At 42.6% G+C, this 288358-nt stretch overlaps 1 protein-coding gene and 1 long non-coding RNA gene across 2 annotated transcripts; one reads left to right on the top strand and one right to left on the bottom strand.

Moving 5' to 3' along the window:
* The first annotated feature begins 89758 nt into the window (after positions 1-89758).
* On the top strand, positions 89759-276543 carry HS6ST1 (heparan sulfate 6-O-sulfotransferase 1). The gene is made up of 2 exons (XM_032697807.1): positions 89759-90533; positions 269924-276543. Exons 1-2 carry the CDS (start codon positions 90016-90018, stop codon positions 270630-270632), a joined length of 1227 nt encoding a protein of 408 aa, XP_032553698.1. The 5' UTR covers positions 89759-90015; the 3' UTR covers positions 270633-276543.
* LOC116791607 lies at positions 160770-161618 on the bottom strand. The gene is made up of 3 exons (XR_004358789.1): positions 161521-161618; positions 160905-161056; positions 160770-160790 (listed from the first exon to the last, which is right to left on the bottom strand). It is a non-coding gene; the product is annotated as an uncharacterized LOC116791607 (long non-coding RNA).
* Positions 276544-288358: the final 11815 nt, after the last annotated feature.

Raw genomic sequence — 288358 nt, 5'->3', positions numbered from 1 at the left:
GAGGTTTTGTGATGACATCAGCAGCTCCTTGAGGATTCCTGGATGAATCCCATCAGGCCCCACAGATTTGTAGGGATCCAGCTGCAGCAGATCCTGCACAAGTTCAGGGTGGACTGGGAGTTGCTCATTCTCACAGTCATGGTCCTCCAGCTCAGGGCACTGAGACCCCCTTGGTCCATCAGCCATGCTGGAGACAGAGGCAAAGAAGCGTCAAACTCCTCTGCCTTGTCTCTGTCCCTGTTTGTGAGGTGACCATCCTCATCCTGGAATGGGCCAGTGCTATTTCTATGCTGCCTATTGCCATTAATACATTTGAAAAAACTCTTTATTGTCCCCCACATTTCTGGCCAACTTCAACTCTAGCTGAACTTTGGCTGCATGCTCTGAGGATGCTTCCATTGCCCAGTGGCAAACATGCTGCGTTAATCAGGAGCACTATTCCCTCTCTGCCGAGGGCACTCTGCCCCAGGGGTGCACATCTATTCCCATCACCTCTTGATCTACTGCTTTATAAACAAGTCCCATCTTCCTATCTTTGTAACATAAAAAGGCAATATTGAAAAAACTCACTGCAGTCCAGAGAACAGGAAGATCCCGACCAAAGCAGATTCCAGATATATGGAGCTGTGCTCTCCCAAACAGAACAGGATGCAAAACGCTGACATACCATTTCAGGATCAGGTCTCTGCCATCATCAGCAAGTGACCTAAGGCCTCTGTCCCACACAATTGAATGAACTGACTACAGGTGCTATCTTTAAATAGGAAGTACTTGAGGTTAATGGCTGGTTGTATCTGCTGACAGCATTTAAAAAAAAAAAACCACATGCATAATGCATGATAAGCAGTGTTCAGAGGAAGACAAAAATAGCTCTGTATCAAAGAGGTCGCTTCCTTATTTGCCTCCAAGGGCAAATGAACATGCTGGTCTTGCACGTAAGCAAATCACTTTTTCTTCTGAAAAGATGTTTTATCAATTCTCTTATAGATAAACATCTGCCAACATCAATATTCACTGCAAAACACTCAAGAAAACCTCCTTAACCAGAAGGTATGATATGACTTACTTTCAACTAAAGGTCTGGCTTTGAAATAATAATATATCTCCTGGGTAGATATGAGTATTTGCTGAGAATCCAAAAGACCTTAAAGATTGACATCCAGCTGTTCTGTATTTGATGAAGTTTATGTGACAAGGTGATGTCACAGTGTGATACATCCTCATGAGATGAGTAAGGGAAGCAATCAGAGTTCTGGCCAGAGATGTGACAGAACATTTGTGAAATATAGCAAGCAGGCAAGCTCAGTCCTCTGGTTGCTGTCTCTTAGGGAAGAATGATCAGACTCAGGATCTGAAGGTGTTTTGGCAATTACAGAATCCCAGAATATGCTGAGTTGGAAGGGACCCCTAAGAATTATCAAGTCCAACCCTGAGCCCTGCACAGGACCATCCCCAAGAGACAAACCCTGTGCCTGAGAGGATCATCCAAACCCTCCTGGAGCTCTGGCAGCCTTGGGGCTGTGCCCACTGCCCTGGGGAGCCTGGGCAGTGCCCAAATACCCTCCGGGGGAAGAACCTTTCCCTGAGATCCAACCTGAGCCTGCCCTGACACAACTCCAGGCCATTCCCTGGGTGCTGTCCCTGGTCCCCCCAGAGCAGAGCTCAGTCCCTGCCCCTCCTCTGCCCCTGCCCAGGCAGTTGTAACTGCAATGAGGTCTCCCCTCAGTCCCCTCTTCTCCAGCTGAACACACCAAGTGCCCTCAGCTGCTCCTCACACGACTTCAAATCAAGGTCCTTCCCCATCTTTGTTGCCTCCTTTGGACGCTCTCTAATGGCTCAGTATCTTTCTTACATTGGGGTGCCCAAAACTGCCACAATATCCAAGGTGAGGCCACTAGAAAGAATTTGATCAGTAAACAAGACTCATCCAACCCAAAGCAGACAAGGACAGAGTCAACCTTTGGAGTCTCCAGGGAAACAAAATATCAAGACATGATTCACACGGGAAATCTGATAAGGAACTACATATACTACTAGGCCAGTACCACCAGAATGTGATGAGCTAACAGATAAAAACCCACAGAGCTATAAGTCTGAGTTACAAGCATTTGAAAACAAGCCTCAAAGATCTTGCACAACCCTTTGAAAGTGAGCCTCAAATACCTTGCTTTCTGCATCCAGTTATCTTTCCCAGTCAGACATTTAGGCTGAATTTAAACTTCTAACTGAAGCCTGATGCCTTTGAGGATTAGATCCATTCATCAACAGCCAGCTTAAAACAAGCTGTAAAGGGTTAGGTATCCAACTAGGTACTACTTTCTAAGAGGGACTAGTTTTCAGGTCTTGGGATTGTGTTGAACCGACAAGCTGAGTACATCACTCAATAAAGGCAGTCATTTTTATTAAGGCTAAGTGTAACTACTGCCCATGGCTCCATGTTCTGGTAACAGCACCCAAGATGAGACTTTCTTTAACACCCTCTACCTCTGGTTGTTTATTCAGTTTGCATAGAATATTCCACTATGAAAGCAGGTGTTTATTGAGCATTACCGTGTTTTTCAGAAGCTCTTTGGGGGCTACCCCAGGAAGTTTACAGCAAGGCTGATGACAAGAACCTGGGCAACTATAGAGAAGCCCACAGAAAAGACCTTCCTGGATGGCTCAGCTGCCCCACAGATGGAAGGAAAAAGTGTGTGACATGACTAGCAAGATGTCCCAAGTAAAGATGCTAGCAGAACCAAAGCTGTAAATGATAATGGTAAAGGGTAAAAGGAAAGAGGAGCAGTTGAGTTCTGGCTGCTCTTATACAGGCTTTTACCAGAAACTCATGTAGTTCTGAGGGTAACACTCCCCACCCCATCACCTATTCCAAATGTTGACATAATATTATAAGACTTTATATAGTAATTCTGCATTATATCAGATATCTTGGCTAAAACAACTTTTTAAAAAGAGGCATACCCCTGCCAAAGGAAGAAAACAAATTTTATCAGGATTTTTTTGAAGGAATAGGACAGCTGTGGACAAGGGTAAAAGTAAACTCAGATTTTCAAAGAGTTGAGTCAAGATATCTTAAAGGCTCTTAAAGAAGTATAGCTGTTGCAGATAAAAGGCAGCAGCCTGCAAGCATTAATAACCCACTAAAAGATAAACAACAAAGTAGGTAGGAAAGCAATTTTCCATGATAAAAGAAGTTTACTAGTGTGGTCCCAGATGGACCTGTGTTGGAACATGCATTATTCAGAGTATTCAGAAGTGATCTGAAAAATGCTGTGAGGAATAAAGGACAACGGATAAGAGAGTGACAAATTAACATTTTCTGTATAAATTTATGGAGTAAATCTTATCTTGAGCCTTTCCAGTTCTCCTTATTTCAAAATGAGTATAACAGAACTAAGCCAGTACAGGAAAGGCAACAAGAATGAAAGATATGTATCAATTCCTGTATGAGGCTAGATTAGAGACTAGAAACATGTCACCCAAAGGAAAAAAGGATATGAGAATTTTACACCATCAACAGCTTCAACAAGGCACAACTAGTTTTTTCTACTTTTACTGTGTGCATTTCATTTTATCTATTATCACAGAAGGGTTAAAAATTCAGAAAGCACTTTTTGATACTATTAATAACTTCACTGAAATGTATTGTCATAAAAGGTTGTGAATATCAAAGGCTTACATGATTTTCTTCTCTTCCGTGACTGCCTAAATGCCATCTCTGCATATTCAGTCTGATGTGCAGACTAAAGAAGCTTGTCTTTTACACTGCTCTGAATCAGCATGGTCTGAATCACCAAAATCACCAGTTAACAGCCATAAACTGGTATAGCTGGACACTTTCCAACTCCTACGTTAAATCTAGCAGTGAAAACTGAGGTTCACAAACAAGCTTCCCAAGAGGTCAGCACGAAGACACTAAAGCCTCACCTTAAGGCTGTGAATTTGCATAAGAGGTGGATGTGGATGATTGCTTGCAAAGTCAGCTTGACCCTGACTTGGACACTACACACAATTTTCAAAGGCTCACTGGAGAGAAGAGAGGCCTACATCTAACTCTTCTTTCTCATTTTTTCCCTAATCTCTAGCAAGTAATAGCAACGATGTAGCTGCAAATTAAATGACAGATTACTCGAGGAGGAGATATGGGTGGTTACTGTAGAACAGAATGTACTTCCTCTCACAACAATTTTACCTAAAAATCCTCTGGGAATGCTACACAGTTCCAAGATGTACTTGCTTCTGCTGCTGCAAATATTAATAAGCTAGGAACCAAAAGTATTTTCACTACTGCATTCATGGAGCATGACATGATAAATACAACAGGAGGAACAGCACTTTTATCTCTTTCAGCTGAGCAGGATATGGTATCTCTATTCAGCCTAATAGAAAACACATGGGATTGATTCAGATGAGCCTCTACTCTCAAGTGCTTTTCTCCAGAAGTGAAGTAGTCCAAGTAGAAAAAAGTCTTCCCTATTTTATTCTCAAATCTAAAAGACAGAAGGGAATAGGTAACAAAGTCACGCTGTTCCTAGGTCAACAACAAGGTACTTGAACATCACCACTTACCTCTTGAATGAGAAACATGAAACAGTTACGATTTTTGAATTTTTTCAATACCCAAGGATTTTGACGCAGGGCTAAAATATTTCAGTCCACCTGGGGACCACCTCTCCTCTTGACTCTTATTGTTCAGCTTATGTCAATATTTCCTCTTCCTTCAACAATAATCCACTTGCCTTGGGGAGATGTAGAACTTGGTAGAACATTCCCAGTTCAATATGCTTTCAGCACAAAGTATGTTGAGAAGGCTTTACAAATCTGACATGCTTCCTTCAGAACACCACCAGCACCCTTCAAGCCAGCCCTTGTAACACAACTACATTTTGTTAGCAAACGTAATTTCTGTAGTGGGTAAGAAGTCACTTGTCTAGAACTTGTCATTCTTCTCACTGCCATTTTTCAAGCTGCCTTTCTGCAAGTTTTATTTTTTATACATACACACACTGCAGTCAGTCAAACCGCTCTGAACAAGCTCCCTGGGGTATTGGTACAGAACTCCAGGATGGCTATTTTGCCTCACTTGCATTGTCCTTCCTATTACAAGCCCTATAAAGTCAGAGAAAGCTGTTCACGCTAAATTACAGCAGCATTAACGTGCCACACTAACATAAGAACACACGTTTATGTTCAAACTTCTCCCACAAAATGCCTCCGACGGAATCTAAAGCAGTACAGCACAGGAGGTAAGGATTGTGAGCTGGTTGACCAGTATAGCTAAGTACAACCACATCGAATCTCCTTGGTTAACACAAAGGTGTTTTCATTCACTAGACTTTGCAAAGTGAAAAGTATCCAGAGTAATCAATATTTGTTTCTCATACATGGCAATACAGGGAAGAGCTACTGTTTATATCGTAGAGGGCATGGAAATCTCAGTCCACCTCAAAATATACACTTTAGACCTTAAATGCAGTTATACTTTAAATACCTGCCAACAATATTTGCAGTCATCTTTGCTTCCTAAGTACTTGCCAAATTAAGAAAGCTGACTAGCACAAAATCTTGAGCCATTCAAGACACTCAGAACAGTTCAAAATTGTACAAGAAATAAGTATTAATTTAGGCCGCACCATGTTGTGCTATCAATGCCACAGTACAGCTGGCTTAGCTCAGCCACTACCAGCAGAGCACCCTGTTCAAACTTATTGGAGTCCCTGTCATGTTCTCCAGCATATAAGGAGGTTGTAAAATACAGGAAAATGTAGTTTCACTGTAAAGATGCTACACCAAAGCATATCTTTGTCATCAGGATAAGCAGGACCTGACTGGCCTCAGATAAAATTAGGTTAACAACCTGCTTGCCTATGTTTTCATCCTGTGCACCCGTTCCTCACTATTTTTTTTCACAGCCATGAGAAAGGCTGAAGAAAGTTTAACATATTAAGGCTCTGATTTCTAGCCTTTTTCTTGGGGAAAAAAAAAAAAAGGCAGCATATAAGAAAGTAGAAGCATCAAGGCTGAATATTTATCTCTATCAGGAAAAGCAAAAATTTCAGCCTGACTCAGGGCAGCACATTTTCTTTTAATTCAGACACCAGTTTCCACCAGATACAGATCAACATTCATGACTCTTGTATTCTTCCTGTATTAGCTCCCCCAGAGTTTAGCCATCTAGCTAAAATCATGCTTTTTCAGTATGGATGCTGCAAACAGCAAGAGTTCCCAGAGGCATTTCATTTTCAGGGACACAATTAGCCTGAATACCACCAGTCTTTATCAAAAATAGTATTGCCATAGGTCAACTCTACCAAATATGTAGGAGTGTTAGTGTAGTCTTCTAATGTCCCATAGTCTTTTGCTTTCATTCCTTCAGAACAAGGAATGGCCTCTTCCCCAGAAAACCTCCCACATTCAGAGATTTATTTAATTCCCATAAGACTGCCCAACCCCTGTGTGATGTCCTGTGCTAATATGATGTTCTGCTTTACCCTTCAGGACTGGGAAAGGCCAGAGGCAAATGTAATAGCAAAAACCCCCGTGTTTCAGGTGGCCTTGTCATTGCAAGACACCTCAAACCACACTGATAGAGTAACCTTTCTCCTCCCAGCTCACACAAAGCAGGGGATCATCAGTAAAGCAAGCAGCTGTGACCTGTTCTGCCTAAAGCTGTCCTGACCAATGGCATTCAGCACACATCTGGTCACAGAGCAGTGACTGCTGGAAACAGTGATCTTCTAGATTTGTCTAGATTTAGACAAGGCTGTCTCCTGTTAAGGTATGGGCTACATGGTCACTCCTGACTGTTATCTACTGTAATGCAAAAGGTACATCACTCCTTCCTTCCTTGAACAGTCAGCTGAAAGCATCAGCATCTACACCTAAGGCAGCACTGGTAGCAGGAGCAGCAGGAGCTCTCACAATTGTAACTACCACAAGCCACAACTTCAGAAAAAGACCATTCATTTGAAAGCCTTTTTCCATCCAAATAAAAGTTATTTTTCCCATTTAATTAAATAAAACAAAAATCAGGAGTGATACAAGAGAAATTCAACTATATTCTGTACTATAACAGCAACTTACCCATCTAGTCAACAGTGTTGTACTAATGTGTAACAGCACAGGATGCTGAAAGGCATGGTCACCTCTAGAGCTTAGAGCTGGGCTGCCAGCAAATCTAGCTGTAAGCCTGCCTTTACACCATTATTTCACTGAGTGAGTAGCCTAGAAGTTTGTATTATCATATTATCAATACAAAGTTTCCAGTTCACCAATTACTTTCCCCTCCTGCCTAATCAGTACTTTGTACATCTCAAACCAGAGGGATTACGCTTCCCTCTGTAAATGCCTTTTTGTGGCCTCTCAAGAGGCACTGCAGAAACTTGTCACAGAGGCAATCAGTGCTGGTTCCTCCTTCCTGCTGCCAGCTTAGCACACTTGGTTCCTGACATCCGATATGATTGATTGCCTTGTTCTTTAAAAGACCCCGATCTCAGGTTACTGGTCCATACACAGGGCATTCCATGTGACCTTTCAAAACCAGGAGTCAGATTACAAATACAGATGCACAGGATGAACCTCGAGAGGCTGCAAACCACTTGCTTGTACCAGGTCAGGGGGTTGGTGTAAGGGCAGCATTTCTGCAGAGCACGTGCCCACCCTCCAGCTGTGGTGACAGCCTCACAGGCCCTTCTCCACAGAGGCCAGGCTGACCCGGCAGGAGCTGTCAGAGGTTGTTGCCTGATGCCATGAAATACTATTTTCAAATTACAGCAGCAGCCACTCATGCTATGGGTAACTATAAAATTTCCACTTAATGCATGTTAATTGGATTATTATTTTAAAGTCATGCTCACTGCCCCCACATTAATAACAAATGAGCTCTCTCTAATTGTTATTAGAGTAACTCCCATACAAATTAATGATTAGGCCATTAAGACTACGCAGCTGAATTGCCATTAATTCTCATATCAGCTAATAAAGTGACAATAAAAAAAAAGGAAATTCCTTTAAGCATTACTGGATTCCATCACTCGTACCAAAGGCATACAAGAAAGGTCTGTTAAGCGCTTTTTACTTTTATTAAATGTTAAGCTGAAATTATTCATCATAATCTGGAAAAAAATGACTACAAAAAGCTGCATGTGTAAGTTTCATGTATTTGTAGGTAGTGCTAAAGTGCAATCTTTTAACCACTGCTCATAGGGTAGAGTGTAACACAGTTATCAGAATAACTCTGTTCTAGAAATAGTTCTTCTACGTGCAACAGCACCAAATAATAGCTGTCACATGAAAATCACCACAGGATTTTCTACATGTCTAGGACTTTTAAATCAACACAAACCACATTTTTCAAAGGGATGTTACCTAATCACTGTTTGTAATATGTTGAGACTATATCACTGCACATTTACAAACAGAGGTGTTGAGATTCTAAAATTGCACGAATACATTATAAAAAAGGTAGAAAATTTCTTCCTTGCTAAGGCACCACACACACCTTTCTGGCACATTTAACAATCATTTACACATTCTGTAGTCATTCAATAATTCAAAAAACCCAAACAGCTCACAGGCTGTATATCTGGCCTTTTTGCTCCTCATACCTGCTTTGGACTGAGCTTTGCTACACTCCTAATCATAGACATTTGAAAATGTAATGCACTTATAGATATGGCAGACCTTGCCTTCCACTGCCTTCAACCCATTTCTTTCTACCCTCAGTTTTAGATCGTAATTTTTGTATTCTGAATGTAGTTGCTAACGTTACCAAACACACCCTATTATCTTTACATTTCTACATTATGAAAATTAGAATTTGCCAGAAATACGCAAGCTGCACTGCAGAAACCCATATCCATTAGTTTTCCAGGCAGAATACCCATGAACTAGAACATATAAAAGATGCATAGCTGTGGGTACGATTACGATGCGCTTTGGTGCGGAAGGAGTAAAGATCTCCCTGGCATTAACTCAAATGATCATATTGCTTGCAGTAGCATAACTACATCATTTGATATTAATACCCTTAATGCTGATATTAAAATCACCCAACTGATGTAATTGGAAGTGTTCAGTACCTCCTTCTAGAATGATAAGTAGCAGTGGTCAACATTTTCTACTGATTTTCAAAAAGATATGTTTCTATGTGGATTATCCAGTAGGGCAATTTCAGTTTAGCACACTATACAAATGCATGCAAAACCACAGCCAAATGAGTAAATCAGTGAACTATATGCGTGGTTTATTAGATCTAGCATACTCATCAGCTTGCAAGACCAAGAATTAAACATGCAGACCAGCTCCTTATCTAGTCACCACATCAGTAGAATAACAAACATGCTTTATAGAGTCCATACAGGTACAAAAAAATAGCAGAAAAATCCCTCTCACAATAATAAGCATAAATACATAAATGTCTTATTTGTGTGACACACTGGAATACATCCAAACCACGCAGTGGCAACTGTGGTTCAGTCCGTTTACTCACATGTTTAATAAAGGCACTTCAGAAGACTGCCCAACTTACCTTTAGCCCTCAGATAGTTTAGATGAGTGCTATTTGTTTAGTAGCACTTAGGTTTAGTTCTAATCGCTACTTCAAAATTTTATTTCTTCCCTTTCTGGAGAGCATTGCCTGAAATACCCTGTGAGCACTTCACCCTTTTAGCCACAGCTACAAGTGTCTTCTGCTATTCCTCATGATCCGAGCAAGGCAAGAGCTCTGGTTCAAGTACGACTCAAACCTGCAATTAAGTCAAAACAGCACCTCTTTACCACTGGAAGGAAGCAACAGTCACATTTACATTAAATGTATCATACTGATATCGTAAAACATTTTACTGCTTTCCAATGCACTCTACTGGAAGAGCTGATAAGCACCAAGGCTGTATCTGGAAAGTCCAGAGCTCCAGCCACAGCTCCTGGTTACACTACCTTCAATAAAGATGCTTAGGCTACAGTAAATATCATCTACTCAGCCATCTCCCATCCCCCAGACAGGAGAACACTGCAATATGCCCCAACACAAGCCAAACCACATCACGGATCGCAGAACTCTCTCCAAATACAGGAAAAGGCCGCTCCTCACCTCGGCCCTGCCCGCTCCCACAGCGATAACTTAGCAGGGGCCTCGATGCAGCTGATACTCCTCTAGCCCACCACCAGAGGTAAGTCTGCAACAGCTACAGAAGAGTTTCTCGCCCCACGTCTGTGGCCGGTGTGGGGACACGGGCCCCTCAGGGCGCCGCAGCCACACAGCTCCCCTGGGACACAGCGCTGTGGTGCGGCCCAGAGCAGGAAAGCCCCAAGCCCCGGAGGGACTGGACAGCAAGGCCCAGGAGAGCCCCGTAGGGCACGAGCCTAGGAGCCCTTTGCCTCAGGGAGCGGGAAGGTGGGGAGGCTCCTCCCGGCCGGACAGACAGACAGACAGACAGACGGACACCCGGCCGGACAGACAGACGGACAGACGGACACCCGGCCGGACAGACAGACGGACAGACGGACACCCGGCCGGACAGACAGACGGGCGGGCGCGTGGCCCGAGGGCCCTCACGGAGCGCGCGAACGGCGGTTGCGCACGCGGCCCCTCAGGGCCCAGCCCCGCCCCACCGAGGGTTTTACGGTAGAAAACCAACGCAGAAGTCTTCGAATGCCATGTTTTTAAAAACAGTTGCCTCAATTAAAGAACATGGCTTTTACTGTGCTGACATATAGTGTGATGATTTTAAGGTGAGACAGAAACTATCAGGGATAGGAGCCGGACTTCATATGCCTCACTTGTGAATCACTTGTCTTCAGGCTGCAATTCTGCTGGAGTATTTCAGCTTCCCTGTAGTAAGTTCCATGTAATGCAAAACAATTTTGTTTAACTTTTCTTAGTAGGAATCTTACATGCTTGAAAAGGGCATGTCTAAGACCTTGTTTTAATCATTTACATGTGAAAGTTCAAGGAAAAATACTTTAAAGTAGCATGGCCCTAGTAGTGATTTTCCATAATTGATGGGAGGAGATCTTAATACAGCATTCTATTTTGGAAAAACTTGTCTTAAGGGCCAGGAAAATTGTTGGTGTCTGGCAGTTATCAATAATCAAGGCAAATTTGTACCTGAACTGTCAAAATCAAATCAGCTTCACAGTCAAATCGTTATCTGTGGCAAGAAAAGGCAAACTGCTGCTGAAGCAGCTTTTTTTTTTTCCACTTTCTCTGGGCTTTGGCTTTTATTTACAGAAATCTTGGCCAACTTTTAAGCCTTCCAATAGAGATCGGTTGGAATTTGGGATGTGTTCAGTGCTCTCAAATTGAATACAGTAAAACTCCTTACATATATTTTTCCCTTAACTGCTCGTTAAACATTGGGTGTTTGCACTCGGTGTAAATAAGATGTGATTTGGCTGGCACCTCTGTACACAAATAGAGTAGAAGTGTTAACAAACTATTTTTCTTGACTAGAAATAAAAATTTAAAAAAAAAATTTAAAAATATGCAAGAAGCTGACATCTTAAGGAATGGTAAAACTGAAAAATAGGGAGATAGAATTTTTCTGAACTTCAGAGTAGAACATGAAATATTAGCTGCATTTAATCTGAGAACTGAATTAAAGTCTGATCTGCTCTTGCATTAAATTAATCTTAGTTGCTGCACTCCTGGAATTTTTCAAAGATTAGAATTTTCAAGTTGTCTTAAATGGTATTCCTTGCATGCCTTTGTACCACTGGTGAGAAAAGGAGATGATGCTTGGAAAAGCAGTGTTACAGAAGTTCATTTACAGCAGGGGTAACTAAGCCTTTGCCAGGACCAGAGCAAATGAATTCTGTTAAACTGGCTTGTAGTATTCTGTATTATAAAATTCATACCTTTATTCTAAGTGTATGAGCAAATGTCTTGTCTAAGACAGATGTTCCTGTAAAGTGAGCTTTTCTGAGAAACAAGGGAAAGCATGTTTGGGGAGTGAAAGGTCAGCTGTAAAGGGTTCTGAATGCCAGGAATGGGATATTGATTTTTTTCTTATCTATGTAAAATCATTCCTAATGTGTTCTCTCCAACCACTGACAACGCTTATTCTAATCACTGTCTGAAGAAAATGAATAAGAGGCAATGAAAAATCTGCAATATGGAAAAAAGATTCTTCCTTTAGGAAAGAAAAGGTTTTGATTATGATTCAAGGTGTTTTTACTGACTGACTGTTCAAGGTGTAATTTCTAATTACTTTAATTATCTCATCAGTATTATAATGCTGGAACTATTTCAATCGTGTGTATAACTGATAAAATTAATTTCCAAGATTCATTATTAAGCTTATATCCAGTAATGTAAAGCTATAGTTCTTTTGTAGCTATTGTATGTAGTAATTTTTTTACCTTACACTTCATTGGCTCCATATGAAACACTGACAACACAAGCTTATCAGATGACAAAATCTATCTGGGCTTTTTTTTAAAAACTGTGTGCTTTATGGCCTTTTAAGGTCGTAATTTTCCCATTCTCATTTCACTACCACAGTGCCACCATTCACCTAGTGGCTCCTGACCCAAACAAGCACTGTTTGTTCTTTGACTCTGCAGCTATTTGATTTAATTATGAAAAAAAAAGCTGCAGACAGGATTGATGTTTTATATAATTGAGAGTATTGCATTCATACTGAAGATTCTGCAGAAGAACTTAGACCATTTATGTGAACAATTAAAGGATTCATTATGAACACTGACACTTCCATGAAAAGCAGCCAGTTTGGCAGAACAGAATCACAGAATGTGCAGAGTTGGAAGGGACCCACAGGGATCATCAGGTCCAACCCCTGGCCCTGCACAGAACCATCCCCAGGAGTCACCCCCTGTACCTCAGAGGATCATCCAAACCCTCCTGGAGCTCTGGCAGCCTTGGGGCTGTGCCCACTGCCCTGGGGAGCCTGGGCAGTGCCCAACCAGCCTCTGGGGGAAGAACCTTTGGCTGAGATCCAACCTGACCCTGCCCTGACACAGCTCCAGCCATTCCCTGGCTGCTGTCCCTGGTCCCCCCAGAGCAGAGCTCAGTCCCTGCCCCTCCTCAGGCCTGGGCTGCAAGAGTAGTTATTGGGCTTTTGCTAAATGTGGATAGATCTCAAGTACCCTGAGGAGGAAAAACATGAATCCTTGTTTTAATGGAATCCATTGTGTGCCTGGAAGCTGTCAGAACCCTGATGAATTATGTTTGCAAGAAGAGTAAGTGATTCACTGCCAGTGCATTACAGAATGTTATATTGATTTTACTGCTGACATATAGAATCTATACAGCTTCTCAGTGGGTATGGAAATCTACATTGCAAATGAAGTTTTAATAACTGCTATGCAGCTATTACAAGTGAATTAGAAAGATTTTAATTCTCAACTAACTCCTGCTTTCTCCATGGCTAGGTTCATACTGTCTAGTACTCCAAAACACCAATTAATGTTTTTCCTTTATTACTGTTGGTGCATATTCATTATAAATTTGCCAAATATTTCTTAAAATTATTTTTTATGAATACCTGTGGCTTTGGGAAGGAAAGAAATCTGGAATTACTAGATAAAGCAAAAGCACATAGTTAAATATCCACCCTAAGATGATGTTTTCTAATGACCGTAGAACTTGAACAAACAATGCTTCTCTACATTTTTGTGACCGTGTTGGCGTATCTGTGGCTTTTTGAAACAATCAGATACAGCCTTACTGCTAATTATTGATTTCACAGAACAAAAATGGTCCTTTAACAGAGAAGGATAACTTCATTTTTTGTTTTTAAAGAGAAGAGGGTTTGTTTTGTTTATTTGTAGAGACCCTTTCAACTGTAGGGAAAACGTTTTGCTTTAATAAATACTGATAAAGAGGACCAGTTAGGAGTGGGACTAGGTTTTTATGGTAGGGAAAGAACTTGTGTTCACCCCTAGCTAAAACCAAACTGATTTTTTGCAGACATTGGTTCCCTTTTGTGCTCTGTTGCAGACTTTCTTTGTCATTAGGAGCATCTTCTCAGCTCTGTGTGATTCCTTGGTGCATTACAGGAGGATATTGTTCTGCAGCATTTACTGAGAGTAATGTGGAGTTTGTTCTTTCAAATTTCAGCTGGGCTAAAATGAAGTTCTGCTGCAGCAGCAGCCCTCCTTTTCCAGGAGCACCGTGCAACAAGCTTCATAGTGTTATAAACAGAAATGGAAAAGAATGGACAGAAAAAAATATACAAGTGATTGATGGAACAGAAATGGGTATTGGGTCTGTTAGACATCCCTCCACTGCAAGAGCTGCAGAACCTTGCTGTTGTCATAGACCAGGAGGGTTTCCATCTGAGTCACCTCAGTGTGTGCTATGAATGATAAACAAGTGAATAATCATAAACAGTTTAGATGAACCAACTTGAGGATGCCAATAAGACCCAAGAACCACTTCTTCCTAACGTTTGCAGAGTAGAACCTTGTGTGCCTTTGTAAGTGCACATTTTTCTATATCTAATTTAATACTAGATAAGCTTTATTCCAGTGAATATAACTACTATGCTTCATAGTGTGCATGCTACGAAGAGTAATGCCAGAAGATTACTTTTTTTTAAGTTAATGTCAAATCCATTACCTGCCAGTTTCTCTTCCTGCTTTGTCACTCTTTTATAACAGAAGTCCTCTAATTGTGTGTGTTTATAGACTGAATCTTTAAGTCAATAAATGTTTTTATTGACTTGTAGGGAGCTCAATATTTGGATAACATTAAAGTGGCTGGCTTATGGGAGAGCTCTGAGAAGTGACTGAGCCCTATAAAATGGGTAGATAAATGTTTGCAAGCTCTGAAGTGCTGACAGAAAAATATGGCATAGTCTGCTATGTCTTGATTCTCCTTTTGCCCTGTAAGACATCTCTCTACCCTGCTTTTTTATCAAACAGGTAAGAGTTTTCAATTCAGTGTTTTTCTGTCATTAACTCTTCTGGAGTGAGCTTAAGTGGGACACTTTCTGGTAGTTTGAGCATTAAACTGAAAAGATGTTAATCTGGGTTACTTTGGGAACCAGTAACTGCAACATAAACTCTCTCAAATAAGGCTGTTTTCTGGAGACAGCAGTGATTTAGGATTTAAGCTCAGGGCACACTACTGAAGCAACTGCTTCATGGGACAGCAGTGAAAATATTTCTGATTCCTTTCCTTTCTGCAGAACATGGTATTTCCAGAAAGCACAGGAAACTAAACTAGAATTTCTAGTGTTATGCCGAGGAACTTTCCAGCTTAAATGTATGAAGATAACTGACTGGTTAAGAAACAGCTTAGAAAAAATATAGAGTGGATTTGGAAAATACAATTTTTTTTTTTCCTCTATCTTGGCTGCTTTGGTACAGGACAGTGGCATGGTCAAAAATACCCTGTTAAATATTTGGATTTGGAAGCCATGAAGGAGAAATACTACTTTATCCTTTTTTTCAGGATGATCTTTGGAGAATTAGTTATTGTTTCTGTAGCTTTTTTAAACCGGGGTTCTGGCCTATCTACCAAGATAGCTTTTGTACTGGAGACACTGAGCTGGTTTGCAACTTATAAATTTTCCTGGTACATAATAGATCAGGTATTTTCTTTGACTTTCTGTAAGTCCCCAATGCATCCTGAGTCTGGACCTCTGTCATTTGGTAAAGTATTGATAAGCCAAATTCAGCAGTTACTGCTTAAATATCAAAGTTCAACTAATCTGAAAATCCTGTGCAGCATTCTGAATATTCTTAATGAGGATATTTTTTCCTCATGTGATTTACTGTGCTGATAAAATAGTGCTATTTATGAGCAATGAGTTGTGATTTGAATTCTGTGCCAGGGCCCTTTTTTGCTAAATCTCTGGAATTAAATAGCTGAAGAAAACAATTTAGGTTCTAGATCTTATTTTTTAAAAATATTGAGCTACCTGATTCCCACTGATATCAGCTGGGGCTAAAGGCCTGCAATTACAATATTTTTCTAACCATTTTTCTAATTAGTTGTTTCATGGGGGTTTTAATGTAGTGTGCACCTTTGGATGCCATCAAGATGTGAAAGATTTCCTGCCTGGCTGCTTTACCTTTGCACTCCTGAGTTGGTAAAAATGGAGAATGGAGACTTGTCAGCTAGAAAGATGTGCCCGAGGTCTGCTCCCAACAGCAAGTCTTCTGTTTGCAGACTGGCTTGTTAGGGAAGGGAGATCTTTAGATGTTACAGGGAAAAGCAGATGTTGATGGTTCTTGCAGAATCAATACTCAAATAAGGAAGATAGTAATAAGCTTATCTTCATGGAATTCTCCCAGTTCCCAAAGAATCAACTTAGTCTAGTCAGGAATCTTACCTACATGAAGGCTTCTCTTACCATTAACCAACAAACTAGTTGCCTGAGTCTAAGCAGAGAATGTTGCTTTTCAGGTAGCTGCTGTGGTGTCACAGACAAGGAAAAGGATAGCTTAGAGCTTGAAAAGAGAATTGCCATGTAACAAGTCACTGTACCAAGAGTGGTTACACTCTGTGCTTGAAATAAGGATTTAATTTAAACTTAATGAGTTTGCTGCCTACTGGTTAGAACTAAATTGATTAGAAGTATGTTTTGTTTTAACAACTGTGCTGCAGGAGAAGCGTTTATTACATAGCTGTTGAAGTGACTGCTTTCTTGATCATTTAATATGTCATGTCCAGTAATAAAAATGGATGTAAAGCAATGCAGAATCCGTCCTACTTAGGGCTCATAATTAAATACTTTCAAAAAATGTTTATCAGAAGTCTCCACTGTGGCTTGTAGCTAATTTGATCAAATGGTAAGATCTTTCTCATCTCACCTGTGTCTGCAGCAGATAAAATTGTGGGAGGGATATGTTGCTTAATTAACCCTGCAATTCTTACATTTGGGTTAATTAGCATCTAAATTAAGGTTTCTTTTGTATCATATGCTTGGTGCTGTAGTTTATGCTACACAGTTTATTCATCTGCTGCTAAGATATTTCTGCTTGCTTAAATGCTTTGATTGTTTTCATATGAAATGATAGAATTTTTCCTCTGCCGTATATGCGGCTCCTTGGGAAGCAGTTACATGACACATCACCTGCTCACCAGGATAACTGAGTCTTCAGAGACTTAACAAGATCCTGATTGCCCTTGATATGGACCTGAACAAACCTGGGATCCTGATTTGGTCACCATAAAGGTTATGGGTGAATGAAGCCCACCTGCAGTGGTGGTTGGATTTAAATGTGCCCAAATGTTTTCTTGATTTGGGTGCCTTGGTCTGGATACATTCAGCCATTCCAACCTGTCTCTACTTATTCATGAGGCATCACTTTATTTATAAAATGCAAAACATTTGACTGGAAAATGGCTGAATTCTTCAGAAACATCTGTATTCGTAATAAAGATAAGAAAAAATGAAGACATTAAAAAGTTGTTTCAGCTTTCTCATCATATTAGAGTAGGAAAGCTCCAGATTTCAGTTTCTGACACTGAGACCATCACAGAGAGATCCAGCCTGTGACCTTCTTCACTCATGTACTCAGAGTTTCCCGGCACCCCTCTGATGGATGGCTTAGGGATGTCCAAGTTAAAAGGGTTACCCAAAAATCAGAGTGAAGAATATTATGTTATGTTGTTTGAATTTCCAGCAAGAATCCTTACTCAAAAGGACAACAACAGTTTGCAAGCCCCTGCAGTGAGAATGTAGGGCCCAAGCACCTTTGACTCCATTGCTGTCAGCTGAATGGCTGTAAAGAATTCAGTTGTTCATTGAAGCACGGAGAGGTGCTGGCTGATGTAAAGCCAGTCTGGATAAACTGCTTTGTTCAAAGAACACGAAAATCAAATGCTCGTTGCAATTCTGAGGAGTACCTTTAAGTATGGCTGGCCCACATAACTTGCAGTCTCTAGCTCTTCTTAAGTAGACACTGTAAAGAGTAGGAATTAAAATGTTAGGAATAAGCTGAGAAATGTGGGGTTTAATCTTTTCTCATTCCAAAACAACCTGTCAATGTCAGGCCAAACTTAAGTGTGATGAACAATTTCCCTGTAAAGGAAAAACCTTTATCACAGAAGCTCCTTAAAACAGCTTATGAATTATTTCACAAGGAAAATAGCTGTTTTCAGAGAATGCTTCATAAACAGGAAGGCCAAATCTGTGCTCTGGATTTCCAGCAATGAGAAGGCACAGCAGTGGTTTTATGAGTTACAGGATTTCATGCACAGAGGTCCATGACTAGAAGCCTCTACAGTCAGCTCTTAGGAGCTTACCATGATGATGTATAGTCTTCAAACCACAAACTTTCAGACTGATTAAATTGAGCTCAGTGTATTGTCATCTTGCAAGACAGATTTTTCTTTTGGCTTGTTCATGCTGTAATAGTGCAAAAAAGCCCCAGAAAAACAAACCCCCCAAACCCCAAACAAACAACAAAAAACCTGACTGTGCAATTATACTGAAAAGTCTGAAACAGTGCTGATATGAAATTAAAATTATTTCCTTATTGTATCTGTGAAAAATATCCCTTCCTAATGCATTATTCATTATGAACACATTAACTCTGGATGACATCAGACCAATTGAGAAGCAATTTGATGAAAGTATTGTCTAGGAAACCGTGTGCTATTCCCCTTAACCACTGAAATGAAATAAGCTAGCAAATAAATATTCAACACCGGTATTTTATCCACTTTTCTGTAACTGATCAAAACCAAGCTGTGAAGCATGTGAAAACTGAAATTAGTCTATTGTGCAGGAAATCTGTGCACAGTATGAAAATAGGTGTGCATGTGTGTGTATGCACAGCACTACTGAAGTATTTACTATTCTTGAGGCTGACAGAATTGCTTATTACTGCTGAGACTTTCTGTTGTGAACAATTGAAGAGAAGATCTTTGCCAAAATGTAACTTTTTGAACTGAATTTTCCATACCTGAAAATCTGCTTGAGTCTGGATTTTTGGTTTGTTTGGGGCTTGGGTTTTGGTTCGTTTGGGGTTTTTTGTTGTTTCTGGGGCTAAACTTCGCAACCTTATTGTTCTTGTAATGTAATACTGAGGAGAAATGCAGGGATGGGAGGGCAGAAGAGGAAGGTGAGCAGGGAAAAAGAGCTAATTGAGTGGTGTCTAGACCAAGTCATTGAACTGCTCATTCAGACTTGGGGGAGCGAGCTGTGGATCCAAAACGTGACCAGTCTATTCTGAGTTGTGCACCTTAGTTCTGTCTTAGATTACATGTCTGTTCAAGGGGGCTACAAAGCCACCTGAAATACAGACCTACATGTTCCTGCCAATATGAGGGAAATCCCAGATGGTGAACAGCTGGCTGTGATGATGCCCCAGGTTTCACTTCCTTTTCAGAGAGATGCTAAAGGATTTTTACCAGCTGTTGTTGCTGGGAGCAGCTGACAAAGTGGTTTTCAGTGCATATTTTTAGTTTTGCCCTGAATATAGCTTAGTTGGATGCAAGGATCAGGTTAAGCACCTCTCTCAGCATTTTTGTTGTAACTGTGAATCACAATATTTTCCATTTATTACAGAATGAGAAAACATACACTGTTGATTTCTGATGTAGAAGTTACTATGTCGGAGCCTTAGCAGGGATAAATTACATCAGGTTGCATCAGCATATGTGTGTCACTGCTTAAGTCAGATGAATTGGCTAAAGTGAAAAAGGCCCAGTGAAGGACAGTGGGATACAGGTACATTTATACTTCATGCAGCACATTGAGTATTTCTGCAGAAAGTGAGCTTTTTCCCACTGTGGTTCACCACTTTTTTGGAGAGGTTGCAGTGCGGTGACCAAGACTATTGGAAGTTACAAGCATAATTAGTTCCTCTATCTTATGCACCTGGGAATCAGAGTATGGGAATAAATGATTCCCTTAAGCAGATTGAACAAATAATTTGTGATGATTAGCCAAAGAATTATCTTATGCCTGAAGCTTGAATTAGAAAAGTAGATTTTTGGGGGGGGAAGTTCCTGTAAGGTTGAACCACAGGCACTACTGTATCTGGTATTGAATGTTTGGGAAGATAAGGTATAATGCTCTTTAAGGTTGACACTGGGTACTGTGGTTCTCTAGGGAGGGAGGAGTTTCTGAAGAGTGAGGGGAAATAACTAGAAAAGGCTGATAAATGATGTTAAAATGTTTAACAAACAGTTGCATCCTGCAGTATTTGGTAGCCTTCATAATGTTGTTGCAAAGCTGGAGTAAACACGAAAATTACTGTGCATATTATAAAAAGTGTGGACAGTGCAGCAATGAAGTACTGAAATAACACAGCAGAGCTGGAATGAAAATGGTCACAAAAATCTGACCCTGTGCAAAGCTCGCCCAGGAGGGAATAAGGAAACTGTAATAATCACTATTACTATGCAGAGTGCTGCCTTATCACACACAGCAGTAGGTAGAATTCACTGTCAGGATTTTCATGTCTTGTTTCCAATACGAGATTTGTCATTCAGAGCAGACAGCATTAAATGGCACCTTTGTTTTCTACTGAGTGAGGATATGCACTCCTGAGCATCAGTTTAGCCCCAGAACTTTCGGATAAAATGAAAGGCAACGTGCAAAGAACTGACTTGTTTTCTAAGAATAAGAGTGGAATATCTACAGATCTGGTCATAATGCCAGGGTGGAAAAGGAAATGAAAGAACTGCAAATCTTTTGGCACTTGTGTCTCTTTGCTGTGTCATTACTATGATTTGCTGGGTATTCAGCATATTTAGAAGAATCAGATGAGGTGGTCAGTGCTGGGGGTCAGGTATTTAGGTATTACCCAAGGAAAGCTTTGATCTACTGACAATTCTGTACTGAACTGGTGGCTGTAGAAAGATTTGTGGTGAATCCTCAGAGTGGAAGCTAAATACACACAATATAAGTGTTTCTCTTGAGCACTTTTTAATCCATTTATTAATTAAACTGATACAATGTCCTTGCACCTGACTGGTAGCTGTGCATTGTAAAATGAGGATCAGGTAGATTCCAGCAATGGCAATGAGGTGTTCAGGCATGCCAAGATACTTCTTCATAGATATCAGTAGGATGGCTTATCCACTGGGATTTTGTTTCCTCTAGCTTTTATTTCCATTGCTTTCTGAATATAAATGTGTAAAAAGAGTTTGAAGAAAAGATGCAGAGATTTTAACAGGACATATGCCATTCACATTTGAAACAACTGTAGGTGACTCCAAATGGTACAGAACTAAAGAAGTGGCCAAGCCTTGCCTAGCAACCCAGTAATATAAAATTGATTACTGAAGTCAATGCCATTGTTTTGGTATAGCTTAGAGAATTACCACTTTTTAAGTAATACTTGTCAAGAAATGAGTGTCTCTGGTTTAAAATGTACAAAATAACATTGTTATCTTGCAGTGAAACTATTAAGAAAATTACAGAACTGGTGTTTTGTGAAGGGATTCGTGATTTGTCACCTTGACCAAAATATGAACAATTCTATTTACTGGAAAAATTTTTATATATATATATATATATATATTTATACACACACCTAGGGTAGAATCATTCAAAAACTTTATTATTGGGAATAGAGGCAATTCCTCCATCTGATAGCAAAACTTTATAGCAAAGGAGCTTCTTTGATGTTAATTTTGTCAAGTTAGGTACATGTCATTTACTCAAAGCCCTTTTATTTGCGGACTATTTGTTAAATGCTGGAGATATTGGAGATTATTTTTGAAGCCTGTTGAAGCAGTTTAAAATATTCCATATATCTAGCTAATACCAGTAGGCTCTCATTTATTTTAATCCATATATGATACTCAAGTGCTCCAGTAAGCTTTAATTATGAAAGCAAAACCAGTGGAAGTGACCTGCAAGAACAAATTGGTTCTTTTTCCCATTAACTCCTCCTCCATCCCAGTCTCTAGCTGCATCCTCAAGGTCTGAAAAAGCCTTACCTCATCTTGCACAGCACAGCTATTTCAGTGCTGTGTTCTGTTTCCCTAGACAGAAAGGACAGTGTAAAAAGGATGCTCTCCAGTACTTTAAGGCACGAAAGAAGTGTAAACCATGTAGTAGGACCTGTCTTACTGCATGAGAAGGCAGCACCAAGAGGTGGCCTTTTGCTGTCAGATTGATCAGAATTTACCTGTTGGGAGCATCGTGTGCACAGCTCATTCCCACTTGCCCTTTAGCATCACCAGAGAAGCTTCAACACTGACCCTCATGTTTAGTGTCACTACTGAGGTACTTGAATAAGACATGACACACCCCTTGCAGCTTTTGCTCTTGGTTGCTTTTTCTATACTGGCATAAGCTGGCCCCTGTTCAGGGAAGTACTTAGAGATGTGCCTAGCCAGTTAATAGGGATACTGAAAAACATGTCTGAAATACCTTCCTGAATTAGGACATTAAATAAGCCTGCTTAGGATGCAAAAGGTGTATTTAGGGAACAGTGAAATAGGTAGCTGTGTTCCTGTTTACTTCTGAGGGAAGTTAAAGTGAGTTATTGTAGTAGTGTTTGGGTAATATAGCCAGTCCTGGTGTCCAAACTTACATTATAGCACTGAAACAAAATGCATACACATTTGCAAAATATTAAGTACACAGCTAAACAAAACAAGTTCATACTTGTCACAGTGTACTGGGGCTTTTTCTTAACCAGCACAGATATATTTTTAAACGGTAGGTGCACACTGTGCGCAAATATTGCAATGATATTTCATCTCTAACAGAGCACGGGGATAAACTAAGTGAAGTCACAGCATAAAAATTAATTTTGTGCATTTCTTTTAGAGAATAATGGAATTTTAAGGAAGTCATTATGTTTACTACCTACTGAATGGTCTTAGAGGACAGACAGCCAAAAATCAAAGTATCAGCTGTTTGACGTTTGTGCTGGCACAAAGCCCCAGTTAAATAGATCTAATGTTACAGCTATGACTCAGTAGCATTCCCTTAAAGGAAATTGTGGAAATGGACTTTAAGACAGTTGAGGTTTCATTTTTGCAATGGAATATCTAGGTGGAGGCCAATGAATGGAGTTTAACAAAGAGCTGTATTAGCAGAGTTCTCCATTTGTTCAGGGCCTGGAACAGAAATACACCAAATTTATTGCATTGTTTACTATATCATTTTAGCTGACTGACCTTCGAAAATACTGCAACAAAACAAATATAGCTGAGAAATTTTCATGTGCTTTGGATTTCTGTGTTGCTGGTTCTTGACTGACATGCTGCACCACTTTGAGTTGCATTCCTGCTGTGCTGCTTCAGAGAAGTCTTACATGGTAGTGAGTCTCCAGGCTCCACTTGGGTTCTGTCAGGGGCCCAGTCAAGCATTTCCATCATGTTTTTCAGCAACCTTCAGCCTGACACTCACATGGCCGTTTTGAAAATGAAGCTGTTTTGTCTCTAGTCAGTAAGTTTGTGGCTGGAGGGCACAAAGATGACTTTTCAGGCCATTTCTGTTCCCGACAGTCATGTAACAGAGCTGATCTGCACTGGTCCTTATGTCACTGATCTCAAGCTACTTGGCTCTGACCTGCCTGAAAACCTGCAACACTTTGGCCATTTTATGTGCTGCATACCTTTGGTCATGCCCACAGATACACAGTGATTAAGGTTGGAAGCAGTTGGAGAAGAGGGCTGCTGGAGCCAAAGATCCCTCTTGTAAATTCATCTTTAAACAATGTTACTCCACCATCTGCCAAAGTCCTGGATGGAGATTTAATATCTTCCCTAATGGATACAAATTTAATAGGAACTACATAGCTTTGTAATCATCAACTACTTCTCTGGGAGTTATATGGTTCTTTGATTATGCAAAGCAAGTAGAGCAGATATTCCTTTCCACATTCTGCTCCTCCAAATCAACTTGAATTGTACCAGGGTGTATCCATAGTTTAGGAACCAAACTACAAGTAAGCAGAGTTCTCTGTCTGTGTTAAGGGCTTTTGGACAGACATTTGCGGAATGTTGTCTTGGGATCTGCAGAACCTATTTTGATCAGTTTACTACGAAGATGAATTATGAATTTACTCCTTTCAATGCATTCCCAGCACAGTGTATGGAAACAGCTATACAGGAACGAGCAACGGTGGTTTCCTGAAGTAGCAGAGCATTCTTGAGCAGCAGGAGCACAGCTGCCTGGCACAGCCTCTTGTTATGCTGTGAACTTCTGAGTATCTTTTCAAGTGAAAGATTTCTGGAGTATAAAACCCAAAAACCTTCACTTGTGGAGCTGGCAGGGCTGTTGAGTGCCAATTCAGCGCAGTGTGATCGGTTTGGAGAGCTGCTTGTTGTTATAGACTAATCAAATGGAAACAGACTTTCTCCTGATATGTCCCCAATTATTACTTCTATAGAATTAGACTCTTTGGCAGCCTTGGAGGATTCCTACCTGAAAGTGCTTAAATGTTGTTAAAAATTTTGACTAATAAACTAAATAAGATACATTTCCCCTAGTAACTGGGGGAATTTATCAATTACCAGTTGTATGGCTCAAAAGCCCCAGATTTGGCATTGGGGTTCCAGTTTTGAAACTGTTTTATGAATCATCGTTCAGTGAATGAACTTTAAAGTTCATGTTATTTTAAGTTTCTAAATCCAGCCATCAGTATTTACAGTAACTCGGTAAGTAAGAAAATACTCCTATTAATCATCCTTGTAAAAACAGACCTTTCTGAATATGCTTAATCTATTTCTTGTCTAAGAGCCAGATTTGCCTTTACTACAAAAGCAAATTAGTCTTGTCATTCTTAGAGTTTGATTGTTTGGGGGGGGTTTGGTTTTGTTATTTTTTTTGTTTGGGTTTCTTTTTTTTTTTCCCTGTGTGTCTTAGTTTATAAGACTACATAACTGATTCTCTTATCTTATGGATGACTTTGGTCTGCTAGACTGTTCTAGATGATGCTGTGAGCAATACTTACACCCTCCTTCCTCTAGAGCATAACCTGAAGAGGATTGAAAAGCTCTGTTTTTACCAAAACTCAGAAAGAAGAGAACAGAGCTGCCTGCTTTATTTGAAACCCTGTCTGCTTGGGAAACAAGTGTACTAGCAGGTTACTATCATTGCTGCTGTAAAATTAAAATATTTTCTGGATTAGGTGGCTACCTACTCGATCACCTGGCAGTGATTCAATTGTCTACAGGCCATCAGAGTATGTACCAAAAGTCCTCTCACCAGTTTGTGCTGTAGCTCTTAAGTCCTCTGAAAATGATCACTTTTACAGCTGTCCCCCAGTAGAGCTTCCTCCATGTACTGTAAACTGAGGTTCAGTTATGAACCTGTTTGGTATTTATTTGATATATGGTCTTAGAATTCCTTAAATAATAACTGCCTAAACTTCTGTTTCTCCTGCTGAATAAAGATCTCTGGAACTTACTAGTTTATTAATAACTTCAGCTTTCACTTGTTTCTGTATCATAATGTATACCTGGGTAGAAATAAATATTCTTCATTTGAACTCCTATCGAGTAATGACTGTTTGAAAGTGCTAGGGATCTGCCATATAACTGCAAAATCTGTATTTTCCCTAATTGTTAGCCCAAAATCTCTTATAGAGAAAATGCACACTAACAAATTGACTGGCCAGCATTAGTGTCAGCTGAAGCTGTGCATATAGCATATTCTGAAATGCTGCTGCCCCACGGGAGCTGTAACAATGTTCCCATTGTGTTCTGCTCAAATGCAGAATTTCTCTCCATTCCCAGGCTCTGTGCTGAAGGGCTGAGTGGGAAAGGTCGTGCAGCTGGGACAGGGACAGCAGCCAACCTTCACTCTGGGCTTGTGCTTGTGCTGATTAAACTGCTGCTGCCTTCAGAGCCCCCTGGCTCTGAGACCTGTTTGTTCAAGTGGTGGTTTCTGGAGAACTTTAAAGGCCTTTTAGTTGCATGCATGGAAAAGCAGTATGGAGAAGGTAATGTATCAGAACAGCTGGAAGCTAACCAGCTGTTGGAGTGCCTCCTTCGGTCCTGCCACTTCTCCACCAGCAAAGCAACAAGCTGCTCTTTGTTAGTCCCAGTGTAGGCCACCACAGGAGGAGATCCTTTGTGTAACTTTTTCTTTAGGAATGAAAAAAAGAAAAAGGCAACCAAGCTCCCGTTTCTTGATCTGAGATCACATGCCCAGCCTGGTAGTAGTTTCTTCTACATGCAAAGACTTTCTCCATTTTCGCTAAACATCAAGAAGTCTCTCTAGCTGGCCTACAACTGTAGCTGTTATAGTCCGACAAATTTCCAAAGTAGAAACTTCAGGAGAGGTATAAACAAGAGAAGAACTTACTTTTATATCTTTTCACTAGAAATATCTTGAAGAATCTGTTTCTCTTTTCATGGTGCATAAAAGATTCTTGCTGTAATTTTGCAGAAATGGTTCAGTGGGGGATATAGTCTTACAGAAACTACTAAATGCAGCCATGACACAAAATTAAGATTTGGGAGATTCAGTGAAAGAGGAATCAGTTTTGTGTGTACATTGTTGTTGAATGCAGACTTGCTGACAGATGGGTGGAGACAGCAGCTGGCAGAGGAAAATCTTTTTTCATGTTTTCTTACAGTACCTGGTAACTTTGGCAGAATTACCACACATTTGGAAACTGGGCACTCAACCTACAGACACCTTTAAATAAAACATTTGAGCAGCATGGTTCAACTAGCATATTTTTCATTCTCAATTGATAAACTCAGTTGTCTCTCTACTATCTGTACTTCTCTGTAAAATCTGTTTTCCTTTTAATTCCAGACCCTTGTGAACTGTTGTTATGGTCTCAGAGTAAAACAGAACCAGAATATAGCTCTTGGTGCAAAAAATACATCAAGGCTGGATAATAATCTTCACGGGGGGCCAAATTTTCTAATCCAAAGGGGCTGGAGTAGATTGCTGTGGAAATAATCCTGAACAAGTATACACAGTAAAAGACCTACCCATAGTCAATTGGATCATCCATATTAGTCTTGCTTACAAGCCTGCTTGGTACGTCTTCATGATTCTTTAAGATGCCTTTAAATCAGCTTGCAATCAAGAAGAAATTTTTTTTCCCAGTTTAAAGTGGGAGAGTCTCTCCTGTAACGATGCAAGGATACTGGCTGGAAAGATATGGACACTCTTAGTACACCCTGCCCTGTGCAGTGTCCAACCTTGGTCCTTCCTGCTCTCTCCTGGTGGTAGAAACTTGGTCATCTAGTGAGGAGTGGCTAAATGCATTGAATTCCTACACTGACTACAGGAATGTGTGGAAGAAACAACAGCAGGTTGTTGGATTTATTGGCTCACATTGACCTCAAAACCTATGAAACTATCACATGTGTCTTCGATTAAAAATTCTGCATGAAAATACTTTCTCTGACACTGTCTTCTCAGCTGTGTTGATTTATTATTTCTGGAGTCTGCTGAATGAAGGCAATTAATTTTTTGTTAGCAATAGGCTGTATCTGCTGCTCCCACCCTTTCTGGAGGAGCACAAGTACCTTTCAAAGTGCCATTAATCATCTTTCCTTAAGAGCTGCTCAATCCTAGCTCTGCAAAAGAGAAATTTGAAATTGAAGCTTAAATCAGAGCAGTATGTATTTTTGACTAAAAGTTATCTCAGAGTAGCAGGTAGGACTTCCCAAATTCATCACATCCCTGTAAATTTGTGTTCATTTCAAAGAGATTGGCAAGAAACAATAAAGCAGCACTACCTTTTCTGAAGTGCCTGTTGTGATATAAAGAGCCTAACAATGTAGTGAACTTGGGGATGCTCTATATTGTCACTTCTGTCAACTTGATTATTCACATGTTACCAAGAAAGGCCCCTCTTCCTCCCCGGTGGCATCTGAGGTTTTGGCAGGTACAGAAAAACAGGCTGAACCACAAGGACCAGGTTTAGCCAACTGACTTACACAGTTATCACTGTTTTGAGGAGCTGCCTGAGGGTTTCACAGGGGCAGGGGGTACTCTAGAAAATCATCTGGTGAAGTAGCATCAGGTTATGCAAATATCTCAGTGTTTTCTTCTCTGATATTCAGTTGTGCTGGAAAACCCTTCTCTGTACAAAAAGCTGAGCTGTTATGTTTTAAATAATGAAAAAGTAGCTTGCATGAGGCAAAAAGAATGAACATTTCTGTGGTCTGATTCATGTTTAGGTCAAAAGCACATAGCACACTTCTCTAAAGAAGGCTGCAGACTAAGAGCTGAGCTTGCCTGAGTTTCTTCTGCATATCAAGCGTACGAAAATTAGCTTGATATAGACTGAAGTTCTGGGGGGATATGAAGCTGTATGTAAACTTACTAAGGTATTTCTTACTGCTGACCTTTTTCCCTTCTGAGATGAATCCCCTAAAAGCAGAGAAAGAGAAACCTGGTATTGTATACTTTGTAGAAGGGGAACTGGAGCAGAAAAGCAGTGATAACCTTCCAGCAGCACTGGGATCAAGTCCCCAAGGTGCAGCAGACAGCTTTCTGTAGGGTCTTCTCAAGTCCATGCAATGTGTGCATGGTGGCAGTTTTTAGCCAGCAGGCCCTGGAAAGCCTCTGCTGATTGGGGACCTCAATTGCAAGAGGAATTGGGAGCTGATTTGGCCCACGTAAACAAAGCTGTGCAAAGCCTGCAATCAAGTGAGCACATGTGCACAGCTGTTTTTATCTGACACTTTGCAAATCAGGATTTTACTTCTAAATAGCATGCTGACAAGAGCAAGGTCATGGAAATTTTCCTGTTAGCACTTAGAAGGAAATATGTATTTTTAGAATGTCACCTTAAAAGCTTAGAAATTCTAATTTCTAATTTCTGATTTCTCACAAAAGGTTGGGGTTTTTTTAGTGTTTAAACCTTCACTTAAATGTACCCAACTACAAGACCTCAAAAATGTAGCTAGAAAAAGCCTTATTTAGTTAATGAATTGGCTTTTGGTAAATAAAAACTTGTCTACCTTAGACTTTCAAAGCAAAGTGATACCAGCAAAATATATGGTCTTGACTTTGACATGTCCAGTTCATTGAGGTGGGCTGCTATTTCCCGTTGACTTCATTGGAATTGAAAGGCTGTAGTCTGTTGACCTTAAACACTGCATTTCATTCATGACAATAGGGGTTATGTGAGGGTGTCTTGAGGGTTCTGTTGTGAAGTCAATTCTGAACTGAATTTTCTGAATGTACTTTAGAATGAAAGATGGACCACAGGTTTTCAGAAGTTGGTTTTAAAAAATGCATTCCTCTGGCTGACAGCATATCAGCAATACAGCCACTGTAAGACAGGTATAGGGACTTCTGACAGCCTGAAAAATTGGGGTATTCCCGACTGCAAAGTTGCCTCCATAGCCATTACACATAGGAAACACTCATGAATAATCAGGACATTTTGGAAAAGTTGTGTTGTTTTATAATATGCTCAATTGTACTGTTAAATGCTTTTTGACAGAATTACAGAATAATTGGGGTTGGAAGGGACGTCTGGAGATCATCGAGTCCAACCCCCTGCCAAGACAGGGTCACCTAGAGCAGGTTACACAAGAACAGCTCCAGGTGGGTTCTGCATGTCTCCAGAGAGGGACACTCCACAACCTTCCTGGGCAACCTGTAAGAATTATTATGGAATTATACTAATGAAGAAGTTGTCTGTAAAGCAGCTGGGAAAAACATAAATATTTTAAAAATACTCACAGTTTTGGGAAACTTGGCTGGGGAGGCCACCCAGACAGAATGAGAATCAGGCAGGCTGGCAAGGGGCTCTGTTGATCAAACCAAAACCAAGACACCAGATAATCATAACTGCCTTATTGGGAACCTAAGAGAAAAAATATGGACTCTTAAAATAAAAATAAATGGCCTGCATGGCTCTTAAATTGTCCCCCTTCCCTTACACATATTGGTTGTGTGGTATCTTCATATCTGCGCTATAAAAGGTTCTATTTCTGCTCTTTTGGATGTTCATGTAACAGGACAGAGAAGGTCCTTTAGGCTGAAGGGGATGAAAACCATATGGAATGGCTGGCTGCCACTTCACTACATAGCACAATTCCCAAAAGATAGAAAGATTACCCAAGCTCTTCTACTTGCAACAAAGTGAGTTACCAAGCAGAAAAAAAGGTGGTGTTATGGAGCAAACACAGTTGATGCACAGTCATTTCTTAAAATGGGATACCATTTGCCTGGAGGTATTGAAAATTATGCATTATGTACAGATTACAACACAATAAACAAATGTTTGCATCTGTCTCTCCTGGGCAACTAAATGAAGTAAGATTTTTTCTTTTTATTCTGTCAAGTAGAAAATCTTTTGTAGAGAACCATCTCAGGTAACTCCATTTGCTGTCTGCCAATGTTTAAGACAAGGTGAACATTTGTTTCCTATTTCAACCTATTGTTGTGCTACAGATGAGTTTTCCAGTCTCTTCCTTTCTTCAAAGTATCTCCTTACTGAATTAGAATTAAAGAAAGCAGAGTAAGAGAAGGTATTTACTTTAAGTCACAATTGTAAGTCTCCAACTCAATCCTAGCTAGGCAGCAGCTGATTTAGCACATTCCCAGAATATTAGTGGTCACATCCCTCCAGAGCCCTGTGCTTACCTTCTCGTGCTGGAAAAGTCTGGGCTCAATTTAAGGTTCTGGTTTTTCTCCCGGTTCTTCTCCCAGCCAGTACAACCCATTGTAGTTTCAAAGGGTGATGTTCTGAGCCAAGTCTTTCTAGGGAAAACAGGCTTTGGAAGTTACAGCTGGCCTCTGGTGAGAACGTTTTAACCAAGGTATTAAATTTAAAGGTTGTAACCCCACAAAGAGAACTTAATATTTTAAGATCTCGTACTTTGAAAGCTTTGTACTTTGAAACCTTTATGCAAGCTTCCAGTGTTTGTGTCCAGTATGAGGGGTTTTACTGGTAATTTAAGTTAGAAAACATGAGAACAAGCCTAAAAAATGCTAAATTAAACTTGGGTTAGGTTCCCACACAAAATGGATGTGCAGGCTTTTGGGGGCACTTCAGATCATATTTGCCTTTGCGTCTCTACTGCTGGAGCTGCTGTAGGTTGGATCCTGAGATGGTGTCACTTCCCCTGCTGTGTAGGATGGGCTTAGGTCATACAAGATGAACATTTTTGTTCATCTGTCCTAGGCTTATAGGAAGAAAAGTATGTTAACTTAAGGGCTAAAAATGTTAATGATGGCACTTGCCCTTGTAAGGGGAGCTATTTTACTTTTTAAAAGTTCAGGTTGTAATTTTTTTCAGGTTGTGCACAGTGTGCCTTTTGCTGGGGAGCTTTTTGATAATGAAGTGTCTAGCCCCGCAGGTTGCAAACTACTGGCAATTAAATTGGGTTTTAAAATATCTGTCCCACATGCATATTTTCAGCTTGATTAAATATTCCAAAATAGCAATACTCTCAGTAACTGCTTGAGAGGGCTACTCACTGTGTCAGACTGGATTCCAGCTAGTGAAGTTGGCCCTGAAATGTCAGAGTGATGCCAAATGGAAAAGTGAAACTTTTGACTTTTGGAAAATGTACTGAGCTGTTTGTATGAAGCAAAGTGATATTCTTTGATAGAGAATAAAAACATTCTGGAAGAAAGGAGCACATTCTGGGACCTCTTGTTATAAGTCTGGGAAAGCTCTTGTGATCTTTGTATGTCTTATTTCCATGTCCTTGGCAAAAGTTCCTTTATTGTGATCCAGCTTCTCTGCTATTCCTCTCTCCCACCCTTTTTGTAGTCCTGATGGTGGAGGCCAACCACCCAAGAGACCCCTGCAAAGGAGCAGCATCTTACTTTTTCTTTTCAGATGACTTACAGAATTCCACCTCTCCCACTCACAGCAAGTTTTCAGTCCTGTAGAGAACAGCATGTTCTTTGCTGCCATGGCCATGGGGTGTGATCCCTCTGGGTCCTTACACTGGCCAGGAATAAACAACCATATTTTTTCGACCACTTCCATTGCTGACTTAGGAGAGGGGCCTGCATGTACTGAAGGATTTCTGATGTATCCTCCTGGACTGGTCCCTGGATAACAGTTTAATAATCCAGAACTAGAAAGGAGGCCCTTCAGACTGGAGGGACTATGAAAAAAAGATTGGGGAGATTCCCTTTGGTTCAGAGCCCCTGCTCTAAGACAAAGAAGGTCTATGGCCTCCTTGGGGAAGCACAGTTAAGTATTTAACACTAGAGAAACATAGTACCAGCTTGGTCTTGAAAATAGCTCAACCCAATTCAAAAAATACTTATTTCAATAATAATAATTGAGCAGATTAGGAAAAAAAACTTAGATAGAGGAAAAATCCTAGCAAGAAAACCTCGTCTCTACCCTTTAAGTCTAGTTAAATTTTATAAGGAAAATGATGCCTCTGCAATACAAACATTTGAGCAAAAGCATTCTAAGTGTCTGTTATGTAATTGAGAAATACCTACTGTGTCACTTGGAAACTTAAAATGCAGTTGTTTGTATCTTCTCTGCTTTGCAGTTGTGCACTGGACCCCTCAGTGCAGAATCAGTACTCTAACTGCAGTTACATCCAGCCTTGATGCTGGAGCTGCAAAGTTCATTATTCCTCAGAAGTAGGAAGCACAGTAACTTTTGCACCAGGTTGGGCAGGAGCTTATGCATAACAAAAATACAGGCAGAGAGACCCAGACTGTTCTAGGGTGTATGTGGGTTGCAGGAGCACAGGAAAATGTTTTTGTGCAGGCCATAGTGCTACTGGAAAACTGTATTCCTTTAAATTAGCTGTGTCAAGCTGGATGAATGCTCCAAGGATTGAATATCTGCAGTCCTTGCTTTGAATAAGAATTCATGCAGTTTTCATACCTCTTTAATGAAGTTTGTTCCTCCTTTCTTGACCCTATATTGTCAAGTGTATGAGAAATACCAGAGTGAACTTTGAAGGTACATAGTTAATACAAAAAAGGATTACTGTAGTCCACAAAGACCTCTCTAACATATACGGTAAAAACACAGTAAATATCACAAGTTGCCCTTATTCAATGTTTAAAAAAAAAAGATTCCAAGCTTAAATGCTTTGAATAGCCTACTCAGTTCTCTTGCAGCTGATTCACAATATTGAATTTTAGTAAATCAATTATTTCTGGCAAACATGTAGAAGTACAGGTCAACCATAGACTAAAATACCATTTACAAAAAAAAAAAAAAGAATGTTTTAAAATATTGGTTTACCCTTGTATTTATTCTGCAGCTGTGGCTATATTTAGTAGTAATCCAGTGTGTCTTGCATATGATGAATGATATTTTCATCCAGTTTTTTTCTAATTTAGAAACCAATGGGTCATTCCTGTATCCCCTATTCTGATGCTTCCAACACCTGAATATTGTTTTATGGTAAAGTAATTAACCTTTAAAATTATAACTATTTGCATCTCTGTATTTCCTATGAAGCAAGAAAAAAATATGCCTGATAGTTTAATAAGAACTTCATTTTCATGCCTTTCCAAATCCGTTTTGGGAATCAAAATTGGGAAACTCAAGGGAACTGAATTACAGATAAGCAGCCCCTCCCAAACCCTTCTTCTGCTTCAGAAATCACAGGAGGCTCTCCCACAGCTTCATACTGCAAAAACTCAACCCAAAGTATTACACCAAAAAATCCCTATGCATATTTTAATGTGGGTATCTTTAAAGCAGGGGATTTTTAAACAGTGCCCAGGAAATTAGGCATAACTGACTCAATCAAGTAAAGGGAGCTGGATTTTTCAGTGCTTGGTGTCCTGTGTAGCTGTAGGAGGCTGAACTCCTTAGGAGAAACTAATTTGGGGATATATCAAAACAAAGAGGACAACTCAGGGGAGATCTAAGGAGGAGTCTGGACATTTGGGCAGATACATGTGTGTTCTGTAATTTCTGTATGAAAGAACAGAAAGGCAAAGATCAGAACATCTTTAGTGGAGTCCCCTTCGATTGGGTCGTAAATGGTTGGGGACATGAGCTCAGCAAGAGGAGCAAGAGTTGGAGTAACCAGAGGTTTAGGATGACCAGAGAACCTTCTGGAGAAAGCATTTTAGCATTGTCTTCAGATATGGCTCCTCCTACTTTCAAAAATAAGAGTTTCATGCTTTGTATAATTTCAAAATAAATTTTTTACTAACCTACACAATAAATATTTGCACAGTTTAGTGGAAGTAACTGAGTCATCATTCACAGCAATCAAAAATTGGCCGAGAGCTTTTGAAAGGTGTTTTAATTCTGTTTTTTCTTCCTTTCGGTTCAGCTCACTTAGTGCTTCCTGTGCTCTAAAGAACACAGTAAAATCTAGTTGACTAGAAAACCCTGTCAAATTTTCCAGGTTGCTTGTTGTGCAGTCAAAAAGTAACACAATAAAAAATTGATCACTCACTGAGGCAGATGTTAAAACAATTTGCAAACAACTTCCAGAGTTCAAGAAGCACTTGGACAGCACTCTCAGGCACACAGTGTGGTTCTGGGGCTGCCCCGGGCAGGGCCAGGAACTGGACTCGATAATCCTTGTGGGTCCCTTCCAACACAGATATTCTGTGATTCTCCAGATGTTTCCTTATGTCCTAAACAGTCCAGCCGTGCTCCCCTGGATGTCAGGGAATGTACACACTTGGGTAGGGCTGAAGCTTGGTGAGAAAGCAAAGCTGCTGCACTGATCACTCTTTGTTTCTGTGTGATCAGTGGCACATCAGTGTGGTCTGCAGAGCACAGGAGATTAGGAATTCAGTTCAGCAAGTGTCCAAAATGGGGTGAGGCATGATAAGTGCAACACACACACAAAAAAAAGCTGTGAAAAAATGCCCAGTTTTCTTATCTGTAAATCCCAGAATATAATAAAAACTGAATTAAAATCAAAAATCTCCATGAAAATCAGGCAGACAGGAGAGGAAAGATTATACCAAACTGTCAGTCATGGGCACTGAAAGATGTCTGGTACCAACAGCAATATTTACTAGCTAATCTTTAACTCCATATTCTCTTAAAACCCATGAAGAGGAGTTTATTACAATACCGAAATGTATATGCTGCCATAAACTGTGCAAGTTGCTGAAATGAGAATACTGATAAGCAAAACCTATCTGGAAGCAGTAAATTACACTTTAGTCCAATTTTCTTATGGAATATTAACTTTTTTGGTACGAGGCCTTCTTAAAAATGAGAAAATGTTCTTCAGGAAACTTTGGTGAAGAAGAATAACGAAGAGGAGGAATTACATAGGAGCTGAGTACTTGAATTCTTCCTCCCAAAGCCTCAGGTGTCACAGATAAGTAACAACAAGTTATCATAAGTAATAAAAGGTGTTTTGAACTGCAGGATTCACTGTTTTCCAATACCTGCTTGACTGTGTGTTTTCATCTCGTGGTCAATGCAAAGTAATATCCTATAGAACTGTTAGGAAAATAGGTATGTAAGGGTAGTTAGCAGTGGGATGGCTGTATAGTTCTCTTTTTCCTGATCTAGACCCTAGATATTTAAAAGTGAAGGCAATTTCTTAGGTACTGATATGGTTTCCTACATATACATTCCTTGTACTTTTCCTTGTAGGACAAAACAGTTGTTAAACCTACCACTCTGCTAAGCAAGGAAGGAAAACACCTCTCAGAAGGACAGCTTTTCTCATAATAAGCAATATCCTGAAATGGATAGAGTATTTTAATGTAATCTTCCCTGTTGTGAATGAAATAATTGTTTTCTGCAATTTATTGTGTTAATACTGCTTAGAAATATTTGCTTTTATTTCAATTTAATTTATGATTCAAGCAGAAGAGGCAGCTTTGTGTTCTGTCCCAGGCATCAGTGCCTTAATGTGTATCTAATGTAGGAATTTCTCAAATAACAGGGTTAGAAGAAGCATTTGTTTGGCTGCTGAAGTCTGATGGATACTGTATGTTGCTTTTTGCTGAAAGCTTCTCTTCTAGCAAGCTGTCAGCAACTTCTATAATCTAGTTCCCTGAGAAAGTGGCCTGAACCACTTGTTTTCTTGGTTACTGTCAGAGAACGTGAGGAAGGCTTGCAGTTAAAAATCCATTTTTTTAAGAGGAAGTGTTTCTTCTGTTAGTGGCCTAAAGAAACAAGGCATGCCACAAAGAGTTATTTCAGCAGAAACTTTGTTTCTTACCAAGGGGGGAAAAGAAAAAAAAGTTACTGATTAGCATCAGACACTGTTCTGATCATAAATAGTCCTGATCTTTTTTCCTGCCCCACTTTTGGCCTGTCATCTCTTCTGTGTCTGATCAGTGGAAGTGCCAAACAGCAGCGCTGATTTGTGAACGGTGAAATGGCTTTTGAAGCCTGTGAGGATGGAGGAGGATACCTGCTTGAGCCTGTTTCCATAATCAGTACCCATGCCAGTGCTGTCCTGGGCTGATTCTGCTCATTTTATGTGTAAATTTAATTTCCTAATAAGAAAGGTAACGAGAGCAGTGCAAGTTTTTTCTTAATCATTTGTTCAGTGTCGTTCTTCAGCGTGTTATAGATACTATTTGCTTTAGAGCAAACGTGGCAGGACATTCTGCAGTCAGCCAAAGATTTTTGTGCTTGAAATAAATTTTATTTCAATCTCATCAGACAGTGCAGTGCTGCTTCAATGAGGCAAATTAGACAGTACCCAGTACCACAGCAGGATAGCAGCAGGCTGCCTTTGTCCTTGCAGTGGTGAATTTTTACAATAAGTGCTGGGCAAGTGGTCCCTAAATCACAATTTACCTATACTGTTGAAATACTGTTTCTGCCAAATACATTCTGTCCCCCTTGGGAGCACTGCCAGGATAATTATACCAGTTTTCCCCCTGAGTTATGCACTTTGCTTTTGCTCAGGTACAGCACCCAGGCAGACCTCTGGCTTTGTGGCAGCAAGGACTCCATAGCAGATAATGCTGGTCATTTGGTGAGCAGCTGTTTGGGTTTCTTTCCCTCCTTAGTAGTTCCTGGCCTTGCACAATGTAAAGTGAATTTCATTGATACTGTTGTCTTATTTGGTCAGATGCTGGTATTTCCTCTTGAGTAAAATCAGTAGTAGTGAGTCAAGAAATCTAAGGGCTTCATCACATCTGCTTAGAGAGCTGGAATTGCCTCCTGTAACTTTGCTGGACCCATGTGGGATTAGGGAGGACATGCAGACTGTGTGATTTTGACCACTCCATTGCTATTAATGCACGGGATAGAGGACAAAGACCTGCTTGTTTACATAGAGTGTAACAGCATTTGTCTTGCTCACAGTGGTTTCTGTGAGAAATTCTGTTGTGAATTGTATTGGAATTAAGTTGTTTACAGCACAGTATCATTTTGGAAACCACTCTAATAGTACAGAATATGTTTTGGGGCATTTATGTAGCTGAATGAATTAGTGGCAGCCAAGAAGAAAAATCAGCCCACAGAGGGGTAGGTTCAGGAATCATAAGTCACACAATGTACCTAGAATGCAAATTTGAAAAATGTGCTAAAGGATGGTTTAGGTTTTGAGTGGAGGGCTTCTTATGTTTTACTCCTGTTTTGACATTAGCAAGACCTGATTGTGACCCAACACCTTAACAGAAGAAACTGCTCTCAGTGAGCTTTATTCTTTACAAGAACTATGAGAGTGAAAAAACCACCCTGCAGTACTTAAACTTCTGCCAAAATTTCATCTGAATTATGGTAAGTTCCTGGAACAGTAACCATTTACAGGGAGGTTCTGTGTGCTGGTGATATGATTAAGAGGAATATTTTAAATGGGTGGGGGTTGTTAACAGGGCCCAACATGTCAAACTTAAAATCCATTAGTAGCATTCATATTATCTTTGTATTTCTAGCAAATGGCAGAGAGAATTCAATTTAGCCGCTTTAATGTCACTTCTATTTTATTTCATAAAAACTGGAGTGTTGCCATTGTTCATAAACAAGGCTGGAAAAATCAGAGTAAACTGCTGAATACCATCAAATACTTGGCTCAAATTCATTTTGGAGAATAAGCAACTCCAACTCAAATGCCAGCACTGACTAAAAACTGCTTTGTTTTTAGCTGAAAACATGAAATAGGTCCATCTAAACTAGTATTCAGCTTCCTTGTACATAATTTCTAACAGCATTACAGCTTCTGGTCTGTACATACCTATGAGCAGATAAACCTGTGTCATTCACTTTTGCTCTGAGCAGGGCTGATAGCAAAACCTGTTTTCTTTTCCTCTAGTGGCTGCATTGTACCACTGTTTCCATAAAGTAGGGGAAATTGTCAGTGTTTGCAGTTGTTGCACTGACCAGTAGTACCAGTAAAGAGAAGATTTGTATGCATTCCCAGACCTGTCTGTCGGAGAGGGTGTGATATGAACACGTTGGGCTTCTTTTCTCTCTTTGGTCCAAATCACTGTGACAAGTTTTGCATCCTTAAGAAGTACATTTTAGTGATGGGTGACAAGTGGCATCACAGTCAAGATTCTGAAAGTGAATTGTTAAGTGGTACCCAAATGAAAAGATGCTGCAGAGGTCATGGAATGTGTGATGTCTGAGCTGTGCCTGCACTGCCCCGTGTGATCGCACCTGGGCAGGGACAGGGCAAGGGGGGCAACTTCCATCACCTTTGTGGCTGGTGGAATTCAACTCCCCAGCTAAGTTCACGTGCAGAATTGCTGTTTGTAAGGCCAGTGCAAATCTCTTCATGCAGCTGGAGTTCTCTGGTCACACAATCCTGTTCTTACAGGAGGATATGCGAAGAGGTGCGTGTCAGTATTTTCTGTCCATCGTAAGTTCACATCTGCAAGGAACAGCTTCTGTATCACATGAGCAAGCAGAAGGCTGGTGTTGGATGAACCTTCTCTTCTCCCTCCTTTTTAGAACAAATCCTAAAATACTAAATAATTGTTTCAGAATACTGTGATTTGGAATGGTGGTGTTAAATGTTTTTGTCCCTTATTTGACTGTGGGATGATAAATCTACTACCTTGATTAGATTCTTTGGAGGTTTTGTATTTATCTTGTCTGTTTTCCTTCTGTAGCCCTTCTCCACTTCCATTCAGGATGGCATTTCATTGGCACTTTGCTGTCAAATGCCATGCCCAACAAGCAGCATAGGCATTTTGGCATGAAGTGAGAAGTTTAGGCATTTAGGCCCTTCTGAAATGAGGTACTATAATAATGAATTAATTCAGAACTGTTGAGTAAGTAATGATCTACAGGGTGCTAAGACTCAAGTTTTCTATAAATACCGTAATCTAACTTTGCTTCATGAATACAAATATGTTTGATAATCCTACACATTGTAGTTTGGATTCTGGGACTAGACAAATCAGTCAGTAATAATGCTTTCTTGCACAAGAATTTGAGGAAATTCTCTTTTTACTCCTCTTTATTATGAGTTAAAAAATACTGAAGTTAGAGACCAAGAGACTGCTGTGGTTGTGCTTCCAGAACCTGAGAGATTGTTTGTGGGGTAAGGGTGGAATGAAAGGTATCACGTCCCAATTGATTTAGTGGGGACCAGCAGTGAAATCTAACTTTATATTCTGGAGCACGGTAGAAACTTGAAAATGTGAAAATGATTTTATTTCTCCGCTACTGAATGGGTCACCTTTAAATTGAATTTGGTAAACTGATAAGGATTAAATTGTTTGATTAATTACATCTTGCCAGAATATGCAGGTCCTTATTGTCTCAGATGCTTCAAATAAGTTCTGATATTACTAAATATTTTCATGGGGTTTATCGAAATATTATATGACAGTTTGTAGACTTGCCTGGATAGAAATAACATGCTGGGTAGGATTTCTCTTTTCAAGTTTAAGCAGGCTTTCCTAAGCTTTTTTAAATACAATATTGGAGAGAGAATAATTGCTGTCTATGTGCATATTGCCCTACAAGAGACTTGGCATGGATTCCGTGTGCGAGCAACACTCAGCTGGGGTGTCATGTCAACACTGCGTGCAAGGTAAAATGTGCTGAGCAAATAAAAATGTCAATAAAGGATAAGCTTCTCCAAAGAATAAGGAAGCTGCATATTGAAGGTAAATGTTCAAGGGTTACTTCATGTAGTGCCATTACCATACCTGTCTGGGGGTGGGAAGGGGGAGAAGGCTCTGTGATAACCCACAAGCAGTATTGGAACATCACTTGTGCATTTAATTATATCCTGTTAACCATCAAGCTGTTTGCATTTCTGATTCTGCAAAGTGCCTCCAGCATTCCTAAAACAGCTTTGAAGATTTCTCCCTGGCCAATAATCCATCAATTTAATTATTACACAAGATAGCTGATGAGATGAGCAAATACTTTCCCAAATAACTGATGTGCCAGTTTTGCAGCAATAAAATCCTCACAATCATCCTCCTCCCCACTATTTACTGTAAATCAGAAAATCAGAAGTTTGTTTCTCAATCTAAAAGAAGAGGGAAAAGCAAACGAAACTAATAAGCTGTTTTACTACAAGACTCTTCCAGGACATAAAAGAAATAATGAAATAAAATATAGTAATTTAGAACTTGATGGAAAGTTGATCTTGATTATATATGACCAGTTTATTTCCTGAATATCTTCAAAAATTCTGGCCTCAACTTTCAGTAGTCTGGGCATTTTTCACGTCTTGTATTTGCATCAACCGTATTTTGTTTTCCTTTCCTCAAAACATAATCTTGCATATGCACACAACTGATTGCAACTTAGTTGTCTGGCTTTCAGCATCACTCTTGCCAACCAACTGCACAGTAATTAAATCATTTTGCAAACTGCACACATATTGCTTTTGCCTTTGGTGAAATTTCAACATCTTTCATGCCTAGAGGAGAGTTCAACAGCAACATCTGAAGTATGTAAAGAAAGCAAATAGTTAAGTACAATTCAACAGCAGACATGATTCTCCAGGTATTAGGAAAAGCTCTTGGCAACAAACTTTGGGCATGTAGGACACCTCATTTTCATGTTAAAATTGCTTTTCTCATTTTCTATGTTGAATTTTATGTAGATTGTGTCTCAGAATTTATCTCAACTGTGGAACATTCCAGATTTTGGTACCCACCTAGTGATGAACTGAAGAACAGACTAAGCACATGGAAGATTTATAGCGTCTTCATTAAAAGTGGAAGTTAGATTTTGATCATATATGTCAAGGTAATACTTGTTAGACGTGCAGATAATTGCCTGGTACAACGTCTGCAATGCCACCTTCTGAACTGATTGTGAATGAGAGTGTTGGAAAGATCAGATGAAGGTTATGAAGCAGATTTACTGTTTGTGAATGCTTCTATATTTTAATAAGGAGTATCTAATGGCTTCTACTGGTTTAGTATTGCAATATTTGCTGGTGCAAATTAGGTGTTGCAGCTTTGCAGTTGTGTGGACCTGGAAGAACCACAGGTAAATCTGGTCCTCTGTGCCATTCTTCACCCTTTGTCTGTGCTTCTCTCACATGTGCTTGGCAGTCTTTCTAGCTTTAACCATTTTCATATGTGAAACAGCAAAATTTTTACTTGTAGGAAATCCCTTTTCTAAGGTAAAAGTGATAGCTTAAGAAATTAATGAAAAAGAGCATCTTTAAAAGAAAAAAACAATTGCTGTAGTCATGTCCCAGCCTCAGTTCCTACAGAACTGCACTTTAGGGCACTCACTGCTGTGGCAGACTTTGCCTTTCTTGAAGTACCACTAGTGCAGGAACTGTTTTTTATCACAGTTTCTATCTGTTTCTGGAGTATAAAAATGGAATAAAATTATAAAATAATGTCAAGAACACTTCAAACTACTTCCCAAAATTGTTTTATAAGGCAAACCTCTCTTGGCCACTGTTTATCTTCAGTTGTTGCTCAGTTTCATAAGAGTTTGCAGAGTTTTTTGCCCCAGAGGTTTCTGTTTCAGGTGCCTGGAATAGATGATCTGTGCCTGGTTCAGATACCTGAACCATGACAACAGGTTGCAGCACCACATCAGCCTGGCAGAGACAGCCACAGAATCCCACTTACTGCTCTTGTCCCTCCCTTGGCTCTCTGGTCTTCATCCAAGAGAACGTTTGGACAGTTGGAAGGTGAGGTTCACGTGCCATTTCCTTGGCTGGAATGATAACTCTACAGAAGTGTCAAAAAGAGTTTTGTGGCACAGTAGTAAGAAAAGTGAACAGCACACAGTGGTGTTGGGTGCAGCTCCATAGGCAGGAATCAGAACTGAGGAATTCCCAAGGGCACTGACCAGCTTCCCTACCTCAGTCTGTCAGGAGCTAGTGCAACAGGATTAGAGCTGTCAAAGAATGGCCAGGCAAACAAGGAGATCACTCCTCAGTGTCAGTGACAAGATTCTGAATTTGACGGCAAAGCAACAAGAGGAATAAGTCTGAGCAGCACTTGAGGGGATGGGAAAAGCACACAGGAATGCCAATGAGCTGCTGTCATCTCTCTTTCGTGGTGATGGGAGGGGATGAGACTTGGAGTTTTATAGTGACAAGCTTGAGGAAATGTGTCAGGCTATGAGCTGCAGAGAGTCAAATCCCGTGGAAATACGAACACCGTGAAATCACCTTGATGGTTCCTGCCTGCTGAAAAATATTTGGAACAGTGTCTGGAAGGAGAAAGAATGTGTGAGCCACAGGCCACCCCAGCAGCAGCAACGTGGACTTTCGTCATTTAAATTCCAGGAGCAAACTCACCAACTTTTAATATTGATCTTACCTGGCCAACAATTGTATAAATGTAATAAACTTGTTTTAGCATCAGAGAATTTTCTTAAAGTGAAGAGAAATCAATTTAAAGATCCACAGTTCAGTGCAACTCATTCAGCTAAACAAATTCCACAGAAGTGGTGCTGTCCCATCAAAATGGAAACCTACTCCACAGAATATTTGTAAAAGAAATTGTGGTAGTATTTTTGTGATTTGAAGAGATTATATGGTATTTAAAACCCCCAGATTTAGGAGCTGCTTAAACTACAACCTAATAGACAGCAAACTCCACTCTGGAGGAGGGACTCAAATCTTTTTCTTTTTTTCTTTCTGTGGAGAAAGCTAATTTCCACAAAACTGTACTTCCCTTTATGTAAGCCATACCCCAACACCAGCAAGATTCACATTTCAGTCTGCAAGATTAGAACACTCAGAATGAACAAGTTCTTTACAACCCAGGAGTCCATAAGGGAAAACTGATTTACTGATGGATTATGAATAATTGTTGTCAACACATTTTTCATCAGTTTGTGAAAAAAAATCATTTTAGAACAGAAGGTCCCACCCCATATATAAATCTTCCTGTAGGCTCAGCACTCCTGTAACTTCTCTATTTTGTACCTGCAGACTGGAAGAGGCATAGCTCAATGTTAACTGCTTAGAGATCTTTATATTTCTTGCAGTGACAATATCTTAGTACCATTTAATTGCAAATAGTATGGCATTATATGCTGTTACATTTTTGGCAATGTGTCTGTCCAGTGTCCTAGATATAAGTGCCAGGATTCGTGGCTTTATTTTTAAAGCTACATGTGTAATTCTGGAGATAACCTTCAGTTATAGATGAATGTTCTGGCAAAACGTTTCTGCGTGCAGACTAGCAACCAAATATCCCTGAAAGGTGAGTGACAGGAGGAGCTGATGCTGCTGGGAAATGCACAAGGAAGAGTGACAAAAACTAACACTAATCACTGTGTTTTATTCTGAGGTCAAGTGAATTTGTTTAACTTCTGAGCAGGTGTGTTATGTGGTCCTCAGTGTTGAGTCTTACATGGAACAGTGCAGACAGGATCTTTTGCATATCACTTCTAGGTCTAAAAGAAGTTGGAATTAAGACCAAGACTGATGTTGCATTAAGAACCCACTCCTGGAAGATTACCCAGCTAACGCTAAACTGCTGACAGTGAGGCTTGGTCAGAAGAATGTTTATGGCTAAGAAGTCAATTTGCAAATTGCATATTTTTTGCAAGCAATTAGGCTAAGGATCATGTTATCCTATTACCCTTACAAACTGTAAGTTGGCATTAAAAGTTTCAAGGCTTTTGGATATGGATGAGAACCTTGACTTCTCGCACCCAACTTCTGGAACTCTTTTTGCCGTAGTTAAATGGATGACTTGTATTGTTGCCCTCAAAGTCACTGCTGGTATTTGCCACAATTTAAAATCCAGATGGTTCAGGATTGTCTCATTCTCTGAAGCAATGACTGAGATAGCTGGCTTTGCCTTATTCTCATCTAAGGTAATGTACACCTAAGGTAATGTACATCTGAGGTAATGACACCATGACTGTCTCCAGAGAAAAAATGATATGTTATCTCTTAGTGTGTCAGCTCCAGCTTTTTTGTTTCGTCTCTTCTGGAATGAGTCATGGTACTTGAATCCCTCCAGTGTGTGTGTGTCAGTTGGGCTCTTCTGCTCCGAGAAAATTGTAAGGGAAGAATGGAAAGGGTTCCATGGAAGATGGCAGGAGACAGCATGGCTCTGTAGAGAGAAAATAAGAGAAAAAGTGAAAATTTGTCTTAATCGCAGTGAGTGATAAAAGACCTTGTACAAGTTGGGGCATCTGAAAATAGAAGCTAATAAAGAAACCAGAAAGTGGGGCATGGCTCACATAAACTGTGCCTTCAGTCTCAACCACATTCCTCTTCAGTGACTTGAATGTCATGGATGGTTCTTTGGGTTTGTATCTATCACTTGTGGACTAATAATGTAACTGCATAGTTACAGGAGGCTCCCTGCAGTGATAGTGGAGACTTGGAAATGCTGATAGTGGTATCTTAAAAGATTAGAATGAAGAAGTAAATGAGATTTCATATAGGCTGTTGGAAGGAAAGGAGGAATTGTCGTGAATCTTTCCAAGCTCCCACACTTGTGGTGTGGGACTAGGACTGAGCCGGAGTGTTTAGTGACAAAGCTGACACACGTCTAGCATGACTCTCTAGGTAAGAAGTAGATGTCAGGGAATTTAAATTATCTGTGTGGACAATGCAATGCAAGAGCAAGGTGAGTGAACTCAACATTTGTGCCACAGTATCCTCTCACTCCCTTTTCTCTCAGTGTAGTTGTGAAATACCTCCTGTGTTTGCAATGCCTAAAATGGAAAGGTTGGTTGTCAACTCCAAGTTCTGTGTACATTATTAGCGTGTCTTGTTTCTGCCTGTGCTCCCCTTGGACACTACTTAGGCATCTGTGCTAACAACTATGAGACAGCTTTGCTGGTAACAACCATGTGAATCTGCTAGAGACACAGCCCTGTGTGTATCACATCCCTGATACATGTCTGTCACGTCCCCCCGCTCCCAAAGCTTCACTGCAGTAGTTGCTGCTTTGACAATGAGATCGTGGTTTGTGTTTCTGGTGCCTTACTGGTTATTTATTTAGGCTCTCTTTCAGCATCAGTGTTTGTAGTGTTTTCTGAGTTCTGTTTTTTCTCCTGGGTCTTTTGTTTTCTTCTTTCTACAGCAGAAATGTTTATTTCTTTATTGCAAGCAACTCATTAAGCTCTTCTGGAAAAGATAAAGTCAGCGTATAAAGTTAAAACAGTGCAATGAGAAGTGTGAAGGGAGACTTATTATCTTAGTCTCTGATTCTTTCATAAATTGACTAGAAATATTCCTGTTATTGATGTCTCTGAACTGCAACTCTTCTAGGTATGATGGAGTCCCCCCCAGGAAATGCAGGCTGCATCCAGTTCACAGATGACAAAGTGGTGCTGTCACTGCAGGCAGGGAAGCTGCCTTGACAAAAGTCTTCTGTTGACACCTGGGGTTTTGTTAAACACTGCAGTATCAGCTGGAGCTGTGTGTAATTTTCACGTTAGGCAACCAGTGTTAGAGTGGCCAAACTTTGTGGTACTGATCTATTCCTTACTGGTGTTTCCCAAAAGTAGAACATTTGGAAAATCAATGGAGCTGGAAATCCTCTGGCCACTTCTAACCTTCTCTTCTGTGTAAATATTTGAGGTATAGTTATTTTAAGGCACCATGGCTTGCCTCTGCTGGAAAAGAAAGTTTCTGAGAGTAAGTAAATGAACAACACATAAACTTAAATATAACCCATTTTTCCACCATAGCTTTGTTTCATAAAGCACATTAAGTTACTGTCAAGGGAGTAGCACACAGAGAACCAGTTTTATTTAGTTAGATTAATTCCATTTTAGTATTTCCATTAGCCATTTTAAACTTGGCACTGCAAGGTAATAAAATCCTCCAAATATTGACAGACAGAAAAGTAAATGCCACCCAACCAAGACAAGCTGTTTTTCAGCCAACCTCCTAGAGATAGAAGGGCTGCTATCATAATTTATTTATATATTAATAAGGCACATGATTTTTATCACTAGTTATTCCCTTCTAGCAATTAAGGCAGAGCTGATAAAATCTTCGCTAAGTCAACATTTTTGTTAACTTTCAAAAATTCATAGCTAAAAATCTTGCTGGCCTGCACACCGAGAAAAAAAGGATAAAGCTTCTCTTACAGAGTGTGCCACTGAGTCAGCCGTGAACAGCAGGAAAGGGGAGGGCCAGCAAGTTTTTTGAGGCACCAGGACTGGCATGGGCAGCCCCTGCTCGGTTACTGGAGGCACAGGGTGGGTGGCAAGGGGAGTGTGAGCTGGGCTGTCCTTGTACCTGTGGTGAGAGGAGCCACTGGAGCATCGGAGGAGAATATTTGAATGAATTGCAGAGGGAAACAGTTGCGTCTTTCCTTCCAGTGAGGCTTTATATCTTTAACGTGAGCTTGACAGCTGGGCTGTTCAGGAATTGAGAATATAGGCGAGTCCACCTGCAGCAGGAGGGCCAAAAGGCTGGATGAAACCTGAGATATAATGTATCCAACCACCTCTCTTACACATTCCACTCAGGAACTTGTAGAAAAACTGACACTTTGTGTACACACCACTGTCACCCACAAATTCCACTTGGTGTGGGAAGGCGAGAGCCTCCCTTTTCCAAGCGGAGGTGCTTACAGTTACTACATCTCACCCCACCCTTGGCTGCTTGACCTTGCTGTAGATTTAAAATATTTAAATGATTAATATCCATGGAGTTTGTACACACTAAGGAAATATTTTCTGATTTGTAAATATTTAAAAGATGGAACACATCTGTATAAAGGCTCTTCCTGTTTTTCCAGATTTGTCCCTCTCTGGATTCAAGACCAGAACTTCAGCTGGTGACAACATCGCTCCAAAGTGTCTGCATCAGCTGAGAAATTGCTCTCATTAGTTATAGTGTTTGCATCAGACTCATGATAATTAGTATTTCTTGTAAAGTAAAAGTGATTTCACCTATATAATGGCAAGGAGAAAACTAATCCTTGGGGAATGCATGCTTGGAAAAGGCATCTATATAGCATAAATGGGGAATACACAGTTCCTGGCCTTTGGGCAGTGACATTCACTCCTTCAGCAACAGTAGGAAAGTAGATAATAATCTCAATTTTGCAAAGTGTGCACAGTGTTTTTACCACACGTCCAGTGTGCCATGCCTTGTAGAAAGACTTGCCATTCTGCTTAATAAGATTACCTAGGCACAAACATAAAAATATCTGTGTATTAGTAAAATATTTTAGCAAATGAGGTGGTTTGTTTTTTTTTTTTACTTTCTCATTACCTGAAGAAAATAAACCCATATGTTAGAGTGTCTGTAAGGTTATATCTTTGTCCCTTGACAACAAAACTTGTAACTCAAATAAGGTGAAGAGTCTAAATAGAAATAAAATTCCTGGGGTAGACCTTGCAGTATATTACTTTCCAGCCGAGCAAACCCCCTGGTGCTGCTAAAACTGAATCAGTGTGATATGCATACAGGGGCAAAAAGACACTTCTTTAAATGTCTGTCTTCACTATAAGACCGTGAATTCCATGGCAAAACTGAGATATGCTACTAAAACAAGTTGTTTTAGCTGTGGAGAGTTTCACAACTGTTGCTGGTTTTAACCTGTTAATTCAATCTTTCAAGCTTTCATAATCTGCAGTAAAAAAAGGAGACCCACATACAGTTTTGTTAATGTATTTCCCACTATTAGGTTTCCTAATTATCATTATTATTTCTAATTATAGTGGGGTTTTTAGAATTTTGCATTTGATTCTGCTATTGATTGTATTTTTAGTTTTTAATAAATTTTAAGGTTAGCTACTTAGGATCCAATGGTTTCCTATACAAAGGGAAGGAAAAACAGAAGAGTGCTATCTCACTGCTCCAGTAACAATTTTGGACATTTGTTCTCTACACTGAATCCTTAAGTTATCTCAACAACCCTGCTGACTTCATACACTTAATTAGTGAAACTCTATTTAACCTGCAAATTTTATAACTAGCAAAAGCAGGTTATATTTTCTTAGTCAAAGCAGAACTTCATAAAACTACTGCTTTGTAATTTACTCTTAAGCCACAGCAGCTCAAGTCCTGTGGAATTGTAAAATACGGTATGGCTCAGGTTCAATAAAACCAAGTGAATGAAGTGTTAATTTGATAATTGTGGCGTTCATCTGAGTACTAAAACACAATAGACCATGACTTAATCCATCATAATGGGCTACCTCAGGGGGTTATGATGCTCTCTTGCCTTCAACCACCCAAGCAGCACAGTAATGTGCACCAAAGTGTGCCCAAAGGGCTTTGCTGCAACTGTAATGGAGGTTCCTGTCAGTTGTTTTCATTCCAAGAGATGAACTGTTATGTTTTAACCATGCTTTGAAAAATATTTTCAGTAGACACTAATCACGTTTAATGTAGCTGTATATAAGGGCAGAGTACACATGATGGAGGTAGAAACTGCCCTTGTTTTTTGCTTGCTACTCTTTCTAAAGGTTCTGACTTTATTCAGAGAAAAATGAAAAGAGGATATAGGGAATAAGGCCTTAACGTTCTGCAGTGAATCAGGGAAAGGTGCATGCTGTTAGGGATGATAATATTTCTGTATGATGTTACAGAGAGAGAGAGAAAATTGTATCAAACAGTATCTGCAACTGTTTGGAATCCAGCCAGATACAGCTCCTATTGTAAATGAGTCATTGGCCTCAAAACCAGACTGGAGTCTGAAAGATGGAGCAGCATCTCCTGTTTCATGGCCTCTGTCTTCTTCACTCACCCTGTGCTGCTCCTGCTAGCTGACCAAAGACATTTTTTAATTGCTTTCCTAAATTCGAAGCCTGGCCTGTTACATTCTAACAATGTGGTACTGAACTAGAATTGCATGACTGTTACCATCAGCCTTACATGTTTCTCACTGTTTGAAATGGGATCTTCTAATTGAATAACAAGGCTCAACAAGGCAAAGTATGTGTTGGCAAACTGTAAAAGCTATGATCCCAAGATGAATATTCTTCTTTGAGGTTGTCTTGATGCTGCTGTTATGTAACCATAAGAAATCTGGCAAGAGGAATTTAGTTTATGCTGCTAAGCAATGAAGTCAGCCTTCAGCTGAAGGATTTAGGCTCTTGAATGAGTTTTTTCCTGACAATATTTTCTGGAGGCTCCTGGTATCTTTTGTAAGGCTGATAACTTGTCCTAAGACTCCCATCAGTTGGAGAACTGCTTCAAAAGTTCGAAGTAATAGCTCAGTTTTCAGAAGACTGTTAATCCCAGTATGTGATGTCTTCACTGCACTTTTGACAAAATTAGCACCTGCTTTTTCATCTGCTTTTATACTGATGGATCTCTACTATTCATGAAATCCCATTGACTGGAATATCTGGGATCTTCACTGTGGACAAGCCTATTGCATCAGACACTTTGCAAACAGCATAAAAGTATTGTTTGGGCTCCAAATGATTCACCTTGGCACGAAGCAAAAGCACTTGAAAGGTCCACAGACCTAACTCTGTGGCCATTTTGAGCTAATGAACTAGGCTAATGCTTCATTGCTGCAAAAGGCTGAAAGGGCCTTTCTTGGCTGTGGAAAGGTGAAGAAGACCCAGGCTGAATAATGTATTTGAACTGGAGGGAATTGTTATTGCATTCCCAACACAGCAGGGAAGGCAGTGATAAACACTGTGTCTGGTTTCCAGGATTTATAGGAGTCTGGGCATCCACACCCAAAACTATTTCCTTGCTGATGAGACCCTTGCAAGCCAAATGCCACTTACAAACTACTGTAATAAAGTGACTGACACGAAACTGTATTTGCAGAGTAATGAAGTGATTTGCTTGTCATATATCCATCTCTTCAACTTGAGATTTACAGTTACACTGAATCACCCCTAGGGACATAACTGTCACCAGGAATTCTAGTTGCAAGTAATTTTGGAAACAAGTGTTCAAGCTGTAAATTCCCAAGTGGCAAAAAACCCTATGGTTTTGTCATTAGAGCTTCTACCAGTCACTGAAGTACCAAAAACATCTGTGTTGTGATACACAGCACAGTATCCATGGTCATCAGCTAATGTCTCTAACAAAGGTGGTGTCAAAATCAGTTTAATGCAATGACTGGGTTGAAGGAATGTGGGGGGAGAGAAAAGCAAGCACCAAGGAAACCATCTGGTTCTTTAAGGTGCTGGACAAAGAATAGAGACCTGGGTGAACTGAAATTATTTCCAGCTCATCTGCAAAATGAGTGAACTGTTTCTGCTCTCACCATTCTGTCCTCAGTGCTACCCTGAAGTGGGATTTCTTTCCAGTGGCATTTATAGGACCCTGGCACAGCAAGGCAGTGATGGCAGTCACAGAACACCATGTCAGGCAAACTCTGAAGTTTATGGCTGTTCTGGGTAGGTGTGAGTTGAACCCTTGTTTTGGGCAAACAATAGTGATGAGCAGAAAATACCTGACCATTTTTATTAGTGTTGGAAGCACATTACTGATTTTTTTCTTGCTGGTTGGCTCACATTGGTATCAGATATTATTAGAATATAGTTGTGAGTAGCATTTTGGTATATGTATACATTGATTTACTGAGCCTTTCAAAAAGGGGAGGAAGTTGTATTTAAATTGTACATCAAAGACATGAAAAATAGAAGGAGTTAGTTCGATGTTGGCCAACCTATTTCCTCTTACCAACATCCACTTTCCAGTCTTCTGCAAGAAGCAAGGCAGAGGCACAAAACATTCCTACTTTTGTTTTTTAAGGCAGCCCTCAGGCTTTGCCAATGAGCAAGATCACTTTGCTCAGGCTGCAACCTCTTTAACATCTCAGTTATGTTGGCAGACAGCCCTGGCCAGAACCATCTGTAACAGAGCTTCTCAAATTATAAGGCCCTTGTCCAAAGTCTATTACAATGTGACAGTTTTCACTGGAATCTATGGATTTGGTGTTGGGGTCTCAGTGGAGAGTTCTTCTTTAAAAGCATGGGTTTATAGCTGCTTAAAACAACCGGGATGTAGCCCATGGCATTAGTGCAACACTTGAATTTTTAAATCAGCTACAAATTATTTGACATTTAACTTTAAAAACAGAGCACAACTATTATGTATCTAATTGCTTTTTTAACATTATAAGTTTGGTATAAAGCTCATTGACTTTAGTATGACTTTCTGTTAAATAATGAGTTTCTGATTGGGAGTTAGAAGTATTTAAGCATAAATGGAACTAAAAGACAAAAGAAAGTCAGGAAAGATTTAGACTCTTGTGTTTTATCACTTATAATGGGGGGGGGATATTTTAAGAAAAATCAGCATAGCTAGTGAGAACAGGAATACAGAATCAGCCAACATAGAATTATAAAATTAGTCCTTTTTGTCATTTCCTTTTTATATTTTAATAATAAAAATGTTCTGTAGATTCCAAGTATAAGGAAAAAAAGTATGCTAGAGAGGTAGGATATTACTACAAGTATCACAAACTTGCAACAGATTTTGTAATTATCCTATGAGACTGGTTTCAGGATGTGTGTGAATGAAGGCAGCCAGCAGAGGTAGCACGTCATTTGTCAGCTGCTTTGTGGTCCGTGGGAGTTACAGTGGATAGGAGCATAAAGGGCTGGAAAGTCATTCCCACCTTTGGACACTACTGTTAAGGTGCCTCTCCTTTTCCAAAACAGATTGAGGCATAATTGCTTTGAGAAGAATCATTAGTTTTATACAGCCTTTTAGAATTACTAGAGTAAGTATTTCATCAGAAAAGTTGAGTGGTACTTCCTTGCAGTTTGCTTTATTTTCCAGGAATCAATAGCAATATCCAATAATCTTGATTCAGATAGAAACACAGGAAAGAAATTGTTGCATGGAAGTAATATATTGTTTCATGCTTGGCTTTACTGCAAGTTAAGCTGTAAAACAGTATGTCAGTGACTAGTCCCATTGCACAGAGATCTCAGTTTCTGAGCTGATGTATCACTATATCATTAACCTTTTAATACCTTATAAGAAAACCTTTTTGAAGGAGATCAAAGTAGGTACATCTTGGATTCTCTCTTTACTTTGTGAATATCTGCTGTGAAATCTCGTGAGTCACTTCAGATGTTACAAGCGTTTCTTCTACTTGGTATTGGTGGTGCCATTTCACACATACTGCTTCTGTCTCTTTATTTCTGTACTGTTTCTGGTACTTTTCTTGGTCCTTCCTGTGTTCAAATGATCTAATATTCATCCTAGTTCTTAGGCAATTCAAATGTGGAATGGTGGAAACCAGTAATACCGTTCAATGTACAAGCTGTTTGTTGAATGGAGCATTATTGTATGTAGCCTTAAGCTGGTCTGAGGTATCAATTTATAATTAAATATTCTGTTTTCTATGTAAGAAGTGCTGCTTGTAGTTGATTGCAGACAGAGGCAAACTTTGAATAACCTGAAATAACAGCATTAATTTTCAAACAGTTTTACTCTGCTATTTTATCATCTTCCCAAGATGTACAATTTGAAATCCAACATTTAGCAGGACAGCCTGAAAATGCATTCATATTAAATTTTGAACATATATAGGGCATATCTATACCATATCAACAGTAATTTGTTCTGTGTTGCTTCAGTCATCGCTTCAGCTTTGATGTGTTAGTATTTGGATGAAATAATTGGATGAAATAGTGCAAGTGTCATTTCCTTATCAAAGGAGAAGATGTCAGCTTTAGACAGTGGAGACAAAATTCACCTTCCAACACTGACTTATACTGACAGATTCTAGAAAAGCATTTCCTGTTTTCTTATGCTTCTTGTGCCATCTCCCCTCACATGAGCTTGAGAGAAGTGTCTTGCTGCTTGAACACGCGAAGCTGTCTCACCGTGGCAGTGCAGAGACCTCTGCGCTTCTGCAAGGTGATCTTCACATCGTCCTTTCCTTACCACTCGGGGAGGCCTCATTTTATCACTCTTCTCTTCTGGTTAGAACTGTAACAGTGAATTGGTCAGAGTATATAAAGTGAGAAATAGACCATGGTGTTGATTATTCAAATTGTGAAAATAATCTTTAGAGGCCTGTGGTACATCATCTCGTGGGAGTATTTCAAGACCTTGCTTTGGGGCTGTGTGACCAGATATGTGAGGAGAAAGATTTGGAAAAGACGACACAGGCAGACACTCTTAATTCATGCAGAAGGTGCATTACTGTCATGTCAAGAAAGAAATGCAAATAGTGTGAGGTATGTAAATTTGCTTTTAATTAGCATAGCAAACTGCTGATGTGACAAAAAGTGGAAGGGATGGTCAAGTGAGTGACAGGTGTACAGTGCAATGCTTGTGTGAGAGCTGAGGTTCCAGGTGTGCAGAACGGCCACTGAAAGCACTTTGAATGAGGGCTTTTTGCAGTTCAAAGAGGCAAAACAAGTGTAATTTTTGTGTATCATATGTTGTCTGTAAAATCATTATTGGCAAAGCCCTAGTGTTTTTCCAAAGGCCATCTTTCACCTAAGGCCTTGTTGTATTTCTTGGAAAGTTCTTGGGAAAATACTGAGATGGTTTAAAAGTTCAGGATTTCAAAAAAGGGATTTATTTGCCTGACTTTTAAATTATTCTGCATGTGAACAACTTCAAGCTTTTCTCCAAAACTACAAATGCTGGAAATATATATAAAATAAAATGTGACCTGATTATGCCCCAGCTCTTGGCATCAAGGAATATCTCCCGTATAATTCAAGAATCATTACAAAACTGGGAAATTACTGCTTGTCTGATTCATTCCTGTCTCTGTAATAGTAGAGACAGAATAGAAAGCCTAGATGCAGTGAAAATGCTTGAAAGTGTGTAGTGTAGACAAAGGAAGAGGACTCATGCTTTTGTGGACCATGCTTCTGATTTGTCAGACACAGCTGAGTGTTGCTGTATGGACAGCTCGGGTGTGATTTTTAATAACATGGTTTTTTCTCTGTGATGGTAAAAAAATTAAAAATATCAAGATGCAATTGAAATAACTTTGAAAAACTTATTTACTCAATTGTGAAATCGATGTAAACAATTTCTTGTCAGGGTTCTGGCTGATCTCCAGTCCACTGTTCTGGGTCATTCAACAGGAAGAAGGGAGCTGGTACAACTCTGCAGGCTGTGCATGTTGGGCTGTGAATGCCTACACAAAATAGGTGGGAGACACTGGTAAGTAAAAAACTGAATTTAAGCAGTAGGTATTGTGTTTTCCTCATAATAGTTGCATATTATCCTATAAAACTCAAGCTCTTTTATCCAGGGAAAGTAATAATAATTCTCAGCAAGCCTGATAAGAGCTTCCAGATACCAAAGCTCGAGTATAAATTGAGATGTCTGTAGAAACACAAAAGGTAAAGTGAGGTTTTGTGACCTGGTCCTAAGAGCACTTAAGCTCAAATGTAATTCAATTCTTGTATGTAATCCCTTGGAATGTGACTCTGAAGCCAAACTGGAATACAGCTTTTCAGGCTATTAAAACACTCTTTTCAATAGAATTAGAACTTACAAAGTAGATCTTGTGTTCTAGGCTAGTAACTGTGGGTTTTAGGTAGGTTGTCCTTCAGGTTTGATTGCATGGCTCCTGAATGTGCTCGTTAATTTTCAATGATAAATATGTTTTTGCCTTTATTACAAATAAAACTCTCCTGCTAAGCATCTTGCAGGTATTTTTAGCTTTCCTATCAATGCTCTTCAGAATAAATCAAGAATAAGTTTTCAGGAGAAAATGCAGCAAACAAAGTTCTCTTGGACAATCCCTTGGACAAAGGAATTTATTTAAAAACTGGGACAGGAAAATAGATTTAACATCTTGACAATTTGTGAAAGTAATTAAAGCAAACAAAACACATCCATTAAAAAGTAACAAGCTAGATCAGATGGACTAAGAGCACATTAAACCATGCTGTGGGGAACTGTGAGGTGCTTCTGCAGGTTGGTTTGCTGTTCTGCTCCTTGGCTCTTCCTCAGTGATGCTCTCGAGGGCAGGAAGCACGAATTACATTGTGTGTACACACACCCCTCAGTGGATGTTTCCCTACAAGATAAGGGTTGTGGGGTTTATATACAGAACAATTTTGTGCCTCACAGAATCCCAGAATATGCTGAGTTGGAAGGGACCCCTAAGAATTATCAAGTCCAACCCTTAGCCCTGCACAGGACCATCCCCAGGAGTCACACCCTGTGCCTGAGAGGATCATCCAAACACTTCTTGAGCTCTGGCAGCCTTGGGGCTGTGCCCGTGCTCCTGTGAGCTCCGAGTTTCCAGCCACTGCTGTGTCTTGTTTTCTCAGTCTGTCTCTGGTTACTGGGATCCTGTCAGTGCAGCAACGTTCAGGCCCCTCAGGGCTGTCCTGGTCGGGCCACAGGAAGAGACGAGTCAGGGTTTGTGTCAGCAGGGGTAGAAGTGACAATACCCACTGCCCAGCCTCGCTGCAGTGTGTTCCTGCTGATGGCACCTCTCTCAGACTGCAGGAACTGACAGAAAAAGCTTTATCTTCCCTTTCACAAGAACCTTTAAACTCCCTTCTAAATAAATGCTTATCTGCTAATTGGTTTGACCTCCAGTTCACCTGTTCATTAAAGAAATTCATCATTTTGCCCAGTCTGATAGCTACAAGGTATTGGTAACTCTCACCTGGAAATGTGAATGAGGGTCTCTTTTTTATTCCAGGCAACATGCTGTTACATTTGTTGTGAAACCTCTACAATACCATTAATAAAGAGATTTTTAAACCTCATAAATCAAACAGTGATTTTATTTGATTTTTAAGGGCAAGCAAAGGATATTAAAGTATCAGTGATTATAGTAATTAGAAAAACCCCATACCAACTGTGCTTGCTTAAAGACTTGCAGAAAGAATTGGTAATTATCTTGGCATTGTAATAGCTTGATTTCTACAGACTTTGCATCTCTTAACTTTATATTACTTTGCATATATGACTTTGAGGTATTATTTTTAGGCTAATTTGTTACTAGATTTCAAAATCTTATACTCGATGACAAGTCTATGCAAGTCTAAATGAGATTGCAGTTCCCAAGGGGAGACTTGTTAGAAAAGAATTTTTGTGGTACTATCATAACTGGAATTTTCCCCTCATCTGCATCTTGCAGAAGGCTCTGGAGCCTGTCACACACAAGCCTCACTCTTACCAATTCTAAAGAATGATGCCTGGCAGAATTAACCCTTTGATGGTGGGTCTTCTCAAAAGAAGAGACAGTTTATGTTGACTGTGATGGCAGATCTGTAATGACAATAAACCTGGAAGGGCAGATCTCAGCTACAATCCAAGGTCAGTGTCTTGCAACACTGGATTGTGACAGTTGGATAAAAAGAGAGAGATGGTGTGTATGCATGTGTGTGAGGGAGTGTAGGCTCATAAAATGGAATCAAAATGAAAAATGAATTAAGTGGCCTGGAAACAAAATCCCATTTTTCTTTCTCTTTTTCCATTTTCCTGTAGAAGTCCAGCTCTGTAGAGAAAGTATTTTACTTCGTGCAGGGATAGTGATGTTTGCCTTGTCTTACACAAGTCAGGATTGGAGACTAACACAGCTGGAAATTCATTTGTGTATCATCAGACAAGAAACAGCCTGCAATATCAAAGTTCTGACAAGTCTGGAGGAAATCAGTAGAGATTCAGATGGTGGGACTGATAGTTTTACACAGCTTTTCAGATTAGTGTTGTCTGACCTTTGGTAAAGCTAAAAGTTCTCAAGGCTCCAACTACTGTTCTTTAGCACTCAGAGCTTTCCAGCCACTCTCAAATATATTTGGCTTCTTATTTAGAGTTGGTCCCAATTCTTTACCCTGTATGGCATCCAAGGAGAATGGCCGGTCTAAAAGATTGATAAATGCAGTAAGCCCTTCCATGACAATTCTTCAAATTACTCCTGAAAAACCTTACTCCTTAGAAGTCAACCTCAGCAGTAAACAATGCTGGGAACCTTTTGTGTGAGGTGGATAAACACAGCATAGGGCTGGCCCTACAGAGGAGTACAGAAGAGCTTATTTCTTCACTTGTTAAATCCCAGTTAAAGGTATTCATTAACACAGCTGTAAGTCCAGCTCTCAGAGCAGTAAGAGCTCGTGCTAATGGCAGAGATCCCCTGCCCCTAATGCATGGCATAGGCCTACAGTGCTGTGTAAGGAAGTGCAAGTACTAATTTAACTGCAGCAATGTTCCAGTTCCTAATGTCATTTATATCCTTTATGATATATTTCTATTATATCAGCTGCTGCCAAAGCTGATGTAAGAAAAGCAAATTTCCCATGAACATGTTTATTCAGGATTTTGGAGGCAGCTCATCACCCAAAAGGTGCCTCCTAGTTCTTCCATGCTTGTGTCTTCATTTTTGCACTTTGGGAATGAAAGGACTTGTTTTCCGAGTTCTTCAAGCACATATTCAACCCCAAGCAGGTGAAAGGCTGGACAAGTGACCTCTCCTAGCCTTGTAGTTACAAACATGTGGACACAGGCCCATTCTGAGATGAGGTGTGAATGAGAGCTGCAGATACAGTCCCCCCCGGGCTTCCTCTCCCAGTGGATGTGGCTCAGACAGAGGAACCCCCTGAAGCACAGGATTTGGTGTGACAGGTGTTGTCACCTGCTGGGCAACTGAAGTGAGGAAGCAGTCATCTGACTTCCTTACCAGAGCAGGACAGTGAACTGTTTTCACAAGCAAATACACCAAGATTAGAAATGTGTGAAAGAGCCAAAACAGGGGAATGGGACTTGTCTTGGTGTTCGGGGGGTGCCCTGAAGCTGCGTCTGTGGCGCTGACGGTGCTGGTGGGATCACGTACCTTCAGGGTGGCTGTTGGAGCATTCAAGGAGCTGCTTTTTGTCCAGTTCTTGTACAGCTCTGGCATATGCCAGGATTTTTCACTTGCTGAAGGAGCAAGTTCTTGTCATTCCTATAGTTCCTCCCTTGCCAGATAAAAAAAAAATCAGAAAAGAGAAGAGCCTTGGGATCATTCCAGGAGTGAGGGCTGGTGTCTTTACAAGCCAGTTAACGAGGTGAGATTTTTTCAGATCATTTTCAGATTATTTCCCCTCTTAGGTTTAAATTCAAAACTCATCGAGACTCCTCGTGGGTGTGGGAAGGACGCGCGAGGTGCCCGCGGTCGGTGCCGCTCCCGCAGGGGCTCTCTGCTGCCATCTCTTGGCTCTTCCTCGCGCCTCGGATCGCGATCCAAGGCAGTTCCGATGAGTCTTGGGAATCTTAGGAAAGAATTGAAGTCGGGATACTGAGTTACCGTTAGCCTTACTTGGGGACGATAACCAGCGAAGCCACGTTAATGTCGCTGAACCAAAAGGGGAATTTAAACTGTTTTTCCAGGATGCTGTCAAGTTACCCTGCTCCGGCGCTGCTGGAAGTGTAATTTCCGGCCGTCCTTGTAGCTGTAGTTGTGTGTAACAGCACAAGGAGATGATGTAGTGACAGAGAAGGGAGAAGCTGCTGCGTTTTCACAGCCTGGAGTGAGACCTGCTTGTTGATGCCTTGGGCTAAGTGACGTAGGAAATGGTGGCAGCAGGTCCTGAGTGGAGCACACGCAAGAGCAGCATATTGAAAGGTGTGTCACTGCCAGTGTGTACCAGGTGTATGCTACCTCTGGAGCCTGTAAGGAAACAGAAAAAGGACTTTTCCGGGGATATAGCAGGATTATACAAACACACAATATAAATATTTTGTTATCATATTTACCCAAAATTACCCAGTAATATCCATACTGTAACTCTGTAAATTGTGTCTATTTACACTTGCATACTGAACTGTAGTTGCTGAAGGAGGATATTATGTTTCCTATGTTATTGGGAAAGAAGCCAGAGTCACTTCCCTCACTCCTCCCCTCAGTGTAGGGTTTCTAGAGATCTGAGTCCCCTGTATTGCTTCCATTGACCAAATTGGTTGTATTCAGGGAAGATTTCTGTGTTCCAGCTTTAGGAAAAAAACTTTTTTACCGATAAACTACTCAGCAAAACAGAGCTAGGCAGCTGAAGAGAAGTGAAAAACAGAAAAGCAACAGCAGAGAGAAAGAGGTTAACAGCAAGGAATGAGGAAAGTCAAACAGCATGAGAACCGTGAAGTAAAATGAGTGGGCATCCAGCAGCAGTGGAGCAAGAAGCAGAATATGGACAGAGAAAGCAGATGGGAGAAAAGATCCCACAGAGAGTACCTCAGAAGACAAGATTGCCATTGCTTCCTTTCACTGAGTGGGGCTGAAGGTTTAGGATGGTTTTCAGTCTGTTGGTTAAAGAAGTTACAGATCTTGGATCTTGTTTACTGGCAGAGGCTTATTTTTAAAATAGGAATTATTTGGCTCAAACAGAGATAGCAGGGCTGGTACGAAGGACCTATGACAGCAATATTTGTCCTTTTAACATCTAGGATTCTTTATCAGTATAGGTAACTTCTAGTCAGCTGTCTTTGGTTAGTTATTTGGGAGTCCTGTCCTACCATAGCCTCGCTGTAAGAGAGCTCACTGTACCCATGATGAGCATACTTTTGAGTGTTCCTGTACTCAAACACATACTTTGCTTCCTGTGACATCTGTCACTGAAGGGGTTCTGGGTATAAGCATGATTTTGGCAAGCTTAACCGAAAGTTCTTTGTAAATTTAATCATGTGTTTTGTGCTATCATAATTTTTTGGAAGCTCGGTTTTCGATGTCTCGAGTTTTAATTTCTTGCGTAAAATTATAGAAGAGCATCAGATCTATTCTGGTGAAAGGTCTAAAGAACAAGTCTGATGAGGAGCAGCTGAGGGAGCTGAGGGTGTTTATCCCCAAGAAAAGGAGGCTCAGGGGGGACCATATCACCTTCTACAACTACCTGAAAGAAGGACGTAGCAAGGGGAGGGTCAGTCTCTTTTCTCAAGCAACAAGTGATAGGACAAGAGGAAATGACCTCAAGTGGTTCCAGGGGTAGTTCAGACTGGATATTAGGAAAAGTTTCTTCACTGGAAGGGTGGTCAGGTGCTGAAACAGGCTGCCCAGGGCAGTGGTGAAGCCACTGTCCCTGGAGGGATTTAAAAGCTCTGTAGATGTGGCACTTGGGGACATGGTTTAGTGTTGGACTAGGCAGTGCTGGGTTAACAGCTGGACTTGATGATCCTAAAGGTCTTTTCCAACTTAAACAATTCTGTGATTCTATTCAATAGCAATTGAGTAGTTTTAAGCAAGTAAAGTTACTCTGAAATTTTCAGAAGTAAGTAGAACAGAGAATGTTCTATCAGGGAGAAGTTCAGCTTAATGGTGCAAAGAATGTGAAAGAAATACCCTGGTCATATTTTAAGATTAGTTTCAGGTTCCCCAAATCACCATGTGTTGGCAAGGCAAGAAGAAAGAAAAGTCAGTAGCATGAGAATTGGATAAGATTAATATTTACCCTGTTTTTCTCTTGCTGTACCTGATTGCTGAGGGTTGAGCTGGACTTTCTGATGGCACATGGAAACCTAACTTTGCCTCTGAAGTTCAAGCAAATTTTGCCCAGCTAGTAATTAAGTTTAAAGCTGAGCTTTGTAGACCTATGACCTGGATTTGCCATTAGAAACTGTTGTACTAGAAAATCTTCCAAACATGTTATAATATTTTCTTACTCTGTAAAGTGGTAACTAGAAGATATTCCTATAAGATTGAAGCAATTGCATTTCATTTGTGCTTTCTGATCATTGCCACTGGGAGGTTTTAGTCCTGAAGATAGGATGGACAATCTGGTTTATTTGAGTGCCTGAATCTGGGAGCTTGGTGGTCACTGGATTGTAATGAATGAAGCCTATGAGGAGATATCACCTAGAGGAGGTGCATTCCAGAGAACCTGAAAGGAAGATGTGATTACTACCATTAGGTTTGCTGATGATTAGATTTGATGATAAAGTCCTATTACTTGCATTTATTCTCTTCTGATCTTCCTCAATCTCTGGAATATTGACTTGGAATTTCAAGTTGTATTTGTAGCAGAATGTTTTATATGAGAAATGCAACAATTTTTCCTTTTGCAGGTGTAATTTTCTCTCCTTTTTCACTTTCTTTTTCCTTCTCATTTATTTTTGTTGCCTTTCCCTTCTTGTTCCCTTCACATAAAATTCCTCCAGTGACTTAATGAAGGGATGCCAGGGCAACCAAACCTCTCTGCCAGGATGCCACTCACTGGCATGCTCCAAGTCTGCCAGCCTTTCAAGGTTTGGGCAGATGCTTCCAAATCAAGTGGAAACTTGTTTCCAAAGAAGAAGCACAGTGTTAGTAGAAATGCAGTAGTAGGTACCATTTAATACCTCAGACCTTCAGCTCAGCTGACAGTCAGTGGCTGCAGTAATGGACTTACAAATGGAAATGAGATTCATGATGATTTATTGATTGAAGAAGTAGTGAAATAAAGGAAAGGCTGGCAAGAGCCTCAGGAAATACTCTGATGTAAAGTATAAAAAGGGCACAGTTAGAAGTGTATTTTCATTGTCTTGCAAAAAAAAAAAAAAAAAAGCTACTGCAATGTGTTTAGCCACTTTTTACTGGGAGAAAGTCAAAAGTCTTTCCCAGAGGCATTGTGCCACGTGATTTCAGTATTGCTGAGGGTAACTTGCTGCCTCCCTTCTCTCAAGATGTAAGATTGCAGGAAACTATTCCCTTACTGAGGCAGGGGTAAACGCAGAAATGCCAAGCAGGATTATGAACTTATATGGAAAAACAGTAAGAAAGAGGTAAAGAAAGGTCTGAAGAAAAACCCCCAACCTCTTGCCCACCTTACTGGTACCACTGTGGTGTTTTCAGCTCTCTACATCCAACCTGCAGTGTCTCTGATGTTTTGTGAAACTATGGTAAAGGTGGTGTTTGTTTTCCATTGCTCCCCCAAGGTTTCCAGCCTCCCCTGCCCCACAACAGATACAGAATCTCCCTCAGAAGAGCTCTCCACACCTGCTGGGAAATCCCGCTCTCCTGAGGTGAAAGGAACAGGATGTTTCTCTGAGTATTCTACAGACCTCAGTCTTTCCCAAACTCTTGAAAGCTTGGTTTGAAATGTATTTTCCTCCCATCCATTTGAAAATCCATCATTCCCCTGTGATGCCATGAAAGACCTGCTTATTTCTCTGCTGAGCAGAGTGCTGAAGTGTGTAACCCCAGCAGAACATGTGGCAACGTGTCAGAAACAGTGAGAGCTGAGATGTTGCTCTTGATGAACAAGAACAGAGCTTTCACACAACCTCTGTGGGCTCTGCAGCGACTGGCCAGTGCTACAGCCTTCCTTTTCCTTTTGAAGGGATTTAGCTGGAATAACTGTCCCCAGCTTTGGTCAGCTGACAGGTTCAGATTCATGTAAGTGGTGCAGAGCCACGCAGGTGGAGGAGGAGATAATGCAAATCTTCAAGTTATGCTTGTTATGGAAAATCCCTTTATCATGAATACAACATCACACTAAAGATGTCCTGTCTCTTCCTTGCTTGCTTCACCTCACTCCTCCTTTAGTTCCTTTCTCTCTCTGGCCTTAGTGAAGCAATAAGAAGGGTGGGTGCAGGCCCCAGCATCCTTAGTGAGCTGTTGAAATAAGCATCTCTAAACCATAGGGATTGCTTGTTTGAAGTGCTGCAGCACCAATGGTTTCAGCAAAGCTACACTAACACACACCAGGAAATAATTAATCCATGCCCTGGTAGGCAAGGAAGAAGGAAAAAGCAGTTCAGTTTCCCTTGACTGCACAGACATTATTGTACCAGGTATGAAGACAAGGCTGGCTCCCACTGTACCTACTGTCATATGGATTTACTACTAATGCACTCCTTGCCTCTCCTCAGTAGTGAGATAGAACCCTTGCAAGCATGGCATATTGAGTTAATAGGAATCTTTCCAAATTCCTGTAAAGAAAAACTTTCTCCCTCTCATAAACTCAACTCTAAGGTCACTTGTATGAGAACTTGATGGCATCGATTCCTAGTAAATTCAGATGCTGGGTTACAGACAGGCCAAGGCAAAAGTGGATGGTGCTCTGGTGTTATTTGTGCTGTGAATGAGGCTGCCAGTGGGTTTGAATCAGAACAACTTCTAAATTCACTGTGAAATACACCAAGAGCCATCATTTCTAAGAGTGGGTTTTTTATTGCTAATTGCAACATTCCCTTGGGCACAGTCCCCTTCAGCCTCTGAGACCTGGAATTGCAAACCAGTGCATGGGGCCAGGCCAAGTGCTTCTTTGTGGTCTGGCCTGGGAGTCCCATGGAGAAGGTGGTGGATGCTTTTTAGCTTTTGGCTGCTAAAACCATTAGCCTGGATGGAAGGTTTGTTTTTGTTGCTTAGCTGCCAAATGTGGTAGCCAAGAGAAGTCAAAGGACGCTAAGTTTGGGAATATCTTTAACCACACATCCATCACTGGTATTTTTAATTGGATTATTGTTTTTTCATAGAAAAACCTCTCATAAATCACCTACCTCTTCCATTCAGTAGTAGTTTCACTTTTCTATTGCAGCAGCATGAGGCTGAATGGCTGGCAGAAAAACTGTACTTCTAGAGGTGGAAAGGATGATTTTACTTGGGAAAAATGTGTAGGGCACAGTGCAGTCACTTCAGTGCTGCTAAATTTGTTGGCTGCGAAGATTCTGCCTGCGGTGGAAGGATTTTCTGTCAGCACACTCCTCAAATATGTATTCGTTCCCTCAGTGGATGGACCTTCCCTGTCCTTCCAGTTGTTTGAAAATGGGAGGGCTGCATTGCAAGTGCAGAGTGTGCCTTCCAGCACAGCCACTTCCAGTCTGAGATTCCTTGGGAAGCACAACATCCAAGACTCTTGTAGTATTTTCATTTCCCTTCTTCAAGATCTTGCAAAGAGCACACAGTAAGGGAGAGAACAGGCTGGGTGGTCCTTTCCAGTGGGTAGCATCAGAGGGTAAGGAAAAGGGACCACCACGGTGAGCTGTGCAGGTCATGAGATCGGGGTGGAATGCACACACATATTTGAGGTTTTACAAGTCTCTGTCTCGAGCATCTCGTTTGCTGGTCTGTGGCTCCAGTCTGAAGTGTCTGGTGAAGGGGCAGCTCAGGTGTTTGAGATGCTGTCCAGAAAAGCTTGTGGAGAGTACATTTGATTACATTCTCCTCAGAGATAACACAGACACTGAAAGCAAGTTGCGTTGTGCTCTACTTCCCTTCCACCACCGGGAGGAGCTGGTAGAATGGGCTCCCCAAATGCCCCAGGTGCCTTTTTTCCAGACTGTTTTTAGATCCAGTGGCAGCAGGGCTGCCTGTGAAATGTGCTGGGGTGTGTCTGTGTGTTCAGGATAAAGGGCAGTTCCCTGCATGTACATTTTCCACTTGCGCTGCTCCCTTGGTACAGAGAGGGCAGATATTCCTTTCAGCTCAAGGTTATACATTTAAATAGCATATTGCATTGGACAAGTGCCATAGAACAGGCAGGCCAAAGCAAAATTCTGCCCTCAGCCATGAGGGAAATGTATGGCCAGGCCTCCAGTCTGATCCGATGCTTCAGGCAACCTTCCTGCTCCAGCTCCGGCCCCACTGCTCACTGCACAGCATGACCAACCTGTCCGTGTCTGAATGAATGGTCAAGAGCACTGGGGAGCAGGAAGCCAAAATTTTTAGCCCTTTTCCAAAGTGTCGTGGCTCAGTTGTTCGGTTCTTCTCAGCTAAGATGAGGGTAGTGAAGAGCTTCTGAGAATACAAATTTAAAAAAAAAGACAATGTTGGATAAATGTGGCCTCTTCCTCTCAAGACAGTAACTGGCAACAGTGGGCATGTCTGTGGCTGTATTAAATCAGTCCAGTGATTCCTCCTGGCTTGCTTCTTTTTTAACCATTGCAGAATTAGTTTCTCTGCAACATGAATGAAATACATAGTAACTTTGATCTTTGGCTGAGGCACAGATGGCAAGCATTGTGCAGACACTCCAAGGTCACCTTGGGGAAGTCAGTCTTAAAAAGGCCATCTGGGGACGAGGTAGTCAGCTGTACCACAGTGCAGTGTACGGAACAGGCCAAGGAACATGGGTACCTTCAGCTGTGGGAAGGAAAGTGGAAGACTGCCAAGTGCATTTCCCTGAGCTAGAATTTGCTTATGATATTATGGTGTCTTGGTTACCTTGTGGTAATTTCAACAACCACAAATGGTCACAGTGCTTCATTGCAAGGAGACGGCACAGGTCCATGACTGAGTGAAGAGAGGGAGAGCACTGTACCAAAATATCCCTGCCACTTCCTGCAGGTTTCATCAGGCTCATGAGCTTTTTGCTGCAGCCCAGGTCTGTTTGCCCTGAAGATTTCCAGACTGCACAGAGTAGCTACTCTGCAGGTAACAGTATGAACTTATGCTACAACTTTGACAGGCTAGAAGAGTTTATGAACTTCCACCTCTGCTTAGGTCCTGAGAGATAAGTTTCAGAAGTTGATTTAAGGAGACCACCTAAGCTACCCAGTCAGGCAGTTAGAGCATTTCACACATGCTGTGTCATGTACAGTCAGCCAAAGGACTGATATGATTTGGTGAGCACCACTCAAGCTCTACAGCAAATACAAGAGCTATTTGAGTGATGCAAGAGCATGTAAGCAGTTTGAATATTTTTCCTCTCAGGTTCTGGATTTGGGACTTTTAGCTAATCACTTAGACTGCAAAGCATCCAAAGTCCTTGAAAGTCTTTAAGATAAGGAGAGGAAGAATAGGTAGCTGTGAAACATTTATTTTCTTGGCTCCTCAGACAGTGCCTGCTGCCAGTTTTCACTGCTCTGCACACATGAAGCTATTTGTCTCTTAGTGCTAAATCTCATACTGGATTCAGAAATGCTTCTTCCATGTATCTGTAGGGATCAGGCAGATGTACAGAACTGCCATCAAAGAAGCTGTGTGCTTTGGAGGGAGAGAGACTGGGACCAAACGCTTAATGTTGGTATTCTGTGTTCAGCTATGGAAGGTAATCCCAGTATTAGGTCAGAAGTAGATCTGCACATGTTATATCTACCCCAGAAAGCCTCAAAATTGAGCAGTAAGGCAATGTCATGGATGAAAATACCCTGAAGAGCTTAAAAGCCCAGATCATCACCATGAAAAGCAAGTACTGTTCCATAGCAGTCACTGAAGGGTCAACACTGCAGAACTAGGCCAAGACAGTTTTTTCCATATGTTTATCCAGTTTATGCAATATAATACCATAATAGCAGCCCTTTGTAATAAGGCTTATACCATATCTCATAGAGCAGGTCCCTTTGACAAAACAAAGGCATTTCCCCAAGGATAATGTAGGCAGAGTTGCAAACATCATCCAGGAATTCCTTGACACCTGTAGTCTTACAGTTTGCTGTCTCTGGGAGGATCTGGGATCACGACTTTTGGTTCTCCTTGCACTAGCTGCTATGTTTTCTGTTAGGGTTTTCTTGTTCATTCTTTTCCATAATGGAGTTGTATATTCCTCTGCTACACAAATGAAATCTGAACATGTAGTATAGATTATCAACCAGCATGACTTGTGAACAATGAATGTTCACAAACTGAAAGAAGATGTAGATAAATCCAAACAAGCCTTAATTTCTGATATACTGAGAAGTTTGTTGTCAATGGTTCACATTTGAATCCCTCTCTAGGGATTGCTAGTAAATAGAACTTAACAAGCAAGCTGAATTTAGCAAAATTGCAGAGCACATCTCACCTACTCAAACATTTGAAAGCACGGACACCAGTTATTGAAATTTATGCCTCCCCTTGTTCTTTCATATGCTTACAGAAACATTACCACTTCTGTATTCTGCTGTTGCTCCTACATCTCCAATAAATATCCAGACTATTAACCTGGAAATCTACCAGCAAATGCTTACGAGTGATGATGTGCTTTTACACCAGTCCATCAGCATCACAAGTTCCACATGTTCCATGAAGTCCTTACTGCAGAGGTAGAAGTTACTGTTAAGCCTCTCCAGAAGGTGTAGAGCACAGCAATTGTAGCATGCTGAAATGTTCACTGTGTCCACCTCAGACTATATATTCAGTTCTGTTTAACATCTAATTCTGGAAGAACACCAGAACCACATTATGGTGCAGCAGGACCTGCACCACAACTATCTGAATTTGAAAAATGGTGTCTGCCTGCCTGAGCTCCCTTGTAGAAATAACAGTTAAGATAGTGAGATATTTCTATTTTGTCCCTATGCTTTTATGTGTAAATATTCACAGTCACCACCCCAGTGGACTGTTTGCCTTGCAACTGAGGGACACCAGAATAGTTCCATGCAGATTTCAATCAAACAGACAGTTATTAGTTACAAAGGAAGGAATGTGTCATCTGTTGGACAACCTAAAAGGCCAAGAGAAGTTTTTCATTACACTGTTCTGTGTCAGCACTTTTGCATTATGTTGATTTAGGGTTTTAGGTTACATATACACGTGTGATCCAGGTCTAGGTTAAAAGAGGACAAGCCATTTTTTGGTGTCTTCTTTCTGTTGTGATGGGTGGAAGGAGGAATGAAATGTCTCTGTTTAATTCAAGAATATTTATGGAATGCATTACAGTACTACCATTATCTTTAAGTAGCAATTCATTATGTGACTGTGTTTTCTTTCAGTCAAAATAGCTTCCATTTTTCTCCACGATCAGTAGGAAATCTGAATCTTCAAAGTAATTGTCTAATCTACCTAAATCACAAAATGTTAATGTTTCCTGTCTCTTCTTTTTCCACTGTGCTCCTTTTCCCTCATTTGCTGTGAGCTACCATCCTAAGTTATTTGCTACATGTAGGAATGCTGCTTTTTCTTGGCTGTGTTTTGTTCCCTTTATTCAGGGCTGCATGCCCTGAGAGAATTAAAGCAGCATTGGTCCAAAGAATATTTGCCAATAGTGGCTTGGAGCACTGTAACTTCAAGAAATCTTGGCTCTTCATCTCCACATACAGTATAATTTGAATTCAATGCTGTCTCACTTTTCTCCCACATAAGAAAAGCAGCAATCAAGAAAATTGTTTGTAGTGTGACTGAACTTTGTTCTGGAAGTGACTCTCAGTAATGATCAAGACTGTTTTGGAGATGCTTGTCTTAGAAAATAAATATTAAAAGGGAAAAAAAAGCAGTGGCATACACAGGGAAATGATCTAGAACGCCTGTGTTGGTAGCTTTAGGAATACATTACATGGAGGCAGAACAATAAATGATAGTCCAAAGTGGTAAAGGAAATAAGGACCCTTGTCTATATCACAGAAAAATAGTCTGTCTTGAAAATCGTTCAAGGTTGCAAGTGACAGTTCTGTATTTATATCACTCACAAGTTTAGGAACATGAAAGTAAAGAAACAACCAAGGACATCACAAATCTAAGCTTCACATGCCACAAATGCCTCTCCAGACAAATAGGAAGACATCTTTCATCACAGCATAGACATTAGTGGTACATAAAGCTCTAACAAAATAATAATTACCAAGTATTTTAAATCTATAACTACTTTCATTGCCAAATGTGAAACTTGGGAGCCCACTTCCTTCACGGCATAGGAGAATGTGTGACATGGAGGCCACAGCCTGGCTGACTGTCCAGCTTTCTGAGGGAACCAGTCTAAAGTGTTAGCTATGCAAAAACTGCCACCTTTTCACAGCACCTGGAAGTTGTTCTTAATTTACGGAGAACACGCAGGGGAAAAAGCTGATTCATGAGAAGCAGAGAGATGATGTAACAGGTATTTAAACTTTAAATCCATAAGCTATAACATGGGGGTTTCTCCCATAATCAAGTTACAAAGCAGTGGACTCTCAAATCTCTAGGTCCGTGTGTCTTCTGAAGAAAAGTTCTCCTAGCATGACAGATAAATACTTTTTTAAATTCTTCTGGACAAGAAAGACAGAATTACCCACCTCATTGGCTCTCTGAAGTTGTATTTTGGACCTTGACATCATAAGAATGACCAAGCCCTCCTTGCAAGACATTTCATTAACAAAGGAAGGGAAAGGATTGCAAACTACCTGCCAGTAGCTCCTTCGTGTAGCAACCCGAGGATTTCAGTTGCTTCAGCTTATCCCAGTGGCAGCAGTGTAACTTAGAAGTTCTTGAAGTAAAGGGCCAAATGCCTGGGAATGGCACAGGGCATTTATGGCCTAGTGATAAGTAGAGCTGCAATATTGTCTTGTAACAGAGTAGTTGGTCTGGGTTTGTGTCTGGTTTGAGCTGTGCAGCAGAATGAACCAGCTCTGTTCCATGTGTATCTCTAGCAGGTTTTTTAACATTAGTCCATTTCTTTTTACCTCCATTGCTCTCCTTACAATTTCAATGAACTTTTAGAGATGAGCAATATTTCCAAAGATATGGAGTTTCTACCTGTTTTGTGAAAAACCTTTAGTTGTATGACAAGCTCCCAGGTTCTGTGAGAAAGCTGGGTGGGTTGAACTTTACCTTTCCAATACATGTGGATTCTTAAATAGGGTATTAAATATTCTGATATATACAGTTATATATAGATATACACACACATATTCTTATCTATTCTGATATATATAGTATCAGAGATGATGAATCATCCCTGGAATAGCTTGAATGTTGTATAACCGCAGATACAGGATGTGGGGGAGGCAGTTAGCATTGGGAGCATGGTGAAAATATGGGAGTTCTGTGGAGCAGGGGGTGAATTAAGGAACACAGTGTGCAAATCTGTCCAGACTCGGGCTTTGTTAGTTTTGCTGCTCACTGAACAAAAAAAGTGTTATTTTTCCAGGGAAATTGTTCATGTAACATAGGAGTGCCTGCAAACTGTGAGTGGAATAGCACTAAGCATTAGTTCCCAGTGATAAATTTAAAAGCAAAAGTTATTTCAGGTTTCTTCGTTATTAGACTGTTTTTCAGGTCAGGCAGTTACTGTGAATCCATGGCAACTTTTCCTTTAGACTGTTACATGAACATTGAAATGAGGGACTAAAGGGACAAACAAGAGCCTGTGTTATCAGTACAGCTTCAGCAAGGCTGCACAAAGGTCACAGGTAATAAGAGTATTTTCTTAAGAAGCCATACCTAGGTTTTGTTATTCCTTTGTAAGGCCACTGAAGAGTGCAGAGGTTTTCATTTTTGAGAAATAGAATGAATAAATACTTACTTTCACAGTTCATACTTGAATCAGCAGGGATAACTTATGGTCTTGTTGCCTGCTTTTCACAAGTCAGTGGCAAAGTTAGAGTCAAATTCACTCATGTCACATCAAACTAACTGGCCAAGAAGAGAGAAGGGGGAAAAAAAATCCATTCATATAGATTTACTCCTAATTGTTTTCTAATCAGTTTAGGTTCTGTTTGTAATCAGAGAAGCCAAATCAATATGCAACCAGGCAAATGTGCTATGGAGGCAATCTTCTCTTGTGCCAAATACGAAAATAGTGCCGGCTTGCAGTGTTGTGACCTTTCTGATCTCACTCTGTTACCAGTGCTGAATCTCCAGTTTGGGGACTGCCAGGTTGTCACAGTGCCCCTCACTGTGAGGGTGGCTTGCTGTGTACTGACAGGACCTTACCCACCTCAGCAACTGGGACAGTGTTTCTGCTTCCTAACGCCTGGGACGTGTTTTTGAAGCAAGCAATTCCTGTTTTACCAATAGGAAAACTAAAAAGGAAGAGAGCTTAAGTTAGTTGCTTAAGGCAAAAATTTAACCTAGTTGCAGAATTCCAAAGCCTTTGCTGTACTCAGAATTACAGGATGTTCCTCTTTCTTATTACATTAATTTATTGTTTCAAGGACAGTCAAAATATTTTCCAGACACTTTAGTTTTTTATAAATCTGGTCATCTGAAGAAAAGCACTTAGAAATCATTGTCAGTATTATGTTTTTAATTGTATTTACATCTTTAATAATATGTTTTAAACCAAGATGCTAATACTCACAGTACTGATATATGTGATTTGTAGTTCTTTAAAATTACAATGTATTAAAATATCCAAATTGTCTAAAGTTTTCCTAGTAATCCAAATAGTACATGAGTGTGTCTGATGTCCCGGAATTGATGAGCTCGAGGTGCAAAAATGTGTGTTCTTCGTTTGCATTTTTGATTTAATAAATTTCTATGATATGTTTTTGGGCCCAGAGTCTGTATTATTTCAGGCATTTTTGATCAGCAGTGCAATAATTGCAATTTCTAAACATTCAAACGGGCAAGTAAAGTTATGTGGCACACATTTACAACTAATGCCATAGGGTATTTTGTTTGTGGTCTGAACAAACTTCCATCTGATTTTGCTGTTGATTAGATACTAATTCTCTTATCCAAAGCATTCAAGGAAAAGAAATATGACTCTGAATTCATAGCCTTAGGAGGGATTTGGCATGTTAGTGTCATCTTGTATTCTCTTAGTGTTTGAAACCTGTTGGAAACATTTTTCTGAAGTATTCCAAGTGTGAGGGACCCCAGATTTAGTGACATCACTGACCTCTGCCCTGAAGGCAGAACATTACCTCTGGGTTCCCAATTTGGGTACATGTCTTGTATGGCAGTGAGGCAGCTGATTCATCCTCTGTGCTAATAGTAAGAAGGATTTTTTCCTGTGGCACTTGCCACATTTGTGTGGCACATTTATGCAGTACTTGCTCAGGCATATTTATTTCCACCTTCTAAGGTGGCTGTTGAGCTGGACTCTCATTCAGAAGGAAGCTGAGGCCAGTGCTTTTAAGAAGCATTCTCCAAAGTTCTCACAATAAGAAAGAAATTCTTGTGGGTCAGAGTCATGGAGTAACAGATGGCCAACATTATTGATGCTTTTTATTGATGTTGCTGATATTATTGATACTCCTAACAACTGCTAATCAGGGCCTTGGCCATGAAACCCAGAAACCAATGGAAGATATTTGGGACAGGAGGCTGACTGTTGTGAACAACTGCATGAATCTACTCAGCCACTGAGTAATTTAATTTTATTTTTTTTCCTAGGCCCTCAAGGCTAGATTTGTTTCCTCTTCCGGCAAAGAGTACACGTGTAATGATGTAATTCAATATTGTCTCCTTCAAAGCAGAAAAAGGGTCAAACTGAGATTAGACAAGCAACCTTTATTTCTGCTATTTTTAAGTTTCAATTTTTTGATAAGTAACCCCTTGTCCTCTCCCTTCCTCACACCAACATAATGAACAAGCACCATTAGAACGTGTCTCACTCGAGCTAATACTTCATGGCACCATTCCCTGTGTAACCAGGCAGTATGGGAGGGGAAGGAGTTTTGTCTTACTTTTAGGAATTTTTGCTTTCACAAAAGAAATGACAATTTCAGCAAATATCAGGTATCATTACAGACTCTGGGACTGCTGCTCTGCTTTAGTGAGCACAGAACAGTACACCTAAGCTGCAGCAACTTCTCTCAGACTTGTTGTCCAGTTTCCAGGCTCGAACACTCCCATCACCAGGCTCCAGACTGGGCTGTTCTGCTGCCTTCCTCCTCCTCAGTCTCTGTCCTTTTCTGCCAGGAGGGCCCTCAAGTCGGATCAGTACAAGGAGTTGAGAGTGGTTTGGGCAGGATCAGGGAGGAAGGAATCAACAACTGTCTCTGCAAACAACACACTGACCCCTGTGTGTTGTGACCTTCATGCATTTCTGTGTTTTCTTTCCTTTTCCAGCAAGAACGTGGTAATTTTAGGAGACAGACAAGTGCTTTATTCTTCATAAACCAGTATGCACAAGTGTGTAATCATCACAATTAAGAAATGAACTTTGATAAATTGAAGTGCCTTTGAATAAGGGCAGCTAGCACCGGGACAGAGACTCTTTTCTTGAGAGATTTACAACAATTTACACAATCTGGTGGAAACTCTGACAAATTAGGATACCCTAGCTGTCTGCTTGCTGTAAAGATCCAGTTACGAGTCAAAAGTATTTTCTTTTTAACTGAAGACTTTTCCACACATTGGGAAAGACACTTCCTAAAACTCCATTCAAGATTCTCTTATTCAAGATTCATTAAATGATCGTGATGAAAACTATATTTTTCCCTGCCTCATAGCAACCTATTCACATGGAAGGATGCTGTACTGGCCTTCTTTCTTGTCTTCCACTAAACTTTCAGTTCTATTTTTTAAATGGTCTTCCATTACTCATTAGGGTAACTCCCATTTCCAAGTGCTAAAATGCAGTGTAACAAACCAACATGCTGTGAGCTGGTCCAAATGATGCAAACACGTAGGCTGTTGCCAAACAGTTAGCTTGGCACTGGAGCCCAATTAAGTATTTATGCCCATGTAAAACACTTCCCAGAGCTCTGGCTTATATGTACAAAAAAGCCTTTGATTTAAACCAAAAACAAGCCCATGAGGCAGGGCTGGGGGTTAGGAAGAAACCTTGCGTGCAAACCATGGCTTAAGCATAAAGAAATTCTGTGCTTTTTAAACTGCCATCAAATCAACAAAACTCCCATGAAGGAAAAATTTTACCACCTTCTTTATAGCAGCACTGGTTAATATTAGGGGCTGTGCCACATGTGGAGGAGAGGTTTCTGCCTCAAAAGGAAAGGTTCTGTGTTGTGATTTTCATTTTTCACCAGGAGTGTCTTTTGGGACAGGAAACAGGAAAAAGGCACCGGAGAAACTAGGAGGGAACCAAAATGGGCTGATAGCAGCAAGGAGCATATCTCTGTGCCTCGGTTTCTCAGTTAGAGAGCACAAGTAGCACTTGCTTTGTGCTTTTTTTTCTGTCAAGTCCACAAGGCCACTGTGCCTGTCCCAGGTACCATGTGTACAGTGCACTGCAGTGCTGCTCTGAGGCAGCACCTCGGAATGGGGCTGCTGTGGTTAACACTGAGTGGGGAAGAGTGATGCAAAACATATTCCAGAGCAGCCTGAGGAATAGGGTGAGTTAGAGGAGAAGAACAGAAGAAGGGAATCACAGCAAATGAAACGAGTGTGGATTTGCTAACAAGGAAGTGTCTCAGTGTTATGTGAGACTCATTAGAGACAGAGGCAGCCCATAGAGGTGGGGCTCCACAGCCAAAGAGCAGGTTGTTTTGCACTGATTCTTTTACCTGCTGAGATGTAATAAAAATGAAGAATAAGAATTTTTATTTTGCTTACTGCTTAGGAACATTGTGGACATGCCTTCAGGCCATCCGCTGAAGGGTCTTTTCCATATGCCATGTAGGAGGGCTTGGCTATAGGTGTACTTTAGGCAGTTACAGCATCAGATACAATTTTAAATTGCTGGTGTTATGATGTAGTCTAAAATTTGACTGTTTAGTGTGGGAGACAGGTAGAGTAATTTCTTTATCTGCTTTAGGCTGTTGATGTATCTCAGGAGCAGTTGGCAGCATCTCTGTTCAGACACCTAAGTTTATGATATAGTCAAAACAGAAACTCCAGAAGTTGCTGCAGCATAGCTATTCTGAATGCCCTGTTAGAGAGACTAAATCTCTCCTACTCCAGTGTATTTTAGTTGAAAACATTTTTAAAAGACAGGCAAATAAGAAAATAAATATATATATATCTAAAACTGTCTTCATGGTGCGTTTGTACTGTTTTAACAATAGAATCATATAATTTAGGCTGGAAGGGACTCTGGAGGTCATCCAGTTCAGCCTCCTGTCCAAAGCAGGGCAAACCTTACTGTTACAGCTGTTTACTCAAGATCAGTCGAGTTTTATGTACCTCCAGGGTTGGAGATTCCACAATCACCAGCCTGTTCTAGTATCTCACCATGCTTGTTTCAATTTTTTTACAATATACACTTGGAATTTCCCTTGTTGCAACTTTATCATCAAGAGATGTGCCTCAGTTTCAGTCATAGCTGTTGTGCTGCAATATGCCTACAATATAGATATATCAGAGCTTGCTTTAAATGAGCTGGGTTTGCTATCAGAGCAGCTGGTCACAGCAGTGTGGAGCTAAGAAGAGCCTGTAAAATCCACCTGAAAAACATGGAATGAACAGGGAAGCCAAGGACTGCATAATCTGTTTATCAAGAAGGCATAATGGGACTAAATGGATACAATTCAATAATAAGGAATAGTGGGAGAACATTGGATGTGTTAATACACTGTGTTAAGTCACAGCTAATTGGCAGTTTATTGCCAAGTTTTCTAGTATCTCAAACTGCTGCCTCCTAAATTTCATTAAGTGTGAAATGCAAGTCATATTCCATTCATCAAAGCACTGCTAAAAGGCCAGCCTTGAACTGATTGCCTTTCCCAGTGAGCAGGAGATGGCTGGGGCTGCACTGCAGCAGTCAGCTGTAAGAATGGAGGGAATGCAGCACGGAGGATGGAGTTTGGTAAATCGACAATATCCAAGCGCGGCTGGAAGGTTATCTGGGTACTGGAACCACGGAGAACCGGAATCGAAGGGATCACGTACAGCTACAGAAGTCTGCCCAGGGCAGGGATATGAGAGTTACATGTTCATGTAACTCAAATCATGTATGATTTGATGAGCAAAAACTCGAAAAGACTGGTGGCCTGGGGAGAAGAAGGGGTTTCCATTCTTGAAAGAAGATACAATGCTCATTTCCAACAGTACCTGAGTCTTGAAAGCCAGGGCACTGAGGACCAGGAAGGAGCTGTGTGTGAATGAATTCAAGCAGTGAGTGACAAGTAGGTACACAGATTTAAATAAGTGAATGGGGTGGTATATTGGAGCCCTCTCAAATGTTGAGTGCCCTTTTGCTTTGGTGACCTAAAGAAGTTGACAGACAACCCTAGGTGTTCATGGGCTTACAGCCCCAGGAAATGGAGTTCTGAAGCTACTTCAGAGCACTACGTTGGCAGCAGGGTCCTACTTCTGTGAGGGTAAGGGGAAAACTTGTGCCCAGGATGCTCAACAGAGTTTATGGAAGAGGCTTGTCACACAACCTCTAGGAAAGGGGGTAAGGGCCCGGAAATCCAATGTGATGAGTCGCTAACACAACAGCTTGTTAAGTGATCAGCTTTCCCAACAATACATAATGTTTTGAAACATTTAAGTTGATACATCTAGTGTCACCATGACATCTTTATCTGAGGTCTGTGACAGGAGGACTTCTAGCTTTAATGAAACACAAACCACATTAAAAATAAGCAACATATAAAAACTTGCTATCAGTGGCTTAAACCAGTGTCGAAAATGAGCTTCTAAGAAAATGTTAAGAATATTCAGATAGAAAATTAACTGATTCATAAGATCAGCTTATTATCAGCAGGATGCACTGTTAAAAATGAGTGATACTAAATTCCAGATAACAAAAGAGAACTCTGTTCTCTTAAGAGGTAGAATTGAAAAGAATTTAGAACAAGATCAAAAGATGATGGGGTTTTAAGGAGTGAAGCATCACTACTTATAAAGAAAGAATAATAAAAAATAAATCTGCTGAAACTGTATGATTGCCAAGCAGCTTAATATAAACATTTTTGGGGGCTGTATTCACACTGATCTGTTAATTTGGAATAGCTTCATTTTCCTTTTTTAGGAAAAGAATATGTTTGTTATGATAATCTTAAGAGCTGAAATGGAAACAAGCTTGCTGCATCTCTTTTTAAACACAGGAAAAATAAATTTGTCTTCAAAAATGCCAGATCAGAGAGCATTTGCTTCTAATGATTTAGTTCACCATACTGTAAGGATCAGGGCAATTACAGAGCTCTGATCTGTCTTGTTATAGCCTAAATTTCATGTGTATTCAGTTTAGGCTCTGGCACAGATATGACTCTATTTTGACCAGGGTTAATTCTCTTCAAATGACCCCTGAGAACTCCTCCACTGTCTCTGTCTTCAGTGAATTACATTAGTTGCCAACTCAAAAGATTGGATGAACTCAAATTAGAGTGCACTGGATTGTCTTACATTTTTTTACTGCAGTAACAGGTTTGTCTGTTTAGAGGTAGATGTTGGAAAGGAAACAATAAATACTAATTAACCTTTCCTTTCTTCACTCCCATTATAGCCTCTGTAAGAAAACAAAAGTAAATTTGAGTACAACATGGTCAAGACTGAATATTCAGGTGTCTAAAGCTAAGCCATGTCTGTATATGTGTGTCTGCATTTTCCATGCACACAGCTGCTATAGTGCAGGGAGCAAGAGCTGATGCTTTATGCAGGACTAGGGCAAGATGGCAGAAATTCTGGGACTTAGGCAGTTGTTTGGACTAAACATCGTAGGTAAAGTTCATGGCATGAAGTTGATAAAATTTACCCTGAGTTAGTAAACTTGAGCACAAGGTCCAGTGATGATAAAACATACCACAGTGTGAAAAAGGGAGTCATACAGGATGTGGCAGTTCCCTGTGGGATGGACTTGGTTCAAGTATTTTTCTGGCTTTGATACTTTCTCAAACTTCCCTGTCTGTTACTGTGATTATCATTCTTTAGCCAGGGTCATAAGCCACTGATAATAGATCTCAGTTCTCTGGAACCCAGGCTTTTTGATCACTTATTGGTGATTGCACAATCTCCTATCGACACATTTAAAATGTTCCTATATGCACATGACTGAAGTTGTAATTTTTTAAAAGCACATGATGAAGTTTACTGAGAATTGTTAGTGTGTGGATCTACAGCAAGATCTTTTCATGGTTTAATGTGTAGTTATTTAGAAAAGAAAAATGTGTTGCAGAGCATCAATACCCTCATCTTGGTCTGGGGTCAGAGAGAGTGGCACAGAACAGGCACGTGTTGTTCTTCTCATGCAGTCTTATGTCCAGAAACAAGACCCTGCTGCTGCTTCTCCCCAGATTATCTGAAGTGGGTGGATGCTGCTCGTGTTTCTTTCCACCTCTTTTCTCCAGCACACCACAAAAGTTGTGTCTGAATTCTTTTTCCGTAGAGAGAAATGACTCCCCTTTTTAGGCTTGTTTTTGGGACTGTAATTCTTAGGGGTGGCCTGCCTAGGGAGAGGTCTGATAATTTCTACTCTCAGCTTGCCCACATTATCTTTTCTACAGAGGTGCCTGCTCCACCTGGTGCAGGAAGGCTCAATTATTTGAAGAGCTCCCAAATCATTGCAAATTATAGCTGAGATAATAGGGAAGGCTAAAATCAATGGCAGTTTACAGTTCTGTGAGTTATTACAGTTCAACTCATACCCCTTAAAATCTCAGGGAGCAGTGAGGCAGCCAGCTGTGTATGGAAACCTTAACAGCTATTCCTCCTGCTAAGCTCTGTGTGTTCCTTGCCCCAGACCTTTCCCAGAATGACAGTCATTTGTAGAAAAATAATCTTGAGGGACCTAAGCGGGGAGATAGTGAAAGAGAATTTTTTTCCCCATTTTGACCTTTCCTTCCATGGCATTTTGCAGTTCAGCAGCACAAGGGCACCAGAAGACAGGACATCTTCCTCCTGTGGCTGCTGGCAGCGGGTGCTGCTGCTCACTGTGCCCACAGGCTGCCCCCTGACTGCTGCTGGGCCAGTCTGCAGCTCAGAGCTGCCCTTCCACGGCTCTTTGCAGTGCAACTGCTGTGACCCCTGCTCTGAGCATTGATGGCAAGCCAGACACACTCACGTTGTCAGGCTCCTCTGTGCCTACATGAATGCTAGGAAAGGTGGCATTTTTGTGGTATAACTACAATTGTTAGCAAAGAGACCACATTCATTTTGCTGGTTTCTAGTTGCTGACGTTGCTCTGCTGCTGGAATATGTGCACTTTTAGCTACTTTTCTAAAGCTGAGCACCTTTGTCAGAGGTTTTGTTGGCAAAAGCCATCAGGCACTGGCAGTCCAGAGCTTACAGCTGCTGTGGAAACAGAAACCGTAAAAAGCTATGGGAACAAAACACACTTTTCCTTCTCCACTGATCAGAATATCCAAACCAACACCATCTGCTGACCAGCTTGATACATATCCATTTCTCATATTGTTTCCAGAATTTTGCATGTGGAATTGTAGACTCTTGAAGTTATCTAAAGGAATTCTTGTCAGTGCAGTGGCAACAAACACTATACAGAGGCTTTGCCTTATCAGCAGGCAATTGAAAAGCTCCTTGAAGCTGTAAAGAGTAAAGAGCTAACCACATTTTATTTGAGTTTATGCAAAAATTTCTCCAGGATTTGTCTCAAGGAATGATGTAGAATCTTTTCTAGTAGGTTTTGCTGGATTGTCTGAAGAACAATGATGAAGTACTCATAACCTCTTTTGGTTTCTGCTTTACTGGGGACTTTGGATTCTTTTCATAAGTGGCAGCAGTAGTTATCAGCAATATCCATGTATTCCTGCAAGGACATGTACTGCCTTGTTATAGCTTTCACTTCAGTACAATATACATTTTTCCAATATCCATTTTTGTGTCATGGACAAACTTTAAACACCTTCCTTCCTATACCCTCTTACCCTTAAGAAAATTCCCACTCTTACCCTGGCAAGCCAGAAGCAGGAGCAGAGGAGGCTCTGAATTGAAATGCTCCAATGCATTACAGTTCCCCAACTTGGCTTTGCTTTTCAACAGCCCTACTCTTTCTGTTGTTTTGCATTTCAGTGGTTAATAATGCAAGCATCTAGCTAACTGTGACATCCCTTTTCTGAAAGGATGCAATAGTTTAACATTGATACAAACTCCCAGACTCTGGGCTGTACTTCTTAAAACAGAAGCCATGTGTCACTCATAAAGAGGTTCTCCCTCCAAAGGGAGCGTTTCTATAATCTCCCACCAGCTCACAGCATGTCTCTATTAGGAACATGACCACAGGAAGAATTCCAGAACAGTTCTCTGTGTGGACCCTGCTCTAGAAAAATAGCTGAGGGGGTGTGGGGGTGTGGGTCTGTGGGAGAACCTACACCATATTTGAAGCAAACTTATTCCAAAATAAATAATTTTTATTATAGAAGAGCGTCCACCCTGGGAACTATTATAATACACTTCACTATATTGCAAAGCACAAACTAGAAAGAATAATAGTTTTATTTTAAACAATATCCAGCCCGTGTTGACTCATTTTATTTCAGGCCACTTCCATTGTAGGAATAGTATTAGACAGTTTGTTTCTGTTCAGGGATTCTTATCTTGGTGTTCTCAAAAGCTGTTTTCCAAGAGGTTGCCAAAATGACAGATGTGTGGATGGCTTTAATATTCTGGCTGGAAGGAGAAATCTTTCTTCTTCCGTTTCCTCAACAGTACAGCTTTCCCTTGAGTTTGGTCCACAAAGAATCTTATGCACTGTTAGGAAGTGCTTGTCCAGTTCCTATGGAAAATACAACAGTGTTGTGAAACAGGCACTTGTGCCTGAGTCAACAAGTGTAAGGGAAAATAACCTCTGGCTTAGTAAGTAGCTTCCTCATGAAACTTCTCATCAAATCTAGGAAACTAAGTTTGAAATAGTCATTTTTCTTGAAAAGAATGTTCCATATTTCCATAAATTCAGCTTTTTCCATTTTAAACTAAGAATATTCCTCTAACAGTTTTCAAAACAGGAAGAAAATGTTTTATTTCATTACAAATTAATACTTTTTCAGTTAGAGATAGCAACATTCGAGCCAGGTTTTCATCAGAGCACAGTATAGGCACATCAGCTCTGCCTGAGAGAAGGGCAGAGACAAGGATCTTGTATTCCAGCAGCTGCAGAATCCTGTATCCTCAGCATGGACCCACTGCCCTGTCTGTGACAAAGCCTCAGCAAGGTGCCCTCTGTTGTATTTTAATCCTCTCTGCAGTGTAAGTAAGGTAGTTAATTGGTGATAAGCAAAACTTTACCAGCTTGAAGGAAAAAAAAGAGACATAAAACAGGTAATTAAAAGAAAAGGCCTCAGTGATATTAAACCTCCAACTGTTTTAACTGTACAATGAATGTATCAGAGGGAGAGATTAAAACTTGTGCAATTAAGGGAAAGTTGCTGTCAGTACATTCGGTTTCCCTCTTTTTCTGTGACAAATTTTACAGGAAATAGGTAGTTGGGCTTCCTACAGCAGAGTGCACGTTCTGTGTTTTTCTTCAGAACATGCAAAAATTGGCAGGACTGACTGGTCTTGCTTCGGTCCTGTTTTACTGTCAGTGATGAAGAGTTCTTGGAATTCCTCCTGTTTCCATTCAACATCACCCAGGAGTTAGCAAATAGTACAGTGAAGAAGGTAACACTGCATCCTCTCAGGGAGAGATGTGGAATTCTCTCCAGTAATTCTGGCTGTGAGCAGTTGATGACCATAACCTCTCTTCCTCCTGACAGATGAGAATGAGGCGGGATTTTTTTATTGCAGCAGACATAAATGGAAGTACGAGCTGGGTGAATTGTAGTGACAGAGGGAAGAATCAGTTAACTGAAATTGTCAGTGTCTAGGAATCAAATCCAAGAAAAAATCTCCACAAGTTCAGTGTAACTCTGTTGCTTTTTCAACTGCACAGACCTTTATGCTTATCTATCATGTGAGACTTGGTGAAAGGGTTGTTGGGACTTCTGTGTTTATACTGAAATTGAGTAATATATTTTTATGGTGTTTAAAGTTTAATTCTCTATTTCTGCTATGTATGGACTAGTAGGCTCAAACTGACTTTGGTTTTTTCTCTTACTGTTCTTACAAGTCCATCCCAGCTGTCTGTAATACCAGTGTTCTGCATCTGTACGTATTAAGCTTATTGCTGGGACTTTATATGAAAATTGAAGAGGCAGACAAGGCTGTGCCACCAGCTATCACTGATGCTCAGTGTACAAATCAAGAAAAAGAATTAAGAGATTCATATACTATGGATAATGCCTTAAGTAGATCAAGCTTGAAATACATAAGCCCTCACAGCAGAGACTGCTGGGTCTACAGTTATTTCCCCTGTGTGCCTGTATCAGGCTGAACTGCTGATCCCTCTGAAGGTGGTCACTCCTTCATCTGGTGCAATTTAAAGTCACCACTATCAGGTACACTTTGGGTAAATCATTGGTCTTATCCTTCTGCTAAGTCATCCTGTGGCAAAGTTCAAAAAGGGACTGATGTGGCACCTAGGACTGAACAGCCCAGAAAAGAACTTGAAATTCAGTCTGGGCAAGCAGCCTCTCACTGCAGCCCTGGTGCTCTACATGGGCCCCACTGTTTTCATTGTAACCAAGAACTTGTTTGCCTGGTGGCATTTCAGCCTTTTCTCCCAATTTTCTTGTTGCTGTGGCCTAAAAATGCTTAACACTCAAGAGTTCCTTTTACAGTAATTTTCCTTTAATTAATGTTGTGGACTTCATTTTGGTCTTGCGATCTCCATGAAATTCCTTTTCCTCGTGCTCTCAAGTGTTGATTTGGTATCACTTATAAGGACTGTTTTGATAAGATGCTGCCAATCACAATTGCTGTGATAAAACCAACTGTGGAAAATCCCTTTGGTTTGCAGCATCAACAGGTCTGCGAGTGCCTGGATCCAAAGCTGAGCACAGTGCCTGGTGTGCAGGGAGCAGAGCAGGGAAATCCTTCATCTCTTGGTTCTGGGACATGCAGCTCCCACTGCACAGAGGCAGCTGCAACAGGAACTTATTCCACTGAGCTAATTTTACAGTGCTCCAAATACTGAAAAATGAAGTGGGGGTGGGGGGTTGTATTTCTGCACTTTTTCTTTTTCTTTTTTTTCACATTAAGGGATTTCTAAACCAATGGCTTTTATTTGGTCAGAAAGTATTCAGATTTTTATTGGTCAGCTCTACAGCTCTTCTGCTACATTGCCTGTAGCAGCAACATCATCAAAAGAGCTGATGCTGTGAACACGAGGCAGAGGCTGTGATCATCCATAGCTTGGCTTTGCCAGTCAACTTCTTTTTTAAAAAAAGTCCATTAAGCAGTACACTTCAAATTCCTTGCACTTTTCAGGTGGTTGACTTCTGTCTAAAGGCCTTCTAAGAACTGAATTCTGCACATTTCCAGTTTAATTGCACATCTCTAAGCATCATTACTATATAGGTAGTTTATTTTACAGCTTTCAGCTTATTCATTTCATTACATAACTTCTTAATTTGAAGCTTAAACAGGAAAGTGATTAGTCACTTTTGTGCATGTAACTCAGTTCTCATGAACTTCACCATCCCTGCTTTGTCTGTTCACCATTTATGTTACAACATCAGCAAGGAAGGATGAATGCCTGTTCTAATTAAGTTTTTTTTCTGGGGTATCCCACAGAGATCTCAAGTCAAAATCCTGTAAGCACATTTGCTTTAGAAAGCAATTTCCAAACTGAGTTGTTAGGTTTATTTACAAAGATCAAGGAAATGATGGTATAAAACATTAAGAAATAGTGCATGTGTTAACAGGACATTTATATGTTTATATTCCACAGTCACAGTGGCAAAGAGACAAGGATCTTCCCCATGCATTCTGGCATTTACTGAAGAGCATAAAGATAAAACAATTATATTTCCAATAATATTTATGTTAATATGTATGATACAAAATATCCAGGACAGCAAGCTTGGCCATAAGCTAATCTTAAGCTTCAAGTCAGTGGAGAAAGTTACTGAGCTGTTTGTACTGAAATTATTCCAGCACCATTTTCTGACTGTCTAGATGACATATTAGAGGTGTGCAGAGGGCCAACAACTTTGCTGGCTGCACTGCCTGCCTCCCGATGGGACCATCGTGGTGTTTCTAAACACGTCACACCAATGTCCCTGCCAGAAGCCAAGTGTTTGTTCTGAGGGGTTCTGCAGAGCAAGGCTGAAAGGGTTACACTTGTTCCCTGCTAACAGGCATGTCACAGTGGACAGCTGTGTCACAGTGGACAGCTGCTGCAGGAGACAGAGCTGGGGGGAGGTGAAATCTTGTAGGACCCAAGCTCCCCTTACATTTATTTAATACCCATGAACTAATGGGTAATAATGCTAATAATATGCTACCACCAAATAGGCCTGTCCTTTCCATCAAGCCTAGACAGCATCATCTTGCAGCTGTTGCAGTGCAAGTAGGAAAACAAAGAGTTGAATGGGGAACAGCTGGTCACAGCACCAAGCCTGACAGAGTTCAAGAAGCATTTGGACAATACTCTCAGGCACATGATGTGACTCTTGGGAATGGGTGCAGGGCCAGGAGTTGGACTCAATGATCCCTGTGGGTCCCTTCCAGCTCAGCATATTCTGTGATTCTCTGTGGACCCACAAACTTCTCCCTTAGTAGGATTAATACCTTAGAAACTATATATGTTTCAGCTGCAGTCCCAGCTCCTTGCTTAAACTTGTAGGCATTTGTATGTTTGAGAGATCAGTTAAGGGCTTTCCAATGTCACACATTCGAGTCTGGCATCTGCAGTCACTGTATGGGAACATCTATTTGTGGCTTTGAGAAGTTCAATTGTTGCTTATCACAGGAGGTCTCAGAACACTGAGCTGCACATGGAGGCTCTTGGGGTGGATCTGCATCAACCATACAGACACAGGTGTTTAGATCCACAGCATCCACATGAGAAAAGGGAGCAGGATTATGACATAAATACATGGTAGTTTGAACGCTCAGATTTGGTCTCTGTGGCTGTTGAATTTGGACTTCCCTTTGTTTAGGACAGCTCTTAGTGCCTTCACTGCTTTGATTTCTGTCAGGGTTTCTAAGATTGTCTTTGGTAGACAGCAGACTTTTCCAGTGGCCCCCAAAAGTAGTGCAAGAGCCTGAAATCAGAACTAGTTTTGCCAGGTCTGATAGATTTTGGCACCATTCAGTACCTGCTTCCCTGACTTAAATGGAACCATGCTGCACTCAGGGGGCAGAGATCCCCTCTCTGGCCGTGAGAGCTCTGTGGTGGTGTGGCTAACCCACAGCAATAGTACTGAAGCCAGAGAGCCCTTAAACCAGCGCTTACAAACTGCTACAGGTCTCCAACTAGGAATACAAGTATCGTAGGAAAACAGTGTGTGAGTGCTGCCACTCCTCGCAAATGTGCAGGGCTGGCAACTGCCACGGTGCTGCAACAGCAGGGGATGAGCAAAACCAGTCTGGATTAGCAAAAGACTTGTACACTTCGCTGTAGGTCTGAACATTGATATTACAGGCCAAGGGCTACAGTCTATGATTCCTGACTCCTCCCTCAGTATATTGTGCACACACACAGCAGCAAAGCAAACGAGTATCATGTGCCCAGTATTCCTGAAGGAGCCGGGGAAAAAAAACCAAAAACAACTAGAGTGGGATAACGAGTGGTTTGTTTTAACCTGTTTGGGGAAACAGGGAGTTTATCCTTTGGAAACAAAGTAAATACACTCTTTTTTTCCATAATGGTGAGTAGTAGAACTTTTAAATAAAGGTGTCTTTGTTGAGGTATTTCTTAGGGTTTGCAAGTGTTTAAAGAGGATTTTTTGTAGTGCTTTGGTTAACTAAGTTATACTAATTGACAGCAAAGTAGTGTAACTTCTGAGTCAAGAAGCCTTTAGACTTCCCTTGCCTAATAGAGCTACTATTTATTTATTAGGCTTTGAGATAAGTACTTCATTGAGGTTTTGGTAGCAGAGGTTGTACGTGATTTACGTGTTTCCTACTGTTGTTTTCTCATGGGAGCTTTTCTGTGATAAGCTGTACTCTCACTATATCTGAGTTTGTCCTCAGTTCAGTATTAACTCAGATGTTGCTCTTCATCTGACTTCTAACTGCAAATACACAAACTTTTACCTCAGGCACGTGTTAGCAATTTACACCCAGGCTATAGGGCCCATCCCACCATACAGGTCTCAGCTCAGCCTAAGTGCTGCTTGCTCTCACTGGTGGTAACTGTGGATGCAGGCTAAGCTGTCTGAAGGCTCAGTCCTAGTGCCTGCACTTGGCCATTGCTTGGGAAGAGTAGGAAGGGGACAGGCTGCCATGGTGGGGACCAAAGCAGTGCCCTCAGAAGTCCCAGGTGAACACAGTATTATGTGCTTTGTGCCTCACCAGAATGGCTTTGTCATAGAACAGCTTACTCCAAGTCAAGCCAAAGCCACTACTCTCAGCTTCTCTGCAAGGAAGGCATATAGCCTCTGTGGGATATAAAGCAGAATATTTTAGTAAACTTTAAGGTAAATATTTAGTCATCCTTAGGCATCCTATGGCCAGAAGCAAACAATGGTAAAGTACTTTTCAACTGCATTTGCAAAATTTGTGTCTATTTCTTGTTATCTGTAAGAAGATCTCTAATCCTTGTATCTCAGTCCTAGCAATGTCTTACAGTGAATAAATCATGACTGCTGGCTTACCTGTCAAGGTGTCTGTTGACCAGGAAAGTGGCTGAGTGTAGACCAAGCTTAGGTTGCTTAGCTGGCCTGACCTCAGTCTGATTTATTTTGTAGTGAGAATTCTAAGTTAATGCCTTCACAAACACAGGGAATATATTATAGACAATAGACCTTTCAAACACACTGAAGGGACTTAGTCCTGTGAAAATCACTGAAAATCAGTGGAACTTATTCTCCTAGATCAACTGTATTCCTGTGAAAGTGCCAAATATAATCTTTCAGTTTGCTTGTATGAGAAGAGTGGTCTCCTCAGTCTGACATAGATCAGGAGTGGAAGGATGCAAAAGATTAGATAGACACCAGAGCGTCAAAGAACTTTTTCAGTGGGCTGTGGGAGGATCTTCTGTTTGCATTTGCCTAGAAGAATGCAGAGAGAAAATGCACCTCCTCTAGTGCACAGGTTAGAGATAAATATACAACTTTTTCTTTTTCCCTCTAAAATGCTGTCTACATAAGCATTTAGATTTTAAGCATCTTGATGACTGCAGATTGTCAGTCTCACTGTTTCACAAGAAACAGAGCTTTGCTCCTGGAGCTAGACAGACTTACTGTGATGAATCCCAGATGAGATGTAGGAAAGCCTAGGCAGGTCTGGCCTGAGAGTAGAAAATTCAGCTTGGAAAGGTGGATAATGGCTAAAGGCATGGTGCAAGGGAACTCAGAGAATAAGCAGGCAGTTACAGCAGGTAACAGGAGGTATCAGTAACAACTTGTATTTTTCAGATTTCTCACCTCTTTCCACTGTTGTTTCCAATGGAAGGGCCAGGGGAAGTGTAGATCTTGCTATTTTCACTCTGCTATTTTCTTCTCTTGTCTAAGAAACACGCTGGCCTAAACTAGCACTGATGTGGTACTTGATGTTTAACTCCCCATGCAACGGAGAATTGCTCTATCATTGTCTTCAGTGAGATTTTACCTTGAGTATAAGTAGAGATTGATTTAAATATTTGCTTAAGTGATCATCTTAGGTGAGTCACACCTGTAAGCACCTTTGAAATACCAGCATTTCAGGGCAGCATATAGAATTATCAGGGAAGGATTCCAAAGCATTTCAGTAAAAATAAAATCATTGACCCCAGAGCTTTGGTTTTGCAGTTTTTCCTAGGCAGGATGTCTGCTACTTGTGTGGGTGGGAGTAAACCAGAAGGGCATAGGCCTTCCCTATATTTCCAGCAAGTTCCCCATCCCCCACTTTTAGATGGAAGGTGCTGCACTAGAGAAAACAGCACATTTTCAGCCACTAACTCTGTATTTTCCTTTGTGGTCTGTTTATCTTACATGGATTGTATTTTAGTATGGTCTTTTACAAACTAACAGGCACTATACTTACCACAAATATAAATAGTTACTAAATATGTCCATCTATATAACTAATGAAAAGGGCAAAAGTATTTTATACCTTAGAGTTTAAAACAATTCACAGCTCGTGTAACTGGAAATATCTGGAAATATCTTAGTGGCTGATTTCTTCATAGTTCTGGCATTTCTAAATATTTACATGTTTATAACTGCAGGCAAACACATTGCAATCCTCAAATTTGCTCTATGTTTTTTATGCTGCAGTGTATAGTGCAACCGTGTATGTAAACCTCATGTATATGACCTTATTTCCCAAATCAAAATATAAATTTCAAACCTGTAAATTAGGTTTATACTGTGCTGCTGAATGTAGCTGAACTTTGTGCATAAGAATGACATCATTGTTTCTGGAGTAACTAGCCTACATGAGAAGATGAGAATCAGAAGCAGACTTTTAAGAGGAAAATATCAAACAAAATAAATGGTTTGAACACAATATATGATGCTTTTGGGTGCTATAAACATTTTATCGTTACTTGTTTGGGAAGAACTGCATAACTCACTGGGGCTCCATAACTTGTGAGTAATGCAGCCATCTCAAAATCTAGCAGATTTATCAGTCATGGTGTTCAAATGAAAACCTGGGATCTCATTTCCTCCTCAGCCCTTATAAATTTGACCCAGCGTTTAACAATGACCCATCTGCATGTGTTCCCTTACATTTGCATAAGGCACAACTTGGATTAAAAAAATGTAACCTGATGGAATATTTCAGTGCCAGAGCGCTAAGATCTAGCTGTAACTTCTGTTTTTAAAGAGCCCCAGAAACTTGGAAAACTTTCTCCAATAGCAGTAATTACAGGAGAATAGGGCATTTCAGTTAGAGATTTTTGGCTAGAAATTAACAATTGTTCGTATTATTCTGCATAGACAATAACTCACGTCTCGAAGTGGCAGCATGACTGCCACTACACTGAGCCTCACTCAGTGACATGGGGCCATATTTCATCCTCCATTTACAGGCGGCAGAGAGAGGCACCAGATGGCGATTTTCGGGGCTTGCCTGGACACCTGGTGGCAGAGCCCCCCATCTGCCCTTACGCGCCGGGCTGACAGAGCAGCCGCGGGACCCTGCTTGCCCCTTCCGCACAAGGCTGCCCAGGGCAGCGGTCACAGCACTAAGCCTGACAGAGCTCAAGAAGCATTTGGACAGTACTCTCAGGTACACGGTGTGATTCTTGGGAATGGTCCTGCGAAGGGCCAGGAGCTGGACTCGATGATTCTTGTGGGTCCCTTCAAACTCGGCACGTTCTGTGATTCTGTGACTCCGCTCCAGTAAGGTGATGCCGGGCTCTAAGCACGCCCGCCGGGCTCTGCGGGTCCGTATTGCACTGATCCTTGCAGCAGCATCTTCCCTGCTAAGTGCTGCCCTGCAGAGGAGATCGCTGTAAGCCGGCTGCGTGCCTGGCACTTCTGGCACTCCCAACGCTTTGCTTCATTTGGGAGACTTGTGTTGCAACGAACCCTGCAGCAGCCGCGCTGCTGGATGGAGCCTGCCTGGCCGAGAGCACAAAGCATTCGCTGAGAAAGTTTGCTGTAAATAACACCTCTATTGTTTTTTGCCTCAGCTTCACCTATTGTTATTATTATTATTTACACATTCTGTGGCTGTCGGTGTGCCCAGGCTTCTTCCTGCTCACAGCCATCATCACCCTCTGTGTGGCCAGAGCATTTTCCTGTTGCATCCAGTTGCGACGTTGCAACTATAGGCTTGCGGTGGCCCATGTGGCGGCGGCAGCAGCAGACACATGTGGGGAGACCCGCTCCCATTCCCATGCACATTTTCTCGTTACTAACATTGTTGTTACAAAAGGGGAGTAGAAATCTAGCCCCCGAGGAGTGCCGAGTCCCGCTTTTCGGGATTCATTTTACGGCGGCACATAAAAGACTGTCTGGAATTGCTGAGAGCCGAGCGCCTCAGCGAGCCGCGGCCGCCTCGCAGCCCGCCCGGCTCTGCAGTGCCGGGGCTTTCAGCGAGGGCCGGAGCAGCGCCGGCCGCGGAGCGTTCCCGGCCGAGCCGGGGAGCCGCGGGCGGAGCCGCGGCCGGTGCGAGCGGGCCCGCGGGCGCGGGGCGGTGCGGGGCGCGGTGCGGGGCGGTGCGGGGCGCGGCGCTGTGCATGCCGGGCGCGGGCGGCGCGGGCAGGAAGCGCTTTGCCGGCCGAGCCGAGCCGAGCCGAGCCCGGGCGCAGCCGGCGGCGGGGGCGGGCACAGCCGCGCCGGTGCCGCGGGGGCTGGGGCACGGCGGAGGCAGCGCCGGGATGGGGGTGGCTTCCTGAAGCGCGGGGAGGGAGGGCGGGAGGGGGCTGGTTCTGCGTTTCGGTCCCTCTCCGCCCCCCTCCTGCCCCTCTCTCCCAAGTTCGCCGCTGTGCCGCGGCGCCTCCGGAGCGGCTGGCTGCGGGCTGCCCCTGCCCCGCTCCCGGCGCTGCCCGCGGCGGGGCGGGCGGGGACAGCGGTGAGCCGAGGCGACCCAGGGAGCGGCCCGCCGCCCCCGGGGAAGGCTCTGCTCCGGGGAGCAGCGGGGGGAGGCGGCTGGCACAGACGCCGGAGCTCCGCCGCCCGCCCCCCGGCACCGCCGCCGTCTGCCCAGCGCCGGCAGCCCCGGGAGATGGTGACACATGAAGCGTGCGGGAAGGACCATGGTTGAGAGGACCAGCAAGTTCTTGCTGATCGTGGCCGTCTCGGTGTGCTTCATGCTTATCCTGTACCAGTACGTGGGGCCGGGGCTGAGCCTGGGTTCCCCCAGCGGCCGCTCCTACTCGGAGGAGCTGGACCTCTTTCCCACGCCGGACCCGCACTACGTGAAGAAGTACTACTTCCCCGTGCGGGAGCTGGAGCGGGAGCTCGCCTTCGACATGAAGGGCGAGGACGTGATCGTCTTCCTGCACATCCAGAAGACCGGCGGCACCACCTTCGGCCGCCACCTGGTGCAAAACGTGCGGCTGGAGGTGCCCTGCGACTGCCGGCCCGGGCAGAAGAAGTGCACCTGCTACCGCCCCAACCGCCGGGAGACCTGGCTCTTCTCCCGCTTCTCCACGGGCTGGAGCTGCGGGCTGCACGCCGACTGGACCGAGCTCACCAACTGCGTGCCCGGAGTGCTGGACCGCCGGGAGAGCGCCGCCGCCAAGACGCCCAGGTACCGGCCGGCCGCCGTCCTCCCTTCCCCGCTGCCCTCCGGCCGCTCGCCCCAGCCCTTGCACTGCTGAGCCCTCTCCCGTGCGTTGCAGCTCCCTGCTAACGCGCTATGCCTCAACCTGCCCTGAACCTTTCCTCACCCGGTTCACCTGTCCTCCCCTCCCGGCCTCCAGGCTGTGCCCTACACTTTCCCTCTGCATACCCAGTCAAATTTCCTGCTCTTTCCCTCCCATGTACCTAGGACACTGCACCCTCAAGCCCATGGTCTTCTGCTCTAGAAGCCTCTGTGGACCCGTTAGCAAGACCATGTATTTGTGCCGTTTACTCTCTCTTGTAAACATTTAGTCTTCACCTCAGACATCACTTGCCCCCTTTTAAGTGCCCTTTACGCCATACCCTAGCCTCAGGCTTGTCTTTGCAATCAGCTTTGCCCTAACCTGCACCCTAACCTTTTTCCTCCAGCTGAATTTGTTCTCCACTGCAACCGAGGAGAGGCAGACCAGTCCTCCTTGGTTTAGCCCCCTAGCCTGCCTGATAGTTTTTTGCACGTTGCAGAAAACATTCCTTAACACCCTTTCTTATGTTCCTTGCTCCTTATCGTGATGGGAGACCTGAGGCGAAGTCTTTTGGAGAAAGGAGTTACCTCTTACATGTTCCCCGAGTCTCCTTCATATGTGCACTAGGAGAGAGGGAGAGCCATCCTAAAGCACCTCTCTGCGTTTGTGTGGAACGCCCAGTGTGTTTCTGCCCTCTTAGCCCATCATTTCTCTGCCTTGGTCTCTTCGTGAATTACAAGATTCAGAGGAATTTTCTGTTTGAAGTACTCTAGTAAAGACAGTGGCTTACATTAAGATCTCCAAAAGATTGGGGTTTTTAGCTCAATACACTGCTGTATCTTTCTTTCACAAGACTGTTTTTTTTTTATTATCACTATTCTTTAACACCATGCACACTTTCTTTGACATATTAGTGCTTTTGTTACAGCACTTTGTAATCTGTTTGCCTTAAAGTGTCATTCTTAAAGGTGCCCAAGACCTTATGCTAATATTTGCTTATGCTATATGCTTTATTTATATGCATATCATTAATATCATATATAATCCCTTTAATGAAAAGTGGCCTTTAAGAAAGTATGTTTTGGCATAATGACTGTGTTTTCTCTGTGTTTTTTAAAAGCAGTTTTTAATGATTTTTCTTTCCTTGGAGCTGTGTACCATTGCTGGGGTTCTTTATTGTCTCTGTCATGATTGCTGCTGTTTTCAACCCGTTTCAGTGTTAGTCATCCAAGCTTAGGCTGCTGTCATGCTGCCTGACCCAGCAGCAGCAAACCGAAGTACATAACCGAAGGACTGAGTATTCAGGCTTTCCTGTGCTCTCTTATTTTATGATAAGGTTCTTGAAAACACCTCTAGGTGAAAATATCCTCTGCCCATCTAGTTGCTGTTGATATTTTAGCAAGGTATTGTAGGGAAAAATGTACAAAGTTCAAATCTGACTTAAAAAAGGAACAAAAATTACCCGTTTTGTGAACCTTGACACTTGGCTAGCAAACCATTAACCTTATATAAAGACCTGTGTGGTTTTATGAATTGTTTCAGAGCCTTGTGTGCTTCCATTGGCAATTTTGTATTAAAATCTGTTGTGTTTTCAGGACTCGACTTTTTCCATCCTATTCAGGAATTGCCTTTTTTGTACAGGTACCTGGGAATGGGGCACTTCAGGTTGTGAGGTAGCAATTAAATTCCTTACTGCAACTCCTAGGACGTTGAGAACCAGAAGCCTATTGCCTCATCTCACATGCTTGTAAATAACATTTTCCTTGCCGTTTGTTTTGGAGCATCAGGAACTGTATGGTTCTACATTCTTCTTCATTGTTTTGATTTTTTGAAGTGCCAGAAAAATAATTAATTCTACCCCATTCCCTCATATCTTGGCATATCCAGAAATAGTTCTGCTTCATGTGGGTCTCTTGACTTCCTTTAAATCTAAGTTAGAACTTCATTTCCAGGAGTGCAAGACCTATGATGTGGAAGCTTTAGATAATCTAGGGTTTATCACCTTGGTCTGTTGAACAAAAGCCAGAATTTACTGTTCGTTGTATCTTGGGGATGGTTTGGTGCAATGAACAGCTGCTGGTTATTTTAATAATACTGTCCTAGGATCCCACTCCTTTGTACTGCAGTCCAGTTCTCCAAACTGGGATTTATCTGATGCCTAAGAAAATGGGGAAGAAGAGGCAGGCAGTGCTTGTTTAAAATAAAAGTTTAGTGGATTTTCTTTGTTAGAATACGAATAGTCTTGTATTATGTCTGTTGCAGTAAGAGCAATATCACTTTTTTTTGTCCACTGTGAGTGTTGGATCACTTATCTTGATACAGGATATGTTTTTACATAAAGTATATGCTAGAAAGGATACTATTTTATAATGGAACTGGACTATGAAAATATCTCTCTTTCAAAGGAAAAAAAAAAGAAAAAGGAGCAGCAAACACCTATTTCATCAGAGTTCTCCCAGATTCTAATATTATTCAGTCTGAGTTTTGGAGTACAGTCTTCAAATTCAGTTTTTAAAGCTAACATACTGCCTTCTGCATTTGCTACTTAATACAAAGTTTAAACCTTTGTTCTTCCAAATATATGTTTATGCCCAAAACAAAACAGCTGACTTGTGATTACAAATAAATCTACCTTCCAGTGAATGTTGGAAAGCATGAAGGTCATTCAGTATTACCCACATGCACAAATCATGAGGCTCAAGCTGTTCCCTTTGTAAGGAATGCAGTTAGTGCCCTATTGCACTACATTCCATAACCTGGGCATGGAACATAAATTTACAGTGCAATTGCTCTCTTTATTGTTCTGCTGTTCTGTGTTAGGCTTAATGATTAGGAGCCCTAGATTGCCAAAGACTGCATTTTTTTCCTTCTTCTTTCTGTCTTTCTTCTGCATTGGTAGAGTAAGAGTTAGAGATGGGTGTTTTAGTTCTGACGGGTCAGCACTCTTTGAAAAAACCCGAACTACTTGTTCTCGCTCCCCTCCCACCCCCCCAGTGACTTTCCTGTTTTGTATTCAAAAGGTTTCTGGACACCACTTCTTGAAACAAATGTTACGTTTTATACACAGCCAGTAAAAGAAAAAGAGTAATTTGTTTGGGGGCTGTAAAACTTGGGACTCCAAGGAACTCTGAAGCTGGCTGTGTTTATCAGTTGTCGCTCAGCTGCAGTTCTCTTCGTGCCTTTAGTAGAGGGCAAATTCCAAGATTTTGGGAATGGAAGCCTGTTTATTCCTTGTGCTGTTAAGCGTAAATAACTGCTGGAAAAGACTTTTTTTTAAGAGCAGCAGTACTAGGATGTGTGCCTTGAGTCATCATGCTGGTATTTCAGAAAGCGGAGGCTAAGCCGCTTCTGTGAACTGCTCCCTTCAGTTTGTTTCACCTAAAACCTGAGAGATCAGATCTCTTCAGTTGATTCTGAAAAAAAGTCACACTCATTTCTTTAATCTGAATTCCAGAATTAGAAGGATCTGTGAAGTCATCCACGAGTGACTTGTCTGTGTCCTGTCAGAGGACTGAAGGAAGGCCCTTGGAGGTGTTGGAAAGGTTCCCTTGTTTGCCCCGCAGGAAATGGGCTCCGGGGCCCTTCTGGCTGCCTTCTGCTGCCGTGCTCCCAGCACCAGAGCAGAGCCGGGGGTTCTGAAGTTGTCCTTGCAGGACACTTCATGTGTGAGCTTGACTCTAATGTAACCTGCAGCAGAAACAATAAAACAAATAAGTTACGCTGAAGGAATTCTATGTGTTTCCTCTCCTACCTCTTTCCAAAAACAACACAAACAAACCCTCAGCACCCCAGGCTTTGTTGCTATCCTGCTGGGTTCCGCTGCCTCCTGAAAACAAGAGCATCGAAGCTGGCACTTTCCTGGAGACACTTTATTCACGTGGAAAGGATTTGAAGGCACACAGCTCCTTTAACACTGCCTTTCTGCCTGTTGCTGGGGAGAGCCCATGAAACAGGGAGAGTGTGGCTGGCTCTGTGCTCCCCCGGCTCACACACAGGCTCTGCCTTCTCTTAGACTGCTTCAAGCACAGGTAGATTGACTTTTTTTATGAGCTGCCTCAAGACACGAGCTTAGCATTGGCTTTGTGTGTGTTTCTGTGCTAGTCTGTCCTTTAAGTTTGGTTTCTGAGTTCACCTGTGGACAAAAATGACAAAAGTACGTGCATGCTTCCAATTTCAGTATTTTTTTCTCAAGATTTCATACGCTTTAGAAAGAAAAAAAATTGTAATCCACCTACTTTTATGTAAGAAGTCTATGGCAGGTTAGTAAAACCTGCTGTTAAACAGATCAGTCCAAGTTCTAGATCTCTCTGATTAGCTATTTACAGCTTATGTTTTTGGTTGGGTTTTTTTAAAGGAAACAATTAACAGGGCTCAGCAGTTTGTTAATTTGATTTTTCTGAAGTGTGAACTTTCACAGCTTCCAACCACATATCTGTCCCTTTGCAGGGATCTGTTCTTGATGAGGTTTTTATTATATGTGTGCTTAGGAGCTGCAGAGACACGTTGTCAAGAGACCAACTGTTAGAGAATGAAAAGCTTTACCAAATCATTTTTATAATATTAGCTCTTTTTAAAAGCTTGGGCTTATCATTCTTTGTGGATCTGTGTGTGTTGGGAGTTGAGAAATATCTGTCTGCAGGGAGCAAGGGCATTTCTTCCACTCACCAGTTCAACTCAGACTAGTTTCTCTGAAAGACTGGTGGAGAAATATCAATATAAAGTTATTTTCAGTAGCCTGCTTCATCTCTCAAACTTTTAGCATGTGGAGTATTTTAAAGCCTAATAGTCTGATAGGAAACTTTTTGCACCTGGTTGTGCTCACCCATAAAGCCAGGACAATCTTTCACAGCCAAACGATTCCAAAGGGCCAGATAGTTTTGTAGTGAAAATCTTTATATTTGACATAGTTACTAAAAGCAGCTGAAAGTTGGAACTCTTCAAATAGCTGCCTTAGTACCTTTGAGGAGCTGTATTTTTCTGAGCTTAAGACTTTTGGGTGGTATGCCAGGTTTAATTACTCTTACTTTTTTTTGTTGCAGTTGTTGGCAAAGCAAGAGGATGTGTTCCTAGATATGTCCCTGCTTGTGTGTGTGCTTATACTAACCTGATTTTTCAAAACTATGCATTTGGCTGTTTTTCATTAATCTTTAAACACAAGTTGCATCATAACATAGTAATTTTGTTTTCCTTGCTTAGAAGTTTGCCAGCACTCCTAATCTGAGATTTTGCCTTTTTGTCCTTATCATTTCCGACTCTGCAAATAAAAATGTACTGTATTCCGAGTAAAACCTCGGCTAATCACCTCTTTTTTTTTTTTTTTTTTTTTAAATCCAACAATTCAGAAATAATTACTTTACAAGAACTAGTTTGAATTTTATTAATAACTGAACTGGATGCTTTGCTATGTGCTCCCAGTGTAGGGAGAGCCATTAAGAAATGGTCCACTGTAAATGCATAGCTGATGGATTCCACCACACCAGTGCAGGCAAATTTTTTGAGATTCATTACTTAGAGATTACAGTTTGTGTGAAACATCTTGGCCAAAGCAATGCTCTGCCCAGGTTTCCAGGCTCTGCTGAAGGGTCCTGTTTTGTCCCAGTGAATGCCAAGCAGGGCCTGTTCTCCAGCAGATCCAGACTGATGCATCTTCAGCAGTGCCACCTTGTCAGCTTTGTGTTGCATCTTGAAAGAAATCTGTGATGGAAGGAATTTGGAGTTCATTAGTGCTGTGGGGGCTGTAGGTGATGAATAAGGTGAATTTGATGCTGCCCAGTAGAACAGCTGCTTCTTACCTGGTGTGACTGGCAGGGCACGGCTGGGTGTGTGTGGTGAGGCCTTTTCCCTGCAGGACACCAGTGAAAGTCTTTAGTTGGATATTAGAATATGAACTGGATGAGGTCATATTACCTCTTGAGAAAGCACTGCTAGAGAAGATTATGTTATAACTGGAGATCATTACGATACTGCCCTCCCCCTGGGCCATCTGTTCCTTCTAGGAAGGAGGAGATTAGCCTCCTCTTGTGGCCTCTTCCCTCATCGACTCGAGGGGTTAGGCTTAATGGGTTTGTTCAGCAGTCAAGCAGAAGCTTTTTGGCTGCCTGTTGTAGAAACTGGAGGAGCATAACCTGAGACCTGTTTTCTAGAAAGTAATTCAGGATACACAGGCCTGGAGTTACTTCAGAAAACCTCGAGAGTTCATTTCTTAGGTGAAGTTGATGTGCCTCATCTGAGTCATATTTGCACACAATGCCCACGCTTTGGGCTGTCATCAGAGCCCTTGGTGACTCCTGACCACGTGTTCCTATCCCAGATGTTAGTGACAGCAGTGACAAGCAGAGCCACAGAAGAATCATGATAGAGATGAGTCAAAAGGGGTTGTGGTTGTGGTATTGTAGTTACTTTGACCTGGAAGCAAAGAGTGACTGTGATGATAGAACACACTTGATTTTAAATTTGCTTAGAAATATCTGTGTTATCAGATCTATCACACACATTCAGAGTCTCTCTGCTATGCTTCCTGCTGCGTTTTACACATTATGGCTTTTGTGCATCTTGGAAAGTGGAAAAGCAGCAATTGCCTTCAGTCAGTCATAAAACCAAAACCACTGCTTTATGTCTCTTTATTTTAAACTTTCAGTTATTTGGCAGCACATTTGTGGTAGTAATGCTTTAAATAGGTAATATTTTGACAGTTAACACTTGGGCTTGTGCTTGCTTTAGAAAGCCAGAGTGGCATACTCTAACTCCACAAAGCTTTGTTTATGCTGGTATTACCACAAAGTATTAGAGCAGAGAGGAGTTTCCAATTATTGACTGAAATTGTGCTTTGTCAAGCAAAGATGAAGCATGGTCTTTAATTCCTAATAATCACAATTGCGGTAGCTGCCAAGTCATGATTTTTTGATGGAATCTTGTGTGATGTGGATGGAAGGGAATGATATTCATACATCAGAAGCAAATATCTTTGTAAACTAAGATATTAATGTGTTTAGAGAGTAAATGAAGTACAGGAGGAACACAGAGCTGAAGTAGTCCATTCCAGATTCGCTTGTTTCTCAAATGGTGGTTGGCCTTAAAAACAACCAAACAAAAATCCCTCTACTTTTTCTAAATGAGTTGAAGTAGAATGATAAGGAAAATATACCCACTAGCACAGATGCAAGGTGACACAGTTTCTGTAATCGCTGTTTGATGTAGTTTTGTTCCTCTTTCTATTTCTGTAACAGAGTACTCTGCTGGAAATCCAGACTTGAGAATCTCTTTGAAGAGTCCTTTGGAGATTATTGTCACAAAGACACGAAGAGCCTTAAACACCTCTGTACTGTAGCATGTCAAGTTTCAGATCTGAAAAGGATGCTTCAGATATTCTTATGCGTTTCTGCCAAAGGAGGAGCTATTTCCCAGTGCATGTCTGTTGGAGCTTGAAATATCTCGTGAGTGGAAAAAGTGTTTTCAGGAAAGGTCCGTGCAGACAGAGGTCATCAGACAAAAAGCACATTGTACACTTGATAGGGTTTAGTTTATTCTACTTTTATTAGATGGTGTACATCCATGTCATTTCTGTGCTTAGCCTCAGAAGTACAATACACTCCACTGGATGTGTTTCATCCCTACACACTGATGAGCAGGATTAAGGATATCACATATTCCAGGGTGTCTCTGTTCCAGTGATGCATCCAGTAAGGATTAAGGAGCTCCTGTTGTCTACCTCTAACTGTAACCTGAATTTCTTAGCAGGACTAATTGTATTGCTCTTTCACCTGTGTATCTCAAAGCCTCTTACAAATTTGTAATAAATAGCACCTGGTGTTAGATTAATTTCAGACTTCAGGTCTGTGACTTCACTCCAATCTCTGACTCTTCAGGGATCTGTCTTAAAGCTGGCTTTAACCATAAATCTCAGCCTTACATGTTAATGTCCAGACTGTTGCTGCCCAGTCACTTTGTCTCTTTCAGCAGTAACTGGTTTCTTAGCATGTTATTACTGCTTTGCTCTGTTCTTCCCTTCCTTCCACCCTATTAATGGTAAATTCTACATTATAGCTCACCTATGCTTTTATAGAGGAAATATTTCACAATTTCCTGCCAATTTAAACAAGAAAACAGTTATTTGCAATTAACTTTTTATGGTCTGACTCTGTGTTTTACTTCATAACTAATCTCCAGCCTATTAAGCAGAGATTCTTTGATTACACTTCACTGCAGATTAAAATACTGTCATCACTTTTATGGAGATCTTCTACATGAGGGGGGAAACCTCAGCTTCCTGAGCAGCCTTTGCATTTTTGTCTTTACAACAGACCAAATTTCCTTTTGCTTAATGTCAGTCTTGAAATACTAACAAGACAATTCAAGATTTTCTGTCCATATAGCATCGCTTAGAGTTTCAAAATGCCTGGTGACTTTGCGCTGTCTAACTTCACATATATTAAAAGGGACTATGTTTCTGAAAAAGTGGTAGAAATATAAAAGTGCTGCTGCTTCCACGTACTGGAGTTACTCTACATTTTAGCCTTAGTTCTTGTGTTAATTAGAAACACAGATGTACAAGATACCCGTTTACAGGTACACTCGGTGACTCTTGAAAGATTTTGTGAGGAGCATTGCATTGGCCATTCCTTTTTTATCTAAACAGCTTAAATAAAAGTCTGTCTTGTATTTTTTACTTCACCTCTCTCAGAAAATTTAAACATCCAAACAAATGCTGTAAAAATAGAATGGACTTTTTATTTAACCTCACAGCTCTTGCTACCATGACCCCCTTGCTCTCAGTAAAGGTTTTAGGTAGAATACCTGTGACCCTATATCAAAGTGTCAGGGAAAAAAATCAATGCCTCATAGCTAAGACAAACAGCAGCTGCATGCTGACTCACCAGTTTCCTGACAGGTTTTGCTTTCCTGGTGGAGATAGAGAAAGTACAAGGAGCCCAAGAATCGCTGAGTATGATCATAATCAGTCAACCATCCCTTCTGTTAACATGCCTTAAATCACAAAAGACAGCATTACCTTCTTCTGTTCTTTGCCTCTTTCTCTTCTCTTCTCTCTTGGCCTGTACCTCTGAAAGAGAAAAGACAGATGTGATGTGGGTAGCTGTGCAAGGAGGAAGATTGAACAGATTTATCCTGGCTGCTGAAGCAAGTACAGCAGGGGTCATTTAGATTAAACCCCCATTAAGGGGATCCTTCATCCGTGGTATGCTGCACAAAAAAGAGGTGCATGTGCATAGGAGCCCTGTCAGGTAAGGAAGTGCTTTGGCAGCTTTTCTAGGGGTGCAAAACTGGAACTTCCTGTTCTGAGCATCTGAATGAAGTTTCTGTCATTGATTATACTGCTGTGGTTGATGGCATTATTTGTAACACATCAAAATAACTTATCATGAGCCTTTTTTGGCCCTGCAGTTTTCCTTTGATTTATTTGGCTAGATTTCCATGTATGTGTCAAAATGACAGATCTTTCTATGTGTACACAGCCTGACTTCAGGAGAGCCTTAGACCTGGCCAAAGGCTTCACTGCTATGGAGTGAGGTCCTGTATTTTTAACAACCATATTGTGTTACACGTGTCAGGACTCCAACTGTTGCTATCGGTGGCTTTGATTTTGAAATCTAATATTGCACTAAATACTAATGACTCAGTATTGCCCTTCATTATTGAAATGATTGCTTGGCACAGCATTTAATTCTGCTCTTTTTCTTGTGCTTTGCAAGTAGGCTTTTTCTGAGTAGTGTGTTATTTCTTCACAATACCTGAACGACCTTTTTTTCCATTTCCTGAACTAACACCTTCCTCCAGGTTGGCGTCATCTTGTACCTTGGTCACTTTAATACTGTCTTCCTGAACTTGATAAATTGTCTTCCTCTTTCCCTTTAGAGATCTCTTACTGCCTAAGCCTTCTCGCTCTCATAAATTGGATTTTTGCTTAGGGGCTCTTTTTATTCTGATTCTTGAAGGGCCCCTTTTTTAATAAGAAAATTTTAGGCTTACAAAATGTAACCATCCCAACACCAAAAACAACTGTTAATCTCAACAGTCGAATTCTATGCAGTCAGATATTTTAGGTGAGGTATTACTGTCTTAGGATGAGCCTCTTAACACTACTCAGAAAGGGTTGTTTTCATGACTTTGACTAACTTGGATGAAGCTGACACCTGTTTATTGAGCCATTCATAGCAAACATACATTATAGAAACTCAAAACTTGTGAATTGCTATTTTCAGCACTTAACACTTTACAGTGCCCAGTTTTCAACCCTGGGTGTTCAGAAGTCAGTCGAGCTCCAAGCATACAGTGCACCAGCAGTTTATATGAGCTTTCTTTTCTGTTTTTAAGAAAATGACAGCTCCAAATATTGAAATGATAAAACAGAAACCACTGAATGATACGTGAGTTTGAATTTAAAAAAATAACCCTGTCCTTGACCGTTCCTAATAAGACAGGGCTGTTTGTAGGTGATCTCTTATTTGTGACTTGGTTATGTCAAGAAGGGACTGAAAAACAGCTGCCACAATTGTATTAGTATGAACTCTGTTTCGATCATATGTCATGAGGACTGATGAGACTCTCACCAAAAAGGGAGTTTCAGGAAGTTGTTCAATGACAGGAGGAACTGTATTTAACTTCTGGTTGTAAAAGGAGCATCTGAGATTGGGGATAGAAGAAAAACAAGATAATCAGTCCACAGCTGAGGATGAGGGAAAAAGAAGAAACCATAGAAGAAAGCCAATTTGTGTTGACTTGAATTTTCAGGTATTAGATGGTTTGTTAGTAACCAGTAAAGCTTTTTGTTAAAAAACCATAGCGAAGGCACAGTTTGAATTTCTTGCCCTGCTTTCCACCAAATTTCTTTGCCTTGGGAGTTCTGTAGGATTTGACACCAAAACTGTGTGTAATTATTTAAAGAAATAATACTGGACTACAATATGCAAGCAAAATACTTGCAAAGTCTAGTTTGAATCAATACACTTTGGGAGACAACTAGCTTAGTAAATTTTAAAGGCATTTGTCCCTGACTTCTAAAACACATTTAGATTTTTTAACTGCTAATTGCAAAGAATTTTTTTTTTTTAGTATGACTTAGGCAGCTCCTTGGAAGAATAATTTGGCAAGTTCTATGTAACTTTTCAACTTTATTCTCAGTGTTAGCTGCACTGAGGCAACTGAAGAGGTCATGGATTTGCCTTCAGGAAGTCTGAGGGTTTTCAGTGCTGTGACACGCCGCTCGTAGCAACTTCTGTGCATAATGATGTATTAAAGAAGAAAGGTGTCTTCCCCTGAAAGCCTAATCAAAGCTCGGGGGAGGTCTCAAAAATCACTGTTAGTGCTTTGAAATGCATGAACTTGCGGCAGCTGTAACACAGAAGTTTTCCACAGTCTTTTCAGTTCCCTCCGTTTGAGAAGCAGGTTTCTGTGTGGTGTGGTAAACAAGTGTGGCCAAACATGGTGTTGCTCGTGGGGAGAGCGTCACATATCCATGCTGCCCGTGTGTCCTGCAGCAGCCGGCTCGCTCCAGCAGGGGTTGAGGCTGTAGCCCTTTCATGGGCCTGTGGGTCAGGTGTTTGTGGCTATCAGGTCTTCCTTGAACACCCTTTTCTCAGAAACATTACTGAAGATTTCTCTGGGTTACGCTTATGCCAGTGGTTCTTATCTAGGTGTTAACCTGCCTTTGACAGCAGTTCCTGGGAAGAAATATTCTCATAGTTAGCTGAAGTGTTTCCACAGTGCCTGTAACAGCAGCTGCCAGCAGGGGTAATACACTTGTTTTGTCTGAACCTTTGAAATGGATTGATGAAAACAGTTGTGTTTAATAGGATTTCACCAGCTGGGAAGCAAGTAGGAAATTGTCTGTCCCGTTTCTACCCCAGCAGAAGGCCCAGCCAGGGGTGTGGAAGTCGGGCATTACAGAAGCTGGATTGCTGCCCATATTATTGTGTGCTTCAGGGAAGCAAGCAGAGACTGTTCTTAACCCGGCTGTCTGTCCCAGCTTGCTCAGGCAAGTTTCATGTTTGTTTGACAATGCTAAGACTGGGTTATGCACACTATTTGCACAGCCAGCTTTTATGCTGCTAAACTGTAAGCTGATCCCTGCGTGTGAGGGGCTGCTGGGTCCTGTAACTGTTCAGCACAGGTTTTATATTCCTCCCAGACAGTTGAGCTCACGAGTGCAGAGGTTGCTCCTCTCATGACACCTGTGGGAACCATGTGTTGCTCCCACCCTCTGACACCAGAGCTGTTCAGAGAGCTTCTCCTTTGTGACTGAGCCAGCACGGCAGCACCAGCAAACTCTTTTGGTGCATAAGAAGAAAAGATAATTGCTATACCTGTGAGTCTGTATTTGTGGATAGCCCAGGCATCTAAAAGGCAGCAGAGAACTTTGCCTACTTTTCATATGCAGGGAAAGTGCTCCTTGCCATCTGACTTGAAGTGTTTTAACAATAGTTATTTTTTATATCTATCTGTTACATAGTGTCACCTTGGAGCTCTTTTGAAAGAGGTTGCCTGCACAAGAAATGGAGAAATGTTTTTATTCCATTGGTTTCCCAGCCTTGAAACCACGGATGACAAAACCATTATCTAGCAAAGGTGTGTAAGGGCTGTTGTTCTTGAGGAACATATCCATGGGATGTGCACGTGTGCACACTGTTTCTTCAAATTCCTCTGCAGTGTAACTGTTAATCCCTGTGCCATGCTGAGCTGGGATATTGCATGTTTTCTCTATAAATGCAGAAGTGGAGGCAAAGGTTCAACTGCTGACCATGGGATGTGCCTGGACACCAAATCTAAGATGACAGTATGTGCATGTTGAGTGCTCATCATGTGCTTGCACTAGTAGGAGTTGCCTCACCACAAGCAGTGTTCTACAGCAGAGCCCTTCCTGGCTTGGGATCTGCCACGGGAGTGAGCTTGGACTGGACTGTGTAAACAAGGCAACTGTGAGAAGATTTCCTGTCATTCAGACACTAGAAGTAAAGATCTTCTGAATTGGTTTTCTAAATATCCCAAAACAAATGCAGAAGTAAATCTTCCTGCAGACTGTCCACAGCACAGCTACTTCCATTTGGAAATAACTTCTCCCAGAGGCTTTCTGTCAGAAGGCCTCTTTGATGAGAACATTTTCTTTCTTGTGTTCTAGCTGGTGTTGGAGGGGAAGACTTCACACATTTGAGGTGTAGTTGTACTGCAATGACAATATAAATCCCAATGTGAGGGGTGCAGCTGCAGTTTCTGAAGCGTGCTGGATGATCAGTAGTGTGTCCTGGCTGCTGCGTGGATCGCGGTTCGCCGGGATAAAGCACTGCTTGTCAGGCTTCACCCAGCTGGAGACCTTGCAGGAATTGAAGGATGGATTCTTTGAACATTTGGGAGATGTGGGATGCTTGGTCTGCCAAATCCTTCAGGCAGGATGGATCCACCCCTTTCCTAATTAGGATATTTCCTGACTTCTGAAGTTATTTGGGGATGTCATGAAAAGTCTAGTTTTTTGGACTGAAGCCCGGCCAATCCCAAATCTGGAAATAACTGCTCATGAGAACAGAAAGAACAGTTATATTTGTCAACTCTACTATTGTGGGTAAGCGAGATTTTTAGAGGCTCGTGCCTGGTGCAGAACAGATCTGAGAACAGCTTTCTCTTGTGGAAGTTAGTAGTATTACTTGCACACCAAGGCATTTATATGGCTCTTTACTCCTTTGCCTGGAAATATGTGATTGTGTTGGGATATTTGTGGAAGTTTAAACTAAACCAAGTTAAAATAGATGCCTTAAGCTCAAGCAGGGTGCTCTATCTGTGTGAACCGTGATATCTTGAATTACTCTGAAAATAATCTTGTAATCTGGGCTAAAAAAAAAAAAATATTATAGATTGGAACCAGAATTCCAAAGGTGTCAGCTCTTAAGCTCCTGGATGCTTCAGGCTTTACTCTATAGTGCATATTGCTGTAATTTCCCCGTCTCAAGAAAAACTCTTTTTCATGTGCAGTGGTCTCTCTGGGGTCAGTGAGGAGAGACTAGGAGGGGGAAATGAGTGGGCGTTAACAACTTCCCACAGGATAAAGCACAAACAGTCCTCCCTTCAAACAAATCCAGTTACTGGGTGTGAGCAGGAACTCTGAATCTCAGTGTATTTCTGCAATTAAGAATACAGGCCTCGTGCTCCAGAACATAGTTAAGCAAGTGTTTATAGTGGTGAGGGAGCTCAGAGTAGGAGCTGGTTATACCAATTCATTCTGGTTATTGGCTTTTCTTCCCCCTTCCTAGTTATAACTCATTTAACTGTGACTAACACCTAAAGCTGGGACTATACTGCATGTCACATAATCTTTTTTATTTTCCACCCTGCTTGATGATGCAAGTTGAAACAAAGGCTGAGTTGTTTAAGCTCCCTCTAAGCTCTATAAAAAAGTTCACGTGCTCCTAAGCCATGCTTTTAAATCACACCTCCAAGCCTGTATGGCCAAGCTACAGCCAGGTTTTGAGAAATCCATTCTTCATTCTGTTCAGCACACAGCTGATGGCATCACAAGAGAGGGGGGAGGGAGGAGGAGTATAAGCATGAGAAGTGCTCTGCTTGGTTGTTAGAGATGGAGGTGGGACCAGTGCCTTGAGGTCAGGTAAGAAGATATCTGGAGCTCTTTGCCCCCAGGTCACTGGATCAATGCAGAACATGCTTAATGTGCTAAAAGCTCATATCTATCTGGTCAGTACTTTCAGTGCTGCTCTTGGGTGACAGATGTCCTCTCTAAAATGCAACTATCGATATGGCACTAAACAGACCCCTATTTGTTTTGCAGCCTCACTTGAGCATGTAAGATTGAATTAAATGGAGGAGCTGAGCTGTGGGAATGGCAGAGTCATTCATGATGTTGTAACACTTCCTCTGATGGATTGTGATTTCTCCAGGTAGCCTCTCTGGCATGCCAGTGTTCCTCTGCTCTTTGTAAATAGAATAGTGATGGTAGAATGGGACAGAGGTACAGAGCATGTCACTGCTGTTGGAGCACATCCAGAGCAGTGTCAAAACTGCAATTCTGACTTCATGAGTCATCTCACTTTGGTTCTGTGATTCAAGGACTATCCACGTGGTCCTTGGACACAAGAACCAAAAATGTTTAACTTCCACTTACTCAGGTTAGAAAAGCCACCTCAAAGGCACACAAAATGGGGAGCAGGAGAAACCTGGCCTTTGAAATGAGACTTCTGGACATAGACACAGTGGGCATCACTTCAGTAGCTTGGGCAGGTACTGGGTGCTCCTGGTCTTTCTTTCCTTTGTAATGGCACTGTACAGCTCTGAAGAAGTTTTTATAAAATCAGTGAATTATAAGCTAGCCCAGGAGACAGGAGCAGTTTTCCTGCATCTGTTGGCAGAAAGAGACACTGTGTTAGTCCCAGAAATAAACGTGGCTCTGGGGTTTAAGTATGGAGTTCAACTTTCTCAGCACTTGTGTAGTTTTGATTCCTCTTACAGCTCACTACAGGTCCCCTTGCTTGGGAGAAGGGGGGCACCTCAAGGACGAGTTGTTCAGGGTATGACTCCATCAACAAGTCAGTGCAAGGTGAGGGTGTGGGTTGCTGGCAGGTTGTTGCTCACCCTGCCTCTCCCATGGTAAGGTGAAGTGTTTCAGCCTCCGTGGAAATGGGGAGGCCACGTCACACCTGCTGTATGACAAATCCGTGCCCACAGGTTTCAGGATATTAGTGGCATGCTATAAATTTGCAAGGTAACATACTTTCAAATATTGCAATATCAAACCTGTTGTGTTTGGGTTGAGAGGTACTACAGTAGTACAGCCAGTTGCCTGCCTCGGAGTGGGAGGTTAGTGAAATCTCTACCACATTCTCAAGTCAAAATTATTGGCTGTTTCTTTTGCTTGCTACAGCAATCTTTACCAGAGGTAGGAACTATGTCATCACAGCATCAGGAGGTCGTGTCCAAATGTTGTACAGAGCCTCCATGCATTAACTCTGTTTCTCACACACTGGAGCGAACATTGCTGGACAAATTTTTTTGTTTTGTTTTTACCATTCAGTGCCACCTTCCATTCCCTTTTATCTTTGTTTTTCTACATGAGGAAAAAAAAAATTGTGAATGCTGGCCCTCACTAACTCTCAACTGGAGAAAGATGGAATTGATTTGTTTGGCTAAAAGCCACAGAACTAAGTGAACCTGTCATAGGATTCTTAGCCACTTCTGAGAAAAGCTTCAACAATTTAGCAGTGAAGTTCAAGCATGGATAACAGTTGTGGTTCACAGTCTCAGGAGATGTACACTAACTAAAGGTCTTTGTTTGTGTCTCTCTCTCAGAGAGCTCTCATGGCAGTGGGAGAGCTCAGAGCTGGAATGGGGCTCATCCAGCTGCCAGGGATAAGGTGTCTCACTGAAGAGCTGTTGTAGTATTGATCTAATCTGGAGTGGACAAAGAGGACTCGTGTCTGACAGCAGTAAGGGTTGGGCTGTCCATGCAGTTATTGCTCAGCACAGTTGGTTTCACTGGCAACAGGACAGAGGCTCTGGTGCCGTTAACCTTTGTCTGGCCTTGTGGGACAATTCTGCTTGGGTTTATGTCCTGCAGCCAATTGCATCCTGGTAGAAAAGGGAGGCAGAAAGAGCACACTGGAAGGTACCTTAGTTTGTTGGCTAAGAATCTCCATCTGTCTTCAGGCTTTTTTCTGGCTTAATTTTGCATGGCTTTGGTGAGGGTGCACAGTTATTCAGTTAATTTGTAGGGTGCAGTCTCAGACAGGTCGTTTCCTGGGTTGGACTAGTCCACATTCAACTTCCTGTTTCCAAGGACAGAGAGATGTGGGAGGTTTAGATTGTGGGAAGCTTTGTCAGGCACCACACACATGCCAGAGGTACTGAAAAAGGTTTGGATCAGTGGCTTTGAGGGGAAAACCTTCTTGTCACTGGTTGATCTTTATGTGAATTGCTGTACATGAGCAGACTGCTGCCCATTATCTAAGCTTTTCAGCCCTGTGATTTTATGGTACACAGGCATAAGGTTTAGCTTGATCAGGTTCAGCAGCTCTTACACCTATTTACCTGTGCAATCAATCCTCAGCAAGAAACAACAAAGGTGTCTTTCAGACTTTAGGAGTTTGGTTTTCTGTTTGTTGGATTTTTAAGTAAAAGAAGAGATAGTGATGGTCTCAGTAGTGAGAAGGATTCCTGCTTTTTTTAGTTTACCTGAGAAATTTAAAGGGGTGGAGTACAAGAGCATGGTTTATTCTTTTGTTTCATTTTCCCCTCCTTCAGAGAACAGATGTTGGGGTTATGCTTATGTCATTCCAGTGCTAAACACTTGTCTTAAGCAGCAGCATTACTGCAGGAAAAAAAAAGAGAATGAAAAGTGTTATGCCATGCCACAAAGCACGTATGACTTACTGCAGAATGTGGACCTGCATTTCTGGATTTTGGCAGGAAATGGGGCGGGAAATGCTTTATTAGAAACCTTGTCCAAAGAATCTATAACGGCACAATTTAATTATGTTGGCAAGGGACTCGAGCAAGGTGTTCGAGCTTCCATCCCGTGGTGACAGTGTATCCCTGGGGTTTGCCAGTGGTTGCCTCTTGCCCTGCACACTGATGTTTCAAGAGAACAGTGTTTGCTGAATGGGACCATGGAGGTGGAAACTAAATAGAGCAACTTTTTCAACTCCAGCCCGGTCTGCTTTGGCATGCAGCACACTGCCTTTTCCACAGGGATTTGTGTGTTCTCTGGAGGGTACTGGACTGAAATTAAGCATTTGCAACATCGGTTGTAGCATCCACTGTATGAGTCCATTTATCTGTACAGATACACAAGTGATGATTCAGGTTGTTCTGAAGCTTTTTCACCTGCTCTCCTCTATGACCAGTTCAGACTATGTACAGAAGGCATCACCAGCACCGTGGTAACACTCTCATGCTTCTGCTGAATTCTGCTGGTTGTCCTTTCAGAACCCAAGGGCACAAACTGCTTCAAAGGCACCTCAAATTAAAGTGGCAGGAATCTCGTAACTTTGAGTGTGGTCCTGACTCCACTCAGTTATAAGCATTTCTCTCTGTTGTTGCTCGGCCATTAACAAGAAGTGCAGACCTGGGACTGAATTTGAGTAAGGGCCGTTTGAACCTGACATATAAACACTACAGATACACCTACCAGGCTAAATCACACATGGAATTCCTTCCAAGGTGCCTTGATGTCTTTTCTGCAGGTAACCTGGCAGTTGAGGATTCAGGATTGCTCCCTGTCTTTTCTTGAAGGTTGTTTCTCTCCTTACCTCTATTACATAATTTCATTTTTCAGTGCTGGTCTCCTTTCAAACATTTCTCTTGCTACTGGTTGTAACTTCACTTTCAAAAAATGTCATTCTACAAGACTCTTGAGGGACATTGCTCCAGCACCAGGAAGGATAATGTTACTCCTGCTTTTTCATACTATTTCAATACCTGTATTTTGATACTTGCTTTGGAAATAACTTTTTTTTTGTGCAGGCTGCCAAGCTGCATTGGTAACAGGAGAGCTGCTTCTCTCACAAGTATTTTAACAAGCTATAGTAGAGCATGTTTGTGAGGTTTGCAAATCATTTGGCATGGGTCCTGTGTCTGCTTGGACTTCCCTGAGACGTGAGTGTTTGGGGGGGTTGATTCAGCTTCACCTGTAGCTGACCCGAACTGGGTATGTTTTAGCTGAAGCCAATGGTGTAACCTTGCTGCAAAGAAGGAGAGAATAGAAGCTGATATAAAAGGAGTTAACTGTTCTAGGACACCTGGTAACACTAAGTTGCACTTGTCCCAGTGTATGTTTGGTGGAGTTGCCATCCTTTTCTGCCCCTGTAGTTTAGGAGGCACTAAGGAGCGTGACTGCCTGGCACCATGGAACTGCACAGCTGGCACCTGCTCAGCTCCTGATTCTTTCCAAAGCTGTGCCTAACAAAATATTTTATGGCATCCAATGATCAGTGCAAGTACACCATAAAAATCTACTACATTTATTTTTATTTCTAAGTCATAAAAAGAAAAATAGGCACATTATATGCTATGCATATATATAACATATAAAATTGTGTTTACATGTGAAACAAACAGCTTCCTCATCCTTCATAGTGTCCTAGGGTTGTTCCCTTTTCCCTTGCAAAAGACCAGAGGTCCTGAAACAAGCAGAGAGGGACCAGGAGGAAAAGCTTTGCTAATGGAGCCAGCAGCACTTGGTGCCTGCAGCTGTGTCTTGGTTTAAAGGTAATCTGCTCGTTTGTTGTCAGTAGAACAGAATTATCATATCACCCTTGGCTAATAGTTCAATAACCAAATGAGTGATTATATGCAGAGTAGGAAATGAGCTAAAACATCTACACGTTCCCTCCTGGAGATAATGGAAGCAGGAAGCCTAATTCAGAGTTTGATCAGACTATACAGGAGCTGCTCTAAACCCTGAGTGCTTTGGTGGGATTCCACTGAGAGTGGTAAAGCTGCTCTGTAAGACAGAATTAAATTTTCTCCTGTGGATGTTGTCACCTTCTGTATGGTCTAGTGGGGAGTTTTTTGTACTATTTATAGTCAGAAGCTGCTGTTTGTCTGTCTGGAGCAAGTTTTCTCCAAGCCTGTGTCAGTGACAACCTTTTAAGCAGTGGCTTCCTTTTAAACAGTGCCTTTGCCTCCAACAGTTTATTAAAAATTCTTCCTTTGTCCAGCTATCAAAACAAGGTGGTGGCGACCAAAATGAAAGTAACTGTATTCCCTACCTGGTGGTTCCAAGAGTTTACAACAATTTGTGGATTGTTCAGTGAGTTTAAAATAATCTTTTTGTTGTGTGATACAACAAACAAGGTATCACAGAGAACAGTAATGACAGAGGCTCAGACAGATGTTTAATCTTGTAGAGATTAGGTTTGGACCTGTCTCTTTTTTTAAGCTTTGCATGTAATATTAAAAATTAGTGTGTTTCATCTTGCTTTCTTAAAAAGTACACGAATCTAATGTGGAAAAACAAATTGGTAGAGCTAAGAAGTACCCTTTTGTAATGGCAATACAGTGACAATTTCTTGAAAAGAGACGTAAGAGGGGCTATTGCTTACTGGGTACTTTTTTCAAGTTAATAATTGGAAACTGGGTTAAAATTCTCTGAAACTCGTCATGTTCTTACTTTTCTGTGTCATTCTGGATTACTTGCAATTTGGAAGCAGATGCATTAGTAGTGAGTTGCAAGGAACAATTTAATTTGTATTTTTTTGTACATTTTCCTTGCCATTCATAGAATATCATAAAATATGCTCTTTAACTTGGTGATATGTTTTTAGGCAGGAATACTACTGAGAGTAGGCTTGGACTTATGCCACCAAAATCACAGTAAGCTTGTGTTTTTTCCTGCCTTGAAAGAGCTGCTGAATATCTCGGAGGGCCAAGCCCTTAATAATTGAAAATTCCGGATACATCAGTCTTTCCTTTTTTTTTTTTTTTCCTTGCTTTAATTTCCTTTTCCTTTTTGCTATCTGAAGTTGCCATTTCTTATTGTCTGGTATCTTTTGTCAATCAGTTTTACATATGGAAGTGTAAAATACCACTTATTTTTATGTAGAATACTCAGAAAGGAACTGGACCAGTGTCTTCCCTATTCCAGTCAAGCCCTGGTTAACCCCTGAGGTTTTTGACAGCTGCAGTGAGTAATGCTAATAGCAAAGATGGGGAGCTCATCTGTGAAATGACAGGATAAATAAGTCACAGGTGATTCTTACTTGCCTGCTGCATCTTCCCTACAGGCCTTTGTTCTTAAGTCATTTGATTTCCTATAGCAAGTACATCAAGGAGAAAAGTGCTTGCTAGCTTTTCCGTTTGAGTTCCCAGACTGCTGTGGGGAGGATGGGGAGAAGAGGTAGGCATTATTTCTGCTTTTTAATTAGGTCACTGATTTCACTTTTACAGAAAGTGGTTGAGCTGTAACCGAGTCACTGGCAGATCTGCAAAGGCAACTCTGTTCTGCTTAATTTTATTGTCTGGACAGATACATTAGCTACTAGGAGAGGGAAGAGTCCTTTAAAATGAAACTGTGCATTTCAGTGATCTTGGCCTTATATGTCCTATGAAAGTCTTCTATGCTTGACACCATGGAATGGGTTTTTTAAGATCTGTGTTCTGGGTGGATTCTTACAGTTCAACAACAGTCAGTGTAAGGCAGAGAGTACAGACTGTGAGCGATGACTGTCCTCGTTTTGGAAGAAGAGTTTCAAGAATTAAATATAAAAGAGTTGGGGTTAGAAGTGGGAGGATGCCAAAAGAAAAGGGCTGGCAGAGAAAATGGAATCATTGGAAGTGGGTGCCTTGCAGCTCATAATCAAAAGTTGGCACATCTTCATCTGTTGGGGCAGCTGCTTTGGCCTCATTACCCCTCTGTGCCAGTGGGCACTGGGGAACTCCTGGCACTGAGGTCACCCAGTAACTCCAGAGCAAATCCTTGTAAAGGAATGAAGTGTGTGTGCACAGATATGGTGAGAACACTTTTATCCGTGGTTATTAGTAAGGGAGGTGAGGAGGAACCCTGAGGTGAGAGAAGAAAAGGAAGGGAGACATTCACTATTCCCCACTGATTCACTACCTAAAAAAACTGCAGAATGTGAGTGTGCCATACAGCTGCATTGGGAAGGAAAGGCTCAGTGATTCAGTTCGTTTGTTTTAGTTGAACAGTGAAAGGCAAAACAACTTATTATCTTAATAAATCAGTTCAGTGTTGTACAGTAAACCCTTTACAACTACCATCACGTTTCCTCATCCCAGAGGTACAAAACCTATTGTTCACATCTGTGAAACACTGGCAATGACTGTTTGTTGGATTTTCAGGTTTGTATATGAAAAATTGGAAGCATTTAACAATTCTTACAAGTATGTTTGTGCTAATATGTTGAAAATGTGATGTCTGCAGGTTTATTTGGCTTGCATTAGCAATTGTATGTCCAAGGACTCTACTCAGACATGCCTGGTGTCACCTCAGGTGAGCAGGGAGAAGGCAGGGAAGCAGGATGAGATGAGGTCTTTGGAGATCTGTTTTGTTTCATCAGAGCCCGGCTCACAAGCAGAAGGGAGCCAGAGCTTGTTATTTTGTTGACTGTGTCCTTTTCTGTGCTGAATCCCTGTGTAGAGGAAGTGGAAATTTCATGTTTGGTTTTTCTGACCCTTCAGTCCTCTGCTGTTGTGTCAGCTTCCTTTCAAAGCTGCTGTTTGCATGGAAAGCTGTGTGATATAATCACTGCTGTTGGAGTGGGTGTTTTAAAGGGATTCTACTGTAGGTTATTGCTCCACTCATAGTTAAATTTTTACATTTTTCAAGTGATTTTTTTTTTTTAGTGGACTTTAAATCACTTTGTGTCTATGAGCAGAAGTAAGTGGTAAGATATTTGGGGTTAGAACTAAATTGGGGATAGAGCCTTGTTTTTCTCTGTATTAGATGTGGATTCTTTAATGAAAAAGGAGGTCTAAAATTAGATCACTCAATAAAAGGTACATAGTTGAAATAATGTACAGACAACTGAAAAACACAGCATGATCTTTTCTTTCTAGCAGTTCCTTTTAAATGAAATGTAAGAGATAATATGATTTAGTGGCAAGTCAATATGGAAAATAATGTTACTTCAATTGTCAGTACATTTCCAAAGGTGTTGGTGTTTGTCAAAAATCCTGCCAGTGAAGGTTGGATTTTTGGTAATGGTATTAGACTGCCATGAGGGCTGTTACTACTGCACAGTCACTGGAACGTTCAGTTACTCTTGCAGCAACAGATGTTCTATATAAAGGTTGCAGATTAAAAGTAGTGAGGGCAAAATAGAGATATAGCTATAGAAACATACTCTGCTTCTGTTCCTACAGAGAGAAGTAACTCTAGTGCAGACTCATAAATCAAAAGAAAGGGGAGCACGCCTTGTGTATGTTAAGTCAGTTATGTGGCCTGAGCTTGTCAGTCAAACATAATGAAATTCATATTTCTGCTGAAATTACTGTTTTCTGCTTCAGAAAGAAACACAGAAGATTTCACAAGTTCATGAAATGCCATGAGTTATAAATACGTGGGAATTCTGTGACTGCAGAAAAAAAACTACTGAGGCAGTACAAGCTCCAGTTAATCATATTCTTTTAATGCAAGGGAAATAACATCATGGAACCTGGCAGATACTAACCATGTGTATGTGTATGTTTTTCTAACATTTGATGTGGCACCCAGTAATAATCCAGTTGTAGGAGAGAAAAAACAATGGTCATGGGAGGAGATGTATCGTTGTTTTGTCATGTCATGACATTAAAAAAGGATTGTTGTCAATTTGGGTTTTAAACAAAAACCATGTGAAAAGAAGGGAAAATTCTGTGTGGTGTCTCTGTTGTCTTCGGGGGAGATGAGAAGCAAAACTGGGTGGGACGAGAGGTTGATGGAGCACAGTAAAAGTGGCTGAGACTTCTTACTCAAACACTGCTTTGCGGAGTTGTTAATACTGACAGCTACTTTTCTAAAGAAGGGAAGACTTCTGTGATTGCAGAGATGATGAAAGAGAGAACACCTTAGTTGCTTTAGCCAGACTATTAACAAAACCCTACTGGTGTGTTGTTTTTCTTGTTACCTTCAGCAGATGGTATTAAACCAGTTTGTAGACATGTCTGAACAAGAAAATACACATTTTTACTGTGTTACTCAGCATTATAAAAGTTTGCCAAGACTTGGTCAGACTTATATTAATTTTTCATTCAGGGTAATATCTTTTTGGCTCTCCAAAAATGGGTGCCCTTTGTACACACAAGTGTCTTTATAGCCCTACAGATATTTTTAACGGTTGTTGGCACTAACCATACGTGAGCTAATTTACTCATCCTGGACCTGCAAGCTCCCTGTCTGGAGAGCACACTCTGCCTTGGGGGAGTGCATTATTCATTTGTGTATCCATTGGCTTCCTGTGTGGAAACAATGGTATTTTCCATCTGTGCACTAACATTTGCACACTCATGGAGCTACAGAGATCATGACAGAATAGCAACCAGCCAGGAGCCACTTTTCCATGTTCTTTTAGCCTCCCAGATGTGTGGTTCATCCTCGATAGCTGTGCCATAGTGAACTGAGATGCTGATCTTGGTCATGACATCTGGCTCCCTGTTTTGTGTTTTCAGAGCAGCGAATTCATTGTGTTGCTTACTTGTTGGGATGCCTCTGAATTTCTGGACTAGTCATGTCTCTGACATAACATGGCTGTTATTTTTCTGGTTGAACCTACCTGTTGTTGCTGTGGCTATTCCCCTTTGCAAGTATCACTGGACCTCATTACCATTAAACTGTAATTCCTCTTCGTCTACCACTGTGCTATTCAGTACCTGTCTGACCAGTGAGGAGTTGCCAGTGTGACTGAGAGGCAATATTTTCAACAGTACCCAGCAGCTGCTTTGTCAGTCAGGCAAAACCTACGGCGCTTCTCAGGTTGGGGTTTGCAGGGACCTGAATTGAAAAATGTCTTCTCATTTTAGTTTAATTAGTATTCCTGGAAACTTCAGATTTTCAAGTCTAAACAGAGAAGAAATTGAAACCAGCTGGTTGGTAGTTACAGTAAAACCCAGTGACCAGTGCTGAAACTGTCAGCAGGTACAATGTGTTCTCTGGGTGATGGCCCTGAGGGCAGCAGTGCTGCAGGGCAGCATCCTGCTCACACTGTTGGACCCTCAGACCTGTCATCTGCAGTGTCTTGTCTGAAGGTGGAGGAAGGGCAAAAAAATAATCAGCCTAAGTAGAAATGCAAACAAACCGTCATGGTTTTAATCACAGGGGCAGTGTGGGAATCATAAATCAGAGGGCTGGTGGAGTGGTTACAGGAAGCACACATGATTAGGAGAGGTTAGACTTTTCTTTCAAGGTACTTCAGCTGCTCACTGACCCTGAAAGCACTAAATTTTTGCATAGCAAATATGATGAATAGAAAGCAAGATTACACAGAAAGAAACCAGCATTATGTAGATTTTCTCATGCACCCCTCTAACTGCAGTTTCTGCACTCTGAAATATGTGTGTCCCTCTTGACCACACACAGTAACCAACACTACACCCTTCTGATGGTGTGTACAACACACATACACAGAGTGCTCCTCTATTCCCATTTCTTTCCTCATGTGTTTTTTTTTCCCCTAGCTGCCTCTCAGGATTGAAAAAAGGTTATAATATGATGGAGTTCTTTTCCTAGAAAAGAAACCAATGAAGTCTGAAGAGACAGAAGAACATTGTAAAGTAGCTTTTTTGTTCATGTAGATACTGTGGAAGTACCTCTTGATTTCTTGCTGGGGCCAGCAAGGGCAAAACAGGAATACTCATCATTGTATTTCTAGATCTATGTTCTTAGGCACAGCTTTGAGCCTGGAACCACAGCCACAAGAATTTAGTAGTCAGTACATTCCTTATCACAAAAGAAATTTTAAATTTCAGTGAACTTATGTGCTCACAAACTTATATTTTTCTAGGCTCTATTAGCTATTTTAATCAGATATTTAATCTCCTTAAAAATTTTTTCTTCTTTGCTTTGATGACCCTTTCTTAAGGCTTACAGTGATCTTTGCCTTTCCTTCTTATACAGTAATCCAAAATTGACCTACTGCTACAATAGCACCTGGGGATTAAAGATTTCCAGGACCTATTTTCTGTTCTATTTTAGTTTTGCAAAGCCTTAGGCTTCTGAAACAAACTTCATATCTTCAAAAACATCCTTATTTTTAATATATCTATAATAGTGCCCAACTTTAGACACCTTTGACCTGATTTTGAGAAGTTCCCAAACTTCCAGCAGATGCATTGCAAGTAACACATGTCCAGAGATTTCTGTTTCTCAGTTCCATTATACTGAACTTCCTGAATGTTTGGGTTTTTTTTATTTTTTTTCTTACTTCTCAGTTTTGCAAATGGTATCAGTAATGCCTCTGCTGTCCTATACTTCAAGGTTCCCAGCATAAGCTTTGTGAGCTTTTTTAATAACTTTACAGAGTGGTAGCACTTTATTTGTTACATTCCTGATGTGTAAAAATATTGTAGCCAACAATATTTTGTTTCATTTTTTGGAGATAATTTGATTATGTCACCTGTAAAACAGAACCAGAAGACTCTGCAGGGCTCTGCCTTTAAGTTTCCATTTACCAGTTTAGGAACTGGTTTGAGATCAGTCAGTGCCACTTGATTGATTGCACATTGAGTGTCTCTCCTTTCCAAAAAGAAATTCTTTCTCTACCTGTGTCTTATCCCACAGGCATTTCTATAAAATTTACTTGGAAACTTCTCCAGATCAGGCAATATCATTTGGCAGCTTCTAGCCTTCTAACACCCTGAAGTTCAGAGGGGTTTCCAGAGACAGAGAATGCAAAGCTCCTTCAACTCAGTATAGTGGGCCTTGAGCAACAGGAGATCCCGACTGTCCGAGCTGCAGGCCCTCACCTCTTGTACCAAATTTGTGTCTCCCCTCCTTGGTCCAGCACAGCTGAAAAGCTGAGGGAGGGCAGTGTGCAAGGGAAATGTGTTTCACTCATCTATGCAGAGACAGTGCAGAAGAAGCCTGAGACAGGTGTAGGTAAAAGGCTCAAACAGCCCTGTAGATCAAGAGTGGGGAACAGGATCTGTGCAGGTCCACTGGGAGCTAAAGAGTAAATTCACCAGGTAACAGCAGTATTGGAGAATGAGACTCCAGTCCTGAAAGCCTCTCTGCGTCTCCTTTTACAGTCTGAGTTGTTCTGTCATACAGTCACTTGGCTGCAGACTCAAGATTTAACTTTGGGGGAGCTGACTAATACCATGGAAGCGTTTTGGTTTAGCAGTTGCAGCATGAGGATTATACTTTGGTAAAAACAGAGTTACTGTTACAAAGTTTCTTGAGGCCTCTCTTCTCTGGATGCTTGCTGGGTTAGCGATCTGCAAGTGATACTTGGATGAAGGTGGGTTTTTTTCTTATTTTCTTTACAGCTCTTTGATTTGCTGACTTTTTAGTTTGAGGGCTCTGCCCTGTGGCTGGTAGGTGACCTGTTAATGTCCTGAAAACTGGAGTTTTTTGAAAAGGATTGATGCCTTCAACATTAAGAAAAAAATTCCTTTGCATTAGTCCATTTTAACAGCCAAGGCAATTTTCCACAGGGTGGCTTTATGGAAATGGGTTGCAGCTCTTGCCGACCATGACCAGAACATTACAGGAAATGTATTTTCATGGAAGATTTGCTGCAATTGCCAACTGGAGAAAGGGAGGGGGACAGGGGTTTGTTCTGTTAATGGACAACTGCGTGCCATGGTGTGAATCCCTTCTGTTAAATTAAATTGGTTTGCACTTTCCACTCTTGCTTGTTCCACGCTGAAAGAAGCAGTCACTGATAAGCCGTTTGCCGTGTAAGGCCTGACGTGCTGGCGTAGCGTGACACCTTGTGCTGAGCCACGGTGAACAACAAACACATTGAGGGGTCTGACTGAGATCATTTAGGCGGTACAAACAATTGGAATATTTCCACGGAGTGGCTTGGGCAGAACCGGAACTAATGGAAATTGGCTTTGCAGCCTCAGTGCTTATGGGTGGTAATATCTTCCATGATTCACAGGAGTACCCGGTGAGACTTTAAATCTGCAGATGTTACTGCACATGCGTGTCTTTAAACATGTGAACAGCCTCTTTTAATTAAAACTTCAGCGTGAAAGTCTGAAGGTTTGGGTGGGTTTGGTGCACTGTGAGTGTGTTTTTTTCCGTAGCTGCTACAGCTGGAAGTTTGAAACTTTCCAAATAGAAATAGGAACGATATGTGGTTTTATTTATATGTGAAAATGTTATCTGTGCTGGGAATATATGATTGCTTGCAGGAAAAAGCACTGCATGACTGATTCCCCTGTGGTAAATATTTGAATTCCAGTAGGTCCGTTATCAATTCCATATGAGGTATTTTCCAGCTTGTCCTGCATACACAGGAGATGAGAACAAAAGAAAAACAGAAAAGAGCAGAGAATGTAGGTACATCCCCTAAACTAAACTCCTTGTTCCTGGCAAAGTAGTTTGGAGCTGTGGGGCAGCAATACCTCTTAAATACTCAGGTAGGATCTTACTGGCTTATATTCTCGTTTAATTTTTCTACCACTTGATTTCAGTCGTCTCTTGTAAGGAGTTTAAAGCTGATCTCTCTAAGTTTGTGTTGACCTGACATTGAATAGGTAAGTCTGTTGAAGCAGAGTTTAGTAGAGATATTACTTGAAATCAGCAAATGTCTTTATAAAGAAGTCTATGCCATGGGTTTTACTCTCTAAGAGTAGAGTTACATCAAACTCTGGTGGGGGTGGTAGGCCCATCCAGATGGTAAAAACAGTGTTTGTAAAAATAGTTTTTGAGGGGTTGAGGTTTTTATAGTGATGTATGGAATTTTCAGTGGTTGTGTTGGTTTTGCTTTGAATTTACTCTAGAAAGTTTTAGTGCCTACTGTGTGATGTTTGTAATTACATGAGTAGGGAAAGAGGAAATGGTGAAGTAAGACTAATTTGATGAAATTACCCTGAACATACAATAGATGTATTTCTTGACAAACTGCCAATCTGTGTGTTAGAAAATTTTCATTATTAGTCCTTTAATTTCCCATTCCCAGCAAGGAGGGATTTGTTTAGCTATGTTTGCCTGCAGAAAAACTGGAATGACCAACTGAAATTCACCCTTTTGAGGAGGTACTGTTTTATACTGAGAGCAGGTACTGGATGAATAGACTTGATATAGTTCATGTGGCATATGATATATTTAAAGTCTGTTTTAAATTTTGATCTTACCAGCAGCATTATAATAATATTGCACAGCTTATTCTGCTATATTTGTCATGTTTTAACATTAAGTGTGTTACTCAGAGAGAACCACCCGAGTAAGTTGGAAGAAATTGGGAAGAGGGAGCATGGTGGAAAGGCTGGGGCATTAGAGGAGATGACACTGTCTTGCTCCCTCTTTGTGACTAAACTGAGAGAGTGGGAGGTTAGTGCTTATTGCTGTGCAAAGCTCGGTGATTACAGTGAGAGAATGATATGGGTGGATGATCTCCAAACATTTCTTCAGTGTCTTGAACTTGAGATTCTGAAAATATGCACAAAGCTCTTGACGCTGCAAAAGCATTTGAATTCAGAGCTGAGGTGGGGAATCAGTCGTGCAGTGCCTTATCCTGCAAGGGAACGAGGCACCCCTTCTGTGCTGGCCCTGATTGCTGCTCATCTTCTGGACAGAGAAACGTGCAGTGAACCACCTCCACCAGCTGTGGTACTTGGATACAGCGAGACAGGGCGATGAAGGGGAGGAGGAGGGTAAAAATAAAACCTGAAGTCCCGTCTATACAGTAAATAAAAACAGGGGGTGAAGCTCTTTCTTTGCCTTTTTTAATTGCGTTGCTGGGTATCCATTCTTAGCCTGGACTTCACCTGTCATCTGTACTGCTTGTGGAAGGCCTGGAGCTCAGCAAAGCGGTCGGATGAGACACAGTGCCAGAGTGCAGTCGTTACACAAATCAGCACTCCCCTCAACAACTCTTTCCACCTGACTGGAGTGGCTTCTGTGGTAGATTGAGTATGACATGCCATCTCATATCCCAAAGAGTTATTAAACCAATGTACCATGCATGACTTCTTAACACAGTATCATCAGGGGATGGTTAAATATTCACTGGGACAGGAAGAAATGCAGGCTTTTGAAGAAAATCAAGCTCTCCCGTGCCAACTGACTATTAAAAACTTAATGAAAAATAATGGTTTCTCACAGTTATGCCCCACTGTACACATGGAGAGCTCTGTACAGCCTCTTCCCTCTCTGAGTCCACTTATCAATGAAGCCCCTGAAAAAGAAAGGGCCTGTGCTGTGTACATGGATGAAACTATAGAGTTCTTTGCTGATTAGTAGATGCTTAGAAAAAAATTGCTTAATGGTTCTGCTCAGCCTTTAGTGCGGGAGATAAATGAGTCACATGCACGTGGTACTTGGTGCACGGCAGTGGAAACAATATGCTCCCAGTCAGTCAACAGGTGATTTACTGGATGTGTGTCAGCAGATACTTGGTGGCATGGATGAAAATACTGCTGCTTTTTGGGGAAGAATCAATATGTTTACAGTGTCTGCTTCAGGAATAAGCATTAGATTCTTGCATTGGGAATGACATTAAAAGCTTGATGTCAGTTTGTAAAACCTGAGAAATGCAGAGTTAAAGCTCAGGAGTCCTTAAGGTCTTTGTTTGCCTTGGACATTACAGCATCTAAAAATACAACGTTTTGACTCTGTATCTCTTACTTACCTGTAAGAGTGGATGCACATTACAGAAGCTGTGCAAGTGGGAGCAAATGACAGGGTCTGTCTTTGATGTCTTTGTTCACTGCAGTGTTTCAAGTGATGGAGCAGTCTGGCATTTTGCTTATACAGGAAGTTTTCTCTTCAGCAGCTGATTGTCCCCACTGCCCATGTTGGGTACCTGGCTGTGAGTGCTGCATTAACATGTCTCGGTAGTTCACTGACTGCTGTAGCTCTGTGATGAATATTCCTGGCTGGACTGGGAATGGATTTCCTTGGAAGTGAAAAATAATAGGCTGAAGGTAGAGTTTTAGAAGTTGCTTCCTGTTTTTTATCAGTGCTTAACAAAGAGGCTCAAGTTTATAAGAGAGACCTTCACTGATTCAGAAAAGTCTCAACTGGCTCCTTGCCATTGAAATAATAAGAAATAGTTCCACAAGCAGATGTTTTAGTTATGAAACAGCCAGTCCTTATGATCAGTGACTGTCTGTTCTGACAGGATTTGTGACCTCAGACACACCTAAAGTGGCTGCAAGAAGGAGCAGTGGTACTTGTGCCTTGAACACAGAGGCTGCCTGGCACTAATACCATGGGGCTAGTTTATTTGGAAAGTATCCTTTTGCCTGTGTTATGCAATTGCATTTGTTGAGTAGGTGTCTTGCTAAGTGAAGGGTGTCTCAAAAGATAAGAAAACCTGTGATGGTGATCTTTGAGATCATGAGCCATAAAAGTCTGCTGTTTGTATTACTGCTGTTCTTTTTACAGGTTGCAGAATACCTGGAAGGAAGCAAAGTTTCTATCTTCTTGCAGTCTTAACTAAATCCTTCCCTTATCTTGGATACAGGGAAAGGTCCTGTGCTGCTAGGGGTTAGAACTGGGTGGCACTGGGAAAATGCAGAGTCAGTCTCACCAGATACTGAATAGAACTGAGGGCACAAAAGAACTTATACCCTTAATTCCAGTCTGATTCATTACTTGATCACAGATTGTCCTGTCTGTCATTCATTTAAAGAGAAATCTGCTTTTCTGAAGCAGCTGAGTGTCTTTGGAAGTTGGGTTTACACAGGTCTGTTTTACAGATGGGTTGCTTTTCTGCTTTCTCTGAAACACTTTGCTTACTGGATGTTTGTATTTGCATCTGAACAGCTGATGCTTCAAAAGAGAAAATGGATAAGAAAAAAGAGAACACCAGCTTATTTTCTCAGCTGCTATAAACTGATGTAGGTATCCCATTATTAACCAAAGTTGCTCTGTCTCTGTGCTGAGCTGAGGACTTACAGCTGGAGACTCTGAGCCAGGGAGGTGCTGTAACAGTCAGGTGCCCCTGTGCCCAGTGCTGGCACGTTCCCTGAGGGCAGGGTTGGCACAGTGTAGCTGCAGTGGGGGTGATCTGGGTGTGCAGCAGCAGCTCTGGTGGAAGGGTGAGCAGTGGGGCTCACTGAGTATTGCACCCTCTGGGTTCAGAGGGAGTAGTAACACTGCAGTGCATGGGCTGTCACCTGTCTTTTTTATTTTCCTAAACAAAGAAGAAGAAATAAGCTTTTATGGTTATCTAACAAAATATTGTGTAACTTTACTGCTTTTGACTGTTGTGTGCTAACTGTAGAGGCCAGATTAAGCTCTTTCTTTTGCCCTCAACATCAACGTTAATCTCTTTCTATTCAAAGGTACCTCTTTTATCTTGGTGCTAATCCACGACCCTTACAGTCAAAATTTGACAGTAAAATTTGGTATTTAGGGTTATAAAATAACTCCACTGAAAAATGTTATCAATGTTAATGGAACAGGGCAGTGTGCAGCCTGGAAAGAGTAAACTTGTGTGTCACGTGGGTGAAATCTGGGGCAGTAACGTCTCCAGTAAATAGAGGAGTTTGATGGGTGTTCTACCAGAGCTTGGGCACCTCTCCTAAATGGAGTAGGAAGACACAAATGGATCATTCATCCTTTCTGCAAACAGCAAGTGTAATAAAAAGCTTCATTGGGTTTTGTTTTCCTTCCTTCAGGCAGCAGCCGAATTGCAATTATACTTAGATTTTTTTTTCCATTTATTCGAATAAGAAAAATACCTATTATTCCAGCATTACCAGTTCAGACATGAAAATGAAAATGTTTGTTTACTTATGTTACAGAGGCTGAGTGCATGATCTTACTTGCACTGCCATCAGTGGCAAAGCTCCTATTGATTTCAGTGAGAACTGGGTTGTCCTCTTGCTGGGAACAGGAGATGCTGTGATCAGCTTAATTTGTGACAGCTGAAAGAGTGTTCAGAGCCAAGGAATTGAAAAACAACCCTCAAAAATGGGGAAAAACATATTAGAAAAACATCCAGCTATCATATCTGTGGGCCTGGTAGTAATTTTAAAGGAAATAAACAATGGCAGTGGACTCCGAAAACATGCAGTGATCAGTAAAAAATACCAGATTGTTGGAAAATTCTTCCCCGAAGGAAGAGGTCTCTCTTTTAAAAATAATAATTTCAAAACAAATGTAGCAAACATATAAAAATTAACATTTCTGAAGCATAAAAGGAGAGATGTGTGGATTTGGTACAGCACAGTGTAATTTGTCTCAAGATGAGCTTTGTGGGTGTCCCAGCTTGCAAGTCCAGTCTGTACATGTTCCCAGGCTTGCAGCAGGATGAGGGAAGAAGGATGTTGGTGCTGTTTTTTCCGGGTCTGGAGGAGGCTGCAGTCTGACAGCACCCCTGTGCTGCTTTGTGCCCAGAGCTCCCTGGTTCCCATGGGGTTACTCAGCTCAGGGTGTGCCTGCATAGTAGGAAATGGAGAGTAAGGAGAACATTTTAAATTTTTCCTTGCTTCTCATGCTGGCAAACACAAAGTAGAGCTAATTCTGTTTGAGTTTTACAGTATCTTAGCCAAAGTTTGTGTAGCCTGTCTCTCTTCTGTTCGGTGAATAATCACCAAAATGAAAGTAATCAGCCTGTGTCCTTTTTTTTCTTAAAAATCAACAAAAAGACATTGTGAGCACCCTTGAAATAGAAGACATGGGAATACATATTGAGAAAGGAACACAGATTTTTATTTTCTTTGTAATTGTTAATGCCTTGCTGTAAATAGAAAGCTTTTAAACTTAAACAACAGTTCTCGAGTGATGAAAAGCAAGTTAAATGTGTCCTTCACTCGGAAGCTTTTGATGCATTTGCTTTCTCTTGGGAATAAACTTGAGCAGAGCAATGATAATTCTTCAATGGACTCAAGTTTTATTTCTTGTCTTGCATTTATATTTACGAATCCTAACCTTCAGTGCTTATTTGAGTTTGGGTTAATGCATTTTGTTGCTGCATTAGCACACGGGGGGGACTGGGTTATGGCAAGGCTTTGAACAGGCTGCCACAGTTGTTTGGAGAACTCACTGCACCCGGGAGCAGCTTTATGGTCCCACAGATTGATTCCCTTTTCCATGGGCTGGAGCCACCCTGGGACTTGTTTTTGCCTTAGATCTGAAAACTTTCCGCTCTTCTGAGCAGAAGAGAGAGAGGGAAACAGCTCTGTTAGCCACACACAGGTACTGGGCTGGGAAATGGGAGTTGGTGATTCTTTGGGAGTTTGGAGGAAACTAATTGCTTTCAGTGCCAGTTCCACACCCTTGTTTTACTGCAGGAGTTGGTGTCCCCTGGCTTTAGCAGCTGCCCTTCCTTTTCCTTAGGTGCAGCCAAGGATTCCCGGTACATGGCACTGAGCAGGTTGATACTTAGTTATTTGGTTCATCTTCTCCATGCTCATCCCCTGCAGAGGGAATGCAGTGACTGCCTGCTTGTGGAGTGTTTTGAGGTGGTGGAAAAGAGCGTGAAGATGATGTTCACAAGAATGGGCAGAACTGGTTTGGGTTAATGTGGGGGAGTTTTCTGTGTGTTTTGGTGAGATTTGTGGTGGGGTCCTCCCCCCACATCGTGTGCATGTTCTGAAGAAACAGCATTTCACAGAGTGAAAATGTCATTATTGCTGATTTCAGACTGGGTAGCTTATTTGATTGCTAACCAGATGGCACATCCCTGTCTTAAATAAACAAAGTATCCAGCTAGGTTAAACACCATGTTATTTAAACTGTTTGTGGGGGGAGGGAAGGGAGAAAGGGGGGATTGGTTAGCAAACACTAAAATGACTGTTCCTGATCTTCCTTATCTCTGGTTGCTGTGGGAATCCAAGTGCTGCAATTTCAGATTCCTGTTCAGCTTTTTGGTCTTGTTTAAGTAGATTTGAACAGCTGCAGACAACTTACAGGATTGAGCATTTTGAGTCTTAAAGACAAAGATTTGCTTCTGATACCATGTTTCATATTTTCAAATTAATTATTGAGCTTTGGTGACTGAACTTCCCTTTCAGTGTTTGTGAGAGTGATCCCAGGCTCCAGAGCTCTCTCCTTGTATTTTATCAACTGTTCTTTTTATTTGGTTTTGGTTATGGCCCTATCTCACTATGAAGTGCTGCTGTCTGCGAGGTTTGATTCTTTCCATGACCACTTTTCCCCTCTCCAGAGGAAGGTGTGTCTGTCAGACAGGAATGTGTATCATCCTATGCAATCTCAGTCTCAAAGAATGGTGCCAGAAGATGAGGCAATGAAATTCTGACCACTTGAAGGATTTTATGTCTCTGCAATGCATCATCATCGGGCGCTTTCCCCACCCTTGGCCAGATCTCTGCACACCTTTCCCTAGAGAAGGGATGGCCATGACTACATAAATACAGAGTTCTCAGGCTGAGGAGTGGTTCAGAATGAAACACAGCACAACAGGGTGAACCAAACCTAGACTGACACTGGTTTTTTCACCATCAATCTGTGAATTTGTGGCATAGTTCTGAAAATCTGTTTCTGTTCTCAAGTAAATCTAGTTTGAGGAATTCAGCAGCAAACCCTTTTTGACAGGGAGTTTCTTTTGGAAGGCTTTGTCTCGCAGCCCTGTTTTTTCCCAGTTGATGGAAAGTGTTGGGAGAGGAGAAGGACCACCGTGATCTTCACATTCAGCATAGAAAACAAGTATTTGTGTTATTTTAATTTGCTTTTTACAGGATTTTTCTCAAAAAAAGAAAGACTTCTAAAGATCTCAGTGTTTCTGTGGCGTCAGAAAGCAGTTATGCAGGCCTCACATTCCTGACTGAGTTTACAGAGCTGGGTAGATGTCATGCCCCATGTCCCTCAAGGCTGATGTAGTTTTAAAAATGTGTGTTGCCCACTTTGTTCCACTGAAATTATTGCACTACCTGTAACCAGTATTAGATTTTTTCCTTCATTCACTTACATTTTCTGTCTAATTATATGTTTTCACATTGCTTTCAGGTAGGATGAGTTAGGATCAGGGTGTGTTAGCCTTTAGTATGCCAATGATAAGCCATTTCCTCTGTGATAAAGATGAGATAGTAGAAGTTGTAAAATATAGAAGTTCTGGGCTGGCATTTAGTATTCTTCCTCCTTTTCTATGCTCATTCCACCGACAGCCCTTCAGGTGAGTGGGGTGAAGTGAAATGCAGACACAGGCTGGAGGTACCTCTGCACTGCAGCTGCTCTGTGCAAAGCTGAGCTGCCTTCATGTAGCACCTTATTTTTGGTATCAGTAGTACCTCCTGTTGTGTGGCACAAAGTACCTGCATCTGGTCTAGTATCATGAATACATTTTACAGCTCACACTGAGGTCTCTGCAGCCAGAATTATGCTGTTACCAGTAACTTGCAATTTACAGTTCACTTTTACTGCAGACCAAGCAACACAACATATGTTCTTCAGTTGACTTTTGTTGTTTCTTCTTGTACTTTGTTTTTATCCCATGCCACATCACCACTGTCTTGGTTCTACTTGTGCAAGTGTTTGGGGACCAGACTTTAAAACAATATCCCAGAAAGAAGTTGATTTAAATGGATTTTCTCTAATCCACATCACTTTTGATTTCTGCACAAGATGCCACAAATGTCTGCCTCAGCACAGCTGAGAGGAAGACCAAAGTGTGATGTTGAAGCAGAGATGAAATATTGATTTGGGTTTTTTTCTCATCCTGTACCAGGTGTTTTCAGATGCTGTAGAGTTGGTGTGTCCCCAGACCACTAACACAGCAGTGGAAAGGAGTTAGGGCAAGGCAGCAGGAGCATTTGGCACTGCAGGAGCAGAGTCCACACGAGCCAAACACAAGCTGTGCATGTCCCTGGGTGTGCTGTGTTCCACTCTCTCCACTGCTGTCAATCTGCACAGAAAATCAGCAGCACTGCCCTTTTCACCTGCACCCAGGAACTTACCATGGCAAACCTGAACCACTGAGCCCAGTGGTGTCTGTAAAGCTCTTGGCTTTGTCACTGTGGGTTATTTGTTACCTTCCCAGCCTCTGTTCAGTCTGCCTGTGTGCTGGCAGGCAGTGCTGGGAGATGAAATTCTGCAATTTTAAGATGATAAGTTGTCTAAAAAAAAAACTTTTTTGGAAGAAGGTATTTTGTGCCGACTTCATAATCTTTTCAGTCTTCCACAGATTCTGTAGCATGACAGCCATTTGTTTGTAGTTTAGTATTTAAAGTTCTGTGAGTTTTGGCATGTAGTATTTTTCTTCTGGTGTTTTTATTTATTTATGTTACTTCTCAGATGATCTTTGTTGGTAATGTATATATAAATAGTCTATTATAATGCCTAATCCCTTATTAAAGGAGACCTGGAAGGATCAATTGCACTGTAAAAGAATAATTAGCTATTTTTTCCTTTTACCGTGAAAGTGAAAATTGAATTTTCACTGTGTGTCGTATTGACTTTGAACAGTTTATTGAGAACTAGATTTGAGAAAGTCTGACTCCCACCCAACAGGTTAATCAGTCAATGGCTAATAGACCTGTGATGCTCCACAGCCACCAGCTAATGGATTTTCCATTGTTGTTCCTTCCTTGTTGGTCAGATAATCTGTTCCAGTAGCTGAGCTATGGAATGCACAAACGGCACTTTGCAGAGTGTGAAGACCCTAAAATTTCCTTGTAGAAAGTTTCCCTTCATTCTGCCTTCGTAATTTGCCAGCTTCTACCTGCTCACTTCCCATTCCTCTTCCAATTCTGTTCAAAACTGCTGCTTATTAAATCCAGAGCTCCTGAAAGGTGGGGGGCTGAAGGTTCTGCAACCTTTATTCTTTTAATATCCATGGACCCGCTGTCCCATAGAAAGCAGGAGCTCTCCTTCCTCCCCCTGGCTGGGCTGTGGAGGGTGTCAGGTTCTCTGAGAGCACTGCCCTGCCCTGGCTGGGGCTGCTCTCCCAGGGCTGGGGACTCACAGCTGCTCCTTGGGACATACAGACACAAAACGTGCCACTGCTTTACTTGTCAGGGGGCAGGGAATGGCAGGGCACAGGTAACACTTTTCCCTGGGAGGAAGGTGATGTTTGGAGAGCTCCCTAAAAGCCTGTAATCTGCCGTGAAATTTATGAATATAAAAACGGCCTGTCACAGATGGGCATTATTAACAAATGAGTTAATGCCAGCGAAGCATGAAAGGAAAGTAAAAACCTAGTAGATTATGTTGTTTCTCTGTAAGAATTAGACTCTAAAAATAAGCCTTGAGTTAATCTTGCGTACTGCTGCACCCCGTGGGTCCAAACAGGAGACCAGGCCTCCCTGCCTCTGCTAGAACTGTTCTTAAAATTGTCAGTGTGAAGGATAGAGCCAAAATACTGCATAGAAAAGGAAGTCTAAATGTAAGAAGGATCTCGGGTCTGGAGGTCTGGTATAAGCAACTGAAGGTGTTTGGAGTTCTATCGGTAATTCTGCAGTGAGCACCCAGCTCTGTTTCTGCACAGAACTCTGAAAACAGCTCTTCAAGAGCCATTTTTAACCAGCAGAAGTCAGCAGCTCCTCCTCTTTTATATATATGATCTTAATAGGCCACTGGATTAAATTATTCATCTTCAGGGGAGGGGAAGAAGAGTAATTAGGAAAAAAAATCCATTTGTCCCCAAGCACTGTTTTGTGTCTACACATCCCCACCCACCTCCTGTCTTGACAATTGTAATTTTCAGACATTTTAGCTTAGTGACTGGTCAGTTGTGGGGATGGGGATGTAGATGGACATATGCAGCTCCTCCTACCACCCACCCCAGTGAATGTGGGTTTTCGCAGTAATTGGGTGATGCATGGACAAATTACTTGTTCATACAAATAGCAAATATTTTTAAGGATAAGTCCCAAGAAATGTATTTAAAAGAGGAAAAATACCACCTTTACAGTCAATTTTCACTTCTCTGCTACAATTGTAGAAGTCACTTTTAAGCCAGTGTTCCATGCTGTAGGCATGGAGGTTTGGGTGCAGCGATGCACACAGCTTTAAATGCAGGAGTTAATTACTGAAAGGTGGTTGTGCTGTAAACCTGACTTTTAGAAATTCAGACTCCAAATGTAGTTTCATGTTGTTGCCATATTTATGTGACTTTGGGCCCTGAAAGTCAGGGCCTGGTAGACCTCTTAGGCTTTGATCTGGTTTTATGGTCTTTGCTGTGTAGCCTTCATTGCAGTAACACAAACTTTTTTCCCCTGACCATGAGTGGTAAGCTTTTAAAATTAAAGTGAAATGAAAATGGGGCTGATTTGGTTAAACTCTCTCTTTCTATTTAACATCAACACTTGAAGTGCAATAGCTCAGTACTAAGTTCTGAGCTTCAACCATGTGGTCATGCCAGGTATGAGGGGAGAGCCACTCCATAGCCAGTGTCTTGGATCAAAAGGGAGAGAAAGTAACCTGATTCCAGTAGGTCTGCCAGGAGAAAGGTGATGGATAAATGGAAAATAAATAGCAAAAGCTTCTAGAGATATTTAGGGGGGAATAAGAGTTTTTCTGGTTAAGTGATACCTGAAATAAGCTCACAAATGCTTTTTCTTTCCACAAGTTCTGTTTCTGCTGGCTTAAGCTGTAAGTGCATAACGAGACACATGCAGATCTTTAGCTGATAATATTCATCAGAGTCTGTTACACAGCCAGCCAGAATGTTTAAATTGTTCTGAAAGAGAAAGGACTGGGCAACAGAAACCAGAAACTACCCTGAAGGAATTTCTTTGGTAATTTGTTATCCTTTTTTAGTCACAGTTTTCATGATATACATTTTTAGAAGAACTCTTGGACCTAACTTCTTCTTGACTTTTGATCATTATTTTGGTACTTTGCTGGGAGGTTTAACCCCTTGAGCTCCTGCCCAGATACACCATGGGTGGGAGGTGTGGTCCCTGCGTAGGGCTAAAAGCTCTTAGAGACCTTTTGAGAAAACAGGGTTTGTTGTTTTGTCCAAATATTCTCAACATCCTTCCTGAGAAGGAACTTAGACTTATTGCACCCAGTCCTAAGTGTCATTTCAAGCTGTAGTAAAGTCCAGATAGCAATGAAGATATCTTCTAAGAATTCAGGCAGGAGTCAGTTTGGATCCTTGATCCTATGGTGTTTGCTGCTTAAGGTGGGAGATTTCATTTTTCCTAACTGCAACTAAGAATTGTTTATTTTTTTCTTTTTTGGTGTCTAAGATTCCATTCAAAGTAAAAGAGGAAAAAGAAGGCAGAGTAGAATTAGGAGTTTGTGTGTGCATCTAAGCCTGTCCTTGAGGATCTTGTGCAGAGATGTCTTGGGAGAGAGAGCAATTGGCCACTGGGGCCGTTCAGAACACTCCTCTTGGTGGCCACCATGAGCTGAGCCCTTCCCTCTGGGGAGCTGAACTCCAGCACTTGCACTTGGTAGTCATTTAAAGGAAAATCAAACCCCTGATTGGATTGCAGTTATCTGCACTGTGTCCTGGTGGGAAAGTGGATGTATGTGTGGAATAAAAAGTATTAGTGGTAGACTCTGCACAAAGAGATCACGGAGCTAAACCCACCCGAGCTGGGTGTGAGTCACTCCAAAGCTCTCCTCCCCCTTTGAGGGGGCCAGATGCAATCTGCCCTTCTGTGCTTCGAGTGGGAAACAATTGGCAGTTTGTAGTAGTTCTTTCTGAGAGGGTAATCCCAGGTTAAAAACAAAAGAAAAGCTTGAACAACTGTATTTTCTGATGGTTTTTCCAGCAGAGCTTATACTATACCCTTGTATTTTAAACGTCTGTTCCTCAGGCACTTGTCTCACCTGATTTGGTGATTTCTGAGCACCTTGGAATGCTGGAATGGTGTAATTCTTAGTTCACTTTGAAAACTAAATCAAAGCATGTTTTGTAGAATTCTGACAACACCGAGTACCCTTTCTAATTAAAGTGTTGAAGCTTGGTAAGTGATTCCCAAAGACAGTGTATGTTTTCAGCCTGCAGTTGCCCTGATGATGAGCCACGTTCTATGATTACTTCTCAAAATACCAAGTTAGATGTTTTTGTTTCATTTTTCCAAACCAATGTCTTAGCACTCAGCTGATTGTTCCTCTATACAGAAACCTAGATATTGCAAGCTGGCTGAAATTTCTGGCTTACTGTTTGGGAGCTTGATGTTTCAGAAACCACAGTGGATTTCTAAGGAATTCTCATTGTCAAAATCTATCCATGGTAAGCTTCCGAAAGAAACAGTTGAGGTAAACTGTAGAGGGAATATTCTCTGGATCTCTTTGGAGGTCTCCAGATATAATAGTGAAATGGGAAATATTTATGTTCTCTAGACCACATATAAGCAGCTTCTGCTGAAATCATCTCTCTGCCTGTCAGGCACTTAAAAGAAGAGATTGGTCAGGCTGCTGCCAGGGGCTTGGAAGGTTGGGCAGGGTGGGGCTGGGTGCTTTTGTAGTCCAGCTGAGAAGGGAGCCCTGGGTTTAGGTTTCATCTTTCAGACTGGGAGACCAGGAAACTATTATTTCATTAATGATCTATCCAAACATGCCTGCTTACTATATGGACTCCTTGTTTATAAAAGGAAATTGTGCATTTAATGAGTAATAGCAAAAGAAGAGGAGAAGGGAGAGAAACCCACTCCTTCATCCATTAAGACAAAGTTCCTTGCAGAGAAAAGCTTTCCCTTTCCCATAATGAATTCTGCTGCAAATGGAAACATATGCTCAGTGCTCCTGCTGTGTTAGTATGTATACTTTGTGTATATTACCATAATTGTGCAATAGGTGTAGAATATGAGTAGATGCCACTTGGACACAAATGCATAGGCTTTGTAAAAATGTGGGGCAAGTTTGGCATGAAGTATGTTAGCTGGAATTTCTTAAACTTTGTTAATTTGGTGAAAGATTCCACAATGCCTTAGGAGTCCTTTAATCCCTGTGACATTCTTCCTTATGTTCCTGCTACCTATTTCTTTAATGTAATTATTTCTGAAATTCATTAATACAAATCTAGTTATGAAGGTGTAGGGCAGCAAGATGTGAAAACCCAAATCATTTAAAGGGTTCTGTGTTACCTTCCAGGGGACAGAGGGTGTCAGGCTGTTCATGAAAGTAGCAGTTGCTTGTAACAGTAGGTTTGCTGATTATTGTAACAGGAAAGGGCAGGAGTGCTAAAGGGATAGGCAAAAAGAAATCTGAGACCAGAATACAGCACTTCAGCTCTCACAGACAAATGAAGTGTAGAAAAGGGAGACCACCTTTCTTAAACACAAGGTCACTAATTCAAAGGGTTGAGTGGGACCATTGCAGTCACTCCCACACATGCTTTGAAAATGTAAAGCCACAGCACCCAATTAACACATCTGACTGTTGTTGATCAAGAAAATGTACCATTTGCTTGCTGTCTGCATCCCTTACAGTTCCCCTGCAAAGTCACTAACAACAGGGTCCAAAATCCTTCTTGGAGAAAGATGGGGCAGAGGGATAAAAGATGTGAGAAAAACAAGAAAGGTAGAATTGGTGTTGACAGCTCCATTTATATCTGCCTGATTTGTCATCTTTCTAAAATCATCCTGTTGCATTTGCCTGGGCAGGGTACAAAGTGTGTCCTTACCCAGCCTCGGTGGGCAGAAGCCAAGTACTGCCATAAGCTCACTTGAGATGTGCCTGAGCCTTCTGAGGCTTAGTCTGAAACTTTCTGCATGTTCACCTGGGGAGAAAAAAGAAACCCTGAATTGGCACCTGCTGGGGGTGGCATTATTTGTGTTGTATCATCCTGATGGATTTGGTGTCCCTGTGAGCCCCACAACTGTAATAATATGAAAATGAGAGACTTTGACATGATTGTGGAATACATTTTCAAGAGATTTAATCTATTTTCTAACTTTTGTACTTAGTTCCTTCAGTCCTAGGTTACTGTTTCATTTGAATGACTGGGGGAAATATAATTTTCAGACAGAGTTTCACTTTCATTCAGTTTCTGTCCTAAAATTTGTTGGAGGAGCAAAGTAAACAGTAATTCCAAGTGCCTTCTTTGAATTTGTGTTAAAATCCAGTGCTGTGCTTTTTCCACATTAATTTTTAAGTGTTGTTGCACTCAGCTGTAGCAATAAAGGGTAAAAAGAGTAGCTCAGGAAGAGGAGGTGACCTGTGTGCTTTCCCAGGCACTTAGTCACCTGTGGACCACCAGTCTTGGTTAAGATGAAGCAGGTCTCAAATAAAACATTGTTACCTTTCCTATGTTTCTTTCAATTTCTACAAAAATATTTTAAATGTATTTAAGGGAGATATAAAAAATAATGATGACATTCTTACATTGAAACTGCCAGAGTTTAACTTTTTTAACTTATGGTATAGCAAGAGAGAAGATGACATTTTGAATACAAACATTGCAGTGGAAAAATCTAAAAAGCATTTTTCTGCCTACTTAAGCCTTTTCTAAGCATTTATTGCAGTTGCTTTCATTGCACTTAGGTCACTGTTTGCTGTCCTTACCACATATATGCTGTAACTTAACCTTGCACTTCATTACTGACCAAAAGCAATCATTGCAAGCACAACCCAAACATTCTGACTTTTAAAGGAAAATAAAAATATAATGGTTTTTATAACTAATGCATACATTTTCGAGTAGTAGAATAGCATCTGTAAATCAGCATTCATTTCCCTTAGGTCAAGGAGTTGAGTCTAAATTGCCTGAATTTTTCTAAACCCAGAATTCAGTACTACTGAAATGATTAAATGCTGCAGAGATCTGCTGCAGTTGATCTGTGGTTTATTAGAAGTATTAAAAAGTTTTCTTTATTGCATTATAAATTTGTTCAGGGGAACTTTTTCTACTCTATCACCAAGGTTGTAATTAGGACTTCAGTTAAGGGTGTTTGAAATCACAGCACAAATTTATGGTGTTACACATGACATCTTATTCCATCTCTCTTCTCCTGACCTATCTCATGGTGCTGGGCAAGCAACTTCACCCTTTTCCTGTGTTTTTCTTGCTAGCATGAATGTTCTCTCTCACTCCCTCTTTCTTTCAGGTTTTTTAGAAGTATTGTAGATGCCTTGGGCCAGAATCAGCCTTTCTGCTTTGTGTATGTCCTAGCAGGGTAGAATGGCAATCTTGCTTAAAAACCTCCAGGTTCTACTTTAATAGTAATGACAATCATAAATAGTAAATAACCCCATAAGCACTTTCTAGTTTACCACAAACAGCTTTTGTTCATAATATATACCTTGCTGGGTTTTTATTATTTTTTTAATGAATTAGAACATGTGGAGTCAAGATAAAAATCCCAGAATACTCAGACACAATTAAAAAATAAATTGGCTCTCAGGAAGAAATACTGTGCACTTGAGTCGCTTAGAAGAAAAAAGGGAAGTGGGTAGAAATGCTGTATTGCTGTCTAGATGGAAAACATGTCAAATATGCATGAAACTTTCGGCCCAGGGGGTGGGGAGGTTGAGAAATGGAATGCATTTTTTTATCAGCTAAAAGAGACCATTTGCTTTCAGCTTCACCTCTAATCCTGATAAAAGAGTTTATTGAACTCAGATGCTTTTCAAAGAGAATTGAAGGGCGTGCTCTAATTTTATTTCTCGGAGAAAGTTGAAATGATAATGTTGTCTTCATATTCTCAGTGCTGCTCCAGAGTTGGAAAAAAGCAAGAACAAAGCAGTAAAAACCCACCCTGTCTGCCCTCTCTTCCCAAGGCCTGGTGACAGGGTGTTTTATTAGCACTGTTCATGCTTCCGTGCCCTCTAGTAAAGCCACCTGGAGTTGAGCACATGGCAGGAACCACAGGGCACAGCCCATCCCAGGGCACAGCCCATCCCAGGGACAACCCATCCCAGGGACAGCCCATCCCAGGGACAGCCCATCCCAGGGGACAGCCCATCCCAGGGGACAGCCCATCCCAGGGGACAGCCCATCCCAGGGACAGCCCATCCCAGGGGACAGCCCATCCCAGGGACAGCCCATCCCAGGGGACAGCCCATCCCAGGGGACAGCCCATCCCAGGGACAGCCCATCCCAGGGGACAGCCCATCCCAGGGACAGCCCATCCCAGGGGACAGCCCATCCCAGGGACAGCCCATCCCAGGGGACAGCCCATCTCAGGGCACAGCCCATCCCAGGGGACAGCCCATCCCAGGGGACAGCCCATCTCAGGGCACAGCCCATCCCAGGGGACAGCCCATCCCAGGGCACAGCCCATCCCGCCCGCTCGTGGCTTCCCAGGACTCCAGAGCCTCTGAAGGAGGGAACCACACTGGGGACTCTGCAGTGTCCCGTTGCATCTACAGGGATGAATCTCTTCAAAACATCCTCACGACTGCAGGTTCAAGTGCTGTTTCAGCCTTGCTTTGTCAGCTCCTGTTGACATGAGCTGCTTCTGAGGTGTCTGGGAAAGGCTCAGGCCAGGGAGGTTGGACATGCTATGGAGAAGCTTCCCTGTAGTTTAAAAACATAAAAAGTCCTTATGTCCATTAGCAGCTGCTGAAGGAAACAGCAATTGTGCAAAGTGGAAAAGGTGAGATACCACACCGGTTTCTTCACACAGGTTTTCTAGAAACCTTCACCATAAAACACGGGAAAAGTTGAAAGCCCTGGATGTACTTAGGAGAAGATGTGTGGTGTGGTAATGGTGGCTTTAAAGCAGAGAGACATCAGGTTGCATTCACACAGCAAAGAGTCTTCTGCAGTATTGCGGTCACATGGGGATATTTGTCATTGTAAGTCTTTATTCATTTTGCACCTCTGCAGACAATCAATAGACAAAAGAAGTTTGGGATCTGAAGGATGTTGCCCTTTTATTTTTGTAGAGAAGGAGTAGGTTTTTCTTCCCTGTTTCTCAGCTCATGACTGCTAAAGGAAGTCATCACACCTTCACATCTGTTCTTTTTTTATATGGTTTGTAATACAGCCTCAGAGTCAGGCTGTAACACACACTTCTACTTCTGTCATCTGCAATACCCCATTCTGTTTGAAGTTTATCATTTTCTTATTTGCTGGGGTTAAATAAAAAAGTCTTCCTTGTGTACCTTCTTGTTATAAAAGTGGAATTATGCTGATAAAGACCACAGGAATGAGCAAATGGCCACTGAAAGCTGAGGAAGAGAAAAGGATGGTATAAAGACCTTCCTTGAGGCTTTTTGGCAGTCAGTGGATCAGGTCCTGTATCCTGCATCCCTCAGAGGCAGAGAGCAATGCCTGCTGAGTGATCTCTTGTATGTAGTGTGTAACACTGAAGAGCTGAGGGTTCTTCCATTGCATAAATTACTTCTGATTGGTTTTTAGTTTCTCCTAAGATCCTTGTAATTAAGAGACGGGGGAACTTTTCAGTCACCTGCTGGTGGGGAAAGGTTAATTTAATAAGCTTGATCATTTGTCAGCTAATAAATCGTACTATGAAATGTCATTACTCTGTGCAGTGTATGCTGGTTGCCTGTTCTGGCATTTGGTTCTTGTTCAGTATTCACAACTTGTGAGCCATGGTTTTTGTTTCTAATGGGTTTTCTGCCTCTTAGTTCAGTTTGCCAGTGTGGTAAATTTGTCCCTTCACATGCCAAGTCCTGTCCCTGTATTATGCATGAATCTTCCTTCTTTTCAAGGCTCCCAGGTCTCCAGGTCCATAAATATTCCATGAACAGAAAGCCCCTTATGTTTCCCCTCTGGATTGGAAGTGGTTTAGAAAGAGGAAAGGTTACTGAAGTAAGGGGAGGGGGCAAATGTTAAGCAACGATTCAGTTAATTCTTTTTAAAAAAATCAAAACATTTTCATGACATTCTGCTTCCTTTCCCTTCTGCTTACAGTGTGTTTGGGCTGTTTTTTACACTGGAGTGGGGCAAGAAACTATTTTATTAGTTAGTTCCTAACGTTTCTAATGTCCTTGGAATAATTTTAGTGTCAAATATCAGAGAATGGGAGCAGGAGGGATAACAATGGTTTGAAGTCAACATGTTGTTAATAGGATGTTATTTGTGTAATGAGCCGGTGAAGATGTAATGATATAGTACAGAATGTGGCTGTGGCATGCAGCATCAATAATAACAGGGCTGAAATATTTATGGTTTTCTTCTCCATGTAACAGTTGTAGTTCTAATCGTTCATTTGTATGCATCCATATGATGTTTCTTTGTCTTCATGTGGTACAGTTGTTTTTATGTAGCTTTTGTAACTCTTAACTTCCCTTCCTATTGCCAGAGCAGCACCTGCTGGCTAGAATTGATAGAATTATCATCTGAAATTACTTGCTAATCTCCTTTATTTTCTATTTTTTTCAGGTTATTTCCATAACTGTTTTTTCCCTAGGTTTCAAGAGTTGTGCCAATTGACAATAGAGAGGAATCACCATCAGTACCTTAAAAAGCACCTAATTTTCCTGCAGAAAGTATGAAACAGGGTGCAGGGTTAACAGTACTTTTGTATTCTCTTTTCCCTGATATGTTAGCTTTTGCTCCTGGACATACTATTTCAGTTCCTGTCACAGTTCTCATACTGGAATAGAGTGTCTTTGAGCTCCATCTCTGTTTCTTAATATTTGTGAGCCAAGTTTCAAAATGACCCCATGATCTGATGCTTGAATCTGTTTAGTAGATGCCATTAGCTGGAAGAACAGTGATGGAGATACTGGAATGGAAAGCAATGGCTAAGTCTGTGTAGGTAGTTTTGGACCTTGTTGAAACACAGTCAGTATTGTGTTACCAGGGAAATTCTAATGTGACTCTCTTAATAGGTGCTAAGAGAGGGAACCCGATGATGAGGGATACACTTCCCCTGCAATTACCCCACTGCCTTTGACCAAAAAAAGAAAGTGAAGTTCCCTTGTGCTTTTTCAGTCATATTGTGGGTTTCTGAGAAAATTACCTTTTAACTATCAAAGTTACAAAGAAATGTGCAGAATGAAACGTGTAGTGCCAGCCAACATCCATCTGGGATTTACCTGAGGCACAGAGTGGACATCTCATGACAGCTGCATTTGGCCTGTCTGAGGACACTTGAAATGCTGGCAAAAGATATCCTTGGAAAGTGGTGCAGTCTGGTACGTGGCAAAGAGAGAAAATGTGTCTTAGAAACATTTTTATGAGACAAGCAGGTTTGTCTTTAGCAAGTGCGATTTCACAGTACCACAGAAAGGGAGAAGGAGAGAAGAGACCTCTGTTAGAGACTGGGAACCCTCTCAGGCAGCCTTGGGCCCAGGAGAAAAATCTTAATGAGAGAAAAATATTCTCTCCTGTTGCCCAGGAGTCCTGCAGTGCTCCCCTCCCTCAGCACTCCCCGAGCTGGCTCAGGAGTTGTGGTGTTTTAAGATCTTTATTGTAAGGCAGTGATTCATAAGCTGCATTTTTGAGGAGGTTGTTCCTCAGGTTGGTGGGGAGTTGCATGTGGCAGTGGGGTCTTGGTGGGTACTGTATAAATGGTGAGCTGTGGCCCAAGCCCTACAGACTTCCCAAATTACATAGAGACAAAGTGATGTGGCTCGTACAGCGCTCTGGGAGAAGCTGGTGGCAGTCAGAGCCACGGCTTAGATGTGCATTTTCTCCACCTGCCCATGGTGTCTGTTTAAATCAGGTGAGGACAAGGTAATGCCTTAAACAGTGATGGCAACAAATAAATGATAACTAGACATCTGAAAGCTGGATGCTGACAAGTGTAAGTTCATAGTGTTCAGAGTCTTCATTGTGATGTCTTTTGTACAACTGTGGAGAATACAAATGTGGGCTGAGAGAGAATCTTTACATTTAGAAACTCAAACTTTTCACCTTGCAGTTGGTCGCTGCTCTTCCCTGGCCTTCAGCTGTACATAACCGCTTCCTGTTTTCTTCCTTTCTCTGAAACCTCAGATCTGAAAGGTAAACTTTTCATATCTCTGCAGTGTGCACATCTCAGCACAGCCACCTGCTACTCTCTGCTGTAGAAATGCATTTGTTGTTGCATAACAGTTGGGTGAATGATGTGTTGAACTCTTTAGATATCTGAAATAAAAGGAAACAGAGTGAACTTATAATTTATTATGCTGTTTCACACTGAGAGTAAAAAAAAAAAAGCAGTTCACTAAAAAAGTAAATAACTTCCTCTTATGTGCACTTAAATGCTTCTGTTGCTTTGTTTGCATATGAGATGACTTAACTGGGCAGTTTAGTCTGGGAGCTTTACTGCGGTTTTTATGCTTACTGTATTTTGTCACCTTGTGTTCCTCTTCCCAAAAGAAATGGGAAGGACCAGACTAGATTTTCACGGAGTAGTTCTCATCACTGTCCAGCTACTAATTATTCTATTACCTCTACTCCTGAAATACAGAGATTTTTCAGGGTGAGTGCTGGGGGCTGGAAGGAGGAAGGGAAAGAGTATTCTTAGCCAGGAATGTGGGGTTAAACCTTTTTCTTCCCTGCTTCGCCTGGCGCTGCACTGCCCTGACCTCTGATAAACTCGAGGGGAATTCAGGACTGGTCTGGAATTCATTTGAAAGCTCAGTGTTTTGAGCTGAGAATAATTTACTGAGCCACTTTCTGCCTGTTGATGAATGACTAAGATAGTGAAATTTAAAGGGGAAAAAGGAGTTGTAGAGAGGATTAATGGGAGAAGAGGGGAGAATTTTAAAACAGTTCTGGCAGCCCCATCTACTCGGGAAATCCTGTGTCCAGCAGCCCTATACACAGCTCAGTCCTAACGTAGTTCTTGTAAAGAGAATGTAACAACCTGGCCTGAGTAACTAAACTGTTAATTAAGTTGTCATAGGGGGAATGTGAGCAAAAGCCCTGGCATTACATGAGTGGTTTTAGTATAATCCTCAGTTGTTCTTTGAGCAGTTGCCCAAATAGATTTCAATTTATGGAAACACTTGAGCATGCCTGTGAGATTTCATTTATTTATTTGTATAAATATCAGTTTCCCAGCCTGCAGGCCCTTTGTGTCAACGCTGGGCAATGAGGGCAGAGAGAGCACTGGCCCCTCAGCGCTCACAGCCGGGGCAGCTCTGGCTGCCTGAGCTGCAGGAGAGTTGTTTGAATGTCCTGGTCTGCACAACAGCAAGGACAAAACAGAGATGTGTTTTGAGATCCCGATCTCTGGCCATTCCAGGGCAGGGAGCTGCTCCTCAAACCAGAGCATCCCCATGGTCTGGGGAGAGGTGGCAGAATCTCAGGTCAACATTTATTCTCCAGAGCGTGGGGACCTCCAAGATGGCCTTGAATGTTTTGTGGCTGGAGGAATCCCTCAGCATTCCCCCATTGTTTCCAGGTTTGGCATAGAGTTTTTTACTTAGATCCTGGAAAGGTGCAGCTCCGCCAGCAACAGCATATTGTTCTGGCTTTGGAAAGGGAGGAGTAGGAAGTGTCGGTAAGGATTTCACAGTGTCTTAAAACGTTTGGTAGGAGAAGAGGACAAAGAAAAGGGAAGGTCTAAAGACAATACAACTTGAAGGAGACCCAGAGAAGTTATGTTTTCGTTTGGGAAGGAGCAGGTTACTTTACACTGCACCGTGAATGAGGTAAAAACACTTCCAAGCAAAAGCTTGAACAAAAAAACCCAAGCCCGTGTGAACCAAAAGGCTTTCTATTGGCATACCTGCTTTTAAATGCCTTATAGCACAATCTTCTCCTTAATTCTTTACTTAAGGTTTTATTGTGTGTTTATTCCAAAATGAGCACTTGATTTTTCTGCCTAGTATCGAGATTTGTGAGTTTATAAGTATTGGTTTCCCTCTACTTTGGAAAAAGGTAATTTGGTTTCATAAGCCACTGTGATTCCTCATCTCACTTTTTAGGTGGGACCAAACACAGAAACTTTGAAGACAACTAGTGAATTTTTCAGGCAGATATAAATGAACAGAAACTGAAATTCATAGTTTTACCTGTAGAATTTTCTCTGCAAATCCAAGGTAGCACTGCAGGTGTTGTTAAAGTAAACAACAAATCTGTCAGCTAGTGGTTAAATTTTAACGTGGTTTTATGGAGAACTGATTTGAGCCAAGCTAGGTAAATGCAGGTTAACAGGCTCTTTCTGTGCCTTGTTGTATTCTTCCTGGTTGAGCTCTGCTCAGATGCTGCCAGTTGTGCCAAAAGGTGGTGTGATTCTGCAGCAACCAAGGAGCAGGATGGGACTTGCCAAATACTTGGGTGCTTGCAGCTGATGCCAGAACTAAAAACCACCAGTGGCTCTGGCTGCCTTATTGAAAATTTTGCTTTGTATTTTTCCTTGCTTTTTGTTCTGCTTTCTAACAACATTGCACTGTCGCAATGGCAGCCTCTAGCTCTCTAAATATCTACAGGCTTTTTTTGGTTTGTGACTTATAGCAGGAGGAAAAAAAAAAAACAAACAGAAAAGAACGGTTCAGAAATTCTGTCCTTTCCCTCTTTCAGGAAAGGCAAGCCAGGCAGAAGATTTGACAGTCTTAGTAGCTGTAATTCTTAAACTTGGAGTGGAAGGAACCTGACTGCACTGGTGTCCTCTTTGTTTGCCCTCTTTCTGTTCCTGGTTTTGGTTTGTCCTTTCCCCTTGGGTTCCTGTCCTCGCCTTGCTGCACAGTTGCTGCACAGTTTCATTGCCTCCAGCCAGCACTGTGGCTCCCAACCCGGGTCAGGCGCAGTCATAAATCACCCCCCCTGCCCTACGCTGGGAAGAAGGATGCTTTCAGCCAGCCCGGGGCTTGTAATGCAGATGAACGGTCTCAGCCTCTCCGGGGAACGCTGGGGAGAGCAGGGGAGGGAGGGAGGCAGAGCTGCCGCTCCATTCAGGAGCCCTGAGCTGTTTGTAACTCGCCTTTGTTGAGTCCCAGTCAGGTCTCCCTTAGGTCACACATTTGCACTTGTTTTGAATAAGGCAGAAGAACCCTTGAGAGGCCGAATTGCCAAAGAGGGCTGGGGGGAGAGCAGGGAATGCACTGGGGGCTTGGGAAAGTGAAGGGAGGGAGAGCTAAAACTCCTTGAGTGCAGCAAATGAAGGTCAGAGGTCTCCTATGACCTTGCACTGCCTTCGTGACCTTTTTAAGGCTGTTGACTGTGATGATTTCCCTGCCTGAGGGATCACTGGCATCTGCAGGCATTCCAGCAGCAGTTAAACACCTGTGCATTTGCTGCTGACATTTCATTAGGACGAGTAATGAGCCTGGATATTAAATGTCTACCTTTCTGGCTGGTCAGGAGAGGAAAGAGGGGAGGGAAGCTATAGCATGTCTTGGGGCTTGTGAAATCCTCCTAGGAACAGCCAAGTGCTCTCCCCTCGGCCCTGCTGCTGAGCAGAGCATGGAGAGCAGACCCAGCATTGCCATGTCCTTCTCCTCCTGCACTGTGTCCAGGAGCTGGAAATTGTTTTCCCATTTTTACAGCCATGGCATAGCCCCCTTGTGTCCATCTCAGGTCCTTCCTAGAAGGATAAAAAAATTCCGTCAAGATGCCCTGGGGAAAATGCCCACATCTGGGGAAATGTTTATTCTGTAGCCTCCAGTTGCAGATGATTCTCCTCCGTACTGGGGTCCCAAGCTCTGTGTTGAGGGGTTGTGTCCCACAGTGGCCTAAGGAGAGGGTGTGCAGGAATGCCTGCAACAGCCCGGGCTGGGGAAAGTGTTGCTCTCCTCTGAGAGCAGGCCAGGCTGCTCTCCACCAGCAACCTGAAGGGCTGGGAAGCAAGGTGGAAACATGGGAGCTTCAATTAAATTCAGCAAGCAAAGTCCCAGGAGATGGAATACCTCTCTGCTCATTTCTGTTGTCGAAGAATTGTGTGTGCTTTGAAGTTTCTTATGCCACTGTTATACCTACACCACAAACACATACTTTTTCAAACCTAATAAATGTCAGACTTAAACAAACAAACAAAACCCCAAGAGTGGGTTAATGAAAATTTATTCATTGCAGAAAGGTGTCTCTGCCTACAGTCTGATCTTGCAGCAGACTGCACCTCCAAATCTAATTCCTTTTATGCTTGTACAGGGGCGAGTGCTTAAACTTATCCTAACAGAACCTGAAAGGGCTGGATTCCTGAGAAGGAAGCAGGTGTTGTGTGCACCTCCAACGCCTGAAACCATGGCAAACTCCTTCTCTTGGAGAGCTTTTTCACAACAGACAGCAGCTGTCATTTTGCTGTTGCTTTGAGCTCTGCTGAAATAAGATCTACTGACTTGCACCGATGTTCAGAAAAATCGATGTCTCTTTGTTTATGCAGGAACATAAAGATGTGCTGCTCTTTACAGACAGTTGGCAGGTTTCTGTACTGAGCAGCTGGGTTTGGGATGGTTTACATGTGCTGCTGGAGGTGCCTTCCTAAATTTTAGGAGGTGCTAAAAGTATACCCCAACAGGCAAAGATGGGCTTCCATAACCACTCCTATCTTCTGACAAAAGCTTACTGAAATAAGTGGACTGAGGTAGAGATGTGGACCTTTAAATATCCTATTTGTCACTGTTGGCTGAAGGACAAGAGGTGTCCCTCAAGTTTCTACTGAGTTTAATTGGAGGCATTTTATGCTTCACTCTATCAATATGAAGTGTTCAAAATGAGTTTACCACGGTACAGAGAACAGTTAACTGAGCTTTTCTCCAGCCCTAGGGAAATTATTGTAAAATTGTTTTATTCTTTTTGTTGCTGATGCACAGGACAATACTTTCATGAGCAGCATTTTCATTTCTGACAGTAGCTGGTCTATATATCACTTTGGCATAAAAGTATTGTTTGGAATCTGAAGAGTGCATGTATCTTACATAACTCTGCTCCTGCCACCTGGGCGGGAGTGTGTGCACAGAAAGTCTCAGGGCTGCTTAGGCTGCTTTATATAGACATGAAAGAAACAATGGGGGTTTGTCTTGTTCCCAGGTGTCCATGTGTTGGTTTGGTTATTTGTCTGCTTTCTTGCCTTCATGCTACTGCAGGCATTGGTGTCCTTGTGGATTATTCATGAAGGGCTGGGTGCGTGTTTCCCATTTCACCAAAGCTGTGCCTTACCCTACGAGGGCCCAGTAGTGGTTTTACTCCAGCTGGCAGCCAAGCACTGCACAGCCACTCGCTCACTCCCCACTGATAGGGGAGAGAATCAGAAGAGTCACAGTGAGAAACTCATGGGCTGAGATAAAGACAGTTCAGTAGGTGAATAAAAAGCCACATGCCCAAGCAAAGCTCAAAACAAGGAATACATTCACCACTTGTCAGCAGGCAGGTGTTCAGCCATCTCCAGGGAAGCAGGGCTTCATCACACGTGATGGTGACTTGGGAAGACAGACACCTTCACGCTGAACAACCCTGGCATTTCTCCTACTTCCCCATGCTTTTTATTGCTGAGCATAATGTCATATGGAATGGAAAAGCCCTTGGGTCAGCTGTCCTGGCTGTGTCCTCTCCTAACTCCCTGTGCACTACCCGCCTTCTTGCTGGTGGGACAAGGAACAGAAAAGGCTTTGGTTCTGTGCAAGCGCTGCTGAGCAATAACAAAAACATCCATGTATTATCAATACTGTTTCCAGCACAAATCCAAAACATAGTCTCATACAACCTACTACGGAAACATTAACTCTATCCCAGTCAAACCCAGCACAGAGCCTGAGTGTTTTCAGCTTTGCTTGAACCCTCCTGTCCCTCCTCGCTGTCCTCCTCCTTTGGCAGAGCTGATATCCACACCTCATTGGTTCAGGGCTGTGCTCAGTCTGAACAAAAATCTTCCTTGAGGCTGCAATTCAGTCATTTTTGCAGCCAGCCCCTATGGACCATTAGGTACTGACTTTGTATGGACATGGAGCTGTCTTCCATGTCCTTCAGCGGGTTGGGAACATCACTTGTCTCCAGAGCTTCCCATTTCTCCTGGTTCCACCAGCAGCAGTGTCTCCTGTGATGCCTGCAGGTCAAATTGCTTCCCAGAGGATTTTGGTTTTTAACTCCTTTCTTGGTTTTTAACTCCTTCCCTGACATCAGAAGTGTCTCCAGTGATACAGCCGTGCTCATAACAGCACATGGGATTTTGGAGCAGTGAGCTGCTTTGGCAAACTGTGTCTTGGGATGGTGTAGTTGGCCACTAGACCCTTCTCTGCTGCATGATCAAGTGAACAGGATAATCATGTCACAGCAATCCATGGATTTTTTTTTACCAGGAAAGTTTGTGCTGGGCAAAGGCTTCTCATATGTCAGGGCTGGAGCAGTTTATTGAGGGAAGGGATGGAAAGAGAAGGGGGCAGAATGTTTCTATTTGGTTTTTGAATGCAAGCGATAAAATTCATGGTTCTCACTCTGATAAGATGCCAGAGGATTTGCAGTTATCTGATATTTTTCTAATTCCTAAGCACAAATGACAGTGTGACCTAGGTGGGCCTGAGGAAGTTATATACTGACAGTGTTAAGTCTCCTCCCCCTCTCTCTTGAAGTTTTAGACCTGTGTGCAAATGTCATGAAACGGAAGTTTACAGTTTCTACAAATTGTCATACCTACTGATCTCTAAACCTTTAATGCTGTTTTATCTCTGATTGTCTGTGTCTGAATACAGGTTTCATCACCTAAAGGCTTTGTACAGTGAAGACTGAGCCCAGGGGATGAGAACTCAGGCAGACTTTTTGAAAGTCTCTAGAAATATTTTTGTCACCGCATAGAAAATAACTCTTCAGGAGCTGACACCCCTTTGCTGATTAAGACTTTTCTTTCTTTTGGAGTTGTCAAACAGAAAAAAAAGAAAGGCTCTATTTTAATGCAATTCAGAGGGCTGGGGGAGAAACCAAGCTGGGGTTCAAGATACCTTGCCAACCATAAGGCAAGTGAGAGCCTTGAGTAACTGTAAACAAGCCCTGAGTGTGGGAGATGTACTCAACAGAGATTCCTTTGCCCTGACAGTTGTGCTGAGGTGTTTTGCAAATGTACTCTGTGTGTAAGTCATTTTAAAGCCTTTAGTACTGTGGAAGAAGGAAGGTCAAGTGGACTCAGTTCATCTTTTCTTTAGCTGGCTAGTTGGGGTTTTTTGTCCCCCGTTGGGCTTTGTTTCTGTTGTTTGTGTTCAAGAATGGCACAGACAGCTCAGAGGGAAGGGCATTTGGCTGGCATTGAGCTCTGGCCCTGCTGACCTTCTAAACTGGTAATGTCAGGCAGTGTGGTGGGAGCTTCTGAACCTTTGCTGAGAGCTCAGCTTCACCCATTCGACCGACCAGCAGCAGCATTTGGCAACTCGAGAAGAGTGTATAAGACACAATTTACTAGCCCCTGAGGTAAAATTATGTTTTCATGGACAGTGACAAACTCTCTGGAAGGAGGCAGCACTTTGGCTACTGAACTGCTTGTTTCCTGTGGCTGTGCTGGAGCAGATCTGCTGCTGTAGTCAGAGAGATTCTGAGAAGAAATGTGGAGGGAAATCTGCAAAGTCACTGTAATTTGGTGGAACAAAGTGGCATAAATGAGGGTGTTTTTTTGTGCTGAGCATCATATAAGCTTATGGTAACAGACAGTTCCTGCTTTCAGAGGCCTGCAATCAAAGATCAGAGGAGAACAGGCCCAGGAGTGAAACGGTGCTGCTACAGCTGTACAGAAGGACAGGGGCTGGGAACCCTTGTGCTTCATGGGCCAGTACACTCTCAACTCTATTTGCCTCTCTGTTCCACTTCCTTTTCAGTCAAAGCAAGCCTCTAGGTCCCCTTTTCTCATAACAAAACTATTTCCTTAATACAAACATAAACCTGAAAGGAAGAAAAACACTTTACCAGAAAAGTTGATAAAATAGTGCTCAATATTTTCAGGGTTTGTAAAATAAACATCTCTGTAATGAAGTAACGCTTTCAGAACCATGCTCTGTCCTGGTCCTTGAGAAAAGGCTCCACTGAATGCAGGTGGGATCCGAAAAAGTGAAGGATTTTGATCTAATTCTACTGTTACTGAAGTCAGAGCTACTGATTGGAGTAACAGCAGGTTTATGTCCATGCTAGTTTTGTTTGAGGAAAACAAATTAAATTCCAGTGCCCCAAAACTGACTGTTGGTTTCAAAGACCAAGTGGAATGGCTGATGTGTCACAGAGTTGTGAGGAATCCTTAGATTTTCTTCTCAGCTCCGAAAAGTACTGTTCACTGTTTAGTAAAACAAATATTCCAGTATAGAGGTATCACTTTTATTGCCAGAAAAGCTAATTTTTTTTGAGACATCTGATCACTGTTTTTCAGTTCACTAAATACAGGAACTGCCCAAATGGAATACTGAATACTTTTTAAATATGTGTAGGGGGAAAAAACTGTAATTCCATCAATGTCCAATATAAAATCATCCCAGTTCATACAGAAACAGAAAATGAAAAATCTTTAGTGGCAATTAAAAGGAATCAGTGTGGTTTCATTCCACACAAACTTTTTTAGGAGTAATCTGGAAAAAAAAAAAAAACACAGCATTTACCATATGGTTTTATTTCAATGAAATGTTAGCTTGTTCTAGAAGCAGTTCTGAAAGTCATCAAGGCTTTTGAAATACACGTTTTGAGTGGAACTGGTTTTCATCTTCTTTTCAGCTTGCACAAGGGTTGTTGGGAGAAGGTCTCAGCAGGTCCCTCTGCCAGCTGGCCTTGCACCGAGTTCTGCATCTGCATTCGATGCCATGGGGGATCTTGCCCACCTCATACCCTCTGCTGCTCTATTCATCCTGCCCATCGAGGGGAGGCAATTGTGCTGCACAAGAGGGGCACTTGGCATAAATGCCAAGTGATGATAGCATTTGAGTCAGAGCTACAAAATTATTTGAGCACTATTGCTCTGTCACTCCATGCCCAAGGCTTTCAACTAAAGCCCTGCTTAAATGCTGAAACAAGGAGTTCTGCTGTCTTGCCACAGCCAGCCAAGGCCCAGGTATGCAGAAAACATTGCCTTTTTTTTTTAATTTATTTTTCATAGGAAATTCCTTGTAGTGGAGGATGCTAAATGGGCTTTGTTCCCTTATAGTGTAGTTGGCTGATATCTGATCTGTGTGTGAGGGCTTATTTGTCCTCAGGCTGTGGGAATTAGGATTTTAAAAACACAAGAAGAGAGGGATTTAAATGGAGTATCATACTGTGTTAGTTTTGTGCTATGCTGTAATTCTTAAAGTCTGAATCTAAGCTGGGGAGAAATTCACATTGTAGATATTTAATTTTGTCATCTCTTCATCTTACCAGTAGCTTTGTCTCCTTTTGCTCCTTTGCTGCTCCCGCTGCATCTGTGAACCTTGGAGAGCTTGCATGATTTCTGTGGCAATGCCACAAACCTCTAGTCTTAATCCCTATTACTGTCTGGCTCTGGATTCATATCGAGGTGCCTCTAATACACTGCAGAAGGTGGCCAGCAATCGTCCCTCTTCTTTATACCTCTGCAGCTCTAATCCTGCAGAAGTCCTTGCTTGTAAAGATAAAGGTACATTTATCCTCCTTAATGATGCAGCAAGTCTGGAGCTGTGAATCGGTGCTGAGTTATGTCAGCAGAACTGTCCAGTGACTAAAATGTTATTGCTAATGAAGACCAAGTGGTACTGAAGGAGCATCTGCACTTTACCTAGCCTAGGCTGCTCTGAAGAGTTGCTCATGTTCATTTATAAATTATGTTAAAATTCAGAAAAAATCAAAGAGAATATTGGTTTAGCCAGTGCAGAGTGACACAGAACGATGTGAGCTGGTAGTGAGGGGAGGAAGCCCTTCAAACCAGAGGGGAGAGGGTCACAGTTTTCTTGGTTGGTTTTGAAGCTCTGGCCCCAGAGGACAAAGTCCCCATTCTGCAAACTGGCAGGTTGGGAAGGCAGTGCTCTTCCCTGGGCACGCCCTGGGCTGTGGGATGGAGCACTGAGGTGGTTCTGCTGCCCCTGCTGCTCGGGCAGGGTGAGCTCAGCCTGATCTGTGGCTCCTGTCTGGTGGCTGTGGTCACATAAAGGAAGCTTCCTGCTTTGGGTTCTGGATTATCTCTTCTTCAAAATTTGAGTCTTAATGATTAAGCCAAACGTGCGGAGATTATTTAGTTTCTTTTGGGTTGGTTGGGGTTTTTTAAATTAATCTCATGGAGTAAGAGGAGCTGTTCTTCTTTCCTCCTTAGTGTTTTTTTCCTTTTCTCTTCCTCAGTACTTTTGTCCTTATGAGCTCCTTCCCTGATTTGTAGCCATACAGAGCCTTCCAGGAGAACAGCCAGGATGCAGCCTTTGCTAGGATGCAGCTATTCTGGGTCAGATTAAAAGTGCATTTTAACACAATGTCTCCAGCAACATCTACAGATAACTGAAACAAGTCAGGGGTGTCTGGTCCCCTTGAGGAAACTGTCCTGGTCTCCAGCTATTTCAGATCAAGAGACTTCCTGAATTAGATGCAGTTCCTACCATATTTTGTAATTCTCAGTGGATTTTTCTTTGAACTTGCCCAGTCTGCCATCAGTGTGGCTGTCCTTTGGCAGAGCCTACTTTAGGTGGCTGTGTTTCTCTATTGCCCACAGTGCAAAGGATTTACTTACCATTGTTTATTTGGGATTTGGCTCACAATCCCTTCATCTGCTGCCCCTGCTCTGAGAATGGACAAGATGGAGACCAGATGATCCTCCTCTGTCCACAGGAGGGCTGGATTAACACGATGAGAGTTGGTGGCCATTTTTTTCACAAGGACAATTTAGTTTGAGCCAACAGAGAGATTATGAGGAAGGTTTGTTTAAAAGCAATGGCAAAAAATCATAGTAAGTTTTGGCAGGAATCCAAAGACCAAAATGAAAGACTCTGGAAAAGAAGACATTGGAGAGCAATAGTATGATCATCTGGTTGTTGGAAATGTCCATCCCTTTTAGGGAAAGAAAGCAGAAAGGTAGATTTAGCTGAAGTGAAAATGTGTGTAGTTGAGGTTAATAAAAGACATGCTTTTTGCCTGTTTGTGTTGTTTGCAACAGAAATGTAGGTTATTGTGAGTTACTGCAACTAGTGGAAGTGAGTGCTGGCTGCTCCCCTACAAAGTCTTTGTTAAGAATTAAGACTTCCATCATGCAATAGGATGAAAAAATAAATTTATGTTGCATTAAATAAATGTCATTGTAACAGGAGCCTCAATAAAAAATAAAAAAGCCACAGTGCAAAATAAAGATTTTTGAAGATTATTCATATTCCTGTCTTTTTTTCCTTTCCTCCTAAAGCAGGTTTTTTCCCCCCTGATGATTATCTGCTCTTGCAATTTGCTCCAGGCTTAGCACAGCTAAGAATTAATGGGCTCAATAGGAATCAGGTTTCTAAAACTGCTTAACCAAAGTCAGTGAGATCTGAAGGCAAAGTCGGGCCTTTGTGTGCCCAAGCCACCTGTGTTGAGTCTGTGCACAAACAGCTGTAGGTGGGCAGCCTCTGAGAGCCTTGCAGGTGGAGTTGTGTTCCATCCATACTACACTAAGGGTTTGGTTTGAATTCTCTGCTTTTTGTGTCAACTCATCTGCATGCATCATGCTGCTGCTAAAGCAACACACAGCAAAAAGGCAGCAGTGGAGTAGAATTAATTTGGTAAACTTTGCTCACTCAAATAAAGATTGGGTCTGGTTTGTTTTGGGTGCTCTTTGCTCCTATCATCAAGCTAATGTAATTGCAACTAATTTGTTCCTTTTTTTCTCCTTTTTTCATGTGTCCCTGATGTCTTCTGACCTGCACTCGTTTCCCCATTGGATGTGGTTTAGGTAAGTGTACGTGCTCTAAAGGAGTTTTGTTTTGTTCTGGCATTTTTTTTATCCCTCCCTCTCCCCTTCTGTGCATCACACAGCATTTTTGACTGTTTCTCCTGCAGTTAGGAAGCACTTTTTGCCATCTGTCACATTATTGCTCTGTGGGCTGAGCTGTGAGGCTGCACCCTCTGGGTCCAGGAAGGAATGTGACTCACAGGGGCTCTCTGTGACACTGCCATCCTTAGGCCTCCAGGTGATTCCTCCTCAGTGAGGGGCAGCTCCCTGCTGGGGCCAGGACAGTGTCTAGGTAGAACACTGTGCTGGTTTAAAAGTAAAGCAGTGGGAGACATGAACCCAGCTCAAGAGAGATTACAAGTCAGAGTTACAATTTACTAAAAGGATTACAATAAATACAATGATACAGAGAAAACTGGTTTTAACCCCCAAAGACATAAGTATAACCCAGCACCCTGGGACAAGAACAGAACAGTGTTTGTTAGCCCCTGTGCTGAGCACCACGTGGCCCCCCTGGCTGCAAAGTAAGAGGAAAGGAAAAGCTGTTGGTCCAGATGAGGGTCGCAGTCCTGATGAAGTAACCATCGCAGTCCTGTCGAGAGTGGCAGTTGCAGTTCCTGTTGGGGTTCTGGTCCTCCTCTTGATCTGAGAAGTGGGACCAGAAGTCCCAAAACCCCAAGATTAAATGTGCTTAGGTTCAGGTGAGGATGTCCAGCACCTCCCCCAGGGCAGGGAGTTTCACAGTGGGTGATTTAACTCTCTGAGTCCTGGGATATTTTTGGAGTCTTTAATGGTGTAGGTCATTGCAGCTGCCTGTTATGCCAGTCCAGTATGGCCCATTAGCAGAGATGCCCCCTCAGGCTGGGTGTGTGGCTGCTAATGCCATCCTGGAGGGGAGTTATCAAGCTGAATCATTAGTGTGAAGACAAAGAAACACTCCTGGGAGAGTTCTTAAACACCCAGCTTGTAGCCTGAGGTGTCAGGTGTGCCCTGGGCAGCTGCTGCAAATGATCCATTATTAACAGCCCACCAGAAATGACACAGAGGGTGTAGAATACACTGTTTTGGTTACAAGCACTGGTCCCAGCCCCTGTAACAACACTCAGAGTAATATGGCAGTGATACCACACAGGGCTGGCACACCTTACAGCTCATGAGAGAAGCCTTATGATGTTACCTAAGTGACTGCTGAGTGAAAGACACGTTCTTCTACCTACAATTCCAGTTTTGTCATTTGTTTTCCCCTTTGTTTTTTGTACCTACAATCCAAAGATACAGTTGTTTAGTGTGGGACTTTCACATGTATTCAGACTCTACAGCACTTGCAAGCTCAATTGGAGGCAGAGATTTTTTTAAATTCCCCAAAAACTTAACTCTTAAAAATAAACAGTGGTTCATGAAGCCTTCCTTGGAGGGCTGCTTGAAAATCTCTCCATTTTAGAAAGTGTATTCATATACTTTTGAAGAGATAAATCCATATCACCATAAATGCAGACAGAAATCATTTACCTATTGAGCAGTAGGGCTACTATCATCTGATAATGACTCTAAAACATTATTATATATAGCCATTACTTTTTAAATTCAAAAGAGGTGGTTTTTATGTTTTAAACCCATCTAGATGTAGAGAATATGCTGGCATCTACTGAGGGTGTTAATGGATGTGACTGAGGCAAACGAAGCACTTGCCATGGTGGGGGAACTGACTTAGGTACTTTTAATCTACTGGCAAGAGCAGCTTTAATTGTGATCACTGTGTGAGTTTTTAATGGAATTTTTTTTGTAAGAAAAATACAGAATGTAGAGGCACTGGCATTCCAGGAGAGCATTTTACTCTTGCACGATGTAATAGAGTAGTTACTGCCTTCCCTGAACCACAGTGGATTTCCACTGATACAAATGAGGCATAATTTGAATTGCAGAATAAGGATGCATGAACTGACTTTGCTTCATGAGTATTTATGTGTGAGAAATATCGCTTTACATGCAGCTATACAAAGCCTGCATGCATAATGTGGGATCCCATATGCTGAAGTATAGAGGGCAGCCTACTTGGTAGATTTCTTATGTAGGAAACAGATACTTTGTGGATTTAACATTGCAATCTTTGTAGACAGCAGAGCTAGCCAATCAGCCTGCTAACTTCTGTGAGGCTGCAAGGTGGGGAAAGAAGAACTGAAAAGGAAAATACTCCCCTAGTGCCAGGCTCCTGACTGTAACTGTTGTCTCTGTGAGCAAACCAGGACAGACCAGCTTGGAATTCCTGTTCCAGAAATCCCAACCCATCAGCAGTGGCTGCTCACAGGAACAGATGGCCAGGCTGCCCTGGAGCCAGCAAGGTGCTTCCTGCACTGGCTGCCATGTCCCCGTGTGTCTGTCCCCGTGTGTCTGTGCCCCTGTCCCCGTGTGTCTGTGCCCCTGTCCCCGTGTGTCTGTGCCCTGTCCCCGTGTGTCTGTCCCCGTGTGTCTGTGCCCCTGTCCCCGTGTGTCTGTGCCCATGTCCCCGTGTGTCTGTGCCCGTGTGTCTGTGCCCATGTCCCCGTGTGTCTGTGCCCGTGTGTCTGTGCCTGTGTCCCCATGCGTCTGTGCCCAGAGTGGGCACAAGGCTGAGGCAGCAGGGCAGTGGAGGGATGCTCTGCTCCAGAGCCCATTGCAAGGGACCAAAGGGATACTCTGCCTCTCTGTACCAGTTCAGCTGGGAAACCAAATATGAGTTGAGTGCAGAGGAACAAGTGACTCTTAGCAGCTCTCTGAGCATTGCCATGGTTCTTTTCAGAGATAGTTGTTCCAACTGAGGAGTTCTCTGCAGAAGGTGTAGTGCTAACCACATCTGTCCCACTGTGCTCAGAGAAACAGCACAAGGGCTTTGTCTTCATCACTTCAAGTTTGCCAGCTGGGCCCCAGCACATACACTGATGCATGGAAAAATGTATCACTAACCACGTGCATTTGCACAGTGCTTCTGCAGGGGCCTTACTTGCTTCAGCAAAGCCAAGTGCTGTGTCACACACCATTGTGCCATTTTCTACCCAGGGAGTGGCAGCAGATTCTGCTTGTTTGTCTCAGCTGTCCAACTCCCCCAGTCCCCCGTTCCCCAGCTACAGCTGAGGTGACACAGCTTGTTGAATTTGTGTCCCCACATTTTCTTGCATGATTAAACAAACAAAATTTTGTTACCTGGACTTTCTTGACAGCTCCAACTTATTACCTATTGTTGGATGCTCTTTTGGAAAGCCTCTTTGGAGCATGTTTCTCAGAAGGTGCTTTGCAGGAAGGGAGTGGGGGTGACTGTGGTTTGGCTACTTGTGAGCATGTGGAGAGAAGGGGGATCCAGCACAGCCAGCTGCTGTCATTTGAAACACTGTTCTGTGGCAGCCACATTGAATATCCATGGTGTATCAACAGCTCCAGGAGTCATTGCCAGGCGGAAAGGAAAAAGATCCGTAGCTCCTGTGAACAGGGTGGTTAGGAAGAGCAGGAGCTCCTCTAAGTTATTAAAGAAAAGATATTCCTTTTTAGAGAACTGATCCATCCTATTACTGCCTGTCCCGTGTGTGCAGTTGGGTGCCAATGTGGAGTTGGGTGCCAGTCTGGCCAGGATAAAGAGGTCATCAGCTGTGCTACTGATGTCACTGTCAGAGCAGTTGTTCATCATGGGGCCTCCTAGCTCTGCTCAGAGTTGCAGTGACAAAGAGGAGGCACATTTGGGCAGGATACAGCTCTGCTGGGGGCTGTGCATCATTTGTACTGTAGCAGTTCTGAAAAGTCTTGATTATTTTAGCTCCTGTGTTGGGCTAGCTTCAAACCAAACCATGTTATTAATGACTGCCTCAGCTTAAACTTGTCATCTCATTCGAGGAGGAGACAAACAGGCAAGGGCTGGGATGGAGGAGGAGGGATAATGTGCAGACCAGCCTGTGACAGCAGCAGCAACTGCTGTCAGCTCAACCACTGCAGCTTTTGCTGGTGCTGCGAGGGGCTGGTGTTACATGTTCTAGTTCTGGGGAAACATGACCCGAGAATGAATGCTCTTAAATTTCAGCCGTGGAACTTGTGCTTATACTGGAAAAAGTGGTGAACTTAGGCACTGGAATAGGTTCCTAGAGGGGAGTGTGGGGGAATTTACTTAGGGTTCATGGACTGTCTGGGAAAATGTGCTCTCAATAAAGTTTTAGGTAGAGTTGAATCTGTCTTGTTAGCAGGGTCTCTTCAGGGTCTTTAAGCACAGTTCTGGTGAACTTAATCAGTTGTGAGACCTGAATCCATCTCTTTGTTTTGTTTTGAATTTTTGCAGAGCAAGGAGAAATGTCAGACGTTTGCTTAGCATAAAACACTTTTCCAGGGTCTCCAAGACTCCAGCTTACCTGACAGAATAGAAAGCAGGATTATGTTATTAGCATGTTACCTCTTCTTTAAAACCTTCTCATTGAATTTCCCCACTGTTGCACGACTCCTTCTGTGGATTAACATGACACGGAGTTGATAAGTGGTGCAAAGAAAACCAAGATTTCAGGACACGTATTTCACTTCAAGTGCCACATATTTACTGTGATAGACGTTTTGCTTTGCAATTAGGCAGCATGCTTATGTACTCTAATCTGCAGCAATTTTTGCTCTATTAATAACCTATTAGCAGCCTGCAGCGAATTCTCTATACATCACCGCTTCACAAATTATTGAACTTCCTCTCACAAGTTCATATGAACTAAAACAAATTATAGCAAAAGGGGTGAGGAAGATTGCTTGTATAGAACAGGTGAAATCTGACCTCAGGATCACAAATTGAAAAATACAGATGCTGACTGTGTCCCGTTTCAGGCTTTGGTACTTTCCCCCTCCCTGTGCAGTCGTGCAAAGACACACACTCCAGTTTGGGTCACCAGTGCCAGCAGCAGGCAGGTAAATCATGGCCCCAGGTATTGCTTGTCATTCCAGCTGCACTGCAAATCCTATGGTCTTTTGAGCCCAGGTGCTGTTAAATACCTTGCCCTGGCTTTTATAAATGGTGTGCAAAAAAGAGGCAGAGATGATGATACCTCTGCTGCTGATTGCACTGTCATTGTGGGTCATTAATCTCTGCCTAGCTCTGAGCCTTCCAAATGAGCACTCTGCCATTGCTCTGCACCTGGCACAGCTGTACCTGCACCTCTGCATCTGTGGGATCCAGGCTGTCCCTGCAAGCCTGGAAGCTGGGGGAACACAGGGCTCCTGGCAGTCATTACATGAGCAGGGCCCAGGAATGTGTCTGTCCACCTGTGGACATTTCGCTGCTGGGCAATTGTCCAAAGTGATGGCTTTCTACAGAGTGACTTTCCACGATGATCTGTTGTGTTTTTCAGCTGGGACAGTCACCACTGATTTTTGTGCTGTGAAAGAGATTCTCAGACTGACAGTCTGGGGCTTGCATGTTCAGACTGGTGCCTGGTCTAGGTACACAGGAAGATCTTTACTTGCAGCCGTGTGGTTACATCAGCTCTGCCTGAGCCTGAGCTGCTACGGGCAGCAGCTTGGTCCTGGCAGCCCATGGTCCCCTGGGACTGTGCTGCTGATAGACTCTGTGGACTGGGTTGTTCTATAATTTGGAAGGCAGCCCCGGGCATCTTGTAGACCTGGCACAGGTCCCATGAGCTGATGGTGTGGCTTGCAGTCAGGCTATGGGCTGTTCCTTGGGCGCTCTGGCCACTGAGGTTTTTGGCAGCGTCGCTCCCAGGTTCCTGCAGAACGCCTTCCCTGACCCTTGAAGGAATGCAGGCTTTCCCTCCAGTCTCAGTTTTGAGAGAGTCACAGAGGCAGGTTAGTGTGGTCCCCACTTCCTCCAGGACACCTTTCAAGGCCTTGGTGGCTGTGCTGACTCTCCCACAATGCCTGTGCTGGGAAGGGGGGAAGGATGCACACAGGATGGTTTTCTCATGTTGGCTGGGTTAGGTATTCCCATGGGAAACAAGCAGGGCAGGGCTGGTGAGCACATACCCACAGCCCAGCAGAATTGACTGTGGGTACAGAGAGTGATCACAGGAAGGGAGTTTCTTGGAACAGAGTCAGCTGAAAATTTGAGCCAATGTCTCTTCAGTAGCTCCTTCTGTGTTTCAGTATCAGTACTTTCTATTAGTTCCCCTGTATATTTTATTTTCTTATAACGTTTTTTTTTCTGTTTTTAGAGAAAGAATTCAATTTGTTTTGAAGTGTTGAAATACCATTTGTTCAGTTTCTGTTACTTTTAGCACCAGATTTGTCCTTCCTACACTCCCACATAATCTTTTTTTCCTGTAGAGAGACGACCTGAGTGTTTGAGGCAGGTCCAAATGCAAAATCAATAAAAGCTCATTGCTGTACATGTCATGGTATTAGAGCTCAGCAAGTGAGAGTCTGGTGGGCAGGATCTTGCCTCCAGCCCCGTATCAGCCAGTGACCACACTGGGCTTTGCAGCCAGGGCACAAAGAGAGAAGTGGTGTTCTGCAATTCCATTGTTTCAGCAATGGAATTAACGTGGCTCTGTAATTTATATATGTTACCAGCAAGTCACAATACTCTCCTCTCCTTCTGAAAATCAAACAGACCAGACTTTGGAAACCTTTTCTGCAGGGATCTTACTCATTGACTATGAGACAGGATATCTAAAGACGTTGTTCATTGATTATTATTATTATTATTAATGAACCTGTATGTTGCCTCTTGACACTCCTCAGTACTGAGTACTTGGGATTTGTGGGTTCTTTTCTCCTTTAGCCTTCCAGTTTCTTTCAGAAAAGTAATGTAAAAGAGAGACTTGCTTGTGTTAGGATTTTTTTTTTGTCCCTTAATTCTGCAGACGGTATTTTTGAGTCATCTGTCACTCCTAAGAGATGAATTTTGAAGATTGTGAACTTTGCAGCTTGCTGGGAAATCCTCTTCTGTAGCCAGCAGAGTCAGGATTTATTATCTTTCCTACAGTTCTTCCTGGAAGGGGAAAATACATGCATTTGTTGGGCAAACTGGTTCTGGGCAATAAGAACAAGAAGTTTAAAAAATTAAAACAGACATAGAAGGCACTGTAGCGTCAAGGCTGTATTGTAGATGAAGTAGTTTCTGTCTTTTATTTCATTTCTAATTCCTGAATGCAAATGGAATTTTTACATATTCAATGAGGCTTTTGCATTTGGTGTCTGGGTTTTGCTGTTTGGGACGTTCTTGCCAAGAAATAGGCCAGTAACACCAGCTCCCAGCACACACTCTGCCCGAGGCATTCCTCATGACCAGCATTTCAGAGATCTGTGGGGATAACCTGGTGCCTAGAAAATGGTACATAAAGAGTGAATGTCGATTACACACCAGAAGTTGCATAAATAGGGTAGGGGGAGGTGTTTTTATGACACCATCTGCCTCTCTGATCTGGAGCCCCAGTGTAAAACCGTGGCTCAAGCTCTTTACTATAAGTTAACAAAAGCCTTTAAATAGGGTAACTAATGGGCCAAAGGTATCTTCACTTGTAAGGTTAAGACCCACAAGTCATCATTTGTAAGAAAGTGGGGGGTGGATTGGTCGCTGGAGAGGAAAGACATTAAATTAAATGTGGTGAAGCAGCCACATGGGACCCCTTAATAGTTTCTGAGTATTATTTTTTCCTAATGAAATTCAGCTTAATGCAATCCCACCCTCCTAGCCTGACAAACATCAACTCTGACCTGCTGAAGGTTGTCATGCCACTGCTGCCTTTTAAATGATTCTGGGCACCCTCCGCTCTCTGCTGCTTTCTTGTCACTTACAGCCCCTGGTTTTTGACATAAACAAGGGAGTATGTCAGTGGGAAGCTGGGCCTGTCAGGCCTTTCAGTTTTGCTTTTCACCTGGTTGCTTGCTTACAACAAAAAGTAAGATATATTTTAGCGGGGGTTGTACGGAGACCCAGCGATGCATTAAAACCAGGCAGCAAAAGTGGGGGGAAAAACATCTGCGAAATATGAAATATGAATGGGGAGCTGAGCCTCTGGAGGTCACACTTGAATGAACAGTGTTATATGAGGTGGATCCAGTGAGCCTCAGCCCCGGGTTCATCTGCTGGTCAGCACTCGGAGGATGCATTGCTTTTTTGGAGCAGTGAGTAGAAGTGGGTCAAATGCAGGCACCTGATTCGTTTTAAGAGCCATTATAGAAACACTGAAAGAATTTGGATCTTAAATAGGTCTTTTTAGCAAAACCAAAGGCCACAAACCATCCTTATAATTTTTGAGTGTGTGTTTAAACACAGCCAGAGCAACACTGCTACTGACCGTTACTCAGCAGCAGCATCTTCATGCATGAAGTGCTGGGCTCTCTCCTCTAATAGCTCGGGCTTCATTTCTCTTAGGAAGGGAGTTTAATATGTATTTCTGTAGCCTCCCCCAAAGAGTTCATCCCTCACCATTCCTTGCTTTCTGTGCAGGAACTGTCATTTTTCCTGCTTTCAGTTTGGTAGGGAAGGAATGATACTCCTTCTCAGACTTAGGGATGAATTGGACCAGAGACTCCTGCACACAGCTCATTCCAGAAGAACTTGCCCACTATTTGGGGAACATGTTAATGTTTTTAGGTGTCGCAGATGTTGCAAAATAGTTTTCTGCAAGTTGGCCCTTCCTGTAGGTGCCTGCAGCACCTGCTCATTGTGTGCTCAGTGGCTGTTCCTCCTGTTGCTTGGGCTAATTGCTAAAAGATCCAGATATGTACATCTCCTTGTCTTTTCTTCCTCCACACCACTGAAGCACGCTTGCTTCTGCAGTCTCTTTGCTATTTCTGCTCTCCAAGGCAGTGTTAGATGGAGCCACTGCTCTGCCTCGTGGGTCTGCAGAAAGCTGGCAGAGGAATCACCGTGTTCTTCAGGCAGAGCAGCCTCCTGTGTGTATCACACAGAGCACCCTGTTTGAGAACCCAACAGGCAAGGAGGGGGGCAGAGGGTGTATTATCACCATGCTCTCCTTCTTGGTGCTGTGGCACAGAATTTAAATGGCTAGTCAAATGTCTGCAGCATTGAGGGTTTCTACCTTTCTTTAGTTTTTTCCCCCTCTCTCTCAGTCTTTTATTTCACTGAGTGATTATTGTTTCGAGATAAAAAATGCATTTAGTTCTGGCCAACAAGTTTTTAGCTTTTGTCTTCCTTTTAGAAGTATTTGGAGAGGAGACAATATCTAATAGTGTTACTGAGATAAGAGCTGAGCTCAGTAGGAACACCAGGGAAGTTGATTGGACCTGAGGAGCAGCAGGAAAAGAAAACTAGAGCTGATAAACATAGACTGAAAGATTTTGTGTTACCACATAAGTATGTGTGGAAAAAGGTCAAAATATCTGTCACCTCAAACTAAATGTGCTTGTAAGTGAATGTAAGCAATGTATCCCACTACATCAGTATCCATAGTGTCCCTTGTACTATTGTTTTCCTGGTTTGCTTTGGTGTTATATTAATTGTGCATATGCAAAGTGAATGTATTTACCTGGGTGAGTCCCTTACTGTAAGTTAATGCTTATTAACTATGGTAAGGATAGTCCAACAAAGTCTGCCAAGTCCTCTAATAAAAGTAGAGAGCACTTACAAACCTGTGAGATGGATGGTGAGGTTTAAAATGAGCCTGTTGCCCTGCTGTGTGCTGCAGCTATTGCCTGGCTTAATTCTGGAGCGAACTGCTCGAAGTCTACCCTTCCTCAAGGGTTTTGCTAATCAACGTAATCTGCTTTATGCAACAGGACTAGAAGTCTAATTGATGTGTCTGCATAAAAGAAGACTCTGATAGTGGAACAGAATTTCATACCCCAGTTGGCATCTCAGCAAAGAGGCATGAGGGTGACCAGGCGTGAAGTCAGAGTTACCTTTATACCCCCCGACGGCAGTTCTTGCCATGGGGGGATGCTCACAGTGCCCTGCTCACTGCTTCTGCAGGCAGCAAAGCTGTCCAGGCTGGCACTGTTTCAGCGTAAAAACTGTCTGGGGAGACACAGAGGATGCTGTAGTCCAGCAGAATCCCTTTGAAAACTTCTCAGAAAGTTAAATCCCACTTGTTGAAAGACTGGCATCTGCTGTGCTGGAGTCGTGTGTCAGTGCGTGAGCGGTCGCACGGCTCAGTGTGTGTGTGGCACTTCAGGGTTCACACAGAGCAGGATCAACGTGCTGAGGGCTGGGCCTGGGAACCCAGCAAAGAGGAGCAGAATTGGGGCAGAGCTTTTTGTAAAGGTGGCTCCCTAGGGGCAGTTCCCCCCCTGAGCTGCTGCTGTAAGGCTTTTGTCTCTTCTCCCACCTGCAAGAGTCCTTGCAACAGCTGCAGAATGTGGATTTCCATATCCTGCCATCAGACTCAGCTGTGTCCTGGAGAGATCCATCTCCATATTTTTCCTCAGGGGAAGCTGATTCTTTGATTGCACATGCTGTCCCACCCAGGGTAGGCTCTAGCTAGGGACATTAGTAATAAATAGGTGTCTCTAGAGGGGCCTTTCAAGCTGGGACCACTCTGTTTGGTCCCATTTTGGCAACAGAAAGGTGAAAGGCCAGGGAATTCATCCATATAAGGAATCTCTTAGGAAAGATAATATATTGTGTAATTAAATAACTGCCCCCACAAGGTTGTCAGGGGTAACAAGCTGTGCTCAAAATTAAACACAAGTGTGCTGCACTCACACTACAGCCTGCTTAAGGCAGGTGAAAGTCCTTGAGGTTGTGGAGAGGGAATGATACTGTAATTCTGGCCTCTTCTTTCTGAGTGTCAGTGGAAGTTGTAGGCTCACAACTGGGTATGTGTGCAAACCCCATCTTAAACCTTTGAACTTGTTTTAAGCTAATCCATTTGTGCTTAATTTACAAACAGCTGGTTGATTTAAAGGGATTTTCATACTGGAGTAAACAAGAAGAACATTTACACAAGGAGTAAACTGTCCTGCTGTAAATTCCCTTTGCAGTTGTTATAGCTATTTGTTTGTATTAGATCTTAACTTCCTCGGTGCAAAGCTAATCCTTCTTGATCCTATAGTGAAGTCATGATCCTGTGTTTGATGTCACCATCTGTTGCCATAGAAGCAACTGTGATGTTGCAAATTAAACTTTATGACTTCATGGCAAGATAAAAGCACATCTTCAGCTGCTTGCAAAAGTGGTTCGGAATATTTCCATGAAGTGAATGGAAAATATGCCAGTTTACATTTTGTCTAAATACAGTTCTTGGAAAGTTTGTGACCAGTGAGGGCTTGGAATTATATATTGTATGAAAGGGAGGAAAAAGAGTCCAAGGCTTGTATCAAATTTGAGCTTTAAAAAAAAATCACCTGGCAAGTAATTGATCCTTGGCAGGAGCCCTGCTGTTAAAAGGTTAGTATGGTTGCAAACAGGACTGAAATAGAAACAGTTTAAAACTCAAAGCACTGTACAGATACCACCTCTTCTGTCTGTAGAGAAAAGCTCTCATGGTCTCATCTGATTGTGTGCAACAGCCATTGATAATGGTAGTTGAAGTCATTGTCACATAAATATCTAGTCAGGGGTTACAAAAACTTGAATGAGAATGTGTTCTTTTTTTTTAAAATTGCTTAGGAAGTTAAGCCTTGATCACACTTTTAGGTGTATGACCCAATTTGAGAAAAATCTTCCTTTTCATAAATTAGAAGAGTTTTTTGTCTAAATGGCATAAGAGGGAAGAAAGGTGTGAGTGATTCAGTGGTGCAGGAGGACAAGGCTGCACCTGCATGAGGACCAGGCAAAGGCCCATGTGCTACTCATAGCCCTCACTCTGCCCTTCTGCCAGGAGGAAGAGGCTGCAGAGAATGTGAGCCTAAATGCAGAAGTTTTTGGTTTCTTTTTTATGTACAGAAGAGAGGGGGATAGTATAATTTTTCTCTCTCTCTCTGCTAGCAGGGAAAAGAGCTGCCAAGTCCTAAATTAGGAACTTATTTATTTATTTTAAATTGGACCTTTCTCTTTCCTGCTATCAGTCATTTTCTTAAAATTTCTGAGTTATTTCCCTCTTAAAAATGGATACTCATCTTCAGTATCTTTGAATGACAAAGACTAAATCACATTGCTGGTGCAATCCAGAGTAAGGTACTGATGTCAGAACTAACTTGACACGACACAGTATCATGAGAAAGGTGAAAGTTGCCCAGTGAAATTCAAGGAATTTTGTACCTACAGGCACCTGTTGTAGAAGCACAGCCTTGACTCTGTTCATCTGCCCTTAAACAGGAATGCTGTGCCTACCAAATACCACACGTGCTTATCTTCACCTGCTTGCCCTTGTCTGGATGTGAGGATGGTGGCTCAAAACAGATGGTTTCCAGACCCTCTGTTTTTAATTGATGAAATTAAAAAGAAGAGTCAGTTTGAAGTGGTTACAGTGAGGACTCAGGAGGTAACACGTGGGGTTTGTTTGCCTTTCTGTTAAAGGTTGAGCATCTTGGGGAAGAAGCAGGGTGTGTTGTCCATCCTGTTGGACTGCTGCAGCCTTGTTCCCACTGGTGTGTTTCTGGTTAAATTATTTAGATCACTGAGTTCGCTTCTCTGATAAGCACACAGCTCTGATAAGTGAGTTAAAGGATTACTTGAATCATATTTTTAAGGGAAGGCATGAATTCTGGATTCTTTTGCCATGTCTTTCCTCATCTCTGAATATCTCCAAGGAACATGAAAGTAAAAAGTAACATCCAGGGACCCCCAGCAGAATTAGATTCACTTTAAACATGACACATGCTCTATATCCCTGGGGCAGGCACTTAATTTTGTAGTGTTTCAGACTTTTATGACATGATGATTGATTTTGTAGAGGTGAAGTTGCTTTAGTCATTAGTTAAAAAGCCTGATAAAGCTGCACGAAGATATTAAGTTGTTACCGATCGCTGGTGTCTCTTTGTTCTCCCCCAACCTTTACCCCACATTTGAAAGGGAAGGAGCAAGACAGGCAGGAGGCTGCCTCACTTTCAGTCTGTCAGGGTTTTATTAGATCCTGGCTCCCATGTCAGGTGCTCTGCTGAAGCCCAGGTTTGCACCAGATGATTAATGGGGAGCAGCGAGCTCAGGCTGACAGGCTGTGCAGCCAGAGCCTGAGCCCCCAGCCCAGGACTCTGCCTGGTCCTCCCTACCTGCCCTGTCCTCCTGCCTGCCCTGTCCTCCCTGCCTGCCCTGTCCTCCCTGCCTGCCCTGTCCTCCCTGCCTGCCCTGTCCTCCCTGCCTGCCCTGTCCTCCTGCCTGCCCTGTCCTCCCTACCTGCCCTGTCCTCCTGCCTGCCCTGTCCTCCCTGCCTGCCCTTCAGCCTGGCTACTCCCACCTTTGCAGGAGTGTGGCAGCCTGCAGCTGGAAATTGGTAGTTTCAGGGTTTTAGGTTCCTTTTCTCCCTCTTTGTGTTCCACTCCCTCTGTTGGGATTTAATTGGTTCTTGGAAATCTCTTCAGCATATGAATGGCAGCTCGAATCCTCCTGGGAATTGAGGGCTGCCCGATGCACACACAATTGATTCTTGCCTTGATTGCATGGGGTTCTCCAAATTTTTTTAAATTATGTATTTTCTCTGAATCACAGAGGTATTTCTCTTGATTTCTAGTGCTTTGTCTTTTCCACCATCAGTGTCCTAGGGGTTGGATTTTTCATTCTGAATTCCCTTTTTATCGCTGCCATTTGCACTTGCAGACTAGGGGAAATCTTTTCAGTACAAGCTTCTTATTTGATTGTGGTTGGGAGTATTGTTCAGGTTATCATCGAAAGAACAGAAGTATGTTTTGTGGATAGGCTTTTCCAGCCAGAATAAGCTTGTATCCTTATGATATGGCCAATGAAAGGATAGTGCAAGGTACGAGTGGATAATAACTTAGGGAAGGTGATCATGAGGTCACAGGGTTAAGAACAGTAAAACTGTGCTTGATTTATCCTACATGCATTACAAAGGAAAGATTCCTGTTTTTTCAGCCTGCCAAGCAAAGCTGCTGAGAGCTTCAGACACCTCACTGTGGCAGTGCTGTTGTAATGGACTTAATTTGGACAGGGGAGATATATTTTTTTATTATTTTTCTCTAGGCTTCTGTTTTGATTTTACTTTTCCATAATGTAAGAGCATTCTTGTCATTCTGAAAGTTAGGTCCTTTCTGTATCCAAGTGCAACAGAACAGATCTATAATCGTGTTGAAAGGACCTGTCATACTTACATTTTTTCTTACAAGGGACTTTCCCTACACCAGCTCCACTGAAGGGTTCTTCAGTGGGACACAGATATTGTACTAAAACCCAATTTAAATCTGTTTTGAGTAAGTTGTCTTATGTTTGTTAGGTTTTTTTAATTATTTTAATGAATGATGTATCATGTCAGACCATGAGGGTCTGCCTAGGCCCTATATCCCACAGCAACTAGACTGAAAGCCTGCAAAATAGCCCCAGGACAGGGCAAGAATATCATTATTGTAGATGTGTTGCATCCTCAAAGACTTCCCGGAGTCAGAGGTGACACCTTTGGCTGTTACTTCCATTAATTTTTCTAATTTAATTTTCTTGGCACTTCCAGCGTTCTGTGAAAATGAGTTTCACAGTCTTAAGTAAATCACTGTGTGAAGAACTGCTTCCCCAGCCCTTGTGAACTGGTCACCTGCAAGTTCCATTTGCCACCCCTATTCCAGTCCCAGGTACAGTGGAGAGCTGATCTCCAGGAATCTGCTGTGTCACAACATTCCATAGCCCTTGTCCATGTGCCTGCTTATTTATCTCTGGTTTAGGCTGAAAGTGTTTTCTAGTTCAGGTGCATCCTTTTTCAGATGGTAAGAAATGTCTGTGTCTATACTTCCATTGGAGTTACAATTCCATGTTTGCTTTTCTGTTCTTACTTCCTGTGACTGTCTTTGCTTTTTGACAGTCAGGGAGCACAGAACTGGCATTTTTATTCAGCAGTCTTGTTAACTCTCAAGGCTGGGTTCTGAAATGACCAATTTATAGCCCATCACAGCATATGTAGAGTTAGGATTACTTTGTGTGTGTTATTTAACATTTTCTACCTGAGTTTCATCTACCCTTTTATTCCTCACATGTGTAGTAAGGCCTTTCTGCAACTCCTTGAAATACTCTCCTGTCTTGATGTTCTGGTACCTGTGAACTTGGTGTCACGAGTCATCTGTTTTCATATTGGCTGGGAATGTGTTGCTGGGAGAGAGCCCAGCACAGATCCGTGTGCAGTTTTCTATGTGCCTTTGTGCTCCTAAGAAAAGAGACCATTCTTACCCTGTATCTGTGTTTAAAGCAATTTTCCCACCTCTGCACCCACTGAAGCTTCTTTTTTGGGACAGATTTGGTTCTGAATCTACACTTTCCACTTAGGAAAACACAGAGGTGACCAATGACACAGGTGAGGGAGACTCTTGGAATTCACTGAATGGTTTGTGTTGGGAGGGACTTAAAGCTCATACTGTTCCAACCCCCTGCCGTGGGCAGGGACACCTTCCACTAGCCCAGGTTGCTCCAAGCCCCATCCAGGCCTTGGACATTCCAGGGATGGGGCAGCCACAGCTTCTCTGGGCACCCTGTGCCAGGACCCACCACCCTCACAGTGGAGAATTTATTCCGAATATCTAATCTAAACCTTCTTTTGGTTTCAGAATGAGTTGTAAGATTTGTTTTCCAGGCATGTAGGCAGAGCAAGGATTAACTTTGTTGCTCAAATGCTGTTCTAAAGAAGCTTTTCAAATAGGGAAGTCTTTAGTTTATCAAGCATGAAAGCAAGTTTGAAGAAGAGGTGAAAAATACCTGTTTCCTACTGATGCGTTACAGGTGTAAAGCTGCTGTTTGTGCATCACATAAATCCATTTGCCATATAAGTAGATTGGAGAATGCCAGATTCTTGTATCAAAATACTCTACTAAATTTAATTTAAACTCCCTAAGATGGATAATGTTCACTAAAGGTTCAGTAGAAAAGGAAATCCTTAGAGCTAAAAGTGTCAAGCTTTTTCAAGCTCCTCAAGGAGTTTCTGATCCTCTTCCTTTCACCCCAGTTCCCACTCTCATGCTGTCTGGTTGTGCAGAGCTGTTCAGAAATAAAGCTGATCACTAGCTTATTGATAAAAAATAATGCCAGTGTTCACTGTGGACTGACTGTTTTCCAAGCCATTTTACTCCTCATTTCAACAAACATGACATTGATTCACAGAGTAGTTTGGATAAACAGTTTTGTAGAAATAGCCTGTTCGAATTATTTTCTCTCAGGAATTGGAAGTGAGTGTCTTACAAGTGAGGTGGTGGTGGTGCTCTGTTCTGATTGCATGATTTAAATTTCTAAAGGGAGGAAATGAACAACTGAGAATAGTGACCATTAAGGTAATAATAGGGATTCTTGTTCTTGCACAAACACCCTTTCAGCTCTGGAGAAAGCAGCCATTTCCCTAACATTTGTGGAAACAAAAAAATGGTTCAGTTGAACGTTCATGAATAATAATAAGGCATGAATATTATCTGTAACAGCTGTTGGGTGAGAACTGGCATGTAAAGCAGTGTTTTGAAGGGTTCATTTCTTTGTTCAAAAGCATGAAGTTTTTGAAAAAATACAACCATTGAAGTCATAAATCCCTGGTGTCCAACAGCAAAGACAAAAACTCGGAGGGCATTGGAGGGTTTTGATGTTTCCTTCATTTGTGCACTGTCTGCAGCAACCCCTGGGAGCAGGCACGGCTGCACACGGGCACGGCTGATGCCAGTGGCACACAGACCTCTGAACGGATTCCTTTCAGTGAAGCCCTTAAATCAAGGAAGAAGCCTTATACAATATTTGCAGTTTCTGGCTGGTGGACTAATTCTCAGAGAACAACTGCCAGGTGTTTGCACAGCAGAGCAAAGGCCGTGTGAGTGTGAGAGAGAGCAGTAACTGGCTTGGTTGTAGTGCTGGTGAAACCATGGGGTCGAGAAATATCTGAGCACTTCTGGGTGGGGTGTAAGTAATACAAATCTGTGAATGATCAGTGGGACTTTCCTTATTGCATTTGGGTTTAGTTTCTCACTGTATCAAGCGAGCACCGTTTCAAAGGGGTCACAAGCATAAGAAAGGGTGAACAAATGAGACTTAAAAGTGCCAGTTTCGTTTAAGAGAACCTTCTGTATTGAAAGCTGTAGTGAGTAATCAGTTTGATTTCATGTCCAAGTCAATGACCATCTACTCCCTTTAAATACTGTTTCCTGGATGGCCCAAGTGAGAGCCCAGAGGATGCTCAACAGCCTCTTTGTCAGAGAAGGCAGGAGAACCAGCAGGCCCCCGGGTGTAGTGTTCTGCCTGGGATGGAGTGATTCCTGAAACTCAAACCAAACCTGCTTTTGTGGTGGCTGTCAAGTGCATGGCTCAGTATGGTGCTGTGAAGTTGAGAGGAGCTGAGAATTTGCAAATGGCTTATTTTCTGTTGGACCTCTTACCATCGCCACCTTATTTCTAGAGTAAGAGTGTAGTAATGTGTGTGTGGGTAACTTGTCTTGCTGGAAGAGTTACTCAAAGATTGGCCAAAAGCAAACAATTTGGGAGAGAAAGGGAGGCTGATTTCTCCCCTCCACCCTGCCACTCATGACGTGGTGCAGTTCAAGCTTGTTACCTCCCCATGTAATCTGCTCATTTTCCCTTGTCAGAGTCGCTCCCAACACTGTGTTTACAGCGAGGGGATTAAGCTGGCAGCTCTCCAGTGATGCTGGAAACTGCCTCCATGAGCCCTGTTTCAGCTGAGGTTGTCAGCACTGATTGATTTTCATGGTTGACAGCTTTTGAAATGCTTTCAGATTGTGATTTCTCACTGGGCCTGATGTGGGGGAGTTATTTTTATTATCATTATTAATAGTAGAAATAGTAGTATCTGGATATTTATGCACACAGAGATTAGGGGCACAAACTGGCATAAGTAGTTGGTGTCAAGCTCCATGTTGGCAAGGAATAATCTCATCAGGACTTGCACTGCAAAATGTAGCTAGTTCATGGTTTTTCCTGGGTAAATGAAAATTCACCATAAATTTTCATAGATTTTACTGTTTTGCCACTGTGGCTTAATAAAAAGCATGCTGGAATTTGGGTTCTCTGGGACAATCCACTGGGTTTTGTAAGTTTTAAAATTGTCTATCCTTAGTTCGATGGAACAAAATTCCATTGGTTTGAGAGATGAGTGTTTTAGTGGCGTTTTGGAAGAGCTGTTTTTGAGCTGCTTCTGCTGAACAAAGGATCTGTAGGTAAACGAACTGGGGGGGGACCTGTTGGGAAGGTACAGCACATGTGTTCTCCTTTTCATGAGCATCAGGGAATGACAGAGTGGTTTGGGTTGAAAGGGACCTTAAAGACCATTGTCATGGTTTGAGAGCCCCAAAATCCAATTCTCGAGTCCTAGTTCCCAAACCCCTGCCCTGGACAGAGCCACCTTCCACTCATCACCAGTCATATCTTCAGCCACAGGGATGCAGGTTTTTCATTTGCCTCGGTTTTGCTCAGTTTTCAGAGCAAGCAGGTGTTTGTAACTGTCATGTCACTTTAGGATGTCACTTCCTGTGACATGTGTCTGTCCAGCTCCTTTTTCAGTAACTTGCTGATGTGCTGCACTCACAGTAGTCCCACCTCAGGAGCAGAGCCAGATGAGCATTTCCTAGACTGCAGCAGAGAAACAACTATCTGCTGAATCCTCTAAACCTTCACCTTGACCCAGGTTTTTCCCATGCTAGGAAAAATAAAAGGCAAAGCTCACTGAGGGCAACCCAGGAACAGCATTAAGGTTTATTTTCAGCATATGGAACATCTGTCAGTTTTGAGCCAAAAAGACAACATGCCCTAATGCTTTGAAATTAGCTTTGTTCCTGTTAAGAATAACAACAAAAAAAAAGCACACACACAAAGAAAACCCAAGCAAAAGGATGTCTCTTAGTAGCGTTGCTCTGAGAAATGGTGTAATCCTTGTGGGAAATACATTACTCATGGAAATAGGAAATCACAGTGGCTAATGAGAGGGAGTTTCAGAGTTGGATCGGTCTGCTCATCTTTGTTTAAAGGGATGCCCCTTTAGCCAGAGAAAGAGGTCTTCTTAAGTTCAGGGCTGAACTGTGCTGCTGGTCATGCAATATTTTTTTTTCTACAGTATAAACATTAAGGAAAAATAATTCCACGTGAACACTGTAGTTTAGGACTACAGTCTTGAGGATTTACACATAATAGGTGCCCTGTATCACCCTCTGAGGCACACTCGTGGTAAATCTATGACCTTTCTTCACTTCAGGAGATGTTTCCCATAGAGCCTGTGGACCAAGAATTCCTTCTGTAAGTCATTGTGTAAATATGTCCCAAAGACCAGCGGCCCCTTTCTCCAAGCTTTTATTGGCCTCTGGGTACCCAACTCAGCAGCAAGATCCTACTTGTGGCTCTCAGAAGTGGTGCTGAAAAATCCTTGATAGGGCAAGGCAGGCAGAGACCTTGGCAGCTACTGAGTCCTTTTAAAATACAGAGAAGAGCTGTGGCCTGGAATTTCTTCCTTTTTTCGTGCTGTCATGAAGCATATTTGGCTTCATTTGGTAATGATTTGGCTACATTTATGCAGTAAGTATTTCTGTTGACATCACAGTGCATTTACAGGAGACTTCTTATGTGTAGAGAGTCACATTTTTGGCTGCAAGTAGTTTCTTAATTTATAGTCCTACTAATCTGAGAACAATAAATGTCGAGTGAAGTATTCCATCTTCCTGCAAGTGATGGTTGTGCATGGCAACCCAGTGGTAGAGCAAGGTACTGCTATTACCAGTGCTTGCCTGTCAGGGGCCAGTAATAGCTCATAGTCTCAAGACTATGTATTTCATTAAAAAAGAAAAGTAGTTGTCTCTAGTGTGACATATGGTTAGAATCTGGGCAGTTCTTCCAAATGTCTGTGATAACCTTTAGGAGTTTAAACGTACAGATTCTCGTCTCACGCTGACTCTGGAATGCTTTCCTCGTTTAAGGAGGAGAAGCAGAGGTGAGCATTAAAACCCTGCAGGACACACAGAGGAGGTGGACAGATTGCCAGAGTGAAAACACACAGTGTTTGCCCTCTTTGTGAGCCACAGAGGACTGCTTGCAGGTAGCTGGGTTATCCTTTTTCAAAGGATATATCAAGGGACTCTCATTACTTGTTTCTTATTGGATTTCACCAGCTCCCTATGGGGCAGGTCTGATGTGGGCCTTAGTCAAGATATCCTGGAATTCTTGCACTTGAGCAGTCAGTCCCAGCCCAGTCCAGTGAGGTGGACCAGGTTCTGCTCTTGCACATGGAGTAACTCCCCTGCATCAGATATAAAATTTGGTCAAAATATTGTTTTGACAAATTATGGTCACATCTATGACAGCTGTCACTTCTCTGATGTAGATTTTCCTTCTTTGTAGAGGTAGTACTGCTTAATTAGTCAGATCCCTCCTCTGTCCTTTTATACTGAGACAGTAAATTAATTATTATTCTTTGTGTCTTTTGTTAATGGAAAAAAATGCTTCCTTTAAAAAAATCTTTTTAGTACTACCTAATTTTTGGAATAACTCCACGCATGGAATTGATCCCTTTCACCCTCCCCAATGGAGAAGAGACAGGGTTTAGGTGTGATAAATTCTTCTTAATCTCAGTTGTTCCATGACATTTCACATACTTTTTCCTCAACTGTATGATTGTACATGGAAAGGCAAAACCTGCTCTGCTTTGTTGCTGTAGAATCCCAGAATCATTTAAGTGGGAAAGACCTCTAGGGTCATCAAGTCCAACCATTTCCCCCAGCACCACCAAGTCCACCACTAAACCATGTCCCCAAGTGCCACATCTACACACCTTTTAAATCCCTCCAGGGATGGTGACTCCATCACTGCCCTGGGCAGCTGTGCCAGTGCTTCATAACCCTTTTGGGGAAGAAATTTATACTGTATTGTTGATAGCATTTGTTTATATATGTTTCAGATCTTCACTAATTGAGCTCATCTTGTGGTTTGTAGGGGGTAAGATGCCATCAGACAGCAGTAAGCATCTGGAGGACATCCCCTGACTTGCCTAGGATAGCATTTTCAGTGTCATTGCTACCAGTTTTGGTTGTGCTCACTCTGTCTCTGCAAAATTGAGCACAGTGCTGCCCATCACATTGTCCAGATCTTATTTCTGGAAGGCTAATCCATCACAGCAGAAGCCAAGAGTCACAGATCCTTGTGGGCATTTCAGTGCTTGTCTGCTAGTAATGTGTTTTTGAGATGTCAGGGCTTGGTGTGTTTTGTTTAACCAGCTCTTTGCCTAAAACTCCCTGTTTAATTTTTCACTTGGGAGGCTTTATACATCAACTGATGGAAGGTAAATGTGTGCTGCTGTATTCCCTCTCACTTCCACATCTTCAAAGGCCAGGCAGAATGCTGTTGAACCCTGTGAGAGTTCTGTCATTTACCTGGGAGAACACAGGGGTGGAGCCCAGTATCCTTTCTGTGCTGTACAGAGATCATTTGAGAGTTTTTCTCTTCTGTTTATGCCTTTCATTGCTTATTTGGTGTCAGGATCTTCTCATTCTTAGTTCTATGTTATTTTAATGGCCCTTTAGCAGGGACTTCATGAACCTCTCATTGAAAATGTAGATAAATTACATCCTCTTGTGCTTATTTATCTGCCATACAGTTAATACTGTTTAAAGCAAAATACTGTGGTATTAAGCCCAAAGAATGAGTTGCAGCTGTATAAAAGAAGCAGATGATGATGTAAATATTTATATTTGCTCACTATCTAAAATCTGTCCCACAGGTTGTTTGTGAGACTATCACAGAGATACTCTGTACTCACCAGTTTTAAGTATTATAGGAACAGGGAGCAGGAAACCAAAGAGAGAATTTTATGTTTGGACTCCACTTAAACTCCATCATGATATAAAAATGTCAAGGTCAGTTGGACCAACATGAAGAATAGTGCTTGAAATGCAAGGTTTAAAATGAAAACCAAATGAAATTCAGCCTCTCTGCTTTGTTCTTATGTGGGTGGCTAACAAAGCACGTGTATGGATTTCTTTATGTAGGATAAAGTTGTGGGTTTGATTCCTCCAAAGAATAGTTTTGGCAGCAACTATGCCTACCAAGAACCATTTGTGTTCCCCTGCTTGCTCAGGGGATATACTGAACAGGGAATGTCGAGAAATAAAGCTCCTGTAGTGATCTCTGCTGTCAGAGCAATTCATGTTGCAGTGGCAATGCCAAATCTTGTGTGTAAATGTGTCTCTTCCATGTTTGTATCTTATCCAGACCACACCCAAGTGGGGTTCCAGTGCTCCCCTCGAGTCAGCATGTCCTGAGCTACCCCAGCTGACTGAAAGTCTGTGCAGCAGATTGTGTGTTTTAGCAGGCTTTGTTCCGGATCTGCTCTCTGCTTGCCTTCTGTAGGTCTTTATCTTGTAATATCTTGTATTATTTTAATTAGCTCTACCTTCTGCAAAGAAGGCTCTCTGATAAACAAGTCACACTTTAGTGGTTGCCACAGGGCCGGTTATGATGATGGAGTTCAAATGTTCCTTCAGGTAAAGAGAATCTACCTTGTGGTGGACTCACATTCAACTATTATATTTAACCATCAAAAGACTATTGCACCTGCATGGTGAGGCATGTTGTAGAAGAATTTCTTTGTGAAGGTTGCTGGATCTCCACAGGCTTTGGCTTCAGTTAGTCACTGTACATGAAGGATGTATTTTTGGTTTGGCTTGGCTTGAGGAAGCTGGAAGATGATGCTGCTCTGCTTTTGAGGGAAAGAACACGTAAAGGTGAATGTGGTGCATGCACTGCCAACACTTTAGTCCTAAATGAGCAGCACAACCACAAACAGTCAACAGCCAGAGTTCATGTAGAGTAACTCTTGCCAGAGAAATCCTGTTGTTTCTTTTCGTAATTTAAAAATTAGTGGCTGAGAGGAATGCAGTTTCAAGGCAAACATGAGATGCCCAAGGAGGAGAGTGATTTATAGAGCTAGAACAGGAAAGCAAGGAAGATGGGAGCTTGTGAGATTATAGCAGGAGGAAGGAAGGGAAAGAGCCTGACAATGAAATCCATTAATTTCTTACTAGTTCTCCCACAGGACGCACAAAGCTCAGCTGATACAGATAATGTTTACTGTACTGTGGGGAACAGATTTGTAATGGGGTAGATGCAGGCAGTATAAACTCATTTAGCCTGTTTAACGTGTAACCATCGTTTTGCACAGCTTTGGGGGTATTTTCACAAGAAATTTTGCTGGCTAACTTTTAAATTGTGAAAGCCCAGCTACTGACCAAAAAATGGGAGCTGTCTTCCTCTTCCTTGATCAGAACCTGTGTGATCTGTCCTGATGAAACAAGCACACACTGAACTTGATGGGGTGGCAATTTTCACACGTTACATTCTGCATTACACTGTCTATCCAATGTGCAGAGGGACATGAAAGACTCAGGATGGTTACCCAGAGTGGAAAGCACATTTTTAATCCAAGATGATGCTCCGGTCATGGCCAGAGCATATATCAGTCCTGAAGAAATCTTGGAAGGAATTGCTACAAAGCTCACAGAAGGAACAAAACCAGCAGCTGCCTGGCCTAGCTTTGAACTTGGCAAGTCCAAACCTTACATTCCCAACAAACTCCAGCCAGGTGCACTGCTAACCTGCCTCGAGGTGCTCTCTGTTACAACATGAGAATATGGCTGCAAGGGCTACACTGAGAAGTGTATCCGTATTTCTTTCATCCCATGGCTGCTCTTTGAGAGCTGCATTTGCATTGCTGGATAGGCAAGATGGATTTTCTTTGCTGTAGTATTTAGCTGAACGCCTAACCCTTAAGAAACTGCTGATGTTGTATTTTAAAGCCTGGAGGACACTTTCTAATATGCCTTTTTCTTTTATAAATACAGATCTTCAGTTTCTAAGTAGTAGATATGCTAAAATTCACTGATTCAGTGCCATGCTGTTTTGTTGGGTTTTTTTTCCTATTTGTTTTCCTCTAGTAATAGAAACTTTCCAAGATCATAAACTTTGTTACGTTAGCTTTTGTTACTTATTTTTCTCAGAATAATAATGTCACCTATAATAGGAAGTTAATAATCAAATGCGTGTTTGACTTCTATATCAAAATCATGACTATATCAAACACGAGATAATGAACTTTACATAAATTGACATACTTGTCTTAGGGCAAATGTCCATTTTATATGTGAGGGAGACAACAAAGAACAAGATCAGAAGTAGAGTATATTAAAGCAACACTTAGATTTAATTGGAAAAACAAAATCTCATCTTTCAGAACAATCTAAGAGCTTTTGGCTACTGTCTTGTTTTGAAAACCTAACCCAGAGGGGTTCTGTTTTGCCTTGGGTTTGTTTTGTTGTTTTGATTTTTTTCAAAATAATCACCCATTTCCTATATTCTAAGCAGTTAAATGTTACCTCTTTTCTGAGAATTAGATGACCTTGTGTTTGCCGGGAGGTTGGAGCATGAACTCTGTTGCTGCTCTTGGGTCAGGGCACAATTAACAGCCAAGCTGCAGACTTGGTTACTCAACTTCTAAGCTGATGTTGCAGTGAATTTTTTTTTTACGACTGAGAAACAGAGAGATGACTTGTTAGATTAGTCTGCATTCACTCAGATGCCTTTTTTTAGGCAACTGAAAGACAATATATTGAAATAGCAGCAGTGATGAAAGTCTAAGGGTATAAGAGTTTCACAGACAGATGATATCTTTTGTTGCCCTGACTGATACGCCTGGGAAAGCAGGACGAGCTTTTGATGGCAGTTACTTAATCGGCTGAAATATCAAAGCACATTCTCTTATCTGTGCATTGTGGAGATGGTGTTTTCTAAGACATTCGTGATGATTCAGTAGTTCTTTAAATACTCCTTTTAAAAAGTGTGTTTAAATCACCCAGTGAGAGTCTGCTACAGGAAGGTGAGTGTTAAGAACAGACTCACCAAGTCTGCTTGGGAGACAGGAAGGTTTCTTCAGTGTGTGTTTTTTGAGCACTGGCAGCAGAACTCGTTGAAATTCAGCAGCCCTTCGTATGCCAGGCTCTGCAGCGAGGTGCTCATTTCAAGTTGATGAATGGACTCAATGAGAGCAATTCTGGGATCATGTACAGGGGACAGAAATTGCTCGCTCCAGGAAGAGCTCTCCTGCCTGCCCTCGGATGTTTGGCCTTTCTGTTAACAGCAAACTGTAGGAGTCAGCTGCTAAATGCATTTCCCTGGTGTGGCAACAGGATGTATGGGGTATCCCATCTAGACAATTCACTTGGGCTGTATTTCTGTATTGTTATGAGGGCTTCCTACTGCTAGATGTATGGCAGAGAAGAAACAGTCTCTTGGGCAGGAATGCTTAGCATTTGATAAAATGATGGCACAATTAGCAGCAATTTGTAATGTGCCTCTTCTTCTTTTCAAATTTAGTTACTCCTAGAAACAGCACTGAATGTTTGAGATCTCTGAAGTGTATATCTATAAAACTGTGTGATATTTAAGCAGTACTATATTTCACTGCATACAATAACTTTTCTTTAATTTCTGTCTTTGAAGGGCATGTAAACACTGAATGCCAGAAAGTCTTGTTTAAGCTAAGAAACTGAGCTGACTGATCACTGAGATGAGAGTTACAATAGGAAGATTGTTATTAGCTTGGGGCAGGACAGTCTAACTTTGCCCAAATCCCAAAGCTCCTTGTCCTTCACGCAATAGTTTAAAGGAACAGCAGCCACTTGGAACCAGTCTGTCTCAAATCTCTTGTACACCTATTTGTTACTGTTTATGCACCTGTTTCCCTGGTGCATAAACTGTCTGTACAAACAGCAAAGTGGATAGGCTGTAAAAAACATAAGCTGTTCAATGCACAATACCCAGAATGAACAGGTAATGAGCCAGTCTCCATGGAATTTTCTTTAACCATCTTGAACTGGTGCTCCAGTGGGGCTTCACTGGATCTCTACTGGATCTCTGCATTTTTACTTTAAAAGAAATTTGGTAAACAGGGGGAAAAATACATGAGTTCCACCTTTGGTCTTTCATTTACAATAATCCAAGCGAGTTACTGTAACTTTTTTTAAAAATAAAAATACCATCATTTCCTCCAAATTAACATGTGCTGTTTCACCAAGTGGTTGCATTGTTGTGGTACCCCTTTACCCTTTCTCATCAATGTTATTTTATATCCCTATGCCTCCAAAAAACACAGGATACCTGTCCAGCCCTGCTTGCTTGTGTATGGTAGAGGTAGAATGGAGGGAGAAAGGCTGCTTGCCAGCCTGAGCCCATGAAACCAGGCTGGTGAGAGCTGCTGAGCTCAGTGGTAGCAGTGGTGGTAGAAGGTAAGATCCCTCTCATTCCTGTCAAACAAAAATGAAAATGCTCTAGTGAATGCTTTTTTTTCATCTCACACAAAAGTGACTTTGGCCTGGTGAAGTGGATTTTTGCCAAAGGGTCTTTCTCAAGACCTTTTTCTCATGCTTCTGGCAGCCGAGGCCTTGGAGGGGACTTTATTTAAAGCCTTTGGCTTTGAGGCTGGGCTGTAAGTCACAGGAGCTCTTGTAGCATCAGTGTGCATCAGACAGCTCTGACACAGGGACCCTTTGGGCATGTCAGAAAAAATATCAGTAAATCTCATCTGGACAGAGCTGCATTTTTTAAATCAAACCAGCATATGCAAAATGGCTTGCATCAAATAAAATTCCTTGAGTTAGCATTCCTGAGCCAGACTTACCATAAGCTGTGTGATTTCCTGGGCAGAATCCATCTTCTCCAGCCTGGTGTCACAGTAGTTCTTCTTCCTCCCCAGTTCTCTTAAATCTTGCACAAGGAGGCTTTTATTGTTTCCTTCAAAGTAGGCTCTTTCAGTTAAATTACCTCATTTGATTCCTGGTGTGCTGGTCAGGAAGCTTCCTGCAAATACCATTCCTTTCTTAGTCTTCCAACTTGGAAAAGGAGTTTCAGAAAGCTGGGAAGAAAGAGGCACATAAAACCAGGCAAATCAAACATTCTCTGGTTTTGCTATCAGCACTAATCCTGCCTAAAGACTTTTCTAATGTTGTCACAGCAGGCAGAACTTACATAATTGCGTTTCCATCCTACAAGTTACAGGAGAGCAGTTGGAGTAGTTGGTGTGCTGGGTGAGAGAACCGAGAGCGACTCTTTGCAGCCGCCCTTGTGGTCAGGTCCAGCACTGTCCTGCCTGGGCAGTGGCTGCTCCACTTCAGAGAGTTGAGGCCCATCCAAACTAACTGGAGATGTCTGTCCTGGCTGTCCTTGTTGAGAGGTGCTCACTGTTCAGGTCGTGAATGTAGTCCACGAAACCAGAATGGTACTCCCAGAGTGTGCCTCAGATTTTAGGCATCCAGCTAGTTTCCCAGTCAGTCATCTCAGGGAAATGTCTAAAACTTGAGTGGGACAGTTCTGGATTCTTTTTTCTCTCTCTGTGAGAAATGCTCTGTTATATATTTGTTTTGGTTTGCTTACAGGGGAATGTAATTCCATGCTTTGTTTTCTTTGCAGTAACAAAATAAGTGTAGAAATAAGAAAGCATTAGAAGGGCATAGTTCTGATTAAACAATACTTTTAGATTTCAAAATTGTCCCAGATTCCTTTCAATTTTCAAAAAGTAGACTTACCATAAGAACAACTCCCTCATCTGCCTTCCCCTTGCCCTTCTGTTTGGTTATTCTTTTCCCGGTTGTTCAGTACTTTCCTGAAACAAGAGTAATGATTTTGATGTCAGCAACAATTATGTTATTTCTTTTTTAAATGCTATACATGACCCTATCTTTCACATTCACAGTTTCCATGAAAGAGAATATGGAGTTGGAAACAGTTTGGGTTATAGAGTGGGTAGGGAGATTTTCCCTTGGGCAGCTTGTATGCTTTTTCTAAATTAAATTTAATCTTATCAAATTAATTAAGGACAATTTCTCTTAAACATGATCTGATCCAGCTGCTTAATGGAAAGACAGGTTAGTTTTTTTAGACTAAAGGAAAGCAAACTGTTCCTTTCCTCTTAGCAAACTGTTCCTTTCCTCTTTCTTCCTGGTTCTCTGCCATGACATGAACACCAGTGCTGGCCTCGGTTGTAGAGACATGGAAATGGGGACACCGGACCTTTTGTGCTCCAGTGTTGAGAAATTACATCTGAGAGATTTTGTAGATTTGACATGTTCAGAACACTGAACAAGGTTGGCCAACCTGCCAAATACTGCCGTTTGTTGACATCTGTTGCCAGGTACAGCTGCCTGTGGGGGACAGTAACTGGGAGTTGCTGTCAGAGAGCGATGGGTACCCAGTGCAGAGAGGTGAGTGTTCATGAGTCTTAGTAAAAAGAAGGATCTCCACATCATGAAATTTGTCATAGCACTTGGGACAGATACATGTCCTTGAGCATTAAATATGGTCAGGTTTCAGAATTGCTTTGTGGCCCACTGTTGTAAAATGGAAGCCCTGATTTAGGGCACTGCAATTCAGTGCATAGATTTTGGTGCTTCTGTGCTGTGGCATTATATTCCTCCTACTTATGAGGGGAGGGGAAAAGGTTTTTCCCCTAACCTTCCTTACAAGGTAAGGAGAAAAACAGGAGTAGGACAGCTATCAGACTGTATTACAAAGCAACTTTTAACCTCCTGGCTATTAGCCCTTGAGGTTTAAAAGGAAGTTGTGTCTGATAGGCTATAGGCAGGATTTCATGTGTGATTCATCCCTGCCTCTGGAATACCCTCCTGCCCAGGCCTGCCAAAAAGGCAGCATTGTTGTCAGGTGTATCTGAAACCTGTTTGTAGTCCCCCTTGGCTGTTCAGAGTGTTTATCATCCTGAGCTGTAAATGATTCCCCCAACACTGTTTTTAACTAAGTTTCCAAACAAGCAGGGTTTCTGTGAGTGTGCTGTATTTCTGTTGAATCCTCCACCAAAGTATCTGGAGTAGAAAAGTCTGACAAATTCCAGCCATAGAGGAGCAGTCATCTTAAAGAGAGGAGAGTCTACAAACTTATTGAAAGCAGGCAACAATGTAGAGGAGAGAGGCAATAGTCTCAGAAGGGTAACGGCTACAACTTCTTTTTTATACAACAGAGAATCAACACCATTTTTAATTAGAATTCTACAGTTTTCCAATAAGAGGAGTAGTTGCTTTCTCTTTGCATCTTACGTTCAACAAAACAATGCAAGAAAGTTGAAAAGTGTGGATTCTTTCATTAAGAAAAATCAACTGCAATCTTTTTGCATGCCCCATTCCCTACTAGCCTTTCCATTGGACTTAATGGAAATCACACACAAAGGTTGGTCCTAGACTGTTATGGTTTGCACTGTTATTTAATTCACCATTCTCCTTTTTGTTCAGTATTTATTATAGTATAGAGGAGATGGAAGATTACTATTGGCTCTCTCAGCACTGAAATGTACATGGATTTATTTGGGGGGTTTTTACAGCTATTCTCAGTTCTAGAAGCAGTATCTGAATTAGCTGTCTCTTTAAAACCATTGTCAGTGGTTTTAAAATAGGGGCGGAGTGCACGGAGAGGGGAGAAAGGAAGACACTGGCATCTGCTGCCTGTTAAGTCCATTAATTGAAAAGAAAATACTGCTGGTGCCAGAATGTAGAGCCCTGGTTCTAATTAAGCCTAGGGAAGCAGTGGGCTGGTTTTAATTGAGAACAGCATCTTCCTTAATGGTGCAGCAGCTAAAAAATGCCAGTGGATTCAAAGCATGAAGCGCATGGAAGACAGTGGTGACTCTTTATTTGTGGGGTCAGTCCTTGTGCCATACTTGGAAACCTGCAGCACAGCACAAAACCTGGAGGAATAATTGGGTCCCAGTTACCAGCAAAGTCATGTAAACTTTCCTAGGTCTGAGAACAGGGTGTTTACAATACAAATTAGCAGTAGTCATTACTAGTGTGTCCTTTCACAAACAGTTAAGGAAGCAAATATTTCCTGGTAGCTCTGGTAGCAGGAAGAAGAGCTACCATGCCTTACTTTGCTCGTGGCAGTGTGGTTCCAATTAGCATGGCCTTCAGACTCGAAATGCTTTCTGCCCAGGTCACCCACAGGTTCAGGCGTCTGGTGCGTGCACCACATTTCAATCCCCGAGCCCTCAGTTATTCCTACCTCCCCTACCAGTGTAGGAAACCATAATAAAAAACTTCATTCTGAAATGCTCGGCCATTAGCAGTTTTGTGCTGAAAAAGGTCCTAAACCACTTTTAGCCTGGTTTCTAAAGGGAATGAGGTGTGTGTGATTGTATCGTCTAATTTCATGCTTGTCACTCCAGTTGTAAAGGCTTTTGAATCCACTAGGCAATTTCAGCTGGAAAGTTCACTGAAAATAGGTGGCCAGGCAAAGCAAAGAGACACAAATTAATTCCCTGCTTGAGGGGAGGGTTAGGGGTAAGCTCAGCTACATTATTAGACATTAATGAATCCATGTGGGACACATGCCTCTGCTTCCAGAGAAGCTCTGAGTAGAGCTCCTGCTGTTGTTAGACATGGGATAATCAAACCCCAAGCCCTGGGAAATCATCCTTTATAAGTCCCACTGCTCGCTTGCTTTCTTTGATAGATAAAGGTTTGCCTGGTCAACTCTGGAAAATATCTCTTCATTTTTCCAGAGCAGGAGGTTCATCCTTTGCCCAGCAATCTGTTCCCCCTTAGCCCATGGAGAAACGGTAACATTGAGGCTTATCCATCATTTCAAAGCAGCTTTTTGATCCATATTCACTGCCTTCCAGCACAGACACCAGTGTCCTTTGCAATGGATGTATTAGACGTATCCTGTGGCCCTTCTAGGGGATGTGAGCCTGTTTTTTGTAGAGCCTGGCTCTTTATCTCCAGCTATAGACAAAACCAAGACTCATGGCTCCAGGAGCAGCTGCTTCTGTCCATTTTATCAGCCAAAGTGTCCTCCATCACACCAAACTGCAGACATTTAACAGAAGCCAGAGTTGGGGACGTAGAAATATCTCAGGTCCATCTGTTGCCTCATGCTTGCCGGGCTAGTTACCACACTGAGTAACACTCTGAAATCTGAGGTGCTTCTGGAACTACAGATTTGATGAGATTATGTATCTTGAGTGATGGGTGGCATTTACTCTGTGAAGGGAAAACACTGGCCTCCCAGTCTTCCCTGGGATAAGTGGTAGCTCACACTGCCAGCTGCTTGTACCTGAGTGCCTGAAACCAGCTTCTGTTCATGAAACAATTCCCAACCAACACCAAAGTACCTTCCAACAGGAGGGGTTTTAAACAGAGCTTACACCCCAGTAGTTTCACAAGTGCAATTTGGAAGGGCACTGAGTTGTATCTACCTCATCTGGAAGGCAGGAAGAAGTCCGCAGGGAATTTGCTATCAGTCTAGGATTTTTATATAATATTCCTACAGCTTAAAGACTGATTTAGCTTTGGCTTTAATCCAGATAGTTTAGTAGCCTGACTCATCTGACTCAGGCTATAATAACCTGGCTATGTTTTTAAGCTGCTGCTGTGATCTTAGTTATGGATTTAAACATGGCTTATGTTTTCATGGTAGTGGTCACTAAGTCCTATATTCATGTTGTAAGCCTTTTGTCACAGTAGCTGCTGGGTTTTTCTCTTGATTGTAATGTTCAATTGTACTGTTTCTTAAAACTTTTTCCTGTAGAAAGCCAGCCTGTGATTTGTTTTGTGTTTTTCTCCCTTTGACATCTGCAGCAGGGTGAGGTTTTAAATCCAAGTTGTTTGTATGTAGATAGTGGCAAAATAGTCAGTGAACAGTAAATTGGCTGAAAAATATGATTAAGGGCGAGGGGAATCAGTATTATTTACAAATGCTAGTTGCATGTTGCAAACAGTTTCAGCCAAAAAAATTAGAGATTTTTTTTTTCTATGTATATGCAGGAAAGGTCTAAGATCCAGAAAATGAAAGGGGTTTGATATAAGCAAAAATGAAACTTCTACATGACTTTGGTCACTGAGCTCTTTGGTGAAGACAGACTGAAAAGGTCAGGATTGTTCAGCCTGGAGAAGAGAAGGCTCCAAGAGAGTGGAGAGGGACTTTGGATAAGCACCTGGAGTGACAGGAGAAGGGCTTTAAACTGACACAGGGCAGGGTTAGATGGGATGTTAGGAAGAAATTCATCCATGTGAGGGTGGTGAGGCCCTGGCACAGGTTGCCCAGAGAAGCTGCAACTGCCCCATCCTTGGAAGTGTTCAAGGCCAGGTTGGATGGGGCTTGGAGCAACCTGGGATAGTGGAAGGTGTTCCTACTCATGGCAGGGGCTGGGGGGGGAACTGGATGAGCTTTAAGGTCCTTTCCAACCCAAACCATCTGATGATTCTTTGACTTAAAAAAAAATAATCTTTTTTGTAGCTCAAAGGTTAAGTTTTCTCTGAGTTCAGCCTATGCTCTGCAGACTAGGGATGCTCTCCAGAGCCAAGGCCTAGCATGCCTCAGGGTTTCTGCATTTCTCAAGGCCCAGGCTGCAATGTTCTCTTACCCTGTGACTTCTCCAACAATGTCTCTTGAGATTTTGTGGTTTATGTGGTTGTGCTGTTGCAATTTGTACTTGGGCAATGACCTCTAAGCACAGTTCCAGTTCCTGAAGTAATGTCTTTGACCTTCCAGGCAGAACAACAGATTGAACTCTATAAACTGACCCGTGTTCATGACTCAGTAATTCTTAACTCCTCTGGGACCACCTCCTGGGAGGCTGGTATCCAGCCTGGGGCCTACTGACCTGTGTCACTCTTTCTGAACACAGTCAGGAGGCAGACTGTCTGGCATCAAATGAGCCTTGTTTGCATGTGCCAAAGGATACAGCTCCCAAATCTGAACTCTTGCAGAGCCTAAGATGTGGAGCAGCCCTGCCTCATGCCAGCCAAGGGAGGCAGGCGCCTGTCACGGCTGGATGGGGACTGAGCAGGGGCACAGAGCTGGCAGTGAGAGATCCCTGCCTTTCTCAGAGATGAGCTGCTCCCAGCAATCACTGATGGGCCTGCCCCTGAACAAGGAAAGCTCCAAAGTGCCACTGGAGTTTTCAGGAGTCAGGAGTGCTGCCACTCACACAGACCATTTGCCTCTGTGCAAGAGAAAAATGAAACCAGCACACTTTGTGTTTTTCCTTCACACAATGGAAGCTGTCTGCCCTGTGACACTGGATGGGCTGCTGACCCCTCAGCTAGTGCATAGGCACTGAACCTGAGGTCAGGACATCTAAGGGGTTTCACAAGTTTTGCCCCTGGCCTGCTTTTGAGCCCTTGGGCAGCCTGCTTTATTTACCCTGTCGCTCTCTTTTCCATTCATTCTTTGTCTCAGACATTTAAAGGATAAGCTCTCAAAGACACTGCCTCTCACTGTGTGTGTGTGTGTGTGTGTGTGGTACCTGCCTACACCAAGCACAGTTTGTGGCCTGGCTGCTGCCATCACACACACAGTGACAGGCTGGAACTGATGAGTATCTTTTGTTCCCCTTGACTCAAGTGAGATTTGGCCCCATTCCATGTGCCTGAGACCCCCTCACACTGTTCCTGGCTGCAGATTCATCCTCCGTGTTGGGACTTTGCTGTGCTCTGTGGTTCTGAGTGAAAGAACAACCTGGTAGTTTGAAGGGTCATTCTTGAATAAAACTGCCCAAATAATTTTTTTTCACTGATGTGGAGAACTGGAATGTTCTTAGTAAAGTGGCTGGGAGTTTCTAATGAAATTGATCTGACGTCAAAAATAAAATGAGGAAAAAATCCCAGGTTTCCATAAGAAAACAAGTAGTTTGTTAAATAGTTAAGCAATTCAAAATTAAATTCGTACCTCCACTAATACTGATTTTTAATTTCCACTGTTGTTCCCTAAACACACACACATTCAGACAGTCTTCAAAGGGAGAAAACAAACATGGCCAGCATTTGGTAGAGAAGCTTTTACTTAGTGCTGTTTCTTTTGATGTGAAAGAAAATTGAAAGTGGGTGAATAAGTGGGCAGCACTGAGGTGTCTGTATTAGTCCTTTCCTACTTACCTGTCAAGCTTGTTTCTAATTAATGATTTCTTCCTCCTGTTTCTGTCCTACCAACTTTTCTCTGTCTTTTGGGAGCCCCTCACCGTTGCTGTGGGATGTCTGGCAAGTAGCACAGTGCTTTGGAGAGCTTTTAGCTTCTGCTAAAATAGAGTTTTTAAGTGCTGTTTAAAAGCATGGCCTGCATTCGTTTGGGGTTGTGATTGGTGGTCTAGAAAACAAGCGTGGGTAGCAGCTCTTCTGTGTTTGGTATCTTAGACTGGACAACAGCATCCTTTTCATTGCTTCCTATATATTTCTGGCTGACCTCAAGCAGTGCTTCCTCCTAACACAGGCCATGGTGACGAATTGAAAATCTGCTACGAGGCAGCACCTTCATCATCTGTTCTCATTTCCTTTCTCTTGCCCAGGGCTGAACCAACCTCTGCCCCTGAGCCTCTTCCCTTGCTCCCCCGTGAACACACCTGAGCCGATTGTTTGGAGCCTCTCTGGTTGGAATGACTGTTCCCCCATTAGCACAAATGCCATATCTCCCAGCCCTCCAGTGGGGTTTTTAATGGAGCCCTCTGAAAGCGAATGCTTTATTTTGGGGGCTCTACTAGACAATAGGCTCTCTGGATTCTCCTCCAGGGGACAAGCTTGTCAATCAAATTGTCACAGACAATAATTACCCCCTGCTTTATTCGCTCTGTCTGTCTTCAGAACAGTCAATTAGAGCTATTGATACAGACAAGCCATTCTCACCAAGTTAGTTTTCAGCCTAATTAAAAGGAACCTGTCAGTGCCTTTCCCTGTAACCCTCGGGCTTCTAATGGCTTCCCTTTGTGTACAGTGCAGGAACTGAAACTCAGCCTCACTTCTTGGAGACAGAGGCTTAGTTAAAGTGCAGGCTTTCATCTCAGCCTTTCTCTCTGCTATGGTGGGAGGGCGGAATGGAGGAAGGGAGGGAGGGAGAGGAGGATTTTCTAGAAGACAGAGCCCTGTCTCCCTGGTTCTGTCCAGTATTTTTAAAATTCATCATGTGGAAAGAGAAAAAATCCTCTGAACTTCAAACTCCTTGAAAGCACTCTGATGGTAAATAGGCGTTAATTCTCTCTGAGCATAGAGACCTTTAAACAGAGAAGTAAGGGCCCTCTTCAGGGTTGAAAAACATTGCTTTTTCCTACCAAAATGTTTTATTCTGCCTTCCTCCCCCCCCCTTAAAATTACTAGAACACACAAAAAGATATGCAAAAAATCTCATCATCTTCAGGATACTGCTGATCTGAAGTGTATTCAGGAAAGTAAATACTTTGACCAGGCTTTCATTGTGCTGTAAGAAAGAAACTGCCACACTCCACAATTTAAACTCACTTCAACAAATCGTGTCCTCAGCCATAAAATAAACTCTGTCCAAACTCTGGGGCGAGATTCTGTCATGAGTTTAAACCTTCTGAGATCCAGTGTATGGGATCTAGTTTGTGGAGAGGCAGTGGGAAAGATCTTCAGGCCTCTGCTCCTACAGCACCATGTGTTATATAAACCTGCTGCTGATTATTCCTTTTCTGAATTAACAGTGTATTTTTTATTTTTTCTGTTCCATGTTTTCGCTGCTGTTGGATCTTCTTTTTTTCTTCTCTTTATTCATGAACTGAAACATACAGGTAAGCGTAAAACCTTTTTTTACAAATATTCTTTATGAATATTTCTTTCTTCTTTGTCTTTCCCCCGTATTGTGTGTGATATTACAAGTGACTTCTGAGGAGTGTGTTTCACAGAGAGAGAAATAGCAGTGGGAAAGATATGCTATGATCCTCAATGCTCTATAAATACATGTTCCCAAACAATGAACCATTTCACAAAAAGAAAAGAACATCCAAACCCAAGTTTCCCATTTAACCTAGAAACAGTATAAAGTGAGGCAACAGAGGTCTCTTGCCAACAAAATTGCTAACTTTGTGCCAATGTTGTAATGAAAAGCATTGGAAATCAACACTGTGTATGAAGAAACTCTCTGCTTTCCTTCAGTGAGGCAGACCTCCATAGAAAGTCACAAAATAATTTCCAAGTGTAATTCAAAATGGGAGTGAGATTTTGAATGTAAGAAAACCTACCTGTACATTTAATCAGTGTAACTTTGAACTCAAAACTCTCTGCACACTCCCACAAAGTGCTGACAAGTTTGCTGTAATAGGTAAGACTGTCCCAAATCCTTTCCACCAACCCACCTTTAATTACCAAGTACATAAAAGGGAATAAGGAATATTTAATTTCTGGAGTCTTGGAAAACTTTTCTTCCATCTTTGAAGATGTGTGAAGAGCCAGGAGAGTCTCTGAGATCTAAAAAAGGAGCCTTCAGAGAGGCATTTGAAGCCTGCACCTGAGTGCAGGAGACGTCCCAAGGTTCTCCCACCCTGTGTGACCTAAGCTACATGTTTTCTCATGGAGCTTTGTAACTTGCATTGTTTGGAAGGTGTTGCAGGTATCTCCCCTGTCACTGTTTGTGCCAGTACTGCAATTTACTGTGATAGCAATTTGTAGACAACTGCTGAAAATTTCAGTTTTGTTGTCAAGCTTGTGTTTTCTGCCTCCTTTCTCCCCTAAATATCTGTGGCTCTCCAGATGTTGCAAAGGCAGAGTAGCTGTCTTTGTGCTGCTACCAGTCATAATTTTATCTGAATTGGATTAAATCTTGTTTGAGATGTGTTTGCTTTCAAACATGTAGTTAATGCAGTACTGCAAAATGATACAATAGCCAAAACACTCAGAAATTGCCATTGTTTGAGAAGCTGTTTTGCCGAGTAAGTGAAACTCCAGAGCAAAGGGTAATTAGAAGTATAAAAGCACTCATGTAAACTGCATGGTTTAAAAGCTGTGTACGTGTTACAGTTTGAAAATTTGAAATGTAACAAAATCCCATCAGTATCCCATGTACCACATAGGGAGCACACAAATATCTGAGCTGTGGGTCTGAACTGTGTCTATAAAAGCAGAGTTTGAAGTGATCCAGCTCGTGAGCACACATGCATAGGTAATATTGATACAATTGCACAAGTATATATTGACCTTAAATTGTGTTCATGTGGGGTGTTACCCTTTTTGAAAGAAAAAGAATAGAAATAAGAACAGCTGTACTGGAGCAGGAGAATAACCCATCTAATCTGATAGCCCCGGGAAGACTAAAACAGGGCAAGCATATGTGATACTTCCCCTTAATAGTTCTCCAGCTTCCAATTATTTTCAGTTTAGTGGCTTCCTGAGCATCACAGAAAGTAGGACATGGAGAGTATAAAAATTAAACTTACCACACAAATACAGGACAGAATATGGAGTTTCTGACCTAAGTATTTAAACACTGCTTACAGCAACATATTACTTTCTTCCCCAAGTCCCACATTCTTTCAGGTTTCCAGCGTGCACTCCCTGTGCTCACCCACTGATGTTGGCTTTCTGCCAGAGGGTAAATAAATACTGTGCATGGGTTTACTGGTTCCTTTGATGTAGCTCTCTTAAAACTATTTCAGTGTAAGTGATAGTTATCAAGTGAAATTGTAGTTGGTGCTGGAAAATTCAAAGCGGTGGTTCTGTACCTGGGGAAGAAGGAGGTTTTTCTCTTGCTCATCTCAAAGGCACTACACAGGACAGTGTGAGAACTCATTGCTTTCCTTCTGCATGTTTTTCTCATGTTCTCTTCCAGTCTTGCCATTTATGAAGCTCTTTCCAGGTTTGTTTAGTTACATGGAGCAGTTGGGATCTGTGTCTATGCCAAAGGTCTTTGTGACTGTGGGGGGCTTATGTAGCATTAGAAGTAAATCTCTTAGGAGCATCTACCTAAGATATCCTTTCCAGTGCATGAGAGATGTTGTGAACCCTAGTTTAATCTTCCAGTGCCAGTGGTGGTCTCGAGTCCATAGCCAGGATAAATAGATGGCCTTTACTTTCCTTGCAGAAGAGCAGTTGTTGGTCATCATTGTGGAATGACTTATTGAAAAAGTGCTTTAGCAAGGATGTTCACTTCAGTCACAAAATGTGGTATTTTGTTACTGATGGGATTTTGTTACATTTCAAATTTTCAAACTGTAACACGTACACAGCTTTTAAACTGAAGGCAGGCAACGTGCACACCTCCAGGAGTGAAGCTGGACATGTTTATGGTATTATGGAAAAACTGGGAAGTGAAAGCACTGGATTTGCACTCCTAAAGGAGGCTTCTCTCACATGCAGCTTTGCCTGCTGTGTGCTAAGTCACAGTGGCAATTCGAGGGCTTATATGGTAGGGGGTTTGGTGTGGGGTTTTTTTCAAATTCTTCTTGAAAATGAGGCTTTCCAATACAGTAGTTGAGGAGTGTATCCTTGAAAAGACAGTGTTCACTCAAGGCTTCTTCAGAGAAACAGTAAAGGTAAGAGTTACTTAAGTGCAGGAAAGAGGAAGTAGCAGAATTACTAACCATTACTCTTACAAACTGGGTGTGTATTTCTGGGCACATTTGAAAAGAACAACACTCCAGTTTACTGTTGGTTGATGCCAGAGTAAGAATTCATTGCTGGGGGTTGAATGAGATGTAAACTGTCAATTTGCCAGCTGCACATGTGGAAGATTTACAGAAATTTTGTCTACCATTTTTGGCAAACTGTGCCCTTGGGGTGTTGTCAGCTGTGACTGGGAGGCTTACATATGTATGAGTTCTGTTTAGAAGGAACAGTCCCTATTTATAACAAACTTTTCCATAAAAAAATCCAAATTTTTGCTTTACTAGAAATCCACTGACTCTCAGATAGTTTTAATGACCTTGAAATTTTCCTTCTCCTCCTTTTCTTCAGTTCCTGAACACTCCTCAGTCTCTGGTGTTTTAGCACACCTTGTATTGAAACATGTCAAAATGAAACAAACTTTTCCTGACTTAGAAGTTACTAAGGAGCTAAACAGAAATCTCAAGGTGAACCAAATCAAGTCAAGGTTATAGCAGGATGAAGACGGTGTACATGAATCCTGCAGATTTTAATGAAATTTAGCATAAAAGAGACAAAATGTATCAAAAATACATGTCATATTTTAAGTTTCAATTTCTTTTGTATAAGCAATTGCTCTACAGAGTAGAGTGTAGCCCTGCTGAGGCTCAGTGATGATTGCCCTGCATTGCCCACAGGGATGGAGCAGTGCAGTGCAGCCAGCTGGGGTTAAAGCCCTGTCAAAGGTACAGCACCTCTTCCAAGGGAAACACTGGGATTGCTGCTTTAGACACTAAACTTTGGTGTAGGTGTGTAATTCTGTGTGAGGGCTCATGTAAATGTTAAATACTCCTGCAGAGCTACTTCACAGCCTTTCATAGGAAAATTCAACCAGAATTTGCAGTTTACTGAGCCTGGGTATGTCTGAAACATTGTGTGTATTCTCAAGTGAACTATGTGTAGTCAGCTTAAGTTTCTGGAATGATATGAGGAGTGAAAAGGAAGTGTATATCCATTACAGAAAACCCTGGATTTTCTTCTCTTGTATTTGCTTCAAAGTGGCATGTGAATCCCTGCTTTCACTGCAGCTGTGATACGGTTCTATCAGGAGCAAGGCATCTTGGTAAAAGTTGCTTAGTGGTTGTGTTATTTTTCTTTTTTCTGTTGCTTTTTGTATTCTGAAAATATAATCTCTCAAGATAAGGTATTCCTGCTCAAAGCTGGCCTGTGTGAGAAGGAGGACTGCCATGGGTCATCAGTTCGGGTGCAAGTCTGTGGTGGAAGGGAGTTGACATTCTGTTGTGATAACTGGAAAACAATTCTTGCAATTTCTTTTGATATATAATCATGTTGTTCAGCCCAATAATACACATGCATCATGTCCAGCAGAAGATAGGTTGTAATAGGTATTCGAGAAATGTAAGCACGTAGTTAAATATTGTACCATAACACACACTCAAGTGGGAATGTAGTTAATGTCATCCCTTAGCATAAATATTTTTCTTCTTTGGAACATTAATTATACAACAGTAACTCTTTCTTAATATGTTTTGGTTTATAGCCTTGCACTTAAAATACTAACATAACCAAAAAGATTTACTTCTGTAAATTGAATTGCCTTATCCTTTACATGAAATGGTTGAAAATTTATTGACAGTTACTCCTACTTTTCTTGGTTTCTCATGGCATTGTTGTAAACAGATACAGAGCTATGATTTTGATCACAATGAGGTAAGAACGGGTAAACTGGCTTCATGCTGTTGTATCACCTCTGTATTTTCTGTTCCCTGCTTTTATTCTGGCATTTAACTTGGCTGCACGCTGCAGAAATAAAAGAACACTCAGGAGGACGAGGCATGGGGGCTTTTAAAGCTTGTGATGATACAGGGTAAAGGGAAAAAGAAATAGTTTGTGAAGATGTTTGAAGGACAGAGCAGGCTTTCTGACAAAGCTTGCTTCCCTGGAGGCCCCAGTGACTCAGTGTGAAGCCAGGTGTGCCAGTAAGTGGCCTTTCCTATGCAGCATGGAGAGCAACATGTCTTGTTACCAATTTGCCTTGGTCCTTTTATCCTGATGATGCTGGGAGGAAGAGGAGTTGTAAATACCTCATCAGTCTGCATACTTGAACATGTGTCTGACAAACAAGGTTGGGGAAATGGCCTGTGTCACAGGAGGGTTTTGTTGTTCCTGTTCTGCTCTATGATGATGTGAGTGCTTTATTAGATTAAAGAAAAAACCAAAAGTTACTGCTGTGGGTCCAATTGCCATTGCTATTTCTGTTTGGAGACTGATCCTTGCCAAGAACAGCACTCACATCCCACTGGTGGGGAGGCTGGGGGGTGTCTGCCCAGGGAGGTGGTGGAGTCACCGTCCCTGGAGTATTTAAGAAGAGACTGGATGTAGCACTTGGTGCCATGGTCTAGTAGACAAGGTGGTGTTGGGTCAGAGGTTGGACTCGATGATCTCAGAGGTCTTTTCCAACCCGGTTGATTCTGTGATTTTGTGTGATTCTGTGAGCAATGTAAGCCAGCAGAATAAAACAGCAAACTCACCATCTCTTACCCTTTTTCACCAGGGTAACTCCCTTGACATCAGCTGAGATAAACTATACTAACTCGTAGAAAATCACACCCATTACTTGCAATTCTCAAAGGCTTATAATATTCTGGTGGTGCATCTCCAGCCCTTGTATTCTTCTCCTGGAGACAGTGTTTCTGAGCAGATGCCAAACAAGTCAGGAGATGAAAGACCCTCCTGCCCCTGAGGGATTATAGGGGTGGAGAGCTGTCAGGAGGTTGGAGAATCGCCATGCCAAGCACTGACCCACTCTCAAAACATGTCCCCAGGTCTGATTTTACCAATCTATACCTTTGTAATCATTTCTTTCCCAGTTCCCTGTAAAACTTCTCTTTCGTTTCCTATTACAACCATCATTATCAGGAAAATTATACTCAGCTACAGTGCTGCAATTTTCCCAGGCTCTTACAGCAAGAGGTTGACAGGAATGTAACTGGTTTGTCTTGCTCCATTCCCAGATATAGTTTTCTCTTATTTTCCTGTTACTACTGTATAGTGTCTTAAGAGTATTTTCCTGCCTTGGGGTGCTGTTTCATCTTTCTAACCTAATATAAAAAAGTAATTTAGTGCAGAAGGGGACTTCATTAGCACATATAAACTAGCAAACAGCTATGTGTTTAAGGATGGTGAAACCAATCTCACTGTGGTTCTTAGAAACAAATGTGACTGTCGGTGCAGCTGAGTCCTTATTACTTAGTTTACTTTATTCTACAATTATTGAATCCATAGATAAGGAATGAAAATTTTAAAAAAACTAACTGTGTGAAACTCATCCACTGAGTTACCTTGTTGAATTTTACTCTGTAGTTGTTCTATAAAGACTGGTAATTATACATTTCTCAGGATGAGAGAAGTAAAGATATACCATGTCTGTGTGCTACAGAAATCTGTTCTGTTCACATAATGATTTAATGGTGCCATTGACCAACATGAAAATTAACTGTTGGACTGTCTGCTCTTCAGTTTCCTTTTTTTCTGAGGAGTAGCTTAACTAATAAAAAAGATGGGGGAGATGAGTTATTTTTTTGTAAAGCCTTTAGGAAAGGTGGAATTGGGTGGTCCTGCTTGGCAGGGTGTTTTTTGCATAGGTATTTGTCCGGTTTGTGCCTAAACCTATTAGACCTGCTGTTTTCTTGTGGTATTTCACTGAATCCTCAACCTTACTGATAAGGTCAAATAGTTTTTTGTGTAGGGCCAGTTCAGTTCTTTAAGGGACGCCTGACTTAAGCCTCTTACAGAAATACTCTAACCAAGCATAAGCCACATCTGTTTCTCTCAGCAGTTACCTGCTGGAGGGCAATAACAAAGGCAGCTCATAGAATATTTAGTTGGGGTTTTGTTGCAAAGGATAAATAAAATTGCTTTCATGAAGTATCTGCAACAGCATTTTAATTAACTCGAGTCACTTTTAGGAAAATTGTGACATACCTGCTGACAGCAGGAGGAAGTCCTCTTGAAGGCTCTAAATCAGTATGTCCAAAAATGTCTCAAAAAATATAAAAAAGAAAGTGTGTTACAAAATCAAACTAATGGCAAATAGTGTGAGACATCCTGCATGGTTTGTGGTGTAAGGCTGCTATTGGAATTTGCTATAGCTGTTAAACCTGAGTATGAAGCCGTAGTTTCATTTCAGATTACATGTTCTGCTTTGGCATTTAAAATACTAATCATGAGGCATCAGCACTCCACAACCTTTATTGCCATTAGGATGGGACACAAATTGATGTATAGTAAGGAAATCCAAGTTTTTAGTCACAGCTTTTGGCTAGGGGGCTCAAAAGTCACTGAGGCAGGAACACAGCATACTTGAGAGCAAGCAACACTTGGGGGTTTCTCTGCCATACCCTCAGGTTTACCTTTGAACTGACAGGGGTCAGGATTCCCCTGCCCCCTCCTCAAACTGCTGAGGCTCCCTGTTCCCTGTGCATCCTGCTCTAAAAAGCCAGCCAGGAAATGTTTCAAGTGGTTCAACTGTTGCTGCTCTGAGTTTCCAAGTAAACTGTTGTAATCTGTGGCTAACAAACCCTTCTCACCAGGCCTGGGGGGGTCCCTAAGTGTTCTCCACCAAAATGTATAAACTGCAGTGACTGGTGCCATGTTGCACGTGGGAAGGTTAGAAACTGCTCTTTATTTGTACATCAAAATACTGTTCATTTGTCGCAGACTCTAACCTGGGCCTTGGTCAGTCGGGTGTTGTCTGACCCTGCTGGCCAACCTTTCGATGCCAAGCATGATTTCAGTGTAATGGAGTCTCACCTGCAGTCCCAACCCAATGTGGACACCCGCTGGTGTAGCTGTGTCAGACTGTGAGCCTCTGCTTGCAGCATTTTCTTTTACTCTGAGCAGTCACCATGGCTGCGGGATGTACCTCACAGTGCAGGAAGGGTCTTTGGAGCTTTGTCCTGTGGATTCCATATTTATTGCCAGGACCAAAAAGCTTAACAAACCTGGGTTTGAAAATACCACAGCATTTCTGCTGTGGCCATCCTGAGAGAGCTGGCAGCCTTGTTTTTAAGAATGTGTTCTTGGATAGAGAAGAGTGTACGGAATTGCTTCTGGTTCCTTGATTTATTTATTTTTTTAATCATATTGGCTTGATAGCCTTATCTCAGCAGCCATTTCTGAGATGGGCTTTCTGCCAGCTCTGCAGCCTTGTCAGCTGCATCAATCACACAGGTCACAGCAGTCAGCGGCTCAGCCAGCATTGAAATCAAGAACTTTCCTCAATAAGCGCATTCACCTTTTTGTAAGAACAGATGGCAGGGACTAATCCAGTGGTCACTGTTGGCAGTGAGTGTGCTGTGTCACCTTCACAGGCTCTGTGGTGTCTGCCTCGGGTGACTGTCTGCCACCACCGCTGCACAGGTACAGTTATCGCTGGTTGCTCCAGCCTGCCAGAGACACAGCTCGTGGGTCCTTTGAGGGGACACAGAAAGCTGCAATTAGGAGCTCACTCCTATTAACAAGTGGTTTTCGTCAAGTGGGTTCTTGAGGTTTTTCCCTGATTTTCCCTGCCTCTGTGACGTCACTAAAGCTAAATGGTGCATTAAAAGGCAGCAGATGAGCAGCATTGTGCTCTGGTCGGAGGGAAAATGGTGTATTAATCTATTTGTAAACTGCACAGCAGAGTAAGGTTTCAGTGCTAATAATATTAGTATTATAAGGAAGGAGCTGTCTGTAAGGAAGCAAAAGGTAAAGTGTGAAGGGGCCCATTCTGGAGCTGTAGCTTTAGGGGGTTTGGGGGCCATAGCCTAAAACTGTTCTGACTATTGTGGACTCAGTGCACCTCAGACCTCTTGGAAACCAAAGTGTCTTGGGCTTGTCCAGCACAGGGATGAGAGACTGCTGGGCAGTCTCAGGTATTGTAGACAAACAGTGAGGAGTCCAGCCTGTAGAGTTACTGTATGTTAAACATACAGAAAGATGATTGAATTTGCTCCATAATTCTACACCTCGTGCGTGATATTCCTGCTGTTAGATCAACACAAGGAATAACAACCACAGTCCAGACAAGAGGTGGTCCTGGTGGTTGGGTGCACTAGGAGATTGTCTGCAGAACCCACCACCAGTGCAAACCAGCAGAAAAATAGAACCGAGGCAAGAGGAGAACTACAGAGCTGGAGAGTGAGGGAGTGTGCTTTGCACACAGCAGGTCAGTAAAGGGTTTGGGAAAATCAGGTCTACAGACTCCAGCTTCCAGGGAGGTAATAAAACATTAGAGCCTGCTGTTATAGCTCCTGACTGGCTGTAAGGAATTGAATCATACATCTTCATTTCAAGTTCAGCAGGCAGAGTGCTGGCTCTTTTACAGGATTTGAAGCAGAGGAGACTGCTGGAACATGAAGTTATTTGCTTAAGGTGACAGACATGCCTGGGTCCTGGAGGACAGTAGTAGTTGAAAACTGGCAACCACAGACCTGTTTGTGTTATATAGAGGCATCTGCCTGAGGTAATGAAACCAGGAAAAACTGTGTGAGAGTTTGGAACAGTGCCTGTCCTTGCTGCCAACCCATCTCTCCACGATGCTGCTGATGTTGCATCTTGTGGCTGTTCCAAACAGGAACACTCACTGGTGGTCTTGAAAGTGGATTACATGGAGGCAGACATGTCCTTTGGTCTCCTCTCCAGCAGTTTAAACCATTTAGGATAGGATTGCTGAACTTCTATCCAGATCTGCTTAGGCAGAACTTCAGCAGTTCTAGTTCTCGCTGGCCAGTGACACTTTTGGGGCTGGTTTCTGAGACAGCTTTTCTCTTTACATTATATTTTCTTTCCAAATTACAAGTAGTGTGAAATAGGGAATGTTCTGCAGGAGTGCAGGGGATACCACATGTGAGGGAAACCACTGAATTTCTGATAGCCTTGCAATCTGGTTTGACTACTCAGTTCACCTTTAGAATAAGGTCTGATTCAGGGATAGGAACTGATCTAGTTTTTCCCAGAATTTTCTTGTATCTTTGTGAGCTAAACCATCTAACCTTTTTTTGTGTGAGTTTTTTTAAGTTGTCACAGAGTGCTGCTGCTGCTCTTTCTTTTTTCAGTTCCTCTAACCCCAAATATACTGCTCTGCTGATCTTTCAAGTTACCTAAGAGCAGTTGAAAATCTAACATCTAACAGAGCTAACTTTTTTTTTAAGCAGTGGAAGCCCAGGCATATTTCCCCCTCCTCCCTCTTCTGCCGCATCTCACTGTCATTCACTATGCTTTGCCCATTGTTTAGTCCTTTCCTTTTTGATTGTCAGGTAGTAAATTCAGCATGAAGAGCATCTGGGATGTACAGAATACACCCCTCTTGGCATGGCAGGGGGTCTGGTGGGGTAGGAAGGCAGGGAGTCACCCTCCTCTTGACCCCCAGACAGCTGTCAGTCTGAACCCAGGACGGATGGGAATTATGCACACTAGAACTGCAGCACCTTCTCCTGCAGAACTTGAAGTCCTTGATGGATTTAAAGAAAGTATGTGTATTCTGCCAGGGCCCCAGGCAAAATATTTACCTTTCTTTTGTTCACGAAGATTCTTATTTCTAAATAAACATTCGCCTGCTTTCACCTGTGCTGTGCATCTTACTCCTGCCCTGGTACGTAGGTGACTGCAGGCAGGGGAAGTGATCATGGAGTGAAAGCACACTGATGTGTGGTGAGTGCTGCGTAGGCTCTTCAGACCTGCGCTGACTAGTTCTGAGCAAATTCCTCTTGTTACTGACATTTGGTGAAAATGGGAAGGAAAAAATACAGGGAAATGTGTGTGTGTGGTTTGAATTGTAAATTATTTGGCTCTAACACTAACAGTCAGAACAAGGTAAACCAGAGGTTTGTAAGGTCTTGCTTGATGCATTGTCACTTGGAAATGTAGCAGCCATCTCATCAGGCTGCTTTCTTGATGGTTACAGCCTTAAAGTGGTACCAGGCAAAGACTCTGAAATTACACATTTTTCATACATGTGTGTTTTCCCAAGTGCAATTTATTGGGGATACTCTGTAAAACATTTTTATTTCTGTTCATTTCACCTGATTTTATTGAATTGTGAAGAGCTGTTAGTTTCTCATTTAGACTGCCACATAGCATTTAAACTCATTAATTGACAATTATCTAACAAGCAACAGGAATAGCTCTCTTGCTGGGCTGAAGCCTGAAAAGCCCATTTGAACCTTTACAAATGTTAGCACATTTAATGAGCTAACAATGAATTTGAGTTTCTGCAGGTTCAGTGGGAACTCTTCCTAATTGATGGCCAATTGCATTTTTCCTTTCAATCCAGGAAAGGTAATGAGACCAGGGTGGTGTTCAGAGCAGTCCACAGAGACCCTGTCTTTAGAAGCTATTCCTTCTCTCTCCATCCTGAGGCTTGACTGAAGAGTGTCTCCCATTTCAAATAGTTAGCAACTGAAATACATTATTTAGAGTTTCTGTAATTTTTTTTGTGAGGAAATTGGGGAGTTAGGCAGCAAAACATTACATTTCAGTGTCAACTTTAATTCATTCTCTGGCTTAAAACCCCCCAAAAGTGCTTCTGCCAGGGTGTGGAACTGGAAGTATGATTATAATTAGCATTGGACAAGGCAGCACAGTGGTCTGATTCAGTGCTTGCCCAGATATTCTCATGTGGAAAGGAGGCTTGATGTCCTCACAGCAGTCCATCCTTTGCCGTAACTAAATCGGATGCCTCGTTTATTTGCCTTTGGTATGTACGTGGTAGAGATGCTCATGGGTTTATGGTTTTAGTTTGTCACCATGTGTGTCTGAACATTGAGTACAAATTACATCACACAGCTGCTGAACATCAGCCAGCAGTGGAACGTGTCAAAGATACAGAGCTCGACCTGAAGGCAAAATTGGTTGAGGTGGTTTGTTTTAAAGGAGCTTTTTTGAAGTTTCAAAATTCAAGTTCCGAGTCCTGTGTGAAAGCTGGAGTCAATGCTAAGGTTAACCTAAAAATTGCTAGGAGAGCTCCACTGGAAGTGCTTTTTCAGGGAAAAAAGCACCATACTGACAAAGCGCTCTTGCTATGGAATCAGCTGTACTAGCAAAAATGTTCTTTGTACTGTTTTAGTAACAGTTCTCCCTGGAGTGCACACACATGAGAGGAGCTTTCCAGCCAAAAGCATGTGCTGCCAGAATAAACATGTCTGCACAGAGGGGCTTCAGCTGGCACAGCACTGTCCTGCAGAGACCCACCTCTTCTCACCTTCACACAGGCTCTGCCAGCAGGAGCTTATGATATGTACCTGGCCTTATTTTAGGCTGAGTTTGTTTATTCATCCACTTTTAGAAAGTCCTTGTGATGCTGAGTGTAGTGTGGCACAGTGCTGTTCACAAACCCCAGCCTCTCCATGTCAGTGTGTCTATTAATCCTTGCTAAACCTATTAAACCCTGCCTCTTAATGCACTTGCCACTTGCTTCCCTCCACAATACACGTTCTTAGGGTCACTGTGAGCATATAGAGCTTGGCAGATGAAATTTTCACAAGTGTCTGAATGAACTTTGTGACTTGGGTTCTCGAGAACCTTACTGTGTGTAGCTCTTATCCTCATTCAAGGTCTGCAGTCTTTATTTATATTGACTGATCACTTGTACAGGTAGGTAATCGTCATTACATTGCAGACAGAGTGAGCCAGATCATTGCTGATATGGATCAACATCACCCCTTAAATTTTGGTGAAACAAGCTCACACCACAGTGAGGGTTTGGTGCTTTATGACTGTGCTTACCACAGAAAATGTTGGTGTGGAGCGTCTGAACCCCTAAATGCTGTTAAAAGAATGTCACACAGCCCCATTCTAGAAACTGCAGCCTCAGACAGCTTCCCTTCCTACAGCTTAAGTACAAGTCATATAATGTGCAATATATATGTGCAATACAAATACATGTGGATTACAAAAGGCAGCCTGATTTCATGTATTTGAGGCAGCCATAACACTGCTTCTAATTTGTTACTTGCTTTTCAGTCAGCTCCAAAGTGGGAAACAGAAAATAGATCACTGTTATTGCATGTTCTGACAGGGAGCATACAGGCTGTCACACAGGTTCCTTCTTCACCTCCATAACAGCACAAAATAAATTTTCCCACTTCTTTCAAAGCAGTTATGGATCTTTCCACTTTTGTCAGTCTTGTTCTGTGTGCAAGAAATGTTACAAATGGCTTTATTTTCAGAATAATATCCTTTTGCTCATATCTGTCTTGAATACAAAGAGGTCTTAGGACTTAAGCATCAGGTCTGTGAACAAATCCAGTGCATTTCCAGCAGGATTTCTTCCGTGCATCAAACATCATTACCAGTCCATCCAGAGAAAGCTGTACTATTCCATGCCAATGCAGAGTCATTCTCTCTGCTCTGAGTATTACATTTTTCATTTGTGTAGAGAAATATGCAGTGCTGGGGTTTCTGCAAATGTGTCATGAGTGTCATGAGAACTTTGTCAAAACCGTAGTGCTGAGGACGCAGAGAAATCCAGTCTGGGATTTACCAGCCTAAGGTTAGGTCTTGAGCACCTTTTCTGCTCCACTCTGCTCCCCAACTTTAGAATGGACCCTGCAGTGTTTAATTAGAAAAGCTACTGCCATCTTTAATTCCATGCTTAAGGTCACTGTCACTTAACAGGGTGTGACATCAGAGGTTTAACTCCATGTGAGGGAGGGAAGATCGGGGTGGTGGTCAGATGTTGGCTGAAGTTGGCTCTCCAGCTTTCAGAATTAAGTGGATCTGCCATCCGTGTAACCGCTCAAAGGATTTTCAAGCCTCAGAGCAAGGCCTTTTCCTTCTCAGATTTCTAATGTTGGAAATAAGGCTTTTTCACGTGGAGTGGAGCTTTTGCCCTTGACGGATCTGAGGCCTTTGTGCTCGAGCCCTCCACTGATACTGAGGAGATCCTGGTTGGAAGGGAAATCTTCAAAAACAGGACTTGGACTTTAATTCTCTGCCCTACTCCTGGTCTGCCATGACTTCCAGCAAGTCTCTACATCCTTAAGTTTCTGTTTTCCTTCCTGTCCTCTTCCTGCTTTATCTGTGTAGGAGCCCAAGACTGAGAATTCTGTCTTCAGCTGTAGGTTCAGGCAGTCACACACTGCAGAGTAGGGAAGAGGCTGTGAAACACCTGCCTCAGATGTACACACGTCTACAGGCTGCCCAATGCTTTCCGGTTCCCTGAGGAACAGAACCCAAAACTCTGGGCAACACTGGGCTTTTAAGTCCTTGAACAAGCAGAGGTTTGTGCAGTAAACCTGGAGTCACTGTAAAAGGGGAGAGACAGAGCAGAACAAAGGAACAAGCCTTGTCTCAGCCATGGAGAAGCTTTGTCCCTGCCCCCATCAGGGACCAGTGGGATGGGCATTATATATTCTGTTTGTGACAGGGTTTTTCTGTCTTGGCACTGGCCTACTACAAATAAATGTGGAATTCAGCATTTTTTTCATGCTGCCCTTCAGAGGTGCTGAGCCCAGACAGCAGCTCTCAGTGATTTCATGTGTTCAGTCCTTTTAAAAATTATTGGACCTTCAATGTTTTCCAGCCATCACTGGGGGGGCGGGAAGTAAAGTAAGTTAATAATCCTCAAGAAAATGTACTTTTTCACCTCTCTTCCCTGATCCTCACCCTTCTGTACAGCATGAGGTGAGAGAATAAAAGCAGAAGAATTGAATTTTGAAGATGGTCAAGTGCATTGGGAACATTAAGGTGTTGGTTTTGTGAGCATCGCCAGGCAGCCTGACACACTGATGGCTTGGTATGAAAAGCAAGAGAGAGCTTTGAAATAAATAATGTGTGAAAAGAGCTCCTCCAGCCCAGTTTTTATTCAGCAGGAGGATGGATGCAAAGGAGAGGGGGAAGGGCCCGTTTCCGAGCTCAGCAATGGTGAAAATACGCTCATTCAAATGTGAAGAATTTTTAATGGGGGGAGAGGGAGGCTCAGAACAGGCAGGATTGGAATAGAGGAGGGAGCAAGGAAGGGGCAGAGAGAGGGAGCGATGGAATGACAATTCTTAAAGATGCATTAAACTGCAGGGAGCCTAAAGTAGGCTTAGAGATGAGCCTAAGTAACTGGGACAAAGTCTGCTCAGAAGCCACAGATGGGCCTTGGCTTTCACTATTATCTGCTTGAACTCACAAAGAGGAGGAGGGGTTGAGGGTAAGGTGCTTCCTTGTCTCCCTCTCCCTTGCATTTGCATCGAGAGAAAAGTATTGTTTGCTTCCACTTGTACAGGGCTGGGCAGGAGGGACAGAGGGTGGGAGAGAGCAACAGCTCCCGGTAGCTCAGGGGATCAGACAGCCCTGGATTCTTCCATCCTGCTCCTGCAGGCAGGGTGTTAATGTGGCGTGAAAGCAGTTTAAAGCGCCGGGCCCCTCTCTCAGCCAGCGGGGTGTCCCGGGCAGGCCAAAGTCCCCAGTGGGTGGCTGTCAGTGGCAGTTCGGTCGGTTAGGCAGAAATTTATTAGTATTATATTTTCCCCCATTTTTTTCTTAGAGCAGCGGGGAGAAAGTGACAGCTGTATTAGGGGCTGCAATGCCTCCAAAGGGATCAGAAGACATCTGCAGGGAGGGCTTCTGACAAAAACCCCTTTCAGTATGTCTTAACAGCAGCTTCCAAAGATATCACGGCAAAGAAAAGAAGGGAAGGTTTACTGCTTCTAGAGGGCTCAGGCTCCTGCCTTTTTATTTCTCAGTTTATTTCTCTGTTTCTTTATTCCTTTCCAGCCTTTCACAACACAGGCATCCTTCCCATTAGCACCCCGTGCCTGGGAGAATAACCGCTTGCTGCCCTCCACGGCGTGCTCCTCTCTTGCTCTTTGTCTCATTCCCAAATCATGAAAAGTGGAGGCTTTGAGGAAAAAGGTTGTCTGGGAGTCACGTCCAAAGGCAGGTCCTCCAGCAAGGCAATGCTGAGTTCCTCTGCTACTGGCGCTATCAGGCTCGGCAGAAATATTTTAAGCAGTCAAAATGGCTTTGCACTTTTTCATCTCTCTGTCCCTAACCATCCTTCCTCCCCTCACATCACATCCTGTTCAGCTGTGGAGCTTGGGGGGAGGGGGGGGAGGGAAAGAAGTAACAAGCCAGCAATTGCTTTTATCATTAACCCATTCAGCTGCAAATCCCCCTCCCCAAAGAAAATCCACACTCTGATTTGTGTATGCAATCAGCTGTATTCTTCATTTCTGTAGCGCCTTTCTTATTAACCACCTCTCTCAAAGGAACTCTTCAGGAAGTACAATTGCTTGGAGATTAAACAGAAGAAGTCAGCCTTCCATGTCAAGATAGTGCCAGTTTTGTGAGGGAGGCAGCATTAGCTGGTCTGACTGTTCCCTCTGCCCCTTTCCCACCTGCTGCCCCATGGAGATGGGCTTGGACACAGCAGAGTGGGGCTTTGCCAAGGACCTGGGGCAGCCTTTTTGTATTAGTGGGCTTAATCTTTCATTACCTTAACAGGTTGGACTATCTGAGATTTTTTTTTTTCTTTTCCCCAGGCTTTGGCTCACTGTAGAGACTAAACTGCAACTCTGGTTTTTTATTAATGTTTCATTCACATTTGCCCAAGTTCGGTTTGTTTCAGCTCATTTCACCTTTCCTGGGAGCAGAGGAAGCTGTGGCTGGAGGAGCAGTGCCTGCCCACAGGTACTGCCAGGTTTGGCAGCTCTGCTGACACTCTGCCTCCCCCCAGCTTTGGCCAGAGAGCCTGTTACAGTGATTGCTGGCAGTACAAATGTGACTTTTGCATAATTTTTTTTTCCACTTAAAAGAATACAAAAACCTTTGGGGGATTAAAGTGCTAAATGAAAGGAATAGCATTTTGAAATAAAAAAAAAAAGAAGGTTAATATGACTTTTTTACATGTATGGAAGATACAGATATAATACATAAAGGAAGATATAACATCACCTATAACACCTTTCTTTCTGATTGCAAATAAGCAATTGCCAAGCATCAAAAGAAATTCAACAAAGGAGCATTTTCATGTTCATTAATCCTGTATATCATTGCTTTGGGTATGTTTCTTCATTTTCTGACATCCTGTTTTAAATCTGTGCTTATTAAAGTGGCATTTGAAGCTGTAAGTGAAAATTTGCAATACAGGGATTCCCAGCTGGAAGCTCCTGTGTCGGTTACAGCTGGACCAACACTGAGTGCTTTACTGAGCACAAGCACAAAAGGCCAATTTTCCCATAAAGAGTCAGGAAAGTGGAAGAAATTACTTTTCTGATTCTATCATCTGTAAGCAGTAGTACCAAATACTGTCATTTGGAAAAAAAAAAAAACTAAACAGGTAATTTTGTGTAGTCTCATTTACTGTAAGAAAGATAAGAAATTCCAAAGTGCTTGCAGGAGGTTACTGAAAAACATCAGTGTTGTTTAATAACTTCACATTCAAACTCCAAAACAAAGCTCAAATGGATGTCATTGTGTGCATAATCAGTATCCAGGGACATCTCATTCCTTCATGATAGTTTGTTTTCCGTTGACTGTGATGACAAGAAGAAATTTTGCAGTAGCATTTGTTCACTCTTGTTTATAAATGGAGAATAAATCCACATTATAGTAACAGCAGTGCTCCCCAAGGCAAATTGTTCACACTCCAGAAGGTGCTGGAGTTTTATTGTGAATCTTGCCTGCCTGCTTCTGTGGGCCTCAATTGTACTTTAATAATTGAAAACCTGAAAGACCACAAAAGTTTTTGGAAAACTTACAAACACGAGGTAAAGCAGCATTAAAGATGAATGGGAAAGGATATTGAGAGCTGGTCTACTTGGCATTTGGCCAGTTTCCTTTTAATAACACATAACTCACCTGATAGGTTTTTGTAATCCCTGTCTGAATATGAACTGAGGCTGCAGGTGGAGCCTGTGAAGGAGGTGCCGTCATCTCATTTCTGCTGTTTACAGTGAAACCTGAAGAGTTCACCGTTTCAAGTTACTTAATGGAAGTATCAGGCTGGAAGTGTAGCCCTAAGATAAAAGCAGATACCTGACTCTTTTAGAGAAAGTTGAAATCACTCGTTTTAAATATTTTTAAAGAGTATTGTTTGCATTTTAATTTAATGCAGAAAACCATGAAAATCGTTATGAAGTTGAAATCGTATCATGAAAATTGAATCAGGAGGCATATATGGGTAATGCAGCTATTCCCTCATTTGTCAGCATGTATTGATTCTTTAGATACCTTTAAAATCCCTCATTAACCCTTCTCACAGAGGCTTCTGTTTCTTGGGCTGCCCTTTGGGATCCTGCTCCCTCACTGTGTGGGGTGGGTTTGTGTTGCCCTGAGCTTGTGATGCTGTTTGTGATGGCTTTTAAGGTCCCTGAATGTACTGGGAAGCAGGGGAAAGGGGGGACAGCACTCATCCGGGACAGAGGGATCGGAGGAAACAGCTAGTGTCTGAAAGATGTTTAGCCACAGCTGCTTTTGTTGGAGTGCTAAAACTGGAGCTGCACGCAGCAAACTGAAAGCTTAGCAACCTGTGTGTGTCAGCAGAATCTTTGTTCGGAAGTGTAAATTCCTGGGAACAAAAATAATGAGTATTCTGCTTCCACTCTTTTCTCTCCCAGCAATTGAATAACCTGTGCCTAGGGGTCAGAACCACAAGAGTGGTGTTCCTGCCCTGGTTTTCTCTGTAATCCTCAAATGCAGGCAGTCCTGGCCCAGAAACTCAAACCACATATCGAGAGTATGACTGCAAGGAAGAATCTTTGGTTTCAAAACTAGGAGAGTAAGGCCAGGAAGCACAGAGGATCTCGCTGCACACATACAGCCTCACTCCTGGATGATTCGTGTCTCATTAAAAAGACAGTGATCAAGAAGTGCTCCATTTTGTAACAAATGTGGGAATTGCCTGCAACTCCCCTGCCACCTGCCACGCTCCCAACTGCTGCCCTCACTCAGAGATCAAGGAATGAACAAATAAAGAACACAAACCACCTTCCCTTGATGAGACACGAGCTCCAATGTTGCCGCATCAATTGTAACACTGAGAATTTTATGGCCATAATGATCAAAAGATTTAAGAAAAAAAAGGATTGTAGGGGTAGTTAGCATGTTTTGTGGGACTAGCTAATATAGCTGCAGAGTGGCCAGGCTTTCATCAGGTCAGGTGAAGTTGCAGGGATGATACTGTGCTGCTGTTGCCTTTGCTGTCCCTGTTCCTGCATGATACAGGAGCACAGGTTTTGCAGTTATCAGTCAGGGACGTGAAATGAGTCCCTTCAAAACCTGGGCCTTAAAATGCACTTGAACACACACACACAGACACACACATGAGATGATGAGCACTTGCATGAATTGTCCCTGGAGCATGATAAGCAGCTATGGGGCTGGTTCTGCTCCAGGAGGGATATCATTAAAAGAAGGGAGTGGGAGTGAGGGCAAAATCATGGAAATCATATGCATATGAACTGACTTTGACATCAGTTAAACCTGAATGTCACTATTTTAGTACCTTTTGGTTGGTCCTTCTGTGTAATACGAACCATTTCTTAAAACTGGGAAACACAGGCTTCACCTTTGTTTCAATACTATCCAAGAAAGATAATGATTGTGATTGTTGACAAGGGGTAGGAAAGAGGAGAAGCAGGGAATTGCCATGAGGATTGTTATAAATAGAACTTAGCAATAGCAATGCTTTTAGTGGAGAGTGTTCTCACAGACAGGCTTGTAACGAAGAGGGAGCAGATTTATTGTGCAGGACTGTCAGCCTTTCTCTGAAAGATTCGTTGATGCTGTGCCAGTATGTTCAGTTTAATTCTCTTGTGCTTCTGCCTTAGAATTTCCCTTCTATGCTTTTTGCCTAAGATTTTCTTTATTTGTAATTCCTTCCTTTTACTGCAGTAAAAGGAACAGTGGTGTTTATTTGAGAAAGATTCTGCAGTTTAATTTAGGGGAATGGGTCACCTACTTTATAGAGATGGTTTCTTGTCTTTAACTTGTGAAGCTAATCTGAACTAATCTTGGTGTGCTCCATGCTGCCATGTGCTTCATGGAAGTGGAAATGGAGGAACAGGGAGAAAGAAACAAAGAAAATATTTCTTTTTTTTTTTAAATCGTTTTGATATAATTGTTTAGTGTAGCTAAGGCTGAAAAAACAATGAATCCTGCATTATGGTCCGTAGCTTCAGACTTCACATGAGAGATTTCTTTTCTTCTCCATCCCACAAACACTCATTTTTAATTTCTGTGGATGTGTTCTTTCCCTGGGAAGCAGCCAGACAATGCTCCTTGCTGCCAGAGTCAGCGGAAAGGTTCAGGCAAGTCAGCCCTGTTGGCTTTGGGCACTCACTCAATAGCAGGTATCAAACAGAAGCAGCAAATTTCATTTCATTTTATTGGATTTGTTCTTTCATAAGTTGTACCTACATCAGGTGCTGAATCTTTCTGAATTTAATGAGCATATTTTAATGTTCTTTTGTCAAAAAGAACTCAAGCCTGGACATACCTGTGCTGCTGTTTCTTTCTTTTTTTCCGGTGGAAAGAAAAGGCTGAAAGTCCACTCTAGACAGTCCAAAGCTGGGCAGAACCTGCACACTGACCTCCCTGTTAGGCTCATCCCAGAGCTGAGGAGAGCTAAGAGCAGAATCTCACCCATCCCCTGGGCATGTCACGCACCCAGCAGATTCATCCCAGAATCATCCCCAAGGAACAACTCCTTTCTCCATTTTAATCATAAAATGATTCATGACTGTGTCCAGTATGTTTGTGGCAACTGGCGAGGCCACTTGTGTTCAGAAGAGTTTCCTATCACAGGCTGTCTTTAGTCACCAGGCACATCAAGACAATTGCATTTAGAAAATGGGATAGATGGCAGCTGTTCAAATATTCCTTGAAAAGATGTTATTATATGTCTCAACTATAAATCTCACAAATATCCTAGTGCCCCTCTTACAGAGATAGAAATATCCTGCACTTGTTGGCTAGAACATAATGGTTAACTGTTGCAGCCTTTCCTCTTCTGGGAAAAGTACCTGAAGGAGTGGGCAGGTTTCTTGATGCTGGTGGTTCTTCCACGACCAGGCTCTTGTGGGTTGCTGAGTGTCAGAGCAAGGTACCCTCTGATGGCAGCACCAAGACATGTGTGAGAAGTGACACGAGAGTGTCAAATTCAGAGATGCCCGTAAGTAGGAGAAGGGATGCGTTGGGCACTGCCCATTTTGGGGGAGTATTTTTCTAAGTTCGGGAGTAGCAAAATTGCTTTTCTTAATTTTTTTTCCCCTCTCATCTGTTTCTGAATGCAAAAATCCAAAGGGATGTGAGTGGCTCTAATGCTTGCTGCATTAGTCTGATTGTCGTGGGGAGAGACAGCCTTGTGCTATCCCAGGGTGCAGGGGAGGAAATCCAGAGTTCCCCCCAGAGCAGGATGACTCCTGTCAGTCATAATGCATCACTGAGCAGGATGAACCTTCCCTCCTCCCTCCTGCTGGCAAACACCATAGAGGGTCCCATTGTTGCAAAACCTGTTATCAGAACAGACATGCTACAGTGGCATATTTAATCCACAGGAAGCTTTAGCAGCACTGTATGTATTGATCACAGCAGCTTCATCAAAGAAAGGCTGATGAATGAACATATGGGTAATGCTTAAAAGGAGGCTGCTGGTTGGAGCTGGAAGCATTGTATTTGGATCAGGTTTGTAAGTTTGAGCTCATTAGTTTCTCAGGCCTATGATAAGATGTCACAAATGTAATTGTATTTGACATATCATCAAAAAGGACAGAAGCCACTCCTTACCCTAATGTTGAGTCACCTTGACAGTCCAGTGGCCCATAACATCTGACCTGTAATCTCAGCAGAGTTACAACAGTAAGTGGGATCAAATCTAGTCAAACCTTCCCAAGGCTGCTCCAGGAATGTACAGGAGTGTCTCAGGAGGGGCCAGCCTGCCTGTCCTTGAGTTACCATTGCATGAAGATGCTGACAGCAGCACCGTGTGGTGCTCTGCAATTAGAAGCTCCTTCAGATGGAGCCATGTCTCAGCTGTAAGCACTTCTGTCTTTGAAAGACTTTGGCAAAGGGTTTCTAGTGTAGTCAATCACAAACCAAAGAATGGGTGTATGTAGAGAGAGAAGGTTGTAGCAAAATTCCTACCAGGCCTATTGGTGGCTGTAGTAGGAGGCTTTTTTAATAAAATCGTCTTCTACCTGCAGGAAGGAGGGATGTGGTGCCTTAGTCCAGGTGTGCAGACAGCTTCCTTTTGCAGGTTGCTCTGAGGCATTTGAGGCAAAGAGCACTCCTTTTTCTCAGAGGCTTCAATGCTCTGCAAGAGACAGCATTAGAGTTGCCATCTACACTGCAGCAAGTCGATTATCACAGCTATATTTCCCCTCCCTTGTCTTTTTTTAGGAATACCATCTGTTTAGTCATTAGCCCCATCAGCTCTCATTAATTGAGTCATGTCTCATTTAGGTTGCTGTATTAGCTTCTCATTGTTCCCTAGATAAGGCTTTTTTACAAATGCCTTGCTTCCTGTTGAGCTCTGTCCAAAGTCAGGTGTCAGCTGGAGAGCAAGGATGGGATCCAAACCCAGCCTGTCTTTCAAAGCCTCGTGCCAAACTCCCATCCTGTTCCTTCAGGGCACTAAATGCCAACTTGTCTGCACTGGCCCAGCTTTGGAGAGTCATGGGGAATATGGAATGGCCCTGACTAAAGAGAGTAAGCCTTCTGTCTTTTTTCCCCTTTGATTTCTCTGCTTTTCATCATCACTGCTACAGCTAATAGGGTTTTTTCCTCCCTCCCAATGGCACAGTGGGTGCATCTGAGTATCAAAACCCTGCTGCAGAACAGATATTAAGAACAAATCACCTAGAAGGAAATGATGGGTTGCATTTCAATTAGCACACTTTGGTTACACAGAATTAGTCCTGTCACAGAACTTTATCAAGAAAGCCTTCAGAAATGCAAGGAGAAAAAAGGAGCCCTCCTGTGTAGTTGAATTTCAGCACTGAAGGGCTGAGGGTTTGTTGTAAAATCTTCTGTTTAACTCAGTTATTCCAGGCTTATGTTTTTTTACCATTAGTTTTATTGAACTTGCTGAGTTGATTTTTATTGTTTGAAAGGTAGAAGGATTAGTTACAGCAAAGCCCTTTGAATGATTCCTTATCCTTAAAAGAGCCCAATTGGAGTGGGAGAATGTGTTAGAAACTACCCAGCTCGTTGCAGAAGGGATTATTGTTGTGACTACAAAATGTAGGTGTGAGTTTGAGAAAGCAGCCTGAGAGCAGGATTAGGAAGGTGTTGAAGTAATCAAGGCTCCTCAGAGTGATTTACAAAGAAATGAATTAATTAGAGAAAATTGTGAGTTCACAGTTTTCTTGAATGACCTGCCTGGCTTGTATGCTCCGGGGCCTTCAGACAATGTATGATCCCTAAACATTTTAAGCACTTTGCCCAAAGAGCGAGAACAAAACTGAAGCTGCTGAAAGAAAAGTGTTTCTTTTCTCAGATATTTAGATGAAGACCTGTTATTTCTGTGTGGTTTTCCCAACTTGTTTAGCTCCCAGATAATTAAACATTAAGAATAAACTCTTCTCCTGCTCCTGTCATTCCCATGACCATCTGCTTTCGTTTTCATTTTGCTGCACTGAGGTGCCCACAGCTTCTTCCTGGGCCTTCTCTTAACACCTTTCAAATGGAGGACACAGCTTCCTCCAAAGCTGTGGCTCCATCTAGATGTCATGTTTGCTGAATCTCCTAGAAACAGAGTAGTGATGACCTTCCTCAGTGACAAAAATCTAGACAAACCTTGACTCCAGAATGAAATGGCACACAGACTCCAAATCCCAGGATGCTGAACAACCAAATTACTTCCCATGGAAGACCTCAGCTAGCTGTGCCTTTTTACTTCACCTTCCCTCCCAGAAATGCAGTGTTTGCTTTGACCTGTTGTGCCATACATTTGAAGCCAAAGCTAGAGGAGGATTTATGAATATGTCAGAGGACATAACTCCTTGGCTGTCTGCTCTGCACTCTCTCCATGCCTTGGTGCCTGCTGAGTGCTTAGCAGGCTGGGCAAGTTATTTCTTCTCCCTGCACTGAATACTGTAGTTTCCACTGCTGCCTCCTTTATATTGCTGCTCTAATTAACCCCTTCTTAATGTGAAGCAGCCACAGACTATTGCAAGCTTTGTGTGTTGCATATATTTTATTGCCTGTCTTGTCTTCCTCCAGCCCCTTTTGATGCCAAGGGAAAATAAAATACCAGAAGGCAATTTTCTTCACCCAGAAATTGTGTATATTATCTACATATGAAAAAAATATATGATTTACTAGCTCCAGTCCCTTTGACAGCTTTGTATATTGTATTATAAATACATTAAAAAATCAGGTTCATCACTCAAATGGTTTAAACTCTAAATAAGAACAAAGTTGAAGTTTGTAGGATAAAGTATAATTGCCTTAAAATTAAGAATTAAAAAAAAATAAATTTTACCCAATTCTTTCTTAAATGCAGTGATCATGATGTTTCACATCTTTATTCACTGCTTTTCTTATCCTTGCAAAGGATCTACAAAATACCTATGATGAACTAAGGCATGATGAAGTTCAAAGGTATTGATTTCTTTATAGAGAGGGCTTGAGCTGGCTTCCTAGCAAGCCATCTAGCTTCCAACTTACTTGTAAATGCATTCTGGTTCACCAAGGTGCCAAGATGTCCATAATCTCTCCATATCTACTTGTCGTTTTGCAAATCAAAAGAATGCATTAATAGTGATGAATACACTGAAGTCAAACTGAACAGCACCTGTGATTGTACTGTCTGGGAGAAGAAAAGAGCTCAGGGATTACCAGGGCCTTCCTTCCTTAGCTGTTGGGTGCCTGCAGAGGCCTGACGTGCTGGGATGTGCTGCACTGATCAGGATTTGCCTGTGTAACCAGCTTGTGTTAACCCTTCCCCGGGTCACAGAAACACCGAGTCGTTAAGGTTGGAAAAGACCTCTGAGGTGGCCTGGCTTGTTCTTTCCCAGGCTACTGGGCTAAAGCAGAGGGATGAGCGGGGTTATCCCTGGAGTCAACAAGCTTGTGCTCGTTAGGAGGTTTAAAATCAGCTTGTCATAGTGAGCCAAATACAGACATTTTTCTGATTATCATCTGAGGGAAGAGAATGAGTGGGGATAGTTGTTTGCCTGTAAGTATCGTTTCTAGGAGCTGAGAGGCTTAGAGGATTAATCTTCCTTCTGGGATGTGGATCAGGCTGAAGTGCAGGGCAGGATGATTATTAAGACTGAAATTCTCTGTCAATTTGTTGGCAGAGAGAGTTTCTCTGCATCAGGACAATGGTGGCAGAAGCATCTCGTCTCAGAGGCAGTGCAGGGAAGAGCTCAGCCTGAGAAGAGCAGGCAGCTTTTTGCAGGGGAGGGAGGCTGGGTTTGCAACGCTGCATTCCTGCAAGTCTTTGTGCTATAAGAATTACTTTCTTTTTTCCTGCAGAGGTTTTCATAAGGACCATAAGCATTGCAGAGAGCAGCACTCCTCAATGGCCTGTTTCTGCTGTTCTTTTGAGGGCTGAACAGTGCTTTTTCTGTCCCTCCAAGGCTGGAGGTGTTTCTTTGTTTTCCCCTTGAAGACCAGAAGGTCTTTTTCTTCATATTCAGAGTGGTGGTTGCACTCAAGCTGGGCTGAATGCTGCCTTGATGCCAAGCAGTTTCCCAGCAAGGAGTGCAGCTCTGGAGGCTCCCTTCTTACTCAGCCTTCTCTAGTCCTTGCCTCCAGCTCCTCCTTCCCCTTGAGGAATAATCATTTGGTCATTGTACATTCCTAATATCATAAATGCAGAGAGCACATGACATTATATTTGTTTTGGCCATATTCTTTTTGCACTGGGTCAGGAAGACACCAGGATGTGGGCTGATCTGAGCTGTGTGGCACTGACATTGGCTTCAGTCCTGCTGCACATTCCCATTGCAGCGCTGCCTGCACAGGAGCCCAGGCAGCAGAAAACTCACTGTGCTGGTGCTGGACAACCATAGCAGAAAGGCATCCAGCATTTTTGGTCCTTTAGAGTTTCTACCTTGAGTGTAAGATCAGCAGTTGCAGTTGGATGCTGGCATTCAAGGACACAAGAAGGCAATAGTGGTCATTACTATATTCTTGTAGTAATTTTTTAATTACTACATTTTTTAATTACTAATTTTACCTGTTAAAAATAGAAGACAGGTAAAACTAAGACCTCTTTGTTCTGTAATATTTAAACAATGCCCTTTTGATTTTGTTTGTTTTGTATTGAAGTGTATGTTAATTTAGTTTTGAAGTAAGTGATATGTTAAGTTCTCACTTAAGAGCCTGTGTCTGAAACACTCTTTAGAAATGTGGATTTGCACTGCACTCTACAGTAGAAAGAGTGGCCAGTTTGGGCTTTGATAGTTGCAGGAGCTTGAAGGCAGGTGTGTTTGCATCCCGAGGCAGAAAATAGCTTTCTGAATGCAAGTTTTTGTCATAATATTTGGTTTAAATGTAGCCCCAGGAAACAGTTTCTGAAAAGGTCTTCTCCAAATGTGGCCAGTCTGAGCATGCTTGTCTTCTCTCTTAGGCTGTGTTTTGTACTTAGGTTTCTCCTTTGGGCCAGTCTGAGTTTAGATACTAAAGCACATGGTCAAATGATTCCCAATGTGCAGAGACATTTTTATGCTGCTTGCATACGTTATTTTAATTTTGGTGCAAGTTTTATTTTTAAAAGCTTGGAAAAAAGGTAGCAACAGCTCTCTTGGCCATTTCTCCTAATCTGCAGTTCAGTTTTTTCCATTGGGCATTGTGGGAAAGAGATATGTGTGCCTGACCTTGGATAAGTCCTTCCTACAAAGCTTTCCAGTCAGAAGACTTAATCCTCCTTTTCATGCCTCACCTCTGCACAATCAGGGCCAACCTTTGAGCAGAGCATAATTATGTAGTGTGGCAGGCTGGGCAGATGGCAGGGGAAAATGCGTGTGAGGTATTTTGGTTACTTCTGGGGAGCAACCCCCATCAGTTAAGAGATGATTGGTATAATTTGAGCCGTGCCTTCAGAGCTTTGAAGGGGCAGTAGCTGGGTATGTGTCCATGCCTCAAGGCTTTCCACGGTTTCAGTTGCCTTTTAAAAGGCGCTTTTTGAAAACTCGCTGGCGCCAGAGCTGAGAAATGGCCAGATGGCACTGAAAGGGTCAAGTGAGGGCCTTGCCTGCAACTCCAGGGCATCCTGCTCAGGCTGTGGTTTGTGTTTCTGTTTGAACTGACAGGTTTTTAATCCTGGTCTACTTCTATTTTAATGTCTTATTAAATACTGGAGACGTGTGCAGAATCACCTAAATGAGAAATCCTAGAAATCCATTCCTTAGACGTACCAGGAGCTCTGGGTTTGTGTGTGCCTCATTCCCCATCACCCCTCCACTGCCTCTTCCACTGCCTTGCACACTCCCAGCACAAGGAGAACCTCGAGAATTCCCACACTGCCTGAGGACCGACTCACCCCTGTCACACAGGCTGCAAGCAGATTAGAAAATACACCCTAATAGGGAGTGCTGGGAATGGGGGCTAGCTCACAGACAACTGCCTGGTCAGCTGCATTAACTGTTTCCATGCAGGAAAAGCCAACTACCAGCTGGGGAAGATGATACAGCTCAAGGTGCAAGATTCATGCCTGCTCATGCCCTTGAACAGAATGCACTGCCCTGCTATAAATTTTGATTAAGCCTTCCTGAGGCAAAGAGTTGTTGGAACATATATCAGTGTGCTGTAACCTGACAAACCCCTGAGGGCAACGCGTTGTACCTGAAGCACAGCATGATTAAAATATTAGGCTGACACATATGTAATATCTGAAAAGTTTTCTGCCACAGCCATTAAGCCCCTTAACGTTGTGCTTTGGAATGTGGTCACGAGTCATAAAAATGTCTGAACAGGCAAGAGGGTTGGTAGTGTCATAAATAATAACAGCACAGATCTCCAAACATTCATGAGCACAGAGAGAAAAGGAGAAATAAGGAGCAGAACAGGATGACACAGTGAGATTTATTAACCTTAGCAGATGTAAGATTTAAGACTGGAAATTTCCTGACAGAAAGCAAACAATATACTGTAAGGTCTCCTAAAATAAAAAAAAAGGAAGACTCCTATTAGTGCCTGGTATGTCACTGGCTGATATTTATTTTTAGTTGCAGCTATAATAAAAGATACAAAAAGAATTGAGCTGTGCTAGTTTAGTTTAGTTTACTTTAGTTTGACACACCGTGTTGTCACTCTGCCTAATCAACAGTGCGTGCTAGGCAAAGGAAATTTGGATTCCAGGAGTAGTGACTTCAGTGGAGGTGAATGTTTTCTCCTGTGTGCTGAAGGAGATGCAATGAAACACTGCCATTTTCAGCAGAGGCTGCCAGTGGCAACATTAGAGGATATTGTGTGAGAAAAAAGCCTTGTCCCAGAATATTGCTTTTTGCAGAGAAGCAGAACCCTGGCTTCTTCAAGAGTTGTGCCACGTGGATTGATTTTTTGGTGTGGCAAGATTTGGAAAGCTGTAACTGAAACTGGCATTGATAACAAGCCTCTCTCATGCAGAAGCTTTGGTGTCTGCTGGAAAAATGCCTTTCCCACTGCTGTTGCTATAGTCCTCTCTGGTATCTGCTCCTGTGTGGGGGTGGCAACAGCTCTGCTACCAATGAACAGTAAATGCTCTAAGAGGAGAAGCCGGGAGCTGGTGTTGCTGTGTCTGTTGTTGCTGCCACGTTGCTGTGCACAATCCTGTTTTAAACAAGTTGTTCTTATTAGAGCCCCATATTCTTCCAAATGCTGAACAAGATACTCTAAAGACCCAGCTGGATTGAGTGGTGCTTAGGAGAACCAGCAATGTTGGCACACCTTTCCTTCAGCACCAGTCAAAGCCAGGTTTGGGGAATGTGCTGAAATAGGAACAAACATCCTGCTGTGGAGCTGGAGAGCTGTGAGGATGGCGTGGCTGGCAGTCCCGAGGCACTCCCTGTATGTGCAGGGCCACCTGCCCAATAGCCAAGATGAAATCATCACCTTGCCTCCCTTGGGCACTCTGTGTTGCACTTGGGGCTGTGCCCAACTTCCCAGGTATCAGGTGGTTCTTACATGGCTGCTTCAATTTGCAGGGTTGTAAAGAGCCATCCACAGACAAAGAGAGGTTTGTGGACTTTGTGCTTGTTCTTGTTTATTCAGTGTGACCTCAATCTCTCTGTATCTTCCTGTGCTCTGTTACACATATGCGGGCAGTTTGGAGACCAATATCTCACTGATGGAGTCAGCTTTCAGTAATTTAATCCATTTATATGAAACTATGTGAAAGGATAGTCCATGAAATCCCTCGCTACAATACTGCTATTTTACATACTTGAAAATACTTTCACAGCCTTGGACAAAATGCAAAATAATGTTGACATTTGGCAATAAATTTTATGTTCCCAGCTACAGGCCAGGCCTTCTGCACACAGGGATGAACACAGAGCCATCCTGCAGAGCAAGGAAGGCCAGTACAAAAGGCAGGGGTCTTATAGTAATGCTGGTAGAGGTTGCAGACCTTTTAGTGGGGGTTTGGATGCTCTATATGGACATAAGTTTTATACTTTATAAATTGACGCTTCTAGGAGAAGTAGGTCAGAGGGAGTTGGAAACAGTCACAGGAGAGAAGCTTTCGAAATGTTGAACTCTTCACCTCCAAATAAACTGGTTTAACCACAGGGTACACAGTCAGGCGGGTTAACTTACCCACAGAACCACAACACCAGACTAAACGTAGGGCTGATCATCTGAAGACAAGGTGATAACATTAAGAATGTCCCTTTGTACTTGCAGCACTACTTTAGTCTGTAAGATGGTAAGAGAGGATGTTTCTCTGACACAGAGAAGTGGGTCTCAGCTGCACCTGTAATTAGACCCTTTCTACCTGAGCAACTTATTTTCTTAAACTTAGCTTTGTAACAGGCCAACCAATGGTTAATATTCCTTAAGTCTGGTGTTTCCTTCCTTTCTGCAAAGTTTATGAATACAGTGCTGCATATATTGCTCGATGCAGAATCCCTAATACATTATTCATTATTCGCTTGCTGTATTTTTGCTATGTTTTCTGCAGAGATCATTCTGTCTTTCTTTGAAGTACTTGTTTTCACTGTGCCTGGCACCTTGCACTCTCCTGGTCTTGGCTCAGGTCATGGTGCAGCTCAGGAGGTTAAATAACGGGACTCTTTGCTAGTGCAGCGTGTCAGATCCCAGTAGGTCCTGGGGGTGCATTGCAGCACCCATTAACATGTACATTGAAAATCATTTTGGAATTTGTAGGTTTGATATACCAGCAGACAAGGAAAAGTAACACTGGACTTTAGGAAAGTTATGGACTTTTTTCCACGGCAGCGCTGCTAAAAGCTGCCTCCCCACATCCCTGTTTCTGAGCTGGAGAAAACAAAGCCGAGCTTTTTAGCTCTGTCTCTGGAATAGAAATGGACATCAGAAGCCGCCTGTATAATAACCCAACCAATATACAATTGCAAACTCAGATAATCTCTTTAGCCTGGTTTCCTCCAGTAAGCGTCAGCTCTCTGAATCACCATTGAGAGCCTCAGAAAGCACCCCCGGAGCTGGGCTGCGGGAAACTCGCCTCTCCTGACTTCCAGGCTGCCTTTCTTTTTTGTTGTTGTTTTTATTCATATTCTTTTCTCCCCATGCCTCCTGTCTTTGCCTCTTTCTCTATTTTTGTCCGTGCAAACATTATAAAAGGCCTAAAAGTGGATAAGTGTCTGCTTCTAGTGTATGTAAAAGGGAGTGCCATGCAGAGAATCCCCCAAGACAGCTGCTTTGGTTCCAGGCCAAGCCAGCATTAGTGCTAGAGGGATTTAATTATCATATATTAATATATAAACATAGAATATAGGATGCTTTTATCTCCTGAAATGGACTTGTTCTTTAACTTTGTTTATAATTATTATTCTTTACATTTGTATACTTTCACCTGAGGATCTCAATATACTTTGTCTGCCTTTAGGTGTGTGCAAGATGCTGCGTGAGGACAGGGACCTTTAGAAAGCCTCTGCTGTATTTGAATACCTTGGGAAGGCAGGGTTGATGTGTGCACACAGGGCACAGCTGTGAACTTGGGACACAGTTCTGGGGTACTGAATTACACCTCTGCATGAGAGCAGCAGGGAAAGCTCTGGTGGGATGCAAAAGCAGCATCTTTTAATTTCAGAATGCAAGATAGAAGAGTTACTAAGCTGTTATTGGAGAAACAGTTTATGGGATGTCCTTGTTCTTAATTGCAGATTTCCTTTTGGTTTTACTACATTATCTGGATGTTTTCCTAGCATGCATTCAGAGACTTCCTGTCTCTCTCAGTTCTCTCCTTTTTGTTACCTTATTATGAAAATTGATTTCATAATGCAGCAAATAGACACTAAGTATGTTTAGTGAATGTGAGTCACAGGGACAGTTTTTAGTCCTGGAACAAACTACTAGTGATGGGCCAGTTCTCTGAACTGCAAGTAACTATAAGAATCCCAGTTTTCCTGGTTTTCTATTGAGAATTTCCTGAACTTTATTCCATACAACTGCCAGAGTGTACAGACCTCACTCAGCCCAAGGGTGTATTAAAGGCCCATGAATCTCACAGATGTTCACAGATGGCAAGTGCTCTGCCTTCACCTACCCTGTGGCAACACATGGCTCATTCCCTGGGCTGTCAGCAGCCTTTCCAAAGTGCTGCCCTAAAGCTGTGAGGGGGAAGAAGGGGAAGGCTCCCTCGAGCGCTCCCTCCTTGCTTATTTACTATTTCTTTGCTGCACCATTTCCACATTCTCTCACAGATCCATCAGTAAGGATGTTTATGAAAAAATGAGTTTCATAATCACAGGGTCAAAGACAAAATAACTTCTTCAGGCAACTTCTTCAGGAAGAGGTGGGCTGCTCCCCCTCCTGTAGGGAAGCCACCTCCCTCTTCTTCTGGGAAAGAGAAGCAAATTTTTAGCAGCCAGATTTCACCAGGTTCAGTGAGTTCACCAATGTCTGGCTACAGCAGCAGCCAAAAAGGAATGCAAACTCCTTCATCTCCTCGCTTCTTCCCGGCTCTGGCCCTAGTCAGGATTGCAAGCCTGGCAGCAGGTCGGTCTGTTCAGGGCAGGAGCAGTGTGTCCTGGCTGCTGCCCTGCTGTACTACAAGGATGGGGAGCAGGGGGAGCCAGGGACCACCCAGGCCAGCCTTGGTCAGTTTATAAAGGAATATTCTCATCTGCAGTCACTGAGACTACCTTTGTGGCAAAGTTTTGGATGAGTTTGCGGTGGTGTGTGAACTGGTTGGGAACACATCCTGAGATGTTTGGTCACTAAGGAAGATCCATTGCAGTGCTCTTTCATGGGAAAGAAGCACATTCAAACCCTGCCCCTGCCCCATCCCACCACCCTTCACTGCCTGGGGTGCACGTTCGGAACCTCTGAGCTGAAATGGTGACTAATGACAGGCTGTCAGAGGGGCAGGCGTGGTGCTTGTCTGGCTACCACTCCCCACACCATGCCTGGCTGTGTGATTGGCATCTCAGGGAGTGGGTTTGCCTCACTGACTTGGAAGAAAAGGTGGAGGTGCAAATTGCACCCTGACTTGACGTGGTTTTCGTAAAAGCTGGATGTGCTGATGTGGCTCAAGGAGGCATCAGATGGGTGCCAGAGGAGGGCTGAAGGAGAGGCCAAGACCTGTCCCAAAATGGTGAGGGGACAGCAGTGTGGCTCCTGCTGGCAGCAGCATGTGGTTCAGGTGGCTCAGCTCCTCATCAGACCATGTTCACAGGGTCCATGCTGCCATCCAGTGCTGCTGGGGAAAAATGTAGTTAATCCTGAGATCCGTGGACAGAAGTTGTGTCCCCGAGTCATTACTGAGGCAGTGATAGCACTGCTGGGGACTGAGTGCTGTTGTATTCATACCTGTGGGTCTGTGAACATTCAGTACTCAGCTCAGGTGCCTTCAGGCCATTTAGGATTTCTCTGGGCTTTCAGCAATAGCTGACACTTCTCAAAGTTCCTAACGTGTCAAAAGTGTGTTTGCAGTAAGCCATGCTTATATCTGAGCAAGGCTGACCTTTTTGAAGGTTATGGTGTTTGTGAAATCCAGCTTCAGTGTAAGGGAAATTCTGTCTCCTGAATGCTGTATTTTTTATAGTATTAGGAAAACAAAAAGCAAAGTAGTTGAGAATTCCGCCCCATGTGTTTCCCAGCTCCCACTAACTGTGTGAGGAAAACAGTTGTCCACACAGTATCTTCTAGGGGGTCATGGTTGCAAATGGATGGCATTATTATGGGAGTCTTTTCATTAAAAGCCAAAAGGAGGGGATCTCTCTCCATCACCACCCCAAAGCCCTGCTTCCCCTACAGAAAGAAAACCCAAGACCCCAGGCAAGTCAATTAAGCATTGTAGGGACCTGTCAGACAGATAAGAAAGGGGCTCTTTGGCCACAGTGAGGCCAAAAGAGGGGAATGAATCCCAGAAAGTCTCTTGAGCAGATAATAAATAGCCTTTATCTGGGAGGTGTGTCTGTGTGTGTTTTTTGAGGAGATGCGATGTCAACCTCCCAGACTCGCCTTCTTTGTTGGGCGGACATTCACTTTAATTAAAAGCCTCCAAGAGAATGTTAATTGGCTTGGTTTGGGGGGGAATCATTACTTCATCCTCTCTCTCCATCCAAGCCCATGCACACACACATGCAGGAATACACATGCTTTCCTTTGCAGCAGGGAGCAGCAGCAGCAGCTGGTTCCTGGCGGGCTCTCCCTTTCCCCATGTGCCTGTTTGCATGGCACTGTTTGGCAAAGGAACAATGAATATCTGTGGGGCTTTGTTTCCTTCTTATGGAGGAGAAGCGAGGGGAAGATCTGCCAGCTCCTTCTAAGGGTTCTGCTCCGGGCAGACCCCGTGGCCCCACCTGAGAGCCCCACAGAGGCAGAGCTCTGCAGGCAGGGCAGCAGCTCCCCCAGGACAGGGCATTATGTGGAGTGGAGCCGCTTGGCTAATGAGCATCCTCTGCCTTTGTTCCTTTGAGCATTGTTTTCCAATAGCTTTTTTTTTTTTGAGTTAGATCATTTTGTCCCACATTTCAGTGGGAAGCATCAAGTGAACTCGCAGAGGCATGTCAGGGTTCTCTATTCCATAAAACTTTTGCTTAGTTTTCATCCTTTTTTTTTCAGCTTTTCCAAGATGAGTAAAAGCAACCTTACCCAGCTTATATGCTGGATCTGTACATTATTACAGCATAGACTAACCTCTCCTCATCCTTTGATTTTTCTTTCCTGTTGTCACTCAGAACAGTGAGGGCAGTTTCTCAGGAGTACCCTTTGGAAACACCAGTGATTGGTTGTCTTGCTGTTGTAAATCATGGTTCCAAAGTCCTATACTTTTTTCTTTCCAAGTTGTGAGCTGGTTAGATACCAGTCATCCTTGTGACTATGGCTTTTCCTAAAGCTGTGTAGCTTCAAAATACTGTGATTATTTTTTTCCTCTGTGTCTCAAACATTATCTGTTTTGACAGTTTGTAGAAACAAATTCCAAAATTCAGATAATAGCTGAAATGAAAAAACCCCAGTGCCTCCCAACCTCACTGTTGTCTTCTTCTGATGAAAGCTCTGTTTTTCTTCCCTTGCTATAAGTGTAAAGCAGAGGAGTTGAAGTGCACAGCAAACTCCTACCTTGAACTACTGCTGTTAATGATTTTAATATTATTAGCACACTGAGGAAGGCAGAGTTTGGGGAAGGACATTTAAGCAATAGTAAAAATAGTTTCTGCCAGGGCCAGGATCTAGATGAGAGGCACAGGGGGAAACTCAAAAGCCCTCCCTGCTGGCTGCCAGCTGTTACTAACAGCACTGAAACCAAAAAGGTAAGAAAAAATGCAAAGCCAAATTTGAAAGGAAATGTCTGACGTCCTACTCTGGAGCTCCATAGGAGGTAGAGGTTCCAGCACCTTCAGTATAGTGAAAACTTCCAAACAGGCACACACACAGGGGCTGTACATGTATGTATATGAACATAAGGTCTAAGAACATACAGTTTGTAAATCATAGCTGAATTTTATCTAGCGTTTTCCAAAATGTCCTTGGGTTTGAAGGTGCTTAAGCACAGTGATGTATATTCATACTAATTCACTCATAATTGGCACTAATGTACAACTTCACATCATCAGAACAACAGCACAGCATCAAACTTCAGGCTTTTTATATTGTTAACAGAGAGAGAGGCTTCTGTTTGATGAGCTTTGTGTCACCTTCCAGGGGAGTCTTTCTCTCCTTTGACTGGCTGGGAAGGCTGTACTCCCAGCACAGGCAATTAGAATAAATATCAAAATTTGGATGCTGTGCATGCAGCAGAACAGGAGTACCTGTGTTCCAAGGGCTAAGGTCTCTGCAAAGCTGAGGAGAAAAATGAAGCCTGTTCATTTCCCCAGAATTATATTTAAAAGGAGTGAAAACATGCCAGGCTCTTGGGGGAGGTAAGGGGAGGTAACACAGCTGCCCTGTCTTGCGTTCTGGAATGTCTTTTAAAAGTGACCTTTTCAAAGGATGTTCTTGTGCTTGAGGCTTGTACCCATTTTTGCTCCTAGGTATTCAAGCATGAGTGTGATTCCGCTTGATAATTGAAAGAGTAGAGCTATTGAATTCCTAACAAGGACATCCCTTCTGAAAAATGCTTGTTAACTGTTGGAATTTTAAACTAAATATTAGAGGTTTTAAGGAACCTAAATTGAAAGGTCTTCTCTGTTACGCAGCTCTCATTCTCTTGATTCTCATGCTGTTGTAATTTTTGGCGTGACCTTTCAGAGTAAGCAAGACATAAATCTGTATTATACATGCAAAGCAGGGGAAAAACTTAGCAAACCCACAAAATCTCGAACCCCCCATCATTTAAGCTTTGTTTATTCATCCTATGAAGTACAAGCCCCACGTGGTTTCCTTGGAACTTCTCAAGGTAGGACGGAGGACACTCTTGTAATTCATGCAAGATTCCCTCATGCTGCTGACTGATCATACAAGAAGTGCATGGGTGACAAGACTGAAAGTCTCTAGAAGAGCTGCAGATTTGAGCCTTCAATAGTGCAACACGCAGCACAGATCTGGTCCCCAGCTGATTGATGCTGTCTTGCTGCCAAATCTCCTCTTCACGGGCCACGTTTTATCCCATCCCTTATTTTAGTTGTAGTTTAGTCGCTATTAGCACCTGATATAAACGATAAAACAAGGAGGTAGTGTCAGCATACAGTTAATTTTTGCAAAACACTGGAATTAAGCAGCCACATGGCTATGGCTAACATTACTGTTGACAAATACCTTTTGTCTCACCCAGGTTTTTAGCCAGTTCTCCTTTAGTGCCTGTGTGAGCTACAACAAGCAGTGCAGTGATAATGCATCAGAGATAGTTGAGTGAAATCCAGAGGAGGCAACACCTAAAAACGCCGTGTAACCTGTTTGCGGAAGAATTTTAAAATTTGTGGTGGCTTTCACTCTGATCTGGACATTCAAAACAGATTCTTTTACAAAATTTGGACAAAATAAAAGGAATCCTTTAAGTGAGCATAACAATAATTTAAACCATTTTTCAGGCTGGCAAACAGATTAAGGGAAAGGAAAAACTATGTAAGAAACTAGACTTGGGCCCACTTTTCTGGAATAAGCAGTAACCCCCTGTCTCACACAGTCCCATATGTGCTGAAGTCAAACAGGCAGCTCAAACTAAGTTTTTGTGAGATCAGGCACTTTGAGTTCAGGTTATTTCTCAAGTTCCATTTGTCAGTATTCTAGTGCAGAAGCAGCACTGAAGGCAAGTTAAAGGATCTTTTTAAATTATTAGATATAGGAGGTCTGCACAAATGTAATTTTGAAAACTAATTACCTGAAAACCACAAAGTATTGCTTTGTCTACTCTGGGTATGTCTTTGTGTTGTAAAACTGTCTTAGAGATTTCAGGTTTTCTTCTTTTTTTGGTCAACATGAGCATTTATTTCCAGAAACCTCACAAATCACATCACTTCAGTTGTTCAACAACAAGGGTCTGCTGATGCACAGCTAATGGAGTGCATTAGGTTGCTAATCTCTTGCCCAATAAAACCTGAGATTAAGTCCTAGCTTGTAAGTCAAGTTGGCTGGAATGTTTGTAGTTCTTTCCTAGAAGCATCCCAAAACACTGCTGGGTTTGGGACAGGCAACATCATCCAAACAAGGGATGTCTGGGGTAAGAAGAGCAGGAAAGAGTTGCTGATTGCTTTGGAGCTGCACTGACAGATGCTGCGTGAGGGAGGTTTGCAGGCAGCCAGGAGAGCTGTCCTGCTCCTGGACTGAAGTCAGCCCACTGACATCATTAAAACGAAGAAGGGAGGCAGCTTAGTGGCCTAGAATAGCTGATTTGCTGTTACAGTGGAGTGGTTGGGTGTTCATGTGGCAGGACAAAACACAGCAGTCTGTAAAATGACTCTTTCAGCCTATGGGATGTGTCAGTGTGAGGAGGGAGGAACACTTGCAGAGTGCAGGCGAGTTGCCTGGAAGCTTTCTTATGGAGAGTGGGAATGTCCAGGAACTGAGCTGGGAGATAGGCAATTTGTCATCTATTTATGCTTTTAAAAGTATATTTTTGTAAAATACGGGAGTTAACAGAAGATGATCCTAATGACTTCAGTCTGCCATTTTCTCCCTCTCTTCCTTTTAGGAGAGCCCATCAAACACCAATAATTCTAATCTTTTACAAGTACCTAATGGCTTCCTGCCAAGAAAGGTTTTAAGAAATAAATAGGAGCTCTTAATGCAGTGAATTTCAGTTTTGCCTAATCTGTGCAAATTGATGAATTAAATCCCTTTGCATCTCAAACCCACTTTGGTGATTTGCATGGTGATTATTTCAGTTTTCATAAATTTTCCCCAGTCATTTCCTGTCATTTCTCGAGAACAGACATCTAATCTCTGCAGAAATGGGCCTGTGAAATCGTTACGTGGTGTTTAAAACTTGTCTATATGCATTTAGCTGTTGCACAGCCATAGATAATGTATGGAGATACAGGCAGGACACCAGAAAGCTCAGCTGGCCCCGATGAATGGGCCTGCAAGGTCTGTGTGTGTGTCCTCTGCAGGGAGCAGAGGCAGATTTAGAGCTGCAATGAACGTGATTCAACAAGCAGTCATTAGGTTTGGCTGCCCTGCATTTGTACAGACCGAAGGGGAGGCTGGTTGTTATGTATGAATCCTGTATTTTGTACCTGTAAAATGTATTTTAGCAACCTGCATTTTCTATGTAAGATGCACGACCGTATATTATATGGTATTGTATTATCTGTAAGACCATGCTGCTGGCATGAAGCACAGTGAAGCAGCAGCTGAACAGGTGAGCCAAGAAAGATTCTTCTGTGTTGTGTTCCTGTTCCTTGGAGTGCTTTTAAGTGAAGTTTAAATGCCTGCTTTGCTGAGGCATTAGTTGAAAAGCACCCACTAAAATACAGGTTTTCTGCCTTCAAACAGAAGTTTTGTTATGTAAGTCTGTCCTTCTCATACAGCCTGTCTCAGTATAGCACGAGCTGGAGAATATTCCTTAATCTTAGAGCTTGTGTTGTGCTCAGTTTGGCACATATTGGCACAAAAGGGAGATATTCCTAATACATCTGATGTTTTGGAATACAATGCTTACAGCACACTGTGACAGCAGATTATTTGTTCTGGCCTCAGGAGTTATAGTCGATCACTTGTATTGTCAGCAAAGTTTGACTAGTCTAAGATGGAGACTTGCTTCTGCAAAAATAGCTGTCAGAAGCACCAGCTATGGAATTATTTTTATGGTATCCTTAACCTTAATGCTTTTCTTTTCCACTTGCTTTCTCATGTACTGTTTTCATGCTCATCTGGAATGACTGTTGTTTATAGAAGCAGTATATGTGTGTTTTGTGGATAAATGATTATAGATACAAATATAGCTATAGATATACATCATGTATGTATTTCTGTCTGTTAGTATACGCACTTTACATATTTATATGAATTAGGAAATGCTTTAATCCCAGTTTTATGGCAAGTAGAGCATTCCGAGAAGCTAATGGTAGTTGCAAGGATGAATGAAAACTCAGTGTCAGAGACAGGATTGGAATCAGACTTCCACGCTCTCTGCTTTCATCAGAATTCCAGGAGATCAGCCTAGAAAGGAGAGGAGTTCATCTACAGGCAGGGTCTATTCAAAATAAACTGCTCCTCACAGGTCTTTAGCTAACTTCTTAAAACCTCTGACACTGGAGGTTCCCAAAGTCCCGCCAGTGGTCACTTCGCCTGTGCAGAGCAAGGCAACACCCAGTGAGAGGACAGTCTGTTGTGGACAAACATCCAGCTAGCAGCCCAAGTGGGAGCGTGGGTTGGGTGGATGGCTGGCTTTGGTGTGCATCCCTGGAGCCTTAATAGACTCTTCCTGTGTTGAGGTGCACTGTGATACTCTGTGTTGTGGTATTTCTGAGTCTTCTCGTCCTAACAGTCTCTTGGGTATTCGTTTAAGAATTCGGAGGCTGCTTTTTTAATCTGGAAAAGGAAATGTAATAGTACAGCAGGTTGAGAGTGGGATTTGCTGGAAATTCTGCCCATGTTTAGGGGAAGTACAGCTGAACTGCAAGGAGGAGAGAGACAGTTCCTCTGACAGGGAATATCCGAAAACATTGTGAAAAAGCAGAGGCTGGAGATTCTGTGATGTTTCTGGAGTTATCTTCTTTTGGTTAGTAAGTTGGAGCTACATAAGATGTTTTTTATGTATATATGTGTATAATTCCCTTTCTGGTCCCTTATTGGGGCAGGAGCCTGACTAACCCTATTCCATGGCACTGCACACCCCAGGAGTGCAGTAGAGGCAGTTTAACTCTGTCAGCTCCCAACTCTCCAGTTATGCAGGCTGGGATATTTCACTAACTCATTCTTTCCTTAATATATAAAATGAGGGAAAAAATAGTGCGATTCCACGAGGTTGGAGGATGTGAGGATCAAATTAGGGCATGGTTTGAAAATCTGATTATTGGTGGCTTCGCTGGCTAACAGGTCCTTTACTACCCTCCTTTCTCCCTGTCTCCCACAGCTGCTGGCTCCAGGGTTGTGTACTGAACCGGATCAGGAGAGCAGTCAGGGCTCCCTTCTTTGTTGGGTTATTTTTAACTTGGCTCAGTTGCTTGATGGAGCCCAGCATTCAGCTCCATGAAGCAGTTGTTCTGACACTGCTGGAGTGAGTGCTTTGGGGGTGGAAAAGAGCCGTGCAGGGCAAGGAGGGGTGGCGGGAGCTACTTCAGTTGACCTTGCTGCCAGAAGAAATGTAGATCATTCCTGCACCTGAATGCAGCGCAGCCGAGAAGCGCTGCCCGGAAAACGCCGGTGCACGGGCTCCCTCTTCACATTTAGACTCATTACAGAGAGAAGAAGAATAGTTTTCCCTGCAGTCCACAAGCAGAGCGTTTCCTCTTTGGCACGAAGAAATCCTTTTAAGAACATCAGCTGAGCTATTACAGTGATGAGAATGCATGTAGGTCAAAATGGTCATTAGTTTGTATGTCCTCATTCCTCTGTGTCTCTCCTGCCTTTGCCAGTTACTGTCCACCAAATTGTGTCAGGGTTTGTTTTTTAATATAGGTATTTGTTGCCTAGGGACTGGATTAGGAGTGCCCCAGTTTGTGTCGTGTTCTGATCAGTCTCTAGGTAGAAACATCTATCAAGGCTGGACATGAGACTGTGACCTTGGAAGGAGAGCGTGGCTGTTCATTATCTTTCCCCTGAGCTGAGTCTCCCTCCCCACGTGTCTAATCCTAGAGTCTGCGTATCTTCCATAGAAGAGATTCCATTTGGCCTTTGAAGTCACCTCAAAAATATTTATAGAGGACAAGTCAACTCTTTCATAGAGTGGGTGTTGCATGTGCTCAGAATCGAAGTGTAAATTACATCTTTCTAAATGCGTGCACCTACTCTTGAGTGTCAGAGCTGCTCTAGAAATACATACCGGTCGTGAAGCTTTCTATTACCATTAGGAAGGAGCTAAATGTCAATTTAGAGTAAGATCTTTGTAAACCTTATATATGAGGAGGCTTTTTCCACCTGTGATGTCCTTGCCAATGTTTATAATACAACAGTATTCAGCAATTATACTGAAAGATTGGAGTCTACCCGTAAGTAATTTGCAGCACTGAGTGCTGTAGAGGTATCCTGAATATTCCTAAGGAGGAGAATGTTGTGTACAGGGGCATTTTTAACTGGACTTCTCAATTTGTAAGAAAGAAATGCAAGTTAATGATACATTCCCACTGCAAATCTTTGCAGTATTTTAAAGCTCACCCTTCCCTATGGTTGCTACCCACCAGTCCAAGACAAAGAGGAAAGAGGTTACAAAAATGTGACTTTGGCAACTTTGGAAAAGGATATTGTCTGTGTATATGAGATCCACCAGAGTGTTAGCAGTCTATTCCCAGCAAAGCATGAAACTTGCAGTATGAATGTGAAGAGTATTTTATCTTTCATAGGCAATTATATAAAAGTGGCTCTTCAGCTGGGACTTTTATTGGGACAGCCTGAATTTCCACTCTCATCGTGGTTTTGGTGATGAAAGTACCCCTGAAGAGTGATTTGAGAGAGAACAAGTTAGGGATGAGCGAGACCCCAGAAAAGCACTCTGCACTGAGCTGGGAGTCGGGCTGTTGGGATGCAGGCCCGTGTTCCTACAGAGCTGCAGGAGGAGTTTTGTGCAGGATAAATGCAACATTCTCTCGTGCTTCCTCTCATGATTATTATCCAGATTCATAATTAGCTTAGTGCAGCTTCTAACTTGATAGCAGAGTGGATTTTCTTGTGGTTGAAACAGTGCTCTGTCCTTCTGTCAGTGCATCTGACTGTGAGCTATTGCTTAGTGTCTTTTGAGAGATTTCCCCAGTTTAGCTGCTTAAAAGCACTTCTTTAGGAGGCTGCAGGATTTCACAGGGCCATTTGTCTGGCATTTCTCAAACAGTTTGCTTCCTGTTGATAGCAAACCGATGTAAAAATGCCAGAGTTGTGATAAACTATGTCCACTTGTGTACTGCAGATTGGCTTTAGATTTGTCTAAAAGTCACTGGGGCTGTGCACCAAGTACATATTTTTTCCTACTCTTTTTATTATTTTATAGAGCAAAGGGCAAAGCCAGACTGAGGGTCAGTTTATTTCTTCCAGCAGAAAGGTGGCATGTCCTTTTTGTGTTTGCCAGTGTTTAGTTAGGGGATAAACAGACAGGAGGACTGACTTGCCCAAAAGGCAGTCGGATCCTCCAAAACTATTTTGGCGAGAAGTCGGCAGGCAGGGGCTGAAGCAGAAGCACGCTGCTCCTGCCTGCTGGCATTTGCCTAGGACATAAACATGGGAAGAAATAAACTTGTCTCAAGGGTCTGTCTGTAAATGCCTAATGCTGGAAAATGCAAAAATTATACATATGAGCATAGATTAGAGCTGTTCTTGACTTCTTTGGCCAAATGGTTTTGTAAGGCCAACAATACAGCTACGGGAAAAATTGGCCTGAGAGAACAAACAGCACAGCAGTTTGTGGTGCTGTGCCTGGAGCTGGTCCTGGAGGTGAGCAAGGGAGTGATGCTCCTCATACAAAAGTTTGTCTCCACTCTTTAGAGTCTACTTTGAAGTTCACAGATAGGGATACAAATGAGAAGGAGAATATAGAATTGAAACAGGGTTGTACTGAGGATATGTAATCATAGGTCACCCAGTCAATTTTTCACTCAGGAGAACAGGGTGAAATACCTGCAGTAAATATACGGGTGAATAACTAGACCCTGCTGGTGAATCCTTGGGCACTAGAATTGTGCACCTTGAGTATACACAGGAGCTGTGAGGCAGAAGCCACCCTTAAAATCAGAAGCAAAATAACCCAAACCAATGGAGGGCTTCGTGAAGGTAGAGCCTGTATCAGCTGGTCTGGGGCCTCAGGCAGAAATTTCTTTGTGACATGTTCAGAAAAGCTTTTGCTGTGCCATGCTGGATGTTAAGGTGAGGGACTGCCTTCACTGTGTGTTTGTGCCATGCATCCCAGCTGCAGCACCTGGGCATGGAGGAAGCCATGCAAGGACCAAATGTTCCACAAGGAGGTGGTTACACTGCTGCATTCCCTTTTTCCTGGGGGAATAAATATATTGCGGTGGTGGAAGATAAAAATAGTCCTCAGTCACAGACTTGGCAAGCATCTGTGTGTGTGGTAAGCGTTCTACGTTGAGGATAAATAATGAAACCATTTATGCTTCTTTCTTGGTAGCAGTTTAATACCAGAAGGCCCTGGTGACGTTGCAGTCTGGCAGTGAAGGCCAGAGCCAAAGCTAAGTCCCAAATGTTTTCCATGGATGTTGCTTAGCGGAGCAGGGCCGCTGTGTTAGCGAGTTCTCAGCTTCTCCACAGCTCCTTCTGTGAAAGCAACCCTGGAGGAGCTTTAGTCCTTCAGAATGCCAAGGCAGGGCTTCCTGAGACAGGGGAGTTCTGGAGAAGGTGGGGAACAGCCTCATTGGGTCAAGCTGTTCCTGATGGTGGTTAGAAATGCTGCTCAGGGATGGCCAGGAGTGTGTCAGGCATGTAGGATACCTACTCCTAAAATCCTCCCAGCCTCCAAGAGTAGTTTTGATCCTTCTTTTTACTCTTTCTGTTTTCGGGGGGGAAGATGACTTTTTGTAGATTCTTGTGCAGTCCTCCCTTATTTACAAAGAAAATATTGGACCCTTATCAATTTTTCATGGAAACAAGACAGGAAGGCTTTGAATTTTGCATACTGGTTGGGCTAAAAGGGCAACATCATGATGCATTTTAATACATGCATTTTGAGTTTCTTTTAACGAAAAATATCAAGTAAGCAAGTTAAAAGGGTGCCAGGGCTACTTCTGAAGCTTGCAAGACAGATAAAAGCAAATAATTTAAAACGTTTCATTGAAAATGAACTCAGAAGTTTTTTGAAGCTCAACATTTTGTTCTGCAAGCTCAGCATATTCATTAACCTCCCCCAGAAGATTGCTGAACAGCTGGATCCAATTTCTGAAAAGATAATCATAAAGAAATTAGATTAATAGTCTTCAAGTGGAGCAGTTGGGGATCAGCTCTTTTATATGTAACATGTTGTTAGCTGTTTTCCATGTGAAGATGGTTACTGCAGTCCCAAAAGGAATGAGGCCATATCTCAATGATACAGATATCAGTTCTCCTGGACTGTGAACACAGCAAGGCACAGATAAGCAAGATTGCTGCTGGCTCCTTTTTCTCCTTTTCTGTCTCCCTATTCTGAACCCATCACCTCCATGACATCTATGTGTATTTGCTGCAAGGGAATCAGTGCCCTTTCAAAATCAAATACAGGATGTTGTTGACATATCAATCAGTGCAAAAAGGCTCCTGCTGTCCCACATGAAGATTAAGTGCCTTTGTCTGGTGCTTTATTGTAATACAGAGAGGTAAATGTAAAGGATGTCCCTCCAAAGGCACAGCCACAAATGAAGTACCATTGGTACTGGCTTTGCCCTCACTGATTTACCTGATAAAGCTCTGTGGGAGTTCAGCAGTAGCTGAACTGGACCAGGGCACATCTGAGTCCCCTCAGGCTGTCCTGTCCTCATTCTCATTTTTCCCTTGCTTTGAGCAAGTCTCCCAAGAAAAGCTGCACATTTTCTTGTGTTCTACTGTCAGTACCAACCACCTTTGTGGAAACACAAAAACCTCCCTGGCCCCTGCTCCCACAGCACATCTTTCCAACAAACAACTCCTGTAGGGATATGCATGTCCCTGCACAGCCCACTGCTGCTCTCACATCCCTGATCTCAGTCTAAACAAGTGGAAGACAGCTGTGCCTCATGCTCTCAGCCTCTCCCTGGCAGTCTCCAAATAATGCATCCTCACTGAAAATGTGCCATAGTTTTACTTGCATGCGGCAAAGTCATTCAAAGGAAGCAAATACTGGTCTGAATGCAAATATAGGGCCCATATCAATGATGTCCCCACTCTGTTCATGTTCTAGGAGCTTTCTCTCAGGGACAAGCCAACTAAATTATAATTATAAGGCAGGAATTGAAGCACATTCATTTTTGCACAGGGTTGGCACATCCTGCAGCCACCTGCTTGCTTTCTGCTTTGCTTCTTAGTTTGCTCATTCCCTGACCCATGAGTTTATTCCCATTCATGCAAATAGATGCAGAATAACCTGGCAAACCTTAGGGCTTGATTGTCCTGATTAGGTGACCAGAAACAACTTGCAGTTGTTTGCAGTATGATTCCCAGGCAGTTTACCAGCAGTCTCTTTTTAAAAAGTCAGACATCACCAGCTTTCACTCATCTTTCTGTGCTCTAGAATTAGCAAAATGATACACCAGTTCCTACCCACCCACATTCAGTCATTCCCTGGGCACATGTATATCCTTACGTGACTGCACAGGTTTTAGGGATAAACTGCTACATTACACCTTTAGGTGACATCCTGTTGATGTCTTGGCTGCCAGATGCTCCTCAGTCTCAGCTAAGTGGCTGGGTTTGATTATAGGGCACCCCAGAGTGCCCACCAGTGTTGGTGTGTGCCAGTCCTTGGGCCAGGGCTGTGGAACACCAGCTCCAGCACTGCCCACTACCTGTGCACATGCACAGGCACATTCTCCCAGTTCAGTGCTCCATCCTTGGCAGCAAATGGCTTAAGCACATGCCTGAAGTTAAAGATCTGCTTAAAGTCTTCCTACCCCAAGTGGGAAACAATCTGGGCTCAGCTCAAGTGTTGCTCTGAGTCAGGGTTGAGAGAATTCACTTTTTGGTGTGTCCCCTACTGGTCTCATGGCCAGAGGTTGCCTCATTTTGAGGAAAATGTGGAGCAGAATAGGCCATGCCTGACTTTTGTCAGTGCTGGAAGCCAGCCAGATCCCTAAAAGTGTTAGTCTTTTTCTTTGCAGCCTGAAAGGAGTATTTGGATAGACTGACAGAGCTAGGTAAAGAGGCAGAAGAGTTGTTTGTTTTCCTTTTTACTCAAACTTTCAGTATGTGCTTAAAAGGTGACACTCTTGTCTGGTATTTTCAGTTTAGACAGAAAGTGGTTGTTTCTTGGGTTGAAAAATTGAATTCCAGAAAGAAATAATGCTTCTGGCAGAGCAGCCTGCATTCCAGGGCATGATTTCATCTGGTAACTAGTCCAAGAGAGTCAATATTGGCTGATATGACCATGACTGCATGTATTTCTCATTAATTTTCATCAAAACTTGCCAGAAAATCCATGTTTTGGTGCCAGCAGATCACTCTTCCTTTCCATATATTTTTACTGTCATCATTCACTAGCCCCAGAAGTCTCTCTAAGGAAAAGAAAAAGCTGTAATGCAGCACGTTCATCTCCTCTCAGTGCCTCCTGCACAGGGACAGAAAGAGGCAGATGGAAACCCTTTAGCAAAACCTGGGAAGTTCTTTAGGCAAGTGGCTTTGGGAGCCCTTTGCAGGACCAATATTTTCTGGTGCATAAGAAAACACGATTCTAAATGAGGCTCCCGTTGGCTTCCGAAACACGCCGGGCTGTGAGAACTGGACAGCAGCTCTGGGCAGCAGACTCCTGACCTTTGTTAAACACTGTGCTACATACAGCAGCCAGGTCAGGTGCCACGTGGAAGAGCTGTGCTTCAGTCACCCTGACTGACAGAGCTGATATTGCAAAGAGATTTCCTCTTGTACCGTGTTTGCGCTGCGTGCCTGAGTCTGCATCCCGGGCACTGGAGCTGAAAACCTCTGTGGAGTTATTTCAGCAAAGGTAGATGCCTCTCCTCCCTCTCCAGAATCCTCAGCACAGAGATTTTTTGTTCTGAGGGAACTCCTCCTGTCTTCTTTATGGAAAGAAGAGGCCCTGGAAGTGTAGGTTGGGGCTGGGCTGGAGCTCTGGAGGTGGGCGAGTGTTTCAGCATTGGAGCTGCATTAACTAAAGAAGCAGCTCAGAGAAACTGTTACTGCAAGTTACAGCTCAGCTTTGAACAGTCACCTTGTCCTGCTAGGGTATTTCTTCTGTCTTCTTTCTTCTTTTGTGAAGGAAACAGCTGTGAGTGATCCATAAACCAAAATTATATTCACAAGCATTTTACAAACAGGCGGATGGGAGATAAATATGTATATATTTGTTTAATTATTGACTACACTGAGTTCACCTGCAAAAAGTAGAGCTTTTTTTTTGCTATATATTGTACACAGGGGGGAGTCATGTCCAGTAAACTGAGTTGGAATAGTTCAAATATGCACAAGAATCAGGAACTAGTATGTGTGATCGTAGCATTATTTCTAATTGGAGGCTTTTTAAATAGTACCACTGTAGAGTTTTTCCTTATATCTCAGCTACTGAGATTGCATTCTCACCTTGGACACCCCCTACAGTGAGGAAAGAATGTTTTTAAAATTTGAGACTTATTGTACCATCAAAGCTGTGACTGTGTGCAGACATGTCTGTAGGTGGAGGGTCCTAACTCATTCCATACTTGGCCTGGCACTGTTGTAAGTGGTGCACACATGGGTGTGCAAAGAGAAGACAGAGGGGGAAATGGGTCTGCCTAAATTCTCACTGAAATCTGTATAGCAGAGTAACATGAGGGAAAACCCTCCAGTCACTGTTCCTGCACCCCTGTCTCCAGTGGTGTGGGCAGGCCCATCATCCAGCTGATCAGATTTTGTCTATTCCCTGGTCTGTTAAACTAAGAGGTTTTGAGAGCTAAATGGCAAAGCTCCTTAATGCCAAATCTGTTATCAGCAGCGTTGCTGTCATCACCTGTACTGCAAACTCAGCTCCACAGGCACCCTCTGTGAGGCCAATGGGCAGCAGAGGCAGGAGCAGCAGGGCAGGCAAGCTTTGGGGGATGCTCTGCTGCCCCTCTCCCCTCCAGCTGCACACTTTGCTCTGTCTTTGGGTAGGTTTCTGTCCTTTAACGAGGATTCCAGAGGCAGGGACATAAAAGAAGGCTACAGCATTTGTGAATCACAGAGCTACAAGTGTTGAAGAGTCTCCCCAAAGAGAAAGTTCCATGGTGTCCTGCAGACCCAGGCAATTTGGATGGTGTTAAAGAAAAAAAGCAGCCCTCTTCCCCCCCCATTTTCTCCCTGACATTTCCACTTAGCAACAGAAGACAAAGTTACATGAAGTGAAATGATTGTTGTGATTTATCTGGCACCTGGATGGACTAGGTGCTTTGCAAAACATGTAAAGTACCAGCTTCAACTGCTTCCAGCCTAAGGAGATGCATGAGATGTGACAAGCTCTGTAGCCTGGAGGATGTGCTGCAGGGACGTTCCAGGTGGGGAAAGAGGGGTAGCTGGAAAGTAGTTCAGTGCTGTCAGGAATTCCTGTCTGCCAGAAATGAATCCCTGGAGAGGGGGCTCATGAAGCTGTCTGCAGCAGCCTAAGCCTGCAGGTGGGAAGAACACAAGTAGGTGAAAGTCAACTTCTTTTTCTCTCAGTCAGGTGTGATGCAGAGTGGTTTGGCCTGACTCTCAGCAATGATGCTGAACCCAGGACAGCACTACATGGCCCTCAAACCCCTGTCGACTTTTGTCTGCTACACATTGGCAAAGCCACATCAGTCCCACCATGCTGGCTCCAGCCCCAAATTCCTGTCAGTGCTTTCCTACTTACTTATTTTAGCTTTTCTTGAAACTATTGTATGGCAGAACTCCCTGTGACAGTGGCTTTTGTCAGAGCCCTTGTGAGCAAAGGTCAGGCACTGCAGCAGGTCAGGTTTGTGTTTGATCTTTGCTGCACCAGCGCTACCCTTGGGCTCAAACCTGCAGTGTCCTCTTGAAGACAATGTTTGTCTTTCTATTTCTCAAAATATAAGGGGTTTGTAGGACCAGCTTTGCTATTTGTAGATTGCTTCAGCATTCATTTAGCTTGTATAATCATGGGCTCTACCGAAACACCAAAATTAGAGGAGATGTCAAGTGAACAGTCTCAGGAAGGGGCCAGAATATGTGTGGAAGACTCACCAAATCAGTGAACGTGAGGTTCAAACTGAGCATTAGCCCTGTTGGCTCCATATCCCTGGTAGTGCTTTTTTTTCCCATTTATTTGTGATCATTCTGAAACTAATTTGGAAGGTAATGATTTAATACTGTCAGAAAGCATACAGAAGGGGAGGAAAGGCCTCCTTAATTGTGTTTTGACATTTTTTGACATCAGCAATTCTTTTGAAGGAAAGAGAAAAAAAGAAACAAAACAAAATCTGTTCAATCAAGATTTTTCTGCTTTTTGTTCTCTTTGGCTGAGAAAAATCAGGTTGCAGAGGAGCTGGTACTGCAGAACCAAAGCTTGCCTCCCAAGCAGCAGTTTTTGTGAACTCCATTTCCATCTAAAAGCAGTTTCACAGAATTTGCTCTCCTGTAAAATGAATGTTTGCTTTGTAAGTGATACAGCACTTCAGCTTTCCCAGCACCTCAGAGCTTTGGAGCTTTGCACCGTCTCAGTGACTTCACAGACCTGAAGGCTTGTTTAACACCTGGGCCTGTCTAAATGCTCTGTACCCATCACTGGGTAAATAACTTGGTGACTGGAATAGCAGGGCTGTGGTTTGTAGGGATAAAAACCCTGGCTGAAAGAGGCTGTTGGGTCGGCTCTTGAGGGGAGCTGCAGCAAAACTCACGCAGCTTCTTCAAGATGGAAGACTTGCTATGTAGTTTTGTTTCTTATTAGCATTTAAGATAAGTTTCATTGGTATTTTCTGAATATCAAACCCAAAGTGTGCCAATAAGATCCCCAACTGATGACAGAATTAACCAAGTGTGTAGTCTCCCACACTTGGAAAGCATTCCCTGGAGTTTGACTTCACACAGGAGACACGTAAGGTCAATAGCAGGTCTAACACCTAAAGCAGGATTCATTTTTAAATCCCATTTTAATGGGCTTTCTGTTGTTTCTTCATTGATTTTGAAAGGAAAATAGAGCATTTGTAACCTTTTCTTAGAGTTACCTACCAAACCTTTGGACCAATATTATATTCCTGCTCTGTATCAGAGGAAATCCTGTTTTGCTAGCATGAGGCACTGCAAAAAGTGACAGAAATGGTTAAATCCCAAATCTTTCTGGGGAGTACAGTTTGTTCTCCCTCCTGCTGCCCTGCTGGAGTTGGTGGTCCTATGTCAGTATCTTTAGGGAAGGATCCAAAGGCACAATCTCTCTTCCCTCCATATCAGTGGATACCTCTGAGCTCTTTGCAGGGAAGCATTACAGAAGCCTCTGAGTGAGCCACGGGGACATCTTGGTAGATGCCACCACAAAGTCAGTTCTTCTCATCCTCCTCCAGCATGCCTAAAGGGCTCTCAGCACAGATTTCTTTCCTGTAGCTATTCAGGATACTTTTTCTGCTGCCTGGTAAGCTTTAACACTACTTCTTTCTTGAATTTGGCAGGTAAATGAGAGCACAAGCTTCCAAAGTTTTTTTTATGAATTACATTGAAATGTCTAAATTTCCAAATGACTAACAAAACCTGAAATCTCCTGGGAGACCTAGGGGTTTTCCCTAGGATTAGCCCCAAATGAAAGGGACATTACTGTTTGAATATTTCCTAAGTACGCTCTAGATATCTTTTAAAATTTTGCTTGAAAGTTAAGTGTAGAAATTGTTTTGAAGGGCCTTTCTATTCAGTTGTCAAGAAAGTAAGTTGAAAGGAATGAGTGACTGAATTTGAGCAAAACACAGAGTTTGCTAATAAGCTGTGAGTAGTTTTCTGAACCCCAGGAACTACAATCACACCTTATTTCCCCCCATGTCTGTGGCAAGGCATCCCAATCCTGGCACTCAAAATCAATGAGCATATTTGCACATTAATTTGCCAGTGAAAGAGATCCTGTGAATGAAGTTATTCAGCCAGGTGGCTGTTTCCAGAGCACTGTCTGCATCACGTGTATCACATGTACACCTGAGTTTCCCAACATGCATAAATTATTTAAGTGGCTCGAGTTTGCCCATCCCTTGAGTTTGCCTCTGAACGTACCACAGAGTTAAGAATCCACCGTCTTAAAAACTGGATTAATATGCAACATGACACCATTTCTTAATAATTTTGTGGTTCCTTAAAAACAAAAGCATCAAGTGCAGACAATACACTCTCAGGTCATTGCTTTGCTCTGGTTAAGGCAGACCTTTAAAGCTGTATCCTGTCTTACTGTCATGAAACATAGTGAGAACTCTCTCTCATGGGAGAACTTCCTTCTGAAGTTTGAATGTCTTTGTTGTTTGTTTTTTGGAGGTTGTTTTCTTGTTGCTGGTTTCTAATGGTAGTCCTTTCATTTCTTTTATGTTTAAGGATCTGTACATCCCCAGTGCTTTGCTGGCAGTCCCAGCAATGTGCAGCTTTCTCTTTGTTGAATACAAACAAACAGTGCTTCAGTGCATTGATGGTGGAGGGATATTCCAGGAAAAGGGGCTGGGGTAGGCTTCTTGTATGATTATCGAGCAGGGAACTTCTCTTACTCTTCTGTTCAGACCTTAAGAACAATTTGCCATTTATAAGATTCCAGAAATTATTGTCCAGGCAGAGACAAAACTCTCACTTGTACAGCTGGCGTGCCAGGGCACATCGAAGCACTTTTCTCCCGCAGGCACATTCTTAAGCATTCTCCTTTCCCTGCCCAAAGCCAACAACCAGGATCCATCCTGCTGTAATTTCCAAGACCGCTCTTTCATGCTTCCTACTGCAGCCCTGAATGAGATGTCTCATGGAGCAATCTAGCCTTTGAAGGATGGCACACAGAAGCTTAGGAAGCAGTTCAGTTCTGCTTCCATGCATCTCTTCACAAAATGAGGGACTGCAAAAGGCGTTGTGATTCAGGGCTGTATTAGCAGCCAGATGTAGGAACTTTAAAGAAAGGCATTCTGCAGATTGATCACACCAAGGCTGTTACTATCAGTGGTGTGTAAAGTGTCAGCTGCAGCTGTGTTGAATTATTCATTATTTCATAAATACAGTGAGGTTTCTAAGGGTAAGGTTTTTAAGATCCATTTGAAAAGTGAAATGAAAGCCCCTGTAATTAAAAATCATTATTAAACTTCATTTATTTAACTTCATTTCAACTTTTCGCTATGTGATTATTATTAAAGTTATTCTATTTATTGATTTTCCTACTCCCTTCGCTTTCTCTGCCAGCTAATAAGAAAAAAGTGGTTTTGAATTAAGCAAATAATCTTGCTCTCTATAGACAATTGTTCTATGCTCTCATGTTGACCCCTGGAAAGAGATTTACTGGGTGATGCTCTTACTTTTGCTGATAGGAGACACTGTGCCTGTTAGCACAGGGTAAAAGGAAATAAATTAAAACGAAATCTGAGTTTTGATGTGCTTGCATCTTAGACCCTTAAAACGGTCTGTGGCTCTGGAATGACTGGAATCTGCCCTAGGCTCAGCAGGGAGTGAAGTGCAGCAGACAGAGCAGTGCTTTCTTGTTTAAGAGCGAGCGCTGGAGACAGAGTGCATGTCCAATTCCATACAAACCACATTATCTTCAGCTCATCTCTAGTAATAGTATTTCCATCAGTACCATGCCATTTGAGACAAAAAAAAGTTCCAAATCCCTTTGATACCTCAGCTATGTTTGTGGCCATGCTACAGTCCTCTGGGGATCGAGGCTGTGGTATAAATACCTGTGCTGGCTCGTGTGGCAGGACCAGAGAAATGCAGTGATGATGCTTAAAATAGCCTGAACTGAGCTCCATCACGACAAGGATCACACGTTTCCTACATCTCAGCCACTGGTTTACAGCTGTAGGGGATGATCCACACAGCAGCAAGGATGCTCTGGGAGCAGCATGCCTGTCCCAAGGGCTCCCGGCTCCCCGGTCTCCTCCGGCCTCTGCCAGCCATCATCAAAGGGTGGGAGCAGCCAGGGCGAGCTGTATGTGGTGGAGACACAGGCAGCAGGGAGGTCACAGCACCAGGTCTCAGCTACCACCATGTCTTACCCTTCCCTCCTTCCCAAGCTCCTTGTCACACCCCGAATGCCCCATCCCTGCTCGGCACGGGGCATCAACACCAACTGGCACCAGGAGCCTGCCCATGGGTAAGGGCCCTGCTGCTGACCTGTGTGCACCCACTCTGTGCATCTTCAATTATGGCTCCCTTAAACTTCAGTTTCTTGCCTGCTTTTTGGAATTACAAGTCTTGGCCAGTTTCTCAAGAATGCTGCAGGACTGTTTTTATGAATGTTCCTGAAGTTCCTCTGACCCTGCAGTAGGAGATGCTCTCAAGTGTCAAAGACATTGTCACATGTGTGGTTGCCTTTGTAAGCAAACATGTTCATGCAGTTCATGTAGTGTTTGGTCTGGGAATAAAGACTAGTAATTCCATTTTGCCTTTGTGTGTAATCTTCCAATAGTGCAGTATGGCTGGAGCCAAACTGGAGAGACAAAGCATTATGTGTTCACCTGGAAAATTGTATCTTTTTCTGAAGTTAGTTGTGTAGGACTCTTCTTCTGCTGATTCTGTAGTGCAGCCTTAATATTGTACCTCCAGGCATCAGAGTATCTTAGAAATACAGAGTAAATTTCCTTGATTCCTGTGCCATGTTCCAGGCCCTGCAGCAGAGGACGTGTTCCATAGTTATTCAGCTCCTGATGGGGATGTGGAGCTACAAGCCCTGAGACAGAAGAAAAGATAAAGAATCTTGTGAAAGAAGTTCTCACAAAACTTCCTGTCCCTTTCAAACACAAACTGAACCAGCAGTATTCACCCCAATCCAGAGACAAGAAACCACCTGGGGGCAGATCTCAGTGGGAGGGAAGAGCCCTCAGACCAACTCTGCCCAAACTCCAGACCTTTTGGGTTCTCCTACCTTGCAGAGCTCACTCTTCCACTTGCCATGTTGTTTTTTTAACTGCTTTCCTCCATTCCCACTGCTTTCTTATCAAGGACTGAATTCACTGAATGAATTCAGTACATGGGTGAGCGTCAAGGCAATAACAGACAGCTTGTGAAGGTTTTGGGGTGAAAGTCAGACACAGTTCATGTTCCCACTTAATTCTGTGACCGTATGAAATGTATGTCTCGTTACTTGTGCCCTTGCTCATTTCTCATTCATCTTTGCTCAGTAGTTACTGAGGGGTGAGATCATAACTGGAATTCATTTCGAGCTGTGTTCTCTCCACCCTGTTGGGTCCTTCAGCACAGCGACTTTATCCAAGATTTCATTTCCTCCCTGTCTTTTTTCATAAACAGAAAAAAGGTGGATGGAAGAATACTCTGGCAGAAATGCTCTGGCAGAAGGCTCTGGTTTTCCTCACAGCCTCCCGCTGAGTGAGAGCGAGCATCATCACTGAAACTCCTCTGCTGCCTGTCCCCACATGTGCCCCGTGGCTGGAGGGCCGATCTCCCAGCACCCAGCTCAGGCCTGGGGGAGGAGAGGAGGATCATTGCTGGTACAGAGCATTCCTGCCCTGTGAACTGGAGCCAACACAGAGGTGCCCAGGCAGCAGCATGTTGGGATAATTAGTTCTGGGGCAGCAGTGAGGAATCAGAGCCTCAACCCAGCTGAACCAGGTGTCTCCTTAACATGTTCCTGCGAGGCTGGGATGAACAGAGTGCATGTCTTCCTCCAGCCACCATGGTAGACACGTTAGCTGTACTTCTCCAGCACATTACAGTTGCTTTCTGTATCTGTCTATGGTCTTTTTTCCTACAGTATGATCTTAATTTCTCTGGAAGAACAACTCTTTATTTGTGTGCCATTTAGGGTCAAGCATTGCAGCTCAAGTAGAAAAAAGCAGAAATACTTTAAGACACCATTTTGGTCAAGTTTTTTAATATTCAAGCAAACTCGATTTTACAACTCCCAGAAAAGGTTCCTCTTAGTATTAAAAAAATATAAATTGTACCTTTAATTTTTATCATCACTGAAAGTGGAAAACGTTATAAAAATAATTCAAACATGCCACACCAGATTCCTTACATATGCAGGCATGGGGGGACACAGGTGATGGGAGAAAGAATTTCCCATTTGCTTTGGTTTTTTCCTTTATTCCCAGACACTCATGTAAAACCTTTTGCCACAGTGTTGGAGCACTTATTATGAGGCAGCTGAAGGACTTGAGCTTGCTTCCTGCTTCCTTCCGTCAGTAGTACTGGAAACCTTTCAGTCTCACTGATGAATTCCCCAGGAAACTCACAAAATTTCTAGCTTTAGAGCAGTCTTTGTTTCTTTTCTTGCAAGCAATTATTCCCCTTCCCTTTTAATCCCTTCTTTGCACCAAACTTGTGTTGGTTTATGGATTTTTGTTGTAGCATTAACAGGTCTCCAAACCCTTTTCCATGGTTTGTGCTGGCAGTAGGCTGCTGAGAGAAGAAGGGCTGGATGATAGAACTGTGCCTGGGGCTCTGGGATAACCTGGCAAATGCAGAGGGCTGGGCTGGTACCACCAGGAACTGGAACTTTGCCAAGGGGTTAATGCTGCTGAGTGTGTGCAGACAGAGGTATTGATACATACCCTGCCTTTGCTCTCTGTCTGCACCGAGTACTTCTGCTGGAATGGTGTGTCTGTGTTAAATTCCATAGTGCATAAAAGATCTTCCTATTACTCCTTTGATGACAGCAAATCAGTGTCATGAAGGAATGCTGGTAAAAGATTATTTGCATAAATCTCTGAAATCTTTATCCACTGACAAAAGCACTTTGTGTCACTCTATTCCATTTGCCCCATTGTTTTTACTTTATCATTTGCTTGGAGAAAGCAAACTAAATTTAATTAAACTATCTTCTTTTTTCCTGTTTAGCTCATCGTGAAGTACAAATCTAACTGTGTTTTTTCTCCCTTTTTCTTTCCTTTTCCCTTTTGACCTGGATTTGTCTTTTGGTGGCTTTGATATCACTGTGTGATCCTATCTGCTTCACTACTTTAAAGGTAAGATTATAATTTCCTCAGTGACTATTATACATCTTACAGCAGGTATAGAAATATAACTTGAAAGCCAGATGGGGAAGATGTTGGAAAGGAGGCAAAATAATTAGTGGTCATTCAGAGTGCAAGAAGTCCAATTAAGAAGAACATTTGATATTTTGTCTTCCCTAACCATTGGCTGTTAGGGATTCTCCCAGCAGAGGAGGCTGGGTTTTCCTGGGCAGCCCCCCAGCAGTGTGTTGGACACAGTGCTGCCGTGCCAGCAGGGCTCTTTCTCCTGCTGCTTCCCAGCTCTGCCAGCACTCCCAGGAATACAGCTTAGGAGGGGCTTTGGAGCTTGGAGCAGGAAATCTGTCCAGGACTGCAAGGAGCAAGACAAGATCACTTAATGTTTCCCTTCACACAGGAGTTCCAGAGAATTTCCACTGTCAGAGGAGGCTCAGTAGTTTAAAGATCACATATATTGACCTGTTTAAATGATAATTGAGAGGGGGGATGCTAATCAAGATCAGAATATACAGAGATAGATGTACAGAGACAGGCAGGGGCATTGTCTCTCCCTGAAAGCTGGCAGTGTTTTCTTCCTATTGCTCTGTTACAAGCATGTCTTTGGTTTGCACTGCATTGTCTGCCACTTGGGAGTCTGCCAAGTCTGAGGTGAAATATCTCCAAACCAGTCCTTCCCAGAGCTTGATACCTTTTCATGCCTTTTCAGTACCTTCTGTTCCTCACGAACCAGGACATCTAGGGAAAAGAACGTTTTGCAGGAGGAATCCAGAAATGTGCAGATGTTGAGAGGCAGGGCTGTGTATTTTCTGACAATTTCCAAGCACAGAATTTCGCTGAAGACAAGTAACAGAAACTAAAGTAGGAAATTTTATTGTAATGAGCACTTTTGTATGTAACCAGCAATTGGCAAATAGTGAAGTCCTGATGCTTCCCAGCTTGCACAGAGACAGTCTTGGTCTCTGACAAACCTGGAAGAGAATACTATTTTTCCAAACTTTATACTTTCCCCCTCTCAGAGGTCCAGAAGTACATGCTGTAGTGTCTAGGTCATCTCTGCAGCCCTGCAAAGGCCTGGCTGTGTTCCAAAGAGTGATTGACAGAGGGTTGGACCTGGTAGCCTTGCGCCTCTCTCAACAATGGTAGGTTGCCCCCATTTACATAGTGGCAGTGGAGTCACAGCAGACTCAATGAATTTAATTAGTAGGAACTGAAAAATATGTGTAGTCATTATGTAAAACATGTAAATTTAACCCTTGAAATGGAATTGTCAATGACTCACCATTGTGGCTGGATGCCAGCGCCAGAGGCAAAATGACAGAAACTGCAAGTGTGTCACAAGAAATTAAATCAACTCTATGAGGGTTCCTGGGAATTGTTGAGGAGATGGTTGTTCGCACCCAGGATAGACTAAAAACTTCTTAGGAATATTGGGGTTTCCCCATTCAAATAGGCTTTGAGGTGGGATATGTATTTTTAAGAAAGTTAATTGTCAGAAGACCAGAAAAGCATAGCAGGAGTAGGAGGAATCATATACTGGACTTCTACCAAAGTGTGTGCACAGAGTAAAAGCCCATAACAAACATTACACGATGTGTGGCCACCACAGGAATGCTCAAGGCTCTGATGGGTGTTGCAGTGCCAAAAAATGGCTGTGAGGAAAGTTTTTACCTACCCAGTCACTGCAAATGTTAATTCACAGACCCTCAGGCAAGTTACATGCAGCTGGATTATCACTGTGGGATTCCCTGGGGTCTCATTCGGCCTCATTGTAGAGGATATGGAACAAAGAGTTTCATGGGGAGCTTTAGACTATTGTTGTCAGTAAGAAGGGAAGGGATTTAACCCTGGGGCTGTTGCTGACACTTCTGGATCCCATCCAGGAGCGGGTGTGTATAGTTGCAGCTCTTAGGACTGTGCACAAAAAAGAATTTTTAAGGGTCTTTTTGAACTGCTGCCACTCTTGAAAAGCAGAAGAAAGGTCTCTTAACGACTCTGAATATTACACCTGTCATGTGGTAAATGAACCTCAAAGGCTCTAATTTTTCCATCCTCTGCTGGTGGTTGACAGAGCGCTGTGCTGTGATCGGCATGAGGCTGGAGCAGGACGGGAGCCCAGAGGGGTGTCCCGGAGTCTCACCCTCCGAGGGTCCCAGGGTCCAGTGGGTGCCATGTGTCTGGTCCAGCCTGGCATTCCAGCTCACCAAGTCCCTGTCTGACAGTGAGGCAGATCCTAACCCAGGCTGGCAGGTCTGGGAGTGGCTGTCAAAGCCTTAATCCATTGATAAGGCATTTTAAAGAGGCAGAACGTGATCCAGGAAACACAGCCACCACCAATGGGATATACGGCCTGTTGTCATGAATTCTTTTGCCTCCTTGACTGGGGCCTCATTTTGTTTAATCATTTACTCCAGATTTCTCAGTTTTTATTATTTATTTCAGAGCTCCTGCTCTTAAGTGCTTTCTAGGGACCACTTGCTGTGTGACATCATTCTGCTTGTAGGCTCTTGCTTATCCTGCAGTTCTCTCCACAAACATGCTGGCAGCATGCAGCTTCCAGAAGGGCTGTGTGCTCCCAGACCTGCAGAGAACAGCCTTTCTCGACTCCATTTCCGAATGTCACTATCCAGGGATTTTTGCTCCAGAAAAAAATCATCTAAATTTTTCTCAGGTGAGCATAGATGTGAAGCCTGGCAGGCCCAAGGCAGAGCCTGACTCGCACCCTCAGCAAAGCCCACCTTGCTGAGCAGAGGAGCACACCTTACAGAGCAGGTGTAACAGACTGAAAAAAAAGTTATGAGAGCACTGGAAGGGTTGCTGTTTTCATTCAGAGATGAACTGCAGCCTGAATTCTCTGTTCCTGCCTGGCCATCCATACCCCCTGCTCTTCCTACCTGCCTGTTTGACCTGGCAGCTCAAGGTGGGCGGGTTCTTAGCCAGGAATGACACAAGGAAGATTTTTTTTTTTTATATTGTGATGCTGCTTTATTTTCCAGGGTTTGCAGTCTGACAGCCTGAGGCAGTTATTAGACAAGGATGTTTAACTAGATCAGAGTCCAAGATTATTCTGGTCTGGGGTCACCATGTCAAGTGTTGCTGTTCACAACAGTGGTTTGAAAGATTTAACTTCTTAATATCCTCGGTTACCCAGAGAGTGAGTTGGACTCGCTGTAGAGAAATGCTTGCTCGTGCAGAACGGCGTGTGATTTTATGGCTGTGATTTACACCACACCTCAGAAGGAGTGGGGAAGGTCATCAAGGAAAGTTTAACTAAGGAGAATGGAGAAAAGGTTATGAGAAGATTCTTACAACACTTTTAATAACTAGAAAAAGCGCTGCTTCTCTTCCCAAGCCTGTCCTAGTGCTCCAGCAGAGTTACACAGACCGCGTTTGCGCTCCCTCCAGTTGCCATCCTCTGCTGCAGATCCTGCAACAGGGTTCTTCTGCCTGGGAATTCTTCTGGCTTTCTTTCTCTGGGTGTATCATTGCTGCCAACAGCCAGCCGTGGCAGAGCAGTGAAATGCGTGGTTGGAGTTAGTTAGGGAATTCTGTCTGCAAACCAAGCAAAGCTGCTCCTTACCAGCAAGTCTGCTCTGGTGTGTAAGGATTTAAGGTGTCTGGGTGTGATTCTCGGGCCAAAGAGCCTGCCTCAGCCAAGATGACACATTTGAAAGTGAACTCAAACTGTGTGAAAAGTACCATAACTGACAGCAATGGAGGTCAGGGACAAGGAAAACGTTTCATCAGCATTTTCGCTGACTCGAACGCTGTAGGTCTGACAGTTGTTGTCTTCTTGAATATTACTGGGCTTGCACTTCATGTAGGAAAGAAAAGGTACCCAAAGAGGATGTTTAGGAAAGAAAGGTGAAAACCTCTCAGGCAGTCAAACAGTGAAGGCAGAGCACACAGAGGGATAGGAGTGGGCACTTGCTCTGTGTCACAGCACTGTCACAGTCCATGCTTGGAGGGAGAATGGGCACACTCATTTGTGTGACAGATCCTTGAAAAAGACATTTGTTTATGGAGTGAAGGTCCTCTTTAAAAGTGAGAATGCAATTATCTTTATGAGACTGTAGCTTGGAGAACAGCTGCATACTGACCTCCCCTCCTCCCTGCCAGCCAAATTAAAATCATCAAAGCTGATGGTTGCTAAGGCCTGTGGGCTTCCGGACTTCCCGCCTTGGAGCGGTGCCAGCAGCTGTGCCATGGATTTCCTCAGAAAGTACCACTGCTGCACCTCCCTGCTGGCTCAGTGTGGGCAGTTGGGCACATATACCCCTCCTTTGCTTCTGGAGAAACTGGTGCCCATGGCAACAACCCTGTGTGCTTGCCCTCTGGAGTGGAGCAGTAAATGACTGACTTACACCACAGGTGTCTAAATATTAACTACTTCCCCTTACTGTTTTTCCAGGCTGGTTATAAGCACATGACCTAAAAATAAAGTCATTGCCCCTAACTTGCCATCTTGCAAGAATTTTGTACCCGAGGATTTACTTGGTTTCAGAATTTTGGCACATTTTTCCAGACCTTCTTACAAAGACAGTTCTTGCTAAAATATGAGCTGCCACTGCTAGTCAGCAAAGTCCTGTATTCATCTACTTCCTGACACTCATTAGTGGCTGCTAGATGATAATGAGGTTTTGTTCATTACCCTCCTCCATCTGATTTGAACTCCTGATCCAGAAACCAAATGCTGTAACATCTCATTTTCAGTCCTGGGCAATTTTAGGTCCTTGTTCTGCTGTGTAGCACAATGTGAAATTTGCCCAGAATATCCTTGTCTGTATTTCCATCATTATAGTTACTTCATTTATGCTCTTTTTGAGAATGTCAATCTGTTTGATAAGATGGGATCAGTTTATGGACACTATCCCAAGCACAGCAGCATGAGGCTCATCCTAACAACATCTGAAGGGGGCCAGGGGATATCAATGGGATCTGCTGCCAGGATCCTCCTCTGTGAGCTGTGCTATAGGTACACAGCAAGTATCCACCCAGGAGCTGTGACTGCATCTCCTGCAGCTTTGAGTGTAACATTCACTCACCCTCCTCAGTTCCGGTGCCCACACTTGAGAAGGCAGAAAACAAATAGAGGAGGATTCATTGGAAAGTTAGGTGAAAGAAAAAGATTGGGAACCAGGCCTTTGGAAGTAGCGTGAAGAGCACAATTTATTGGGTTCAGTCTAAAGAGCCATTGATATGCAGTCTGTAAGGAGAACAGCAGGCTGACAGTAGACTAATAAACTAAAGACTGATGAAGCTGGACAAACCCAGGCTGAAGATTGAAGAAAATTCACTGGATTGTACTGGGTTGAGCATTGCTGACAACTGTTCAATTAAAATAAGGTTATTTCAAGAATGCATGCTGAATTCAAGGAAAAATGAAGTCATAGGAGCCCAATGACCCTTGTAATTCAGAAGTCAAAAATGCAGTAGTCTTTTGTGGTTTTACTTTCTATGAATGGCAGTGAGATGAAGAAGTTCCTGGTTTCACTGTGATTTGGTCAGGAAATGAGAATCATTGTGTATCCTGTCACTTGATACTGTGCCATCAACTTGTGATACTGTGCCATTGACTTTTCTGTGTTTTCCATGGCAGAAGGACCTTTCACTTTGATTTGGAGTCTTCGTTCCTGCCACACACACTGTATGAATATATAAACTCAAAGCTTTTCATTACAGCCATGTCCAGGCTGTTGGTGTTTGCTTGTTTTAGCAGTCAGGAGGATATGAGAGTTTGGAGGTACATTTACTGATCTGATGTCAGTGGGCTCTCAAAGAGAAAAGTAAACTAGTTGACATAGTAAACATTAGTATTGAAACATAAGTAGATTAGTTAACACAAGAAAATTGTCTAAATCTTGACAGCTCCTCATCTACCTGATGAAAAATGTGATGGGGCAGCTGATCATCTCAGCAGGGCAAGTCTGGGCAAGGAAAGCAAGGAGAAGAAAGGGCAGACCAGTGATTCACTGCTCGGGACCCCCAGAGATGCATGAACTTTAGCAGAGGTTTGAGTCATCCTGAGTCACCATGGCTGCTGGTGTTCACTGTTGCAACCAGGAAAAAGTGCTTCTGAAATCCCAGCATGGAGGTGAAAGGGCACAGTCTGGAAAGGGAAACAAAATCTAGGAATTACACAGTGGCAGTATTTTTGGAAGCAGACGAGTAATTTGGGAGTCTAAGCTCACATGAATAGGATTTTTCACATAGATGGTTTTACAGTGTTGCCATCCTTCTGTTCAAAAAATTGGCTTTTGTTCAGCATGGGTGCTCTCAGGAAGCCCACGGTAATATCCACCTCCTTCACCTGGAAAATTTGGCATAAAGAGGAGGATCTACAGGGTTTTGAAACACAAGTAGGCTTCCAGTTTATCAATATAAAAGGTGGGAGATACTGCTGCATTATCTGAGCCAAAAAATACCCAGTGGAGCATTACACCAGTAATCTCAGACTGTTCTTAATGTTCACCATAGCAAGGGTTAAATGAGCTGGAAAGCTCATAGAAAAAAGCTCATACAGTGCAGTTTTTGTTTATACTGAAATGTTCCCATATGTTTCAGTTAATGCAGAACATAATTGGGTCTGCTTTGGGATGGAGACATTTTTCTTACACAATTTATCCATTAATCATGTGTGTGGGAGAGTCCACCCCACCAGAAATAGATTCCTTTCCATTTTAGCCAAAAACCCACAGTGCAAAATCTTCTCCCTTCCCTCTTCTCCTTAGCATGCTCATTCTCCTCTCCAAAATGTTCTGCCCTTGCTGCAGAGAAATAACCTGGTGGAACAGTTTCAAACATGAGGTAAAATAGTTTTGCCCTACATTAGCTTTCACTTAATGTATTTCCTGGCTCAATTTGCTGAGCAGTTCACATTGCACATGGACATTCCAGAATTAGAAAATCGTACCAATGAAAGTTTTCTTATGTTGTTTCAAAGTCAGGATTTCTGGTTTTGATTTTAGTACCTCAAAGTAACAGGAATGAATTGTGCTTGACATTAATTACATCCTTCTGCCTGCTTTATTATTATTAGGATAAACAAGCTACCGATTTGAGGGAGAGAAAAGTCTACAAGGTGTTTGAGGTCTTATTTCCTTTTCCTTTGGTAAACTTCCAGTAATTTAGCTTGTCTAATTTGCTGCTGGAAACCTGCTGCTGGGAGTGCTCATACCTGAAAGAGAATAAAATTAGTGAGCTTGAAGGAAAATTTCAGTAATGAGATGAGAAGAAGGGAAAATTTGTCTTTGTCTGTTTGCTTTCTGTGTGTGAATGTGCAAAATAAGCAGAAGGAATATTGACTGTCTGAGAGCACAGCAGTGAGCTGTGCTGGAGTGGGAGCTCAGAGGTGTTTGTGGTGTGAGCAGTGTGTTCACCCTCACACCCTGGTTCAGCACCAGGGGGACTGTGGTGTGTGGACCCTCCATTGCCCTTCCAGACGGAGACAGGAGTCTTATGGTGCTCACTTTGATCCACATTGGTGCTAGGGCAGGGACTTCCAGCAGTGCAATTGATCCCTGAATTATCCTCTCAGCAGAGGGGAGCCCTGTTGCATCCTGGAATTTATATTGTGGCTCCCCAGTGGTAATTTAAAGGAGTCAGAGTGTGTTTCTCTGCATGTTACCACTGATCCCCCGGTACTTTATTGGCCCACAGGAGCCTCTGACAGCCTGTAAACTTAAGCCAACCTTATATAAGGCAGATTTGTGATCAGAGGCATTTGGCAGCTACCTCTGGCCCTTTCTTGACCTGTACTACACATTTCTTGGCTGTGGCCATGGATGTGCCATAGTGCTTGGAGGCAGAGCAGGTTGGTGATTGGTTGTGTTTCATGGCTTACAAATGCTTTATACCAAGTGACAGTCCCATGAGCAATTGTGTTCCATGACTTTTTGAACCAGTGGGTTGTCAGTGTATGAAGACTGGTGCCACTTGTGAGATAAAGCCCCTGTTAGATTTGGACAGAGATTCACTTATTTCACTGGACTCCAACCTGAGAAAGCAGCTGCTCCAGAAGAAGCTCTCTGTGCCTAGGCACACAGGTAAATAGGTATTTTAGTGCAAAGTTGAGCTGTTCATAGGGGAAGGGCTCAGTAACTTTAGCTGACATTTAGAAATAATGTAGCCTAATTAGTCCAATGGTTTTGAAAAGCTTCCTTTCTTCCTGTACTAACTTCCTTTCCAGGTGCCTATTCTTGGTTCCACATCTAATTTGTAGTTAGCATTTGCTTGTCTTTAAAAATGCTTATGAGATGGGCAGTTGTATGTGGGTGCATTAAGAGTGCAGGTAGAACTTGTGTCAGCCCAACAAATGCAGCCTGGTGTTAGATCATCAAGCCACACTGTCTTAAGCATCACTCCTTAATGTGCAGATTCTGTAAGCCAAAATATTCCCCTTATTTCATATTTGCTAACTCTCTACATGCACTGTTTTTGTCCTTGCACCACCCTGTGGATAACCAAGTGCCATTTGGGACACAAATTGGTCATCAATCTTCATTAGCAATTTTATTTATGAGTTGAATTCAGCTGAATGCTTGTAATTAATGGCGACTGTAACGCAAACAGTTGTAAAAATGTACCAAAAATACTGCAAGTGAGCAGACATGACACTGAATACATTGAGAGAGTGAATTTTCTGTTACTAAATTGGTGCATTTCCTAGCCCTGTTTCAGAGGGTCACAGACCACAGGGAGCTCCGCTACTGCCACAGGGCTTCTGCTTGAGGATCTGTGCATTTTTGTCTCTGGCTATTTACTGTTCCTTTTCCTTCTAATTAGCACAATTCCCCCCTGCCTGGCAGTCCCAATTGCTTACATCTTTCCCCGTCACTGGTCCACTGCACCCATGTGCTTACAGTCCCTTAGGGTTGTCCAAAATTTATACCATGGGAGAGAAAGTGCCAGTGCAGAGAGAGAGAAGTGTAACTGTGCAGGAGTCAGTGATAAATTAGATTCTAGGAGGAGAGAGTGAGAGGATATTAGTTTTTAACAGCTTCTAGAAATCCTAAAATAGAGCAGAACTGGGCCACAACTAACAGAAATCATGACTGCTCACTCATGAACAGAGGCATCGCTGCTGGGAGGGAAGGAGCTTTGGCAGGGGACACCTCCCACAGCTTTCCTGTAGTTACTAGAGCGAATTACTTAGAGCTGGAAGGATCCTGGGCTCCCCTGCCAGAGTACTTGGAGTTAAGCAGAATGAGGTCAGCTTAATGTGGTGGAATTTTTCAGCTGGTCCAGTGGTTTTCCAGGGGCCTGAGTCAAATTTTCTGAATGCATGAATCTGGCAATTCATAAATCCTTTGGCTTTTATAACTATCAGCCACAAACAGTATAAACCCCACTTTTGCATGTACACGTGGAGGTGGGAATTTAGGGTCAGTAAATGCCACATGAATGGACTGACAGACTGATGTTTTCATGGCAGAGTACTGACTGAACTGAGAGGCCTCAGCTTTCTACTGAGGGTTTTATTTTCTACCTTTTAACTTCTCAGTGAATTAGCAAGGGAGAAGTATTTGGTTTTCTTGGTGCTGTTGAACTGTTGGGAGTCCACAGTGCTCCTGAAGAAGGCAATGAGATCACCAGAGTCCCAGGTGACAAACTGGCCATAGAAGGTTGACATTGTGATGATGGCAAATAAGACATAGTTCTGGGGAGAAAACAGTATTTGTCTCCCTAAACAAAGCTTGACAATCAATTTTTTCCTCAAATTGTCCTTCCAAAGGATGTTTAACACTACTTCTGTCTAAGGTATGGGATATGTGTGTTTTATACCCTAATCCCTCTGTCATGTTAACAAGGTGCCTGCCTGGAGCAGCCCACAGCTCTCCTCCAGCCCATTGAAACCAGAGCACGGGGTGGCTGGGGTACTTCTGGACCTCTGGACAAGCTGGTTATCCCACCTAGATAAGAGTTCCTGGATCCAATGGTGTAGACGTAGACTAAGGGAACTGGTGAGGGCACAGAAAGCAAAGTAGCTCCAAGCGATTTTCAAAAGATTTCTTTGAACGTGGATTGGGAAGGGTCCCCACGTCCTCAGTTAAACATATCTGTCCTTTTTGCAGGAAGGTGATAGCACCACTGGGGTCCTGGTTGTCCCTCTCTGAGAAAGGCCCAGCGTTGAAACAATGGAAATACGAGTTCCTACTTTACCTAGAGATTATTCTTCTAAATTAGGGTTTGGGCACAAATGGCAGGATCAAGTGTGATTGTTGTCATGTGTAATGGTACAATTGTTTCTGTCTGTCCCTGTCCCACAGTTTCTACTGGTTTTATCTTCTGCTCTGCTCTTGTCACTGCTGCTGCCCCGCATGGATCACCAGCAGGCTGCATTCCCTCAGGAGAGTCCTGCCCTGGCATGAGTCCTCCATGGGCCACAGTCCCTCAGGGGCATCCCTCTTTCCAAAAGCATGTCTGCAGCCCCACATACCCTCAGCAGTCTGGCCCTCCCTGTGTCTCCTCAGGCTTCTCCCCACGTTTTTCATCACGTTTTTCTCTTTCCTAAGGGATACACAGCGTTTGCTTTGCCTTCAAGGATGGCATTTGGCAGGAGACAGGTGAAATATGTTCCAAAACCTCTAGGAGCCAGTGCAAATCTTTCCTTTGAGTTCAATGAGCTTTGGATTGTGCCCTTATGGAATGAAAGTTTGGCAGAACTATGCAGTAGCTGTGATGTAAGAGTCAGGCAGAAAGATTTCAGCAAACCAACAGTGGCTGGAGCAGCTTGAGCTGAGTGCAAGAGGCCAAGCACAGGAAGGAATGGAGAGGTCAGCACTGGTGCCCAGAAAAACACTGGCAGTTTTCTGTCAGAGTTACTGATTCTCAGTCAATTAAAAGTGACAATCAAACTCTGAGGTGTTCAGCTTTCAGCCTGCAATGAGGCCAGAGGTGTTTGTAGCTCACCTGTATTAACAGTAATCATTTGAAAAAGTCATCATCAGAGTTTCTCACTTTGGAATCAGTGAAGTTTTTAAGACCTGTGAAAACATTATCCACAGAAAGAAAAAGGAAAGCTCAGATTATAGTAAATTCAGTTCTGAAGATAAAGCTTTTGTATGATAACATATTCAGCTAACCTCACCCCAAATATTCACCCAAAAGAGAACCAGTCGTGTCATTTGCAGCCAGAACATCCTCTCCTGCACAAACCGTTTTTAAAAGAGAAAATGTCTAATATTTTTTGTTTCACCTCTTCAAAAGGGAAGCCCTTTGTTTTATAACCAGATTGACCTGATGATGAACTCAAGGCTGATCTGTTCAATACTCTAAGTAATTTTGCAAATTTAATCTAACAAATTTAATCAAATTTAAACTTAACAAATGTAATCACAACTCATCTCAAGCTCGCCTTTTCTTGTCTTCCTTCCTTGTCTTCCCTACCCCGTCATCTGGATCATTCTGAGTTTTTCTCCCAGCATATTTTGCTACTCCTAAAGGCTCAGACAGATGAAAGTCTGTGGTTAAAGAAAATCCGTGTATTCACTGGGGATGAATAAAAGCACAGATGGAGCTATCAGTCTTCAAGGATAACTGGTAACATTCTCATGAAGGGAACGGGTAATAAAAGGTACTGAAGTTTCTTTGAGTTAAAAAATTGGAATGTGATTCATAAATCTACCATCCACCATCTTCAGTTCCCAATCTTAAGACTCACAGCAGCCTTCAGAGGCTCCTCAACGATGAGAACGAGACACATCTCTGTGTGTGGGACTTAAGCACCCAGGTTCAGTAAGTGCCATCAGAAGTCTCATCCATAAAGTTTTGTGTGTTCATGGTAATAATGGGCATTTTGCTCTTATATGCAAATAATCTCGACTTTCTCTGAGACTGTGTACACTAGAAAGAGAAGAAAACATTCACGATTTCACATAAATTCCTCACAAAGTGTAATCCCACTATTTTCAAGGTTACATGCACCACACAGGTACTGCATGAAATAAGTGTGGGTTTTGCTGTAGGTAACTTCAGCTCAGGTTGAATTCCGTGTCCCACTCAGGAAAGTGATCTCATGTTGTAATGGACTTAAACATATACTTTTTTTGACCTTTGGTGCAATATGAAGGATTGTCCCAAAAATATGGCAATAGGGGGAATCTTCTTATGCATTTGAAACACAATATAACGTGTATGATGCATGTTCCCACATATAACAAGAAAACATGTAGTTCCTACTCATCAGAATGAGGATGTGAGACTGTGTTTAAATCTGATTATGAGATAGAAACATGTCCAAAATCACATGTCTGGAATTGAATTGCTAGAAACAGTTTTAGGATTTAAAGTTGATTTTGAGTGTTTGCAATTCCGTATTTTTCTTTTATTTTCTTCTTGCTTTTGGTTACAGTTACAGTTTTTTTGACAAATCCTGTCCCAGTGTCCTTGTTCACCAGAGGGATGGTGATGAGTCGTGGCAGTGTCTTTCTCAGGAGCTCTCCCCTCCATACCCTCAGCTGTGAGGTATTCCCAGACTAGCACTCAGACAGGGAACATTCTGAAGCTGGGATTTTGATACCTGAAATTATTTTGGGGTTTCAGACTTTTGTCAAGGCATGTCAGCTGCCTTATATTGTCTTTTAAAGCAAAATGGAAGAGATCTCTCCAGTGCTGCAGTGAAAAAGGAGGACTGAAGCTGAGTGAGACATCGCGCTGCCAGTGCAGCCACATCTCCACTGACTTCATTGGAACAAAGAGACACAGACAGCAGGAAACTGTTCCTGCTCCTGTGCAACCATCAGGGCTGCCTTGGCCCTGTGGGAAGATGCTGGGCACTTCAGGCACATTGCAGACAGTGAGGAACTGACCTTCACGTGGCACCAAAGGCTGGACTCTCAATCTGCTGGTTTCAAGCTGAATCACAGCTCTTCAGGAATGGTGCAACCTCCCAGAGGCACTCCCTGCTTCCCAGAGGAGGGAGAGCAGATGCTTCCATACTTCAGAACTCTCTGCCATGGATAATAACTAATTCACAAGAGGAAAATCCTGAATTGGGTCCTGAAAATGTCTGCCCAGCAGTTCAGACACAGGTGTAGCTGTCTGTCTGAAAGAGCAATTCTGTCCTTTGATGTTTCTTGTGCTTGATTACAGGGAACTGTGCAGGAAGGATAGGAGAGACTCCAACTGTCAGAATTATTAAAAGATCTCTTGAGAAGGAAGGTCGTTATCCAGAGGAAGTGAGCTTTGTTGTGCAGGGTGGAGGAGACCAGAACCAGGCATAGCACACGGAGAAAGACAGATACCTGATGGACATAACGATAAACAGAAATTCCCAGTGATCTTTAATTAAGTCTCTTCCTGTCCCATCAGGGGGAGATAGGTCCCATGGCAGTAATAGAAATAAATCAGTGCCTCTGCTGTTAATTTAATGTCCTCCTGGGACAGACAGAGAATATCACTATGCATTGTCCCTGATAATGGGCTTCATCCCACAGGGAGGTTCTGTCTCTTCACAGCACCTCTGAACATGCCCTGAAGCCTCATCCAGAGGTCCTGGATGACAGGGTCCCCTAAGCAGAGAGACCAGGAGGCCAAGGTGGCCCAGGGACCCTGCTTAGGAAGACAGAAATTGGGAGAAGTGCCTGCTCAGCCCCAGCTGGTGCCTGCTACCAAACATGTGTCAATCAGTGATGGAAAAACCACGCAGTGTCTGTCTTCCAGAGGAGAGCCGTGCTCGTGAGCTGCAGTGCACAAGGGCTGAAATCTCTTGGTTAAAACATACGTTGCGAGAAATGAGAAAAACCTAAAGTAAACAGTTTGCAGAGGTGAGCATCTGCTGATTGCTGCTATACCCAGGCAAAATGAGGCTCTGTTTGAAAATGATCTCATTTTGCCCTTGCCTGCCTTTTTTATACAGTGGAATAACTGACTCCTCAGGAAGGCAGAAGGCTCCATTACTTATGTTTCCTCAGTGCATTTTCTCTCCCAAACAATGTTTTCCTCCCCCAAGAGCCTAATTATCACCTAAGAAATGTTAACAGCCAGATCATTGGAACTCTGAAAAGGTTTTGATCAAATACAAGCAAGATGTAGTTTATATTTTGCTGCCCTGTATTCCAGGAGCAGCTGGTCTCCTGAGGTAGGAAAGTGTGGACTAAGTTAATGAATTTAAATATGCTTCTGTTAGATCTTTTAATCATGAATGTAATTGCATCTAGTAGTCTTTTTAGTTTTTAAATATAGAGATACAGAGTATGTGATTGGAATTTTTTTATTTTTTTTTATTTCTTGTTCATTTTGAAATCTATTGCTACTGTTCCTCCCTTCAGGGAATTCTCTAGAAGGAACACCTTGTCTTCCCAGAGTGAACACTGAGAATCTTTACTGTGCTGACTTTTTCACCGTTAATTTTCTGTATTATCAATCCCCTTTCTATCCCTCTCTACAGCTGTTCTGCCTTCACTGTGTCTGGCATAAGGAGGATACACATGTAGTAACAGGTACACCGAGCCCAAGCATAGAGTAGGAGGAATTTACCTTTGGTTTTCTCTGTCTCTGATACATACCTTTTGTGTCAGCTCTGGCACTTGTCTCTAGGCTGACTGGAATAACAGGATGCACCACAAGCATCAGCCCAGCTTCTCAGAAAGACTAACAAGGGGAATTTGAACCCCAGTACCTGTGTCCCGCAGGTGACTGAGGGGTGTAGCATTTTTGTGTTTCAGCTCATTGATAATAAAAAATGTCCTCAGGTTCAATGGAGCAGACAAAGGAAGCAGTGCTGGCAGTTCTCTGATGCTAAAAGCTTTCCACATCTCTTGCTTTTGTACCCACCCTCTCTTTGGGATGAAAAAATGCAATACACCAAGCTGAGATCCCACAGAGTATTCAAAGAAATGGATTGCAATGGCTCTGCCACGCTCCAGCTCCCACTGGCAAAATATACAAAGAAAAGATAAATTCTTATGTGAGGAAACAGGCAGGGGAGTGAATAATTCAGGGCTGTGAGATATGGAGCCTCATATGACCGGATCACCAGCTCTCATCCCTCCCAGGTTGGTGGTGCCTGAAAGCCTCTCGAAGCTCAGCAGTTGCCAGCGTATGTGGAAGAGCCAACAGCCCCAGCCCAGCAGATCCCAGTGGGCAGAGACTTAGCACAGCACGCTCTAGGGATGGGGATTGCCACATTCTTATTCCAAAATTCACCAAGAAACACAAGAAACTTTTTCTCTGTGATAATTGTTTTGACGGAGACCAAGCACATGCCTGCATTCAAACTGTGGTTATTTCAGTAGTGCTGATAAACCCCTTTTGGGAGAGAACTTACACTGGCAAGGTTCCTCTGCTCCATAGCTTAACCCCTTTCCCTGTACAGGATAAACCATACCCACAACCACATATATAGCTACCCACAGCCTTTTTTGCTGGCATTGCTATTTGGCTGGCAATATTCTTTTATTATTTACTTCTCACAGTACAGCTATGCCAGCAAAACTCTTCCATGTAACCTAAGCTAAGGAAGGAGAAAATGCCTGTGTAAATTTTTCAGAGGTGGTGTTTTGTAGTCAAGCCTGAGGCAGAGACTTAAGCAAAAGGCTGTATGGGTAAAGAACTGTAATGCCCCACCACAAACCCCAGTGCTGTGGTTATGTGTGCCACATCACCCGCGGGCCAGTGGGCACTGTGGGAGCAGGGGGTAGCTGTTGAATTGGAAATGTAAATACCCCGGGGCAAGTGCTGTCAGTCCCTCTGGGAGGAAAGCTGTGTGAGCAGGGAATTGCCCTGGGAGGAGGCGCTTGTGCCCACTCGTCCTTGGTGGTGGTACCCAGCTGGGTGACTTGGGCCAGGCTGTGGAGTGGCACACGGGCACTGCCACCTCCAGCGCCGCTGTGGAGAGGGACACAGACACAATTACCAATTCCCGGCAATTAAATGAGATTGCACTTGTGACCTTACTATGTAAGAGAAGACAAATCCCATGAGAAGAGAAGGAAAGTGTTGGCGTAAGGAGCGGTCCCTCCCTGCCAGAGCCATTCCATAGCAGGCAGGTGCCATCTAGTGGGAGCGGGGCCGGGCTGAGGCTGGGCACAGCCGGGGATTCCCTCTGCTCTGGCATGTCCGGGGATTCCCAGGCTGCAACATAAGCAGGAATAGTCCTGCTGTGTACTTCCTTTGGAGAGATGCAGAAAGATTTTCTAAGTTGAAAGCAGCGCTTTATGGAATGGCAACCCACGCTTTTAAGCACATAATTAGACTTATAATAATAATTATTATTATTCTATTTATTGTATTATTTATTATTTTATTATTTATTATATTATATTTATTGTTATAATTAGGCTTATTAATTAGCTGCAGAAGAGCTTGGCTACCTTTTGGCCAGCTGGGACACCTCAGGAGTCCTTTCCGCAGAAGGCGAGGGAATAACGTTGGCCTGTATTGAAAGCCTTTCAAGGATTTATTAATCAAAAAGCAGCTTTTCAAAATCACATTCAACACATTGCTGCTTTTCTGGTGTTCATAGGTATTCCTGCTAAGCACAGGGCAAGGAACCCCATTAACCACCCTTGGAGGCAGAAGAAGCGAAGATTTGGGAGGACATGATATCCCTTCTTGCCAGTGCAGGGGAGCTGTCCCTCTGAAATACCCACTGGATGTTTCAGAACTCTCTCAAGGCTCACAGTGTGCAAGTCTGAGGAATCACCCAGCAGAGTAATCCTGCAGCTGTTGAAGTTTTGAAGACTCAAATGTCCCTCTGAAGCCCCAAACCACAAGTCTGATTTGTGCTTCCTGCAAGTGCTGCTGAGAGGAAACAGGAAGATTCCTGTAATTAGAAATAGCTTTGCACCTCTCTCGGCAGTGCCTGGGACAGGTCACTCCCAGAGACAGGATGCTGGCTGGCCAGGACAGAGCAGTGATGGATTTGGAGCAGCCCTTTCCAGCACTGCTCAGCTAATGAATTTTGCAGTCTTTGTTAGCTTCCTCAGCACAGTGATTCACTTAGGAGAGAAATTGTTTCTGTGAGCTAGACCATCACTTTGACAATTCCTGTTGGACGTGTCTGTATGTCTGCTTTAAATGAGCAGTGGCTGCTGAGGCTGGCAGGGAGTACTCTTGTTGTTTGGAATAAAATACCCACCCCCTCATACTGTGCATGTTGCACATTCTCCTTCTCTTTAGGAAACAGTTTTAACAAAAGTGTTAATTGCAGGGCAGCTCATGCTGGGTTGTTTTCAGGCTCAAGCAAAAGAAGTCAAAACCGAAAATTAACCTACTGTTTTCAGATCAATAATTTGTGAAAAAAATGAACAACGATGCCCACGAAGTCTCTGCTTGTGCTGTGGGGAAGGGCTGGTGTTGGTTACAGAGACTGCATAATGAGCAGCCCCCTCTTCCTTGGGCTGCAGCCCCGTGCTCAGCCCAGCTCAGCTCCAGTGGTGGTTTTAAGAGCAAACTCCCAGCACTTCCCTCCTTAGGGCTGACCCGGGACACAGTGGAGTTCGTGATGGCCTGACATCCATTGCTGTTCACTGCATACCCTTTGATGGATTTGTTGCATACAGCTTTTAGTAATGCCTTGATTTCCCAGGAAATTATGTGTTTTAGACAGAAGCCATGCATCTTGTTACTCCTGCCAGCTGGCAGGGGGGTGTGCACGTGCATACAGATATTTGGTGTTTAATAATTGAACCTAGATGTATCAAGGTTAGCAGCATGTCTTTCAGCTTTAAAGACAGAGCACTGTTAGAGGAAAATGGGATGTTTTCCTGTGCTGAAAACAAATTTTTCTTCCCCAGCTAATCCTGGTGTCTGCAGCTGCTGTGTCAATATCTCCTCCTGAAAGGCAGGGAATGAACTTCTGAACATCTGTAACAGCTACATTAAGTGGCGTGGTTTATTGTAGAATTATGGATGATGATGGCTGGATTACTAAATTGTAAATCAATCAAAGCATTTTGATGATATTCTAGACCGTGAAAGAGAGACTCATACAGGAAGAGACAGTGATTTATTGCACCAACTGGTAACACATTCAGCCCCAGTCATTTTTATTTATCATTATTTTGAAAAGATTTCAACCCTTCATAAAAGCAAATTAAAAAAATCTGTAAAGATGATACAATTCTTCTGTACTGAAAATTGACACTCCTGAACTGTGATTTCTAGTGGTAGAAAAGTGAAGAATAAGGAACTTTAGATACACAAACTTCATAATAAATTAGTTGAACAATTGCCTTTGTTTAATTGTCTTACAATCAAATGAAGGGAGATTTTTCCTTTTCATCCTTAAATCTGTTCCTTTGAAAGCATCTCACGGTATCTGGAGTTTTAAACCATGGTACTCAGGATTTTGAAGGCTTAGAAAGTCATCCATTTCCAAGGCATTAGCAACACAGACAGGATTTATTTCAATCTCTGCAGATGATTCTTTGATCTGGGTCTTGCTTAAGTGCATTCCAGTGCAATTAATTAGAAAAACAGTATAAGGCAGTGGCAACTCCAAGTGATCTTAAATGTAAAAGTGACTGATTAGTAGCTCTGCTTTCGTGAGGATTATCTTTTGCTGCTTGACAGCATCTGCTATTCCTGAGCAAGGGAGAGTCAGTTCATTGAGGAGAGAGAGTTTGAGTATTCTTTGTAAGCCATTAATATGACTATTCACAAGAAAAGCAGCAGTGTGGGAACCTCTTCTGGCTCTGATTTTAAGAAGGAACTGGGAAAATGGAGTTAGGGCCAGTGCCCTGCCTGATGCCGTGGTGTGTGTGGCAGTGTGGAGCTCACACTGATGGCTTTGCTGGGCTGTAGTTGTTTGTTCCCTTTTGCTGACAGCCCCATGTGGCTTGCAGAGCTCTTTGGAAACCGGTCCTTCCACTGTACCTGTTTCTAGGAATGGGTTGAGCTGCTGTCCGTGTTTTTCTTCTTTGGAATGTCTTGTTTCTTGATGTTCACTGGCTGGCTGAAAGTTATAATGTTAGTCCATTGTATGTCCAGGATATGTCAATCCAGTTTAAAAATTCTGTGTATCTCGATTCTGTTTTCAGAGTCTTCCCACTCAGATCAATAAAAGTAGCCATCCATCAGTTTTTGATTGGAACAAGATTGATCACTCAGCAACTCAGGGGTGCAGTGTTGCAGCTGCAGCTGTCTGACACAAATATTGCCTCCCTTTGCTGAAAAATTCAATTGTCCTGCATAAGCAATCAATATCTGTTCCTCTGACTATTCTTGCTTCCTTAATCTTCCTGTATGGTTTCTTTATAATTTAATCTTCTTCAAGGAGCCATATTTCCTGTCTATCATGCTGTTACATTTTTCTTGAATCTTTTTTGAATCTCACAGCCAGTGGAGCTTCTGTGATTCGCAAGAGAAGCTGACTTACAGTTCAAAAGAAAATGCAAATTCCAGCCTATCTGTTTTATTTACACTTGTTTCAAATAAATATCTTTACATATTGCATAGTTACTGCTGCTTTGTCTTTGCACTTTATCAACTTGCTTCTGGTTTTCTTTTTTCCGTGTGGCAATGTGCTGATCATTCTTTCTTGTGCATCCTGAAGTGTGCAGGGATCAGATGCAGAAATCCTACTTTATTAGTTTAAATATTCACTTGTTTTATTAATTGCATCCATCTTGACACCTGGGGAGGCTAAATGCCTGGCAGTCTCTCTCTCCCCAGGGCAGAGACTCATGAAGCTGTGCAGATTTCTGTGCAGAACCAGTGCAGCTCAGTCCCAGTGCCGTGGGGGAAGGCTCCGTGCCATGGCAGCCTGCACTGCTAATGTATTAGGGGACAGCACTTACAGTGCAGCTGGAATGAGATCCCAGATGCTTTCCACTTACCTGGTGCTGGGGTGAAAACTGATATCCTATGCTACATGTCCAGTGGGACACTCTGACACAGGGATGAAAAGTTCAGTATCTCATTGCAAATGTCTCATTACTCTTGAGGGGTTGATTTGTTTCTTGCTTGGTTCTAATGTGGCCACATACAGGGAGAAACTACTAAAAAAAAAAAAAGGGGATACCTCTAGCAAATATTTTAGAGTAAATATGGGTGTAATGTGTTACTGAAATCTGTATTTTGTGTAATGCCAAAATCAATACAAGTGGCAGTCTCTGTGATAGAACCAATAACGTGAAGTGAGTGAAAATTTTTCTTTTGGAGAACAGCCATGTTTTTTCCTTCCTGAAATTTCCTACCTTGATGACAGCAGAGGCAATAGTAAAAGCAAAAGAATGCAAAGAACAGGCAGGAGTTGCAGTCCACCTTTCTGCCGTGTGTCCTCTGCCAGCACTGATGTAATCCTTCTGGCACCGAAACTTTCCACTGCCGTCTGTCGGCATTCCGATGTGCTATTGATTAGGCAGTTTACTGAGGTCACTTAGGAATCACAACAAACCTCCTGAACTTGGGAAAGGTAATAAATCAAAGGCATTTGATTTGTAACTTGCCATCATTTTTGGTGCCTTGCTTCAGCAGAGGACAGCAGTCAACACTTCCTAAGCTCTTGATATGAGGAAGGTTATGATGGCAAAAGAAAGCGCTTGTTTATAAACGGTGCAAGTAACATAAGCTTTTAATGGGTCCTAGAGGAGTCCAAGGCTCCAGAGGGCTTTGGAATGCCTTCCTCTCCACCCCCATCTGCTCCCCTCACCCTGACCCCCACTTTTTTTTTCCAAGCCTTTGGCCAATTTTCATCACATCTGTCATTTTGAAAAATGAACTGGCGGTTCACTCCTAAGGTTCAGAGCATGCCATGTATCTTTTTTTAGATTAACTTGTTTGCAAAGAGACAGTTCAACAGGAAATTCTTGTGCTTACACAGCAGCGCAATTTTTATGAAAAGCAGAGATGCTGTTAAAACTCGCAGTCTGTTTCTGTTCTGTTAATTGGATATAAAAGGCATGAGACACGAGGGTGATAGGACCACACTTGTTTCCTGGGTAAAAGCCTATTAGTACGTTGCTAACAAGTCTGAACCAGGGCTGAGTTTGTGTAACAGTGTAGGATGAACACTAGCATCTGAGATAAAAGTGCACCCTCGTTTCATTCACGGAAGTGGTGGTCCTGAACGTGTCCATTTCTGATGGTTTCAAGGGAATGAGCCATACCTATCTTGATGCATTTGATTCCAGGCATGAAACCTTCCCTGGTATTACCATATGTATGCAATCAGTGTGCAATAGCCTGGGCCATACTGCCGCTCCCAAGGTGGGCACCAAGGCTCCGTGTCCCCTCCCAGCCTTCTGACAAACCACGTTCCACCCATCTGCCCTTGTGGCTGGCTTACATCCTTTGTGTCTCCACTCCAGCTCTGCTGCCTTTGCCTGTATAATTCAGAAGGAATTTCTATGTAACAGGAGTATAGATGCAATACTATTCTAGCTATTGCTTTGCAGACCTGCCTTTCTCTGTAGGTCAGCTTTAAATAGAGACACCTCACACTGTGCTGCAGCCACCGTGTGTGCAGACACACAGCATTACCGCTCCTGGGGATTCCAGAATCAAAGCTGCATTGCTCTGGGGTGACTGGATCAAGCACACAGATTGACCTCTTCCTTGGTTTCACATCTGCAGGTCTCTTCACCACCAGGCTGGAGAAGGCCATTGCAGTTTTGTTTGACTCTCTCTGGTGTTTTTAAGCCGTGACTCAGCCCATGTGTGGCTTGTGAACACCAAAAGGGAGCTTTTGTTTAAAACGGTTTTGAGTGGATGGGGGGGTGGGTGTTCCTCTTGTGAAATGCCTGAGTTACTGCTTGCTGTTTTTTCTCTTCTTTCACTGTCAGCCTCTGTTATGGCTCCTAGTGCCCTTGCACACAGATGTGGCATTGGTGCACACAGATACACACACACAAGAGCTCCATGGCCTGGGCTGGCACTTGCAGTGTGACTATCATGGATGATGAAAAGCTGCCTCATCAGGATTTCAGAGTGTTCAAAATCCTCCACATTTCATGAAACACATGGGGGAAAAGAGAGGCGTGGCTCTTCTCCTCTGCCTCTGACTCCTGGAGCAGCCTGAGGGTTGTTTGGAGTGGCTCTGGCACCACTGCCCCAGGAATGGCCCATGGTGAAATCAGACCCTGGGACCAGTCCCTGAGTGAGGATCTGGAGGGTGAGCAGAGCCTGTGTAAGGGTTGGTTGTTACCTTTCCAGACATCCTATCTTTTAATACAGCCAAGTCCCAAATGCAGAAACCATCAGGCAAAACAAACACAACTATGCAAAACAAACCCAGCCCCCAAGGCAAGCACTGACACCCTTCTCCTTTCCTGGCAAAGGAGATGGTTGGTGTAGCTGTTTACCCAGGCTGAGAGCTGGAGGATCGGGTTTGCTATTCAGTTTCTTGGCTTTGGGGGCTTTGTGTTGCAACGTTTATTTTAAATGCAGGGGACAGAAAAGATGTGTTTATTTTGTTTATTTGTTTGTGTGGGGTTTTCTTTCTGTTTCTATGAGTTTTAAAGGACTGAAGAGTTTATTGTGTGTGAAATGCAGGAAGAGTGTAAATGAACACCAGATGAGAGGAAATAGACTCAGGAAAATTAGGGCTATTTGCTACCAAAGGAAGTAATCATTGTACATATATTAAATTCCAATCTCTAACTGAGAATGTGTTTGTTATGCAAGAAATCTGACTGTAGAGGAAAAAGGGAATTATGTGGAGTCTTCCCAAGGTTGGGCTTTAAAAATGGTAAGAATGGCTTTGATGCACTGCTGGTGAATAAGCCAGGAAGCAGCTTTTACTGAACCAGGTGATGGGGTTGGCTGGAGGGGGTTCTGCATCCCAGAGTTTCCCACTGTCACAGAAGGTTTTTCTCTGTGCAGAAGGGGAAAACAGTTTTTCATACATCTGTTATTTGTAGGTAACATTTAGTATGACTTTGTAATGAGAACATAAATTCTTAGTAACCTTTCATCTGCCACATTCTCAGCTCGTCTGTCATTAGAGACACCTGACTTACCTGTAAGTCCTTGCTGGACCTGTTCCTTAAGGATACACTGTCTGTTTTCAGTGGAGATAACCCTTACCTGGCAGTCTCCTTCAGTGTCTCTGTCAGGTGAGGGTTCAGGTGGTCGCAGGGGGGATGCTGAGTGCTCTGGTTCTTCCTCCCTCAGTCCCTGAGGGCAGGGCAGGTGCACATCTGAATTTCACTGGTGGGAGGCAAAATCCCTGGTTGTTTCAGTGATAAACTATTTACAGTGAGCCAGTAGGAATGGAATAAGGACCCTCTCGAATGATTTGAGGAGTGTGTAATACATGGGCTTGGCTTACAAGGATGCCTTAAATCAGCCACAAATTCGGTGCTACTGCTTCTTTTAAACAAAACAGTATTCCTCATTCCTGCAAGTGGTGGACACCCTGTTCAGTTAATTCAGCAAGGATAGAGAAAGACTTTTTATAATTTTTTTTAATTCTTTATCAGGAGAAAAATTATAGCCTGGGGGCATGTTGCTTTGAGAATTTGGGATTACTTGGTTGAAGTTGACCTATGCAGCTTCCTTACCCTTCCCCCTCCTGGCAGGCAGATGAAGCATTTATGGTTGGAAGTGGCTATCCATATTTTTTCTTTATCTGGTGGAAGGCCATCACAGTAATCAAGAAGGACTTGTTACAGATTTTGCTTTTCCTGTGAGGGATGCTTGAAAGCTCAGTGAAGAACCTGTAGAAATAAAAAAAAATGAGATATTTTGGCTGTGTGGGAGGGAAGCATTTAAGCATAGCAAAGAATAGGGGATTACACAGTCAAATAAGCAGTTCTTGGCAGATTTTAGAGACCAGGAGTGAGAAGTAAGAAAAGTGTATCAGAGTGTAGGAAAGCATGGAAATGAAGAGAGATAATAGCATCATATTTAGAAGCTGTCACTTTATCAGAATTATGTTGACTGGTTGTTAGCAGAAGAGAAGGAATTGTTTTTTTAGAGGAAGAAGGGTTGCATTTTCCCTTCATTAGCTGAGGAACCTGCTTACAGGAACTAAGACAGAATATTACTAAAAGGGGGCTTCAGCCACAAAAGAAAGGGTTATTTTTAACCCAGGGCTGCTCAGTGGCTACATTTGCAGCATGGCCCTGCAAAATACCTCTGCTGGCAATACTAAGGCTGCTTTGTGCTGCTCTGTGAGAGTGGGAAGGAGAAATCCGGATGGGAATCCTGTGGGGCAGCAGTGCCTCTGACGCCTGTGTCATGAAAATATGCCTTCAGTTAACTATTGTCCTCTGACCTCCATCCGTGCTGAAACAGGGGCTTTGCATAATCATGGAAGGAGTCGGCTCCTGCTCCAAAAGATGTTATGTTTTGAATTTCCAAAACAGACAAAGGAAACATTGTGAGCCCTTCGCACATGGGAAACAGGGGCAGAGAGAGAGATTTGTCTGGGACACACAGGCTAATTTTGGCAGAAGGGGCACTTAAACTGAGGTTTCCTGAATTCATTTGTGCACTACAACCACAGGATTGCCCTTCCTTTCTAATATTGGATTTTGTTCTTCCTGAAACTTCAATTCTAATACAGGGTTGTTTATCAAAAACATTCTTTAATTCTGTTCTATTTAATAGGTACACTAGAGATTCTTTCCTTGTACAAAACTGTGCTGCTTGCGTGCAGGTCCAGGTTGCAACTCTGCAAGTGCCTCAGGGAGCTTCAGGTGGATTTTCTTGTTGGGGCTGCCAGGAACAGTGATCCAAGAAAAGACTTCGGCTTCTGCTTGTCTTTGTCCCCTTGTGGATCACAACCCCATGGGATATATAAGGGGAGCCTGCAAGAGCATTCATGAGGTTCTGCCCCACTTCATGTGGGAGGAAAAACAAAAGTGTCTTACTAACCCGAATGTCCATTTTTCTTGCTCAGGCTTGTTCAGTCCAGAAAGGCCAGTGAGACTTGGCATTGCATGGCCAGACTGGCGTGTGCTTCCTCATGAATTTCAAGCCCCTGCTGACAAGTGGCACTGCCCATGTTCTCAGCCACGCTGGCACAGAGTTCCCCCGACCTTCTCACGGTTCTAATGATGCTGCTAACAGATGATGCTTTAGAGTTACCTACCTTTTCTCTAAACTTAAAAGCAATCCCCAAGTATTGCACTTTGGGAATGGAAACTTCAGCCTCTTAAGTGCCCTGGATGCATAGTTCCATGGTCATCCATCTAACATCTAAGTGGCACATCTCTGGCTCCTGAGGTCCCAGTCTTCCTGAAGATGAGCTGTTCACTTGCCTGAGAGCTGAGGGAATCTGTACCTCAGAAACTAAGATCCTTCCAGAAAGCTAAATACAAGTTTGGGAGTGAAACTTTCAGTATGTCCATGGTGGGTCTCAACTTACACAGTTTAAACTATTCTTTTGCTTTGAAGTCTCTGTTTGGGTTTGTTTGTTGAGGTTTTTTTAATTTTATTTATACTCCACTGGGGCAGCTTCCTGAAGTACCTTCAGGGGCCTGGTTCCACTGCTTGTATTACAGTTTCCAAAGAAAAATTTGATTTCTGTGTTAGGAGGCAAGCTCCTTCCTTCAAGCACTTTCTGTGTGACAGAGCTGGAAAGAGTTCAGTAAAATTTCAAAAAATGTAACCTATTTTCCTGTGTTTTCTGAGGTGAATCTTTGAGAGAGATCACTCATGGTAAAATATTTACTAGTGTATCTCCTCAACTAAGGTAGGAACTCTTACAGAGCAGGTGTGAAGAAAGAAATACTTGCTCCTTAAGCTTTTTTCAATCCATGTCCTGTTCAAGCTGTCTCTGTTTCAGTGGACTGCTGAAGCTTTGCATGATATTTATTAACCTGATTTACTAATTGACTCCTAAAATTTAAACAGAGACAGAGAGAACATAAGCTGGACTCAGGCTTACAGGAATCAGTTTTGTGCCAGTTCTGCTGCAAACACCCATTTGAATTTATTATATTTATCATTTATAATAATATATTATTGTATATTTGGCTTATTAATGTTTGTGGTTCCCCTGTCTACCAAATGCAGATGCTAATTCTTCCTTTTTTCCCTATCCATACTTGTGCAGACAGCAGGTTTGGACAGGAATCAGCTCCTCCTGTGTCTTTGGATACCTCACAAATGAGTCCCTAATCTTAGGTGAACCTCGTAGTTGCTTCTGTAAGCCAGAAAATAATGATGGGCTTCAACCTGCTCAGGGATAAATGCAACCTTTGGATTACATTGGTGTAAATAAAAAGTCCACTGCAGTTCCCAAGTCAAAAACTGCTGGTAGTGTTTAGCATCAATGTCTGTCACTTGAACATCTGGTGTTCATCACTGCCTTCCTTTTCCTTCCACTGTCATATTTTATCCCCATCTGTTAGAGGTTTCTTAGCTCAGACTGTATAAATCACAGCTGCCTCACAGTCAGGGTAGTGGAATCGTTACAGGCTGCAAGGCAAAGGAATGAAAAAGAGGTAGATTTAAGGGAAGTGTTTCTCTTCTGTACTCTGCTCCCTTTCTTTCTCCCCTCTCCCTGTACACAGACAGTACTGGGCAGTATTACTAGACAGCCTGATACTTTTGCTATGAAGAGAGATGGAAAAGGTTCTAAAAATAGCAAATGTTTTTACCAGCCCTGGTTCTGAAGGCAGGAGGAGGAGAGGAATTGGAGCCAGAATGGACATCCATTGCCATTGCTGGAAAGACCAAAATTGACTGTTTTGGAACAACTCTTCTGCAAGTTAGTAATAAATTGGGAAAGCAAACATTCATTAATATCAGACTTCCTGGGCAATGACTTTGATGTATTTTTTTTTTAAATTAAATTGCTCTTATTGCAGTAATTTAGGCTACTATTAGGAAGAATAATACTGCACGTGCTAGGAAAACTTGGGTGGTTTAAAACTAGCCAAAAGCAGGATACTTTTACTTTTTCTTTACCTCAAGAAACTGTGCAGTGGCCTCCAATGGCCATCACGTCTGGTGTTCCCAAGCCATGCTGGCAGGGCAGTGAGCCAGAGCAGCATTCCAGAGATGCACTTCTGATGGGGAGGTAGATCCTCCACCACCCCTATAGGAAACATTTCCAGTAGCATGTGTGCATTACCTGCCAAAGCAAGGTCACACAGCCCCCTGCACCTGCATGTGGGTTTAATTCCCTGCCAGCCTTAGCAAGTAGAGGTATTTCCTCATTCTAGAAATGCACAGAGACTCTTTAGTCCTGAGCTACTGGTAATTAGAGAAGAAAAGACCCATTTCCCTATGTCTGGAGAGGGCTGTTGCAGACTGCCACCACTATCAATCCCAGAACTTTTTCCAGGCTCAAGGTGGGCTGAAGCTGGAGGGTCTCTGTACAGCTGTCATGTTTTCAGTTCTAGGGACAGTTTGTATTGTTGGGGACTGCATTATACTTGGAACAGCAAGAATGCCCCATGTCACTATGTGTGTTCTTCCTGATTGTCTTGCTTTTTCTTTCTTTTTAGTCTCATTTGTCAAAAGTGTATCTCAAGTTTGTTTGATTTGATATCAGGTTGGCTGAAATGGGAATAAATTATTGCTGCTATTGCTCATTATCAGCTTAGTCTTCTCTTTCTGCAAAGCATATTGCATTCCTGATTTCCCATTGTTTTTCACTTATTTTCCTGTGGTGTTATCCTGCTACTCACTGCAGACTCCCAGATTCCAGCTCGGCAGCAGATCAATCAAGCAGTAGGTGTCCTGGTCAGCATCTGCATGAAGTGAAAGTGATAGGCCCAGCTCATAAACAGATGGGCTGCTGGGCTGTACTATGGAGCAAGTCCTGGCTGATGCAGAGGGCACATGGTGGTTGGTGTGAAAGGCCAGGCAGTCCCTGGAGTCACAGTTGTTCTCTGAAGGTAGTCGATTGGTTCACTCCTGCTGATTTGTTCTGACATTGCAGTCTGTTGCTGGAAGTGGATGTCGTCCTGGTGAAAGTGTTATTACTTGGCAAGGCTAAAATGTGGGGCTGTGAGAGACGGAAACGTGGGTCTAATGTTGCACAAACTCCTTCGCATGAGATATTGAAAGAAAATAATCCAAGAATACGGTGGAAAGGATGTTGTGATGTTGATTTACTCAACTTTTTTTGCTGTCTGCACCAGATTTCTGCTTGCCAAGCATCTTTCTTATTACTAGCAGAATATTTATTCTATTTTCTCTTCCTCTTGTAGAAAATTTTACTACATCACGCTGCTGAGAGACCCCGTATCTCGTTACCTCAGTGAATGGCGTCACGTCCAACGAGGAGCCACTTGGAAGACCTCCTTGCACATGTGTGATGGCAGGACACCAACTCCTGAAGAGCTGCCATCGTGCTATGAAGGCACAGACTGGTCGGGCTGCACGCTGCAGGAGTTCATGGATTGCCCCTATAACTTGGCCAACAACCGCCAAGTGAGGATGTTGGCTGACTTGAGCTTGGTGGGCTGCTACAACATGTCCTTCATCCCAGAGAACAAGCGAGCACAGATCCTGCTGGAGAGCGCAAAAAAAAACCTCAAAGACATGGCCTTCTTTGGCCTGACAGAGTTCCAGAGAAAGACTCAGTACCTGTTTGAGAGAACTTTTAACCTGAAATTCATCCGGCCCTTTATGCAGTACAACAGCACCAGGGCAGGGGGGGTGGAGGTGGACAATGACACCATCCGCAGGATCGAAGAGCTCAATGACTTGGACATGCAGCTCTATGACTATGCAAAGGACCTCTTCCAACAGCGCTACCAGTACAAACGGCAGCTGGAGAGGATGGAGCAGAGGATAAAGAATCGGGAAGAGAGGCTTCTTCACCGGTCCAATGAAGCACTTCCCAAGGAAGAGACCGAAGAGCAAGGACGTTTGCCCACTGAGGACTACATGAGCCATATTATAGAGAAGTGGTAGCCTAGGCAGACTTTTATATTAATGATATTCTAGGGTTTCCATATAAGAGATCATGGAAGTAAAATTACAAAAACAACAAAAAAATATTTTATTTAAAAGCAAGTCTGTAAAACAGAAGATAGATTGCTTCCTTAAGCATAGGGTCTTTTTACTGTTTCTTACAAGACCGATGAGATTCTTAAAAAAAACAATAAATACATAAAAATAAAAAAAAGGGTCAACATTCTAATGCAGAGGTAAAAAATGCACAAATGCAGTTACCCACTTGTAAGGCCAAATACAGAAGAATGTTTCTTATCCTCACAATTCAAACACAAATGGCAGAAGTAGGATTTTTAAAAATCTATTTATTCCCTGAGCATAATGATATAAAGACACGTAATTAAAAAACAAGGAAACAGAGGTTTTCTTTTGTGTGGGAGGCGGGATAGGAGTTGCGTTGTTTGTAACTGATAATGGTGACTGAGTTGGGGATGTGCTCTCCTGTCAGGCTGAACTGAGCACAAGGGCAGTCACAGTGTGTCAGCTGGCAGCCACTGCCAGAACGTAGAGCACCATAAAAACAAAAGAAGAAGAAAAATAGCTAGAGGATGAGAAACATTAAAGCAAATTGACTATGGCCTGGGATATGTACTTAGCACAGTGGTTTTGATACATTGCACTGGTATCACATGTACATATGCAACTTCATCCCAAAAATAATAGAGAATTCATGCACAGAGCTCCCAGATTTGTTTCCCAGATGGGTCCCAAAACAAGATAAAAGCCAACGAAATTCCACATGGGCTCAAACATACACTCACATACCATCCTGTCACCCTACACCAGTGCTGCTCATGCCATCATCAGTATTATGTGTTAACAGCACATGGAAACCCTATCCTACATACTGAGGAAAAGGAAGATGAATTTAAACACTCCCTCATAAATCTGCACAACAAGGTTCCAGGAAGACCCTGCAAATGATCAGTCATTAATGGGAACATGACGAGGGCGTGATTTTGTTTTGTTTGTTGCTATGAGAAATACTGACCCAGAATAAGCATACAGATGTACCCTATCTGTATTTTTACAGTTATTTTTACTTGCTTTTATCAAGAGATAATGGGCATCAGCTTGCTTCCAGTGAAGTCAGTAGAACTGATTTAAGTGGGAACAGGATGGAGCTCTCTTCCAGAGCTGTGAAAATTTCTGACTATGGGTCTGAATTAATTATGACACGGTGCACATTGTCTTTTGGCAGGGTGCCTGTTCTGCAGCTCTTACTTTAAATGAACAAGCTGTGTTCATAAAACTGGAAAGGAGAATCATGGATAATGTTTTTTTAGTCTCAGACCACTCTCAAAGCAGAACTCTTTCTCTTTCAATGCTGTTTTTTAGAGGCTCATGTAAGTTTAATCCTCCAGTGTGGGGACAGTCTAACCAGGTTCTGCTTACTGACTTTTGAGTCATAGAACAACAATGACTTCTCTAATTCCTCTTCCCACTCACCAAATTAAAGTATGGCTTATTTTTTTGCTGTTGCAGGCACTTCTCTCTTTGGCTGAAAGCATGGAAATGAAGTAGTTTTTGCCTGGTTCATGTCTCACCCCGTTATTGCTCAGCCTGTAAGACCTGAACCAGCTATTGTTTAGGGCAAACTCTGAACCAAATGGAATATGATTTGATTTTCAAAGGCCATGTTAACTGCAAATCAAATATGGCATTGAAATCACTGGAGGAGAGGCAGAGAGCTGATGCATTCAACTTTAACATGTCATTTTTACAGCATCCCGTTCCCATCACACAAATCCACTGATGTGCTGCTTGGTTTGTATTTTAATTCTCTCTCTGCCTCTGTACACTGTTTCCAACAGTTTCAAATTCAGACTGAATTTTGCAAAAGAGGGGCTTTGTTCTTCTGTGCACACCCTGGGGGATACACCTTACTTTTGGAGATGTTCTTCTCCAGAAGAGTAAAGACGACTGAAAACTTGAGAACAAAAAATACAAACAGCACTTTGGGCTCAATTGCAGCCCTGTTACAGCCCTGAGCCAAAGTCTACCAAAGTCAAAGGATGTCTTTCCTATTGATTTCAGATGGATTTTGGTCAGGTCTGCATCCTGCTGCTGCCAAGTGCTCAAGCACATGCTCTCCTGTCTGCAGGCACAGTGGGACGTTGTTACTCACGCCTTCAGCTGGTACCAGAATGTGCTGGTGGTGTCGATGTCTTTAAGGTTGTGTCAGTACTTCTGCCACAAAATGGCCCCTGTTTCCTCCTAGGTGAAAATTGGGAAGCAAAATGAAGTAGTATTTGGTGGTTGGCTTGGGGGAGAAGGTAATACAACTCCATTTGCTCATCTCTTGATTCCAAGGCTGGGAGAAGCTATGTCTGCTACTTCCCAGCGCTTTTATGTGTCGCTGTAACTAAAGAAAACATTTGTATTTTAAAAATGCAGTTTTACAGGCTGTTTACCCACAAAACCAATACACAAGATATAAAAAGCAACTGTTTATGTGCACAGTTTCCAGCTTTGCCCAGAGGCATTTTGCTGTGTGTCCTGTGTGACGGATCCATAATGCACAAGTGGTTACTGCAGCTCGTCCCTGTCCGCGTGGCACTGTCGGGACTGTGTCGTGATTAGGCCTGAGCTGTTTCTGTGTTACAGGCTCTGAGTAACCAGCTGGATGTTAATGGATCTCTCTGCAGGGTTGTCTGAATCAGAGGCAGCCTCTGACCTTAAAAGCATGTCAGTAGAAGACCTTGTTCCAACATTTTCTTTGTAATATATTGCAGTAACAAGCAAAAGAAATGAAACTGTATTGAAAACTGTCTTGTTAACAGTTTTACTTCAACCCACAAAAGGAGGGCTAACCTCACTTCAGCACTGAGGCAGAACTTTCTAGATTTAAATCCTGCACCCAACACATGCCTCAGTTTCTCCACCTGTACATTGGGAATAACAAATTTATAGACTCTAAGAAGGTATTCCAAAGTATGAAAAATATAGGGCATTTTGAAACAGATCCTAAATAATGGAAAGGAAGAGAATGGCCCAAAAGCCATCCCCACCCTGGCTGTTGTGCTGATCCAGTCATGGCTGTAGGCCATGAATTAATTTATTCTAAGTGCTGTGTGCCAGAACATGGGTTGCAGGATGTACCTGGCACTATCTTCCTCCTTTAGTGGGTTCAAGGGAACTTTTTTAACATAATGTGAATGTAGTTTTTTGTGGTTTATATGTACCACAGTTTGAAGTGGTACTATTTCTTTTATTTTTAGGATTGATAATTTGATGCTACAATAACATGGAAAATGTGTGTGTAGTTTTAAAATTAATGGAGACCAACAGCTTTAAGGCACTCCAGCAGAAGTAGTGGTCAGATAGTACATTCTTGTTCAGTATCTGCCCCTTTCTTCCAAAATGTTTTTCCGGTGACTTACAGACACATCAAGATCATCTTCACTACAGGAAGTGTTTCTTCAGGGGGTTGTCAATGCATCATGACCCAGGTCAGGCCAGGTGAGCACTGGAGTGCTGAGGGCAGGTGCACGATTGCGACCTGTCTCTTGGGGAGTTGGTGAGGCAGTTCCCCCTGAATTCAGATTTTACTTAGTTGGATGCTTATCCAATCCACAGGGATACCCCCTGGAAAGCCTCCACGGAAGCTGGGGCTGTGTGAGATGTTTCTGAGGGTCTATGCAGTGAGCAGTGTTAGTGTGAGCGAGCAGTTTGGGCAGGCAGCTCTCAGGGCACAGATGATGGATGGCCCCTGGGCTCTGCCATCTTGCACTGTGCTGACCCTGTACACCCACAGAAGGGGATGGGGAGTGGGGATTTCTGAGCAGACTCCATTCCTGCTCTGGCAGGTGGAAAGGCCGAGACATGCTGCAGTGCTAAGAAGATCTTCTTTACTTTTAGTCACCTAAACGGTGTAAACTTCACTGCTTGGTGGGTGTTGTTGCTGAAGAAAAGTTTTTATTGCTGATTGGCCTCGTCCCAGCTAGCTCTCTTGAAGGAGTTTGCCTTCTCCAAAATTTTCCAGACAGTCAGGTGCCATCTTGTACCCTGCCTGGGTCACAAAATGCAGGATTGACTGATGAGGTTGCCAGTCCAGACTATCACAGGATTCAAAATTGTAAAAACAAAGTACTTCATCAAAGGATCAGTGTGAATGTCTGGCTTGTCTGAATTTCTCCCTTCATGCCCAACATTTTGGAATAAATGAGAAGGACTTCAGGTTGATGGTTTTGCACTCCATAGTCCCTTACTTACAAAACTGGGATGGCAATGGAAGCAGCATAAGGAAGATCCCAACAAGGTTTTGCATCCTCTCTCCCAGGACTGTCCTGCTGGAGCACAAAAGAGCAGTGCAGTTGCAGAGAGTGTGAGCAAGGCAGGAGGACACCACAGTGGCAGTACAGACAATTAGGAAGTTTTCAGTTCTGAGCCCATCAAGTCACTTCACAGAGATCACTGGACAGCTACAGGAGGTAATAATTAACATTACAGCACAGGGCCTGGCCCAGATTCATATCCTGGGGTTAAAGCATCTCTAGCTTCTTACTGGTGGTGTTACTCAGAACCCCTCCTCTCCCACAGAATTTTCCAAACGTCACAAAAAAAGGGTAATGCTACAGGAATTCACCACCCAAACTATGCTAAATGTTGTATTCCCAGGGCTATAGCTTGGAATACAACTGGCACTACCTGCTGGATTCAAATCACAGGACTGGCTGTGTTCTCTTTTTGTTCTTGTTTTCACTAATCTTAGCAGATCATGTTCCAGAGGCAGAGGTGAACACAGGATTCTCTGCCTGATCAGGAGTAGAGCCAAGCCTTTATAGCACAGGTCAGTGAGCAGCAGCTCAGGTAAACCAGGGTGCAGCAGAGCTCATGCCTGTGCACACAGTCCCAGCTCTCCGTGGCTGTGTTGCCCCAGCCACAGGAGTTGTGCCAAGGTGAGCGCAGCCCGGAGAAGCACGTGGGTGTTAAAGCCTGTGTCATCCCAGCTGCAGGCGGTTTTCTCTGTAATTCTTAGCCATGCAAGCTGAAAAAAACAAGATTTGCAAATGAGTCTGTCTCCTCAAAGCCCCACAACTCCCCCTCCCCGTTTTCCCCCAGGTGTCAGTTCTGCAGACTGGATTGAGAGAGTTGTACTATAATGAATAATTTTATATTCAAATGGTTTACTGAGCATGATTTGTTTTGTACATATTGGAATATGATTTAACTTATTTTTATTGCCCCTTTTAATCTTTTTTTTTCATAAGGACGAGACAAAAGTCCCCACCCTCTCTCAATGTGAACTTCCTCTGTGTTTATGTGTAGTCTGCCAGGCAAACACACAATAGCCACAGGATTTTTCTCCATCTCCATTGGTATCTGATTTTATTTTCCATTGTAATTTCTTTTCATCTGAGACTTTGCTTATATTGTCTCTTCTTTCCTCTCTGCTGCACAATCTGCACAGAAGGGACAATGCAGGCAGGATTTTCTTTTTCTTCCTCTCCTCTTTTTTGTGTGCTTTACCTACCAAGGAACTCAGTTCTTCTAGGAGTTGTGTGACTGAGGGTAAAAAAATACAGCTGTTCCCCACCTACCTTCCATCCTCCATATTGTAGATCAAACAGATTCAGCTTCTCTGAAAGTGATTGTGGCTGGAGTCATTCCATTGAGCTGAATATGTATGGTTTGCACTTTTTTCCCCCACTTCAGGAACTTAAAAACAACAAAAAATAAAAGGCAAATTTTAACTTGAGCCAAGTAACACTTAAAGCTTTATATATTTATTTATGACATCTTACAAAAAGTGTTAAAATGTTTTTTCTTTTCTTCCACAAGAAAAATTGAATTAAAAATCATCAAAATTGTTTTGTCTAGATCAAGAATGAATGTTAGCAGATGAAATAAACCCTTAAATTGAGCATCTGGTGTGTGTGTTATCCTTGAATTGGCCTTTGGATGCTGTTTCAGTGTAATATGTCTTGCCTGTGTATTACAGAGAGATAAAGCTGCCAGTGGAGTTGATGGAGAATATTTGTTTTCTGCTACAAAAACAGACTCCTAACAAGAAACATTCAAACAGAAACTGCAGTCTGTTCATTCCTATTGTTACATTTCAGCCAGCATTGCAAAAAGCCCTTAAATGCCCTAAAACCTATCATCTTTTAAAAATTAATTACTTTTGATACTGTACGTCCTCTTAGTTTTCTTTGTCAGAGTCACTGCAATGAACATACTTACAGGCAATAAATGGAGGTTGTTATACCAAATATTGCAGAATAATTAACAGAATTTTTTTTGTTGTTTCATGTTCAGAATTGCTTTCAGCAATTGCTGTGTGAAAATGTTCTGCAGTTACTGAGCTGAGCCTCGTGCCTGTTGGTACGGTGGAAGTAAGTTAGGAGGGTGATGGTACAAGTGTTTCACAGTATCCTGAGAACAGCAAGATATTTATGCAAAGTGTAGCAAGTAACAACACTGTGATTTTACCAAAGCATTATTACAGCTCACACCTTCCACTACACCTGTCTGAGGGGCAGTGCAGGTACAGGTAGAGGGCTCAGGTGAGTGACAGTGTGAGAGGAGTGCCTGGGATCCTGAGGGGTTCACCTGGGATCCTGAGGGGTTCACCTGGGATCCTATGGGATTCACCTGGGATCCTGAGGGGTTCACCTGGGATCCTGAGGATGTTTACTTGTGATCCTGAGGGGTTCACCTGGGATCCTGACGATGTTCATCTGGGATCCTGACGATGTTCACCTGGGATCCTGACGATGTTCACCTGGGATCCTGAGGGGTTCATCTGGGATCCTGAGGGGTTCATCTGGGATCCTGACGATGTTCACCTGGGATCCTGAGGGGTTCCCCTGGGATCTTACAGAGGTGCCCGTGTGGTCGGTGGGGAGGGGCAGGCACAGCCCTGCGGTCAGTCCGTCCCAGCTGTGCTGCTCCCTCTGCCCAGGAGCCCTCCTGTCCCGCTCTCCGGGGCTGCCTCTCGCCGTGACCGGGACGGTCCCTCTGCCGAGCCTCCAGAGGAACTTCCCGGCTCCATTCCCTCCCTCGCGGCTGCCGAGGTACTGACACAGCTTGTCCTGCTGCCTGGGGTCCTGTGCTGTTCCCGTTTGAAACTGCTCTTTGTCTCCTCCTTTGTCTTCCCAAAAGCCTGGGGGATACTCTGGCACAAGAATTCTGTGCTGGCAAATTGCTTTCATTTGCACATGGTCTTTTTGCACCATCTTTAAGGTGTTTCTTCCTCTCGATGGAAACCTCCAGGAAAAGGAGAGGAGGAAGGATAGCTAGCAAGCGTGTGGAAGTAAGGGTTCTGCTATTGCAGAAAGGGAAAGGGGCAGAAAGGATGCTTGAAGGAGGGTTAAAAGAAGCAGAGAAATTAGTTACTGAGGGGATGACCTCCAGAGTTTGATTTTTTCCTTGGTCACACTGATGATTATTCAGTTTCTTTATGCTTGTGTCCAGGATGTCCCCGTTTCTATTCTATCTGGTCATTTTACACTATCCAGGGCTGCTTCTGGGGGATGTGCTGCCTCAGGTTAATTGGTAAGTGCCCTCCTTTACATCCTGCTGTTCTCCTAACAATAAGCAGCCCCTGGCTGTTCTGCCCCAGGTGACAGCCTGCTCTTCCTGAATAGAAAAGTTGATCTCGACTGTACCCTGTCAGAGGAGGTGGTACTGAGCTTTTGTTAGAGGTTGTGTTTTGTTTCTCTGGCTTACGATCTCACACAGAGTTACTTTAACTCTTTAATAACCTCTTTCTTGCCACTGTCTGCTGGAGGAGGAAAAGCAGAGCAAGTCTTCTTTAACGCTGAAATGCCAACAATTTTCTACACTGATGATTGATCACAAACAGGAGGAGCTGGAACTTTTGGCCCAGTCCCAGAGATTTGACATCACTGCATAAGTGAAACCTGGTGGGATGAGCCCTGTGACTGGAGTGCCCTGTTGGACGGTTCCAGGCTCTTCAGGAGGGATGGGCAGGAGAGGTGGAGGGGTGGCACTGTATGTAATGGAAGGGCTGGAATGTCTGGAGCTCACAGTGGGCAGTGGCACAGTTGGGAGCCCCTGGGGCAAGCAAATAATGTGGATGTCATTGTGGGATTCTGCTCTAGACCTCCCAGCCAGGGTGATGACACCAACGAGGTATTCTGAGGAACTAAGGGACACTTCCAAGTCAACTGCCCTTGTCCTTATGGGGGACTTCACCTTGCCAGAAATTAACTGGGAGCATCTCACAACTGGTACAGCCCAGCATATCAGTTTAGACCTCAGCTCAGGGGGAAACTAAGATACATTCATACACAAACTCAAAAAAATATATTGTGGGCTTAACAGTAAAACAGTTTGAGTTTTACTATAGTAGTTATTTCATAAACTTCAAATTAAAAGGGGTGTAGTCATGAAATATTCATGAATTGAACAGTATTGAATAGAGCATTGCTATGTATCTGTTAAAGCAATCAGAGATTCCAGTGAGGAAGGCTTTTCTGGCAAGGTCCTGTGTCCTTTAATTGATCTGGGAAGTATGTGGCTTGGAAAAGAGATCATGCCTTCATATTTTGCAGACATCATCTATAAGCCTAAAATGAATAAGATGATCAACACCTATTCATTAATCAGACTATAGCATATTCAGGAGCTTTGGTGTGTGTTTCTTAGGGCTTAGAAATTCTTTGTCTGACATGAATTTACTCATTTCTCTCTCTCTCTCTCTGGTGATGCTCTTCTCAGAAGCTTTTCTGCTCTTGAGTGCTTTCACGTCCCTGCCTTACCCTTGCCCACCCCATAGTCCTGCCCTGCAGAAGATCTGTCCCCAGGGATGGAGGGCATGCAATATCCCAGTCAGGGATCTTGTGACCTTTGCACAGGGAGCTGCAGAACTGAGATGCTTTTTAATCAATATCCAGCCAACAACACAAGGGTAAAGTTGAATACCTGTCCTCCATGAGCTGGGAATGGATGAGGGATAGCAGTGCTTTGCAAATGTTTAATGAACTAGATGTTATTTATGTATTTATTTTGCCCTCCCCACTAATACATTGTATCAGATTATGGTTATGGAATACAGATGTTTGTGCAGTAAATGAGTACTAGTGATAAATAATAAATATTTAATTCATGTGGCTTTAACATATTCTAGTTCTTGCTGGATTCCATTTAGAAGCGCCTTCTTTTTATTGATTTAAACCAAATGTTATACTCACTTGTGCTGTAAATGGTAAAGAAATTCCATGCAGCCTAATCTAGTTAATTCAGTCTGGATACCTGATCATGAAATGAATATGTGGTAATCAGTCATCAATTTTCTGGCATAGGCAATGACAACATGTATAAATCATATGGCCTTTGTGAGAGGGTAAATAACTTCCCTGTAGAGCCCTTACTTTGGGATCAGATAATTATTGCCAGACATTGTTTTCTGAACAAGAGCTCACAGCCAAACTGGTGAATGCTCAGATGTTTTACATATTACAACAACCCCCATCAGATTTCTACTGATCATATATTTTTTTCTTTCCTTAATGTCAAATATTTGGGTGCTAAGTGAGAATTTATAAACTGATGCCAATTAGCCACAACTTTGTGTAGGTTTTTAAATTTTACCAGGTTAATGAATCACCAAACCTTTTTTGTTACTGGAAATACTAAAGCCATGCTGCTACTGGAGCTAGTTAATGGAGGCTTTGCTCCAAGACTGCACAACCTGAATCTTGGAAAACTGTGTCACTGGGAGAGATATGCAACGTTCTGGACTGAGAGTTCTGCTGGTTGTTAGGTTTTGCTCAAGATCAAGTGTGAAGTGATTGCAAAAATCCGAAAGTCCTCTGTTTTGAGGGTAGTCTGACCTTCTGAAACAGCTAAAATGACCAACATTTAGTTGTTTCAGGGGTGAAAATGGAGACAGTGATCCTGTTTGAGGAGAAACTCTTGATAGGATCCTCCCTGATGTTATCACTAGAGCCTTTATGGCAACTGTTCTGGATAGTTTTCCATGCATTTGTGTCTGAATACTGTTGTGAGGCAAATGATTTTGCTCTTCCACATGGAAAGCTTTTCAAAGAAAAGTATGTAAAATAGGGGGCCAGAGTGCTGGCTGAAGTCCTGGCCTTGATGGGCATGGCCTGGTCTGTAGTTCTTCGGTGGTACCCTTAGAGAGAGACATCCATAATCTTTTGGAAACAGTGTTTAATCTGAGTACATTCAGGCTTTTTTGTTTCTTCTTTGCAGTGTCTTAATAATTTAGAGGTTGTTTTTACCATCTATCAGCCTGCCTGCCTCTGCTCTGGCGAGTGCTGTGTGCCACACCATGCCATGGGCAGTGAAAGGCACTAGCATGGCTGCCTTCTCCAGTGAGGGACAAATCCAGGATTAGCTCTGCCAGGGCAGCACACAGAGACAGGGACAGGCCTTGGTGGGCTAAAACTGAGCTTTGTGGCATGGGCTGTGTGTGGTACTGCAGTGTCCTCCAGCAGGGATGGCTGCTGGCCTGCCAGCTAAGCTCTGCAGATGTGTTCGTGTTGTCTGGACTTCTTATATGTACATTTAAGGACTTTCAGAAGAAAATCAAACCATGCATCCACAGGGACAGTGTTTGGGAGGAACAATTACAGCATTAAATAAAGCTTTCTGTTTACATGCCAACACAACAGGCTTTACTGTCTCATCATGATCTGCCATTTGTTAGCAGTTGCTTGTTAGGGGCTTTCTGCTCTAGGCCCATTCTTGCTTTTGTGTATATTTTAGTCATCTTGACAAGGGAAAAGAACTCTATTAAGTAGAAGCACTTACAATTCACAGTGCCTGTAACATCTGTGGCAGGACTGGAATCACAAACCACATCAGCATATTTCTTTTTTGTTTGTTTTCTCTGTGTTCAGGAATCTTATTAGCTGTCTTATATTTTCTGGGGTTTGGGTTATTCCCCCCCCCCCATGGCTTCTTTGTGAAAACAAATTATTTCATCTTTCTTCCTTGTTCTTTGTAAAGGTGGCCTGCAGGTCTGGATTAGCCAAAACCCAAAGAAACTGGCGATGAGAGTATGTGAGGCAGTCGTCTTCTGGGAAGGTGGGAGGTGGGATGGGAAGGTGGGAGGTGGGATGGGAAGGTGGGAGGTGGGATGGGAAGGTGGGAGGTGGGATGGGAAGGTGGGAGGTGGTGTGTTCCTTACAGCAGCCCTTGCCTCTATCGTTCACTTCTTAGATAATCCAGAGCTGCCTTTTGTGTGTTAAAAGTGCTTAAGCGTGTTTCTTCCTCTCCAAAATCTGTTTTCTGATTGTCTAGGGTGTTTTCCCCTCAGTCCTTCTTCTCATACTGATGCTCTATTTGGGGTTTTTTTGTGCACAGATGTCTTATGGGAAGAACTTTGCCTGTAAGATGTCTGATGCTTTAGGCACTTCCATAGATTCAGTCATATACTACCTTTGGTATTTAAGGCAAAGGTTTCCATGACTGAAATGATGCTGAAATGTTTGGAAAGCTGGAGGGCAAGGATTGGAAAGGATGAGCATAAGGGCATAAAGACAGACAAGCTGCTGGTTGCCAAACCTTGTCAGGCTTTTTAAGGGTAGGATGGAATCCAAAGCTCTTTTGTGGTGGCAGGAAAAACTCCATCATTGAAACCCAGGGACTGTTATGTGGGAACTTCAGTAACTGTAGAGAGATTGGGACCTTCCTTCCCTTCATACCCTTAAAGAGGAGTACATAGATGCTCTGAACCACATCCAAAAGATGTCTGCCACCTTCTGGAGACGGAGGCTGGGGTGAGCGTGGGTTCTTCTGTAAGAGTCCACTACGTTTGCTTCACTTGCTACAGGGTGGGAGGTGACAGAAAGGCAGCACATCCAGACGTTGTTATAAAGGACCATTTCTGCCACATGAATCCTGGATTACATGGAGATAACTCAGTGCAGGTTTCCATGTGGAATAGTAGAGAAGAGCAGAAGCCAGGAGGTGCCCATAGCTGCTGTTCTCCAGACACTCTGTGTTATCCTTTAGCTAAATGAGGACGAATTTTTTTGTTTGTTTAATTTTTTTCATATCATCCTGCAGTTTCGGAAGCACGAAGGACCACCCTCCACCCCTCTGGGCTGTGCCGAGGGCAGGGGCGGGGGTGGGAAGGGGATCCCCGAGGTGAAACACTGCAAGAGCTCAGGGAGGAGAGGATAAGACACACAGACAGACAGACACACAGACAGACAGACAGACAGACAGACAGACAGACAGACAGACACACAGACAGACAGACACACAGACAGACAGACACACAGACGCACACAGACGCACACAGACGCACACAGACGCACACAGACGCACACAGACGCACACAGACACAGACAGACACAGACAGACACAGACAGACACAGACAGACACAGACAGACACAGACAGACACGCAGACAGACAGACACACAGGCACACACACAGACACACAGACAGACAGACACAGACAGACAGACAGACACAGACAGACAGACACAGACAGACAGACAGACACAGACAGACAGACACACACAGACAGACAGACACACAGACACACACACACAGACAGACACACACACACAGACAGACACACACACACAGACAGACACACACACACAGACAGACACACACACACAGACAGACACACACACACAGACAGACACACACCCACCCACACACACACTCCCCCAGCGTTTCTGGAGCTGGAGCGCTCTGTCTCTTGTCCTGGGAGCGGTACCGAGGCAGGATCGCTGCCAGCGCTTCCCGCCGGGCGCTCTCAGGAGTTCCCGGCACCGCCGTTTCCTTCGGCCGCAGTTTTCCTGCCGGGCAGGAATTCCTGTCGCCGTGGCTCCCACGCCGGGAGAGAACTCCGAGGAGTTCCCGGAGCCGCTCTGGCTCCAGCGCTGCCGCGTCGCGGGGTGTCCGTGGGGACCAGCGCTGCTCTCTCGGTGGCACCGGGACTTTTCTTTTTTTATTATTCCAGGTTCTTCCCGTTTTAACCAAAGGGGAGAGGAGTGTCTAGGTGACATTGGTTCTGTTATTGTTTGGTTTTGTTTGTTCTATTTTGTTCTCCGTTTTGTTATTTTTACTAAAATTGTCATCTTTTTCTCCTCCTTCATTCAGACTCCTTGTAACTTCAAAATATTGGTCAATATTTTAGGGGCAGAGAAATAGGCAGAAGAGAAGAGGGATTTTTACCTCACCAGAGGTCCCACCTCTTGAACATATTGTCATTAAACCAGGACACTCTGCAATGCTGTTTATAAACAGGTGACACAGGGAAGTGTTGGCTACAGTTGGCTGGAAATATGCCAAAGCTGGCTGATGCACAGGCTGCTGGCAGAGATGATGCTCTGTGACAAAATAAATGGAAAGGTGGTCTTGATTAATTGCCCACCTCTTCTCTCTCTTACTCTGTCTTGATCTCCCTGCCATCCTATAGCTGCAGGCACATCTGATTCATCAGCCATATCAGGGAGCTTCCATTTAAATGTTGAACACAGGCCAAATTATTCTGCCTATCATATTTAAAGTCCTTTGTATTGTTAAGTGGTGGTGTGTGGTAATAAAGAATTGCATGGAAACTTGCTTAAAACAGTGACCTAGGAGGTCGGTGTACCTTTCTCATCTGTTTAAGAACTCTGTTGTTTCCTCTCTCTGCAGAGCTTCTGGCTTAAATAATTTAAAAAAACAAACAAACAAACAAACAAAAAACTCAAACCAAAACAGCAAAAAGACCTACCCTGTCTTGGGTTTTGATACTGATAAATGCTGCAGGTTTTCATGCATCATGTTATTTTGAAGTGCTGTAGCATTTGTATCCTTGTTCATCAAGTATGCCCTTGTTGTGCCGTAAAAACACAGAACACAACGAGCCCCTCCCTCAGAATGCTGTAATGTAGATCATGAGAAAGGAAAATGAGTTTTGCCTCACCCCTGGGCTCTGCCACAATTGGTGATTTTAACAGTGAGGTAAGACAGGAGCTTCTCACTGTTGATGATGTGAGGACCTGCAAAGTCGTTAAGTGTAAATAAAAGCTGACTCTTATTGGATCTTCATTTAGTCCCCCAAAAAGTGAATGTTACTAACTTCAGAAGGTTTTCCTCAAAGCATTTTAGAAAATGGCCTATTGAGGCATGTAAAAAACACGGAATTGCTCTTTAAAATTATTGTCACCCTGTTTAAATACCCAATTATTCTATCATACTGTCCTGATCTACAGAGCAGGCCAGGAGCCATAATTTTGAGGGGACAATGATTTGATGACACTGATGGAGCAGACTGAACTCTCAAACTCCATTAGGGTGCATGAATCACAAGGTAATTAGTCATTTTTCCTAATATAATGAAGTTCTGTCTTTGAGCCTAGAATTTCTGTCTCTTGTCAGATTTATTACCATCTCCAGATGGACTGTTCTTTCTCCTCCCTCAAAACTTTCTCATGTTATGAGGTGAGGTTTTTATAAGTGTAAAAAATAATAGTTTCTTTTCTTTGAGTAAAAACTTTCCAAGTTTATACTTTTTTTCACACAAGTGAAGATTTGAAACTACAGGTTGGAGTTTCAGAGGCAATTATACCCAGAAAATTATGAGTTCTGATTGTCACTCTTGATAGAGGATATTAGAACCTGACTGAATCCCAGTGACTGACTTGGAAGACAATTTTGAGCACCACTAATCACTGCTCTCTGAGTGGAGCTGCCAAATGAGTGCTGCAGTGCAGGACCTGTGGAGGGTCAGGATCACACATTCTCCTGTCCTTCCAGGTGGGGAGCACAGGGCTTATCACAGAAGGGAGGGAATTTGGGTATTTAGGGGAGAGCCCCAGTGCTCTCTCTCTTGGAGCCACTGTCTCCTGCCTGCACTTGGCACTGCTGCTTGCTGGGAGTGATGTCAGGTGTCTCTTCTCCAGGCACAGAACCTCCTTGTCAATATGTTTGGAAGCTTCCACTTGGGAAAGCTCCTCTGTGCTATGGATACCCCATGAGCTCATGCATGGGGAGACAGGTCATGCTTTCTGACTGTGCTCTGAGATCCCAGAGAAATGGCTGAAGCATCAGAAGTCACATCCAACACCAGCAGATGCTCTGCTTGGACAGATCCAAGGCTCCTGTCTGTGGGGATGTCCACTGTTTGCTTTGCCAGGATTGGAGGGGAATTTTCACTGTATAGATGGACTCTCTTTTAAAAGGTGGGATATCTGAGGGAACTGGAAATTAACTTCTTGTAGCAGCTGCTCTCTGTGGAGGAATCTTCCTTCCCAGTCTGCAGAGGCTCACTGCTGTCCTGCACGAGCTGAGAAAGACTGACCCACTGTAACAACCAAAAGTATTTCTTGGTTTGCATCTCCAGATCCCTTAACAGTGCTAGAGTAAGCTCAGTTTGAGGAATGAGGACTGGTAAGGTGTAAAAACTTAAAGAGAGCTCGGAGGGAGCTGTGGCTGTCACAAATTGTGCTACCAGCAACAATCTGACAGGAGGGTTTGTCATTTTTTATTTGATTTTGGGTTATTTTTGGGAGGGGGGGGTGAGTTTTTGTTTGTTTGTTTGTTTGAGTTTTGGTTGGGGTTTTTTTAAGATCTAAGGATGCAAATATTATGAGGCAGATGAAGAATGTGGGGATTTAAATTTTGATTTTTACATAATTTTCAAATCCTGGGATCGAAGGTACCGGAGATAGAATAGTTAGAGCATTACTCCAAATCCATCTATCTGCTTTATAAGCATTATAAAGTGATTTTAGGAAGCTGTTAGAAAGAAAGTTGTAGACCAGCTCTTAAACTGTGCATCTGGATGACTTTTTGCAAGTCAGAAGGAGGCCTGGGTGAATTGAAGAAAGACCCATGCTGTGAGCTGGGCAGAGGGTAGGATGTGACAGGGGAGAGTTTGAGGGAAGCAGCAAGTCTGAATACCATGAATACAGGAGAAAGAGCTGAGGAGAGAGAAAGAAGGAGCAATGGTGTGGGGTGAGCCTGAGGAGGCAGCTGTCACATGGATATGGACAGGAGAGGACAGCATGGGTGTGGGAGAGCCTGGAGAGGGGAGGCTCTAGTGATCGAGCTGAGAAGTCCTGACAGCCCCAGCAGCAAGAGTTTTAGTCGTGAAACTGTAGAAAATAAATTGCTTCCATGTTTTTGTTTGAGAGTTCAAGTCCATGGGTAGGCGCGGACTGTTTTCAGTAGTCATGTTCTTTGTGGCTGCTGATGGAAGGTGTGGGGAGCCAAACCTGGGTTGCTTTTGAATTGCAAATGAAGAAGTGATAGATTGGACATGAATCTGTTCTGTTACACACACGTTCTGTGTGAGGAGCACAAAGCCTTTGCAGCTCTCAGCATGCCTGCCATAGTAACCACTGTATTCAACAGCACGTTATCCTGGTTGCAACCTACATGCTCATTTTAAATTTCTTATCACAGCAGAGCTTCTTACAAATGAATCCTTCCCTGCTCCTTTCAAAGCTCATGTTTCATTGCCTTTCAGTCAAAATTATCTGCTCCTTTTAATTACCCCATGCCCTACTGTATGACACTTGGCACAGCATGCAGTATTGAAGGAATTTCCAGTCCAGGCTGACAAAGCCCATACAGAAGTCAGGGAAATAAGTGAATTTTCTGAAGGGTTGAGTGAGCCTGCATCCTGTGGGAGAGGAAGGGAGCCAGGGTTTAAGTGAGGATTAGATAGTACCTGCTCTCAAAGGTGGCAGTTGAGTAGGGACTTCCACACAGCAAGGAGCACATGATCATGCACTTTGTGTTTTGTGGAATATAGAATTATGGTTCACTGCCTGCACTGTAGATGAGGTAAGCTGTAATGTGGAATATCTTTGAGAATATTTCCACTGGCTCCATGTGAGGCTGTTCCTGCTGGAGCTCACAAAGGTAACCAGTATTTCAGGGCTTCTCCCTGGGAGCCCCAGGGAAATATCAGTGCCTGCTGGTTGTTGCCAGACTTGAAAACACAGAGGCTTGTGTTCAGCCCTGAAAGCATTTTGCCCAACTGGGATGTTAGTAAGTATATTTAAAAAGGAAAAGATAGCTGAGAAATTACTCATGCTTCCCTGTTGAGAAGTGTGCTGGTGAGAAGGAAAGTGATCTGGTTTGGTCAGAACTCCAAGGAATAATCTCCTTTCCGGGTCAGGGAATTTCCCACAATAATACTAAGGAGGAGTTTGTTAGAATGCTGCTCTGGTGCAGCTGGAGAGAGGGTCATGTGTGTTTTCTGAGGCCAGGGAGAGCTGATGTTCTTTGCTACAGGACTTGAATTTTTTTCAGAAATCTTCAGCAAACCCACATGTGTTGTTGTGGAAGACCAGGGTCAACTTTTATCTTGGGTTCCTCTCCAAAAACAACAACAACAACAACAACAACAACAAAAACAAAACAAAACAAAACAAAAAAAAAAAGCAGCAAGGAATGAGAATTGAAATTAAAAGACTTTTGATTTGTAATGCATATTTCTTGGCTGTGAATTTTGAAGGGGCTCAGTACAGGTGTAAGAACCTTTCCTGGAGTGACATCTCGTAAACATGAACGCCGAGGTCCTGACAGGGCTGCCAGAAGGAATCAAGCACAGTTAGCTGCTAGATCCATGTGTGCATGGCTGCCTCCCTGCCCTTCAGCCTGAGAGGCAGAAAAACAACTCTGCTCTGAAAAAGAAGGGAGGAGAAAGAAGAAAAAGAGTATTTAAAACTAGCTTGAGTAAGTGACCTGTCTGGAAGCCTGTCTGCCCGTCCATGAGCTGCTGAGTGA

Source organism: Chiroxiphia lanceolata, chromosome 10, assembly GCF_009829145.1.
Source record: "Chiroxiphia lanceolata isolate bChiLan1 chromosome 10, bChiLan1.pri, whole genome shotgun sequence".
In the NCBI taxonomy this organism is placed as follows: Eukaryota; Metazoa; Chordata; class Aves; order Passeriformes; family Pipridae; genus Chiroxiphia; species Chiroxiphia lanceolata.
Note: the sequence above shows the minus strand (reverse complement) of the source record. Positions and strands in the feature narration are given on the sequence as shown.

Bases quoted from the DNA above. Each gene is read 5' to 3' on its own strand.
- HS6ST1 (XM_032697807.1), top strand. From the start codon at position 90,016: ATGAAGCGTGCGGGAAGGACCATGGTTGAGAGGACCAGCAAGTTCTTG. The intron at 90,534-269,923 runs GTACCGGCCGGC...TTCCTCTTGTAG, and splicing joins GCCGCCGCCAAGACGCCCAG to AAAATTTTACTACATCACGC.